Raw genomic sequence first — 226685 nt, forward strand, 5'->3', positions numbered from 1 at the left:
CACTGCGCGTTACGTACTACAGAACACATTTCAATGTTTTTGTGATGTAACCACAAACTCACAGTTTCCTGATTTTTCCCTTTCTTGACCGACACGACTCATAACAAAGTGATCCTCTAAGGGTTCCTTTTTTTCTTATGAGGTACGAAACCCTAAAACTATGTTAGGGAAGCTTTTTGCTGGCCCTAGAAGAAGGACTTCCCTAATTTAGAATCCAGTATTTAATTGAACCCACGATTCACCGAGTTTTATTCAACCATTTGACGCATTTCTGCTTAGTACCGCCATGCAAAATCGACTCTGCCCAGGCAAATTCAACCTTGCACATCTTGTAGACTTTTCCTGTAACATATTATAGTCGTTCAAGAGAAAGTAATAGATCTTCGAATGATTGAAAGCATTTCGAACTTCGAGAACTGTTCAGCAATGCGAATGTCCGACAATGATATAATGGAAGAGATCGCTTTAGTGATAAAGGGGTCGGCCCTTTGTTTTTAAATTTTATTCTGTATTTTCAGTCTTTATAATATTATAATTTAACAACAACTGTAAATTAAAAATTTATAACACCCCCGACAAGTGAAGGTTACAGTAACTAGAAAAGAGCTGATAACTTTCAAACGGCTGAACCGAATTTCATGGATTATAGCTAAGAACACTCTCGATCAAGCCACCTTTCAAACAAAAAAAAAACTAAATGAAAATCGGTTCATTAGTTTAGGAGCTACGATGCCACAAACAGATACGTCAAACTTATAACACCACTCTTTTGGGTCGGGAGTTAACAAGGATCGCCACAGAAGAATTTGTGCCGCCTTTTATCCCGCGGATCCCAATTACTCTCTTGAGATCGGCCATCATATCCGGGGTCTTCCAAAGCAGCGTTTTCCAGTGCGACTTAGCCATTGAGAAGTCTACTCTGGAGTTGATAGTGACGAATGTTTTTTTTAATTCGACTTTTCTGTTTTTATATTGTTTCTTAAGTATTTTAACAATAATTATGATTTATAAGTTAGAAAAACTTCTTTTTGTGTCTCTCTAGGCCTCTCTAATCTAGGTTTTACTCAAACTTAGATTAGAATTTATTATATTAAACCTAGATCAGATAGAGGCACTTTGAGGGGCCTCGCGAGGCCCTATTAAGTGCGAGGCCGTAGGTGAGGGCCCACTTCTCCCACGCCTAGCTATACAGATTTCTACATTTCTGTAAATACTACGAGCACGATGCTGTGATAGCCTAGTGGTTAAGAAGTCCTCCTATTCAGGAGGTCGGGCTCGGGGGGTTGAGTCCGGGCACGCACCACTACTTTGCGGAGTTTTATGTGCGTTTTAAACAATAATTATAAAAAAATATATCACTTAACGGTGAAGGAAAACATCGTGAGGAAACCTGCATACCTGAGAGTCCTCCATAATCTGAGCTTTACTATCAGATTTATAGCACTAGCCCCATTGTTACATAACTTACATAGCAATTATTGTAAGAGTGTGAATTTTCTCACTCATCTATGTACTTACCTATCTGAAGATATTCGTCATAAAACAAAAGAATACCTTGGTAGGTGCAATTATAGAATCTAGGGAACTCAAGGTAAACTTGTATTGGATCAAATCTGTTTATTAGCATTATATGACTATTTACTTACATCGGTAGGTACATTTTCTGGTCTGGAAAAGAATATGAAATTGAACTTTTTATAAAAAAATTAGATATCGATATTCTATGCCTTACTGAGCATTGGCTCAATAGTTATCAATTAATTGTCAATCTTGGAAATTATTCATTGTCAAGTGCGTTCACAAGAAAGAAGGCTATTCGCGGAGGATCTATGATAATAACCCGCAACAACATTAATTACAAGGAACGAAAAGACATTCTTAATCTTTCGGTTGAACGCACTATTGAGCTGTCCTGTGTTGAGCTGGAGCGATATATTATAGTTTGCGCATACCGACCTCCTTCGGGTGACTTTTCTCTGTTTGAGGACGTCATGGAGGAGGCACTGAGGCGGATATGTAGGTCATCAAAAAAAATATTGATTTGTGGAGACTTTAATATTGATATTTTACTTCACACCTCCTTTACAGACAGATTACTTAACTTATTTAAAAGTTTTAATTTAGAAAACATTTTTGTTGAGCCAACACGTGTAACTGCAACTTCAGCTACTTGTATTGATAACATTTTTGGTGATTGTAAAATTGTTAAAAAATCCATTATCACCACTCTTAGATCCGACCACTGTGGACAAATGATATCTGTTCCCAGCTCTCAACAAAATATAACAAAAGTTATAAAGTATAGGCCAGTCACCACCAAAAAAGTAAGGCAATTCAAACTCAATATTTTATCTACTTTACCTACAATTGACCTTACACAGGGTGGTCCGGATGAACTCTATAAAGCTTTTTTTAGCTGTATAAACTCCCAATTTAATTGTATTTTTAAAGTCATAGAAAAAAGATTGTTTAAAAATCTTAAATTTAGTGAGTGGGCTACTGCTGGCATTTATAAAAGTAGGAACAAGCTGTTTGACTTGTATGCAGAAAAGCAATATAATTATACTCCAACATTTGTTCAGTATGTAAGAAATTATTCAAAATTATTTAGAAATGTTTGCATACAAGCTAAGTCAATTCACATAAAACAGAAAATTATTAATTCTGATAATAAAATCAAAGCAGCTTGGGATATCATCACAGATGAAACTGGGAAACGTAAAGTGGAAAATAATAAATTGGAACTTAAAATTAACAACCATATTACTGACTCCGACTTAGAAATAGCAAACGTATTTGAGGACTTTTTTCGAAACATTCCAGTCACCACTACCAGTTCCCTTAACTCGTCGCCAACGAAAGCCTACACTCTTCTAAGGAGCAATGTTTCTGAGTGCAGTGTATTATTTAAATTTGAACACGTTACCCCATATGATATTGTTAAAGTATTCAAATCGCTACAGTACAAAAAAACCGGAGACCTATGGGGAATTTCAGTAAAAGTAATCAGCAATATTATTGATATTGTTGCTCCATATCTTGCTCTAATCTTTAATGAGTCCGTAGATTCAGGATCCTTTCCAGATCTTATGAAATACAGTAAATTAATTCCTCTTTTTAAATCGGGTAGTAAAACTGACCCAAATAATTACAGGCCAATTTCAATTTTACCGACTTTTAGCAAGATATTTGAAAAAATTATGCTCAACCAACTGCTCCAGCACTTTAATCTGAATAAATTACTTCATTCGGAGCAGTATGGTTTTACTAAAGGTCGATCAACAATCGATGCGGGCGCAATGCTTTTAAAGCATATATTCGATGCATGGGAGAACTCACAGAATGCTATTGGAATTTTCTGTGATTTGTCTAAAGCATTCGATTGCGTTTCGCATGAGACTCTCTTGGCTAAATTGAACCACTATGGAATCAAAGACTCTGCGCTTAGTCTCATTGCGTCCTACCTCAGTGATCGTATACAAACTGTATGTGTAAATGATGTGAAGTCATCCGGATCAGCCTCACTAATGGGTGTTCCACAAGGCTCTATCTTAGGTCCCTTCATGTTTTTGGTATATATAAACGATTTACCATATTTCGTCCAAAATAATTGCGATATTGTACTATTTGCTGATGATACGTCTTTGATTTTTAAAGTCGATAGAAATTATAATAATTTTGACGATGTAAATAGAACCATATCGCAGGTTACTCATTGGTTTACTGTTAATAATTTGCTTTTAAATGCAAAGAAAACTAAGTGTGTCGAATTCGCATTGCCCAATACTAAGACGGCAAATGATTTTAATTTAATGGTAAATAATGATATGTTGAAAGTAGAAGAAACTACCGTGTTCCTAGGGATAACTTTAGATGCAAAGCTTCAATGGAACGCCCATATATCAACACTTGCTGGTAAACTCAGCTCTGCTGCTTACGCTGTTAGAAAGATTCGACAGATAACTGATGTGGAAACTGCAAAAATTGTATATTTTGCCTATTTTCACAGTATTATGTCTTACGGAATCTTACTATGGGGTAAAGCGGCAGATATTGGAAAAATTTTCGTATTACAAAAAAGGGCAATACGCGCAATCTATAATTTAAAACCGCGCGATTCCCTACGAGAGAAATTTAAGGAAATAGGTATTCTTACAGTAGCTTCTCAATATATTTACGCTAATATAATTTTTGTACGACAAAACATTCATAGTTACAAAAAAATCGGTGATTTCCACGACCGGCAAACTAGAAACCGTGATAGGCTCGCATATCCTACGCTCCGCCTCAGGAAAGTTGGAAAATCGTTTGTGGGAATGAGTGTAATATTTTATAATAAAATTCCACAATCAATTTTAGACTTGCCTTTACACAAGTTTAAAAAATCTATTAAAAGTATGCTCCTGAAAAAAGCTTATTATACAATCGAAGATTATGTAAATGACAAAAAAGCTTGGATTTGATGCGCTCCAGCAATACACGGCGCTGCAATTGCTTGTATACAGTATGGCATATTATTGTAAATTGTACATTTGAAAAGAGCAACCGCCGAGTTTCTTGCTGGTTCTTCTCGGTAGGAACAGCATTCCGAACCAGTGGTAGATTATTTTGACGATTCAAAAGCACTTGTAAAAGTTTAATTGAATAAAAATAATTTGAATTTTGAATTTTGAATTTTTATATTATGTTATATCGCCGCCAACTAAGCGTAAAGCTTGTGCTAGAATAGAATAGAATAGATTTTTATTCAAATTAACTTTTACAAGAGCTTTTGAATCGTCAAATAATTTAGCACTGGTCCGGAATGCCGTTCCTACCGATGAGAACCAGCAAGAAACTCGTAGAAAAAGAAGCTAGGTAGGAGTAGATACAAAAATAGTGCAACGAGTGGGATTTGAACCGCCGACCTTTCGAAATTCAGTCCGCTCCTTAACCGTAGCTATTGAGGGGAAATGTCTTCTCCACCCAGGCGACTATTTAGTTTTTATTAGTTTGTTGTAGCGCCAATAGAAATATACACTGTGGCAACTTTCGACCTACGAGTATTACGGTTCATGATATACAGCCCGCTGATAGACAGTCAGACGGACGGACAGACGGACGGATTGCTTAGATTTCTTTTTTTGAGCGTACTATAGGTATATGCTGCTGCTTCATTGAGTGACATTAAAATAATTTCTCGTGGAAAACCTTCAATGGATTAAAAATAAATGTCAATTGAGCTCGGCTATCATTCAGCTGAGTTATCTGGAAGCTGCTAAGTCTCATTAAGTAGGTATTTTGTGGTGTTAGGCAACTTTTTAACGACCGGACGGACGTGTGTTAGTGTTACTACATAGTATAAATATCTGCTAAGCACTAACATTTGCGAGAATAACTGCCTAGTTGTCTCAACTCTAAGTTTCCAGTTACTAAAAGTAGATACATTACTATATACGTAGTTACACAATATCCTAGTAACGTTTAAAAACTATTTACTGACTTCATGAATACCTACTTATTAGACAAACTCTAGACAACGGTCGTAGAATTCAGAAAATGTGCATAGAAGTGATAAAAGAGCCTACACAGAAATGTTATAACTTATAATAATCTACTTAAATTATTGCTGAGAGGGGGTTATAAAAATTAGTCTTTGTCCGTCTGTTCGTTATTTGTTATCCATGCGTTTGCGCATCAATCAACGGATTGAGTTGAAACTTTGTACAATGTTGTTGCACTTGCGTAAAGATTTATTGATAGTGCCATAAAAGTACAGCTGGCGCGTGAGTCGGATTGCAACGCGTGCCGTTCATCAGCTAGTTTAATAAAGCAAATTTGTCTGGTTGGAGGCTTCGGCCGTGGCTAGTTACCACCCTACCGGCAAAACCCTGCTGACAAGCGATTTAGCGTTCCGGTACGATCACGTGTAGGAACTAAAGGAATTTAATGAAAACTGTCATACCCTTCCAGGTTAGCCCGCTTCCATCTTGCAGCTTGCTGCATCATCACTTACCACCAGGTGAGATTGGAGTAAACCAAGGACGGACTTGGAGAAGGAGCAATTAAAAAAGCAAACAACTTTGGATTTCTCAGTACATATTTATTTACAAAAATCATAATAATATATGAATAAGTCCATAATTATATGATATTTTTACGTTAAAAATAAAATAAGACGCGAAATATAAATAATGAAACAAAGGCAGTGTGTTCACCATGCATTATTGTAATTTAATTTACTTAAATATCTTACATTATTCACGAATATATTATTCAAAATAAGTAGGTATATACTAACGGCCGAAATTAATAATAATAATCAATCTATCTGTAATCTGTCGATAAGTTACTTAGCAATGTTGTTATTCTTCAAAGGTCTTTTTGACAAATAACAGCGTTGCTAAGTAACTTATCGACAAGTTAATGATAGATTCATTTTGGCCGATAATAAACATTTGAGCAAGTTAAACCGTGGTCCCGGTTATTGTCACTAACATCTGATAAAATAATCGTAGAGTTGAGTATATCGTACTCACGATCGTTAATCAATTTATTCTGTCGATAACTTACTTAAAAAGCGTTGTTACCTATATTATATTTTTGTCAAAAAGACCATAAATTTTTTTAACTGTAAGTAACAACGTTTGTCAGCTACTTATCGACAAATTACAGATAGGTAGATTTATTTTAATATTTAATATTTGTATTTTATTATTATTTCTAGTCGAATCTCGACAACGATATGTAGTAACTACACACTAGATTGGCTATTCCAAACAAGAATTTTTTCACTCAAACTCAACTCAACTCGGAACTCAGATCGGCCAGTGTGAAGTGAATGTAAAGTTTGACAGCTTCGTAGTACAAAATGATTTTTGTGCAGAATAGCCGTGTTTTAGGTGATATACATTTAATTCAATGATTATGAATTAATCGAAGGGGGTCGTGACCCTCAGTAATGAGGAATACGACGCAAGTTTATCGTTCAAGCATGCGCAAGCGCAGCGGGCCATCGGGCGCGTACATGAATGTGACGGCGTACTCCAGCGGCGCGTGGTGGTACTCCAGCCTATACCTGCGCAGCAACTGGAGAACAGAAACATTTTGAGTTTATATCATAGATCTTAGGTTGAAATCTATAGACCGCACTTTGAATTTGCTAAGACTTAAGTTTCAGTTAAAACGAGACAGATTTATGTCAGATAAAGAGATAAACTGCTCCATGTGGATTTTACTAGGCATGCCAAGTCTTAGCTGTAGCAAGCAGTCATATTTGAGAAATAAAAATTACAGTGTACCATATACCATGTCTTCATAAATTTCATATGAGGTACCTACATGTGAGACCTTTATCACTCTGAGTGGAGACCCGTTCTCTGTAGTGAGCCGGCAGTGGATTGAAACAAATAACACAGAAAACTTTGTCACTTATCTATTAACTGTAGAGTCCATTACATGAGTATTACCAGGCTGTCAGCAGAAAGAAGAGGAGAATACTTTTGAAGCAAAATTGTTTCTATACCTTAGCTAAAAGGACTTGTATCTCCAGATCAGCAAATCTTCGTCCCAAGCAGATCCTTGCGCCAAAGCCGTAGGGCAGAGATGCGAAAGAGTGCAGGCGGCCAGTGCTCTCCAACCACCGCTCCGGCCTGAACTCATCAGGGTTGGAGACGAACTGCTCCATATTCCCCGTTACGATGGTCGGGAATACAACTTGTACCTGAATGAAAACAATTAAATAATGAACCTCTACAAATACCCAAAAGATTTTTTGTTTATGCCTACAGCGCCTTTGTAGCAGTCACAACGGCATTCTGGATGCAATTAGAGATAGGTTAAGCTGCCCAATAACGAAACATTAGGTAGCTGTGGCCACCGGGTGACTAGAGTTGCCACGGTAGGCTGCTTATATTTACTTAGTAGGTAGGTACTAACATAATAATTGTAAGGAATTATTGTGACGAACATACTAAATTTGTAATTATCTTGTAATAATATGGACCTTTCTGAAATAAAATATTATTGATTTTATTTATTTATTTAAATGAGTGGTGATCTCCACATAGAGACACAAGATGACGCTACTATAGCTATAGCCACACGCTTTGAAACTACCAAGCGTTGCCTCGAAGTTTTTTTTTTTAAATTAGATAGCCTAGCGCTTGGCTGCAATCAGACTTGCTAGCAAGTGATGACGCAGCCTAAGATGGAGCGCGCTTGCCTAGAAGTTGCCTATTCACTCTTGACTTGAAGGTACCAATACCCATACCACTGGAAGGGAAAACTGATGCCAGAAGGGAGTTCAACATCCTAGCAGTTGGGATTAGAAAAGAGGAAGCAAATCGCTTCGTACGACCGTCCATTGAACCTAAATCATCTATTCCCGAACAAATAAAATAGTAACCAAGACTTCTCATTAATTCATCTACAACTAACATAAAAGCCTGTTCCAGAAGGTAAGGAAATAAAGGAATGGGTGACTATTGAGTTAAATGTAGTTTCAAAATGAGAATTGAGAATGAATAAGAGTAGGGACTGAAACCCCAAAAGGTCTCGTCTACTTACTCCTTTTGGGATGTGGTATCCACAGATGACGTCGTCTTCTTGAAGAGTTCTGCCATTGCCGATGACTGTTGAGTACATTCTGAAAAATTTAGATTTTTTCTAGAATAAATTGTTATAAAAAGAATATTAGCCATGTTAATCATGACTAATACTCCCCCTTTCCCCTCCAATTAAGCGTAAAGCTTGTGCCGGGAGTGGGTACGACAATAGTGCAACGGGTGGGGTTTGAACCGCCGACCTTTCGGAATTCAGTCCGCTCCTCTACCGTTGAGCTGTCGAGGCTCTAAATTTTGCCTCTACAATAATAAACTCGTTTCTACTAACCTGAAAACTTCCCTAACAAAAGCTTTGGTATAATGAAGTTTGTCCAAATCGGAATAGCTCAAGGGTTTACTGGGGTCGGGTAGCACTCTTTTGATTTCCTCCGCCATTTTGTCCTGTTGCTCCAACCTTGTCGCCGCTTGGTATAAAATTGAACAGACTGCCATTGATATCTGAAAAGTACGGGTTTATTTAAGCTTTTACTGCATAAACTCTATCAGAACTGAATCAGATATATACGTCTGAGCTCTTTTCGTAGTACCTAATAGAAAGAAGTGCTACGTTTTAGCGATGCTTAGACATGATTTTTTTAATGCGCCAGGTGATCAAGGACTCGCTTATTTAATCCAAAGGCTAATCTTGGCTATAGCGCCAGTATCTTGGCCACCATGCCCACAATCACCACTGACTTTGATGACTTTTTAATTTATGGTAGGTTAACATTTGTATATTTTTATATCAATATTTTATTTTATGCTATGTAACTACCCTATTTTTTTCAGATATACTATTTACGTACCGTATCAATGCCAACAAGTATAAGGTCTAGGGCCATGATAGTCGCAATCTTTGGGTCGCCCTCACTCTGTAGAACTCGCTCGAGCAAGGAGAGGTCGTTCTCTGACGTGACTTTCTTGGTCTTCAAACGCTCCAGTGCTTCGTTGATGTAGCGTGAGCATAATCTGCAAGAATAATAAATAATTTGAGTAAACATATTTTCAGTATCCATCGAACCGCTAGGCATCATAAAGGTCTGCAGCCCTAGTTAGTCGATTTTCCATTGGAAAAGAACGAAGCGATTGACTTCGTCGAGTCGAAAACGCACCTTTCCAGTTTTCCTGTTTTTTGCTACCCATAACCATTGCTACCCTCAAGATGTGAACATCAGTCATTGAATTCTTCGTAAAGTTGGACGGAGGTTCCGAAACCTTAGGTTTTTGACTAAAAATTAAATGTTGCCAAATGTTGTACACAAACGGTTGGATGTCCTTTATTGTTTAGGGGCAGAACTTGGCTCTGGACAGACATTTAGCAGATTCGGCGTCTTCCATTTTCAGAGCTGTTTAATCGCAGCGTATAGTGAGACCACACAAACTGTGGACGTATAGCGTTCCAACAAAGCGATGAGTGCCAACGACCACCATCCTCTTGGCTCAGTGAAGCTATCAAGAAGTAAGTACTGAGGGGCAGAATCCACAACTTACTCGACAAAGAAGTTCATATTGTTGACGTATTTGGTCCACAGCGGCGTGGGGAAGTATCGCCAGTAAGGCGCCTTCAGCTCGAGCACGGCGACGTTACGCAGCGCGAACTTGGCTGCGTCGATGATGCGTTGTGGCTCTGAATTGCTGCTAGTTTGGGGAGAGAGACAGCCGAGCCGGACGTCAAGCGCCACGCGACCAATACCTGGGAAGAAAACAATTCAATAGTCAATCAGACATCAAGTAAGACTAAAGTGAAGTTAATACGCAAAAGACTTGAGGGAGGGAGGGAATCAATTCAAATTTATCTATAGATGTCTATTATACATCATTGAACTCCAAGTCCTTAATCATGATGCTGTAAGGTACTGTACTCTGAGTTAAGAAAATCCATGCCTCTCAAATGGATAACTTTTATGAGGCTTGCTCACACGTCGGGACACCGTCTCCTTATTCATGTACGCACCCAGACGGAGAAACCAAAAATATTATGTAGAAAAAAGCACCAATAAATAAAATATACAACGGAACACTTTACTTTATGTGGCACTAGAGGATACCCGCGACTTCGTCCGCGTGGATGTAGGTTTTTGAAGATCCCGTGGGAACTGTTCGGTTTTCCGGGATAAAAAGTTGTCTATATCAATAACATGGACGCAAGCTGCCTCGGTACCTTTCTTACAAATCGGTTGAACTAATGGATCCTTAGGAATCCCGTGGGAACTCTTTGATTTTCCGGGATAAAAAATAAGCCTATGTCCGTCCCCGGGATATAAGCTAACTCTGTACCTTTCGTCCGAATTGGTTAAACTGTTAGGCAGTGAAAAGGTAGCAGACAGACAGGCACACTTTCGCATTTATAATATTAGTATGGATTGCAACGCATGCCGGGTACAGCTAATTAATCTATAATTTTTACTCAAACGAATCGCAAGGAGCCGCTGGATTTAGGCGCCGCAAGACCGGGGTGTGTGGAAGTCTCTACAAGAGACCTTTGTCCAACAATGGACGCCTATCAGTTGATGATGATGATGATGACTTACACTCAAGTGACCACCGATGGATATCGTTGTCGAACTCGTGTGGCAGATCACCGACTTCGTCCCTCGCGTTCTCCATGTATTTGATGAAGTCTTCCGTCACCAGCTCGATGGGTGTTACGTACTTCTTCACTGTTTGCGGCTGCAAGATCGGTCGTTGAACCTTTGACCGAAATTTGCGCCATTGCTCGCCGTGCCTGAAAGTTAAATTTAATATTTTTAAAACTTTTTAAAAGTATAATAGCAGATTTTTCAGCATGGGGGTAATGTAATGTCTTACGTCAGGTGCCGGGATAAATCCCAAGCGTAACGAGGGATTTTAGAGTAACACCCGAGCGTAGCGAGGATTTTGCATTTATGGTTTAGGGGCGTTTAGTAAGACAAAGACAGCATTAGCCCTAAGTTCAATACTCTACTTTTGATACCTCACGAAACAGGGGTGGCTCTTTCAAAATCAACGAATAAAATCATAATTTAGAAAATGCTGGAAGCAAATCGAAATATACTTACTTTGAGCATTATTAGTTTCCCGAGTTAAATTACTATTATTATAAAGTTAAATGAATAATTTTATTTCAATAACACCATAATATACCTAACGTTTCGCAGATAAGTTTTGGAGGGAATTTTCAGTAATCTTTTTTCTTTACTCTATGGTTCGTGTTTCTGGCGAGTGAAAGGGACGTCATCGTACGTCGAAACGAGACAGCAATAGTTGATGAACTAAAAACTTTGACCGAAAACCATAATGATTTTTTGGTCTGATCCAGCACTTGAACCACAGACTAAAGAACCTAAAACATCATGATCCTACAACGGCTACATAATATTGAAATCTCCATACATTGATACGTACCTAAACCTCAAAGCAAACATTTCGTAACTTATAGACTATAGAGCATTCGTTTCGACAAATTCCCAAGGCTGTCGGGTCACATAAATACGTGAACAAGAACCACGAACTCCGCACGTCCTATCGAATACCACGCTGTGGTAGGTATCATGATACTATTATTACAAATAGGGACCTATTAAATAATGTTATTTGAACTTCCATTTAATTTATCGCTGTTTTTAGGGTTCCGTACTAAAGAAACCCTTTTTGTTTGTCATTTTGTTTTCTGTCTGTCTGTCTGTCGTGTCTGTTGAGTGTCAAGAAACCTATAGGATATTTCCCGTCGACCTAGAATCATGAAATTTGGCAGGTAGGTAGTTCTTATAGGTAGCACCCGGTAGAGTAAAATCCAAAAACCGTGAATTTGTTGTTACGTCAAAAAAAATTAAAACCAATAATAATAAATAATTAGTATTTTCAACTTTCAAACTAAGATTAATACCTATACCAAGTGGGGTATCAATTTGAAAAATATTTACCTGTACATCTCGATAGACGATAGAGCTCGAAGCTCTAGATGTATAGGTACGTAAATCGCTGATTTTTATTTATTTTTATGAATAGTTTTTTAAAAAAATATGACTGTAGTACGGAATCCTCGGTTCGCGAGTCTGACTCGCACTTGGCCGGTTTTTTTTTGGTATTGAGCTAGCGCTATAATATGGCTATTTACATTCATCTTACTGTTATAGGTAACATCATCTTTTAGCACATTGGTTTTTACCATAGAAAAATACCTACGTAGGTACATACCTATAGTTGTTTTTTACCACAATTAACCCATAGGTATAACGTCTGGTAAGATGTGACTCGTAGACGTAGGTACATATACCTATGATTGTATTATTTAATGTACTGGTAGGTTTAACCTACTACAAATTAAAAAGAACCCATCGTCCAAGTAACGCATAAACTGCAAACCTACGTTCAGCAATTGTAATAAAACTGCATCCAAATAATTCAAAAAATGCATGCAAAAAATGAAAAAATAATTTTTAAATTGCAGACTGCAATTTGGACCTTTGTTTACAGTCCAAAGTACAGTTTTGGAACTATAGATAGGAGAATTTTACTGTACCCGGATTACTCACCACGTGAATGTGATAAAGGAAATAGCTTTCTGAATGAAAATAGAAATGAAATTATTACCAACTGCATAGATCTACTTGCTTTAGAATATTTATGATGTTCGTGCAACAATGCAGTGATTATTTACACGAATCACGACTAACCGTTGCCAGCGACTTCGTCCTCGTAGATTTAGGTTTTTATAAAATCTCCTGAGAGTGAGAGTTACTGGAATACAAGTGTAAATTAAAAATTTATAACACCCCCGACTAGTGAAGGTTACAGTAACTAGAAAAAAGCTGATAACTTTCAAACGGCTGAACCGATTTTCTTGGATTATAGCTAAGAACACTCTCAATCAAGCCATCTTTCAAACAAAAAATTAAAATCGGTTCATTCGTTTAGGAGCTACGGCCTACGATGCCACAGACAGATACACAGATACACACGTCAAACTTATAACACCCCTCTTTTTGGGTCGGGGGTTAAAAACTATTCTATGTACGTCTCGTCGCAAACTATTTCTGCGCCCAATTCAATAGAATCGGTTCAGTGGTTGAGATAATATGGCAATGGGCAGGTCATGTCTGTCGCAGAACCGATGGCCGATGGGGCAAACGTGTTCTGGAGTGGAGACCGCGTATCGGTAAGCACAGTGTGGGACGACCGCCAACCCACTGGACCGATGACCTGAAGAAGGTAGCGGGGAGCGGTCAGATGAGGAAGGCGGAGGACCATGTTTGGTGGCGCGCTCTTGGAAAGGCTTATGTCCAGCAGCTGTGGACGCATACAGGCTCATCGAATAGAATGGTTGAGATATGAAAACTTAACAGACAGACACATTGTAGATGGATTGTAAACAAGTCTAGGTATAAATGCAAGTTGTGTTGCATTATTACAATGCAAATGCAATAGGCAATTGTGGATTGAATATCTTTGATAGTTATCTTAGTCAAGAGGTAAGTATTTATAGTTATTTAGAGTGATATACCTACTGAATACATAACGTATGACATTACGAATTCCCCAAATTCAGTTCCTGGCAAAGATATCAAGGAATTTGTTGTCATCAGGCCACCTCACATCGCTGATTACAGCAGTGCGGTAATTGCTACATCGATTGAAAATATTAGGATCTGCCTTTTTAGGGATAACGATGGCGTTTCTTTTTTATTTTAGTTTATTCAGATAGTTAACCCTTGACTACAATCTCACCTGGTGGTAAGTGATGATGCAGTCTAAGATGGGAGCGGGCTAACCTGGAAGGGGCATGGCAGTTTTTCATTAAATTAAACCCATACTCCTTTGGTTTCTACACGGCATCGTACCGGAACGCTAAATCGCTTGGCGGCACGGCTTTGCCGATAGGGTGGTAACTAGCCACGGCCGAAGTCTCCCACCAGACCAGACCAGATATTTAGAAATTAAAATTCCTTTGTTTTTACGATGTCGTTTTGTGTGGCAGAATTAGGAAATGGTTTTTAAAACCCTAATGAATAAAAAGGAGCTAGACATAATATCAGGGGGCACGGCAGTGCCCCCGCCAAGACGAGCCCAATGGCGGCCGGGGCGCTACGTACCTTTTTCTCGAAGTGTTTCGCCGTATTTTCGACCCGTCATAACTTCGGTCTGGATGACGCTAGAAAGCTGAAATTTTCAGTATAAGGTGTCCTCAGCAAATTTACCAAATATACCAAGTATCAAATATCTAGCTTTTATGGTTACAGATTTATTGATACCTAAAATACGCCGATTTCGTCCCTCACTGATGATCATCAAAACCTCTACTCAAAACCTCTAAGGTACTTCCCGAAGTCCTAGAAGACTGAAATTTGGTATGTAGACTAGAAATTGACTACAAACTACAGGAAAATTATGAAATTGGAAATGCCCCCCCTCTACGCCTCTTATGGGTGAAGCAAATCTGTAAATTCTGTCGCTAGAATGCTGATATTTTCAGGATAAGATGTCCTGGGCAGATTTATTAAACGCATTGAGTATCAATTGTCTAGCTTTTATAGTTTCAGATTTATTGACAGTCAAAACTTCTAGTCTGTAATTCTAGGGTACTTCCCGAAGTCCTAGAAGACTGAAATTTGGTGTGTACACTAGAAATTGCATACAAACTACAGGAAAATTAAGAAATTCAAAATTTTCCCCCTCCACTCTCACGTATGGGGGAAGCAAATTATTTGTAAAGTCTATCGCTAGAATGCTGATATTTTCAGGATAATATGTCCTTGACAGACTTATCAAACGTACCAAGTATCAATTGTCTACCTGTTATGGTTTCAGATTTATTGCCATTCAAAACCCCTCTAGTCAAAAATTCTAAAGTACTTCCCTAAGTCCTAGAAGACTGAAATTTGGTATGTAGGCTAGAAATTTCATTCAAACAACATGAAAATAAACTTTTCCCAGTCTGTACATTTAAAAAATGTGTTTCCTGAAGTCCTAAAAGACTCTAAGACTAAGAAGAGATCTGCTTTAAAATTGAGTTGCAAGATTCCACCCAAACAAACATAGTTACATACATTGCAAGTGGAATAAAAGTTTTTAAAAAAAGAGGTAACGATAGAGAGCGGGCCATGAAAATGATGTAGGTACCTACAGAAAATAGATCCAAAAAAAACTCTAGGGCACCTGCCAAAAAGAAATGAAATCCCACCAAAAACATTTCATGTAAAATGTGGCCAAGACTCACAAGTTCATAATGCTTTCACTGTTAAAAAGTTATGAGATCTCTAGTAGAGCCAAGCCCCTAGCTGAGCTTAGAATTGCGCTGCCCATGGGACCTATCCCAAGTCCAAAGTATATAGCTCTTAAATGCTCTTGAGTATATCACATTTATAACAATAAAGAACAAATAACTCTACTTACAAGCTCTGATTTTACAAACCCTAAATCTTGGTTAAAAAAGTACGGCTTGGCCGTTTAATGTTCGTGAAACTATTACATGACATAACATATTATATTAAGGTCATAAGGAATAGTTTGTTCGACAATTACTAATTTTTATTATACTTCATGATTGTCGCACAAGCTATTCCGGGCTTAAATGTCATATCAGATAAAAGTACCACGAACATTAAACGGCCAAGCCGTCCTTTTTTAACCAAGATTTAGGGTTTGTAAAATCAGAGCTTGTAAGTAGAGTTATTTGTTCTTTATTGTTATAAATGTGATATACTCAAGAGCATTTAAGAGCTATATACTTTGGACTTGGGATAGGTCCCATGGGCAGCGCAATTCTAAGCTCAGCTAGGGGCTTGGCTCTACTAGAGATCTCATAACTTTTTAACAGTGAAAGCATTATGAACTTGTGAGTCTTGGCCACATTTTACATGAAATGTTTTTGGTGGGATTGCTCTTTACACAAATACGCTAATAGACACTCAAAGATGCCTAGGCGAGAAGTATAATATTGACTTATCGACAAGGCTGAGTGTGTTTGTTCATACTTATATGGATGTTCTCCCTAAGGGTTTGCCTTTGTACAGGTTCTTAGTATGTCATTCTTACCTACTTGAGAAAATATTTTTTCTACAAGGAACCAAAAGCTTGTATAATCCGCCAAACCAATGAAATCTGTATGGTACAGATTTCGTTGGTTTGGCGGATTATTGCAAATTAAGCTTTTGGTTACTTGTATATCTTGGACTTCCGCAAAATAAGGCCTGCTTCTATAATACAAATATTCTTTCTCTCAATATTTATATTGAATCGTCGTCATCGTCATCAACCAATAGACCGCCTTTGCCCCCTTCTATCTCTATACTACATAGTTGACGCCCGCGACTTCGCGTGGATTTAGGTTTCCCCATAGGAACTCTATGGTTTTCGCTCTCCATCGTCCACTGAATGACTCGGGCCTTCCTTATGAGGCCTATATAGTTAGCAACCTCGAATGTCTCCAGCCATGTCGCCATGTAGATAGGTAAGTTCATCAACCCTTAATAAAGTGATTGGCGAATTGTTTTAACTACTTACTTAGGTAGTACCTACTTACCTAGTTTTTTGAAAAATAACTCTTGTTAATTTATAAATATATTACTTACCTACTTATTTTTTATACGTAGTCAATTAAAAATCGACCCAATTGTAATGATTTTACGGGTATACATATAATGTCACATTATGAAAAGAGAATCATTACAAAATTGCTGTACCTACCGGAAGTAATTAACGATGATAATGGGTGCTAGTTGGTGCATGCATACGAGTACCAGTTACCACGTTCAAATAGAGATGACATGACAGCTATGTACTGGGCAGGTATGTTACTTTCGCTTCGCCCTAGTTCCCAAGTGGAACAGTATCACTACGCTTCTCAGTTACGTTTAAAAACAAGCGGTAAAACTAGAAGGTGCAACTCTTGGAGGTTCTTTACGTCCTCTCAAGGACGTAAAGACCCTCTCATAATTTACTTAAAGACTAGCCTTTGGAGCCTAGACCTACAGGGGTCTAGGCTCCGAATATGATTTTGTTCCATTCGGTGTCGAGACCCTAGGTCTGTGGGGTCCTAGTTAGCGCTCTAAGGCTTTTTAGGGAAATATCAAAAGGGTTAGTCGACATCACAGGAGACCGAAGAGCTGGCAGCTACCTCCGACAAAGCCATTCAAAGGGGGAACGCTGCCAGTGTCTTCGGAACCTTGCCTAAAGGGACTTCTTTTAATAATTTTTAAGGTTTTTAGTTTTAGGTTCATTGTTTTAATAATTTAGATTTTAGATGATCTAAAATTAAATGACATTTACTTTAATCTCTCATACATTTGTGTCTCATAATTTTCTTTTGTAGGCACCCAAAGTACCTACACAATCTCTAAATTGAAAATCTAGTTTAAATCTAGTGCTAGTAGTAGGTAATTTGAAATGATATTGAACGGGTTCTGCTAAAGATTTCCATTGAATTATTATTATAGTATGTAACTACTAATAATTCCTCAAAGAAGTCTTCAGCAATTGATCAGGACACGGGTATCTACTACCTATGTCTCATTAAAATCAGTTAAACTACCGAGTGGGAACGAGCATTTGCCAAGGCTTTAGCAAATAAATTAATTTCAAATCAAAATACATTTAAAACATGTTAGGTATACTAGGTAGGTAAGTACAAACAAGTTAAAATATTAGGTATAAACAGCGGATAACAAGAAATCTTAACGTAAAACCATGTTGTTATAAAAGGCTATGACCAACTTTACTTACTACACCGGTTTTACTTAGCCACACTAGCAAATAAATAGGTGTGATTATGTTCAGGTTCAAACAAATAAACACCTTAGTCAATGTTAATAAAGTTTAATTTACAAATGTGTTCAAGGATGCTTGGTAAAAATTCTCTCACGTAAAAGTCTCAAAGAGAAACGCAGGTACCACTGCACTCATTGATATAACCGACAACCACTTCATATTGTCTGAATAAGTTAACCTTAGTAACTCACTATAATCTAATAGATAATATAAAAAAATTGGCCTAATTTTTTTTAAATTATTTAATCGATTGCAATAAGAAACATTGCGGCGGATGCTCGATTACTTCAGTCAGATTGCTAGGAAAAACGCGAGTAGCATAGAGAAACTCTTGGTCACTGGTAAGATCGGAGGAAAGAGAAAGAGAGAGAGAGGAAAGAGGGAGAGAGAGGTCAGAGAAGCGGTCGGCACACCCATCTTTCAATCGGTGTTTTAGATTTTTCTAAAAATAGGTATGTAGTTTTAAAATTACAGGTGCTCAAAGATTTGTATGTAAATTTTTAAGACCGCGTAACTTTGAAACCGAATATTTTAACAGAAATCTGGAAAACCACAGACATAGATATTAGCTTCTAGAATTATTATGTCTGCAAAATCATGGACTTTGGTTGCTTAACATTTAAATGAAATTGGAACTACGTTTGTATGAAGCGAGTGACGGAGAGACCCCTCTTTACTTCCATGCTAACAATGAGAAGTGATAATGATAAGTGATAAATACAAATGCCATGTGGCGCGGCATCACAAATCAGTCATCTAATGGTCATACTATTTACTGATGTTTTAGCACAATGACGTACGAATTGACTTGTAAAAGCTAACTACCTACTGAAATTCATTGAAATCCATTCAAATTCAAACCTGTTGTCCCCAGTCAGTCTTACTTTATTTTACACTAGCGACCCGCCCCGGCTTCGCACGGGTGGACATTTATTTTGTCTATTTTCCGGGATAAAATATAGCCTATACGGATTCGGAAGAATCCCTCTAAGTAATGGAAAAAGAAATTTTGAAATCGGTCCAGTAGTTTTTGAGCCTATTCAATACAAACATACAAAAATACAAAGGTTTCCTCTTTATAATATTAGTATAGACTAGCTGTTGTCCGCGACTTCGTTCGCGTGGATATAAGTTTTTGAAAATCCCGTGGGGAACTCCAAACATCCACACTTTCACATTTATAATATTAATATTAGGATTAGGATAACCTGACCTTGAACAGAATAGTTATTTTTTCATCTTATGCGGTCCTTCGCCTCTGTTCTCCAAATTGTTGTTTTTTGCGGAGAACTCCCTAAATGTTTTTCAGCGTCCTTGGTTTAAAAATTGTGCATTATATTATACCTACCCACCCGGCTAAGGTCTTCCATACATTCAATTTATAGGTTCTCATTAATCACCTTAATTATTATTCAGGTTTTTGTGATCCTAATATAATAACCTTGATCTAATTAATTTAAAGACGAGTTAAGTCTGTCTATGAGGCCACCTGCAGTATGTATTCAACTGTTGTACCTATAACGCGCCTTGTTTATAATCGTATGAGCTAATCCATACCCAATAGCCAAGTGCATTACAAAAGCAGTTGCATCATTTCACTGCCTAGGTCTAAGTTACGTCCTCGGGCCACATCGCATGCATGATGGAGCAAACAATCAAGTCATTTATGCTAATAGGCTATCATGACTGGCTTAAATGCAGTTTAAATATCTCTTCTCAACTGTGAGATAGATAGGACACATTTTTAACCCCCGACCCAAAAAGAGGGGTGTTATAAAGCCGTGTATATCTGTGTATTTGTCTGTGGCATCGTAGCTCCTAAACTAATGAACCGATTTTAATTTAGTATTTTTTGTTTGAAAGGTGGCTTGATCGAGAGTGTTCTTAGCTATAATCCAAGAAAATCGGTTCAGCCGTTTGAAAGTTATCAGCTCTTTTCTAGTTACTGTAACCTAACACTTGTCGGGGGTGTTATACATTTTTAATTTACACTTGTCCATTTTGTAAGTGAAAGACGTTATTCATGCTTTTGTAAACAATAATATACGATGGAACTAGATAATACAATTTCTAATCGACACGCGAAAAGAATGCGTGTGAGTATTTTGCGACAACACCAACATGAATATAGGAAGAATAACTACATTTACAAATTACAATTCATGAAATGCTATATGGTAATTAGGTACCTATTCGAGAATTTCGAGAGACAACGTGGTAACAAGGCAATGGATCAACGTGAAAGTTTGCTTGGATAAATTATAATTGTCACTCTCCCGCTCTACAATTATTATTTCCTAGACGATGCCCGCAGCTTCGCCCGCGTAGATTGGTCAGATCCCCTGCAGCATCAGGATTGAGGAGTTGGAATCCAATTTTTTTATGGAACAATGTATGTAATGTTATGTGCCATTCCGAAGATTATCCCTTTCAAACAGACAGTCACTTCAATTTTATTTATTAGTTAGTTAGTATAGATAGAGCTGGAGGGTGACATTTGATCACAGAAAAATGGGTTCCATTGGATGACCTAAATCCACGGGGACGAAATCATCAGCAAAATCGAGTACTTAAGTGGTCTTAATATAAAAGAAAAAGGTACTGCCTGCCTGACTGATCTATCAACGCACAACTCAAACTACTAAATCGTCATGTTTCGATAGTAATTCAAGAAATGATTTTTGAAAATTCAACCCCTAAAGGCGTAAAATAGGGGTTTGAAAGTGTAGTCCACGCGGACTAAGTCCGCTTAAGCTAGTAGAACATAAATTGAAATTGAATAAGCTAATATTATGCAGGTTTGAAAACCTGACTTTTGAAATATTAAAAAAATATGCAAAACAATCATATGAGTCAAGGTAAATATCGCGATGAAATAGTCTCTCGGTAGAATGGAAAACCTTGATTTTTATGTGAACGTCAAAATTCTCTAATACAGTGACCACCATTGATACCTACATAAGTACTCAATGGTGACCACTAACCGGTTTTTGTAACAACATCCCCGATATGTCCCCGATTTGAATTTCTAATTTTCTAATAGGTTTTCAAAAAAGTTGTGCTCTGGACTCTATAAAAATTATTATTAGTAGTTTGGTACTTATCTAATAATTTTGAAAAACTCTTTCGAAATAAAATAACAAAATATGATTGGATTTTCATCACAAGCAAGAGATTACTTAGATCCTTGGTTCAATGTCATCCATATGCATCGCTCTCTAGATATTATACACGCCTTTCCTAGAAAGTCAAGAAACCTGTTGTTTTAAGATTCAGGTGTATTATTAAAAATATCAACTTACACTCCAACAACACCAGGTAGCTCTCCAAAAAAATCCTTTCGAACCTCCGACTTGTATTTCACGAGACAAGGCATAGCAGGTCTAAAGGGCGTAGGGCCCTCCCTCCTGTACATCCTTTCAATCTCATCTGCATCGTACACAAACAGCAAATCCGGTCGCCCAATCAAACCACCCAACCGAACAATTCTACCGTATCTCTCCAAGAATAACTTGGTCACTTTCGCGAATTCCGAAATGTCGAATTGCCCGATGATTGGTACCATTCGCCACGTATTCCCTAGAAGAGGAATTGGCTTAGGGCCTGGAACTTCAGAGTAAGGTTTGGCATTGGCAAAAATTTCCTCGTTTAGGGCGGCCGTTGGGGCTATTTGAGACCTTTGCCGTTTAGAAAAGGGGCATCCCGTTGTTGCTTGGCGCGCGTTTGTGAGTTTGAACGGACGCGAATACGCGGTCAGAGAACGCAATGAGCGACCCATAGCGATTAAGGCCGCTTCGACGACTGGGGACGGTTTCGTTCGCCTCGGAGATCGTAGAAATACCGTTGTTCTCGCCGTATTGCTGTCACGGACATCGATCTTTACATTCTCTTTTTTGTTTGATTCAACTGCGGTTGTTTTATTTTTTAGTTTTATCGGCATATTGTTGTACTTATACCAATCCTGCCTACCCTTTTTTCTGGTACCTTATTTATTCAGTTTGCAGGCTAATGAGGTGAAATTCGATGTGCCTAATTAGCTTGAACTTGCGTGTTGTATCAAATTTTCTCTTTTTGTAATGAGTTTTTCATTTGTTTTGTACGAGGTTTCGCACGAGTTCCCTTGCAGTCTCGGGGCAATTTCATTTATTATACCTACTGCTTTTAAGGCAAAGATTTAGTAATAGGAAATAAGCTGCGTTGGTCGTGTTTTTAAAAGGAAAAGTAGATAGAAGCCATAAGTATTATTTAGTCTATAGTTGTAAGTACTAATGCTGCATTATTTTTGTTTCTAAAATGCATCGATGGATACTGGCCCGAAATCTGGTTCAAATTGAGGGAACTGGCGCCAAAACGCGATGCAGGAAAAAGTAAATGGTTAAAATTATACAACGCCATCTATCGCATTATTACTGTACTACTAGCGACATCTTTTGTTGACAGGACAATTAGTGACACAGGGCAGTAGCCCATCCACATCTGACATTCACTTTGACATTGACGGTGCATTTTTTTTGTAAATATAAATGTAAATAAAAGGTTCAGTTCACAAAATATTGTCTTTTTAGTAAAAACACAATATTAGCTCTTGTTTAAATGGCTTATGCATTACTTACTGCTGGATAATCTTAAGTGCTAAACGCAGTACCCAGACTCAAAAAATTATTGGTTATGAGAACACTTTAGTAGTACAGAAAACCTGTGCTGAAATCCTGTGCTATCCCATTTCTAAGCCTTTGCTCTAATTAAAAATAAAAATGATATCAGATTTCGCAAAGGAAAAGGTTTTTTGGACGCAAAGGATGAACTTGCGTTTAGTAAAGTTCATAGAAAAGAGGCCGAATATATGGAATCCGAAACATCCGAAGTACACGTCGGTGGCGTATCGAGATCGGGCTTACAACGAGTTTGCGGCTAAATACGGCAACGACTTTACAGGCCAGGCTGTCAAGGAACGGTGGACCAATATACGGTCCACTTTTGCTAATCATTTACGGAAAATCAAGACTAGCCAAGCCAATGGTGAGGTCAGTATCGAAGTTCTATTTTGTTTTAGTTTTTAACCCCCGACCCAAAAAGAGGGGTGTTATAAGTTTGACGTGTGTATCTGTCTGTGGCACCGTACCTCCTTGACTAATGTTGACTTGAAAGTTATCAGCTCTTTTCTAGTTACTGTAACCTTTACTTGTCGGGGGTGTTATAAATTTTTAATTTACACTTTTAATTGAAGTTTTGAAATGAGCAAGCGCAGAGTTTTACTAGCACTTTCCTGATTGAAATTAGAGTACAGTACCCAGCAAAAAATATTGTACATCAGGGGGCACGGCAGTGCCCCCGCCAAGACGAGCCAAACGGCGGCCGGGGCGCTACGTACCTTTTTCTCGAAGTGTTTCGCCGTATTTTCGACCCGTCATAACTTCGGTCTGGATGACGCTAGAAAGCTGAAATTTTCAGTATAAGGTGTCCTCAGCAAATTTACCAAATATTCTAAATATCAAATATCTAGCTTTTATGGTTACAGATTTATTGATACCTAAAATACGCCGATTTCGTCCCTCACTGATGATCATCAAAACCTCTACTCAAAACCTCTAAGGTACTTCCCGAAGTCCTAGAAGACTGAAATTTGGTATGTAGACTAGAAATTGACTACAAACTACAGGAAAATTAAGAAATTGGAAATGCCCCCCCTCTACGCCTCTTACGGGTGAAGCAAATCTGTAAAATCTGTTGCTAGAAAGCTGATATTTTCAGGATAAGATGTCCTGGGCAGATTTATTAAACGCATTGAGTATCAATTGTCTAGCTTTTATAGTTTCAGATTTATTGACAGTCAAAACTTCTAGTCTGTAATTCTAGGGTACTTCCCGAAGTCCTAGAAGACTGAAATTTGGTGTGTACACTAGAAATTGCATACAAACTACAGGAAAATTAAGAAATTTAAAAATTTCCCCCTCCACTCCCACGTATGGGGGAAGCAAATTATTTGTAAAGTCTATCGCTAGAATGCTGATATTTTCAGGATAATATGTCCTTGACAGACTTATCAAACGTGCCAAGTATCAATTGTCTACCTGTTATGGTTTCAGATTTATTGCCATTCAAAACCCCTCTAGTCAAAAGTTCTAAAATACTTCCCTAAGTCCTAGAAGACTGAAATTTGGTATGTAGGCTAGGGATTTCATTAAAACAACAGGAAAATAAACTTTTCCCAGTCTGTACATTTAAAAAATGTGTTTCCTGAAGTCCTAAAAGACTGAAATTTGATATATCTGCTTTAAAATTGAGTTGCAAGATTCCACCCAAACAAACATAGTTACATACATTGCAAGAATAAAAGCTTTTAAAAAAAGAGGTAACGATAGAGAGCGGGCCATGAAAATGATGTAGGTACCTACAAAAAATAGATCCAAAAAAAAAATCTAGGGCACCTGCCAAAAAGAAATGAAATCCCACCAAAAACATTTCATGTAAAATGTTGCCAAGACTCACAAGTTCATAATGCTTTCACTGTTAAAAAGTGATGAGATCTCTAGTAGAGCCAAGCCCCTAGCTGAGCTTAGAATTGCGCTGCCCATGGGACCTATCCCAAGTCCAAAGTATATAGCTCTTAAATGCTCTTGAGTATATCACATTTATAACAATAAAGAACAAATAACTCTACTTACAAGCTCTGATTTTACAAACCCTAAATCTTGATTAAAAAAGTACGGCTTGGCCGTTTAATGTTCGTGAAAGCATTACATGGCATAACATATTATATTAAGGTCATAAGGAATAGTTTGTTCGACAATTACTAATTTTTATTATACTTCATGATTGTCGCACAAGCTATTCCGGGCTTAAATGTCATATCAGATAAAAGTACCACGAACATTAAACGGCCAAGCCGTCCTTTTTTAACCAAGATTTAGGGTTTGTAAAATCAGAGCTTGTAAGTAGAGTTATTTGTTCTTTATTGTTATAAATGTGATATACTCAAGAGCATTTAAGAGCTATATACTTTGGACTTGGGATAGGTCCCATGGGCAGCGCAATTCTAAGCTCAGCTAGGGGCTTGGCTCTACTAGAGATCTCATCACTTTTTAACAGTGAAAGCATTATGAACTTGTGAGTCTTGGCAACATTTTACATGAAATGTTTTTGGTGGGATCAACTTTACGAAAGAGATAGTGGTTTCATAAAGTGTTGTCTCTGTCGTTGTGACCAACAAAATGTCACATAGGTGCACACACAGCTAAACTCTAAACAGAGACAACACTCTACTAAACTGAAATCTCTTTCTAAAGGTAGATGTACACTATTTCCTGCCGGCTATTGTTTACCCTTAAAGTGACAGTAAATATTATTCATATTCATCCCAGTAACAGTGCCTAGTGTTACTATAGTAATTTAAATGTTCTTCCAACCCTTTTTGATATAATTAATTTACAATGGTATATTTTTTTAGGAATACCAAGTCAGTTGGCACTTATGGAATTCATGTCAGTTTCTAAGGAAAGTAAGCAGAGGACAGAAGAATGCTGAAGATGATGTATGTTCACATTATTAAGTTATTAATGCTCCATTATTTTGACTAAAAAATCTTGTATCTCAAGCAAAATTCATTCACCTTGCCTCTCTTGGGGTAAGGTGCAGTTAGAGGAAAAGGATGGCACACACAGATAACGTTATTTCCTTCATCTGTGGAAACAGCACTATTTTAGGCTATACCCATCAACAAGGTCGCTTCCATAAACAGGACTCTTAACTTTGAATTCACTACATATTACTCTTCTCAGACTTGGGCGCGTTTGGAACCCTCGTAGCTTTAGTTTTAAGTTACGTAATTAATTATTTATTATCACCACTATATTGTACAAATTTAACAATTTCGACCATCAAAAGGAGTACAATTGTACCTACTTTGAATAAATGATTTTGACTTTGACTTTACTCTTATTTTTAGGAAATCCTTCCAGCCGAGGAAATGGACTGCCCTGTGGATAAACCTCTTACCAGTAAAAACTCAATGTGCAAAAGCATAGCTGAAAACTTGTTCGAAATATTCAATGAAGCCAAAAACGGTGCTATACCAGTAGATAATACTAAATATATAAAAGTTGGACGGCTAGTAACAAAGAAGCTAAATCACATGAACTCTTTTGAAGCTGCAAAAGTGTCACAAAAAATTATGGAAATATTATTACTTTATGATCAAGACAATCCTATGAATCCAAATAATTATAAGACTGAGAGTATATGAATAAATAATTGTATAATAATTGAATAAGTAATTAATAATTTAAGTAACTGAAAAAACTAAGTTAAACACTTGTTTAATATATTTCGGTGTGGCAATGGGGATGATGCCTAGTTCAAAAATAAATTATTTCTTAGTAATTATTAAATATTATTCTTCCAAAAATTCGTAAAATCTACATTTGATGCAAGTTTTATGTATGCAAAACATTTTAAATTATCGATTTAACTAAAAAAGTAAGTCAAATTACGTTAAATGTGTATGACGTCACATCTGTGTATTTCATACAAAAGCTCCCTTACTAGGCGAGCATTTTGACGTTTAGTAAAAAGTTGCTGATTTGACTATTAGGCATCATCCCTATTGCCGGAATTGATTTCATTTAGCAGTAAAACTATAAATTAAAACCAAGAATAGGAATGAGATGAGAGTAGTTTATTATTAAAAAACTATTTTCACTGTACAATAAATACTATAATTACTAACTAAATATTACTTATTTGAATAAATCTTATAATTACGATTTCCTTATCTCTACTAATTATTGTAATAATATCAAGCATAATTTTACACCATTCAATTCAAATTCATTTATTCATATTTAAATTAGTCGGTAACTATTTAATTAAAATCTTCTATGTTCGAATCTGAAACAAAAAAAATAAATAAGAATAAGATGATTCCGTTTTTACAGAAACAGTAATATCATTTGGATCCAGCAGAACCAGTATACATTTCCGGTAAAAAGTTTGCTAACTGCGCAATAGGCGACATCCGAGTCTTTTAACGTGAAACTGATACTGCTGTTTGAAAGAGATTTTAACTTAAGAATGCTTACACGGGCCATTGAAATTCCGCAATTCCAGACAATAATTTAGGGCCAATTTTTCTATCGTCAAATAACAAAAAAATTGCTCATGTAAGCGCCCCATTAGAAGAGCACTGCAATGTTAAGTATATTTGTGTAATTTTCAAACTTTTAAGACTTCTTTATACTTAATCATTGTTCTGCTTATTTTCATAAGATTAATTTTTTTATAGTAAATACCTGGCAGTGCAAGTTTGACTTTCATGATTCCAAAGAATTTCTTAAAGTATACTTGAACAAAGAATATAATATTTTGAGATTGATACCTCAATTTGTTTCTTTCTATTGTATTCCTCAGCCTCAGATTTGAGTTTTGTTGGTCCAATAAATCGCATAGCCTCTGAAAATTTAAAGTTTTCTCATAAATGATTGTCAAGTTCAATAATGGAAATACCAAATTACTTTCTCCATCCTTAATAGATAGTTATGTTTTATTAGACTCAATGAAATAAAGGGTCAAAATTAAAATTGAGCCTCTAGGCTTAAGGAAAGATTTGGTAAAAATAGTACTGATTTGATGTTTTAATCTTTTTTTTGATTAAATCATTAAATTAATAATAATTAATTATAAATAATTTATGATAAGGAGCAGTACTTTTCAATTTAATTAAGAGATTTGATATGACAGATTTGCACAAGCCTTTCAATAGCTTATTACCAGCTCAGACTAACGTAACTTGTTCACATTATTACACAAGATATATGTAATACTTGTGTGGTGCGAGCCACTGGCCTCTTTATCCCCTTTTGATCTCATAAGAGAGAGAGAGAGAGTTTGAGTTAAGAGTTTATGAAATAGAAAGAGAGGTGTTTGTTAAACGTTAGGCAGTAATTCACAGTGCTGTGCAAGCTGAATTGCGCTTTATTATTTGCGTAATTAGAGTCACTATTTATTTAAACATCTTTGCAGAGTGAGCCTTCTAAACCTGTATGGTCCTATTAAAATATATTCTGTGATAATACTTACTTGAAGCAATGCATTTTGTTGGATTTGTAAACTATTGGTTCTTGAAATTGCATCTGGTGATATGTTCTGGTGGCAGCATTGGGAGGAGTTATGAGATGCAGGTATTGAAGAGAAATTTTCATGTGCACAACTAGAAGGAGGGTTTGAAATTTTATGTACAGAAGGAAGATTAGTTTGTGTAGAAGTAGAAGAGGTGGGGGCGAAAGATTCTGGATTGGTCAGAATTACTTGCATCGGAGAAGGACAGGGGTTGTCTAGGTTTACGTCAATCGTAGGTAGTTCTATTTCGACAGGTGACATTGAAGGCTCTTCTTTTATTGAAGCACCACCCTGGATTGTAAGAAAAGTCCACAGTTATAATACATAGATTATTATCTAAATATATTTAAGGAAAAGATGGCTGACGGATTGATCTATTATTGTGAAAATTGTTTTCTGGATTTTTCCCTTTACTTGCGCTATACAACATTGCTACCTACCGAATTTCATGGTTCAAGGTTAATGGAAATTACCCTATAGGTTTTGATTCCCTTGATGGGTCTTTACAGACATGACTCACAGACAGGCAATGAAGTGATCCTATAAGGGTTCCTTTTTGTCTGTGGAGATACAGAACCCTAAAAAACTAAAGCTACCAATCTGTACTAGACATTCAATATTAAGAACTTTACTTACCTCCCCAATAGACTCAAGAGGGTCTGCATTCACTGTAGAAGACTCAAGTATTTTATCCAAATCATTATTAATAATATCACATATTTTCTTCTCCACATGATCCTTATTGTTACTAACAATATTTCTTTTTTGCTTTTTATGTTTTCTTTTTAGGTCCCTCCATGTCTGTGAAATAAAGATTTCATTACTGCTTGTAAGTCGTAGATCATGAGGTCTTGGATTCTAACTCTGTCATCTTGGGCCATAAAGGTTATTAAGTATTTTTGTCAATAAATTCTCTGTAGCAACATGGAGTTGGAAACTTGGCAGTGTTAGACCTTCGTGTCACAGAGAGCACATTTAAAGCTGCAGATTCTGTACCTGCATTCATAGTATATATACTAATATACTTGCCTGTTTCCATTTTTCCACCGATTTGTCAGGCCCATGTTTACGTAGAAGAGCCCTAAGAGCACACCATTCCCTGGCTCTTTTATTAGCCTCCACTTGGCCTATGAATGATTTTGTGGTGTTTATCGCTATGGTTTTGTTATTTGCCATATATTTCTGTAGCAATTGGATCTGCATTTGTGTGCACCTCCTGCAGTTGAAAAATAATATTACAATAATTTAAACAAAACAAAGCACTAACCTACGCAAAGTTTTAAAATAATAGTGGTTATGTAGTTATTTCTTTCTAATCTCCAAGAACTCACGTATTTTTTTTGTGCTCCATCTTAAATTATCTTAAATTCAAAGATTTTAATGATCCCCTTGTTTTTGTTTGTTTTTTTTTTTTTTTTAATTTAATCAAAGAATAAAGAATCCTACTCTATGGTCGCAGCGATGCCCACAGAGTCCAATAATATAGGGGCCTCCGGCCTTGCAAGTGCCGGCATTGAACTTAATGGCAGACCCACATGCTTGCGACAAACAGCAAACGACAGGCACTGGCAAGTGTGTGGACGGGTGTTTGGGTATACTTGCAAGCATCGCAAACTCTTGTAAGCATTGGCAAACACCACAGAGTACTTTTATAAATAGATCTAAGCTAATGAAAAGCGCTCCCAGGCGTTGGCAAGCATATATGCAACACACACACGCTTGCCGACGCCTGCCTTAGGTACGTTGGCTTACCGTAAGTGTTGTGACTGTTGGGATATTTTGAATTTATAGGAAAAATATCAGTAAAAAGAAAAGCTTGGACGTCCTGTTTGAGATATATATTTGAAGTGAGTTAAAAAGTCATCGAACGTAAAACAAAAGGATTTTAGAAAAATAATAAGAATAAGAATATATTTAAATATAAACAATTTAGTTTACAGCCAGTTCCAACATCCCCCTTTAAACTAAATTGTCTTACAAAAAAAAAACTTAACATAACATATTAACACACAGGAACAAAAAAAATAAAAAACTAACTAAGACCTAAACTACCTATAATTCTACTAGTTGCGATAGGCCCAAGTGGTTTGGTAAGAATATCTGCGGGTGTATCACAACTTTTCATATAGTCTAAAATAGTTGTATTATTACTAACTTTTTCTCGTATAAAATGAAAACGAGTGTCAATATGCTTCGTCCTGCTATGGTGCACAGGATTGTGAGCTAAGTTTAGTGCACTCTGACTATCTGACAATATCTTAATTGTAGATATCTTACCGGTAATATCCTCTATAAATTTACGTAAATAACAGGCTTCTTTAGTTGCTGCAGTAAGAGCCATGTACTCAGCTTCAGTGGATGACAGAGCAACAGTTGGTTGTTTCTTTGATTCCCAAGACACTGGTCCACCAGCTAATTTAAAGACATAGCCCGTGTAAGACTTTCTGTCAATTGGACAATTTGCCCAATCAACATCTGCATACCCTGTTAACGGCTTTCCAGTTTTCCTATATATTAAGGAATACTCTAGTGTACCCTTCAAATATTGAAGAATCCTTTTTGCTGCTTTCCAATGTTCCGTTGAAAAACACGTATTGAATTGGCTTAAGTAGCTCGTTGCAAATGCTATATCAGGACGTGTATTGACTGCCACGAACATAAGGCATCCTATTAGATTTCTGTAAGGCAGCAGCAATAACTCACCACTAACGTTTCGTTCTAATTTGTTGTGAGCTAAAGGAGTACTAGCCGACTTGCATTCACTCATATTAAATTTGTCCAATATGGACAATATATAATTAGATTGACTAACTTTTATGTAATTTTGATTCCTTTCTATTTGTAATCCTAAATATGACTTCAAATTGCCAAGATCTTTCAAACTAAAATATCTTGACAAGTCATTTTTAACAATGTCAAACGTCACGTCAGAATTATAAAAGACAATTATGTCATCCACGTAGACACCCAAAATAACAAATTCATCACCAAAAAGTTTCGTAAATACACAAGGCTCCGAAGAAGTTCCTACAAAACCTATTTTTGAAAGGACTTCATTCAATTTTTTGTTCCAAGCACGAGGTGCCTGTTTGAGACCATATAGAGATTTTCAAAGCCGGCAAACCCTGTCTTCTTGGCCTTTCACACAAAAACCAAGAGGTTGTTCCATAAATACTTCTTCTTCCAAATCTCCATAAAGAAATGCTGTATCAACATCCAAATGTCTCATTTTAAGATTTTCTTCTGCTGCCAATGCAAACAAAGTACGCAGGGAAGAATGACGAATCACAGGCGCAAACGTCTCATGATAATCTATATCTCTTGTTTGATTAAAACCTTTGACCACTAGCCTTGCCTTATACTTGGTTATATTGCCATAAGCATCCTTCTAATGCTTATAAACCCATTTGCAGGGAATAACTTTTTTATTTGGTCTGTCTACTAACTCCCAGGTATTTAACTTCATTAGTGAATTGTATTCATCAGTCATTGCTAAATCCCATTTTTTACCATCTTCTGAATGTACAGTTTCAGAATAGTTTGTTGGTTCACCTGAATCAACATCAGTAGAGACGTGATAAGTTAAAAAATCAGGTGGCTTTCTATTTCTAGATGGGTATCTGGGTTCATTACTTACTTGCGTTTGTTCAATACAAAGAGACTCTTTATCCATGTTCACAGGAACAGATGATTCTCCTTCTGGACTACAACAATCAACACAATCATAAAATTGATCATCATCAGGTTCAGTATGTTCTTCGAATAGTAATACTGACTCCGTATTTTGAACTATAGGTTTTGATGCATTTTCCTTTAAATTTGTAAAACAATTCTCAAAAGTATTAGGATCTTCCGAGTAGCCAACGAAAATTGCTTCCTCTGCTTTTAAATCTAGTTTCCTTCTATTACATGAAGGTATATGTACTAGAGCTCGACATCCAAATACTCTTAAGTGACTTAGATCACTTTGTCGACCACTCCACTTATCATAAGGTATTTTGCCACTCAAAGCTCGATGAGGGGACCTATTTTTCAAATTAACAGCAACTTGGAAAGCATCTTGCCAGTATGCATTAGAGAGTGAGCTTTCGGCCAACATTGATCTTGCCTTTTCCGTTATTGTACGGTTCGTTCGTTCTGCAACTCCGTTTTGCTGCGGACTATAAGGTGTTGTTACTTGGTGCTCAATACCATTTGAAGAAAGATAATCAGAAAACTCTTTATTTACATATTCTTTTCCTCCATCGGTTCTAAGAGCCTTTATTTGAAAACCTAATTGTTTCTCAACTAGAGCTCGAAATAATAAAAATTTATTCTTTACCTCAGTTTTAGAAGATAAAAAATAAGCAAAAATCTTGCGAGTATAATCATCTATGAAAGTTAAAACATAAACGTTTCCTTGAAAAGAGGTCCGTGGACATTGGTCCGCATAAATCACTATGGATTAGTTCTAAAGGTGATGACGCCCTATTATACGCTACATTTTTAAACGGTTTTCTGGCTTGTTTGCCTTTTACGCAAGCGATGCAACTATTTTTATCAACCTTAGTAAAATCTACTCCTACCTGATGATTCTTCAATTGATTCATGCCTATGCGACATAAGTGTCCTAACCGTTAATGCCAGAGCTGATACTTGCTCAGACAGTCAGGGTGCACCTCGTACGCAATATTTTCACTATTCATCTTAGGTGGAATATTAACAGTACCATCAACTATGTACAGTCCACCACAGGGCGAAGCATGAAGAACAGAATCACCTGAAACACAAAAAGTATCATTTTTATAAAAACTACATCCGCTTTTGTCGAAAACACATACAAAACCTTTATTAATAACTTTCTGTACTGATAGTAAATTAGCCTTTAAATCTGGTACTAGGGCAACATCACTTATTGTTTTTAATACATCACCAGGTGTCTTTAATAGAAATATTTCCTACTAGCCGATGCCCGCGACTTCGCCCGCGTGGATTCAGGTTTTTTGAAATCCCGTGGGAACTCTTTGATTTTCCGGGATAAAAAGTAGCCTATGTGCTAATCCAGGATATTATCTATCTCCATTCCAAATTTCAGCCAAATCCGTCCAGTAGTTTTTGCGTGAAGGAGTAACAAACATACACACACACACACACACACACACACACACATACAAACTTTCGCCTTTATAATATTAGTGTGATTCCACAGCATTTAACGCTTTCACCATTTGCAACAGTTATATTTCCAGTATTCATTGACCTAATGTCCCGGAACCAATCTTTTCTGAAAGTCATATGTTTTGTAGCCCCAGAATCTACGTACCAAACATCCTTATTTGAAAAATTAGCAGTAAGTGCTGTGATCGAATCCGTGACTTCATTTGGTTTGGATTTCATTCCTTTGGCCTTAATTGGTGCAGCGGTCGTATCTCCTTCTGGATACCCATCTATAGGAAACCAAAGGTCCTCATGCAGTAAATAATTCCGCATTTTAAATTTCCAAGTTGGATATCCTTCTCTATTTTTAAGACTAAAAGGAGGAACTGACGACGAATGTAACATCTTGTTACCACTTATATCTCCGCTTGCTTGCGACCATGGAAAGAAAAATATCTAAATATGATTTTCCTTGTTCGTAACAAATATAGCAACACTGGACAATTAACACCACTTTTCCACTTATGATTTTTCCCAAGAGCCCTTCGTGCTGATAACGTGTTATGGTTGGGATATTTTGAATTTATAGGAAAAATATCAGTAAAAAGAAAAGCTTGGACGTCCTGTTTGAGATATATATTTGAAGTGAGTTAAAAAGTCATCGAACGTAAAACAAAAGGATTTTAGAAAAAGAATAAGAATATATTTAAATATAAACAATTTAGTTCACAGCCAGTTCCAACAGTGACCGTATGGTGTTTGCCGCAAGTGTCTGGCGGCGACACGGTGCCAGATGCTTGTGGCAAACAACAAACAGCTAGCACCAGCAAACACCACAGAGTACTTTTTGTACTAGGAGTACCTATAAGTATTTTGTGTGTAAACTTCAAGACTCATTAGTCATTTTCGATGTTTTCATGTTTGCCACCTTTTCACTCGTAAGAAATAGACTGTATATAGTGATCTGTGTAAGAAATCAGTCAACCAAGAAATGTTATTGTTATTTTGTTATGGATTTGAAATTAATTGCCCTTTCAAAAACGGAACAAATAATGAAAATCAATGGCCCCGAATTTACCGAGCTCATTAAAACAAAGTGGGACGATATGCATTCAAACACAAGTGTTTTTCGCTACAAAATTGATAACATAGTAGAAAGAATAACTGATAAGAAATATTTATTGCAAGTGAGAACATATTTTATTACATATCTACCTATTTTCCTCTCTGTTTCATACTCGCTATTGTTAAGGGACATTAATGATGACAATGGACTGAGGGTTTCTTTGGATAATAATGCAATTGGCCCAGATCCTTGTGCATACGTTTCAATGAAGTGGGAGATTTTAAGAACCTGTATAAAGTAGTCAAGATTCGTTCTTTCTTGGTGGTCTATAACAATAATAATCTAAAGCTTGATAAAGCTATCTGTATACGAAATAACCTATAATTTGCCTGCAATTTACTCCATGTGGAATTCAGTTTTTTTTTTAAATCCAAGCAGTTTTAAAAAAGCTAGCAGACAGATAAGACCGATACACTATCACTATTTTATCATATGACTACCATAGATGAGTTGGCTATAAACCTGTTGACTATTTCAGTTAAACCCTAACAGAATAACTAAAAGGAGGACACCTGAGCAAATTGTTAATATTTGCCAACAATTTGATAAAAATAAGTTCAATTTCACAAGAATTTCAAATGAGGAAATCTTATTTAAGTTCAAAACAGATAATGATGGTAATATAATGCTAATTACTATAATAATATTATAATAATATACATTCACTTTACTTATATTTACCTTCCTTTTGGCTTTGCTGCAGTCGGTTAAAAAGAAACTTATTAGAATGCACTGTTGTGCTGTAAAAAAACACTTATTTAATTTTATTTTTAATTGAGACCTTATATATTTTTATTTATTTGCAGGTGATAACCACATATTTGTAGTAAATGTAAGTCCAATATCACGGTACCATACACTCTTATGTCCATCAGTAGACAAATGCTTACCGCAAGTGGTAACAAAGCATAGTTTAAAGTTGGTCATAGATTTGTTGTTACTAGCCCAGGATCGGTGAGTATGAAAGTAAGTTTCTTTGTTTATTTTAGCATTTTCTTGGTAAATGCATCCCATCTTGGCACAGATGCACTTCAGAGTTGGTATATCTCCAAGGAAGACAACCAGATCTAATTATTAGTGCTGGTATTGCTATTTTTAAGGTTCAGTACTCAAAAGCAAAAACGGAACCCTTATAGGATCGCTTTGCTGTCTGTTAGTCTGTCTGTCTGTCTGGGCAGGTAGGTAGGTCTTATAGCACAATTATTAAAGGAATAAATCCGAAAACCGTGAATTTGTGGCTACATCATTAAAAATAAAATTAAAACGTGTTTAAATTTTCAAAGTAAGATAACTATACCAAGTGGGGTATCATATGTAAGGGCTTTACGTGTACGTTCTAAAACATATTATTTTTATTTACTCTTATGCATAATTGTTTTTGATTTATCATGCAAAATGTCGGAAAATATTCCCGTGTTGGAACCCTCGGTGCGCGAGTCTGACTTGCACTTGGACGGTTTTTTAGAATAAATTAGGATGGATAGGATTAAATAGTAGCATTAGGAAATTAATAATACCATTATTTAGTAAGTATTGTACATTGTATGAGTAGTATAAGATCAGAGAATATAAAGGCTATTTTTTTATTTATTTATTTTAACCATAGTTATTATTTTACAGTGATTTAAGGATAGCCTTCAACAGTCTCTGTGCTTTGGCATCAGTGAATCATTTGCATTATCACTTATTTATAGAAAAGAACACTCTACCAATAGAGACAGTGGTAAGATTTTATTTTATCTTTAGTCTAGTCTAATACAAGCTGTTTAATTTGGTTGTCTTCCCGCGACAAAACGATTTGCCTTCAGTGGTACTATCGAAACAACATAAAATTAAAAGGAGAAGAAACTAACTGACTGACATATCAAAGTTCACCTCGAACTCCTGGTTTTAGAACTGAACAAAAATTCTTCTCGTTATGAGAGGTAACTGATGTTCTGTAGTGAGCTGACAAAGGGTTGATCATGATGATGATGATCGAAGCATATTCTCAGTTATTTATTTCTTTATTAGGCCATTGAGAAAATGTTGGAGTTATCGGTTGTTAGGGTTTTGTTCCCGAAGGGTGCCAATAACTATACCTATCACTAAGCCTCCAATGTCCGTCCGTTCGTCCGTCTGTCTGTCAGTGTGCTGTATTACGTGAACCCTAATCGATAGAGAGTTGTTTTCCCAGAATATGTATTTCTATTGCCGCCATAACAACATAATAAAATTTTCAAAATGGCCACCATGAAAATTAAAAAAAATTGAAGATGTTATTTCTTGTATGATGGTACGGAACTGTTCATGGGCGAGTCCGACTCGCACTTGGCTGATTTTTAATATTTCCTATTTTTTACAGAAATGCAAACACATAAAGGGCCCGTTGTATTGCTTCGAGAACTACCCTGCACCAGCATTCTGCTTTGAAATAACGAAAAAATCGCCCAAAATTGATGAAATATTCAAATTAATAGAGTTCTTCTTGGACAAATCAATAGCGCACAACATTTTTGTTACCAGAGGGGATTCTGTTGAAGAGAATTTGGATAAGAATGAGACGTCTTATAGATTTGTGATTTGGCCCAGGAAAAGCAGTGTGAGTGCAAAACAACTTTTGGCTTTCAATGTTGCTGCTTGCGAATTGAGTGGATGGTTTGTTGTACATAGTAAGTGTAGCCATTTTTTTTTTTTTCAATTTACTGTCTAGTGCTTGGCTGCAATCAGACCTGCTAGCAAATGATGATGCAGCCTAAGATGGAGCGCGCTTGCCTAGAATTTTCCTATACTAGCTTATTCACGTTGACGGCCAATGGCGCCGAGGTGACCGCTATGGTATAATTCATGGGGATCCCGGGTTCGATTCCCGGCAGTAATTTGAAATTTTATGGTTTCTAAATCTCTGGGCTGGTGGGAGGCTTCGGCCGTGGCAAAGCCGAGCCGCTAAGCGATTTAGCGTTCCGGTACGATGTCGTGTAGAAACCAAAAGAATATGGGTTTAATAAAAACTGCCATAACTCTCCAGGTTAGCCCGCTTCCATTAAGATGCACTATCACTTACCACCAGGTGAGATTGCAGTCAAGGGCGAACTTATATCTCAATAAACAATAAAAAAGTGACTTAGCCCGCATGGCTTTAGATTTTTAAGGATCCCATTGGAATTTCTCAAAATCCTATTCTTTACTTTCGGAAAACACGTTAAGTCATTAATGACTATTGTTTTTATCACTAACATCTAAATGGGGATGATGTCAAAGGTCAAAAATAAATTATTTCTTAGTTAATTAATAAATAGAGGGTCTTCCAAAATTCGTAAAATCCACATCCACTGCTAACTTTTAGTTTGCTGACTATTTTGAATTATCGATTTGACTAAAAATGTGTATGACGTCATATCTGTGTATTTCATACACGCCCCCATAATAAGCGAGCGTTTTGACGTTTGATAAAAAGTTGCTGATTTGACTAGTAGTCATCATTCGTGTTATCAATTAGTTCCTTTATTAATGAACGAACCACTTTTGGTGAAAAACGAATTATTTAATTACATTAACATTCATAGTTATCTATATTAACTTATTGATTGCTATGTAATAAAAGCCATATTTTGCTATCAGCGCGTAAGCATGAGTCACTCATCAGTCATCACGGAATAATAGATCAAGCCTAGAAAGTGATGATAGCCTAAGTGGTTAAGACGTCCGCCTTCTTTTCGGGAAGTTGGGGGTTCGATCCCGGGCACGCACCTCTTAACTTTTCGGAGTAACGTGCGTTTTTGACCCCCGACCCAAAAAAGGGGTGTTATAAGTTTGACGTGTGTTGTCTGTGGCATCGTAGCTCCTAAAGTAATGAACCGATTTTAATTTAGTTTTTTTTGTTTTGAAAGGTGGCTTGATCGAGAGTGTTCTTAGCTATAATCCAAGAAAATCGGTTCAGCCGTTTGAAAGTTACTGTAACCTTCATTAATTTACCCTTGTAAGCAATTAAATATCACTTGCTTTAACGGTGAAGGAAAATATCGTGAGGAAACTTGCATACCCGAGAGTTCTCTATGATGTTCTCAAAGGTGTGTGTCTGCCAGTCAGTCAGTCCAGCGTGGTAGACTATGGCCCCTTTCTTATTCTGAAAAGAGACCGGTGCTCAGTAGTGAGCCGGCGATAATTTGACCATGATGATGAAAGTATGTTTCCCATCCAGTTACAAACTTAGGATAACACTTATGCATATGCATATTTGAATGTTTGTTTTAGGCAGTGAAGAATTTTACAAGCTTCAAACAGAACAATTAGAAAAGGAACTAAGGAAATGGGGAGTCGAAAATTTTGAAGAACTGTGCGAACAAGTGAAATTATTATATTGATGCTATGCTCTAAAAAACCGGCCAAGTGCGAGTCGGACTCGTACACGCATGGTTCCTTACCATCGTACAAGATATTACCTAACACTTTTATGTAAAACCCTGCAAGTTAATGTGATTTAGTAAATTAATTTTTTCGGGAATACATTTTTTTTGTGATCTGATTTACGGTTTTCGGATTTTTCCCTTTACTTGTGCTATAAGACCTACCTACCTGCCAAATTCCAGGATTCTAGATCAACGGGAAGCACCCTATAGGTTTCACCCTATAGGACAGACATACAGACAACAAAGTGATCCTATAAGGGTTACGCTTTTCCTTTTGAGATACGGAACCCTAAAAACAAAAGTTTAAGATACCAAAGATTCAATTTTAATATTGTTCCAAGATAAATAGGTAGGGACCTACATAATAGGTCATTACATATTATCAAGTTACGTACTACTTAAATTATGTAATGAATCATTGTTTGTTAAGTTATTTTTGCTATTAGATGGCAATAAATAGTTTTTTTGTTTATCTAGTTTAGTTCATGACTCACGTCACCCTTGACCCTCTGCAATGGGATAAAATGTGTGGCCCAATAATAGCTTCAGTCCGTACCTACCCAGTTTAGTTCAGTTGCGCGAACATCGTACGCCGCACGCTCCTGTGTCGACATGAAGCTCTCAATAATTGTGTTTACATTAATTGTTCTCACACACTGCAGCGAAGGCCGGTACGCCGACTGGTTTCCTCAAAACATAGTCAATACTATAACAAACAAAACATCTCAAGTGACTAATTATGTGCGTTCAAAGGGGCGCAGTTTAAAACAATTCTACGTCGAAAATGTAAGAAACAGGATAACTTCTTATCTCGGCTTCAACAATCACTCCGAAATTCTAAGTGATAACCAAGCGAGGATAAAAAGAAAGTTTAAGGACTATGTAGACGAAGCTGAAGCGAAGGATCAAATGGTTTTCGACGTTATCGCTCCAAAAAAACTTGAATATAATTGCAATGATGACGATCCCAGTATACAAATGACGACTCCACAACTGATAGCATTACACGGGTATGTTTCAGAATCACATACTATTGTCACTGAGGACGGATATATTCTTACAGTACACAGGATACCTTATTCACGAAATGCTACAAGCAGAGTGAGTCCTCGAAAAACAGTTCTGTTACACCACGGTCTTCTCGGCAGTTCAGCGGATTGGATCTTAGCGGGACCCGAGAAAGGTCTTGCCTACATTCTGTCTGAGGCAGGCTATGATGTCTGGCTGGCTAACGTCCGTGGGAATACATATTCCAGAGCACACATGTCATTGAACGCCGATACTTTTGCCTTTTGGAATTTTACATTCCATGAAGTCAGCCAACACGACTTGCCCGCGGTGATAGATTATATCATGGATGTGAAAGGATGGGATGTGAAAATAAACTACGTCGGCCACTCAATGGGGACTACGATATTGTTTGCGATGCTCTCCACGAAGACGCATTACAATAAAGTTTTGAGAGCCGGGTTCGCGTTAGCTCCGGTTGCCTTCATGACCGATATCAAGAGTCCGATCCGTTTACTTGCGAAATACAGTGATAATTTGGAATATCTGTTGAAAATTCTCGGCGCCAACGAATTTTTACCTCAAAACTCTGTCCTCCGGTGGCTCTCGAAGCACGCTTGTGAAATAAATCATTATGAGGAAGCGATTTGTGAGAATTCGATGTTCGTTTTGTGTGGCCACGACGCGCAGCAGTTCAATCGGAGTCTTCTGCCGATTATACTGGGCCACGTCCCTGCTGGAGCTTCAACCAAAACATTGGTGCATTATGCACAGGAGATTAAAAACGCTGGGCGATTCCAGCAATTCGATTACGGGCCTGAGGGAAATTTAAGATGGTACGGCACATCAGTACCCCCAGAATATCCTCTGCACAAAATCACGTTACCAATTGCCCTGTTCGGTGCCGAGAATGATTGGCTAGCGAGTGATACCGATGTCACAAACTTGTACGTCCAATTAGCTAATCCAATCGATCATTACATAGTACCGCTAAAGGAGTTTAACCACGTTGATTTTATGTGGGCGATAGATGCACCTAAACTCGTTTATGACAAACTGTTACAACTTTTGGAGGAAGGTGTTAGCAAGTCATATTTTAATAATGATATAAGCCATAATAATTTAGATGACTAGTAGATGTTAAACTATTTTATAAGTTCCTAATTGTATTTTATAAGAACCTTGAAAATGAATTATAGGTAAATACAGCTATTACAGTATTTATGAAGTTTTTGTTGTAGTGTGCACAAAAAAAAAAACTATAAAATAATTAATTCTTATTTACATCTGCTGTGAGTTTACATATTTTTCTTATCTTTTCTTACTTATCAAAAACTGGTTTTGTTACTTAGATACTACGTGCACATTTTACACTTTCCAGTTTCCTACCTATAATCCTATAATATTATAGAAACGTTTAATACGTACGTAAATAAAAAACCGGCCAAGTGCGAGTCAGACTCGCGCACTGAGAGTTTCTTACTCAGGTATTTTTTCAACCATTTTGCACGATGAATCAAAAACTATTATGCATAAAAATAAATAAAAAACTGTTTTAGAATGTACAGGTAAAGCTCTTTCATATTATGATACCCCACTTGGTATAGTTATCTTACTTTGAAAATTAACACATATTTAAATTTTTTTTTATGATGTAACCACAAATACGCGGTTTTCACATTTATTCCTGTACCTGTGCTATAAGACCTTCCTACCTGCCTTCAAGATTCTAGGTCAACGGGAAGTACCCCAAAGGTTTCCTTGACAGAAACGACGGACGGACGGACAGACAGACAGACAGACAACAAAGTGATCCTATAAGGGTTCCGTTTTTCCTTTTGAGGTACGGAACCCTAAAAATTGGCGACCTCCCTGGCGCAGTGGTAAGACCTGTGGTCTTACAAGTTGGAGGTCTCGGGTTCGATTCCGAGCAAGAGCAATTTGGGCATAATTTCTAAACTGTCCCTGGTCGTCTGGTCTGGTAGAAGGCTAAGCATGGCTATTGTAACACCCTACCGGCAAAACCGCGCCGTCAAACCATTTAGCGTTCCAGTATGCCATGTAGAAACCGATCCATTCTATTGTTGTTCTATTGTTTCAATGTATTTTCTATTCTAAGTAAATATAAGTAGATACATAATTTGTATAAACATTAAATTATCGCTAATCACGTCAGTCATCAATAACGATTCTGCAATCTGCAGCAGTATCTAAACAATCGACAATGAATCACCAAGTGCGTAAGTATTTAATGGAAACATCAACACTTATTACAATCAAAATGATACCAATAATAATAATTATGAATCATTTGACCGTTGAACTTAGGCACAACTTGATTGCTAACATCCTGACGATCTACCTCGTGCAGTTGTGACTTGCATACTTGTGTGGACTCCGGGTTCGATTCCCGGCTTTGGCACATTTTTACCAACCAATCTCCTATGTGCCTCCTTCAAGCTACTCCACACTGGCGAAGTGCATTGTGCTGGGCTGGCACTACAAAAAGCCACCAAACAAGAAAATAAGGTTTTATAATAATTTCACATTGACTCAGGTGATTCGCTAACTCAGTGTTTAACACTGAATGATAATAAAATTAATAGCCAAAGCTCATTTCACATTGGTTGCTAATACAATGCTGTTTCATTGGGTGATAATAAAATATTATTTAACTATAATAATATTATAAATTCCGTGAAAAACCTTCGATGGAGTAAAAATAAATGTCAAATGAGCTCGGTGGCTACCATTAGTGTGTGTGTAGACACTGAGGTAGCGAATCACTCCGCTGCGCCCATAGACATACAATTTTCGCTTGGCTGCGCCGGTATATGGTCTGATTCTGGCTTTGATGCAGCTATTTACAAGTTACAAGCTGATAGAATTGATACAGCAAGCGCCCCGGGCGCGCGGGTGGAATGCTATGAAGACAAATCTTATAGAACTCGATGGAACGAAATAAAACAAGAAATACAATAGAAACCTTTGGGGGTATGGTTTTGATAAACCTACTCTTACCAAGCGTGTGCCCCTCTAGGCTCTAGCATCAAATTATGCTACTCCTCGGTTGCGGAGTTCGTAGGTTCGATTCCCGTTTGGATCACAGGATACAATCGCTCCTCCTAAATAGGTTAGAAAGGTCTGAAATATTGACAATGATTTCTAAGGATCCAATCATCGTGTAGGTATTTTATCTACAAAAAGTAATATGTAAAAGGATGTAGGACAAACATATTGTGCGTGTCAGACTCGTACAGGAAGGGTCCCGTACAATCGTACAAGAAATATTTACCTAACACTTTGTTTTCGTTGCGGCAATTTTGAAATTCTAAGTATTTGTTGTTATATTATAGCGGCAATAGATATACCTACACATTCTGTGAAAATTTCAAGTCTCAAGCCTATTATGGTTCACGAGATACAGACAGATGGACGGACGGACAGCGGAGTCGTTTATAATAGGGTCCCGTTGGCAATCTTCGAGTACGGAACCCTAAAAAGCTAAAGCTTTCACCTTCCTTATCACCCATAATTAGGTAAGTAGATAGTTATTTTTTTACTAGTAGGTACAATAATAATTTAGTTTAAACCCTTATCTTGTGCTGCATTTGTTTCTAAAAATGTTCTATTTTTAGGGAACTTAAAAATAAAGGTAGGTTTATGAATAATGTTTTAAACGTAAGTAGGTAGGTACTTATCAACTGTTTACTTCTTTGATGTTAAAGTTATAGATTTTAACTGCGTAAAAAATGAATGAAATGGAAAACACATACTTATTTAAAATTAGCCTTTAATTATTATTCTCTTTAATTGTGCACCACAGCAGCAAAATATAAAACTAAGAAAATAATAAAAAAGGAAGTAGAATGCAAAAGTTACCAGTCACTCAGCAATTTAACATAACTCAAAATTTAAAAACCCCCGACAAAAAACTCTACAAGAAAACTAGAAAAGAGCTGATAACTTTCAAATGGCTGAACCGATTTTCTTCGATTATTATAGCTAAGAACACTCTCGATCAAGCCACCTTTCAAACAAAAAAAAAACTAAATTAAAATCGGTTCATTCGTTTAGGAGCTACGATGCCACAGACAGATACACAGATACACACGTCAAACTTATAACACCCCTCTTTTTGGGTCGGGGGTTAAAAACGAGGCTTCGACATCACTGATGGTAGGCGTCAAATGTTAGTATATTTGACACAGGTAGCCCACTGTAGCCCTATTTTTATTTGATTTTACTTCACCATTAAAGCCTTCTTCGATTCAGGACCAAGGCGAGAGTTCCCTCACTGTAGTTCACTCTGTTTTAGGACTCACGACTGGTTGTTAATAAAAAGCTGAACACGCAGATTAGAATTCAGAAGTTATATCTAAACTGCGTGTTCAGCTCCATTGTTTATCGAGTTTAAAATCGTAGGGTTTAACTTAATTAGTTACTTTTAAACTTTTCAAAATGTGGCGGAAAAATATTCTTCTAGTCATAGACAATTATTATTCGTGCTGTGTAAGTTGGTAACTGTGTCGCTCGCTTAAGTTGTCACCTTTATCTTATGTCAGTGTCACATGTGACATTGACATTCTTCTTTTCTCCTTGCACAATGTTTTGATTCTTGATTTGTAATGCAAAGAAAAGTAAAAATTACACTTATAGCTATTTGCTAACATTAATGTTACAAAAGAAAGACTAAAATCACACAAAAGTATTATGGCGCTTTCTAAGAACGCCCGTTATGTGGTATTTCTTGGCAGTTTTGTGGGACTACTAGGCCTCACTTTATATCCTGTTGCTATCAGTCCTATGATGGATTCTTCGGAATACAGTAAGATATAAGAATAAGCCCAATAATAAGTGTATGAAAGATTTATAGTTATATTGGAGGAAGCCTGTTAATCAGTGACTTAAAGTTGGTTTAATTCCAGAAGTAAACAAAGTTCTAACCTTTTATAATTTGTAGGACTGAATTATGTGCTAAGCATAATTTTATTGGTATTATCAATATACAATAGAATCACTAGTCTCTCTTCTGCTGTACTTATACATCATCGTCAAATGACGAATCTTAAACTTAAAATAAAGAATGTTACTGAATGTAATAATAAATAGGTAGTTTGTCTAAAACAAGTAGGCCACTCAACACAACAACAAACAACAACAAGTTAAAACAAGTTGCTATAAAGCAGTTTGTGCAGGTCATAGACTAAAAATAAATAACTACACAAGCCTCCTAAGATCTGTTTTTTAACCCCCGACCCAAAAAGAGGGGTGTTATAAGTTTGACGTGTGTATCTGTGTATCTATCTGTGTGTCTGTGTATCTGTCTGTGGCATCGTAGCGCCTAAACGAATGAACCGATTTTAATTTACTTTTTTTTGTTTGAAAGGTGGCTTGATCAAGTGTTCTTAGCTATAATCCAAAAAAATTGGTGCAGCCGTTTAAGAGTTATCAGCTCTTTTCTAGTTTTCTTGTAGAAAAGAAGGTTACATAACCGTTAGGTTCATAATATTATGTCAATTGACAAAATATGTCAAGATGGACGTTGCCTTGATACATAATTATTTATTTGAAAATGATGTTTTGGAAAACTCAGATACTTTGGATCGTAGGCGCGGAATAGTCCAAGAAAATCGGTTCAGCCGTTTGAAAGTTATCTTTTCTAGTTACTGTAACCTTCACTTGTCGGGGGTGTTATACATTTTTAATCTCTTGTTGTTTAATGCACTGTCATACATCTCCTGTTCAGATTCAACTACATGTTTTGCATCTACTATACTAAGTCAGTATGTCTTTTATCATTTTTTTGCTACCCTGATCAGTATTTGTATCTTAACTTTTGTTCTAATTTAAAAATTTGGTAATGTTTATTTATCATTTTTAGAGAAAATGCAAAAAATCAATAGGAGAAATATTAGGCAAGAGGATATTCAACCAGGAAGTAAGTTTACCGACATCCTTTTAATCTATACATATAATAAAATTGTAGAAAAGTGGTGTCTGTACAATGGAAATATATAAAAAAAAGTAGCAGGGGTTGTTATTATATCGATGCAGAACCCGAAATTGCAATTAAATTTTTTTTTGTCTGTTTGTCTGTGTGTTTGTGCACGCTAATATCAGAAACGGCTTATTCGATTTAGATACGGTTTTCACTAATATATTGTACTAAGCTTCACTTAACATTTAGTGTTTGTTTCATGTCAATCGGTTGATAAATAAAAAAGTTATGTCAATTTAAAGAATCACGGCGAACATTTTTAACGTACAGAGTACGTACTACACGCCTCGCGCCTAAGCGTCCGTGGCTATATAAAGCGCGCTGAGAGCTATTCCACGCGAACGAAGTCGCGGGCATAGCTAGTAAATAAATAAATAATAAACAACCTTGATGAGGGTTTGCATGATGACTATGGAGAGGCAGAGGTAAGTGAGCAGAGAAAGAAATAAAAAGAGGACTATAATAGTTAGCCTGGTAGGTGTAGAGCATCATGTTTCATGTACAAGATTGTCTTCAACCACTTATCATGAATTATTTTTTATTCCTGTATTAAAGTTTATAAACTTTATCTTTCTTTTCTAGATATGAAAGTGTGGTCAGATCCCTTTGATCGTAAGAAGCCTGAAGAAAAATAGAATATTAAATACATGAATTTTGTTAGATAATTAGATTATAGAATAAGGTCTTGGACTGTAGTAATAAAATGATGTTTTAATAATTAATTCTAGACCATAAACTACCCCTATACATAACATCACATAATTTTATTACTAGTCCAAAACCCTATGATGTGTAAATATAAATGTTTGATTAAGTGATAAATTAAACCATTATTATTGTTAAAAATTAATGTTTTATTTGTACGCTTTATTTTATACTAGACGATGCCAGTGACTTCGTCCGCGTGGATTTAGGTTTTAAAGATCCCGTAGGAAGTAGGAACTGTTTGATTTTCCCGGATAAAAAGTTGCCTATGTCAATTACAGGGACGTAAGCGATCTCTGTACTAAATTTCATACAAATCGGTTAAGCGGATTTAGGAATCCCGTGGGAACTCTTTGATTTTGCGGGATAAAAAGTAGCTTATGTCCGACCCTAGGATATAAGAGGACCCTGTACCAAATTTCATCAGAATCGGTTAAACTGTTGGGCCGTGAAAAGGTAGCAGACAGACAGACACACTTTCGTATTTATAATATTAGAATGGATATGGATGTATAATATTTTAGGATAAATAAATTAAAAACCATAGAGTAGATTTAAAAATATTTTTATTGTGAAAGTTGACAGCTACATCTCCACAAACTAACGCCTATACATATTCCGTGGAGTAACGGTCATTGTCACAATTTTCACTTTAAAAAAAAACTTAAATTTCATATTTACAGAATGTGCTTTGTAGCCTTTTCTAAACCTTACAACTGTAAACATTGAGTAGCAGACAGACAGACAGACACACTAGTTGCACAGAAAATGTCAAAAGAGATCTGATAAAAACACGAATGATTTGTAAACTCATAAAATCAACCATCAACGGTTGATTTTATTTCATTTGGGACAAGAAAAGGATCTCACAAACTAATAAATAAAAATAAAGATAAAAACAGGTATTTTATAAATGTCATACCCCACTAAATTTTAATTACTTACCATAAAACTTTTAAGAGCAAAGGAAAGGTTACTTTTTAAATATGCGATTCATTTTTTTTTTCTTTAACAACTGAGTTTTGTTTTGAAAATATAAATAAACATATGGACACTAAACTTTCGTTCCGAATAATGAAATAACAGGTGAACGCGCGTCACATCATGTAGGGTGTGCTATATCCACGGAGAGAAGTTAATGTAGGGCTCTCTCTCTCTCTTACGTAATTCTATATAAATGATAAAGGCAAAAAGTCAGTGGGCGTTCACCATTTTGAGTGACCAACCAATCACAAAAGAGCCTGTTTTCATACTATAGCATCCATACGGAAAGGCCCGTTTGTGATTGGTTGGTGCCTAAGAATCTTGTAGGCACTGCACCCTATGCTGCGTCATCACTTGACAAGTCTATAATACTATTCTAATAGTAGTCTATAGTATACACAAGTGTAAATTAAAAATTTAACACCCCCGACAAGTGAAGATTACAGTAACTAGAAAAGAACTGATAACTTTCAAACGGCTGAACCGATTTTCTTGAATTATAGCTAAGATCACTCTCGATCAAGGTGGCTTGATCAAACAAAAAAAAACTAAATTAAAATCGGTTCATTAGTTTAGGAGCTACGATGCCACAGACAGATACACAGAAACACTCGTCAAACTTATAACCCCCCTCTTTTTGGGTCGGGGGTTAAAAAATCTTTTCTTTTAAGTTACATTTTCTGTACAAATAATGTCACTATTCTCATAATCGAAAAAAGCTGACACATATTGATTTATCACTAACATTCTAGCTTTCAACGTACAAAAACTATGTCACTAATGCATATTTACATTGATATAGACAGTTAAAAATTGCTTACATGGGATTAATATATTAAACAAGACAATATTATTCCATCTTGTATGATTTCTATATTTTTTCAGTTCAAAAATTTAACTAAAATAATAATATTAAAACATAAAATAAGTATAGTTTTGTAATATATTCGTAATTAAAAACAATTATTTAAGTAAGTAGATAGGTATAACTAATATGTTCGTTTATTTACGAATATATCTTCTATATTGTTTTATATGTCGCAGGTGGATATTACAATCAGCTGTTTTACAAAACAAGCTGTTGTGTTACAAAACAGCTCTTTTGCGTTATGTAAAACAGCTGAAATCGACGATTAGCTGGATACAGTAATATAATATACATAGTTGGTACTTTAGCATGCAGAAGTATATCCAACTGAACGTCACATGTTTTGTAAGGCAAAACTTTAAACTATAAAAATAAAAGGTTCAAACAAAACAGCTGGTTTTGTAAAACAGCTGATCCAGCTGCGACACATAATATAACATCCTTATTTAAAAGGCTATTGGTCAATTCGCCACAGACTAGAGAGAAATATAGACGGAACATTGGATGACAATAATAGAAACACTAGGTAAGTCGGTTAGGTATTCTACTACAAAAATACCGCGATCCACTATAGGCAGCCAATAAAAGCGCGATCTGATCTAGGATCGTGATCCAGATTGGCAATTAATCTGCTTCCTATTGAATTGCGATTATTGATTTTAATGTGATTTTGTTGTATATTAAATCACGAAATAAATCGCGTCATTTTTATTCCATCTTCTATCTTCTTTAGTCTATGTTCACATTCATTTCTTTGGTAAGCATATTTACCAAAATATTTAACTTTCAATGCCTTGTTAGATACCAGAAAAACTGAGCAAATGCAAAAGGTACATTTTGACATTGAGCTAAAAAAATATTTTGCACCTTGAATAAAAATAAGATTACAAAATGATTTTATATATAAATAACAACATTTATTATAGCTAGATCATAAGTTGCGGATTCATAAAAATCATTTGAATGTTTATTACTAAATAATATATTAATATTATTTTTATTTATTCATATAAAACTTTTATTGCAAAGACGAGACAACACAAATATTCATTATAGTTATAATTTATTGTATTTTATATACATTGCGCGTTAGAAATTTTAATTTAGGTAAAACAAAAGTATTACTAGTAAGTATAATATGATTTTTCTATTCACAGAATGTTTTCTAAGAAAAAAAGTCTGTGATTCTGATAGTGCTTATAGACTTTAACAAATATAGAAGGTATAAGCAAAATAAATTTAGATGTGAAATATAGCTAAAAACGTCTAATGTTTGAAAAAAATAGATGCATTATTGCATTTTATGCTATTGAATTATTATCGAAAACCTATGAGTTTGCGATAATAATTCAATAGCATAAAATGTGTATATCCGATATTTCAATCCATTCATACTAAACAAGATATCTAACTTCATTTGCATATGGAAACAAAGTTATCAATCCAAAATTACTTTAAAAAAATGCAATTTAGTGCCATTTGTCTTTTATTTATTATATTTAATGTAAAAAAAAACATTTACTTATGTGAGGTTATTTTGTATACCGCCTACAATCATGCACTTGTATATGTGTAAAGCCCAAAGTACACGCTCCGGTTTCCGAACCGTTGGGCGTGACTGACGAAATCCGATTCGTGTAGTTAGAGCTTAATTAAGATGCGTGTCTGTACAATGTACATTATTTTCCCTTAGCTGACTTAAATGGTAAATAAGTCGTTTCTGAAACGCGTCAGGGACATACAGGAAGTTATTATCACAAACTACTACTACTGAACTGAAAAATCAAACTTTCGAACGTACAAAACGCCGGGTAACGCGTATCGGGTATTGCTTATGCGTTTTACCTAGAAATTAGTCTTTTAATTCAGCTAAAGAAAAGAAGATAATTCATTATACAGAGGTTTATTGTAAGCATCGGTTATGAGTTATAACAATACACAATATTGTGCACAAAAAGGTAAAATATTTCATACGAATGCGATTTCGTTGCTCGTAAAATATTGACGCTTAAGTTGCCTTCAAACTACGGAAATATAATATAATATATAAACATCGCTCACCCTACTTTGAAATGTCACTGTTCACATTTAGATGTAATATAATATTACATTTTAAAGTAGGGTGAGCGATATTTGTATATTGTATTATATTTCCGTAGTTTGAAGGCAACTTTATACAGTTGTACACAAAACATAACTAACGATCGAAGATCGAATCCTAGTTGTGACTTGTGTATGATCGAATTAGCACCAAGTAAAAATAAAAAAAAAAATTATAAATAGCCAAATTCATAGAGTTGCTTTTATAAGCTTAATTTAGACAATAGCCTTTCATATGATTTGGATACAAAGTCCAACATTATAGTTAATTCACTTTTTATTTTAAGACCTTATTATTTAAGGATAATATAAGTACTTTATATACAACAAAGAATGAAACTGTAGATTCATTATATTTTACATTGCAGTCTTTTGAAGTCGATATATTAATTTATAGTTCAACGATTAAATTATGAACTTAATCAGTCATTTTAGTCGGCATTAATCCGGTCCATATATTAGAATTTTAAACCCGCAACTCACAGCACAATTTTTAAAAGACAAAATTTTTCAAAATCATACTTATATCACGATTCGCATAAAATACTTATATTAACCTTAAAAAAAAATCAAAAACAACGTTTTCGTCGAATAATATACCAAAAATACACCATACTCTTGGATGACCTTATAGTATAAATAACAGTATTATCACTTTTAATTCAGTTCTTAACCAGTTTACAAATTTTATAATGATCTCTCTTTTTCTATCTTATAATTTATAAACAATTAATGCAAAAATTCGTCATCGTCGCCTACCTGCGGGCAGAAAAAACATATTAATTCATAAATTAAAAAATTCGCATCGAATAGAAAGTTTTATTTTAAAGTCGGTTAAAAATGATTATCTGTATAATAAACTAGATTAGCCAGAGCAGTGAAATAATGTTCAGTATCCAATTTTCCAAAACTACCTCTTTATTGTAAATAGTAAAAACAATATACCTAGTCTAAAAGATGGGAATTTGATGGGAGATTGGGGTAAGGGATTTTTAAACGGGTTTTTTAATGTATAGATTCAAGTGACAGAAGTAAATTGAACACTAACAGAAAAAAACTTGACTAACCTGTAAGAAGTATTCAAAATCGCTACGATGGCAGTTTCCCTCGGCAGAAAACGTGAATTTGTGAAAAGTTCCATCTTCACATATGACTGAAAATTAAATATGAATAAACTTTTAATTTGCCCTCAAACATGCAGGCAATATTATATAAATCTTACATGTAAAAATAAATGTTTTTGCCTTTGCCAATAGATGCGTGGATTAATCTTTTAAACTATTTTGCATAAAAATAAATAAAAATCTGTTTTAGAATGTACAGGTAAAGCCCTTTCATATGATCTTTCTTATAAGGATTCCGTTTATTGTTTTGAGGTACGGGACCCTAAAAATAACAAAAACTATTTTTGACATAGGCAACATCTCTATTGTGTAACTCACCGACAGCGCTGGCCTCGTCGCTGAAGGCGCAGAGCGCGCGCAGCGGCGGCGCGGCGGGCGCGGCGCACACGTGCGCGTACGAGCCGCGCGCGAGCCACACGTGCAGCGTGCCCTTGTCCGACACGCAGCACACCAGCGAGCCTGACCAGTTGAAGTTTATACTGGAATACGGTACACCACTGTCGCTAATGTGCTCATATTCTATGTAGTCCTGTGGCGGTCGCCACATTCGCAAGCAGAAGTCGCTGAGTAAGTTCTAACTCATACGAAGAAATCAATCAACAATCACTCGAGAGACGAACCCAAGCTTGATTATTCACGACGCACGCACTAGATGGCAACACGGCCAACTTAATCGAAAGTCAAAGTAGAACACGCAAATTTGAATCGCACTAACGGAGCGTTTAGGAATATGCACTATATTATACAGAGGTTTCAAGACCAGCTGGCGTCCCGAGCACAACACCGCTCGGTGGGAAATTTTCCTATTGCTACGGTTGAACACACAGACACCGTTGTCTACAGTCGTCGGGTTATGAAAGTAAGATAATAGAGGGTTCACCTGATTTGCGTACTATAATTTACCTGCACAATTGGCTTAAATCCTTTGCGACTAACTGCGGTGGCCGAATTCGGTCATTGTTGTCAGGTCGGCACTTACTCGTAAACCGCAGGAGTGGGCGTAGCATAGAGCAGAGTTTTTAGTGTGGCGTCTACACACGTTCCAGTTAAAAAACCGGAACGTGTGTAGACGCCGCGCTCAAAACTCAATAAGAGTACCTACCCAAAAATATGTGTGTATTACCCATGGCATTGTGAAAATGTGGGAATATATACTATAGTTTTTGCAATTCGCACCCGTGACTATGATAAAATAATCACCTACGTTATGAGCTAGTCAGTTGAGACTGGCTACTGTGGTCGAAATTCGGTCATCATTTGTTATAGAACTTACCAATAAACATCCGCATAGTCGGATCCTCGCCTCAGTTCGTGCAGCATGTGTTTGGTAGATGTGTCCCATAAGCGTATGATGGTGCCTCGCTCTGAGGCGGTGGCTAGTTTAGCACCGTTCGCGGAGAGGCTGATACAGACCAAGTCGGTCTGGTGACAGCCCACTACCGCTGGGGAGCTGGACGCCGCGCCTTTCACTGCCCGGGATACGTCCTGACAAAAATTATACGACTGAATATTCCAAACAAATACTTCTGTTCTACAAATGCTTCTGACAAATACTTCTGTTTAAGCGATTCGGATAAATGAAGACTAAACTATAAACTTGAGCATATGCTTTTCATTTTACTGTTGTAGTTCATAGGAGAAACTAGTTTGAATCCGAAAATTGAGCTGTTAAGGCATGTTTTGGTACGCTCAGCATTTGTTGTAGGTACCGAAGTATATATTGTTTATCCTTAAAAATCACTAATGTACTGATGTACAATTCAGGTTTTCAGACCGATCTTCAAACGTAGAAGTAATGGGCATTACTAAAGGCAAGGTTTTTTTTTTTGCTTTTCTGTCTGACCTTTACCCGTGCAGATCTAGATACCCAGGCTAGACAAAATTTCAAGAAATGTTTAGAAATATACTGTGGAAAAATGTATATACCAGTAGCTGTAATGAGCCCTTTCGGTGCGCAGGCGCAGCTAGCAGTTGCAGCGCGTTGGGGTCGGTCGCGATCGCGCACAGCGGCCGCGCGCTGGCCGGCGTGCGCAGGAGCGCGACGCGCGCTAGCGACGGTAGGGACAGCACTTGGATCGACGATGTTAACACTACTGCTACTCTGGAACAAGTCACAGTAGGGACTGTGGCGATAATACTATAAGACATATCATCATCATCATCAACAATCCATCGCCAGCTGACTTGTGAGCACTAGTTTCCTCTCAAGCTGAGATCTATAGAGCGAACTTTGATTTTGCTCAGACTTAAGACACTGTTTACAAGATACGTGATGTATGAAATAGTATAAAAGCCGATGGAACGCCGCCAAAGCTTAACCGGAGCGTGTGAATAAGACATAATAAGATTATTTTAGAAAATATTTTATTGGGTGTGTGTGTGTGGGTGGGTGGATGTGTATGTGTGTGGAGCCCGATTATGCCTTTTTAGAATGGAGATAGATTTACTTTGGATCAATCACACATAGGCTACTTTTTATCCCAGAAAATCAAAGAGTTCCCACGGGATTTTGAAAACCCTAAATCAATATACAATCAATTATAATAGCCTTACACGCGGAATACTATTATACCTATTTACAGTAAATATCACACAATAATGAATAGCGTGTAAATTGAAAAATATGCATGAAGGCTGACGTAGTTATTCTGGGTAGGTAGTTAAATCTAGGTAGGTATTGGAGTTGAACTTTCTACAAGTGTAAATTAAAAATTTATAACACCCCCGACAAGTGAAGGTAACAGTAACTAGAAAAGAGCTGATAACTTTCAAACGGCTGAATCGATTTTCTTGGATTATAGCTAAGATCACTCTCGATCGAGCCACCTTTCAAACAAAAAAACTAAATTAAAATCGGTTCATTAGTTTAGGAGCTATACGATGCCACAGACAGAGACACAGATACACACGTCGAACTTATAACACCCCTCTTTTTGGGTTGTTAAAAATCCTACTAATATTATAAATGTGAAAGTGTGGATGTTTGGATGTTAGTTACTCAATCACGCAAAAACGACTGAACGGATTTGGATGAAAGGCATAGAGATAGATTATAACCTGGATTAAGACATATGCTACTTTTTACCCCGGAAAATTAATGAGTTCCCACGAGATTTAAAAAACCTATATCCACGCGGACAAGGTCGCGGGCATTAGCTAGTCTTTCATATATGTAACTAGAGGATGCCCGCGACTTTGTCCGCGTGGATTTAGGTTTTTAAAGATCCCGTGGGAACTGTTTGATTTTCCGGGGTAAAAAGTTGCCTATGTCAATTAAAAAGACGCAAGCTGCCTCGGTACCAAATATACAAATCGGTTAAGCAGATGGGTTGTTGGGAATCCCGTGGGAACTTTTAGATTTTCCGGGATAAAAAGTAGCCTATGTCCGTCCTCGGGGTATAAGCTAACCCTGTACTAAATTTCGTCAGAATCGGTTAAACTGTTGGGTCGTGAAAAGGTAGCAGACAGACAGACAGACAGACACACTTTCGCATTTATAATATTAGTATGGATGGATTATCTTTGTGCAATTAACGTCAGCACCAAAACAATGCAACGCAATTCGCAATACACAACAGTAGGAATTGTGTGTACAATGTAGATAAGTAACTTTTAATTTAATTGCATGAATAACTAGGAAGATACAGTAGGTACCTACCTACGAAACAAATTACATGTCGCATCTATACATATAACTTGCATAAACACTATAGTTCGACACAATAATATATGTATGTATACATATATTTATTTCTACTCAACACAATATACCAACGAAGTGGAGTGAAGGCAAAGCGCAGTGTTTCTTTTTAACTGACTTCAAAAAGGAGGAGGTTCTCTATTCGACTGTAGATGTGTTTTTTTTTGTATGTTTGTTACGCGATTATGAACCGATTTTGATTAAAAAAAATTGTTTAGTAGGTCATACTCCTGAGCTGGTTCCATTTTATTTTGGTGAAGATCTGATGAATATCATCGGAGATAGAGAACAGAACTCCTCAATGGATAAGGGTAAATTGTTCGCGATCGGTGTAATAGCTTAGTAAACAGTAGGTTTTTAAACTTTGCCATACGATGGCAAATGGTCGTGGCAGAACAATGAGAATGCCATTTGGGATCCCCAACCTCACTTCATGAAGCCCTCGGCAACCTAGGCGGTCTACTCGGCTTCTGGAGCGAGCTTGGATGGCTGGAGTGAAGACTTCGGCGGGGAGGGGCAACGCACGCACAACAGACGGAAACGTTTAAGTGCGGAAACCAGCCCAGAGAGAGAGAAGAGAAGAAGATACGATTGACGATACACGGAGGAGATTCAAGTGCGCCCGCGCCGCCGCTATGCCTAAGTTAATAAAGCTTAGTTTAAGTTTCTGACAATAAGACGCTACTCTCCGCTCCATTCCACTATACAAGTGTGCGTTGTGCCCAAGAAATAACGTTTTGGTACTACTGCTTAGGTACTGTTGCACATAGAGGTCATTGGTAAACTAATTAATTTATCTTGTTTTATTAATAAATGACCAATTAAATGACAATGGTAGCTCCCTTATTCGTATAATAGACACATATAAATACACGTTGCTCTTCAACTTGATAAGATAGCGACAACCTTAACCGACTAACCCAGTAGTTTTAATTCAAATTCCGTATCGCACCACAATACTTTAAATTATGTAGGAAGTAATACGGCAGCACGCAATATTTGATTTAACAGTTAACTAGCTATGAAGCCGCGATTTCGTCGGCGTTGATTTATTAACCCCCGACCCAAAAAGAGGGGTGTTATAAGTTTGACGATTGTATCTGTGTATCTGTCTGTGGCATCGTAGCTCCTAAACTAATGAAACGATTTTAATTTACTTTTTTTTTGTTTGAAAGGTGGCTTGATCGAGAGTGTTCTTAGCTATAATCCAAGAAAATCGGTTCAGCCGTTTGAAATTTATCAGCTCTTTTCTAGTTACTGTAACCTTCACTTGTCGGGGGTGTGATACATTTTTAATTTACACTTGTATTTTTTAAATTCGGTGCGAACTCTTTGATTTTCCGGTATAAAAAGTAGCGTCAGTATCATGACTTTAACTATAGTCACTCTAAAAAAATCACGTCGATCCGTCGCTCAGTTGCGACGTGATCGAAGGACTAGCCAACAAATCAATAAACTGACAAACACATTTGAAACACGTGAGAAATCTTTTATTTTCCGGGATAAAAGTAGCCTATGTCCGTCCCTGGGATGTAAGCTAACTCTGTACCAAATTCCATCAAAGTCGGTTAAGCGGATTAGCCTTGCAAAGCTAGCCGTGCAGTAGACAGACAGACAGACACTTTCGCATTTTATTAATATTATATGTTTTTCACATGGTATGTCTTTGTAAAGGCAATTTATTAACATAATAATATCATGGATTCACTTGCTGCACAGTGGAATCACCTGTGAAAACATTCTTTCAGTGAATATTTGTACTAGCAACTTGGCAACAGGGTGATTTGGTATTCTTTATCATTTTCAGCAAAATATTTCGTAACGAATAAGCAGTAGGTACCTATCCAAAACTTTATTTTAAAAAAATATGTATTATTACGAGGCTTTTCAAAATGGTCAAATGGCAACGGGCGTGACCTGAGAAATATACTTATGGCAGCGCGCCCCGTCACGCTACTTATAAATAAATGAAATAAAATCATTTTGTCGCAGGTTGGGGACCCATATAAACATGGTTACTTATATTTAATCAAAACATAGTTTTTTTTTAAAGAATATTAGCCATGTTAAATGACTAATATTCCCCTTTTCCTCTCCAACTAAGCGTCAGGCTTGTGCTAGGAGTAGGTACGACAATAGTGCAACAGGCGGGGTTTGAACCGTCGACCTTTCGGTTTTCAGTCCACTCCTTTACCGGTTGAGCTATTGAGGCTCATTGGGGAGATTAATTAAAATAAAAATAATTTCATACTTATACTCTATTTACTATTGTATACTTACCACTTACATGCCGAAGTAGTCAGGAGGAAAAAAAGAAAAGGAGGGGGAAAAAGTAGATGAAGGAGCAAAAGTGTTGTACTGTGCTTTAGGCTGCAAGGCGGGCACACAGCCAACAAGGAGACAGCAGGGGTTTAGCAGGTAAGAGTCCAGCACTACCCAATGGGTGTCCATGAGGATTTCCCCTGCTGTATAAAAAAAACCGGCCAAGTGCGAGTCAGACTCGCGCACTGACGGTTCCATACATGGGTATGTTTTCCAACATTTTGCATGATAAATCAAAAACTATTATAAATAAAAATAAATAAAAATCTGTTTTAGAATGTACAAGTAAATCCCTTTCATATGATACCCCACTTGGTATAGTTATCTTATTTTGAAAATTGAAACATATTTTTTTTTAATGATGTGACCACAAATTCGCAGTTTTGAGATTTATTCCTGTATCTGTGCTATAAAACCTACCTACCTGCCAAATTTCATGATTCTAGGACAACGGGAAGTACCCTATAGGTTTCTTGACAGACACGACGAACAGAACAGACAGACAGACAACAAAGTGATCCTATAAGGGTTCCGTTTTTCCTTTTGAGGTACGGAACCCTAAAAAAGGGTGTTGTTTGCAAAGGTTGGTGCTTACTTGTCTTTCCTGGCCCGCAGCGCGCGTATGGGCGACTTGAACAGCACTTCAGCTCGGAAGGCGCGGTGCTGATCGTCCAGGAGCATGAGGCTGCAGGGCCGCCGCGCGCGCACTAGCAGCAGCCAATTGGAGCGGAACACCATCTCACATAGTGTCACTTCCCCGAGCTCTTCTTTGCCTACAACAAAGCAAATTAACACTTTTTTTGCCTCCAACAAAGTAGCTTTACTCTTCATGGTTTAGAAAAGGGCAAGACTTTACAAGGTCTTTGGTTTCTATGAACAGGCAGTTTATAAACACTCTTCTCTGTCTATAAAACCAAGAATTTTTCACATTCTTGCTGGCCTATAAAATAGCAGATTTTAAACACTCTTTTTTGTCTATAAATGGGCAGACTTTTAACTCTTTTCTGTTTATAAAAAGTCTTAATAATGTGTATCTTACATGTCTACAAAAAAAAATCCTAAGAATAGACTTTTAGCATTGTCTTAGCCTACAAAAAAGGCAGACTCTTTTTTGGTAAAAGTTGTCCTTTGACTAAAAAAAATTGACTTGAACATTAATAATGTTTTACTTATATAATATATCTTATTATTTTTGTATGCATATCTGTTTCTACTTTTACTTTCTGAGCCTGCTTTTATAATAGGTCAATGACTGTCCATTGTGCATAATATTGTTATTATGTATACAAATCAAGATATGACAATGATATGACAATTGTACACAGTCAAGAATGCATACTACTTAGATGAAACTTACTGTAATGCGCCTTCTCAACCAGCGGGTCAACATTATAGACGCGCAGGCCTGATGTTAAGCAGCAAGTGAAGCAGCCTGACAACAAATAAAACAAATCCAGTCAAAAAGATTCCAGTATGATTGTCTAGACTCTAGATGATCCAGACTTAGTCCAGATCCAGATTTAATTTTTTTTAAATCCTGTCAGAACTCATTTATTTCGTAGACAAAAAGTATGTCCCTAGGATGCAAGCCATGTACCTTTAATCAAAAATGGTTAAACAGATGGGTTTTGAAAAGTTAGCACACACACCTACAGACACATTTTTGCATTTATTTACTTAGTATGGATTTACATGTTGGAATTCTCCATTTCCACTAAAGCATACTTTTTCCAAAAGTTTGTCACTCCAAACTCTATTACTTTCAGTATAACATCATGTTGAATAATAAAAATTTCATAACTATTTAATGATACTTAACTATGAAAAGTAACTGGTTATGGTAAGGTAACATTGCAAGGCACATTTTTCTTTATTTGTATCATAAAGTTCAAGTGTAAATAAACTTAACACGTTTGAACTTGCTTTGATGACTCACTACTACTGTTAGCTCAACAGTTCGGAGATAAGAAAAAAAGCAAAATGAATCTCTGCTTATGCTTTATATTATATTAATTTAGGCGATTTTTCTTTGTGGATTCAGATTTTATAAAAAGCCTGATTTTATAGGATCTAACTCTACCAAGATTGGTTCAGTGGTTGAGATACGAATAGGTAATAGACAGACACACATTCGCATTTATAATATGGATTAGTATGGATAAAGGTATGGATTGTTCTTTGTTGCAACAGTACCAAACTCATGCAGTACTCAGTAGGCATATGTTTATTTATTCTGAGGAAAGTATACGCCAAACAATAGCGTATGCGTAAATTATGAACTGCGTGGGCGCTTTACTAAAAATATAAACAACACGTGGAGTTCTAACGTGGGCAATGCGAACTGAGTGTTGAAGATAAACGAATCGCAATAGCAACTTGTCTCCACTCACGTACACAATGAACCTACGTTTCACAAATCGCACATCACGCCTCACGCACGCTTAGATCACCAACATCATGAATAACCAAGCAGAGAGAACAAAGAACTGTAAATGTCGAACTAGGAAGTACCTTGGTCCTGGTTAAAGCCCAGGCTTGTAATCCCGCTGCTTCTCCGGCGCGCCATGTTCCTTCACCAACAAATTTATCATAAACATTGAGCAGTCTTTTTATCAATTATCTCAGTGGTCATTTTTACACTGTAAATTTAAATACGCACATTTGTTATTTACGTTACATATTCCCAGTGTGTGATACACAGCTGATTTGATGACATTTGAATTGATGACTCTGACTAGTCCTGTGTCAGTCACGACCGATTCGGTCATTTGACTGAGGTCGCGCAAAAGTACTGATGAACGAATCAGTCGTTTTTGACCGATCCGGTTCAACCAGTCGCCACGAACCGAGAACCACCGAGAACGAAGAATGAAACTAAAAAATATTGAAAGAAATGATTGGTCTACAGATCATAGTAAAATAGTAATAGTAAGTAATCTATACTAATCTATATTACTAATAAATAATCTATATTACTAATAAATAAAATTGGAGTGTCTGTCTGTAATTTCGAAATAACTACCGTATATTAAGGTCATATGGTTATTTGAACGATACTATAACTGAATCACACGTTTTTAAAATTTTTGTCTGTCTGTCTGTCTGTCTTTCTGTCTGTCTGTCTGTTTGAAAAGGCTAATCTTGGGAACGGCTGAACCGATTTTGACGGGATTTTCACAGACAAGTAGAGAATTGACCAGGGAGTAACATAGGCTACTTTTTAACCGACTTTCAAAAAGGGAGTTGTGTTTTTCTACCTATGTACACCGAAATCTCCGAGATTTCTGAACCGATTTGCGTCATTTCTTTTTTAATCGATAGAGGAACTTTGCGACATTGTTTCATAAAAAATTTGGAGTCCAACTCCTCAATCCTGATGCTGCAGGGGATCTGACCAATCCACGCGGGCGAAGCTGCGGGCATCAGCTAGTAATATATAGATATCCAGGACTAGGTAGGTATATTTTCCCAATATTTACCCTTGTTGTTATGTTCATTGTAAAATCGTAGGTATCTACCTACTTCATTTAGGCAACACGTGTAGGTATATGAGATGCATAAGGTTTTAGTATCTATAAATCTTAACATAATGATTAAACACGTTTAAAAATAAAAGCTCAATTAAAAAGATAGGTATTTACATCATAACAGTGCATACAATCGGGAAAAATATTACAATAATGCAGCGATTTTGAACCCGCGTCGTCGGACGACCTATAACGAAACGTGAAACTATACGAAACGAGCGTGCGCAATCGAGACGTCTTGGAGTCTCATCGTCCGATTCACGACTGAGACTGACGACTGAGACTGAGTACCGAATACCGATACATTCGTGAGGAACGAAGAGACTGATTGGACCGAAGTACCGAAGTACTGAAAAAATGACTGATGACTGATGAACGACCGAAAAGATCTCAGTCGTTGCTGTAATCAGTACTTGAACGACCGAATCGCAGAAAATGAACGATTGACACAGGACTAACTCTGACTGATGACAGAAAAACATCTGTGTAGCCACATGTAATAAATTTTAATGTTGCCAAAGTTAAATAAGTTACATTATACAGTGGTGGATGTGGGTAACTTTACAAACACGTCTATCATGTTAGTCGATGATCAAATGAAGAATATTATATAATTATATATATTATAATTTGCTCTGTGCTAAGTGATTTTAATGCTAAAATTATAAATATCTATGGATAAAATATACGCAAGATAGCTGCCACCATATTATAGCACATGCACATCCTGGTCTCAAGGGAAACAAAATAACTCTAATTTGACTGCAACTGTCGAATTTTTAGTGTCGAAAAAAAAAACTGAAAAACATCAAAATGTTTTTATCTTCCCTCATTGACGAAATTATAATACAAATCAAATTTTTGGCTTCAAAAGCTTTTTTAAATTATGTAGGGTGTCAGTTAGCAAAAGTGGTAATTGTAAATTTAAAAAACATTAACGTTATAAGCTAAAATTGGTACCATAGCAGTAGTTCACCATAAGTATCTCAAGGACTCTCCTGCTGTATTTTGTCTTATTACTAATTAGGTATAATTTGCTCTGTTATTTTGTTATAAAAAATGGATTTTAATACAACTACGAATGTTGATTATCATTGGCCTTTCTCTAAGCCCGTGGTGGGAAAGTAAGTAACAGAAAGATTTCTTGTATTTCCTAGGTATTCTTATTGATACTTTGCTCAGACCATCCGAGCCGCCAAGTCCCGACGCGATGTCGACATTCCACCCTGCGACGATCGCGTCGTACGTTACTGTCATTGCGACGCGCACTCCTTCACACCGCGCGTAGAGCATTACCTAGTACTAACCTACATTGACAATTAACACTCGCTTCTATGTGTGCTTTATACTTTACTCAGACCATGCGAGCCGCGAAGTCCCGATGCGACGTCGACATTCCGCCCCGCGACGATCGCGTCGTACTGTCATTGCGACGCAAATTCCTTCTCACCGCGCGTAGAGCATTACCTACATTGACTATAAACACTCGCTTCTTTGTGTGCTTTATACATTTCCAGACCATGCGAGCCGCCAAGTCCCGACGCGACGCCGACAGTCCGCCCCGCGCCGGTCGCGCCGTACTGTCATTGCGACGCGCACTCCTACTCGCCGCGTGTAGAGCAGTACAAGCAACTACTTGACAAGGAACAAAAGTTATGCCACGACTATGAACAGTTAAGGAAACAGGTAGGTACCGACTATCTATCCCAATAAAAATAAAACTCAATTTTTCTATCGTTTTTTCTTTATGTCAAGAAATCTGTTAATTCGCACTTGGCAAGCTTGGTGGACTATGGCTCTATTGACTCTACCAATTTTTTTTTTTTTTAATTCTAATATTTTCAACCAAGAAAAATGAAGCTTAGTGTTTCCACGTCTGGCAGGAAGAGATATATATCTTCCTAACCTGCAACTTTCATCTCAGAGAGGAGAGGACCCAGCGAGCGACAGAAACAAGAACTCGTGTGTGGTGGGGAATAAATTGTGGTCAGAGCGCAGTAGATTCATATAAATTAATTTAAAGACAGATATTGCTGAATCAACTGAGTAGGACAATAAGACTTATATTAGGTAGGTATAGTTTCAAGTAATGGTTTGTTTTATCATTTTTTTTAGATGGTGGATGTAACGAACGACATTCTGGACCACCCTTGTGATGATCTGGATAGTAAAATGTTAACAATGTACCAAGCTACTTACACGAAACGCTGTTAGTAAAAATATCATAATTACGAGTATATGCCAATTTCATACAGGTGCTGTCTTAAAGGGCACCGAAGCGTGTGATTACACATTAAAAAAATGCACTCGGGCACTATTGTAGAAAACATCGCACTCCTTCACTCGCGCTTTTTCGATTATAATAGTTAATTGTAGATATCTATAAGATATTTTAGTTGTAACGTAGTTTTAGTTTTGAGTTTCGGTCCTACTAGAGCTACGTGGCGAGCGTTAATTCGCAATCTCAGCATCACGCCACGCCGCTGTCGCTATTCGCGCCGTCCATGTTTGTGGGTGGCTCCTTACTCGCTTGAGGGCAAAGATACATGTTTCCGCGCCGCTCCGCTCGCCGCTTCGCTCGCCGCACCGCTAAAATCGTAGACAGGCGGTAACAAGGGTTAACCATGTATGCAAATGCATATGACGTGTGTACATAGATACGTATGTAGTTACTATTTTATTTTTAATTTAGTTAAAATTTATACGTTCATTGTTTTTGTTCTAAGTACCTCATTTAATTCCGAGTACGTATAGGTATCTTTTTAGCCTTGACATAGCTTTATGCAAAGTTACCTACTAAGTAACTACCTAATTAAAATATCCTCGCGGGACAAAATTCATTTTTGTTTAGGTTGGACTCGTATAGGTACTCATATCCCATACATAAAAATAAAAGTCCTGATTCACTCACTGACTGTTATTCAATGTCTAGCTCATAGCATTTGGACCTATAAAGCTAAAATTTTGCACACAGATTCTAGGGAATCTAATCATAATGCTGACAACGAGCTCTCGCACGTTATTTTATTATTAAAGCGGAATTTACATTACGAATTTAGTGGCACGAAATTAGTTTCACGACATTAATTTTTATTATCAATGACGAGCAATTGATAGTGAAATTAATGTCGTGAAACTAATTTAGTAATGTGAATTCCGCTTAAAATAATGTGCTATTTTTTTATAGCCTTCCCAACAGCAGATTACCGTGCAATAATAGCAGCGTCACAGTCAAGTGCGCCAATACCGATGGAGAGCCATAAGCTGGGCATGCTACGGTGCTATAAAGACCCTACACACTTCAGTGATAAACCTCCAACAGTTCGCCCTACCATCCACCCCCCTGGAGCTGTGCATACTGGGGTTGCTCCAAAGGCTATTCAGACTTGGTTAGTTTTTCTCTCGCCTTCGTATTCTTTCAAAGTAAATCTAATTTAGGCAGCAGAGGCCAATACCATCTATTTTGTATAGTCTAAGACTTTTGTATGTTCAAAGGTGTGTGTAGGTATGCCAAACCGCATTGGGACAGCGTGGTGTGCTATGGCTTAAATCCTTCTCATTTTAAGAGGATGGCTGTGTTCAGTAGAGGACCGACAATGGGTTGATCATGATGATGATATCTATCTATCTCTGTCTGTCTGTCTGTCTACCCGCCTGTCCGCCAATTTGTGTTGTCCACGCGGACGAAGTCGCGGGCACAAGATAGTATGACTAAATGACTAGATGGGCATAAGATATAGACAAAATGAGTACAATTGTACCTACTTTGAATAAATGATTTTGACTGTATAAAGAAGAAATACCTATACTTATACCTAAATATTTCTTATTCTTCAGGTTTACGGAGTTTCCCGGGCGAACTGAATACATGGACACCTACAGCGCCTCAGCCAAGGCCTGCTGGAGATCCATGCAACGGTACAAGGAGCCCATGCCTTCCACCAGGAGGCGAGCTGATGATACTTGTGTGTGATGCAGAAGGATGGGAGACCGTGTTGTTTTATTCTTTAGGCCTCAGCGTGAACGTTATTGAAATAAAATAAGGGAAGATAGTTTGTGTCTCATTATTATACTAATACTTCGTCCGCATGGACTACACAATTGATATCAACCCCTATTTTACTCCCTTAGGGGTTGAATTTTCAATTTTGATTTTTAAAAGCCGTTTAGGAGTTTTAACACTTTTATTGTTATAATTATTTATTGATTATTATAACTAATAACTAACTACTTATTTCTAGCATAAATAAGCTACATTTTTATGTCAATTCCATAAATTCAAATATTCAGAATAAGAATTCTATAAATACCTACTCCAGGTATATCTTAGAACTCTGTAGTTTCTTTTTTGAAGAGAGCCCCAATTCCGGGTCTGTCGTACCTATTAATATTATTAGCTGTAGGTAGGTAGACAATATTATATCCAAAATTTCGCGGTATTCTCTACGGGTATCATGTCAGTACCCTGAAAAGAATAAAAAAATATGTATATTAAAAAATCGGTCAAGTGCGAGTCGGACTCGGATACGAAGGGTCCCATAACATCGTGCAAGAAATAACACTTTTTTTAGGAAATAACGGAACCCTTATAGGATTACTCTACTGTCTGTCTGTCTGTCTGTCTGTCTATCTGTCCGTCCGTCCGTCGTGTCTGTCAAGAAAACCTATAGGGATAAAACTTCATTGACGATTGGCATTATGAAAGGGGTAGATTTAGGTCTATACGGTTTATTTAATACATAATAATAAACTGTAAACTGTGTATTGTACCTGCTTACTATTAAAATGTGACATACAATATGTGGCTTACAAATACACAGTTTTCTGGGAATATTATATTATAGGACGAGAAGCTGATGTTAACCGTAGGCTATTCAAAAAATTTAGCTGTCTTAGAAGGCTATTAAAACGTTGATCCAATCATCTTAATGTACCTACGTACCTAGTTTTCTAAATTACCGAGCAGAATTACGTGATATAAGATAATCGCGGCAGCAATTTTGTGGTGAAACGTACCTACTTTATGTAATCCTCCTATTCATATCTACTTTCATACACTTAACTAATATTTTTAACTGCTTTTTATATTTAAAATTTTAATGACATGACATGTAGAAAGTATCTAGTTACGTTTGAAAGTTAAAAGTTACGTTAAAAAATAGCTATGAAATTAACGTTTTTGAAAATGTTTGTGGCGAAAAGTTTTTGTTCAATGATTTTTTAGGGTTCCGTACCTCAAAAGGAAAAACGGAACTCTAATAGGATCACTTTTTTGTCTGTCTGTCTGTCCGTCCGCCATTTGTGTCAAGAAAACCTATAGGGTACTTCCCGTTGACCTAGAATCGTGAAATTTGGCAGGTAGGTAGGTATAGCACAACTAAAGGAATAAATCTGAAAATCATGAATTTGTGCTCACATCATTAAAAAAATTAAAATGTGTTTCAACGTTCAAAGTAAGATAACTATACCATGTACAGGTAAAGCCCTTTCATATGATACCCATATGAAAAGGCTTTACCTGTATATTCTAAAACAGATTGTTATTTATTTTTATGCATAATATGTAGTTTTTGATTTATCGTGAAAAATGTCGGAAAAATTAAGTACGGAACCCTCGGTGCGCGAGTCTGACTCGCACTTGGCCGGTTTTTTAAAGGCATCTAACATCTAGGTAAGGGCGTTCCACCCTGGATCTTTTTTCAAAATTAAAAGTTTTACAACAAAACTTAACTACATTAAACTAAGTAGCTGTACAATTATACCCACGGAAAAACGGAACCCTTATAGGATCACTTTGATGTCTGTCTCTCTGTCTGTCTGCCTGTCTGACCGTCGTGTCTGTCAAGAAACCTATAAGGTATTTCCCGTAGACGTAGAATCATGAAATTTGGTAGGTAGGTAGGTAAGCTCAAGTACATGAATAAATCTGAAAACCCACGTGGAAAGGTGCAAACACTGCATTTTCACGCTGAACAGCCAGGCTGATCTACCTTGAAAAAATCTTGAAATAATGGAAAATAAGGAATTTTTACTCACTTCATAACTGTAACAAGTATTCTGGTAAACAACGGCCACCAAATATGTATATTGGGTCCGAACAAGACTGATAAAAAAGCTTCAAATAAGGCTGAGACCACATTCCAATTCTGTTCCGACAAACTAAACCCCCTGGATTGCATCAGTCTACTTATCATGTCCATCAAAACACTTAGTAAATTATTATGCTCAGAGATAATTGTTACATTATGCGTGGATCTAGCGTTACGCATCCCACCACTTTTACCTATTTCTAAATTATCATTTGTCAAATCTCCTGGTCTTTTTGGATCTTTGTTAAATGCTTTTGATTCTGCCTCTTTTTGTTTAGATTTTTTTGATAAAGTTATAATGTTCGTTGATCGATTTTTGATGTTTTCTTTAACAGATTTGGCGTGATTTTCAGCAATTTTAGTATCCTGGTCTATTGCTGTTCCTGGATCTGTTCTTTTAGACATAATCGTTATAATATTTGATCCATATCTGGCGTTCCGTGCAACAGTTTCTGGTATGCTGATATTTGGATTAGTTTCTGAAATTTTATAATCCTCATGTTCTAATTTAATTTCTGTATCAGCTTGTTTAGGTTTTTGTGATAAACTTTTTGTTCTATTAGCAGTGGTTCCTTTATAACTTCCATTGTCTTTAAATTCATGAGTTTTATCTACTTTATGATTTATAACACGGTCATTTGATTCTATTATAGTATCTTTTTCTACAGTTTTAGCGGGTTTTGATTCATGTTTAATTGGTTTTCCTCCAAATACTGTGCTGATGCATAGGATTAAAATAAATCGCTGAAAAAATTAATTACGGTCAATAAAATAAACTATGTAGTGAGAGAAATACCTATTTCGTGGCAATTTCCGCTATACATATATTATTACGTCTACAATGTATTAGATAGGTATAATTTGCAGTATATATACCTAAATTTTTTTCGAACAAGGTATCTAATATTAGAATGACTAAACTGTATATAAAAATAAGTAAGTATAAAATATATTATATTGACTTACCGTAAGAAAGGACATTTTTTGCTAACCTTTACGAACTGCAGTTTATAAGACACTTGAAATAATTGTATTAAAATAGACAATGTTACAAGAAACCACGATAACATCGTATTTTATAAAGTTATTAAATTAATTAGTGGTGATTATTTAATTCTTATAATCCTTAACTACTTTGATAAATTACCTAACTGATTTATAGATGGTGAAAGAAGAATAATGATTCATAGTGATTATTGTATGTACCTGAATCATCGATTATAAATAGTTTAATATGTAAAAACATTGGTACATATTTGATACAAGTGTAAATTAAAAATTTATAACACCCCCGACAAGTGAAGGTTACAGTAACTAGAAAAGAGCTGATAACTTTCAAACGGCTGAACCGATTTTCTTGGATTATAGCTAAGAACACTCTCGATCGGCCACCTTTCAAACAAAAAAAACTAAATTAAAATCGGTTCATTAGTTTAGGAGCTACGATGCCACAGACAAATACACAGATACACACGTCAAACTTATAACACCCCTCTTTTTAGGCTGGGGGTTAAAAACATTGGTACATATTTGGCAAAGTATTTTAATTTTGGAAAATCACGGCCACGGCTGCTTTTGTGAAATAGTACTAGGCTTTACAGCAGTACAATAGTACCTACCTACCTCGAATAAATGATTTTGACTTTGACTTTGAGTTTTTGACATTGTAACTATTGTACTTTTACCTTTTTAAAGACATGAGCGTTATGGTCTTATTAGTGGGAGGTCCCGGGTTCGATTCAGGATTTTCGGATTTTATAATTTGTAAATTTTCTCTGGTTCTGGAGGCTTCGGCCATGGCTAGTTACCACCCTACTAGCAAAGCCGTGCCGCCTAGCTAGTGTTAAAAACCAAAGGGTTATGGGTTTAATAAAAACTGCCATACCCCTTGCAGATTAGCCCGCTTCCATCTTAGACTGCAGTCTGCATCAACACTTACCACCAGATGAGATCGCAGTCATAAGCTAACTTTTTGATTAAATGATTAATAAATAAAAACCTTAGGTAGGTAGTTTCGAAATAAACAACTTATTTGTGAGTAAAATGTATATAATTTATTTATTTAATTATTCACATCACAGGTCAGTTTGGTTCAGTCGCATTATATTACAATAATACATAGTAGGTCATACATAATGTCTACACTATATATACATATACAGTATTTTATTATTAAAGTGCTGTTAAACATTATAATCAGGAAGATAGAAGAACAAAGTCAACACTTATCCTTGCTCTTTGTGATTAGTTTTTATTTCATCACTCAATTAAAAAATCGGCGAAGTGCAAGTTGGACTCACACACAAAGGGTTCCGTATCACCGTAGCGGGCATTTTGAAATTTTATTTTTTGATTTTATAGCGAAAATAGAAATACACATTCTATGACAACTGGTAACCGGTTCATGAGATAGAGCCCGTTGACAGAGAGACGGACGGATGGACAGCGGAGGCGTAGTAATAGGGTAAAAAACCCAGGACACATGCACATGGCTCGTATGGCGTGTCTTTTTATCGTTTGAACGTCTATCTTCTTCAGCAAAGAATAGTAGGTATCTAATATTAGCGTTATTTGAATATTAAGTATTAACCAATCTAACTTAACAAAATTTTGTAAATAGGTACGTTCTACAAATAAAAGTCAAATAGGTATCTGCTTGCCAGATTTTCGTAAAAATTAAGAGGGGTCTCTCCGTCACTCGCTCCATACAAACGTAGTTCATCTCTCATTGGAATACTAACCAATCATACTCAATGGAATTTTGTAGAAATGTTCCGGGAACTAATATCTATGTTTTTTTCAAAATTTTAGTTTCAAAATTACGCGGTCTTAAAAATTCACATACAAATGTTTGAGCCCCTGTAATTTTAAAACTACATATTTTTAGAAAACTCTAAAACACCACAGGCACAGATATTAGTTTCTAGAATATGTGTGCAAAATTTAATGGACTTTGGTTGCTTAATATTCAAATTAAATTGGTACTACGATTGTACGGAGTAGGTAAGTGACGGAGAGAGCCCTGGCAAGTAGTTTTAAAATTACAGATGATATGAAAGATTTGTATGTAAATCTAAAGTCCGTGTAATTTTAATACCTGGGTATTTATTTTAAAATGTCACCAAATTCGATTTGAGGTCAACTTTGGGCTGAAATCGATCTTTATCGGACACTTATTCACACTGTTGTTCTTTTTATCCCTAATTGATTTCTAAATGGTTTTTCAGTAGCGAAAAGGAAAACTGCTCACGCGACAGAAGTCTTAGCTATGCATATTGCGCAATTATCACACTATCACACTATCACACTAATATTATAAAGGCGAAAGTTTGTGTGTGTGTGTGTGTGTGTGTGTGTGTGTGTGTGTGTGTGTGTGTGTGTGTGTGTGTGTGTGTGTGTGTGTGTGTATGTTTGTTACTCCTTCACGCAAAAACTACTGGACGGATTTGGCTGAAATTTAGAATGCAGATAGATAATATCCTGGATTAGCACATAGGCTACTTTTTATCCCGGAAAATCAAAGAGTTCCCACGGGATTTCAAAAAACCTAAATCCAGAAGGCGAAGTCGCGGGCATCGGCTAGTTACCTATATAGACCAAGTAGGTACTTAAGAATATATCGATAAATACTATAAATATGTCGTTATAAGATAACTGTATTTAACATAATCCTCTGATACATGATTTGTTTCATTTAGCGTCGTAGTTCCCACATTTCCCTTTTCAGTTTTCACGGATACCGGTAAAATATAGCCCATGACGTCATAGGCTGCCGCTGTTATTAATAGAAACAGCACAATCTGAAATAAAAGAAATGGATTGGTTCATATTCATTTATATACGAAACTAAAGCTTTAGTCGCTACATTTTGAAATGAAAAATCCTAAAGAATCCTGACTAATATTATAGAGGCGGAAGTTTGTGTGTATGTTTGTTACTCTTTCACGCAAAAACTACTGGACGGATTTGGCTGAAATTTAGAATGGAGGTAAATTATAATATCATAGATTAACACATAGGCAATTTTTAGGGTTCCATACCTCAAAAGGAAAAACGGAACCCTTATAGGATCACTTTGTTGTCTGTCTGCCCGTCGTGTCTGTCAAGAAACCTATAGGGTACTTCCCGTTGTCCTAGAATCATGAAAGGCAGGTAGGTCTTATAGAAAACCGCGAATTTGTGGTTACATCATTTAAAAAAAAATTAAAATGTGTTTTAATTTTCAAAGTAAGAAAACTATACCAAGTGGGATATCAAAATGAAAGGGCTTTACATGTTTATTCTAAAACTGATTTTTATTTATTTTTAAGCATAATAGTTTTCGATTTATCCACAAAATGTCGGAAAAAATACCCGAGTACGGAACCCTCGAATAAAATGTTAAAAGATCTTAAAAAGTTCAGTTGTAATTTACATATACCTAGATATATAATATAGAGATGATAATATAATACTCATCATCATCATCATCATCAGCCTGTTAGACATCTCTACCTTTGGAATATAAAACTAAAGATCATTAAAACACTTTCCCAGGAAGAAAGACGCTACATTTTGGTTTGTACCTACTCGTGGCTATCCAAAATAATCGTCAACGCGAAGTCCACTAAACTATAATATTTAGCAGGAAAGTGGAGCGTAGGATAAGTGGCAGTAATTTGGACGTAATTAAAAAATTGGGAATGGCGTATGACTAACAATATTTTTGTACACAACTAGCAACCGCCCGCGGCTTTGCTCGGCGGAAATATTTATTCTCTTTAGTCTATTCCCTGTGGGAATATCAAAAATCCGACTTTATTCCTTGTCTATTTACATATTATAAAAGTAATCTCTGCCAAATTTCAATTTTCTAGTTCTTAGGGCTGGACGTTGATGAATCGGAGTTTTTACGCGACTAGACTGCCCAAAAAAGGAATGTAATTTTTTCAGGGGTTTTACCTATTTAATAATATGTGTATGTGAGTTTGTTCCACCATAACTCCTAAATACCTGAACAGATTTGGTTTTGAGTGTATAGGATATCGTTAGCTGCATTTTGTTTATATTCAACACAAAAAATAGGTAATTGTTAAGTATGAAATGATTACATTTAAGTAAATGGAATAAAATATTTTACTTTACACTAATAAGTACTTAAAAACTTCTTACCGTTCGAATAAAACGATCCATTGTGTCATAAGCATCAAGTGTCCGTTTGTATGAGTATTTGATCAATATATCAATAACTGAGAACTGTTTGTTTGTGTACACTAATATCATTAAGTATAGTATGAACAGTCACTATCAATTCGTCAGTGTCCACTGTACGCGTCTGTTTATCTCAGAGGTTATAACGGAAATGAGATTTGAAAGAGAGCGTGGCCAGTGGACCAATTTAAATATAGGGAATGTAATTTTTTTAATTATAGCGTCTGCTCTGGCGCAGTGTTTGAGCTTTAGATAATCGTCTTGAATGCGGTTCGAAGCCTTGCTGATAATAATAATAGGGTTCCGTACTTCAAAAGGAAAAACGGAGCCCATAAGGATCACTTTGTTGTCTGTCTGTCCGTCTGTCGTGTCTGAATAGAAAACCTATAGGGTACTTCCCGTTGACCAGGAATCAATTTGGCAGGTAGGAAGGTCTTATAGCACAAGTAAAGGAAATAAATCCGAAATCCGTGAAATCCTTGAAATTGAGCGTCGCGGATGAACTTGACATCGAATTTCATTTTCGAAAATTATAATTAGTACAAGTAACACCCCCGACAAGTGAAGGTTACAGTAACTAGAAAAGAGCTGATAACTTTCAAACGGCTGAACCGATTTTCTTGGATTACAGCTAAGAACACTCTCGATCAAGCCACCTTTCAAACAAAAAAACTAAATTAAAATCGCTTCATTACTTTAGGAGCTACGATGCCACAGACAGATACACAGATACACATGTCAAACTTATAACACCCCTCTTTTTGGGTCGGTGGTTAAAAACTCTTCGTGCCTTCTTCGATCAAAATATCGTAGCATTTTAAAAATAAAATTGTACGTATGTTCTTAACAAGCATAGTAGAGAATGTCATTGGTCCAAATAAAATACATAATTCCATAGAGATAGAATGATAGAAAACCATTTGCTTAGCACGTCGCTAAATGGAAACCATACGTTGTAACGTGTGTTTTCTGTAACAACGTGATTTGAAATGTAAACTATGGAATTATACTCGTAAATACAACTTATACCATACCTTATAATTTAGGAGATTCTGGAGTAGGTATTTCATTATGAGAATGTGTTATTGGATGTGTTTGAACAGATTTGGATGTATTACCGCGTTAGAATCCTTTTATCATCCCAAGCGAACATGGCTATAATACATTTTTTGAAAAAAAAAAAAAATTCAAGATATAGCACAGCAGTCGTGTTTTTAATTGTTTTTAACCCCCGACCCAAAACGAGGGGTGTTATAAGTTTGACGTGTGTATCTGTGTGTTTGTGTATATGTCTGTGGCATCGTAGCTCCTAAACGAATAAACCGATTTTAATTTAGTTTTTTTTTGTTTGAAAGATGGCTTGATTGAGAGTTTTCTTAGCTATAATCCGAGAAAATCGGTTCAGCCGTTTAAAAGTTATTTACGATTTAGAGAGTTTTGTGTCGGGGGTTTTTAAATTTTGACTTTAATATAATATATTATTACTTATAACGTGTTTTCGCGTAGATACATACCTATTTAACTAATAAAGAAAATTTTTGGTCTAGTATCTACGTCCGTCCTATTATTACCTAAGTAAGTTGGTACTTTTAATGTGCTATCCAAAGTGTGCAGCTAAGCTGTGATAACCTGGGAGACAAGACGACCTCCTATTCGGTGGTCTAGGGTTCAATTCCCGGCACGCACCCGGGAATTCCAACTTTTGAGTTATGTGTATTTTAAGCAATTAAATAGCACTGGGTGGAAAAACATCTTGAGGAAACCTGTGTGACTCAGAGTTCTTCATAATGTTCATAGTGATATCTGCCAAGCCGCACTTGCCCAGCGAGGTCGACCAAGGTCCTAACCCTTCTCAAGGATCTGCATAAACTACGGTTTTGTTGTGATGGTAACACAATTTTAAGAAAGCGGTGTTTTACCCGACTGCGGCAAAGCCAAAAGGGTTATGATTTTAGCAGTCTATGTATGTATGTATTTGTTCCACCGTAGTGCCTAAACTACTGAGCCGATTTTGATGAATGAGATTTCAATTGATTTGTTGTAAAAGTCTGGGTTACATAGGCTATATTTTATAGGAAAAAAAATGATTGGAGGTCTCCAAAAATATTTTTGCTATTGTATCGAGTGGGATGTCAAATGAAAGAGGAGAAAATTTTGAGAGCTCATGAATATAAAACAACAACATTCAAATATACCAAGCAACAGAAAAACAATTTTACTCTAATATTTCAGCGTTTATTAAGACGATCGCAGTCGGGTTTTAGTTTTCAAGTTTATATTACTTTTTCGGCAAGCTGTGATTGAAGATGTACGTGCGGTCGGCCTCAGAATTCGAGTTGCAATTCTGCGAAACTATTGCATCAAAAACCTATCGCACTTATGACCTTTTTCTATAAACACGCCACACACACCTAACGCATGTGCATAACCGTGCTACGCGAATATGATCATTGAGTGCGGAACGACCGGCTTTTTACTGTACCTACAGATATACCTACTATTTAGAAAAAGGACCTTCAACCGATTTAACTTTAGTTTTTTAAATGAACCTCTTTTCTGAAGCAAAACCTATGAATATAACATAGCAAAACTAAAGAACGTAAATTAAACAATTTTATTCTCTGTGATTTATTAACTTATCACAGACGTCAAAATTATGTGAATGTAAACATATTTATTTAACGTATTTTTTATATTTTAAAATTGTTAGTGAAACGCATAGACTTAGGTATATATGTAAATACTCAGTAAAACTGTAACAGTCAAAATATTTATTAATACTGTTTTATATTTTAAAATTGTTAATGAGACTAACACATTTATTTATAACTTAATAAATTCTTTGAAACTGACAGTCAAGCCAGTATGTTCCACCGTTTATATTATTTGCTTATTATTTGCGGGTGTAACGGGCCGCATTACGAAGGATGTATTCTGAACACCCGAATCCATTTTGGTGAACCCCTACCTGTCATTATAAGAAATAATCGGCTCCTGGAACCGAATGACAATGACGGTAACGTAAGACTTAATTATGGTGAAGAGCTGATCTTGAGCTGTGAAGGAGTTGGAACCATAAGCCATCCGAGCGCCACGCAGCAGCTTCAGACAGCCTCAATCACGTGTGCAGGAGGTGACAATTTTAGGAATGATACCTGGCTTACATTTCCAGCCACATTCTTTCGATTTAGATGCTATGGCCCGCCAGAGCATTTGAGCGAACGGACCGAGCGCACGTGCTTCGAGGGAAACGAAATCGTCGAAGTTGGCTACAGAATTCAGAACCAATTCTATCCCGCTTACGAAACTTGTTTCGATCACGCTAAATTAAATCCCATTTACTCAAAATACACTCAAAAGCCATATAACGCGTTGTACCAAACGAGAGTGGATCGACCGTACTTTAAAGATAACGGTCATTATAGACATATTCCAGTAGAAACTCTTTTCTCTCCAAGAAACCAAAGAGCCGCGGTTGCTAAATTTGTCGGGTCGTTAGTTGAAACTTATTTTACTGAGAGCCAACATCTTTCGAGAGGCCACTTGGCTGCTAAAACAGATTTTGTCTTCGCTTTTGGTGAGAGGTCAACATTTCACTATGTGAATTGTGCCCCACAGTGGACGGGGTTTAACGGTGGTAACTGGAACACTTTGGAAGTAGATCTCAGGAATCATGTACATGACGCTGGATACGATACAATAATTTATACAGGAACCTATGATGTGACAGATCTTGCAAATGAATATGGTGCGCGAGTGGAAATTTATCTTTACAAAGACTCTAACAATAACCCAGTGATACGAGTACCTCAGTATTATTACAAGGTCGTATACGAGCCTGCTTCAAAGCGTGGAATTGCATTCGTTGGTATTAACAACCCGTATTATACATCAAAGGATGCGCGGGACCTCTTCTTTTGTAAAGACATTTGTAGATCTGGAAACTTTCGCTGGCTAACGTGGCATCCGGATGATCCTGCAGAAGGTTATACATTCTGTTGTACAGTATCCGATTTTCGAAGTACTATTAGACACTTGCCAGATTTCGAAGTGACTAGTATATTGCCGTAGTTTATTAGGAAAAATCCTCTATGTAAAGTTGTTTTGATCTTTTGTTTGCTAAATATATTCTGGAATATTGACAAAAAAAAAATAGTTTGATTAACAGCTTTAAGGTTGAATGTCCTCAGTGAATATATTATAATATTTTGTTATCATACCGGACATGCCATTACGACCCTTGTGTGACACAGTTAAACCTTAGTATGAGATATTATATCTTATCAACATTCATGAGTTCAAAAGTTGAAAAAATAATGTCAAAATAAAATGGACCCAAATTTTCTTGATTTAAAGTCAAAAGTTCAGTACCATCGGTTTTAATTTTGCAACGTTTCCACTTTGAGCGTTGGCTGTAGATATATGGACAAACTTGAGCATTAAAACAAGGCTATTAAGGACCATTTCATTTTAGCGCTAGTGTTTCGAACCTCAAGTAAGTAAGTACTATCAACGTACGCGTTGGTGATATATAAAATCTTATACTAAGCCTTGGACGAATTAACCACTAAGTATACGAGTATAATATAGGTACATACCTCTGTAATCATTGAACCAGACCACACCAGACGCCGTCTACTAACTGAATTAAAAATCTATAGGATTTTGCATTTAATTTAAAATTGAGTTTGGGGTTTTAACCTCCTTTTAGCTATTCCATCCTATTTGTTATGTAGTTTTATGAATATTTGGCTCTTTCAACTAGTTAGGTACACAATTTTAAAGAATATCTGATAAGAGTTATAGGTAGGTCCCTATATTATAAACCAGTAATAAATAATATATTTAAATAATTTTATTAATCACAAGTGTAAAAAAAAAATTTGTAGCACCCCCGACAAGACGTAAAGGTTACAGTAACTAGAAAAGAACTGATAACTTTCAAACGGTTGAACCGATTTTTTTGGATTATAGCTAAGAACACTCTCGATCAAGCCACCTTTCAAACAAAAAAAAACTAAATTAAAATCGGTTCATTAGTGTAGGAGCTACGATGTCACAGATAGATACACAGATACACACGTCAAACTTATAACACCCCGTCTTTTTGGATAGGAGGTTAAAAATATTATAATTGCGAAAGTAGGTATGCCAGCCTGTCTGTCTGCTACGTTTTTACGGTCCACCCGTTTAATCAACTATGACGTTTGGCACAAAGTTGGTTTGAATCCTGAACTGTCCTATATATCCTGATATAAGTAAGTAAATAGCTCAGTAAGTTATGTTTTAGATAAATATTTAGGTTTTTAAGTTTAATTTATTAGTTTTTATGTTTTATCTGTTCTATGTACTGTGTTTGCGCCTAACTTTATAGTCCTGAATAAAAGTATACCTATTTATTTTATTTATTTATTTATATAGGCTACTTTTCATCCCAGAAAAGTAAAAAGTTTCCAGGGTAGGTATTTGAAAAACTATAAATCAATGTGGACAAAATCGCGGGCTTAATATTTTATGTGTTACTGAGACACCTTGCATCCTGAACACGGAAAAGTAGCATAGGTATGCTACGTTTTATCCCGAAAATTCATTTCTTACGAGATTTTTAATGATCGTAAATCCACGCAAACGAAGTTGCGGTCATTATCTAGTAAATTATAATGCGAACACCATTACAATATTGACGGTGATTAGAATATGAAGTCAAGCATAAAGAAAGCTTCTTCCAATTCTCATTATCTCTACTTAGAAGCCAATACATCTAATGGCCCCTAAGTATCTAAGTAGAATTAATCAGCCCTCTTGTCAATCAGTACAATCATTAAGGGAACGCTTATCTATATTAAGTTTGCAATAATTGCAGTGAATTCATTTAGATGGTATCCTCTGTGCAAAGTTGTGTCTAAGGTTATTATTTTGGTGTTTCTGTTACCCATAAATGCAGTGTATTGTGACTATAGTACCTATATTAAGTTTACGCTGTTACCATGAAGGTCGCGTGGGTAAGTAATTTTTTAACCCCCGACCCTAAAAGAAGGGTGTTATAAGTTTAACGTGTGTATCTGTGTATCTGTCTGTGGCATCGTAGCTCCTAAACGAATGAACCGATTTTAATTTAGTTTTTTTTTGTTTGAAAGGTGGCTTGATCGAGAGTGTTCTTAGCTATAATCCAAGAAAATCGGTTCAGCCGTTTGAAAGTTATCAGCTCTTTTCTAGTTATTGTAACCTTACTTGTCGGGAGGGTTATAAATTTTCAATTTAAGTACGCTTGTTTAATTTATCAAAATAATTAAGCACGCGACTTCTTTCGTGTGGATATAGGTTTTTAGAAATCTCGCGGGAACTCTGATTTTCCGAGACAAAACTTACCCTATGTGTTAATTCGGGATATACCTTAGCTATCTTCATTCCAAACAGCCAAATTGGTTAAGTCATTTGGCGTGATGGAGTAACAAACATCCAAACATTCACATTTATATTTTTTTAATGATTTTCATAAATGTGTAAGGTCTTTATTTTCATACTGTTATTCGGATAACTAGGTATACCAATTCCTATTTTATTTTGTTCTCACTTGATGTTTTTTAACCCCCGACCCAAAAAGAGGGGTGTTATAAGTTTGACGTGTGTATCTGTGTATCTGTGTATCGGTGTATCTGTGTATCTGTCTGTGGCATCGTAGCTCCTAAACTAATGAATCGATTTTAATTTAGTTTTCTTTGTTTGAAAGGTGGCTTGATCGAGAGTGTTCTTAGCTATAATCCAAGAAAATCGGTTCAGCCGTTTGAATGTTATCAGCTCTTTTCTCGTTACTGTAACATTCACTTGTCGCGGGTGTTATAAATTTTTAATTTACACTTGTGTTGGGACGTTGTTACTTAAGGCAAGGGATCTCTTTTGCCTCAATATTTTTGTTCTCTCCGCGAGATATCTTTCAGGTACCGACCATACTGATCTCAAAATTTTTATGTTAATGAATAATTTTATTTTCAGATAATCTACACATTTATCGCCATTTGTTATGCAGCCAAAATTGGATCTAGTACAGATTCTACTGATGGCAATAAAACACATACATTACCGAAAGGAAAAAGTGAAATTTCGGTAACCATAAAACAACATGTAGCACAACCATCCCATAGTGCACCTAAAGATCCAAAAATCCAAATACAAAATGTACCAGTTGAAAATAAGAATAATTTAACAACTACCAGACGTCCGCTTATGAGAACCAGAAAGTATACTTCTAAGCCTCATGAAATCCATTACATACATTTTCGGGCTGAAGGTGAACATAGTAACTACAGCAAAAGGAGGAATTCAAATGAGAAAAAACGATTCAAACCTCAAAATAAAAACAAGAATACTCCAAATACCTCTGAAGAATTAAGCAGTGTTGAAGATCGATTTATTAATTTCACCGATCTTGATGATAATGGTGAATCGGGAGAGCAGAAAAGAAAAGTTTCTACAAACAGACCTCTAAAAAGACGGCGAGGATATCTTCTAGCAACTGCAGCCTCGGAACAGTTCGAGAATGTTGCACCTTACACTTTACTAAATGCAGACAAATATCGATCAAAATCTAAATCAGCAATTCAAGAATCTCTTCAAAAAATTAAAACTATTCGACCAGAAATGAAAAGAAAAGTAATAACAACCACAAAAACTCCAAGTAAAGTAAATGATACCATTAAAAATTCTGTAATAAAAAATACAGAAGAAAATGCTGTGACAACTTCGGAAAACTTAGTTCATGGTGTGAATACAACAGAAAAATCAGTCCCTTCTACAACTATAGCAGATAAAGTAATGTATTTACCACTAACAACTCAAAAATCTCTAAAAAAAACGGAAAATTCAGTTAATTCAGCAACCATAGCAGATAAAGTGATTTATTTACCAAAAACAACAACAGAAAAATTGATTTTCTCCACTACAAGCAAAAATATACATGGATCTCAAATTAAAATAGAAAATTTAACTTCTGCAAATAAACCTGGGAAGTTATATGATGCTCTAACTTCAACAGAAAAATCAGGCAATACTGCAACTACATGGGAAAATGTAGAAAGCCCGGTAACGAAAACAGAAAATTCTAAAACTTTGCCTGTTACAACGGAGAAAACAGTTGATTCAGTGATTTCAATAGATAATTTAAATGATTTGGCAACTAAAACAGAAATAACAGATCATTCTACAAGTACAGCTTTAGAAAAACCTGGTGATAGTGCAATGACAATTAAAACATTCAATGAGTCTGCAACAGAAACACAGAAATCTGTTGATTCTGCTATTACAACAGAAAAATCTGAGAACAATTTTATGATTATTACAGAAAAACCAATTCTTCCTGCAATTAAAATAGAAATTTCAGATAAACCTGAATCGGAAACCATGAAATCAATGCCTCTCATAATTGTAACAGGGAAGTCTATTCCTTTGTCTACCTTGGACAATACAGTTGAGGCTATTACCGACAGTGAAATTGTTACTTTAGAGGAAAAACCTAATCCTAAATTCACAAATGAACCCGAAGAAAATGTCATAACTGTAACACCAATACCAAACGGACAAGAATTATTTACTACTGAGGACGTTAGAAACCAATTAGCACTGAGACGTAAAAGGTAACTGCTACGATAGTAGTTTTGTTATTAGCACAAATCCTGTTACTTAACTACCAAGCATTTTATTAACTAAGCATTATTATTACTAACTATTATTTATTCATATTTATATTAATATTATTAACTAAGCATATTAATTAAGCATTTTACTAACCCCCGGGCCCCGATCCAAAAAGAGGAGTGTTATAAGTTTGACGTGTGTATGTGTGTATCTGTCTGTGGCATCGTAGCTCCTGAACTAATGAACCTATTTTAATTTAGTTTTTTTTTAAAGGTGGCTTGATCGAGAGTGTTCTTAGTTATATAATCCAAGAAAATCGGTTCAGCCGTTTGAAAGTTATCAGTTCTTTTCTAGTTACTGTATAACCTTCACTTGTGGGGGTGTTATAAATTTTTAATATAAGTACATTTGTTTTTATGCTATTGAAATTTGACATTTTACGTATCTTTCATGTGAAATTTGAGTACCTATTTTAAGATTTTCTTTTGACTACGTACTTAATTTTTTTTCTCTCTCTCTCTCTCTTCTGGCTTTACAAAGATTAGCCAATGTCAAGTTTGTAGTTATTTGTAACAAGTTAGAATATACAAGTATGGACCCCGTCTGTGCCGGCACTCGCCGACATACGCACAGCACCCCTTTAGAGCGCTTTCTAGTCAGTTTTAACAAAAAAAGCACTCCAAAAAGGCAGAGCACGCCCGCCAGCTAACACCAACACAGACGAAGTCCTCTGTACTTAATTTAAACAACACTTTCAATTGGTATTTATTTCTCTTTCAGACGTATCAATATAATAGAGGAAGAAAGTGCTGCAACAACATCAACTGGGTCCAGATTTAGCGAACGCGAAACGCATTTAGATGCTGACCTAACCTACAGGAATATTCACACATAGCTTGTATACTCAGCAGCAATTATTACCCTTATGGAATGTGGTTAAACATTTTAAAAGAAAGGAAACGAGATGCCTGAGCCCTAGAAGGCACGCGCATCTGAGTTTTCAATACTGAAAATGCATGTGACGTCAGCAGTAAGATTCGGCCGAATCGGATAAAATAATGATGATTGATGATATTAGGTATTGGACTTCAACGGGATCTTAAAAGCCTTAGTATAACATTTTACATCCCACATTGTTGATAAAATATGAGTATCAAAATGTAAAATGAACGTTAAGCCCTAATTCACACGAGCGTTAAAAAAGCGTTGCGTTAAAACCCGGCGTTGCGCTGACAATACAAAGTGCTCGTTAAAAAGCGTTGACGCGTGAACAGGTACTTGGGAATGCATTTGTTATATTTAAACGCTTTTTTAACAGACGTTAAAAAAGCTCTCGTGCGAATGAGGCCTTACAGTCTTTTTTTTAAACTCGTGCGATATTAGAATCAGTGCTACTGAATAGTTGACTTTAAACCAAGAAGTTTTAGGTCCATTTTACTGTGACGTTATTATGTTTTGACGTTTGAATTCTATCAACGTTGGTGAGATGTAAAATCTCCTATATGTATATAACCACAATATTGTTCACGCATTTTTACGTTATGCTCAATGCTACTCGTATTTTCAGTAAGTACAGAAAAATCGCCTATTGCTCTAGTGCCTAGTCCTGAGTGATCTCCTTTATCTAACTAGTGCAGTAAAAGCGAAAGAAACTATTTAACTTAAGATTACATTAGGTAATAGTGGTGAATAAATGAAATAAAATGTATTATATACGTAAAATTATTTATTTTCTCTACAAAAAACTTACATTTACAGACAGTTAAAATGTACAATCCTTAAATCCTAGGTACATAATAATGGCAAAATTTATTCTCCTAATTACTAGGTACTATTCTCCGTTCGATCACACTAATAAGAAATATAAATAAAACGTACGCTAAAGGCAAGTTTATGTAAAACCAGCTACAACCAAAATGGTAACCAACGTAATTTCACTGGACAAATCACAAAATGTAAAATAAGATTTCGTTTAACTTACGTTCAAAAAGGAGTAAAACTGAGATCGACCACAAATAAAATAAACTACACAGAAGGAAAAAGATAAATGAACTTTCGATACCAAGGGTAAATTATGTTTAGCTATTACTTAGTTCAATGTAAGTTTTGCAAGTGCACACACCATACTGTGTTCCATTGCGCAAATGTAAAAACTGTTATTTCTATGAAATTGGTTTTACCACGCATGTTTTTTAAAATAACCGTTCTTTATAAATATAATATCACTCACGATAGTGTAAACGCTAAATCAACCGTTCTTGTCTATCTTTAGCATTCAGTGTGTAACACGATTGAAAAGACAAAAAAAATTAAATTTTAATCTGTGGTCTGTGGTGGAATATTCAGGAGTTTTAAATAAAGAACGACGACTGGCCTTAGAGGTCAGCACCGTGATTTAGAATGTTTAGAGCGACATCTCGTATTGTACTTGTAGATCGTTTCGATTTGTTTTTCCACGCGCGTCCGCTGGAGGGCGTTATTTTTTCTTGGCGAGTCTGAACACGTCGTTTAGCGCGTAGGGCGTCCGGGTCGGTATCGCGTTGTAGGCGAAAGATGGCTGTGCGTCCGCTCGGAGTATTACCACACCTGCAAAACCAAAATTTATAAATGTAACATATTCTCCATACTCAGTATTGTCAGTATGACATTTTATTTCTCACCAATTTCAACAGTATTCGAGAAACAAAATAACGTCAAAGTAAAATAGACCTAAAGATCCTTGATTTATAGTGATTCAGTACCATTATTCGCAACGTTGGAGTGCTGGTTGTAAATATATGTACGAACTTGAGCACTAAAATAAGGCCGTTAAGGGCCATTTAACTTTAACGGTGAAGTGTTTCGACTTTCAAATACTATCAACGTTGGTGAGAAGTAAAATCGAGGGTACATGTAGTCAGTACTGAGTACCTGGCAGGAACTCTCCTGTTGGTTGGACTACTTTTTGGTTTGTTTGGTTTGGTTACTTGACTAGTCACAGATATTTTTCATGATCAGTCATCGCATTAGTTGGGTCAGTGCATGTGGTAAAATTGGCAGCAAAATAATCGAGTTGATAGGAATTCAAAATGAATTCTGAATTCATAAAATTATGATTTCTTAAGTAAAATAAAATACGAACGAAGAAACCCTTGACGATTTAAAAGAGCTTTAAATACCGATTATATTGTAAGTGTTCGGTAATCGGTATACTTTGTAAATCGTCAAGCGTTTCTTCGTTTGTATTTTATTTTACTCCTAAGGAAACCATAATTTTAAGTAGGTACGTAAGAAGTCAAACTTTACTTGTAGGTACTTTCTTTGTTTTGTTAAACAATGTGGTCCTTTACCTGAGGGATTGACTTTGACTTTGATCTTCGTCTGTGGCGACAGGACACCGTAGTCTACATCTTCGTATAAGTCCTGAAAATATGTTTAAAATTGTTATTATATTATTATCATTATAAGTAATAAAGTACGTACTCAACAATATTTTGTTTTAATTATATCATCAACACATGGGAGACAATCACTTCTTCTTCTTCGTCGTAACACTCTTGGCAGAGTGGTCGTGGTCGTCATGAAGCAACGTCTTTGAGGGTAGATGTTATACGCCTCACGAGCATTGGCCACTTCTCCCTGCTGGCTGACAACCAATCAATGGCAGACCATCTCGACAATCGCCTTTTATTATTTTAGGCTATACTGTATAACCAAATCTCCTTCTTTATGGCTCTACCTTAACCACTAGGTACAACTTGGACCTGAAGCAGTGTAGTGGGAAAAAGTTGCCCAATACGGGAAGCGAAAGTCGACGTATCAATCAATCACGTGACTGAATTAGTCCAATCAACTAGTCTATTATGCATTTTCAAAACAATTTCTCTTTTTCTGGGATTTCGAGGGTGGTTTGGACCCCGAAACCCCCCTCCCCCTTGGCTACGGGCATGTACCTACCTGCCTATATTTTGTTTTGCTTTGTATATGTGTTTTCTCTGTATTAATTTTGTGGCGTACAATAAAAGCATATTCATTCATTCATGTAACACACTGTCTCAGTGATGGAATACTGACCTCCACTCTATATCCAGAAGGGTTGTTCAGACCGAGTTCCCGTAAGGTCACCGCCACATCCGAGGGTGTGCCGTCCGTGCGCCTGTTGACGAACGCCACCGCATACGAGTAGTACTGTCCGTGAATCGGAAGGATAGGACGCGACCAGATTTCGATGCCTCGGTGCTGGAAAATAAAGAAACATTTTTAGGGTTCCGTACCTCAAAAGGAAAAAGGAACTCTCATAAGGTCACTTTGTTGTCTGTCTGTCCGTCCGTCTGTCGTGGCTGTCAAGAAAACCTATAGGATACTTCCTGGTGAGCTAGAATCATGAAATTTTGCAGGTAGGTAGGTCTTATAGCACAAGTAAAGAAAAAAACAGACCACCCGTGGATTTGTGGTTATATCACAAAAAAAAATGTGTTCACGAAAAAATTAATTTACTCAATCTATAAATAGCGCAGTTCGTCATTAACTTGCATTGTTCTACATTAAAGTGTTACGTATACCTTGTACGATGGTACGGAACCCTTTGTGTGCGAGTCCGACTCACACTTGACTGGTTTTTTATTAGTAAAGTGGCAAAACTATCAGTGATGATAACCATAAGCTGAACTCCGCGGTCACTCCGCGATACATCCCGCTCCTTTTCCTTTGATAGAGACGAGCTCTTCTTAGGTGGGGGTGGTTGAGACTGCTTACTAGATTTACTTACTTTGTATATCCTCCTGCCCTGAATCCCCAGCGGGTCCTGGTCGACCTCAATGATCTTTCTGTTCTGTAGGATGGCTTTGTACTCGGGGCGAATTGTACGCAGATCCACACTCATCAGTAAAGGCGCCGCCAGGATCGCCCAGATTGCGAACTGCGTCTTACTCTGCTCGTATGATAGACCGAAGTTGCCGATGATTAGCTGAAAGAGAGAGGTTGAATGTTTGAATAGAAATTTCTTTAGCAGTTGCCTGCTTCAATAAAATCAACGTTTTCTGAAGCAGAGTTCAAATGTCCTTACAGAATTCGGCAAATCTAATAAGGTAAAAAAAAGAAAAGTCTATCTTCTTTGCCTCCTATACAATGTTAGAAGTTCCCACAAAGAATCTTAAAAGCATGAATGAAAAGGTAGGTATATTCTGCAAGCACATATTTTATCCTTAAATTGTGTCAGGTCCATTTCACAACTATTCTCTCCCTCTCGAAAACATTGTTCCCTAACACATTCAATTTGGAAACTTACTTTTAAAAGAGCAAAATTAGTAACAGACTCATTACATTCAACATTATGAAAAAATCATTCACTGAAATTGTGGTCTAGAGATTTTTTATACATTTTCATAATATAAACAGGGACTCCCCCGACAAGTGAAGGTTACAGTAACTAGAAAAGGGCTGATAACTTTCAAACGGCTGAACCGATTTTCTTGGATTATAGCTAAGAACACTCTCGATCAAGCCACCTTTCAAACAAAAAAAAAACTAAATTAAAATCGGTTCATTAGTTTAGGAGCTACGATGCCACAGACAGATACACAGATACACACGTCAAACTTATAACACCACTCTTTTTGGGTCAGGGGTTAACAAAATTATTTGACCTTCAAGTAAAGGAGGATGCAAGAATCTCACCATGTCAGGGTCATTCCAGTGGCCAGGTCCAGCGTTGGGCACGATGACGTCCTGGTGGTTTCCGTAGTAGTCTATGATAGACTCGACGGACGCCCACGAGTCTTGAATGTCGTCAAAGTTACGCCACAAGTTGCAGTGCTCGATGATCGATGAGAAGTTTGGCTGGAATTGTAATTCATTTTGATAAGCCTTAGGCCTCATTCGCACGTGAGCTTTTTTAACGTCAGTTAAAAAAGCCTTCAAATAGAACAAATGCATTTCCCAAGTATCCGTTCACACGTCAACGCTTTTTTAACGCGCCCTTTGTATTTTCAGCGCAACGCCGGATTTTAACGCAACACTTTTTTAACGCTCATGCGAATTAGTTCTTACTAGTTAAAGCGTGAAGAACCAGAGGCTTATGAACACCCAATGAAACCCACTCAGGAAAGTGGGAAAGTCATTTGTGGGAATGAGTGTAATATTTTATAATAAAATCTCGTAGTCAATTTTGACTTGCCTTTACAAAAGTTTAAAACAATCTATTAAAAGTATGCTCCTGGAAAAAGCATGTTACGTACTAGATGATGCCCGCAGCTTCGCCTGGTTGGTCAGATCCCCTGCAGCATCAGGATTGAGGAGTTGGAATCCAAATTTTTATGGAACAATGTCGTAAAACTCCTTTATGGATTTAAAAAAAATACGCAAATCGGTTCAGAAATCTCGGAGATATCAGTGTACATAGGTAGAAAAACAGAACTCCTCGATTTTTCAAAGTCGGTTAAAAAAGTAGCTTACGTTACTCCCTGGCCAATCCTCTACTTATCTGTGAAAGTCCCGTCAAAATAGGTTTAGTCATTCCGAAGATAAGCCCGTTCAAACAGACACGACATTTCAATTTTATTTATTAGTAAGTATAAATAATCTTCCATTGTATAATATGCTTTTTTCAATCACCACATTTAGCAAGGTCGAATGTTAATTTACCTGCATTCCAACGTAATATCTATCTAATTTTGGAATTGCCGCTCAGTCAGGTTGCGCTATCGTCCAAATTCATCGGTATCCGTGGTCCAAAAACCACATCCATCAAGACTAAATGTTAGTTTACCTGCATTCCAACGTATATCTGGTAAACCGGCCAGCTGCAAGAGTAGACCGTTTGCCGGCCAGTCAGGTTGCGCTGTCGTCCAAATTCATCGGTACCCGTGGTCCAAAAACCACATCCACCAAGACTAAATGTTAGTTTACCTGCATTCCAGCGTATATCTGGTAAACTGGCCAGCTGCAAGAGTAGACCGTTTGCCGGCCAGTCAGGTTGCGCTGTCGTCCAAATTCATCGGTATCAGTGGTCCAAAAACCACATTCACGAAAGCTAAATATGTATTAGTTTACCTGCATTCCAGCGTATATCTGGTAAACTGGCCAGCTGCAGGAGTAGACCATTTGCCGGCCAGTCAGGTTGAGCTGCCTGCCGAACTCTGGGTATCCGTGGTCCATGTCCACGGGCAGCGCGTAGCACCCGTCCAGTTTGACGTAGTCCACGCCCCATGATGCAAACGTTGCTGCATCTGTAAAAAAGGCCGGTATCTTCTCAATAATCGTAATTTGATGAATAAGGAAAAGTAGCTAACGTCGATTGAACGTTTTTCGATTAAAGAATAGGTACATTTTCTAAAATCCACCCCACTAGATTAGGTATAACATGGGGTTATTTGAATAATATTCCTGAAAGGCGCGAAAAGCATCGGCGGCGGTTCATCTGTTGCTGCAAATGTTCATGGACGGCGGTAATCACTTAACTTCAGGTGACTCACCTGCTCGTTTGTTCGCTATTTTTTATTTTTAAAAAATCTACATAAGCCTAAAGGAGAGAAAGGGGAAAAAATATTAGTATTATATAGGACGTCCGCCTCTTATTCGGCCTCCCGGGGTTCGATCCCGGGCACCCAATTTCGGAATTACGTGCGTTTTAAGAAGTTAAATATCACTCGCTTTAACGATGAAGGAAAACATCATGAGGAAACCTGAATGCCTGAGAGTTCTCCATAATGTTCCATAAAACCCTTCTCTGGGACGAGTCCGTGCTCCGTAGTGAGCTGGCGATTGGTTGATCATGATCATGATAATGATGATTTAGGCTTTCGGTTGAAAATGACGAAACAGGTAAATTTTTCATCATTTTCGGAAATCCTATGGGGAAGGCAAGGAAGAATTTTCCTTTTCCTTTCCCAAGCAGAGATAGAACTATATTAGAGATAGATATAGGTTTTTAAGAACCTAATTCCACGCGGACGAAGTCGCGGACAAAAGTTATATTTGGTGAATAAGCTAAAAGGGCAACAAGCAGATTACTTTAGATTAAGTATCAGTTTATGGGTCGTAATCTAAAGGTTAATACCGTTTTATTGATATTTATTGCAATATCATTGTCAATGTAGACATGAACCTTTATTCTAAGTGATTATGACGTAACAATAATAGTGGTTATAACCGTTATATTAAATTGCACTTCCTGACTACACATGCAACAATTAATTTTATTATTATAGTAGGTAAAATACTCGGTTAACAGGAAACGATTAGATAACACGAGATTAAATGAAATTCTTGATTATTAATGATTCAATAATAATAATTAATTCAATCATCGTTTAAAATAATAGAGCTTGACAGATGAATCAACAGGTAATTTTGGAGATCCTTGGGGCCATTTATAATGAAAATACCTAGGTAGATACTTTCCATAGTGTTGTAGTGTTTACTAATTTTTAGGGTTCCGTACGTCAAAAGGAAAAACGGAACCGTTATCATTATTAAGTATCACTTTTTTGTATATCTGTCTATCTGTCCATCAGTCGTGTCTGTCAAGAAAACCCATAGGGGATCCGGGTATCTTCCGGTTGACCTAGAATCATGTTTGGCCGGTAGGCAGGTCTTACAGCACAAGTAAAGAAAAACCCTAAAAACCGTGAATTTATGGTTACACCATAAAAAAAAAATTAAAATATGTCCATGAACAAATAATAATTAGTATTTTCAATTTTGAAAGTAAGATACCGAATGGGATTATCATCTGAAAGCCTTTACCAGTTGATTCTAAAACAGATTTATTTTTAGTTTTTGAAACAGTGCGAAATATCGGAAAAAATACCCGAGTACTGGACCCTCGTTGCGCGAGTCTGACTCGCACTTGGCTGGTTTTCTTTTGTAGATACTTACATCTTTTTATTCTTTTTTTATATTCGTTGAGGTTACTTAAAATGACTTAATAAAAATAAATATTATGTCGATATACAAACATTTTACTGACACAGCAAATACTTTAAACTTTTAAAGGTTACCAATTGACCTCTTCGGCTAAAAGACGCAGAGACATTTGTAAAAACATCAGTTTTATTTCCTTTTTGCTAAAAACGAATGTCGGTTGCTCAACATTAGGAAGTTTGAATATAAAGGCTTAAACACAAAGAACGCGTGACAGCTATGTCTTCAACGCAATGCGAGAATATGTGTCTAATGCTAGGTATGTATAGGTAGACTGTATAAAGAGCTGTTTGAAAGCGTTCAGATTTCAGTAGGTTTTCTACCTAGAGTATAGAATATGGTTTTAGGAGTTAGTATGAAATACTCCTCGTCAACGTTGATAGTATTCGAGCGTCAAAACACGTTAAAGTCAAATGAAAATGAATTGTAATAAGCTTGTGTTAAAGTCATGCATTTATTTCACAAAGTTTTCGCCTGGCTGTAGATGTATGAACAAACGAGATTCTAAATACGCAGTTATGATTATGGTCTATTTTACTCGTCCTTTGACAATAGTGTTTCAATAGTGAATTATACCAATTAGATATGAAATTTCAAACTGAAACTAGCCCTACAGATTACATAACGTCAAACGTGCATAGACGTGCTGTTGTAGTTGCCGTCACTTCCTTAATTTATCTCTTTTTTTTTTTTTTATTCACTATAGGTAAGCGCTTGACCACAATCACACCTGATGGAAAGTGATGATGTGGTCTAAGATGGGACGCGTTTACCTAGAAGGTGCCTATTCACTCTTGTTTTAAAGATACCCGGATTGTAATTGGTAGGAAACACAGATCGCGGAAGAGTATTCCAAACCTTAGCCATGCGTATGAGGAATGAAGACGCAAAACGTTTCGTGCGTGTAGATGGAATGTCAACGACATAAGGATGGAAACTCGTGGGTTTGAAGCGTATAAGCTCTTGAAAACCTCGTAAATGTTTTCGCGCCGCGATTTGCACGTGGTTAAAGAATGTCTTGACTCTTGACGTGGTATAATGTATAATATATATATATATATATATATATTTTATATTATACCTTAGTACTGCTCAACTTTACAACGTGTTGGTAGACTCGATTATCGTAATACTATAACATCAATATAACGGACATACAGCTCGTCGTTTCAAAGTCATTTATACCGCATAGCGATTTTTATTTTCTTAAGTTGCTGCTTGAGAATAGACAGGGTTATATTTTTGAAATCTATCAATGTTTTCGAGACGGCAAACTCGGATTAAGTCTCCAAGTTTCTTGTATTTTATTATGTCGAATAAGAGCCGACGCACATTCAATACAACAGTTCAATCTGCAGTTTCCGTCGCCCGTTGCTGTTTTCACGCTTGACTGTTCGAGCCTTTATATTAGCAATCAAAACACTTTGCAGTAGCGTATGTAATTAGATTAGGAAACAGTCCGTATTCAACTAACATGCGATTTTTACATAATATCGATCATTAAATGTAATTTTAACTTTTCGTACACGTACTTTTTGTGTGGCGATATCTTTTAAATCTAGGTTGCTGCAATTTTTCGAGTAGGTGAGTCACTTAGTTGTGAGTAGCATACATGTGCATATCTGTACATTTTGCTAACTAGTATTTTAAATCACTTCATTAAAAACTAGATGATCTAAACTTTTCAGTATTTTTAGGGTTCCGTGTCTCCCGGGAAAAAAGGACCCCTTGTAGGATCTCTTTGTTGTCTGTGTGTCTGTCAAGATCCGTTAAGGGAACCAAAACCTATAGGGTAGGTACATCTCGTTGACTTAGAATAATGTTTGGCAGGTAGCAAAGTCTTATAGGACGAGTCAAGAGAAAAATCCGAAAGCCGTGAATTTGTGTTAACGTCATAAAAAAAAGTGTCGTTTTTTGTACGAGAGAACGGAACCCTTCGAGTGCGAGTCTGACTCGCACTGTATCAGTTTTTTTAATTATAGGTACCTAGAGTGTTATTACTTATTATGCATATAAAATGCTTACCACCTCGGCTTTGCAAATTTTTAGGTTTTGGCGTAGGTAAGTCGTTATTATTTTTATCTTATTAAAATATTATTATACAATATATTAAATATCACTTGCTTCAACAGTGAAGGAAAAGCATCGTGAGGAAACGTGCATGCCTGAGATTTCTCCATGTTCTCAAAGGTGCACTCCGCACTGGGCTAGCGTGGCGGACTATGACCTAAACCCTTATCATTCTGAGAGGAGACCCGTGCTCAGTAGTGGGCCAGCGATGTGTTGATCATGATGATGATGAATATTGTTATGTTTCAAAATTACCTCCCGCAAGATGTCCGACGACACCAGGGTAACCCGCGCAGGTGAAGTTGCCATAGTCCTCGTAGATACCGAACTTCAGACCCTTGCTGTGTACCTTAAATATAAAAAAATATAAATCAGTATTTTTTCTCTCACTAGAAAATAATAAAAGGTGGTCATATTAAATTTTACGTAGGAAAGGACGTAATCTAAAGGTGCCCACGCACTCGAACTGAACTGCAGCTGAACTGCGCGTCGCGGCAGCGCCCCGCACGATATTCTCTCCAGCCGCGACGCGCGTACGGTGTAACGGTGTACCGTGTACCGTGTAGCGGAGAGAATATCGTGCGGGGCGTTGCCGCGACGCGCAGTTCAGCTGCAGTTCAGTTCGAGTGCGTGGGCACCTTAAAGCTTGTATAAATAATAAATGATAGCTTATAATATCATTGTTCCACCGATGAGTCATATCTATAATGGTAAAGCTCTAATTATATGTACGTATAAAAACTTCGATCATACCTAGAAAAAGAATAAATCGATATACCTATACATAAATAGGGTTGTTACAACCTGGGTCTAAGAAGAAGACGATCATAGCTTAGTGGTTAATATTCCTATTGGGGAGTCGGAGGTTCGATCTCAAGCACCGAAAGAAGTTATGTTATCTAAATATCCCTTGCTATTAAATACTTATAACCTACTTCAACTGTGACGGAAAACATTGTGAGTAATCCCGCATGAAAGTTCTGCATAATGTTCTCAAACGTGTGTGAATTCTGCTAATCCGCACTTAGGTTGAAATCTATAGAGCGCGCTTTGACTTTGCTTAGACTTAAGTTTCAGTTAAAACGAGACAGATCTATACCAGCGGTATAACGCTGTCTCGTTTTAACAGTGTCTTAAGTCTGAGCAAAGTCAAAGTGCGGTATATAGATCTCAGCCTTAGCCAGCGTGGTGGACAATTGCCAAACCTTCCTCATTCTGAGACCCGTGCTCAGTAGTGAGCCGGCGATAGGTTGATGTCATCATCATATGATGTTATAGTATCAGACAACCCTAGCTCAATTGTCGTTAGTTAATCGATTTCGCGGTTATGAAACGTAAAAAACATTAATAATCGTGATCATTACTAACTTATGTTAATATACAACACAGATGATTATAGGGATACAAGTCATTCACTTCTCTCCAAGGCTACCAAGGTGTTGCAAAAAATAGTAGGCGATATCTTTATACATACATAGGAAGTAAAGGAATAGACGATTCGGTTCTAAAACCTCTAAACTAAAATGATATGTCTGAACACAGAGCATACGGGTCTTGAAAAAGAACTATTAAAGTTGGATAGATTTAGAGATCTATCAATTTTACAGGTGCGAGGAAATTCGAAGCCTTTTGTGTCTGAGAAATGTTGTAGGTACTTAACTCAAACAAAAGAAAATTTTTTAAGAATAATAATAATTAAATTATTTGATAATTATTTGATCCAAAATGTGTCGTATTACCTAGCTTTTACTAAAAGTTCTGTAGCTACAAATTTTGAAACGGATTTCAGCGGAAAAAGCTGGAAAGTTCAATTTTAAAACAAGTATAAATTAAAAATAAAATTTACAACACCCCCGACAAGTGAAGGTTACAGTACCTAACTAGAAAAGAGCTGATAACTTTCAAACGGCTGAACCGATTTTCTTGGATTAAAGCTAAGAACACTCTCGATCAAGCCACCTTTCAAACAAAAAAAAACTAAATTAAAATCACTTCATCAGTTTAGGAGCTACGATACCACAGGCATCACACAGGTAAATAGATACACACGTCAAACTTATAAAACCCCTCTTTTTGGGTCGGGGGTTACATTTGCAATACACAGCCCTTTACCTACAGTAGGTACCTGCAGGTTGCTATGATTTTAATTAGATTAAGATACTTAGCTTTATTTATGTATGCAAATACCTACGTTTAGATAACTAGCAAGACGATTACATAACAAAGACATTTGTACAATAGGTAAGTAACTTGCTACCTACCTACACAAAACCTACCCAATCAATAAAACAATTCATTCTGTCAATCAATACATTGAATCTTCCGAAAAAGTGCTGAAGGTCATGAATGTCATTACATCGGTTACTCAGCACACTAAAATTGGTCACAGAGTCTTAAACTTAATTATTATGGATGACCAAAGGAAAGAGCGAATCTATAATACGATGCAGGATTCATTGTTACGTTGAGATTCGCGTAACAACGTAAAAAATAAACAATAGTCTATTTTACTACACTAGAGACAATGATATAAAAAGTGGGTGAATAAACTTCAGTAGAAGTTTATATACATAGTTAATTTATCCAATTTTAGACAAGTACTGACAATGTGATATTTTAACATTGACGTTTTATTTTTAACCTCCGACCCAAAAAGGAGGGGTGTTATAAGTTTGACGTGTGTATCTGTGTATCTGTCTGTGGCATCGTAGCTCCTAAACTAATGAACCGATTTTAATTTAGTTTTTTTTTGTTTGAAAGGTGGATTGATCGAGAGTGTTCTTAGCTATAACTCAAGAAAATCGGTTCAGCCGTTTGAAAGTTATCAGCTCTTTTCTAGTTACTGTAACCTTCACTTGTCGGGGGTGTTATAAATTTTTAATTTACACTTGTTATATATCCAGGCTAAACATAATACGCGCATTAATTTAACTTTCTAATCACAACCAAGCGATCTCTTCCAGGCAACCAAAATGGTGCAAAGGACATGGTACGTATATTAGAGGTAGGTGGTGGTGACAAAGATGTGCGAATGTACGATATAGACGTAGCTAGTTTTGAAAGACCTTAACAGGGCTCTCTCCGTCACTCGCTTCATACAATCGTAGTTCCAATTTCATTTGAATATTAAGCAACCAAAGTCCATGAAATTTTGCACACATATTCTAGAAACTAATATCTGTGTCTGTGATGTTTTAGATTTTTCTAAAAATATGTAGTTTTAAAATTACAGGGGCTCAAAGATTTGTATGTAAATTTTTAAGACCGCGTAACTTTGAAACTGAATATTTTAACAGAAATCTGGAAAACCACAGACATAGACATTAGTTTCTAGAATATGTCTGCAAAATTTCATGGACTTTGGTTGTTTAATATTCAAATGAAATTGGAACTACGTTTGTATGAAGCGAGTGACGGAGAGAGCCCTGTTAATGTAAACATAACGCAACATACTTTAAACGTGAACACTATTAGCCGAATGCCTCCGCTAGTGGAAACCTGTGTTTAGATCAGAGCGGGCGGGGATGGAGGAAGTCATTAACTATTTCTACAGTGGCAGATCGCTTGGCTGTATGTCGCAACCGTGCGCCGCGTAATTCCCACGCGACTGTTGCGATAGGCTTGCGACTTGCGTTTTAGAATACAGTGAGATGACAAGTGTAAATTAATTTATAACACCCCCGCCAAGTGAAGGTTACAGTAACTAGAAAAGATCTGATAACTTTCAAACGGCTGAACCGATTTTCTTGGATCATAGCTAAGAACACTCTTGATCAAGCCACCTTTCAAACAAAAATCTAAATTAAAATCGGTTCATTAATTTAGGAGCTACGATGCCACAGACTGATACACAGATACACACGTCAAACTTATAACACCCCTCTTTTTGGGTCGGGGGTTAAAAATCAGGGGGTAACATGCCTTAAGTAGTTTTGAAATCACTCCTTGTTATTTAAAGTCACACTTCACCGTGATATTCAATCCATACTTCCATACCTACTTAATATTATAAATGCGAAAGTGTGTCTGTCCGTCCGCTACCTTTTCACGGCCCAACAGTTTAACCGATTCTGACGAAAGGTAAACGGTTAGCTTATATCCCGGGGACGGACATAGGCGTGAGCCCCACATACCCGCTTTTGAGCAGCATGCGTAATTGCATTTTTACCAGCGGAAAAAAAGGGGACGGACATAGGCAACTTTTTATCCCGGAAAATCAAATAGTTCCCACGGGATCTTTAAAACCCCTTAATCCACGCGGACGAAGTCACGGGCATCCTCTAGTCACACTAATATTATATGTGTGACTATGTTAATGTGTGTTTGTGTTTGTGTGTGTATGTTTGTTACTCCACGCAAAAACTACTGGACGGATTTGGCTGAAATTTGGAATGGAGATATATAATATCCTGGATTAGCACATAGGCTACTTTTTATCCTGGAAAATCAAACAGTTCCCACGGGATTTTTAAAAACCTAAATCCAAGCGGACGAAGTCGCGGGCATCCTGTTGTTGCTTATAAAGCAGATACCTAAAGAAGTGCATAGCGGGAATTGAACCCCGGAACCCTCGAATAAGAGGTCGATGTCTTAACCACTAGGATATCAGCGCAACCAAAGAGTGTACCTACTCTTTGATTGCCCCTCCTTATTAGGATCCTTCAAAACTTTACAATGTTTGAAGAGTGAAGACACTCTTTGGTTAAGTATTCCTAATAACTTCTCTAACTGTTAAGCTATTCACACATTACATCACGGATGTCAAGACTCCAAATATGTCATACATTTTCTCATTCATATTCCACACAGCATAATTATCATATAACACATCATAATATAGTTACAAGTTGAAACATTTTAGTATTCAGAGTGAGCGAGTAGTTCCCACGCCCGGTCCTTTGCGAAGGTCGAGAGATATCAACCAAAGATAAATTCCATGATAAAATAAAGGTGTACTGTTCATATTGTTTTTTCATTGTTCAACTTTTCGCATAGCAAGGGCCTGTTTCGACACCATTGTGATATAAGGAATGTGGCAATGCATAGACCGAAAAGAAAAGACTACATATTCACTGTGACAGGCGCGAGAACCACTTTTTATTATGTACCTACTTAGGTATTATTTGTGTTCGTCTATTATGTATTTATGGTGCTATTAGAGAACAGAATACATAATAGTAGGTAGGTATACCTTCCAGTTAGAGAGGTTAACAAATACAGTGGACCCCCGGTAATCCGGCCCCTGACTAATCCGGCACCGCCTGTAATCCGACAATCCGACATACTATTATTATTGAATTTACTAAAGACATACAAAGTGAAGTATGATTTGTACTTCACAGTATCTATGAAAGAATATAGAATCCTATTATTGGATCTGCAATTTGTCGGATTACAAGGTACTCTTTTGTAAAAAAATCCGGACTATAGGGGATCTTAGGCAGTACTCTATAATCCGACAAATTCGATAGTTCGATAATGTCCTGCAAAACGTTTGTCGGATAACCGGGGGTCCACTGTAGTGAATTTTGTTGCGTTGCATTATAACAAGATTCGCAGTCACTCCTTGGTTTCTCATTCTCGTCATCTTCACTGCCTACCCAAAAAGAGGGGTGTTATAAGTTTGACGTGTGTATCTGTGTATGTCTGTGGCATCGTAGCTCCTAAACTAATGAACCGATTTTAATTTAGTTTTTTTTTTGAGCATTCTTAGCTATAATCCAAGAAAATCGGTTCAGCCGTTTGAAGGTTAGGTATCAGCTCTTTTCTAGTTAATGTAACGTTCACTTGTCGGGGGTGTTATAAATTTTTAATTTACACTTGTAACATTAAAATATCAATTTTGTGCGTAACCAGATAAGATTAGGAGTATGGTAATTCTAAAACAATTTAACTTTAGACATAGTTTATTTATTCACTAGTTGAAATAACTTTATATTGCAGACATAAAAGTAGTTTTTTCTCAAAAATACTTTTCCCAAACTACTGTTCAACCCTGTTCGCGCGCTTTCGGTGAAAATCATCGTGCCTCTCACCCAAAACATTCGACTCTACGCGGATGGTGGAGGGAAGGGTCGGCCGGCGTATCTTTATAGATACTGGGGATCTCTTTATCACACAATGTTAGGCGAAATAGCAAACAGATTACCCACATGCGCCGGCAATTCCGGTCGAGCGTACAGCGTCCCCATAACAGGGCTCTCTCCGTCACTTACTTCATACAATTATCGTAGTCCCAATTTCATTAACCGACTTCCAAAAAAGGAGGAGGTTCTCAATTCGTTGGGATCTTTTTTTTTTTTTTTTTATGTATGTTCCCCGATTACTCAAAGACCCCTGGACCGATTTGGAAAATTTTTTTTTTGTTTGAAAGGGTATACTGTGCAGGTGGTCCCATATAAATTTGGTGAAGATCTGATGAATATCTTCGGAGATGGAGAACAGAACTCCTCAATGGATAAGAGCAAATTGCTCGCGATCACTGTAATAGCTTAGTAAACAGTAGGGTTTTAACTGGGCATAGCATATTATAGTACAGTGGGGCCACTAAAAATTGTGAAATAAAAAATTTTCAAAAGAAAAATAAAACCGACTTCAAAAACCAAAAACACTAAAAAGTAGAAAATAATTTTTGTTTAGCTACACATGTAATGTACCTAGGTATGAAGTCGGGCGAGCTTCACTCTTGGATTTCTAATTTTGTTTTATGCTCGCTCGACTTCATACCTAGGTACATTACATGTGTAGCTAAACAAAAATTATTTTCTACTTTTTAGTGTTTTTGGTTTTTGAAGTCGGTTTTATTTTTCTTTTGAAATTTTTTTGAATATTAAGCAAGCCAAGTCCATGAAATTTTGCAGACATATTCTAAAAACTAATATCTGTGCCTGTGGTGTTTTAGATTTTTCTAAAAATATGTAGTTTTAAAATTACAGGGGCTCAAAGATTTGTAAGTAAATTTTTAAGACCGCGTAACTTTGAAACCGAATATTTTAACGGAAATCTGGAAAATCACAGGCATAGATATTAGTTTCCGGAACGTTTCTACAAAATTCCATTGAGTATGATTGGTTAGTATTCCTATGAGAGACGAACTACGTTTGTATGGAGCGAGTGACAGAGAGACCCCTCTTAAGTTATGTGATCGAATTTCTGTCTTATTAGAACTTGGTGGACATACTGAGCGTGTCTTGATATATTCGTTACTCGTGTTCGTAGATAGTGGTGGCGTTTTAATTGAATCACCTTATTATTATAATATGCGAATAAATCACGAGTTACTTAGATCGTCGCACGATTAATCAATTATTTATTATTTATCTCTATCATGCCTAGGTATGCAAAAATAGTGCAAATCTATAGGCGGTGATCCGTCGCAATAGATTTTTAACCCCCGACCCAAAAAGAGGAGTGTTATAAGTTTGACGTGTGTATCTGTGTATCTGTCTGTGGCATCGTAGCTCCTAAACTATTGAACCGATTTTAATTTAGTTTTTTTGTTGTTTGAAAGGTGGCTTGATCGAGAGTGTTCTTAGCAAGAATCCAAGAAAATCGGTTCAGCCGTTTAAAAGTTATCAGCTCTTTTCTAGTTACTGTAACCTTCACTTGTCGGGGGTGTTATAAATTTTTAATTTACACTTGTTTATTTACAAGATCAAGCCCGCAACTTTTTCCACGTAGGTTTGGCCTTTTTTTAATCCTTTTAAAAAAAAATTGCATTACAAGTTTTTTATTTTATTATTCAGATTATAGTATGCCCTTGACTGCAATCTCACCTGGTGATAAGTGATGATGCAGTCTAAGGTGGAAGCGCGCTAACCTGCAATGGCAGTTTTCATTAAGCCCATACTCCTTTGGTTTCTATACGGCATCGTACCGGATCGCAAAAAACGCTTGGCGGCACGGCTTTGCCGGTAGGGTGGTAACTAGCCACGACAGAAGCCTCCCATCAGACCAGACCAGAGAAATTATTAAATTCAAAATCCCTGCCGGGAATCGAACTCGGGACCTCCAACTACTTATTAAGACCACAGCGCCAAGGAGATTGTCAAAGGCAGCTACTTACAATACTAACCATTGACTGCGATCTCACGTGGTGATAAGTGGTGACCCATTATATCGGAATACTCTACGCTATAAAATTATTATTATTCGTATCTCTATCACGCGACAGAAGTCGTGGACCAAATCTAGTTATTAATATTTTGTGGTTTAACCTTGGCTGAGCTTTTATGATAAACACTTTGTGGTCAGAAAATTGGTCTATTTATACTTACCTACAGATTTTGCAAATTGTTAAAAGTGTACCAGCAAAGATTTGCGGTTACCTAGAGTGATATCAAAGACACAATGGTAACTAGGTACAGTCGGCAACAAAACTAGGTTTGCACCCGCCAGTACTTACAAACTTAGCTTTGTTGCTGACTGTACGACGTAGGTACTGTATTATATAAGACTAGCTGATACCCGCGACTTCGTTCGCGTGGATGTAGGTTTTTTAAAATTCCCGTGGGAACTCTTTGATTTTCCGGGATAAAAAGTAGCCTATGTGCTAATCCAGGGTATAATCTATTGCCATTCTAAATTTCAGCCCAATTCGTCCAGTAGTTTTTGCGTGAAGGAGTAACAAACATACACACACACACACACACACACACACACACACACACACACAAACCAACTTTCTCCTTTGTAATATTAGTGTGATTTAGGCATCTAGAGAGACCTATCTACCTAGCAGTTGCTAGTAATAGTACCTAGGCCATTACGATATTTGCTTGGTATAAACTTTAATCTAAAACTAGATGATGTCTTCGTCCGCCGTTGATTTATATCTAGGTTTTCAAAAATCCTGTGGAAACCGGGTCCTCTTTAATTTTTCGGGATAAAAAGTAGCCTTAAATTAGCCTTTTCAACATGAGAGCAAGCCGTCAAAATCGATTAAACGGATGAGCAGTGAAAAGATGACAGACAGACCGAAAGGCGGACAAGTACTTAGTCTTTAACTCTTGACCCATAAATGAATGAATGTACTTTTATTTTACACCACAAACTTAATACAGAAAAAACACAAAGCAAAACAAAAATATAGGCAGTACAATTTGGCGCCCTTATCGCTACCTAGATCTCTTCCCATCTTAAGCGTCTATAAGATATTTAGATTCTGTTTCTAAGATTTAATCGAAATAATATCACCCATCTAGTTACTGAAGTGTGTAGACGTTGCTTAATTAAACTTAGGTATTGTTGCAATATCCTACCTACGCGCTTATAATATCTAACTACTCAATACCCGCTTTCGATTTTATTCCAATTTTGGCATGGATTCAATTTTATAAACAAGCATACAAAATCGTACACGTTGCACTTGACCCAGTTGACGATCATTGGGTGGTTCAATGCCGGTAGGGTTGTCAAATCGCGAATAATCCATACTAATATTACGAAGTTTCGTGAGTTTGTATGTAAGGGATAATCTCCAGAACCAATGATTCGATTTTGAAAATTCTTTCACTGAATAGCTGATTCATTTCCGTATTGCTATAGGCTTTAAAGTATGTCATGCGGATGAAGTCGCAGGCAAAAGCTATTTAATACAAAGAGCTTAATTAACATCTCTGAAAAATAAAGCTGTGTATTTTGTATGGTGTATTTTATGTGAATATTTTTATAATTAGAATGCAAACTCTTACTAACAAAAATACTAGGTGATGCCCGCAATTTCGTTCACGTGAATTTGGGTTTTTAAAATTTCCGTGGAAACTCCTTGATTTTCGAGATAAAATGTAACTTATATTGTGTTCAACTATTAAATGTATAATTTTTAAAGAAATTATTTAGTGTTTAATTTATCTCCAATCCATAGCCAAATTGGTTCAGTCATTACTTGGTTCAGTCCGCTTACATATAATATAAATAATAATGGAAAAGATATCTCAATCAATTTTTTATCAGTTTAGCTTACTTTTAAAAAGTGTAGTGTGGCAGCCCTGAGTACTAAATGTTTAACACTTTTACCGCGACCTCCGGTGCACCAGTTCTATTGAATGGAACCCGATTTTTCTCACGATAATTTTGGCACTAGATCGACATTGAATTGTTTTCATTGACCAGTGTTATATCCTGTACATATTGTTTTTACCCGACTGCGGCAAAGCCAAAGGAAGGGTAATGATTTTAGCAGTCTATGTATGTATGTATGTATGAATCTATATAATATGTATGTATGTTTCTATCCAGATTCTGTGTGTTCTGCCTTAACTACTGAGCTGATTTTGAAGAATTGATTCGTTGTAAAGGCCCGGGTGACATACGCTATATTTTTAACCCCCGACCCAAAAAGAGGGGTGTCATAAGTTTGATGTGTGTATCTGTGTATCTGTCTGTGGTATCGTAACTCCGATTTTAAATCGATTTTAATTAGTTATTTTTGTTTGAAAGGTAGCTTGTCGAGAGTGTTCTTAGCTATAATCTAAGAAAATCGATTCAGCCGTTTGAAAGTTATCAGCTCTTTTCTAGTTACTGTAACTGTACAGCTCTTCGCAAGATACATTAAAATCTTGATGGTAGGTATAGATTTTAAGCTTAAAATAAAGAAAGAAAGAGCCTACTCCAAACATAATAAAGCCCTAACTAAGGCCTTGTTGAAATAGCACCATATTCGTAAATAGTACTAATTCCACTGGTACGCCTTTCGGTCCGCCTACATCCCGTTCCCACGGCGATAACCATCAGGATTGTAATAGATCAAGCGTAACGGATTTACTTTGTCAGGGTCACCAGCCGGGCGATTCAGAACACTCGATTCTGTAAGTTACCGTTCGATAAGACGTACTTTCCATTGAAAAATACACCTTATCGAACGACAACTTACCGAATCGAGTGTTCTGAATCGCCCGGCAGGTTAGAGTTTTAGACCAAAGTAGGCCTATACGTTTTTTAGGGTTCCGTACCTCAAAAGCAAAAATGGAAGCCTTATAGGATCACTTTGTTGTCTGTCTGTCTGTCTGTCTATCAAGAAGCCTATAGGGTACATCCCGTTGACCTAGAATCATGAAATTTGGTAGGTAGGTAGGTCTTATAGCACAAGTACAGGAATCAATCTGAAAACCGCTAATTTGTGGTTACATCATTAAAAAAAAAATTAAAATGTGCAGGTAGAGTTGAAATCTACACAGAGTGTATAATTTCTATTGGCGCTATAATAACTACATAATAATATTTTTTTAAATAGCCGCCATGCCAATTAAAAAAAAAAGCACATGGTATCAAAATTATTATCTTGTACGATGGTAAGGAACCCTTTGTGCACGAGTCCAAGTCACACTTGACTGGTTTTTATTTTACTTCATGTAACTATGATAAATTAATAACTGCTAAAAAATTATAATGATTAATAGACTTACTTTAATAGAAGTTCAAATCTAACGAAATTATGTGTGAGAGAGATTAATTTTAATAAAAATAAGTAAGAATCAGGTATGTTAGAGAAGATAGTCTTGGTTGAGTACCTATGAATATCTTAATTAACTTAATCTTCAGTAAAAGTGTTATTTCTTGTACAATGGTGCGGAACCCTTCTTTTGTGAATCCGACTCGCACTTGACCGGTTTTTTTTCCAAAAACAAGATCTAAGGCATTGGATACTAGTAGTTTCTACTATTTTTAACCCCCGACCCAAAAAGAGGGGTGTTATAAGTTTGACGTGTGTATCTGTGTATCTGTGTGTCTGTGTATCTGTGTATCTGTGTATCTGTCTGTGGCATCGTAGCGCCTAAACGAATGAACCGATTTTAATTTACTTTTTTTTGTTTGAAAGGTGGCTTGATCGAGAGTGTTCTTAGCTATAATCCAAAAAAATTGGTTCAGCCGTTTAAAAGTTATCAGCTATTTTCTAGTTTTCTTGTAGAAAAGAAGGTTAGATAACCCTTAGGTTCATAATATTCAAGTGTCAATTGACAAATGTCAAGCTGTCAAGATGGACGTTGCCTAAATATACATAATTATTTATTTGAAAATGATTTGTCGAGGGTGTTGAAAATTTTTAATTTACACTTGTTATTTGTATAGTATATCTAGTATCTATCTAATTTGCTAATGTACCTAGAAAGTAGGTCTTATCCGGCTCATCAGTATTGCATTTCTATAATCATAACACAGTTGCAACAATGAAAGTTTCCACAAAAGACAATTTGCCGTCATTCAGCGTAACTAACTGACGAGAGGTAGAAAATCCGTCTTTCGACAACCTGATTTGATGGAAAGCGGGTTAACAGTACCAGTTTGTTGTATCTTGATAAATATTTTGTGTGCCTAGATGCGGCACGTGGGCAGAGCACATTTACGTGGGACTATGTGCTTTGAGCTTAATAATAATTAAAAGCTCCGTATTGTTTTGTTTTTGCAAGACTGCCCAAAAAAGGAGTGTACGTTTGTCTTTAATGTTTACATGATTCATGTAGGTACGTGATGAACAAAAATATTTTTTAACCAATCAAACTTTTACAAGTACTTTTAAATCGTTTTATTACTTTTAAATTCAAATTTAACGTAATTTTTTGGTGCTTTTCAGTTCGTTTTTTGGCAGGGTATTCGTATTTTTAATTTTTTAAATTAAAGTATAAGGCTATTGTTAGATTAAAGTATTTAACAATTTCATCTTTCTATTCCTAACCGACGCGCGCCGATGAGTTGATTATAATAACAATGACTATGATGACTTATTAATGGAAATTCAACACTACCGCGAAAAGAAATCAGTTACAATTGATCGATGTTCTCCACTTTCGCTGCTTTGAGCCATCTATTGAAGTACAAGTGTAAATTAAAAATTTATAACACCCCCGACGATCCAAAGTATCTGAGTTTTCCAAAACATCATTTTCAAATAAATAATTATGTATTTAGGCAACGTCCATCTTGACAGCTTGACATTTGTCTATTGACATAATATTATGAACCTAACGGTTATCTAACCTTCTTTTCTACAAGAAAACTAGAAAAGAGCTGATAACTCTTAAACGGCTGAACCAATTTTTTTAGATTATAGCTAAGAACACTCTCGATCAAGCCACCTTTCAAACAAAAAAAACTAAATTAAAATCGGTTCATTCGTTTAGGCGCTACGATGCCACACACAGATACACAGATACACAGACACACAGATACACAGACACACAGACACACAGATACACAGATACACCCGTCAAACTTAAAACACCCCTTTTTTTGAGTTTTTAAAAACATTTCAACCCACCACACTACAATATTATGTAACAGAATTATCTCCTGAATTAAAATTGTGCAGGAAAATCCGTATAAACTTAGGTAATTAGCACATCAATTTGCATCAAAACGCCCGTACGATTAATTACTGGCAACATGATGTTCCGAAAGCCGCCTATTAATCATAAATTAAATGTGAATAGTGGCAACATTCCTCAATTCTCATACAAATTGCCTTATAAGGAAGAAATAATTTTTAATATAATTTAGGTAATTTCGCATCAATGTTTTCTGCGGAAGTAGACGATTTTGAATGAGTCTGTGACGAATTAATTTTATGCACATTAATAATCAATACTAATATATTCTGACAACCTGATCATGATTAAAATGATCCTGACAACCGATGTCAACCGAGATGACATTTTTTTCTAACAACAAATAAATTATTTCACAAAATATTATTAAACATCCAAATATGAAGCCAAAAAGAACTAAAAGTTGTATATATAAACAGTAAACATGAAGAACAATAATAAAATAATAACATGGACTCCATAGTAATTTGTTAAATGGAAACTCGACGACATCGACATGCCAGCGCACATACAGCACAAATAACATCTGGTGTTGACTCGTCGTCGGACGAGGATTATAGGACCCCGCCGTCATCTACGGGGTCCGCCAATGACACCAGGCCACCGAGACGAGCACCACGACGACGAGCAACACACCCGCCACCGGATGGCTTGGAGCAACAGGAGCTGCGTGCTCCTACGACTGCTTCCGCCGCCAGTGGTGTAGTGCGTCGCATGAGATGGACTCAACGAATGAATGAGAACGTCATGCGAGCGTACTATAGGGCGACAGATGGGGGAACTAATCTCACTGGGTATCGCTCAAGAATGGTGTCTTTGTTTCAGGCCCTTGAACCGACAGTGACCGTGTCCGCTCAGCGGCTATCGGATCAGGTGCGAGTTATTCAGCGCCGTCGTGTGCTGGATGAATCTACACTTGATCGGTTGCGCTTAAATTTACCACAAGTTATTACTACCGGTAACTCAACTCATAAATCTCCACAAATTCCGAGTGTTATAGAGATTTTAAACACCCAAGAGGAGTTACAAGGTGGTTTAGATTTGGCGGTAAGTAACCAGAATGATGAGCAAATGAGGAGGACTTTGGAGGATGCGATTTTAGAGTTTAGATCTGTGCCTAACAACCTTAGACCGAAACTACCTCGTTTGCCTGTCCATAGACGAAATATGGCGTTGATGGCAGTTTTAGACAAAATATTAGGTACATATTTAGAAAGTTCATATGACCTAAATGATACGCATTCGATCCTATACTGTGGAGCTGTTGCAGCATGTCGGATAGCTTCTATCAAATTTCCAGAGCTGCATAGAGCTGTAAAAAGACCAAATACAGCTCCAGCTTGGCAGGCTGGGATCGAAAGGCGTATCTCTTTGACTAGAACTCTCATTGCAAAGCTGATCTGTTTTAGGGCGGGCAATAGTCGCCCGAGGATAATGCGATTTGTACACCAAGCATTTGCTGGGACTAATATTAGTCCCTCTCAGTATTTGTCTTTGGTTACGGATCGTATTGACTTCTTGAAACAGAAAGTCTATGCATGGGCACAACGCATTAGGCGCTTTAGAAAACGCATTGATCGAGCTTCTCAGAATCGTATGTTCCAAAGTGACCAACGGAAGATGTACAGGAATTGGGAACGACCTAGAGGTTGTATGGTCGATGGAGAGCTTCCTACACCTGATTCTACGTCAGATTTCTGGCGTAGCATTTGGTCGGCTCCCATAGATCATACCGAAGGTGAGTGGATGAATGTTGTGAGGGATCAGTGCGCTACGGTGGTAGAGATGAATCCTGTAACCATTAGTGCTGAGGATGTAGGATGTGCAATTCGTTCGGCATCGAACTGGAAATGCCCGGGGCCGGATGGACTGCACAACTTCTGGCTAAAATGGTTCCGTAGTGCACATCCTGTCTTAGCAACACAATTCCAGAACTCCATTGACTCTGGATCGTTACCGACACTCATGACAACTGGTGTCACGTTCTTGGTACATAAGTCCGGAAGTACCGCAGACCCAAAAAACTATCGCCCTATAACCTGCTTACCGACCATCTATAAGCTACTTACATCTATTCTAACCACAAAAATAACTATGCATATTAATGCAAATAATATTTTGGCCCAGGTTCAGAATGGATGTAAGGCTAGGGCACGCGGTACAAAGGAACTACTCCTCATTGACACTGCTATTTGCCAACAGGTTCGGCGAAATAGAAAAAATCTAGTGGCTGCTTGGATTGACTACAAGAAGGCCTATGATTCAGTGCCTCACACGTGGCTCATGGAGATCATGAGGTTGTATAAGGTCGATGCAACTCTATGTTCTTTCCTTGACTCATGTATGAGTCAGTGGATGACAGTCCTTCGTCAACCAGGTGGTAATGAGTTTTTTGAATCAGCTGAACCGATAAGGATTAAGCGGGGAATTTTCCAGGGGGACAGTTTGAGTCCTTTATGGTTTTGCTTGGCACTGAATCCTCTCAGTACACTACTGAAGGACTCAGGGTTAGGCTATCGTCTTCGCAAGGGGGGTGAGGTCATATCTCACTTACTTTATATGGATGATCTCAAACTGTATGCATCTAAACGAACAGACCTTGTGAAATTGCTAAAGATTACTCAGAACTTTAGCAATAACATAGGGATGGAATTTGGTGTTGACAAGTGTGCGATTATCAATATAGAGCGAGGTAGGGTTGTGAACTCTGAGAATTTAGTTCTTTCAGAAACTTTGATTCTTAGATCTCTCTGTGAAGGTGAAACATATAAATATCTTGGAATGTCAGAAGCACTTGGTATAGAAGTGAGGACTATGAAACAGGCAGTGGAGGAGCGTTTCTTTGGCCGCCTAAAAAAAGTTCTTAATAGTCTTTTATCTGGTGGCAACAAAGTACGTGCCTTTAATGGCTGGGTTATGCCTTTACTTATATACACTTTTGGCATTCTAAAATGGACTCAAACCGAACTGGATGCCTTGGATCGAAGGATCCGAAAATTGTTGACTACATATCGTATGCATCATCCACGTTCATCTGTTATGAGATTGTATATCCCACGCAAGTGTGGAGGGCGTGGTTTTTTAAATGCCAAGAACCTTCATAATCGTGAGGTATGCAATCTCAGAGATTATTTTCTCAAAGTAAATGTGGGAATACATAGGGATGTAGTTGCAGTTGATAAAGGTCTTACTCCGCTTTCCTTAGGCAAAAATAACTGGCGTAAGCCCATAGTGCTTAGCACTTCGGATCGCATAGCTGTATGGAGGAGTAAGGAGTTGCATGGAAGATTCTACAAGGCCTTAACTAGGCCGGATGTAGATTCCATAGCCTCTGTATCCTGGCTACAGTTTGGGGACCTCTTTGGGGAAACCGAAGGTTTTATCTGTGCAATTATGGACGAAGTTATTAAGACTAATAATTACCGGAAACATATAATGAAAGATGGAACGCTTGACATTTGTCGTGCGTGCCATCTTCCTGGGGAATCCCTCAGACATATTGTTTCCGGTTGTTCTTATCTTGCTAACGGCGAATACTTGCACAGACATAATCAAGTAGCCAAGATAATCCATCAACAACTTGCTCTTCAGTATGGCCTTGTAGATACTGAGGTGCCGTACTATAGGTACGACCCAATGTCAGTTCTTGAAAATAGCAGTGCCCTGCTTTACTGGGATCGGTCGGTTATCACTGACAGGTATATTGTAGCCAATAGACCTGATATAGTGCTAGTTGACCGATCAGCGCGTCGAGCAATGATTGTTGATGTCACTATTCCACATGATGATAATCTAGTGAAAGCAGAAAAGGAAAAAGTATCGAAATACTTGGACCTGGCCCACGAGATTACTGCCATGTGGAGTGTTGACTCAGCGATTATTGTACCGATAGTTGTATCAGTCCACGGTCTTATTGCGAACAGTTTCGACCAACATCTTAAGAAACTGTCGCTTAACTGTTGGATCAAGGGTAAGATACAGAAGGCAGTGGTTCTTGAGACGGCACGCATTGTGAGGAGGTTCCTCACTCTGGAGCCCTGACCACTGGCGGCTTGGGTCCAACCCACCCTGTTGCCAGTGGGGTACATTTTATCATATTTTTATTCAATGGTTTTTTTTTTTTCCGTTACTTTAGTTTTTTGTTGTTTATGTTATTTTATTTCTCTTTTGTTTCTGTTATTTATTGATTTTGTTGATGATGTTATTTTATTTTTTGTTCTTTCTGTGTTTCTGTTATTTTTTCTGTTGTTTTTGTTATTTTATTGTTTAAAAATAGGATAAAATGTAAAAAATAAATAAATGAGAGTAAGTAATACTAATATTATAAATTCGAAAGTGTGTCTATCTGTCTGTCTGTCGGTCTGCTACCTTTTCACGGCCCAACAGTTAAACCGATTTTGACGAAATTTGGTACAGAGTTAGCTAATATCCCGGGGACGGACATAGGCTACTTTTTATCCCAGAAAATCAAAGAGTTCCCACGGGATTCCTGCAAACCCATCCGCTTAACCGATTTGTATAAAATTTGGTACCAAGGTAGCTTGCGTCCCTGTAATTGACATAGGCATTTTATCCCGGAAAATCAAACAGTTCCCACGGGATCTTTAAAAACCTAAATCCACGCGGACGAAGTCGCGGGCATCCTCTAGTGGTATAATATGATTTATTGAACACGCTGTATAATACATGTGCTAAATAGATAGATGGTCATTTACCTCAGAACAGTGTAGTGACAAAGACAAATACAGGCGGTGTGGCATGCCGCTACTGTTGACTAAGTTTATTCACCGCTTCAAGTTCAAGACTTCAAGATGACTTCATTGAGCAAATTGAAGGACTTGTGTAATTTTGATGGAACAATTATAATAAGATAGAGACAATGGAAAAATGCCTAGATGGTTATTTGAATAAAAAATCTCTTACGGCTTTCTTAAATTAAGAGAAAATCACACTTCACACTATCACACTAATCACACTATCACACTAATATTATAAAGGCGAAAGTTTGTGTGTATGTGTGTGTGTGTGTGTGTATTTGTTACTCCTCCACGCAAAACCACTGGATGGATTTGGCTGAAATTCAGAATGGAGATGGATAATATCCTGGATTAGCACATAGGTTACTTTTTATCCCGGAATATCAAAGAATTCCCACGCGATTTTGAAAAATCTAAATCCACGCGGACGAAGTCGCGGGCGTCAGCTAGTAACACTTAAAAACCGAAATTCTTTCAGTAAAATGGTGAAAGCTTGTGCTTTAACACTATCAACACTTGAAAATTTTGTGTTATAAAATCTGATAAGTAGTGGCACTATTGAAACTTAGTTTCGTTCATTCAATTCCCATACAGATCCTTGTACCTACAACATTATTATTTAGGTGTTTTTTCTCATTATTTCTTAATAAAAGATTTATAATAAGCTAATAGTATTCAATTGTGCTTGATGTCGAAAGACACTGGCGTAAGATCCAGGTGTGAAATGTCTACTTTCCAATCTTATGTTAATTAGATATAATTTGTCTGTTTGGATGTGTAATTTTATGATATTTGCATTTCGTAAAGAAACTGCATAAAATTGTGTTGTTTCAAGGATTTTTGTTAACTGGTTTTACCTGTGATTTGTCATGCAATTGGATGTTAACAGGGCTCTCTCCGTCACTTACTCCATACAATCGTAGTTCCAATTTCATTTGAATATTAAGCAACCAAAATCCATGAAATGCAGACATATTCTAGAAACTAATATCTGTGCCTGTGGTGTTTAAGATTTTTCTAAAAATATGTAGTTTTAAAATTACAGGGGCTCAAAGACTTGTACTTATGTGAACTTTTAAGACCGCGTAACTTTGAAACCGAATATTTTAGCAGAAATCTGGAAAACCACAGGCATAGATATTAGTTTCTAGAATATGTCTGCAAAATTTCATAGACTTTGTTTGCTTAATATTCAAATGAAATTGGAACTACGATTGTATGGTGTAAGTGACGGAGAGAGCCCTGTTAACAATGTAGTTTATTACACTTTGTAATTCAATCGGCAGGACAATGCGATAAACAATAGCGTGCTCTAGAAATGTCAAACAAAGATGAAGTGAATCGTTGATAATGTTTGATTCACCAATGAATGATCATGATCAATGATCCGAGATTATGAATAGCACATAAATAAGACTGTTCGAAGTTAATACAGATGATAAATGAAGGATTATTATTGATTAGGTAATCATAGGTAATAACTTTTGATAAATGTGTGTTCCACATACATTTTTATTTATTGTTTTGCGTGTTCAAGTGTTGGTTTGTAGTGTGGCACAGTTCACTAGCTAATTAATCCACCCGCGGCTTGACACGTGTGCGCTTACCTTTTTAGGGGTCCGTACCTCAAAAGGAAAAACCGAACCCTTATAGGATCACTTTGTTGTCTGTCTGTCTGTCAGTCGTGTCTGTCAAGAAACCTATAGGGTACTTCCCGTTGACCTAGAATCATGAAATTTGGCAGGTAGCTAGGTCTTATAGCACAAGTACAGGAATAAATCTGAAAACCGCGAATTTGTGGTCACATCATTAAAAAAAAAATTAAAATATATTTCAATCTTCAAAGTAAGATAACTATTCCAAATGGGGTATCATATGAAAGGATCTGTACATTTTAAAACAGATTTTTTTTCTTTTTATGCATAATAGTTTTTGATTTATCGTGCAAAATGTTGGAAAAATAGCCGAGTACGGAACCCTCAGTGCGCGAGTCTGACTCGCACTTGGCCGGTTTTTGTACAGCTCTCAGGCATGCACGTTTGTTTACTCACGATGTTTTCTTTCATCGTATACCTAGGTATATTTTAATTGATTAAAACGCACACAGCATAGGTAGGTACCTAACTTCGAAAATTTAGAGGTGCGTGGCGGAGATCGAAACGGGACCCACCGAATAAGACGCCGATGTTCTAACCTCTATGCTAGCAGAGTTAACTAGTTGTTAATCAAACAAATTGGTTCACTTAAACCCGGCAAGGCGTAGGTATTCAATTGTAGTGAAAGTGAATTAGCACCGTTACGATACGAAGTACTCAGGGAGCATTCAGTTTGATAATAATGCGCCTACAACAATCGCAAGTGATCTATTATAAACACTGTTACTTTCTGAACCAATCATCGGACTAAATTAGGTACATACGTAATATGTCTATAGATCGTTGATTGCACCCAATAGATACATAATACAAATGAAAATTAAAAATTTATCACTCCCCCGACAAGTGAAGGTTACAGTAACTAGAAAAGAGCTGATAACTTTCAAACGGCTGAACCGATTTTCTTGGATTATTATAACTAAGAACACTCTCGATCAAGCCTCCTTTCAAACAAAAAAAAAACTAAATTAAAATCGGTTCATTAGTTTAGGAGCTACGATGCCACAGACAGATACACAGATACACATAGACAGATTTATAATAGACACGGTATAACCAAGGCAGTGCGCCCAAGGCATGGAAACTGAAACGTAAATCGTAAAATTCTGTCAAAGACGCTCGTTTCAAGTGAAATTATTGGAATCCATTTTTCAGACCAACCCGCCGCCAGATTCAGATCAGCCTCTAGGTAAAAGTAGGTAGACGCTATTAGGTTTTGAATTTACTGGTATCTACATTTTAGTATCGCTCAGTTCAATCCATCTTGATAGGAATTTCTGCCTTGTCTATTTCTGTGTTATCGATTCTCGTAGTTTAGCTACAAACTCTTTGATTGCCCTTTCTCTCATATTTTCTAAAGTACTGTAGGTCTATTTACTATAGGATTACGCTTACTTTAAGTACGAAAAAGGACTCCTGCACAAAAACCTTGTGATAAGCTAAGCGCATAATTGCGCAAAATTAAAAAAAATATGTGTCTGAAAATAAAACCGGTCTGGGCTCTCCATTCCAAACGCCCAATAAGAAACTTAACTTCATAAATAGATATGAAGTTAAGTTTCTTATTGGGCGTTTGCAATGGTGGCGAAAAATGAAACGAACATTGTCATGATGTTAATTAAATGTGTGTTGTGTGTGTGTGATATTTCGCAGTGAAATGGTCAAAACCTGATGGGATTTGATCACATCTCTGAGGAATTCGATCAAATCATGCCAGATATTAAATAAACAAATCGATTTGATAATTTCACTAAACAAATCTAATGATATGATGAAATACTTTGATAAAATTACCATTTCCCCGCGACATACAAATATATAAGTAGATAAATAATATCAAAGTATACAATATCACTTCATAAAAATCATAAAACCGCAATAATTTCATTCCTGAATCCCACTTTCACGACGCTCGGCAACCGCACTCCAAAGCAGCCGAGCTTTGGTTAGAATCTATTAACATAAATATTCCTGTTGGATTTGTGGTTGCGATTCTATTGCAATAACTCTGCATACCTGTCTATCTGAGTTTTAATCAAATGCCGCCAAATTGTTTCCTTGAAACGGAAACCAAGGTGTGCGCAACGAATGAAATACAAATTCATGGCAGATGTAAACCCCAACGCAAAAATTGCGGCTAAGTTTTTGACGTAATCTTTTTCTGGCAAACAACGGCCTAGCGGCCAAAATTAAAAGGATCAATACAAAAAGCGATTTTTCTCGCCATAAATGTAGTCATATTTTCATAATTTTTAGAAATGTAAATACTTATAATGAAGAACAATGCTCGTACGTTTAAATTTTAAAGAAATATTACTTATGTTAAAAGTTACTAGCGTCTAAATATCCATCCATATTTTTGACCTAAAATATTTAGGGGGATAAAAAGTTATCACCCGAAACAAGATTTCAAGAATAACATATTTTCAATTGAAAAATTTAAATCCCCCCGACACAAAACCTCTAATAACTTTCAAACGGCTGAACCGATTTTCTTGGATTATAGCTAAGAACACTCTTGATTAAGCCACCTTTCAAACAAAAAAAAAACTAAATTAAAATTGGTTAATTCGTTTAGGAGCTACGATGCCACAGACCGATACACAGATACACACATCAAACTTATAACACCCCTCTTTTTGGGTCGTGGGTTAATAAACTATGAAAAAAACAACATATTGAACAATTAAATACACATACAAACAAAGATTCTTTAAAGATACGTACCTATTCGGTATTTTGCAATATAAATATTGAAGAGTGATTATCTACACGACTTCTGGGCGATACTAATCTTTTATTGAACAGGCGAACATAATGGGTAGTTCTGGTAACTGTTTACCTATGCTTAGCATTGCTTTTTATAGTAGGAATGTTTAAATTCCTAAACATCTACTCGTTTAATTTTTTGTTAGTGTTATACTCATTTTAACAGCTGCATAGAACACGACTCTTGTAAATAGGCCTTGTATAGATAAATACTAATTATAGTCCAACTTCCCTTATCAAACAAATTCCGCGGCCTATACGATCTCGTTATCGTGAACTGATAATGAAAATATCATGAATTACGACTTCTTTAACTCCAAAAGGTCTTTAACCCAGGGCAAATCACATCGCTCTGTCCCAGCCACATTAAGGCCTCATTCGCACGAGAGCTCAAATAGAACAAATGCAGTCCCAAGTATCTGTTCACACGTCAACGCTTTTTTAACGCTCGTGCGAATTAATGCTTACGGCCATCAACACGATTGACAACGCCGTAGCCACAATCAACGTACAACGGCATTCAAAATGCCGTTTGGCGTTAGACTATTTTAAACCCAATTCAATTGGCATTAGACGTTAACCCTTCAAGTGTGGCAACTCAGTTTTAACGCGTTGATTATAGCGATAATTATGGCGTTGCTGGGCATTGACGTTAAACTTAATATACGTGACGTTAAGCTTTCCGCGATTTGTCCTTTAGCAAACTAAGAAAAAAACTAGGTCAACAGGAAGTACCCTATAGGTTTCTTGACAGACACGACGGACAGACAGACAACGAAGTGATCCTGTAAGGGTTCCGTTTTTCCTTTTGAGGTACGGAACCCTGAAAACTAAGTATTAATTTAGTTCAGTGGAAAACTAACTCTACCGTATTCTTATTCAGGTTAGTGGTAGGTATCTACCTGTCATTCGGCCCACTTACTTGACAATTGTCGTCTAATGTCTAGGCGCGCTGAATTGCCATGATGCAAGATATAATTTCTCCGTTACACAATGTTACTGCAAGTGCAGTAACACGGCGGCATCCGTGTGAAGTAACTAAACAGTAGGTAAACACAGATTAGCAGTGAGAGTGTTTAGGAATTTGTTCGGAAGGCCATGAGAACCAGAAAAATTAAGAGATTGTTTTTTAAATAAAACAAGCAATAGTAATTTTATGATATAACACTACTATTATTAAAGGTAAGAGTAAAACGTTATAAGTGAAAATCACTTATATAATAATTATTTGTTATTATATATAAAGTTAAATAGCACTAAAACTCGACTACTACCCGCGCGCTGCAGATAGATAACGATAAATAGAGTAAAATTGATTTTCTATCACTCAATGTATTTTAACATTATACTATTATTATATTTATGAACTCAAAATTTTCCTCTTTCATTTGATCCCACTCGATACAATAACAAAAAAATTTTTGGAGATCCCCACTTTTCGATGTAACATCTGTCAGTGTCGATTTTTTTCGTATAAAATCTAGCCTATGTTACTTGGGCCATAATAACAAATAGAATGACAACTCATTCATCAAAATCGGCTCAGTAGTTTAGGCGCTACAGTGGAACACACATAAATACAAACCTACATACATAAAATCATAACCCTTCCTTTTGGCTTTCCCGTTATAGTCGGATAATAAAAGCTACATTTTTGCACAATGATATCATAGTAGCTATTTAATGTTTTGTCCTTGTTAGGCAAGTTTTGATAAAAATCTGCGTTTTAATAGTGACAATTATCACAGCATCGCGAAGTAAGATTATGATCAATGTATGGTTATTATGTCACTGAAATATGTTGTGGGGAGTGATTTAATCTGTGAGATAATTACCATTTAAATGTCAGAAGACATCACATAGGTAGTTATTTATATATTTCTGAAATTGTAGGAATTGTGATGCACTGATTTATGACTGTATATGATAAAACATTAACATTCGAGGTTTGCATGGTTCGATCCATCAAATCGATGCTCTTAAGCTCTATATCGGTGTAGGAAAACATCGTGAGGAAACCGGCATGCCTGAGAATTCTCTATAATCTTCTCAAAGGTGTGAAAAAAATGCCATTGATCCGCACTTCGCCTGAGCCCTTTCCATTCTAAGAGGAGACCTAAAGAGACCCGTACTCAGTGTTTTAGCGATGAGCCTAGCAGAACAGTCTCAAGACTAGCAGAACACGCCCCGGCTATAGATTTTCTGAAAATCCTTCCCTAATGAGACTTTATACAGAGAAAACAAAGGTATCAAAGCAGGACCTAGAGTTAGGTCTTTTTATAAAAATAATAATTATTCGTTATTGAATCAACTCCTTACCTAGGTCTTTGATTGAGCTAATAAAATAATATGTTACTGAATTACCTAGCGACCGACGAACGTGCAATTCAAGGAAGCAAAAAGTCAATGGAAGCTAGACACAAAAACTCTTGAATACTACAATCGAGTAATTTATAGCGAAGGTAATGGATGTTTTTTTAAATTTTGCCTACATTACGAGTATTTGAAAAAATAACACGAGCATTTACAGAGGTCTTAACCTTCTAAATTGGCTATTGAAATATAAAGCAACTGCACTTTTTTGATACTAGATGATGCCTGCAACTTCGTCCACGTGGATTTAAGATTTTAAAACCCCTGGGAACGCTTTGATTTTCCGGGATAAAAAGGTGAAACCCGGATAAAACTTTCGCCTTCATCATATCACACTAATATGATAAAGACGAAAGTCTGTGTGTACCTTGTCTGTATGTTTGTTACTCTTTCAAGTAAAAACTACTGTACGGTTTTGGCTTGGAATGCAGATAGATTATATCCTGGATTAACACATAGGCTACTTTTTATCCCGGAAAACTAACGAGTTCCCACGGGATTTTTGAAAAACCTATATCCACGCGAACGAAGGCGCGGGCATCAGCTAGTATATTTATATTATTGAACATACCTATTTCGTTAAAGATATATCCTTATTTGACTTTAATTTCTTTCGAATAACTTTAAGTGACGTAAATAATTGATTATTTTATAATCATTATTAATTATATTATTTGCCTACTTACAGTTACATAAAGAATGTCGAAATCCCAAATAAGTACATACAGTTATGTAACTTCCTTTAATTGGTTTCATATTTATCAGTTCGCTCTTGTGAATAATTCTGTAAGCCTTCGAAAAAAGTCGTGTATGATTTCAATTTATTTACTTAAAATTATCACATGCGTGCGGTGCGAGCAACTTATCATATTATTATTGTAGCGTATGTTGCGTGTTTATGTTGTTGTCATTTAGTAGGGTTGCCTCTTTACCATAGTTGAAAATTATTATAAAGAAATGTTTTAAACATGTTAAAAAAAAATAATAATATAATATATTAATAATAATTATTGATAATAGTTTTAAACATATTTTAAATTCTGTTTAAAAAAAATTAAGTAAGTGTTTTTTCTAACCCGGATCTATACTAATGACTGGGATTTTTTAAATAAAACGTGACTCGTGTGGAAAATATTGGTAGTTTTCAAAACTGAAACTTTTCTGCTGCTATGTGCAACTATAAAATTATTTTTCTGAGAAGTGAATAGAAGAATTAAGAATAAAAGCTTTCTTTTTGTGTCAGATTGTAAGACGAGACGTTCAGTATCTAAAGCGTAAAAAAAGATTAGTAAAGGAATTGGTTCGTTACCTATATTTGGACTCACATACCTAGTCATTTTATAGCTTACATTTAACGGCTGCCAATGCAGGTGAAGCCTCGAGGTTTTGTTACTTCTCAATGGCGAGAGGAAGTGGCAGCCCTACCAGGAATTCAGTCCTCATTATCTCACGAAGTAAATCACCGGTAAAGATGTATTTCAATGATATAATGAGCATTATAGGTACAATGATCTTTAGCGTATTTCACAATTATTTATCTAATGATCACTCCCTTTATAACTACCGATTCTTATCACAATTTTGTAATTGAGCCGCGTAGTACGTACGATTTGCATTATGGAATGAATTATTGGATGAAATGGGTTGATCAAGCTCTGTCTCCGCAAAACAAAATGCTTTTGCGGAGACCGCAAAGAATAATAGCTGTGCGAAATATCCGGGGGTACCGCACAGTGTCATGGACCGCTGCTACGCTGCTTTCGGGTGACCCACCGTGGGAACTCCAGGCCGAGGTGCATGCGGAGGTGTACCGGTACCGAGCGGATCTGAGGGCTCAGGGTGAGAGGCCAAGTCCGGACGAAGTTCAAAGGATCAGAGCCATTGCACAAACGGCCCTGATCAGCAGATGGAAGGAAGATTTGCAAAACCCTATTGCGGGCACCCTGACTGTCGTGGCAATACAGCCCCACCTGGAGCACTGGCTGAAAAGACGTCACGGGACCTTAACCTATCGGTTGGTGCAGGTGCTTACAGGACATGGGTGTTTCGGTAAGTACCTGCACCAGATTGCAAGGCGGGAAGTGACCCCGGCCTGCCACGAATGCGGTGCACCCTCCGATACGGCACAGCACACACTGGCGGAATGCACAGCCTGGGCGCCGCAGAGGCATCCATTGTCGTTCATCTTGGGCAGCGATCTATCGCTCCCAAGCGTGATAAACGCGATGATCGCCAATGAGACTTGTTGGACGGCAATGGTGTCCTTCTGTGAGGAGGTGATGGCATTGAAGGAGGCGGCTGAAAGGGAAAGAGAGCTGGATCCCAACGCTCATCCCATACGCCGTAAACGCCAGGGGCAAAGGAGGCGCCAATATGCGCGCTACCTCGTGCCCTAAATGAGGACATAAACACACACAAGGCGTCGGCATCCCATAGGGATGTCCAGTAATGTGGCGGTATCGTTGAGACGGCACAGTGGTATGCAAACTGCGTTCCTGTGTCGTCTCGTCATGACGCAGACGGCCCCACTGGGTTTTAGTGGGTATTCTGGTTCTGCCAGCGAGTCCCACATACCCCCCCGGAAGCAGCGTGTTCAGCTCTGCTTCCGGGAGGGATGCGTAAAAGCATTTCCCAGCGATAAAAAAAAAAAAAAAAAAAAAAAGGTACTCACATAATCCGCCAAGCTCTTCATGCCGTACGGAAACCGTTCTCTGTCAGGGACCAGCTTGCCGCGCGGGTCGCGCTCCCTCTCGGGCCAGCAGTCGTCCACGTTGATGTACTCGTAGCCCGCGGCGGCGTAGCCCTCGCCCACCAGGATGTCTGTCATCGTGCGGAACAGGCGATCACTGGAAGACAAGAGCCGTTTACAGTGCTGGCTTTACATATGCTGTACATTATGACCTAGTGTGTGTGGAAGAGGCCATCGCTGGAAGACAAGAGCCGTTTACAGTGCTGGCTTTACATATGCTGTACATTATGACCTAGTGTGTGTGGAAGAGGCCATCGCTGGAAGACAAGAGCCGTTTACAGTGCTGGCTTTACATATGCTGTACATTATGACCTATTGTGTGTGGAAGAGGCCATCGCTGGAAGACAAGAGCCGTTTACAGTGCCGGCTTTACCTATGATGTACACTGTGCACTGTGCAGCGCACAAAGTTTTAGGGGATGCCGAGCACCGCTCGCTCGCGACGCGGACGCCTCCAAAGAGCATGCCTTGCTCCCACTATAAATTCAATATTCTTTGAATTAACGACAAAGTTGAGCTTTTAAGAGTTGCGCGTGGGTTGCGCATCTTCAGAAAAGAAAACCGGTCAAGTGCGAGGTTCCGTATCATTGTTCAAGATATAGCTATAGGTATACCTAACCTACTTTTATGTAGAATATTGCAAGTTAATGTGATTTACTAAATTAATATTTTCGTAAACACATTTTAAATTTTAGCGTACCGTACACGAATGGAGCTAACGGGGCCTTATTACTAACAGTTTGAATTTAAAATTAAATATTAAAATTAATTAATTTACTTGCATTGTTCTACATAAAAGTGTTAGATATGACTTTTGCGATGGTACGGAACCCTTCGTGTGCGAGTCCGACTCGCACTTGGCCGGTTTTTTTGCAATTCAGTATCAAAGGCACACGCTGGACCACAATCACACCTGATATAAAAAGTGATGATGTGGCCAAAAATGAGTCAACGCGTTTACCTACAAAATGCCTATTTACTCTTGTTAGATACCCGGATTACAATTGGTATCGGAAGAGTATTGCAAACCATCCATCCATGAAATGCGTATTTATTATGAGGAATGATGACTCAAAACGTTTCGTGCGTGTAATCAATAATCATCATACAGAATACAGCCCCGCGCCCGCGGTTAAATCGTCATTGCTAAGAATAAAGTTTCCTTTACCTACACTAGATGGCGTTGTACGCTATTCCAGCGCGCTAAAGTTCGAGGTTGTCTGACGAACAAATGCTGAAGGAGTGTTGTCGTTCATTACAGACAGACACTTTCGCTAATTTTAATTAGATGATGCCCGCGGTTTAATCCGCATATTTTTGGAAACCTCTAATGAAAGAGGTAATAAAAGTTATACTTAATAATTAATATGCTTAATGCTAGTAGCTACTAGACTGCTCGCCTGCCCATCAGTACACACTACACTTTGAATGTAGCTTATATGTACCTCGGACACGTGAGAGTTGAGACTTTGATTTGAAATACAAATTGTGAAACCTCAAACCACAAATTCACGGTTTTTGGATTTTTCCTTCACTTGTGCTCTAAGACCTATCTACCTGCCAAATTTCATGATTCTATAGGTCAACGGAAAGTACCCTATAGATTCCTGAGAGACACGACAGACGGACAGACAACAAATTAGTGATCCTATAAGGGTTCTTTTTGAGGTACGGAGCCCTAAAAAGAAAAATGGCGGACTACTAAATAGGCTAAAAAATCTTCAAATCCCTTGCCCGGATAAAACAATCTTGAGTCAAAGATATCCCTACTTGTAAAGAAAGAAACTGAGTTTTTCTGGATGCAAATTGCAAACGCCATGCGTAAATGTATGCCAATTGCCAATGTATGTACTCGTAGGTACCTATCGAGAAAATTAACGATACGCTGGCGATACGAATTAGAAACGAGGAAGAAGGATTTACATTATTGGCGGAATGCCAATTATGTAATTCGTAAGGATACAAACTCTCACGTTGCTTAGCAGTTCAATGTTAAAAAGGTGAAGGAGGAACGAGATTATGTAATTGATTAATTACATCTATCCATACCTACTTATATTATAAATGCGAAAGTATGTCTGTCTGTCTGTCGCTACCTTTTCACGGCCCAACAGTTTAAGATTCTTTAGTTAGCTTATATCCCGGGGACGGAAATAGGATACTTTTATCCAGGAAAAGCCCAGGATAGAACCCTTAACCTCCCGAATAGTGGGCGCTTAACCCCGCTAGGCTATAACTCAAAATTTAAAAAACCCCCGACACAAAAACCTCTATAAGAAAACTAGAAAGGAGCTGATAATTTTCAAACGGCTGAACCGATTTTCTTCGACTATAGCTAAGAACACTCTCGATCAAGCCACCTTTCACACAAAAAAAACGAAATTAAAATCGGTTCATTAGTTTAGGAGCTACGATGCCACAGACAGATACATAGATACACGTCAAACTTATAACACCCCTCTTTTTGGGTCGGGGGTTAGTAAATAGGAACAAAACCTCACCTTATGCAGTTGTCAGGATCATTCTTGCAATCCGTGTTACATCTGAACCGCTCCCACGCCAACCAGCCCATGGGAGGCGTCAGCGCCAACCCATTATCCAACCCGGAGATCTTCCCTAACACGCACAGAACCACTATCACTGTCCACGCACATATCTTCCAAGAAGCCATCACCGACTTCAAAACCGAACTTTGTACTAAAATTTACTTCACCGAAGGTTCTATCCGCATAGTTTTTTACAACCCCAATTGACTATCGAATGCAAAACTATCGAATCAAAGTAATATTTAAAATATACAACAATAAACAGCTATAAAACTGTATTAGAATGCAACTGTCAGTGAGATTCTGTCATTTCTTAGAGGTTATGATAACAAGGAGTGCTCGACGAATGAGTTTATCTTCGGTTCAGCGAGATTATCTGAAACAAAACAAAAGCGTGCGTTAATGACGTATTAATATGTCGTGAACTTGGGGGACTGTTTACAATTATTCGTTAAATAGACTAGTATACCCATAGACTTACAAGTTTTTCGCTATATACCTCGTAAAACTACCCTATGTTAACTATACACCACATTTAAATCCGTTCAGTTGTTTTCGCGTGATGCGCGTATAGACGGATAGACAGACAAAAATTTGAATTCTGATTAAAATTTTCAAAATAGGTATATGTATTAAACGTACATAAATCGTCCAGTTTTATTATAAGTAGGTATAGATTGCGTAACCATCAGATAAATGTTATCTAGACCCAGATGCAGCTCAAATGCTATTTGATTATTATTTCCTGTATCAATATAATTTAATAAATAATAACAGGATGTTTGTTATTAATTATCATTAATTAACAAGCGACCACTCGCGGCTTCTCTTACGTTGGTAATTTTGAAAAATGCGCCCATATGCCTTGTCTATATTTTAAAGGAACCCTCTATGCACATTGCACAGCTTTCTTGTTCCAAAAGTTTAGCCTGGGCTATACGGAGTAGTATAAAAAACTGGAGTCAGACTCGCGCACTGAGGGTTCCGTACTCGGGTATTTTTTTCCAACATTTTGCATGATAAATCAAAAACTATTATACATAATAAAAAAAAGTTGAAAAAACTATAACCCGACTACGGATAAATGAGACAACTTAAACCCTACTCGGTACAAGTAAAATAAACTAAAAAGAATGAAACAAGATAGGTGCTTAGTCCTATCATCGTCTGGAGTAAGATTCAATACAAATGCCGTGGTCGTGCGTTGTCGACAGCGTATTTTTTAACCCCAGACTCAAAAAGAGGGGTGTTATAAGTTTGACGTGTGTATCTGTGTATCTGTGTGGCTGTGTATCTGTGTATCTGTCTGTGGCATCATAGCGCCTAAACGAATGAACCGATTTGATGATACTTTTTTTTTGTTTAAAAGGTGGCTTGATCGAGAGTGTTCTTAGCTATAATCCAAAAAAATTGGTTCAGCCGTTTAAAAGTTATCAGCTATTTTCTAGTTTTCTTGTAGAAAAGAAGGTTAGGTAACCCTTAGGTTCATAATATTCAAGTGTCAATTGACAAATTTCAAGCTGTCAAGATGGACGTTGCCTAGATATACATAATTATTTATTTGAAAATGATTTGTCGGGGGTGTTGAAAATGTTTAATTTACACTTGTTATCCTTAACTGACGGCATTCCCAATGATTTTATTTGTCTACCAAATTAGAATATTTTCTTTTTGCTGTCGACAACGTCGACGTCATTATTATTATGAGTAACTGATTACAATAGCACATCATCAATCGGAATATACTAAGTGATATCATACGTCGCTCGACATGACAACCTTGTTCCCCGTCATTATTGTGTTGAGGTCCATTAGTACTTTGTAACGTATAATTACTAATTACAGATTTCTCGTAACTAGCAGTTTCACGTAATATACGGCCATAATTACCAGAATTAAACCATTTAAATGATCTAGACCCTGCGTTTGGAGCTGAACTTTGATATTATGTCAGGCAGCCAGTTTCTCTTTTTTTTACTGTTTTTCCTTTTCTAAATACATTAGTAGTAATAAAGATAAAATTTTATTAGTTAATTTCATAATTTTACTACACACTCCATTTCAAGTATGATATGCAAGATCTCTCTCAAAGATTTTACGTACTACCAGTACTGTTTTAGACAAGTGAAGGTTACAGTAACTAGAAAAGAGCTGATAACTTTCAAACGGCTGAACCGATTTTCTTGGATTATAATAAATACACTTTATTTATATATTATGGCTAAGAACACTTTCGATCAAGCCACCTTTCAAACAAAAAAAAACTAAATTAAAATCGGTTCATTAGTTTAAGAGCTACGATGCCACAGACAGATACACAGATACACGTCAAACTTATAACACCCCTCTTTTTGGGTCGGGGGTTAAAAACCGGTCAAGTACGAATCGGACTCGCACACGAAGGGTCCCGTATCATCGTACAAATATAACACGTTTACTAGTAACCACAAATTCGCAGTTTTCGGACTTTTCCCTTTACTTGTGCTTGTTATTGCTGCATTGCTCTGCCAAATTTCATGAACCTTATCGCTGTTCTAGGTCAATGGAAAATACCCTATAGGTTTTAATTCCCTTGACAGGTATTGACCGACACGACAGAAAGACAGACAGACCGAACAACGAAGTGATCCTGATAAGTGATAAGGGTTCTTTTTTTTCCTTTTGGGGTACGGAACCCTAAAAACGGAAGAAAAGCCGGCTAATTTTTAAATACTAACATAATATGAATCTAAACCTAGGTAGGTATATAATTAAATTATGAATCAGTTTGGATATCCGCTAGCAACAAATACAGTAAAAATTGTTAACCACAATCACGTTTCCATTAACAGACAGACAATCAAACAACAATAATAATTAAATATTTACAGAAAAAAAGCCTCTTGTATCTACTTGTAGCAATTACAACTATACTTTTATAAGATGATTGTAATTGTATCGAAGCATGTCGGTAATTATATGTAATGGTTATAAAAACATAATTTGTTGTATTTTTTCTTATGCCACTTGATTTATGTTGGTTCCCATAAGAACAAAGTGTAGCTATGAAGAAACTACTTTAACATAATATTTTACCTACTATGTTTAGACTTAGATAACAGATACACACGTCAATCTTATAACACCCCTCTTTTTGGGCCGGCGGTTAAAAACATTCATGTAAATATTCGATGACGATCAAGACTCAATGATAAAGTGACCTAACTCACACAAAGGAAATAAATTGAAATAATAGTTTCCTACTGTACATTAGCAAATGCAACGCTAAATGCAGTCACATGTAGTACTTAGGCCACATTACTCTTAATCGTTGATCTGATAGGTCCGACATTGGAGTATCTCAATGTCATTTTCATAACTCATATCGACTGACCGTGAATTGAATGCTTGACTTTGAAACGACATGAAATAATTTGGGTATTTATAAATAACTTTTGCCACTGAACGTGCAATTGTTACAAAAACAGGCATTCACTGCAAAACTATCCTCAAACTAATATAGAGGACAATGACTTTTGTAGTAGGAATTTAGAGGTTATTATTGACTAGAAGATGCCCGCGACTTGGTCCGCGTTGATTTAGGTTTTTAAAGATCCCGTGGCAACTGTTTGATTTTCCGGGATAAAAATGCCTATGTCAATTACAAGGACGCAAGCTACCTTGGTACCTTTCATACAAATCGGTTAAGCGGATGGGTTTTTGGGTATCCCGTGCGAACTCTTTGATTTTCCGAGATAAAAGTAGCCTATGTCCGTCCCCGGGATATAAGCTAACCCTGTACCAAACGTCAGATTTGGTTAAACAGTTGGGCCGTGAAAAGGTAGCAGACAGACAGACAGACAGACAGACACACTTTCGCATTTATAATATTAGTATGGATTCAATTCAGTATAGTCAAAATTATCTAGTATTTGGTAGAATTTATAGCATTCTAAGCTTCTCAACCACTACTTAGCCTTTCTGGCTATTGTTATAATAATACTTGTAGTTCTCTTTAATTATATTTATATGATGAACTCTTTATTTGCATAAAACTATTAAACAACAAACATCAAACATCCAAACAAGCAGAAGAATATCAAATTGATATATGATCATAAAATTATGTCATTTTCTACAGGAAACATTGGTATTTAGATCAATTTTGGCGCATAGAACTCAGTAAACTGTTTTTACTTGTTAAAAAAAGTCGTTCAGTGTTTCTAAGAAAGCATTTAGTTTCACCAAATCTTTAGAAATGCGACTGTGTTAATGCGTTTGAAAAAATTGAAATATAGCCTACGTGTTCATTAATTAGCCTAACAAGGTAAATACAAATAAATCTTTGTCAAATCAATTTTTTTTCGTTTTAATTTAGATTTAAGTTTATTTTGTAATATTGTCAGTTATTAAGTATATCTAATTCTAGTTTGAAAATAAATCTTTCTTTCTCACTGATTCTAACGTGTATGATTTACATTCACCTATCTGTCCGTGTCTGTCTGTTATCTTTTCAGGGCCCATCAGTTTGAAAAAGAGTTAGCTTGCATCCCAGAAAAGAACATAGGCCACTTTTTATTTCGGGAAATCAAAGAATACGCACGGGATTTAAAAAAAATCCAAAGGAAAAAGTAAAAAAAAAATACTACAGTAGCCTCGAACTGTTGGTAATATTCGTAAAGTAAGTAAATATTCGTACGTGTCAATTGTCATCTCTTGTCCTCTTGTCCTACGAAGTTTCCATTCTCTGGAATGGAAACTTGTCCTCTTGTCCTACGAAGTTTCCATTCTCTGGAATGGAAACTTGTCCTCTTGTCCTACGAAGTTTCCATTCTCTGGAATGGAAACTTCGTAGGCCAAGAGGACAAGAGATGGATGAATGAGTGCGGTGAATGGTGATTGGTGAGTGAATGGTGGCGCAATTTATAAAGTTCTATGCCTATCTAGCAGTGAACGCATTCAGTGACAATGGATGAATGAATGAATAGTATGGACGTATGAGGTCAATATCAATGCACAAAAACTCACATGCATGTAGCCCGAGGCCAAATCTAATAACGGGCTAGTAATTAACAGTAGGTATATTGACATTGAAATCATTAGAATCATAACAACATTCAGTAATTGTGCTGAATTTAAGGACTGTACACACGTGTTATGTAGTTCAAGTTCTACGCAGCTTTGAAAGTTGTTTCGTTTGATTTCTTTAGAGGTCAAATATATCTTTTATGAACTTAGACAGTTTCATTAATTATAATAAGCTTTAAACGTATTAAGCATCTATATCAATACAAGAAAGAGGGTAGAAGATGCCTATTCACTCTTGACTTGAAGGTACTCAATATTAAAAGTGGAAAGGCGTTCCTAACGGTTCGGATAAGAAACGAGGAAGCAAATCATCCATCAGTTTTAGTCAACATAAACTTGGCTAACATCTATACATATAATAAAATTGTAGAAAAGTGGTGTCTGTACAATGGAAATATATAAAAAAAAGTAGCAGGGGATTTTATTATATCGATGCCGAACCCGAAATTGTAATTAATTTTTTTTGTCTGTTTGTCTGTGTGTTTGTGCACGCTAATATCAGAAACGGCTTATTCGATTTAGATACAGTTTTCACTAATATATTGTAGTAAGCTTCACTTAACATTTATTTGTTAATTTCATGTTAATCCGGTTCATAAATAAAAAAGTTATGTCAATTTAAAGAATCACGGCGAACATTTTTAACGTACATGCTGCCCGAAAAGTCACTATTCCACGCGAACGAAGTCGCGGGCACAGCTAGTTCTTTAAAAAAAATGCTAATTTTCAGCTGAAAATCATTGCAAGCGCCGCGTACGATGCCTGTTATTAGCTGCAATATATGATCAGCAATAAGTTGCAAGGTAATAGGTATGTAATTAGGCACAACGTTGCAACACGCTACTGGTCTATTACATGTATTTCCGACAAACCCTGTTTTGCTAAACGTGAGGCAACTAACTGCGGGTGATTATCGGTAGCCTTTCATATTGCTATCCGAATACGTAGAATTCAGATGTAGGATTCCTTGCTGCTACTCTTTCAAGCTAAGTTTGCACCTTGCGTCGATTACGTCACACTGACGTTTAGGTACGGTATGCGAACCGTACTGACGACCGCGGGGAGGTGAGCGGGGAAGTGGGAGAGGCGCCGCATTCCAGCGAGGTGCAAACTTAGAGTGACCGTGAAATATATCTCTTTTGTTTGTGGATTAAATGATGGAAGACGGAGTTATATTTGAGCAGCGATATAAAATACTAGCGACTTAGCCCGCGTGGATTTAGGTTTATCGAAATCCCGTGGGAACTCTTTGATTTTTCGGGATAAAAAGTAGCCTATATGCTAATCCAGGATATTATCTATCTCCATTCCAAATTTCAGCCAAATCCGTCTCGTAGTTTTTGCGGGAAGGCGTAACAAACACACACACACACACACACACATATACACACAAACTTTCGCCTTTATAATATTAGTGTGAAGTGTGATTAGTGTGAAGTGTGAGTGTGATGTGATTGTACCTTCAGATGTGGCGCTTCGTAGTAACCACATGTTCTAACGAGCATCGGTGACCGCATTCCTGTCAGCTGTAATCCACTTTAGATGCAGTCAGTTTGTAAAAACCGGTCAAGTGCGAGTCAGACTCGCGCACCGAGGGTTCCGTACTCGGATATTACTTCCGACATTTTGCACAATAAATCAAAAACTATTATGCATAAAAATAAATAAAAATCTGTTAAAAATGTAGGTTTTATTTATGAAAAAGATAAAGTTGAAAGCTAAAACCCGACTGCGATCGACGGTGAATATTCTAGTTAAATTGTTTTTCTGTCGCTTGGTATATTTTAATGTTGTAGTACATTTATATATTTATGAACTCAAAATTTTCTTCTCTTTCATTTGACACCCCACTCGATACAATAGCAAAAAAAAATTTGGAGACCCCCACTTTTTTTCATGTAACATCCGTTAGATCAATTTTTTCGTATAAAATGTAGCCTATATCACCCGGATCCTTACGACGAATCGATTGACACCTCATTCATTAAAATCGGCCCAGTAGTTTAGGCGCTACGGTGGAACTGCACACAGAATCTGGATACAAACATACACACATGCATACACACATACATACATAGACTGCTGAAATCATAACCCTTCCTTTTGGCTTTGCCGCAGTTGGGTAAAAAGCCTTGGGAACTCTAACTTTCCGATATAAACGTTAGCCTCCCTTAGGTATTAACTATATTCCTATCAGATGGTATGGACGGTATAGACTAATAAGATCATATGAGCATAATGAGTTACATCATTTAAAGCCAAAGCCCCAAACGTATGTAATAACGTGATATTGCGAATATTATACTGAAATTAGATCCATTAACGTCAATCACAGTCACAGAGCACTGCGCACAAAAGTAATTTTCTATTCACCTGTGCCATTTTAACTTGATATTAACGAGTTTTTTGCAGTCGACATCCGTTCATAATTTTATTAGGTAGGCTAATAAATCCGTAATAAATCATAATGACGTAAATTTTGCACACGTTTTTAACTTCGACTGGTAAATTGATAGGACTGTATTAAGGCTATTTTACGCCAGAGAATCTTGATACATCCGAGCGTTCCTGAGAAAAAGGCTCTTGACAGACAACGAAGTAATCCTATGAGGGTTCCTCTTTTCCTTTTTTCTTAGTGAGTGCCAACTGGACATTATTACTAAGCCTCCGGCGTCCGTCAGTCTGTCAGTCTGTCTGTCAGCGGAATGTATCTCGTGAATCGGAATAGCACAGTTTTACAATCTATAAAACTGTGGTAGGTAATAAGTAGAGTTGAAATGTTCACAGAATGTGTATTTCTGTTGCCGTTATGACAAAAAATAATGAAAATTTCAAAAGGGCTACCATGAAAATAAAACAAAATTCAAAAGAGTTATTTCTTGTACAATGGTATTGAATCCTTCGTGTGCGAATGCAACTCGCACTTGACAGTTTTTTACCTTTTGTGGTACGGAACGCTTAAAACGCTCCTTAAGGGGCAAGGGTCCAGTTTAAGAAGTTAGTTCTAGTATCGACAAGTTTGTGAGTTACAGCCTATACTAGAACTAACTTCTTAAACTGGACCCTTTCAAGTAAAGATTTTTATATAAACCTGTGAGGATGATACTGCCATTGCCGCAATTAAAGTGCCATAAGCCTACGTTGTCGTATTAGTTTACAAATTGCGAAAAACCCAGTAAAATTTGAATTTCGCGGGCAGACCCATCGCTTCCACCTTAAAACACAAACAAACTGCACAGTAATATAATTAACAGAGGAGTCACGTGCTAGTGCTAGTAGAGCGATCAGTCGGCCTACAAACTGTAGTTTACGTAATTTTATGTAAGAAACCGGACAGGACCGGACCACTTCTTACGTCTCACATCTGTGACAGCCAACCGTATAGTAGGTACCTATTAGATTAGATGATAAATGATGTTTTATATCACTACTCACTATTGAGAACCACTTACGCCTACCTATGAATGAGTAGAGCAGAGCAACAGTCTTTGCTTTGCTAAAGAAGTAGAACTCAATACTCATACATATACTCGTAATAATAGAAAGAAAAAACCGGTCAAGTGCGAGTCAGACTCGCGCACTGAGGGTTCCGTACTCGGGTATTTTTTTCCAACATTTTGCACAATAAATCAAAAACTATCATACATAAATATAAATAAAAATCTGTTTTAGAATGTATACGTAAAGCTCTTTCCTATGATACCCCACTTGGTATAGTTATTTTACTTTGAAAATTGAAATACATTTTTAATTTTTTTTTTTAATGATGTAACCACAAATTCACGGTTTTCGGATTTATTCCTTTACTTGTAGGTACTATAAGATCTACCTTCCTGCCTAGGTTAACGGGAAGTACCCTAGAGGTTTCTTGACGGACACGACGGACGGACGAACGGACGGACAAACAGACAGACAGATAACAAAGTGATCCTATAAGGCTTCCGTTTTTCCTTTTGAGGTACGGAACCCTAAAAAGAAAAACTTTTGCGCATAGATATACATATAGCTTCTAGTTGCATAAATCTGAGCTTGATTATACTTAATGCCTGATGAAAAGCAATGATTTTTTTTTTATTTTTTTTTATTCACTATAGGTAAGCGCTTGACCACAATCACACCTGATGGAAAGTGATGATGTGGTTTGGTGGGGTCAAGGTTGGAATACACATACAGTACTCTGAAGTTACCGAATCAAGTTATATTGATTTATATTGTGAATGAGGATTTCTGTGATTAAACCTTATAGTACGCGATCCCACGATTGCCATTTCGACCTGTCGCGTATTATACGTGGCTGGGAAAATGGTTGCCGGAAGGGCATTCTCTATCTTAGCAGTTTGGACGTTCTTGTCCTTTTTTACAAGTCCAAAAATGTATAGTAGGTATCTGGGTTGGACCATTCTAAATACCTATCTAACACTTTATATGGTATTCAAAACTGGTAATAATTTGAGGCTATGAATCTACAGGGTGTTTCGTAATTAGTATATAAAGACGACACTTATCCATGCTACTTTGATCTGATAAATACAATGCTGAAGTAAAATGAAATAAAATTATAAAAATTTCCATACAAAATTTAAATATTTTTTTTATGTCTAAGTTTTCATGGCCCTAACGTGCCCTTACTCGCTGAAATCGTTGGCCTTGGCCTATCTAAAGATAGCCAACGATCTCGGTGAGTTAGGGCACGTTAGGGTCATGAAAACTTTGACATAATTTTTTTTTTTTAATTTTGTATGGAAATTTTTATAATTTTATTTCGTCATTTGACTTCAGCATTGTATTTATCAGATCAAAGTAGCATGGGTACGTGTCGTCTTTATATACTAATTACCAAACACCCTGTATACATATAACACTAAAAAGAGTTTTGCCGTTTGTGAGCAGTAAACTGAAGAATGGGCCAAAAAAATGAAGGAAATCCTTGATTGCGAATTATTTAATTCTGTAACAGGATATGAGAAACACGAAGTTTGAAGCCCACTTTGAATAATAGATTGGTTATATTATATTATGTAGGTAAGTACCTTTTTATTATCTTATCTTTTGAAATACCTAATCCATACTTTCCGTACTTTAATGTTATAAATTCCAAAGTGTGTGTCAACGGGAAGTACCCTATGGGTTTTCTAGACAGACACGAGACAGACAGACTACAAAATGATCCTCGAAGGGTTTCGTTTTTCCTTTTGAGGTACGGAACCCGAAAAATGAAAGAAGGCTTTTTTTTTTTTTTTATTGTTTGTTTGTATTGGCTTAACAAGGTTAGGCTATTGCGCGGGCGAAGACACGGGTAGGTATCATCTAGTTATGAATATTTTTAGATATCGTGTTGTGTTTAGTAAATATCAAATCAAATTAATATTATTCGGTTTTTGCTTTGAAGATTTTTTTTTTCACAATTACCTAATTGTATGGAAAGCACTGACGAGCGCACTAGAGTTAGCCCTAATTCGCACGAGCGTTAAAAAAGCGTTGCGTTAAAACCCGGCGTTGCGCTGACAATACAAAGTGCTCGTTAAAAAAGCGTTGACGTGTGAACAGGTACTTGGGAATGCATTTATTCTATTTGAACGCTTTTTAACGGACGTTATAAAAACTCTCGTGTGAATGAGGCCTTACTGACAAACTGCAAGTAATCATGGTCATCCACCGATATTTGCAGAATCAGATGACTTGCGAAACGATGCCAAAATTTAAAGATGACCTGATAACCACCTTTCAAACTTAGTAAGGTGGTTACCTTTTGCACAATCATGTTTAATTGAACATTTACACCGGAAACGTAAAAGGTTTTGCGCAAACGAAATGTCAACAAAATCCGTTGACACAGTACAAAATGGCGATTCCTTGACTTAGTTTCTCCTAGAGTCCGAATCTAGGGCAGCAAGTTGTTACTTGACAACTGTTTGACTTCTTGATAACCTAAAGACACATCTTTACCGTGCATTTATATGTTCCCCATTTTTTTTAATAAGTAGGTAGGTACTTAGGTAAAGAAAAAAAAAATTAGTTGTAGTGCGTACATTTTGAGATTTCACTCGCCATTTGACCTCTGTGTGTCAACCAACCCCCGACCCAAAAAGAGGGGTGTTTGACGTGTGTATCTGTGTATCTGTCTGTGGCATCGTAGCTCCTAAACGAATGGACCGATTTTAATTTAGTTTTTTTTTGTTTGAAATGTGTTCTTAGCTATAATCCAAGAAAATTGGTTCAGCCGTTTGCTCAGTTCAAAGTTATAAGCTCTTTTCTAGTTACTGTAACCAATTGTCGGGGGTGTTATAAATTCTTAATTTACACTTGTTATGTAAAAGCCATAAGAGCCTCATTTATCGCTCAAGAAATTCTAGTTGTAACAGAATAAAACCGTAGAAGTCATTCAAGTGCGGCAAAAAATAGCAACACAGACACACTACAAACTGATTGCGTGACTCACTCACGTGTTCGCCTGCTTCGATTGTACCGAGGGTCAAAGAATTTAAAACAGCATTTTAAAAAAGCTGAATGCTTTCGAGAGCGTGGTCTGCATCAAAATCAAATGGCTTTGTTTAGAGTCGCATATCTAAATGTAGCATATTCTACAATACATGCCAACTATGCCTAAAGGAAGCTTTATGCTAGACCGTACCCTGACCGAGCCGTGCCACATCAGACCGTACTATGACGGAATCTTCCGAGCCACTTCTTTACCGGAAAAGCTGGTAATATTATTGTTTCAATATTATTGGTTCAACTTTATTTTGCTAACCGTACCAGTTTTGGACTGGTTATTTATGTGCCAATAAAACCAGTTTGCACTTTCTGCAGTCGGCCGCGCCGCTCCCTTTGTACAATGTCATTTTGCAATGCAATACATAGGTTTTACACGTTTATAAGTAAATAGAGCACATTTTATGGATACAAGATAAAGTTGAAAACTAAAACCCGACTGCGATCGTCTTAATAAACGCTAAATATTATAATAAAATTGTTTTTCTGTCGCTTGGTATAGTATTTTAATGTTGTAGTCTTTGTAGTACATTTATATTTATGAACTCAAAATTTTCTCCTCTTTCATTTGACACTCCATTCGATACAATATCAACAAAAAATATTTTGGAGACCCCCACTTTTTTAGGGTTCCGTATTTCAGGTAACATCCGTTAGGTCATTTTTTTTTTATCAAAATAAATCTTCTAAAAAAATCTGCAGACTTTGAAACGAACTGGTGTTTAGGGATGCCTATCACGATCACCATAGATCTACTTCCTGTAGAAATTGTAGGATGGGCTTATCAGCGATGATATCGTAATGCTTTTAGATATTGAGATTTATCGTAGAACTCTAGTGACTCTAGGTCAAGTAGATACGTGACCTAGATTCATGACCATACAATTTACATGATGCTGCTTCCGTTGTTGTTTTAACTTTAATACAAATCATAAAATTATAGCTTTTATATTTACATACTGAGCAAAACGTTAATGTAATATTTGTTTTAATTAGATTTATACTTAATAATTAATTTTTTACTGAAGCATATTTAATTGAACAGAGAGCTTAATGAAATATCCTTTTGAATGGAAATTACTGGGAAATGGATAAAACTAGCTTAATCACACGTCTTTCGTTTTTTCCGTAAATAACTACTGTTAAGTAATAACCGGTCAGTAAAAGTGCCAGATAATATCCGCTAAGATGTAATAAGAGCGTAATAATATGTTACCGACATAATGAAAGGATTTTCAAGTTTGATTTGGGGATGGGGGATGCAACCCCTACAAGGGGATGCAAGAGATAGGTAGATAGATATAAAATCAAACTGCTGTGACAGACAGACGAACAGACAATTTTTATTACTTGACATCTTGAAATTCAACTGATATTTTTAAAGAATAAGTATTTTTTGGCCTCTGTTCGAACGCAATGACTGCGCTACTTTTTATTCCGCAAAATAAAGAGTTCCCAGGGATTTTTGAACCCTAAATCCGCGTGAACAAAGTCGTAGGCATCAGCTAGTTTAATATACAAGTGTAAATTAAAAAATTTCAACACCCCCGACCAGTGAAGGTTACAGTAACTAGAAAAAGAGCTGATAACTTTCAAACGGCTGAACCGATTTTCTTTGACTATTCCGCACCTACGATCCAAAGTATCTGAGTTTTCCAAAACATCATTTTCAAATAAATAATTATGTATATCTAGGCAACGTCCATCTTGACAGCTTGACATTTGTCAATTGACACTTCAATATTATGAACCTAAGGGTTATCTAACCTTCTTTTCTACAAGAAAACTACAAAAGAGAAAAGAGCTGATAACTTTTAAATGGCTGAACCAATTTTTTTGGATTATAGCTAAGAACACTCTCGATCATGCCACCTTTCAAACAAAAAAAACTAAATTAAAATCGGTTCATTCGTTTAGGCGCTACGATGCCACAGACAGATACACAGATACACAGACAAACAGATACACACGTCAAACTTATAACACCCCTCTTTTTGTGTCGGGGGTTAAAAAGGAAAAGGTGACCGATTGATTGATCTATCAACGCACAGCTCAAATTACTGGACAGATCGGGCTGGGCATGCAGATAGCTATTATAACGTAGACATTTGCTAGGAAAGAATTTTTGAAAATCTCCTAAGGGGGTAAAATAGGTGTTTGCAATTTGTGAAGTCCACGCGGACTTTGTCGCGGGCACCAACTAGTTAGATTTTAAAATAATACAATTGTTAATGTTAATTGAATAGCGTTAAGGAGACAAAATCTTAAAAATAACAGTGTTTTGCGCATTACTCGTGCCAGATCTTAATCTAGAATGCATAGAAACAATGCTAAGCCAATTACGAAGTGCCATGTATCTATATCAAAGAGTCTTTCCACTCGTGAGCATATGATTTCGTGCGATCAACGAAATCGAAAGTGCAGAGAAAATAAAGTATGGTGACGCAACACGGCAATGCCGATACTCTACTCTACTTTTGTCGCGTTCCTTGAAAGAGCAAATTTACTTCTTTACTTAATCAAAACCGGCCAAGTGCGAGTCAAACTCGCGCACTGAGGGTTCCGTACTCGGGTATTTTTTCCATCGTTTTGCACGATAAATCAAAAACTATTATACATAAAAATTAATAAAAATCTGTTTTAGGATGTAAAGGTAAAGAAAGCCCTTTCACTTGATACCCCACTTGGTATAACTAGTTTCTTATTTTGAAAATTGAAACACATTTTAATTTTTTTTTAAATGATGTAACCACAAGTTCGGGGTTTTCAGATTTATTCCTGTACCTACTTGTGCTGTAAGACCTACCTACCCACCAAATTTCATGATTCTAGGTCAACGGGAAGCACCCTATAGGTTTCTTGACAGACGGACAGACAACAAAGTGAGGATCACTTTGTTGTCCGTCTTTCCGTTAAGGGTTCCGTTAATAAGGGTTCCGTTTTTCCTTTTGAGGTACGGAACCCTAAAAATCACATTATATGGAGCTTTTAATATTTTGAATGTACCTATAAGGTAGATATAGAATACTTAATGCTTTACGAACGAAGAGAGCAATAATATTATGTTATTGTATGAGAAAGATACTATTATCCAAGAATTGGTCAGTGCCTTATTAGTTGACTGTTACTACTACTACTAGGTACCAAGAAAACTAATGATACCTATAAACTGTACCTAGGTAAGATTTAACTCAAATGAAATAATCGAGTAATCAGGGGAAAAAGATATCATTGTAAGTGACAACAATAATTCCTACTAATTTAATATTATGAATGCAAAAGAGTGTTGGCCTATTTGTTCGTTGTTTTGTTCTTCAATCACGCTATAAGCAGTAATTAAAGTTTTTTTTTATGAATATACTTAAAGAAATGAAGATAGATAGATATTAACTACTAGCTGACGCCCGCGACTTCGTCCGCGTGGATTGAGGTTTTTTGAAATCCCGTGGGAACTCTTTGATTTTCCGGGATAAAAAGTAGCCTAATCCAGGATATTATCTATCTCCATTCTGAATTTCAGCCAAACCCGTCCAATGGTTTTTGCGTGAAGGAGTAACAAACATACACACACACACACATACAAACTTTCGCCTTTATAATATTAGTGTGATATAAGCTATTATTGCGTAAAATCGAGGACTTTACACGGGATTTTTGTAAAACCTAAATCCGTCCGTTAGTACCTATTAATATTACGGAAATACAACGTAATAAAAAGGTAGGTAATAATAAAGATGTCAGCAATCAGACTCATAATTTTTCTCAACCAAAATTGGCAGTAAACATTATTTACCTAGCAGATTATTATGGTCTTCCTCATTAAATATTATGACCCAGGAAGTAAGAGTAATCCATGGCAATAAGTATGGATACCCTTGAGTGAAGTATGGAGGTCAAGTATCGGCCCGTAATAAACTGGTTGACCTGACAAAATATTCATGAATAAGTATAATATCCGAAATAAAACTTTTCTGGTAAGCAAGATAAGAGTGGAAAGTGGGTGGATGAGGATAACATACGTAAGGTCAATTTTTTTCGTATAAAATATAGCCTACGTCACCCGGACGGCGGACCTTTAAAACGAATCAATCGAGACCTCATTTATCAAAATCGGTCCAGTAGTTTAGGCACTACGGTGGAACACACAGAATCTGGATCCAAACATACATGCCTTCCTTTTGGCTTTGCCGCAGTCGGGTAAATTATGTTGATTAGGATACCATTTTATTTTTTCGTAAAACATTTCACCATTGTAATTTTAAGTTCTTATTTGTGTGGTTAGGTGTTTGCGATTTAAAAACGTGCTAACACACATTAAGTTTACTTTAAAAAACCTTTTAAAAGAATGACGAAGGGAGACTGGTCAGCCAACTTATACCTAAAAAAACTTGTTACAAGAGGTCAATTGAGGCCGATCTCAAAATTTAAGGACTCTTGTGGAACCAGTAAGACAAGGACAGGAGGCAAACTAATGTTGCAAACTTAAGACTTAAGACTTCAATATCTATACTAATAAATAAATTGATACTAATAAATAAAATTGAAGTGGCGTGTCTGTTTGAACGGGCTAATCTTCGGTATGGCTAAACCTATTTTGACGGGACTTTCACAGACAAGGAGAGGATTAACCAAGGAGTAACATAGGCTACTTTCTTAACCGACAAAAATGGAGGAGTTGTGTTTTTCTACCTATGTACACTGATATCTCCGAGATTTCTGAACCGATTTGCGTAATTTTTTTTTAATCGTTAAGGGAACTTTGCGACATTGTTCCATAAAAAATTTGGATTCAAACTCCTCAATCCTGATGCTGCAGGGGATCTGACCAATCCACGCGGGCGAAGCTGCGGATATCATCTAGTCTAACATAAAACCGGTCAAGTGAGAGTCGCAATCGCACACAAAGGATTCCGTACCATCGTACAAGATAATGCAGTTTTTTTTTTTAATTTGCATGGCATTTCGAATTTTTTATCATTTTATTGTTATAGAGGCCATAGACTTCAACTCTACCTATTGCGGTTCATGAGATACAGGCTACAGCCCATTGACAGACTGACGGATAGGCGGACGGACAGCGGAGGCTTAGTAATAATGGGGTCTCGTTGGCAACCTCCGGAATGGAATCCCAAAAGAAATAAACACAAGAGCAGACATAAAAAGAACTTTTCTTTCAACTCTAAATTACCTATCAGTTGCATAACACAAACGTGACGGCTTCCGAAGAAACAATGAAAAAAAGAATGACATAAATCAATATCAAAGCCAATGAGGGCAATCGCGCGTAGCAATTGCTATGTAAAAAATCATTGCAATTGGCTGAATTATGATATAACTCTCCTTGTAAATGGGAATTTTAGGCAATGCTCCAACTCGATTCAATTGGGTCGTTTTCCAGATTCTGTATTATAGGCTACAAAAGAAAGAGTCAGCAAATATGAACGATAAAAAATCAGCTTAAGTTTCATACCGGCCGTCTTTAGAGATTTGATATAGCAAGCGCCCCGGGCGCACGGACAGGATAACGCTCTGTGAAGACCAAAATGTATGCCGCTATATAGAACTAGATGATGCCCGCGACTTTGTCCACATGGATTTAGGTTTTGAAAATATCGTAGGAACTCTTTGAATTTTCGGGATAAAAAGTCGCCTATGTCACTCTCCAGGTCTTTAACCCATGCAAAAACTCATGTGAATCCGTTGCGATGTGATTGATGGACAAACAAAGAAACAAACACATTTTCACATTTATAATATTAGTAGTGACTAGTGATGAGATGCGGGTTCTTGTAATTCGTTCCACAATGCGCTATACAATTTATCATCATCTCACTGCGTTCGGTGTGCTTTCTATATCAAGTTCTTTAGGTTAGCCGGTATAACTTAAACACAAAATAAAATAGTTCAATTTCCTATTAGTAACCTCTTCGTAGTTCTCACAGGTGTGTCAAGTCTAGAGCCTCGATGGCTCAACGGTTGAGGAGCGGACTGAATTCCGAAAGGTCGGCGGTTCAAACCCCACCCGTTGCACTAGTCGTACCTACTCCTGGCACAAGCTTTACGCTTAATTGGAGGGGAAAGGGAGTATTAGTCATGATTAGCATGGCTAATATTCCTTATAAAAATAAGTCTTCTAATCCAATCCGCACTTAGCCAGCCTGGTGGACCGTGGCCTAAATCCTTTTCTGAGAGGAGACCCGATGATGATGATTATTAGAAATCGCAATTTCAATAACTCAAAACTCATTGCAATTGCATAGTGCAATAAATACCCTAGTTCGTTAACTCTTTCATTGTGAGAACTACGTACATTGTAAACGGGCAGTTTCTCTCAGTGTTGTTTATGAATTGAAAGTAAAAGTATTTCCTCTTGTTAACTATAAACTAAATAACTTAGTTGTTAACACAACATAAAATGAATCTAATGTGATTATTCAATGTTATTGTTAAGTACAAAATAAATTAACTCACGCGAAGTTTCTACAAGGCTTTAATTAATTACAAAATTCTACAATACGGTAAAACTTGATGAAAGAAAAAAGCGGCCAAGTGCGAGTCGGACTCGTCCATGAAGGGTTCCGTAGCAGCAATTAACATCATATAAAAGTTCTTGTAGTTTGTTGTAACTTTGATCGATGTTTTAATAATAGTGTATTTTTTAAATGATAAGTAAACATTGTAATGAAAGGTAAATTGCGGTTTACGATTTATGACATACTAGCTGATGTCCGCGACTTCGTTCGCTTGGACGTAGGTTTTTAAAAATCCCGTGGGAACTCTGTGATTTTCCGGGATAAAAAGTAGCCTATGTGCTAATCCAGAGTATAACCTATCTCCATTCTAAATTTCAGCCCAATCCGTCCAGTAGTTTTTGCGTGAAGGCAAGGAGTAACCAACACACACACCCACACACACACACACAAACTTTCGCCCTTATAATATTAGCGTGATTTAAAAAAACCACTAACTAGATCTCGTTAAAACCAATTTTCGGTGCATGGTAATGTACATCATATATTTTTTTTAGTTCTATCCTTCTCTTATTTTAGAAGTTACAGGGGGGGGGGGGCACACACATTTTACCACTTTGGAAGTGTCTCTCGCGCAAACTATTCAGTTATTAAAGCTATCATTTTACTTCAATATAGATATTATAGATAGAAAGTCTTTGTTGCACACAAAACAGGAAAAACTCAAAGAAACTTAAAACGAACATAATTGTATGCAAAGGCGGCCTTATGGCTTATAGCAACCTCGACCAAGCAACCTTCGATATACCTATGTAGTTACTTCTTGACTTCAACAACTTAATAAATGCGGAAGTGTGTCTGTCTGTTTGCTAGCTTTTCACGGACTGATTCTGATGTTTGGTACACAGATAACTTGCATGCATCCTAGGGAAGGACATAGACATTACTTTTTATCCCAGAAAATTAAAAAATAATTCCCACGGGATTTTTATAATACCTAAATCTACGCCGAAGAAATCGCAGGCATCATCTGCATAGCATGGAGATTGCTTGCATTTGAAAATATAGGCTACTTTTATGCCGGAAAATCCCACGGGATAAAACCCGAAACTAACGCTGAAGAAGTCATGGACACCTCTAGTGTTGAAATAATTCTATAGAATAAGTACCTATGAAAGGCGAGTGTATCTTTTTTCCTATAAAGAAAAAAAGCAATAGTTATTTACACACGCCATGGATTTCCACAAAATAGACCCGGATTCAATTATTTTTCTCATACAACGCTGTATGCTAATAGCATTTTTGTCCGATGTGAACCAGTATGCAAATAAGCAAGTGAAACAAAGGCCTTTTGCAGAAAAACATGAAGGAGGTTATTCACGGTTAGAAATGATTTCAACACTGACTTTAATGCTTGCATTCATTCAGAGCAAAATGGTATCCGTGTTATTAATGCCCAGACATGGCCATGAGTCGGAAGGTGAAATTACTAAGGCGGGGAAAATAGGTCAAAGAACTTCAGAGTCTCAAGGTGTGAGGAGTGCCGGATGATTTTTAACCCCCGACCCAAAAAGAGGGGTGTTATAAGTTTGATGTGTGTATCTGTGTATCTATTCGTGGCATTGTAGATCCTAAACTAATGAACCGATTTTAATTAATTTTTTTTGTTTGAAAGATGGCTTGATCGAAAGTGTTCTTAGCTATAATCCAAGAAAATCGGTTCAGCCGTTTGAAAGTTATCAGCTCTTTTCTATTTACTGTAACCTTCACTTGTCGGGGGTGTTATAAATTTTTAATTTACACTTATGACAACATTCGGTTCCTTAAAAAGTTCGTACAGTTCGTGATTGTAACGAATGCGCCAAAAGTCATTATCCTTTGTTACGTTTGCTCTGCAGCATAATCCAAACAATAAAACCAAGTCACAACAATCATTTGACTGGGCTATCAAAACAATAGGACAAAAGTTATGAGTTCAAGCTTCAGTAGGTAATTGATGGCGTGCATATTACATACACAAGGTCCAATTAGAACAAGATTAGAACGGTAACAACAAACAGAACCAACTTCAATTAATACACCTACCTACAACAATCGATATATCATATCTTACTCCCAAGCTTTGTTTCAAAATTGAATTAATTTATGGGAACAACTTGAGAAAAGCCCTTTTGTAATGCACGCCCGCTAGAATAAAACAAGTTGGTATACCTTATTAAAATTATATTTAGAACACGACTAGCCTGGCAAAAAACGAACAAGACTTTTTTATAGGTGCCATAGGTGCCATATTGATTTTTTTTTTTAAATATGGCCAATGCCACTCTGGAATAATAACTTCATACCAAAATCCGAATCTTTTCAGGCATTTAGAAGTTATGAAAATATTTATTAAGAAGTTACGATGGATGGAGTACAGAAACTCACAGATAAGAGCCCCTGATAACATTATACTCCTTTTTTTGGGCCGTCGTGTCGTCGTCGTGTGGCGTCCTTTAATATCTTATTTTTAACCCCCGACCCAAAAAGAGGAGTGTTATAAGTTTGACGTGTGTATCTGTGTGTCTGCGTATTTGTGTATCTGTGTACTGTCTGTGGCACCGTAGCGCCTAAACTAATGAACCGATTTTAATTTAGTTTTTTTTGTTTCAAAGGCGGGCTTGATCGAGAGTGTTCTTAGCTATAATCCAAGAAAATCGGTTCAACCGTTTGAAAGTTATCAGCTCTTTTCTAGTAACTGTAACCTTCACTTGTCGGGGATGTTTTAAATTTTTAATTTACCCTTGTTCAGACATCTCTTTCCAAGTGATTTTTAACTGAGACTGCTAGTAAAAAACCCGGAACTTCTGAACAGATACTATCTTAAGTACCTAGGTGGGCTTTTATTTTTACACTTAGGTATATTTCTTTTAGGTTTTTATTATTATTATTTTTTACAGTTATTTTCGGGTTTATGATTTCAAAGACCCATACGATTAGACCTTACGGCTAAACCAAACAAGGTCAATAAGTAAGCCAAAGGTCATTATGGTGTCCTTGAGGGTGTTGCTGACTGTACATGTCGTGCACCCAATGCATATTTTAGCCAATGGAAAAAGATTGGAGAGCACCCAAAATAAACTTTTAGTGTTGTTACTCAAGGTTGATCTGCTGTTCAACATCAAAAGAACTTTTTCTGTAAACAAATTGGTAATACTGTATAACATTTGCATTTTGTACACCAAATTCTAGAAAGATCTAATTTTAGAATTTTTGCAGTGATGATACTAATCATCATATCATTTCAACCCATCGCTGCCCAACTACTGAGTACGGGTCACCGTTTAGTATAAAAATTTATGCCATAGCTCACCTGGCTAGCCTAATGTGGATAAGCAGAGTTCATACAGCTTTGAAATCATTATGGATAACTCTCAGGTATCCCGGTCTTAATAAGGTACATTGCAAAAGGAATAAAGTTACATTAGACCACTTCTAATTATAATTAGAAGTGGTGCCTAAGTATTAGATAATAATAATAAATAATTATTTACTTAGGCACCTACCTACGCTAACGGATTTGTATAAAATAATGCAAAATACAAGTAATTAAATATTCATTTCAGTTTCTCGTTTTGTTAACTTTATATAAGGTTGTTGAAGGCCACAATAATACCTACTAGGTATATAGCACGTAGGGGCTTTCCTAATACGTGCCCATTAATTAAGATATCTAGATAGAGAGATAGATAGATAGATAGACGATAGACGAAATCTTTATTGCACACAATAACAAGAAAAGGAGCACAACACAAAAGAAAGAAAACAGAAAAAAAAACAATTGTGTGCAAAGGCGGCCTTACTGCTTAGAGCAAACTCTACCAGGCAACCTTTGCTGAAAGGAGAACCTAGAGTTGGATAGTACCTATTATATTTTTTGCAATTTTATTTTTACTAAAATCCAATATTATTTGTTTCTATACAGTCAGCAATATTGTCACGTTTTACTTAGGTTAGCAGTGCTCAGTTCAGTGATATTTACCTCCCATTTAACGTTGTATTTGATTTATTTCTTAGTATATATATAAACTTAGGATTAACTAGTAAATACAGCCATTACAATATCAAGTCTTGTGCCTATCACTTCATCTGCAACATGTACCAACTTAGTTATAGTTATTCCAATTAATCTAAAAGATCCTAAATAGTTATACGATGTATCCAAAACAATTTTTCATGACATTTTGACACCCACCTAGTAACACTTATTATGAAGTCTATGCACCCACCAATAGCCCACAGTTGGAAAACCTACACAGGATTAGTTGAAATGTAGCTGTTTCTATTTTGTTACAAGGTTGTTAAATATGTTTATGGTATACAATGATAAATTGCTCTGTGAAATACCTAATTTTTTAAAGATTTTGACGAAACAATAAAATTAGCACAGCTATTAATTAAATTATCATAAGATTATGAGATGATTGCTAATATAATTTTAGCTAGGAAAAACTTTTTGGTAGTTCCTTAAGCTGTTTTTTATCATTATCAACTCATCACTGAGCACAGGTCTCAGAATGGGAAGGGTTCAGGCCATATTATTGGCCCGGCCGCACAAGAAAAATATTCTTTCTACTGGACAGAACGTCAGGGCTTGGTTTCACTGGCCGGCTCCGGCTAAAGTTATGAAGTTTATTTACTCCGTATTTTATTTTCGCAATTACGGGTTTCTGTATTATTATACAATGGAATACGGGGTAACCCGTAAAATACGGGGCATCCGACAATCCTAGTGGAAGTCCCTACAAGAAACCTATGCTCAGCAATTGAAGTCTATCGATTGATGATGACTAGAACCAAGTTACAAAAAAATAACACATTCTTGAGTAGTTGCATCCGACTTACAAATTGTTTCATGAATATGCAGTTAGAAATTTAGGGCGCAACGAGCGAATAACTCCGTTCTACGATACTAAACTAAGGTTCTAAATCCATTCATTGTTATGGATATTCTGATATTTGCAATCAAATTTCACGTCTCATTACATTCCCGATAATTACGTTCATGAATTTTTCATGTGGGGATTAAAAAAAATCAATTCAATTTTTTATTTCACAAATTTTAGTGACCCCACTGTACTATATGCTATGACCAGTTAAAACCCTACAGTTTACTAAGCTATTACACTGATCGCGAGAAAACTCTTATCCATTGAGGAGTTCTGCTCTTCATCTCCGAAGATATTCATCAAATCTTCATCAAATTTTATATGGGACCACCTGTTAAGTATACCCTTTCAAACAAAAAAAAAATCCAAATCGCTTCAGGCGTCTTTGAGTAATCGGGGAACACACATAAAAAATATTTAAAAAAAGATTTGAGAACCTCCTCCCTTATTTGAAGATGGTTAAAAAATTGGCTTCCCTTAGCACGGAGGGATATAATGTGGGCCAAGAACATTGCAAAGTAAATAATGGTATAACTTCATCCTTATATTTTATCCATACCCACTAATATCATCATCATCATTATTATCAACCGATAGTCGTCCACGGCTAGACATAGGACTTAGTCCACTGTGTGGGAGTCTTATAACACTGCCCATTTCGGTGCGGTCAGGTGCAGAGATAGCTTGCATACCAGAAATGTAAATAAGCCAGCCAGAAAACAAAAGAGTTCCCGCTAGATTTTTTTTTTAATTTTCGTATCATCCAACCGGATTGAACCTGGCATTGTTACGCTTTCTACTATGCAACACTGTCTTAAGTTATTATAAAATTAATATTACTTAAGTTGTTATGAAATTATTATTAAATAATATAATATTATGCAAAATTAAATTCTTGCAGTAGCTATTAAAAATTATTTCGCACAGTCCGACGGATAAATATCAGAATATAAAGTCGGGTCATGAAATGTATGACGACAGAGATGCTACACATTTTATTACGTACGTTTGCGCTAATAATTTTATTCTACAGAGAGAGATCTACAGAGACTACTTTGACTTATACTCAGACTCAATAGCTCAACGGTTATAGGAGCGGACTGAAATCTGAAAGGTCGGCGGTTCAACCCCCACCCGTTGCACTATTGTCGTAACTCGTACACACTCCTAGCACAAGCTTAACGCTTAGTTGGAGGGGAAAGGGGAATGATTAAAAATGACTATATTCTTTATAAAAAAAAAATCGAAGCTAAGATCCTAAGAATATTATAGAATTATAGAATTATCCTAAGAATAGTCCGCCAACAACACGTGTATTACCAAAGACAACACTTTGCATACCAATGGCTCTACAATAGATTCAAAGCCTTTCAAGAATGTTCTTATGCAAATCATTTAAACCTTTATTCGCTAAAGATGGCTATAATTGATGTAAATTTGACCTTGATGATGTAACATTTTATTCATATTAATTATTCTAACATTGCCAAGCTCTCAATTATTAATACATGTATATTTATGAAATGTCTTCTTTTTCCCTAAGTATTTAACAATAATAATTAGTAAAATATATATATTTTTTGCAATATTTGATAGTTTTCTATGAGGGAATTGTGCATACTCGTATACATTTCAATTAATACTGTCAGCCAAGAAAAAAATTATGTGCCTCACACTAAAATCTTGGAATCAAACTATTACTTACAATAATATTCAGAAAAAGTTTTGACTCTACCTGTGAAAAAACTTCTAGTCTTTCAATTATGTCACATATTTTGGTTATGATATAATAGGTGACCAACTGACCATATTTTGTAATCAATTATAGTCCAAGTCTACATTGTAATCAATTATAATCCAAGAACAAAAGTGACAATTATTATTTAATGATATTAAAGAATCTGATAGAATGACATCTGAAGGTAAAACTAATCTGCACTGCGTGTTTACATGTACTAATTATACGGCTATAGAAATCTAAGTTACATAATATATGTATATTATTTATTATACAATCATCTACTTTCTGTATAATACAAATATACATAATAGAATTAAATACAAATATAATTTTCTTTATACAATTAGTACATGTAAGGCTAAGGAAAAGTATACCTACTTATTTATAAAAATTGTTGCAGAATTAAAAAGTTATCTCTTTTTCACAACGAAAGATGTTTAAAATAGAAATAAGTTTTTTTTTCTCTCTCGTCTGGCTTTACAAAGATTAGCCAATGTCAAGTTTGTAGTAATTTGTAACAAGTTAATTAAACTATACAAGTATGGACCCCGTCTGTGCCGGTACTCGCCGACATACGCACGGCACCCCCTTAGAGCGCTTTCCAGTCAGTTTTAACAAAAACAACACACCAAAAAGGCAGAACACGCCCGCCAGCTAACACCAACGCAGACGAAGTCTAGAAATAAGTTTGTTATTTAATCAATTAAAAAACAGGCTCAGAACAATTTCTATCTTTCACAAAAACGCAAATAAACTTTCCTTGCTCGAAATTAATGAAGAGATTATTTTTATCTGATTGTTATTTGGTAAAAGAAATTACTACGGGTAAGTGATTTTATCAATGAAGAAAGTTTTATATTTTCGCTAATGAGGCTTCAAAGTCCAATTTTAAAGAAAAAGTATAACAAGGTCTCAAACATGTACGCTTATAGCTTTTTATCTTTTTCGTCTCTCTTTATTATTTCCACGAAAGGATCCAAGATACAACGTTTTTTAAAATTGGGCACCATTTTCGAGAAATCCAAGAATAACATTTTAAAGGTTTTAAAAACTTTTATGGAAATAAAAGGACAGTTTTTGTGATATCCAACGCTTTGCTTATCCCAATTCAGCATCTTTACTTGATTTGCTAAATACGTTATGCCAATGATCCCAAATTCTTCAATGTTTTTTGTGTTTTGAAAAGGTGGGTTTTGGTTAATCTTTGCTTTTTTCAAATCAAATATCTATATTATTGTTAGTTCCAAGTATTTTATAGTAGGTATTTCGTGTTACTAGTTTTTCCCTGTTATTTCAGTATTGAGATGCCATTTGTATTTAAAAAATTAATAAAACGTAGAATCTACATTTTTTCTGTGGATTTAGTGTCTTATCATTGTTGTTAAATTGGAGTAGAACAACAACGAGTACCTATATTGATATATAAAAATTAGATGATGCCCGCGTCTTCGTCCGCGTGGATTTAGGATTTTTTACAATCTTTGATTTTCCGAGATAAAAGTTGTCTCTCTCAGTTTTCGGGATGCAAGCTACCACTGTACCACGTATAAATCGGTTAAACGGATGGACTTTTAGGAATCCGGAACTTAAAAATGTCTTTAATTTTCCGGGATAAAAAGTAGTCTATGTTTTTCTCCGGGATGTAAGCTAACTCTGTACCAAATTACATCAAAATCGGTTGGGCCTTGAAAAGCTAGCAGACAGACAGACAGACACACTTTCTCATTTATAATATTAGTATGGATTATAGGTACGTATGTATGATAATAATATGTGTGTCAAGATAGACATTATTATATTGCGAGTATAGCATTAGCCTCTTTACTTTATCTAAAGTAAACGGCGAGGAAACCGCAATGGTTGTACAACAGTTCCGGTCATTCAGTTCCGCTAATACGAATGTGAAAGTTTTGCATAGCATGCGTACGAAAAACTCATTAAAACGTTCCCTATACACGCCTTCGTTAATAAGGCTTTAATTGTTTCACAGTCTATTGAAAGCGTCAAGGTTTAAATTATATTGATATCTGTTTTAAACCCCCGACCCAAAAAGAGCGGTGTTATAAGGTTTGACGTGTGTGTCTGTGTATCTGTCTGTAGCATCGTATCTCCTAAACTAATGAGCCGATTTTAATTTAGTTTTTTTTGTTTGAAAGGTGGCTTGATCGAGAGTGTTCTTAGCTATAATCCAAGAACATCGTTTCAGCCGTTTAAAAGTTATCAGCTCTTTTCCAGTTACTGTAACCTTCGCTTGTCGGGGGTGTTATAAATTTTGAATTTACACTTGTGCAGTTTAAAATGCAATATATCTAGGTGAACTGATGTACAAGATAAAGTTAAACAGCACTAAAACCCGGCTACTACCCGTGAACTGCCGATAGGTAGCGATAAATATAGTAAAATTGTTTTTCTATCGCTCGGCATATTTTAACATTGTACCTACTATATTTATAATTATGAACTCAGAATTTTTGCCTCTTTCATTTGATATCCCACTCGATACAATAGCAAAAAAATATTTTGGAGACCCCACTTTTTTGCATATAACATCTGTCAGGTCAACTTTTTTGATGTAAAATGTAGCCTATGTCATCAGGACCATAATAACGAATCGGTTTACACCTCATTCATCAAAATCGGCTCAAAAGTTTAGGCACTACTGTGGAACACACACAAATACAAACCTACATACATACATACCTACATAGACTGCTAAAAAAATCATAACCCTTCCTTTTAGCTTTGCCGTAGCCGGGTAAAAAATGAAATTTGTTCATTTTTGACAAAGCTTTGAAAAAGCTTCATCTATTCCAAGCTTCATTGGACCTTTAGGATAGTACCTAGTCAATAAGTGATGGTACTTCTATATTGAAAATAGGAATTTAATCAGTTTACTAGGAAAAAGATCACTTCCATAGTGTTTCAAATAAGTAGGACGTAGGTATAATGAAAAAGTTGCATATTTTCTTATGTTAATCACAAAAATAAACTATACAAACTATTTGTATTAATAAGTATTCAAATAACATCAATCATAATATCAGTGACCATATTATGTTTATTTCCCCAGATCTGTTATTCAAATGATATTATGAATTCTAACGAGTTAATTGTATTCAAGAATTCAGCCGCCAAGAGTAATTAATTTTTATCACAATTTTCGCTCGATATAAATAAAATAAGTTAGTAATAAGTTATCATGTAAAATGAACGAGATGAATAAAGATTATTATTATTAATGAATATATTCAGTACTTTAACAAAGAATAACATTTAAAGTTAGTTAGGTATTTAGAAAATAAAAAAAATTATATAAATCACGAATCAATCTACACGACCTAGCGGTTAAGGTTAATAAATAAAAATCTAATTTCTAAAAAATTCTATTTCTATTTTCTAATTCTGTAAAACCTAAAACGTAAGTGTACAATAAATAGTACCCAATTTAAATAAATGACTTTGACTTTGACTTTGTAAAACAGTCACAAAAAAGAGTCGCTCTCTTCTTCAATTTAGATTAGTTTATTTAGGTAACCACTTGGCAAATTGCGGAAAATCGAGATTATTATGAAAGGCTAATCCTTGAGGCGTCGAATAAAAAATATACAGGTGTAAATTAAAAATTTATAACACCCCCGACAAGTGAAGGTTACAGTAACTAGAAAAGAGCTGATAACTCTCAAACGGCTGAACCGATTTTCTTGGATTATAGCTAAGAACACTCTCGATCAAGCCACCTTTCAAACAAAAAAAAACTAAATTAAAATCGGTTCATTAGTTTAGGAGCTACGATGCCATAGACAGATACACAGTTACACACGTCAAACTTATAACATCCCTCTTTTTGGGTCGGGGGTTAATAATGGGTATTTATTGTCGTTTATGACAATTTACCCATAAGTGCTTATAAGCTTTGCATACAAAATTGTACTTATGTAAGTATAGTATCGCTAATATAGCCTTTGGGTTTTACAAAAAAGTAATAAAAAATAAAGTATCATGATAAAGATAAATTTATATGAAATATCCATTTAAAGTTATGTGATAACATTACATATATTGATATGCCTATCATAAATTTGAATATTATATACAGGTCTACGAATTTCACTGTGTAAAATGAGCATATAAACTTTTCTAACTAATATTATAAATAATGAAATATGATATTTGATATTGCATAAATTCAAAATAGATATTATAATTGCGCTAAATACATTCGGTTTGTTTATCCATCTATGTTACAATCATATATTTTAGATAGTTACCAACCTAGATATTTTTTACTCATATTTTACGAAATATTATATGTAAAGCTTCAATGAACCATGAACAATACATACACATAATATTGCTTGTTTAATAAAGTTAATTACTAGCTGTTTCCCGCGACATCGTCCGCGTTTCGCGTCTTTTCCAAAAAAAATCTTTTTTATAAACCTTGTCCTAACAATAACAGACACAAAAAAAAAGAATTATCCAATTTGGTCCAGTCGTTCTCAAGTTATGGCGTGATCAAGGGAAATAAGGAATCATTTTTATCAACAAGATTTGTTAAATTAATATAAATTATTTCAAAAGAATGGCAATTCACGTGAGACCTTGAAATAAGAGTCATGAATTATTTAATTATAATAGATATGTATAATATTACAAAGAACGCGCTAAATACCTATTAAAGTAATGATAAACTGTTCCCATTTCATATGAACTAGTTTTTTTGCAAAGTAACTTTTGAAGATTATATCTGCAATATTATGCAAAGTGTTAGTAAATATTTTAAAATGTTTCATCTACGTATTCTAATATTATGAAGAGGTAAAGTTTGTAAGTTTGTTTGTAGGAAGTAATCTCTGGAACTACTGAACCGATTTTGAAAACTCTTTCACCTGGTAGAAAGCCGCATTATTCCTGAGTGACATATTTTTTTAGCTCAAAATTCATATTACGTAATAAGTCATCATCATCATAAATCCATCGCCAGCTCACTACTGAGCACTATCTCAAAAAGACAAGGGTTTGGCCACAGTCCACCACGCTGGCCAAGGGCAGATTGGCAGACTCCCACACGTTTGAGAACACAATGGCGAACTCTCAGGCATGCAGATTTCCTCACGATGTTTTCCTTCACGTCTAAGCAAGTCATATTTAATTGCTTAACAAGTGTAAATTAAAAATTTATAACACCCCTGACAAGTGAAGGTTACAGTAACTAGAAAAAAGCTGATAACTTTCAAACGGTTGAACCGATTTTCTTGGATTACAGCTAAGGATCAAGCCTCCTTTCAAACAAAAAAAACTAAATTAAAATCGGTTCATTAGTTTAGGAGCTACAGACACACAGACAGATACACACGTTAAACTTATAACACCCCCTCTTTTTGGGTCGGGGGTTAAAAAGCTCATAACTGAAAAGTTAGAGGTGCGTCGTGCCCGGGATCGAGCCGTCTTAGGCTATCACAGCTTTGGCACATAATTATAAGTATCTTTAAATAAAATAAATAATACTAGATAAACCTGTGACTTCGTCCACGTTTCTGTAAAAAACCCGCAGGAACTTTGCTTTTCCGGGATAAAAAGTTGCCTATGTCAATCTCCGGGACGCAAACTACGTCTGTACCTTTCATATAAATCGGATAAACGGATAAGCCTTTAAAAATCCCGTGGGAACTGTGATTTTCCGGGCAAAAAGTCTATATCAGTCCCCGGGATGTAAGCTAACTCTGTACCTTTCATCAACATCGGTTTTAAAGCTAGCAGACAGACAGACAGACACACTTTCGCATTTATAATATTAAGTATGGAATCAATATTAATGTACGTCTAGGTATGTCTGTCAGCCAATTTATACAGTTTCGCTATGCCCATAACGGATAGGTATGAAATAATATATGCGCATTGCGTACCTGCAAAAGATATCAACGCAGCGTATGCTGTTCTGTTGCGTAACGTTTGAACTTTTATGGTAACATGGAGTCAACCATATCAATTCATCTTTAGAACATTAAAAAAAACTTTGAATAAGTACGAGTATGTTCTCATTGCAAAAATCACATTAAGTATCATATAAGTAGTAATATGAGAAACTTTTTAGTCGGCACCTCACATGTTTATTAATATAATAATAAATATAATATGTATGAGTATATAAGTAATTTCGAATAATTCTTTACGACTTGGTACTATCCAACACTAGCTTCTTCTTTCAGCAAATGTCGCCTGGTAGAGATTGCTCTAAGCAATAAGGCCGCTTCTGTTTTCTTCCTTGTCTTGTTGTGTTGTGTGCTGTTCGTTTACATGTTTTTGTGTGCAATAAAGACTTCTATCTATCTATGGATTTTCTTCGCATCTATAACGAACTCCCGGTAAAAGTTAAAAAGCTATTTAGTAATAGAAATTACAGCCTGAAGTTAAAATATTCAAATTTCCTAATTAGCACCGTTTCCGACAAAATCTATGTAAGTCATTGTATTTTCATCGACATAGAGTGAAAAGTAAAGTTTTCGGAAACCTGATAATTCTTCGATTTGTGCAATATTTTATGTTAAAATATTAAGTAGGTTAAAATTATAATATTTTATTTAATAACATAATATTTTTACAAATATGTAAAAAATAATAAAACAATAATATATTCACTATTATGCAGGTGAATAGGTTTCAGTGTTGATATTTTGTTAATTTATTGTAGAAACTCGTATATTTATGAGTTTGTTAAGAATCGGAGTAAATTATATTAAAAATACAATAAACTTAATAGAATATTATGAACATAAATAGATAAACATATACCTAACTTAAATAATATTTTTTCTTTACAGAAAACTTATTTGATAAAAAAAGCATCGTTTTCCATTATTTTTTGTATCATTTTACTATCAGAAGGAAATATCGGATAATTTTATTTTTCAATACTTGTAGCTCATTAGCAATTTTCGTACATTTCGTACAAAATAATTATTGTAGATATATCTTGCCCACCTAAATTTTTAGAAAAAACATGTAGTACCTAGATAACCGTCAAATTCATAATTTTTAGGGTTCCGTACCTCAAGAGGAAAAACGGAAGGAAAAACGGATTTATCGTGCAAAATGTTGGAAAAAATACCCGAGTACGGAACCCTCAGTGCGCGAGTCTGACTTGCACTTGGCCGGTTTTTTTTTTTCAAATATAAGGTAGTTACCAACAAACTACAAAATCTTTAACAATTAAAAAAAAATATGTGAGCACCTACTTAATACATATAATTTCTAATGATATCGGGGATCTAAATACAACAATCTTGGTGTGCATTTGCAACAAAAAAAGTTAAAACTTTTTCTACTACATAGGTAACAATCGCACGCAACGTGCAATCCGGCAATATAAGTAATTTTCTTATTAACAATTTAAACTAGATTAATTTTATTCTTTTCACTCACCGTTTACGTGGACGATGAAATGCGGAAAAATCCGTTTATCAATTTTTTTTTTAATTTTTTTAACACTTCGCGTCACTACCTAGTCTTGCGAACCACGGTGAAGGAAGTTCGATATTTGAATTTATGTCAGCGGTATGCGGGCTCTGGCGCGTGCAGTCGCGTTCCGATTGAAACGACGACTGATCGCTTCAAAAGTGTTCATTCTTTGCGCATCGGTCAACGCAGGTCGCGACTGTACCTCGATTACTGACATTCTAAATTTGAAAATATCAAGTTCCACCCTTTCCACTGTGCAATATGTTCCAACTCTTTGTATGTTTAACAGTTACCAAGCCGTAAGGTAAGGTAAAATATTTTTAGCTTCTAGCAGGTATTGGAGCACGCAACGATCGCGATCCGAGTCACGGTTGGTGCGTAAACGTATACCTACGGTCTAGTCTACGTTGAACGTTGCTAAATGACTTGAGGGAAACATGCTTTAAAAAAATTTATGGATTCAAATTATTGTAGAAAATAATGTCTAGCATCAAAAAAAAATATCATAATTCATAATCTAACAAAAGATTAAGTAATGGAATCGATAAAGGAACTATACAACACTAAACACAGGGATTATACTTCAAAAGAACTTTATATTGAAACGAATAGTACGTAGCTACTTACTATGGTAACACTGCAACGAAAAACCATAAAGCTATGTCAGTGAGAGATGTCTCTACGTGGTCTCTACATCGCCGCCCTAGATCTAACATCACCCTCCGCCCGCCCGCCCTAGAATGCGCTGACTAGCCGTAAAATAGGAAGTGCATAACTCTTACCCATGAAAGGGCTTTACCTGTACATTCTCAAACAGATTTTTATTTATTTTTATGTACCTATAATAATTTTTGATTTATTGTGCAAAATGTTGGAAAAAATACCAGAGTACGGAACCCTCAGTGCGCGAGTCTGACCCGCACTTGGCCAGTTTTTTCGAACCAAGTGCCCTGTCCATTGCCATTCAGCTTCGACATCCACTGAACTATGTCGGTTACTCTGGTTCTCCTACTGATCTCCTCATTTTTCTACGATTACGTAAAATACTGCACGTATAAAAAGCTATCCGATATAATATCATGCAGATGTTGAATATTTTAAAAGTGAATCAAAAATAACAAAATGCTAAAAGCAAATCGAGCGTTTGTATGTTTTAGCGTGCTATGTAAATAAAAATGTTTATAATGAACCACATTTCGACATACGAAAGTGTATCGTGAATACATGACCTTGCTTCTTACAGTTGCGTAACAGTTATAAGACTGGTATTACAGAACTTTAGTTAGGTATAATCTTTATATGTACAGTCAAAGGCCGTAAGTCGTTTAGCACCTTAATACTCATACTAGCTAATGCCCACGACTTCGTTCGCGTGGATGTAGGTTTGTTAAAAAATCCCGTGGGAACTCTTTGATTTTCCGGGATAAAGAGTAGCCTATGTGCGAACCCAGGGTAAAATCTATTTCCAGCCAAATCCGTTCAGCAGCTTTTGCGTGAAGGAGTAACAAACATACACACACACACTATATAATATTAGTGTGAAGTGTGATAGTGTGATTATCGTGGCACGGTTATGCACATGCATTAGTTGTTTTGGTAGTGTTTATATAAAAAGGTCATAAGTGCGACAGATTTCGATGCAATAGTTTCGCGGAACTGCTACTCGAATTCTGAGGCCGACAGTACATTCATCATCACCATCATGGTCAACCCATTACCAACCCACTACACGTATTGCATGTTTTACATTGTATGTGTTTTTTCTGTATTAATTTTGTGGTGTACAATAAAAGTACCTATATTCATACATTCATACTGTTGTACAATTTTTGACTGTCAATTGTTGGATTTGTAAGATGATGGTGGATGAGTGATGATAATAATAATTAATTCTAAAGCTGCGTAGGTTCCAAACGCGCCCAAGTTGGAGAAGAGCCCACGACTAACTCAGTAGTAGTATAGTAGAAATAAATGCGATTGACACTAGTCGTAAAGAACGGCGATCTGTGATGGAGCCAATGTTAAGCGTAATGTATCTGGTAAAGTAAGCACCGCGACATATCCGATGATTGTGGATAGCTGTCGCAACTTGTACCAGATAAGTACAAAAACAAACAAAGATTATGTGCGGGTATCCAAGACCGAGGATATCAAGTGAATCGAGGGGAACCAATGATCACAAATGGAATAGGTCCATCCATGTATTGTTGAAATCCCTTCAATGCTGCGGGCTGATTCTCTAACTCAGTGATCAACAATGAAATCAATGATAGTCACATTGGTGGGTAGGTACTATATTGCTATTTCGTCAATGGATTCAAAATAAATGTCAAATGGGCTCGGTGGATTTCATGCCATATGCATTCTCAGGATTGTTGATTACGTAATTATTATCATTAATCACTTATCCCTTGAATGCACAGATTTGTAAATCTCAAACCGATTGTCTGATTTCGAACCCGTGTCTTAGAATAATATTTATACCCATGCCACCAGGGAGCTGGCTACATTTCACTACCCATGTTATAAATACGAAAGTCTGTTTTTTAACCCCCGACCCAAAAAGAGGGGTGTTATAAGTTTGACGTGTGTATCTGTCTGTGGCATCGTAGCTTCTAAACTAATGAACCGATTTTCATTTAGTTTTTTTTTGTTTGAAAGTTGGCTTGATCGAGAGTGTTCTTAGCTATAATCCAAGAAAATCGGTTCAGCCGTTTGAAAGTTATCAGCTCTTTTCTAGTTATTACTGTAACATCACTTGTCGGGGGTGTTATAACTTTTTAATTTACCCTTGTTTTAATAGAGGGCTCTCTCCGTCACTCGTTTCCACTCGTTTCATACAATCGTAGTTCCAATTTCATTTGAATATTAAGCGACCAAAGTCCATGAAATTTTGCACATATATTCTAGAAACTAATATCTATGTCTGTGGTTTTCCAGATTTCTGTTAAAATATTCGGTTTCAAAGTTACGCGGTCTTAAAATTTTCATACAAATCTTTGAGCCCCTGTAATTTTAAAACTACATATTTTTAGAAAAATCTAAAACACCACAGACACAGATATTAGTTCCTAGAATATGTCTGCAAAATTTCATGGACTTTGGTTGCTTAACATTCAAATGAAATTGGAACTACGATTGTATGAAACGAGTGGAAACGAGTGACGGAGAGAGCCCTGTTAAATCACGCCGCAACAGAGCAACGGATTGACATGTTGTTTTGTATGGATAAAAATCTGGACAATAACATATTATCAAGGCTGCTTTATATTCCGGAAAATCATGAGTTCCCACGGGTTTTTCAAAATCTAAATTCTCGTTGACGAAGTCGACAGGACATGATTATAATATTAATGTTTTATGCAAAATTAAAGACGAATCCACGAAGAAGGAGTTGAATGAACGGATACCTAAATTTATGAGTTTATGTAAATTGATTTTATCTACCTAACGGCCCGTTCACACATGGGAGTCCGTTTTACTGGTACGTTTTTAACCGATACGTCATAAATTTATGCTGTGTTCAAACATAGGCACCGTATAACGTTCAACGGATCAGTCATTACTGGATGCGATGTGTGAACAGAAAACTCGCAGTATACCGCCACTATTCTACAAGGATGGATCTATCCGCTAAAATTCTACGTATCCGTATATTTCCTTTCCGTCCGTCCAGTATTCGATGACAAAACGGAATGTCATTTTTTTACTGAACGATATTTTTTACTGTATACAAAATACTGTGCCATGTGTGAAGTCGCTCATACAACTGCATACGCCATCGACGATAAAAAACGTACACGATAAAACGGAACAGTAAAACGGAGACATGTGTGAACCGGCCGTTAGTGGTATATTATGGGAGTGCCGATGTTATCACATTGCTAAACCGTTATCTTTATTAATAACTTTATTAAAATGTCACTAAACTCAGTTTTAACACTGGGTTTAGTGACTTTTAATAAAGTTATTAACCTTTGACGTAACAGAGACCGTCTTGAAATATAAAAAATTGCGGGCTGCAAGTTGGAATTTGTTTTTGCCTACAATTTGATATCCAGTGTCTTACTATTATACCAGCTTAATACAAGTGTGAATTAAAAATTTTATTGCACCCCCGACAAGTGAAGGTTACAGTAACTAGAAAAGAGCTGATAACTTTCAAACGGCTGAATTGATTTTCTTGGATTACAGCTAAGAATACTCTCGATCAAGCCAAGCCACCTTTCAAACAAAAGAAAACAAATTAAAATCGGTTCATTAGTTAAGGAGCTATGATGCCACAGACAGATACACACGTCAAACTTATAACACCCCCTTTTTGGATCGGGGGTTAAAAAAAGCAGAAACGTGGACACTAACAGTTGGCCTCGTCCACAAACTAAAATTCGCTCAGCGCGCTATGGAGCGAGCTATGTTGGGTATCACTCTCAGGGATAAAATCTGGAACGAGGAAATTCGCAGAAGAACAAAAGCGACCGAGATAGCTCAAAGGATTAGCAAGCTGAAGTGGCAATAGACTGTAGGCAGGTCATGTCTGTCGCAGAACAGACGGCCGATAGAGCAGATGTGTTCTGGAGTGGAGACCGCGGGCCCTGACTGGTTCCTGACTCTTGGTATCAGAACCTCGTTTCTTTTAACAGATGAAGTACTTAGTGACGTTCATGTACCTACCAGTTGTAGTTTGATATTGACAATAATCCGTTCCAATTTAAATGAACCTTAGCCGTAAAGGCGTTATACTGTAGACCGCCTTGAATTTAATACTCAATTTCCTTTCTAAACGCAAATGCTGGTGAGAACACACATAATCGCAATATTATCCGGTAACCGGTAACTAACATGACCAATACGTTTGAGTTACATTCATTTAGTGCGTTTCATCGAATAGTACCTATGGCGTTATGTTGGCTCCCCTGTCTGTTGGGTGGTCATTGGTACCATATAGGAGTGAGAAGATGCAGATTTTGTTTATTTTCATTTGATTTTCATTTCATTCATTCAGGAAAATCAAATGAAAATAAACAAAATCTGCGTCTTCTTATGCAAATATGGTGCCAATGACTTGGATAGACAGGGGAGCCAACATAACGCCATAGGTACTATTCGATGAAACGCACTATACTTGTTGTGCTCAATGCAACCAAAATAACGCTGAGTTGTTCGTAACAAATTCAGTTTAAGTGGGAATTAAATTCAGTTCATCACGAAACGCCATAGAATTCGTTTCATCTCCACATAAACTTTTGAATTTGTTTCGAACAACTCTACCTACCTTCACTGTTTTGTTCGCGTAATGTAAGCTTGGGTTTCTCATACATTTCATAAAAGATTTAAGCAATAAGCTTCAATTATCTTTTACAAGATTTTTAATATTATTATCAACTAGCTGATAGCTGATATCCGCGACTTCGTTCGCGTGGATTTAGGTTTTTCGAAATCCCGTGAGAACTCTTTGGTTTTCCGGGATAAAAAGTAGCCTATGTGCTAATCCAGGATATTATCTATCTCCATTCCGAATTTCAGCCAAATCCGTCCTGTAGTTTTTGCGTGAAGGAGTAACAAACATACATACACACACACACACACACACAAACTTTCTCCTTTATAATATTATAAGTGTGATGATATATTATAGACACTTATTTACCTACTGCCTGCCTACATACCTGTAGCACCCAGGGTAGCAGGTAGATAGGCATAGGTATAGCGAGAAGTTAGGTAATAGGGATCACACTAATATTATAAAGGAGGAAGTTTGAATGTGTGTGTGTGTTTGTTACTCCTTCACGCAAAAACTACGGGACGGATTGGGTTGAAATTTAGAATGGAGATAGATTATACCCTGGATTAGCACATAAGCTACTTTTTATCCCGGAAAATCAAAGAGTTCCCACGGGATTTTTTAAAAAACCTACTTCCACGCGAACGAAGTCGCGGGCATCAGCTAGTATGTCAATAAACTTGTGTGGATCTCTAACCCTGTAATTTTACCCAATCCATCTAACAGTGATCTAACAATTTTCGAAGACTTGACTACTCAAAATTTTCAAAATTCAAAATATTTTTATTCAATTCAATTAAACTTGACAAGTACCTACTTTTGTTGAATCGTCAAGTGCATCTACAACTGGTTCGGAACGCCTTTCCTACCGAGAAGCACCAGCAAGAAACTCGGCGGTTGCTCTTTTCAAAGATTTGATAATATTGTATATTATACAATATTATGCCATGTATAAAAGTACATAATTGAAGTCCTGCGCATTTGCTGGAGCGAATTGCAGGTCAAATCCATGCTCTTTTATCATTTACATAATCTTCGATTGTTTATTACGCTTTTTTTAAGGAGCATAATTTGAGTAGATTTTTTAAACTTGTGTAAATGCAAGTCCAAAACTCGAGTGTCTATGGTCAAGAGTACTCACCACATAAGCTCACATTTTGTACATAATTTTTTTTTATTGTCCATGGAAGAAATTATTAATTTCATTACTGTGATCATCTGCCTCCGTGGCGCAATTGGCTAGCGCGTTCGGCTGTTAACCGAAAGGTTGGTGGTTCGAGCCCACCCGGGGGCGATGATATTTTTGTTTTTACGACCACCCTATAACTTCTACCTATTTTTTTTTACATTCTTTTTAGTTTTTGTATAATTATTTAATTCATTACATTCATTTGTACAATAAATAAAAACTTTTGTGTTATTTTTTCTAAGTTTATTTTCTAAATTTTTGTTTGCCACTATAAATAGTAAAAAAAATATTTATAAAAGTGCAGAAGCTAATACATAATTTCGCTCAATTTATACAGCCTTCGATAGCTCAGTTGGTAGAGCGGTGGACTGTAGAGGAAATAAATTGATATCCATAGGTCGCTGGTTCAAATCCGGCTCGAAGGAATTCTTTTAATGTTAATTTTTTGCAGTTGTGTTTTAATACGTTTTTTTTTTGTTTTAGTTAATAATCAAAAATAGAGCACAATAGAAATATTTTCTTATAATATTAAAAATCTATATTACAATTTTCTTCAGGGTAATAAAATAATACATTTAAGTTCACATCTGCAATCACTATCCTCGGTAGTATAGTGGTAAGTATCCCCGCCTGTCACGCGGGAGACCGGGGTTCGATTCCCCGCCGGGGAGTACTTTTATTTTTTATTTCTTCAAAAATAGTTTTTTCCCTAAATATCCATTTTCCTATCCAGAACTAGATTCAATAAAACCATATTTTCAGTCATTTCAGTATGTACGAGTATGTATGTGAGCTTCTTTATTACACCATATCTTCTAAATGCCTGGGCAGATTTGGATGTAAATGGGGTTCGTTTACATCATCTCGAGTGACACTGGCTACAATTTTTTGAAAAATATCAATAGCGGTTGTGTGGCGCCATTTTCAAACGTAAAAAAGGCTTTTTAGTTAGTTTTTTGGCAAAGTTACGACTCGTCTATTAGTCATAGGTAGGCTTTCCGATATTTTCGAATACCCTCAATCAATACCCTTTCTCATGGACTAAGAACCCGCGAGGGCCCGACCTTCGTCATTCTATAAAAGCTGAAAGTTTCTCTGCGTATTGTCCCCAATACAGGGAAAAACGACGTGAAGTTTGGATCATGGTTGCTTTGGCAGACAACAGGTAACAAAGACGTACAAATAAAACCTTACGTCAATGTATAAAATCTAAATTTTTCTTTCTTTTTTAGTACTAGCCGATGCCCGCGACTTCGCCCGCGTGGATTTAGTTTTTTCGAAATCCCGTGGGAACTCTTTGATTTTCCGGGATAAAAAGTAGCCTATGTGCTAATCCAGGATATTATCTATCTCCATTCCAAATTTCAGCCAAATCCGTCCCGTAGTTTTTACGTGAAGGAGTAACAAACATACACACACACACACATACAAACTTTCGCCTTAATAATATTAGTGTGATTAGAAATTACGTCATGCATCCACGACACAGTGTCTGGCAATGCATGACAAAAAAAAAGACTTTCTACATTGACATAACACTTTATAAGTACGTCTTTGTTATCTGATATCTGCCAAAGCTACCGTGGCGTGATCCAAACTTTATAGTCGCTGATCGTTCCTCCATGTGTTGGGGAATATACGCAGGAAAACTTTCAGCTTTTATGAAGTAACAAAGGCCTAGCATTCACGAGCTCTTGCTCTATCAACCATTGCAACTCACGACAGCAAAAACAAGAAACAGTCGACATTATCCTAAAACGGTCGACCACACCCAGTTGTTGCAAAATTATACAAGTTCACGTGTCTTTGTTTATGGTGGCCTTATTACAGCCTTCACCTTTGGGGCAGAAAGTGGGGCAGAATGCGCCGTTCACTTCCTTGAAGTTGTAATTAAACTATGTTTTATTGAATCCATGCATTTTTATAAGTATTTCGATTAGGTATGCAGTATGCACTCCAAAGAGTTAATGTATATAAATAGGGAACTCTGATCACGAATCTCAAAAAAAAACTATTTTTAGGGTTCCTTAAAAGCAAAAAGGAACCCTTATAGGATAAACAAAGTACTTGACATGCAAATCTAAACGACTGAAACCGGCTACTTAAATAACAATGATTCCCGGGTGAAATAGCCATAAAAATGAATCGGTCATTCACCCATGTAATTTATTGCTATTCACGTGCAAAAATCCATAATTCAGATAACAGTATGGCAATGAATTATACGCGATCCCAGTTCGATGGACCTCGCTCATTATGCTTTTTATGAAGTCATCTTAAAGGTCAATTTTTTTGGGCTTTTTTGTTGATTAATTGAATATCCACTTCAATAGTACCGCAAAGGTACCTTATTCTGCATTTTTAGGGTTCCGTACCTACCTCAAAAGGAAAAACGGAACCCTTATAGGATCACTTTGTTGTCTGTCTGTCTGTCTGTCTGTCAAGAAACCTATAGGGTACTTTCCGAATAGACCTTTGACCTAGAATCATGAAATTTGGTAGGTAGGTAGGTCTTATAGACAAGTACAGGAATAAATCTGAAAAACGCAAATTTGTGGTAACATCATTTAAAAAACATTAAAATGTGTTTCAATTTTCAAAATAAGATAACTATACCAAGTGGTGTACTATGAAAGGGCTTTATGTGTACATCTTAAAACAGATTTTTATTTATTTTTGTGTATAATTTATCGTGCAAAATGTTGAAAAAAATACCCAAGTACGGAACCCTCAGTGCGCGAGTCTGACTCGCACTTGGCTGGTTTTTTGTTGATTGTATTCTTATTCTGTATTGTTAAGAACTTGCATTTCGAGATATACAATTTTTAATGAACTGTTAATGAAATGAACAATTGATTAATAACTTTACTGAAAAGTTTGATTAATTGAGGATAAAATATTAATACAAAGACTACAAAGATTGGAAATTTGATAAAAATAAATGCAATGGGAGACGACTTAGTAAAGTTGGAAATAATTATTATAAGCGTAGGGGTAAGGGTTTTTAACGTTATTAATTTACAATAGAACCTTTAACTAGATGGATGCGTCCGCGTGGATTTAGATTTTTTTTTTAAATCCAGTGGGTAGTGGGAACTCTTTGATTTTTTGGAATAAAATGTGACCTATGTAGTATGTATGACCTATATATCCGTTTCCGAGACGCAAGCTGTCTCTGTACATGTCAAAATCGGTTAAGTGGATGGACCGTGAAGCTAATAGACAAACATACTTTCGCATTTATAACATTAGCGTAGGCCGGAAATATGGAGTAAATAAATATATAGCCTACCAAGGTGGTGGAAATTGGGTGGATGAGGAAGACGGAGGACCGTGTGTGATAACTGATAACGCGCTCTCCAAAAGCTTATATCGATCAAAGGACGCAAACAAGCTGATGGTTGATTGAATTCATATTTAGCTGAAAATTCAGCCAAATGCCAAACATCAAGTAGGTATGTTTACCTAACCTTCATATTCTTCTAACCAACAATCTCGAGGTATATACTATGTAGTTATGTAACTACGCTATACCTATCCGTTATCAATTACCTAAACAATAATGGTTATTCAACTAAAGAATCCTTCACTAAACATAACCTTTATGATATCGAGCAACACAAGGTTCTATCGACCTCAATGGCATAGTGGTGCGATTCGCCTAACGTAAAGGTACGTTTCCACTGACGCGGAGCTGGGCGGAGTGGAGCGGAGCGGACTGTGAATTGGCCAACCACAATGCTCGTAATCCCCAGGCCGCATCAGTGGAAACTGGGTGTTTGTAAAATATAATCTACTGGCCGATGCCCGCGACTTCGCCTGCGTGGATTCAGGTTTTTCAAAATCCCGTGGGAACTCTTTGCTTTTCCGGGATAAAAAGTACCCCTTCCTAATCCAGGATATTATCTATCTCCATTCCAAATTTCAGCCAAATCCGTCTAGTATTTTGCGTGAAGGAGTAACAAACATACACACACACACACATACACACAAACTTTCGCCTTTATAATATTAGTGTGAAGTGTGATAAATGAGCATTTAATGCTTATAGGTACACAAGTACGGTAAGTAGGTACTTGTATACCTATAAGCATTAAATAGACCTAAGCTTGATCTTGTTTGAGAAGTTCAGAGAACTTAGCTAAGTAACGTATCACTGCCTTGAGGCATAAATTACCAATCATTACTCTAAACAAAGGAATTGTAAAACTAAAACACCTAAAAAGCATGTAAATCAATAAGATGTACAGTTCTGAGCGTCAACCGTTTTAAAAAAATCGCACGCAATCTGCGTACTATGACATGCGAAATCGTTAACACAAACATGGTACCTACCTACTTTCCAACGTCTGGTTTTATTGAGGTGTAGTGTGAAGAAACCTTGAAGATACAATATCATTGGAAGTAGAGACGAAATCTTCAATCTTCGAAGACGCGAGGATTTCTTTGCTCTCAAAAAACCCCGACACAAAAACCTCTATAAGAAAACTAGAAAAGAGCTGATAACTTTCAAACGGCTGAACCGATTTAGCTAAGAACACTCTCGATCAAGTCATGCCACCTTTCAAACAAAAAAAAAACTAAATTAAAATCAGTTCATTCGTTTAGGAGCTACGATGCCACAGACACAGATACACACGTCAAACTTATAACCCTCTTTTTGGGTTGGAGGTTAAAATGTAGCAGCGAACCTATTTTCAACGCACATCCTGTAAAACCGAACATTTTAACCTAACGTTTAAATTATTCTAGCAGAAAAGATGAATATATTTTTAAAGACTATTTTATTTCATTTAAAAATTTTATTTTTATTTTCTAAATAAATTAAGTTTGGACAGACCTAATGGTTTTATTGATATGGGTTATTATACCTAGCTGTTTTTAAATACTTTAATAGATCGATGAACTCTTCTAATTCTATAGCTATTTTATTTTCTTCTCAGTATTTCAAAATCGTGTTTTACGTGTTTCGATTTATTATTTTTGTGTCCAAAACGAAAAATTCGCATAATTTTGGTAAAATTAATTCCGTACTGTGATTATTTTAATATTTTGTGAGATTGTGACCAAAAGGCAGATGAAATTAAAAAAACTGGCCAAGTGCGAGTAGAACTCGCGCAACGAGGGTTCCGTACTGGGGTATTTTTTTCGACATTTTGCTTATCACTTTGTTGTCTGTCTGTCTATCCGTCCGTCGTGTCTGTCAAGAAAACCTATAGGGTACTTCCCGTTGACCTAGAATCATGAAAGGCAAGTAGGTAGGTCTTATATAGCACAAGTAAAGGAATAAGTCCGAAAACCGCGAATTTGTGGTTACATCATTAAAAAAAAATTAAAATGTGTTTAAATTTTCAAAATAAGATAACAATACCAACTGGGTTATCATATGAAAGGGCTTTACCTTACATTCTAAAACAGATTTTTATTTATTTTTAATGCATATTAGTTTTTGATTTATCGTGCAAAATGTCGAAAAAATACCCGAGTACGGAACCCTCAGTGTGCGAGTATCTCATCCGCATTGTTTTCTTTTCATTAAAACCACATTAAAAGAAATAATTACATACTCTATATGTATATAAATTTACATAGTTATTCAAGTAGGTATGTTGTGGTATAAAAATCACATTAGTTACCTATTTCGAGATATCTAAATTAGGCAATAATTTTAAGAATCTACATCTCAAACATTTTACGCCATTTAGCATTATTAGCATTTTTTTGTTTAAGTTCAAAGGAATCAAAAATATACAGAACTAGCTAATCACACGACTTTGTCCACGTGAAACTGCGTAAGAAAGTAACTAACTTGAAAAAGTAGCAGACAGGTGAACAGAAGTTCTAATCGTACGCGACGGGTCGAGATGGCAATCGGGGTGGGGACGCCCCGCACACCCGCCCAGTCCTCAGTCAATCCAAATAATCTTTTTTTTTCTCTTTCGTCTGGCTTTACAAAGATTAGCCAATGTCAAGTTTGTAGTTATTTGTAACAAGTTAGTTAAACTATACAAGTATGGACCCCGTCTGTGCTGGCACTCGCCGACATACCCACGGCACCCCTAACAGAGCGCTTTCCAGTCAGTTTTAACAAAAAAAACACTGCAAAAAGGCAGAGCACGCCCGCCAGCTAACACCAACACAGACGAAGTCTCCAAATAATCTTCAAGTTCATTTATTAGTTTGTAAAAATAATTAAGTAGTAAGTAAGTAAATAAGTAAGTAAAGGACAACAAAAAATTACAAATCAACAGTAGGATTTAATAATAAAAAATCTCTGTATGTTATGTTGCTGCTGTGTTTTATTCGGTGTACCTACCTGTGTTGCGCTTTGGGTCCCAAATAAATAAAATAGGATTTATTTCTTTAAAATTATTTCAAGTAAGTATTAACAATTAGTTAAGTAAAATGAAAAAAAAAAAACTTTAATCGATGCGTCATAATAATAATTAAAAATGATCAACTTTTGCCTAAAGATATTTTTAAGTGTCATTTATTTTCAATTAAAAGTAAATAAATAAAAAAGCCTTTTTATTTCTCACATTCCTTAATTAGTTACATAGTAGATTAGTTTTGTTAGTTATTACATTTCCCTTATTTTCCTAAGTGAGTATGGTTAGTAAGTGAACAATTTTTGTTATGGAACATGAGCCCCTTCGCGGGTAACGGCCCCTCCGACCTTTTCCATTTCTCCCTGTCCTTGCCAAGGTACAGCCAGTTCTTCCCTGCAGTTTGAATTACCTCATCAGCCCGCCGTTTGTATGGCCTTCCAACACCCCTTTTTTCGATTGGTCCTTTCCATTGCGTGGTTTGTATTGTCCATCTGTTATCTGTGTACCGTGAGACGTGTCTAGCCCATAGCCTTTTAGTGCATCAACAAGTGTAAATTAAAAATTTATAACACCCCCGACAAGTGAAGGTTACTGTAACTAGAAAAGAGCTGATAACTTTCAAACGGCTCAACCGATTTTCTTGGATTATAGCTAAGAACACTCTCGATCAAGCCACTTTTCAAATAAAAAAATTTAGATTAAAATCGGTTCATTAGTTTAGGAACTACGATGCCACAGACAGATACACGGATACACACGTCAAACTTATAACACCCCTCTTTTTGGGTCGGGGGTTAAAAACGAAGGTAACTGATGCACTATTTTCAATTAGCCTTATTTTATTGCGGGAAAATAGCCACTGCCATCTTTCGATACCTTACGGAACTACTTCACAAGGACAGTCGCTCTCTAGAGCAAAGTAAAACTGAAACAAAAACTGATCTAGACATACAGCACCATCTATAATAATTCTGTAAATAGTAAATGTTTCATAATTGCGTCAGTAGATGTCGCAACTAGTAAGTTTCAAGTTCTCAAAGTTCCAAAATAAGTTCTGCTAAATTACCAGTAGTTGGTTTGTCCTTCAATCACACCGCAACTGCAGAGCAACGATGAATTCCATCAGATTTTTTGGATGGATATATTTGGTGACATTTAGGTAGTAAGTAGGCTATACTTATTATTCCGGCAAATCAAAGAGTTCCCACGGGATTTTTAGAATCGAGGAGGTACTAGCTGATAGCTAGTCTAATAATGTGATGTGCAATGCAAAAAGCATTATGTAATGGATAAACTCTGAAACCGATACTTACCAATAAAATAATTCTTTCACCTCAATTCATTCAATCTCAATTCAATTCATTAGTAGGGTATATAAATTTCATATCTATAAAATACATATGTACGAATTCGCGGCTAAAAGCTAGTCTGGTATGAATGAATACTCTGCTTTTTTCAGTCTTATCTATACTAATAAATAAAATTGAACTGTCGTGTCTGTTTGAACGGGCTCTGCGGAATGGCTAAACCTATTTTGACGGGACTTTCACAGACAAGTAGAGGATTGACCAAGGAGTAACAGGCTACTTTTTTAACCGACTTTGTAAAATGGAGTTGTGTTTTTCTACCTATATACACTGATATCTCCGAGATATCTGAACCGATTTGCGTTATTTTTTTTAATCGTTAAGGGAACTTTGCGACATTGTGTCATAATAAAGGATTCCAACTCCTCAATTCTGATGCTGCAGGGGATCTGACCTATCCACGCGGGCGAAGCTGCGGGCCATCATCTAGTTTTCAAATAAATACCTACCAACAAGTACATAGTAAAAAAAAAAAAATTTGAATTTTGAACATTGAATACAGGCTACAATTTTATTGCAAGTTCATGAATTGTTCTGAAAATAATGTTGATAACGCAAAGTTCCAACTGACTAACCTACCTTCCTAGAAAAACAGCTTAGAAATTAAAATCATGTTAATAAAATCTTTGAAATATTATTTTCTAATTTACTGCAACATCTTACTGTGCCCTTTAAAACGTAGGTAGATAGGTACTTCCTGTTAAACCTAGAATCGTAAAAAATACGATAAGATTCTACGCAGCAGGGTCTGACGTAACCATAAATAAATGGTCCCAGGGAACATTTTCCGCAATTTTTCACTAATCGTGGCGCCTTTTCCCCCGCACCCGATTGGTGAATGCAACGTGACGTCATCGCGCCCACGCGTCGTGCGTGACGTAAGCCGATCGATTGTATATCGGGCTCTTTCCTTTCTACGTCTGACGTAGGCACGGCGCAAGCTTGCTGTCTCTATTTAGCAAGACGCTTCGAAATTCAAACCCGTAGGCGTGCGTAGCGTTGTCAATATAGTTGGACCGGGATATTTACGTCCCGTATAGGGTAATTTCTATGAAATGTTTGCAGCGAATGACGTTTTGTTATTATGCAGTCTTTTTAGCAGTCTTTTTATGCCAAAGACGTTGTTACTGCTGTACTCTTTAAGAGTTACGTAGCCTATTTATTCGTAACTATAAAAGCCGGTAGAGAGAAATTTTTCAGGTTAGCCGGCTTCTTTCTTAGTACTTACTGCATAGTCTTTCCTATCAGACAAGATTGCAGTTAAGGGCTAACAATATACTAAGTAGTTAAGTACTTAATTAAGTAACTAATTAGTTAACTAAGTACTTACTTAATAAAAAAAATATGACACATTTACTGAGTCAAAAGTTCTTGCTATTTTTGCTTTTTGGATTTTACATTAAAATTCAAAAAACAGGTCTTCACGATGTCTGTCTTCCTCATGATGGTGATGTTTAATTTTTTAAACTTGAGGTGCGTGGCCAGGATCGAACCCCTGACCTTCCGAATAAGAGACGTACGTATTAACCACTAGGCTATAACGGTACTTAAATATGTTTTCCCTAAAATAAAATGATTTCACCACATTGTTCAACATTTTCCTAGAAAATCGTAGGTACCTATATGAACCTAACTGACATTTGTTTAGGTTTTCTAGGTATTGTCAGTAGGTTATTTCATATTTGTTTAAGCAGAATATGATATCAATACCTACTATATTTCTATGAAAATAAATTATATAAACGTCCTCCCTCGTGCAGTAGTGAGAGCTGTAGTTTTATGTAGAATGACCAGGGTTCGATTCCCTTCAGAAAAAAATTGGCATTAGGGTCACAGCCACCCGAAAATCGGCCAAGTGCGAGTCAGAGTATGAAATCGCTCATTATTTGATATATAATAGATCATTAATACAAAGGAGATGTTAACACAAGTGTAAATTAAAAAATAACACCCCCGACAAGTGAAGGTTACAGTAACTAGAAAAGAGCTGATAACTTTCAAACGGCTGAAACGATTTTTTGAATTATAGCTAAGAACACTCTCAATCAAGTCACCTTTCAAACAAAAAAACTAAATTAAAATCGGTTCATTAGTTTAGGCGCTACGGTGCCAGAGACAGATACACAGATACACACGTCAAACTTATAACACCCCTCTTTTTGGGTCGGGGGTTAAAAATAGGTATGTGACGCTTTGACCAAGATTTTGCTCAGTGTAGTAGTTCCATACACCACCGAACACCAAACACGATAGACCGTGAAAGTGTGACGTCACAAGTCCATTAGGGTTGTAGGCATCCCCATCGTGCCCACATCGGTGGATCCGAGCTTGAGTTACACCCTGTATTCCCTCACTCTCACAGTCTGACGACCGAACCTCCGAGGCACAGGATACATACACCGACTCTATAAACCCTCGTTATAATAAGTATCACGTGAGACTGCCAACATGACAGAAACGACACTTAAGCGATAGCGAAAAGTGTACTTCTGAAGTAAATTTACTTCAGAAGTACACTTTTCGCTATCGTTCGCCTGTCTAGACCAGCGGCTCCCAAACTAAAACTTGATTGTTTATTTAATTATTATTATTTTTGAACTGAAGCGTCTTTGCTTTATTAGTTTTATTAGTCCTAAACGTAGCTCACTTAATTCAATTCAATTCAATTCAAAATATTTTTATTCAATTAGACTTTTACAAGTTCTTTTGAATCGTCAAAAGCATCTACCACTTAAACACGACATAGCTCCCGCACGGAAAAAGAATAAACAAAATCGGACTTTTAAACTCGTATTCTGTACATACATATATTTTACAGTGACAACATACAATTGCAAACAACGCGCAGCAAGCGAGCTTGCCGCAATTGAGCCACTCGATGGTTGATGTCTCGCTTACCATACGCTTCAAGCGAGTAGCCTATGCGTCTACAGCGTGTGGGCCACTCGAGCAAGTTGTATCCCCCCGTCCACACACTGCCCGTGTGGCATGGGAAGAAGCGAGAAACGGAGGCAGAGAATAAGTGTGGCCGCGTTACTCGCATGTTCCTTGTACTTGCCCATCGCTCCCTATTTTGTCGGTAAGTATGCGATAGCGCGCACGCTGCCACAGTTTCGACGTCCATCGCGTTGCAAAGGCAAGCGACCTAGTGCGGCGCGTCGCGATTAATTGCGTGAGTAGAGCAGTGTGTGGACGCACAGTTAAGGTACAACCAAATTAATAATGCGCATAGAAATCTTCGTCACTGTTCGGCAACGGTCGTATGATACACATGATATTGACTCCTAATTGTTTATAACATGGTGCAAAATGCAAGTGCATTGTTTAGGGCTCTTACGATTCAATGATTCGGAATACGACAATTAGCGAAGATCTGTATGCGCATTATTAATTTGGTTGTACTGTACAGTAGGTAGACGCCATACTGCTAGCTGTCATCGCGTGGACACCTTGCGGTCACTTCGATTTGAGGCGGAGCCGTGCGTGTGTTGTGTGGGAACGGTGTCGTGTAAATCAGCCGTTTCTACTTAATCACAGTTCCTAAGGTTTGGAACCACTGGTCTAGACTGTTCTGAGCACTAGTGGTTTACTTTATAGTGGCTGTAGCCTGTAACATGCATACTGTATTTAGGTGTGGGGAGTATTTCCTTGTTAACCCATACCTACACACTACCTATAATATAAATACCAAAAAAGTCTGATTGTTTGGTTGTTTACTTGTTTATTGGTTTGTTCTTCATCACGTCACAACGGAGCAACGGATCGATGATTTTTTGCACGTATTTAAAGACCTGGAGAGGGGCTCTAGCTACTTTTTATCCCAGAAAATTAAAGAGTTCCCATGGGATTTTTGAAAAATTAAAATCTGGTAGTGGAAATCTAAACTTTCTATACATATGTCGTTTTTTCAAACTATGAACCCTGCACATTGCCATTTCAGCTGCGCAATCCGTTTAGCTATGGCCTAGTATACCTATAACTTTTTATCCCGGAAAAGAGTTCCACCAGGATTTATAAAAAAACTTTATCTACGTGGATAAAGTCACGTCCATTATCTAGGATAAAATCAATATAACTTAAAACTATTTGTTACATAATCTATCCCTACTTACATAATACTTTGTTCGTCAGCCAATTTTTACAGCAGAATGTAAAATCAAAGACCCATGGTGACCTTAGCGTGACGTCAAAGCTCTTGGCATCGAAGTTTGTCTATAGAGAGATAAACGAAGTCGGCCTTGGTCTAGACAGGTGGCGCCGGGGCGTCTGTGCGCAGCCTCCCCGCGTGCTACGGAACGGGAATAGACTCCTTGTTAAGGACTTTATCAGATGAATGGAGGGGTAGGTATTTCTGTAAGGACTGTGGTCTATGGCAGGGGCCCGTTGTACGTCACGCGGTTAAAATTAGTTTTATTTATTCGACGAAAAGTTAGCCTTCGACTGCAATTTCACCTATTTGCATTGCACATAATATTATCACCAAAGGGTCCGTGGAGATTGCTTTATTGCTAAGGATGCCTTTGCATACAATTGTTAACCCCCGATTCAAAAAGAGGGGTGTTATAAGTTTGACGTGTGTATCTGTGTATCTGTCTGTTGCATCGTAGCTCCTAAACTAATGAACCGATTTTAATATAGTTTTTTTTGTTTCAAAGGCGACTTGATCGAGTGTGTTCTTAGCTATAATCCAAGAAAATCAGTTCAGCCGTTCGAAAGTTATCGGATCTTTTCTAGTTACTATAACCTTCACTCCTTCTAGTAACCTTCACTTGACGGGGGTGTTATAAATTTTTAATTTACACTTGTTTTTAGTTACTTTGTTTTGCATCGGTATTTTTCTTGGTTTGTCGATCTATCTATCTGTCTGTCTGTCTGTCTGTCTGTCTATCTTTTCGAGCTTTTCAAGCGATTAAAGTTTAAAATAAGGTAAAGCCCTAAGTAAATACCTAGATATGATGCCAGAACGAACTGATAACTACTTACCTATACAAAGGCTATCGTTGTCAACGATCCCCCGTCGATTTCCTACGTATGATATTATTGTTCTTATCTCTATCTGCCCTGGTTCGTGCATTCTCGGTTCCTAGATCGGTACATTTGTGATAACCAATTGAAATTGCTGTGATTGGCTGAATTTACCATGTTCTTGCTGCGACAGTGAGTTTGAGCCACTAGCGGAACAATGTTAGCCGGTCAGAAATGATTGCAATTAGTCAACCTGTTTGACGTCCGTGTTCTGTTTTCGATTACAAAAAAGAAAAAATTGTTGTTGCAATCATCAATTTTAGCAAATAGTGAAAGAGAGTCGGCCAATCAGAGGTCACAACTACCGTCACACTTTCTGTCACACTATGGCAGTAGGCATACCGAGTAATGAAAACAATTTTTAAATTCTGTCTAGGAAGTAGTAGGGTTGCCACCTGCCTCTTTTTGATTTACAGGCTACCACCATCAAAAATACGGGGTTTAGATTTGAAGAAATTTGAAAATTTGAAGTATTTAAAGAAATAGGCGGTGGTTCTCTCTGAAATGCATGGAAAGCCTATTTAGATATTTTAGTTTATTTGTAAGTTTTGTATTTTTTCTCCGTATGTTGCCGTGTCTTGATTGGTGAACTGTGTTTGCAATGTGGTTTTAAATAAAAGATTTATTTATTTAAATAGCTTTTAAAAACTCTTAAGTTTTGTAAAGCAAAATGTTATACATTTCATGCATACAATCTTTTCATTTTAACTTAAAATTACATTTAATTTGTAATTCCACCTTCACAGTATCAATACTATGGCCGTAGCCAGGAATCAATTGCGGGAGAGGTTTTATCAGGGCCGAAACTGAATCCTGTCATGAGGAAAAAAACATTCGCTCAACTTTATGGGCTAATTACCTGGTTAGTGGAATTTCGCCTTTCAATTTGTCAGTGAGATAAAATACAACAATAAAAAAGCGCGAGCGCAGTGAGCGTAAGTGTTTTTGGTTCAATACAGAAAAAATTAAAGTGAAAGGGAAACGAGTTTAGCCATAGCAAGATTATATTTTTAAAGCTTCCTATCCATACTAATATTACGAATACGACAGTATATCTATTTGCCTATCTACCCTTTCACGGCCCATCTTCTTTACCAAAATTTTGGTACTTACTATTCAGAGGTAACTTGCATCCCAGACATTTTTTTTTAGGCGGCTTTTTAGCCCGGAAAATCCCCCACGGAATTTTTTAAAATCTAAATTCATGCAAACGAAATTGCGGAGTTTACACCAAGTAATACAAATTCAAAGCGCGAGTGAAGTGAGCGCGAAATGTTTGATATATTTCCAAAAAAAATTGGTAAGCAAATGCAAGAAATAGTGTAAGTATTATAAGCTTAGGTTTTTGACGGATTCCCAGGCGCAGTCGCCATTTCTAAATTTCTGGTCTGATGGGAGGCTTCGGTCATGGCTAGTTATATGGTTACTATGGCCCTAACGGCCAAGAAATTAGACTGCATCATCACTTACCACTAGAAAAGATTAAAGTCACGGGCTAACTTGTATAAAAAAAGGCTTACATCCTCAAACCAAGCCCCGCTGCCTTGGCTACGACCATGATCAATATCGAGTGGGTTTCGGCTACGCATTGCCGCAAAAGGAAAATATTCTTTCGTCAGTGTTTGATTTCGCCAGCCAGGTTTCTGTATCCCGAAATACGGGGTAACCAGTAAAATACGGGGCCTCTGGCAACCCTATTCGGAAAACACTGTCACATTCAAGTTAATGTCAAATATTTTGTTTTCAATTACAGAAAGCTGCATCAATCATTATTACAATATTTTCTTTGTTGTGATTGGCTGAATTTTTGAGTTTGAGCCAATAAACAGACTGTTTGCCAATTAAACGTCATAACAATATAAATGCCAGAAAGTTTAACCAAATAAAACAAACTTAATGAGAACCTAGTGAGAATGCAAACGGCACACAATTTATAATACATATTATGTTAGTCGTATATAATAGATATTATAGTAGTCGTTCACTTTGGTAATAGTCAGATTGTCATCAGTAAAATTGATATTGGTTGATGTATCGTAAATTATTGTTTCGGTGACAAATATTTTTATTATCTATTTATCTTTGAACAGAATGGAATAGAATGAAATGGAATGGAATACAATGATAAATTTTTATTCCTGTAAACTTTTAGGTAAACTTCAAAGTGTTTTTGGATGGTCAGACAAATTTACCACTGGTTCGGAATGCCGTTCCTACGTTTTCTAGGGTTTCGTACCTCAAAATGAAAAACGGAACTCTTATAGGATCACTTTGTTGTCTATCTGTCTGTCTGTCGTGTGTGTCAAGAAAACCTCTAGGGTACCCGTTGACTCAAAACCATGAAATTTGGCAGGTAACCTAACTGCGTATTTTGGGTAGTTTTTTTAATCGATAAAGAAAGTTTGCGACATTGTTCAATAAAAAATTTGGATTCCAACTCCTCAATCCTGATGTTGCAGGGGACCTGACTACTAAAGCTAATGGGATTTAAAAAGTGTCGATTATTAATTGATATTGAAGGTATAGGATGCTGTAAGAAATTGCATTCCTAAATCCTGGTAATCCCTCGGGATTTGAAAAGGATCATCCGTTTAAATATTCTTACGTGATACAGAAACAAGTTGCATCCCGGGGACGGGCTATTACGGAGAGGCAACTTTTGTTCTGGGAAATGAAAGGATCGAGATTTTTAAAAACCTAAATCCACGCGAGCGAAGCTGTGGGCATTAGCTAGTTGTAAATATATTTAAAAGCTACTATAAGATAATAGATAAGGTACTTATTTCCTTATATTTTTATTGTATGGCAGCGCGCGGTTTTAAATTATAAATTGCACGTCCTGTCCTTTTCTGTAATACATTTTTTTTTCAATATCTACCGCTTTATCTCATAGCAAGAGTCCGCAAGACATAATACAGTGAAAATAGGCAAAATATACAATTTTTGCAGTTTCCACGTCAGTACCTGTCGAATTTTTCTAACAGTGTAAGCAGCAGAGCTGAGTTTACCATCAAGTGTTGATATGTGGGTGTTCCATAGAAGCTTTGCATCTAACATTATACCGAGAAACACGGGGTTCTCCTTTATTTTCAACATATGATTATTTATCAATGAACTTATGTCATTTAAGGTCCTGGTATTGGGCAGTGTGAATTCAACACACTTAGATTTCTTTGCATTTGGAAGTAAATTGTTAGCAATAAATCAGAGAGTGACCTGTGATATGGCATTACATATAGTATACATTGTCAAAAATTATAATATTAAAGCTGTGCGTATTGCGTGAGGAATAGGTTGCAAGAGAGTTGCAACTTGCAGGGTTTGATGCATGCGCTATTGCCAGCAAACATGAGACATATTTTTATCTACAGGCAACGTCTGAGTAGGTAACGCATACGTCTAACGCAAGTTGAAATGTACCAGTGTATTTAGTTAGACCTATCGACAAGTTTGGAGTTGGGTGCAGTCTAAATGTGGCCCGTGTGTTTAGACTGTCAGTTTCTGTCAGTTTCACGTGTCGTCCCCCGCACTTCACCACCCCGCTTGCACAAATCGAGACAGCACGAAATTTTCAAGATTTCTGGGTGTAATTTCTGGTTTTCGTAGTTCCCACACAATTATAACAATATAAAATATATAACGATAATTTTTTTACTACATAATATTCATTAAATTTTCTAGGTCTGTGGTTTTTCCAAATTTCATTAAATTGCTCCATTGTCTAGAAAAACGAGCACAAAGTTGGGCCTTTTTTTAAAGAAAAATACAAATCTTTGAGCCCCTGTAATTTTAAAACTACATATTATTAGAAAAATCTAAAACACCACAGACACAGATATTAGTTTCTAGACTATGTCTGCAAAATTTCATGGACTTTGGTTGCTTAATATTCAAATGAAATGGGAACTACGATTGTATGGAGTAAGTGACGGAGAGAGTCCTGTTAACGCTAACCTTACTTTAAACTGTCTGATGTAAAACAGATCCTTATAATATTATGTAGTTATTATTAATAACCATAATATGACCTTAATATGCGGCAGTTATTTCGAAATTACAGACAGACATTCCAATTTTATTTATTAGTATAGATGTACAACAGATCCTAATATGTAGTTATCGTTATCGTTATGATGTAGGTATGACGATGGATTTATTCATATATTTAGCGGTACATTGATGAATGAAAGGCGCTCCACATAATATTATATTTTTCTGCTGTCTGATTTCCGTCTAGTCTAGCCGGCGCCGGAGATTCAATGCGCGCGCACCTTTATCTGCAGAAAATACACCCACCTAATAGCTACACCTTTATCTGCAGAAAATACACCCACCTAATAGCTAAAAGATACGGAATATTCATAGATTTCTCTGATAATATTTTACACGACTGTATAAAGAAGCCTCATATTTTTGAACTAGCTTGTGCCTAAGACTTCGTCCGCGTGTACTAAAGAAATTTCAAACCCCCTTTTATCCCCTTTTAGGGGTTGAAATTTCAAAATCCTTACTTAGTGGGTGTTGACATTATAATAGCTATTCTGCATGCCTTTCAACCCTATCTGTCCTGTAGTTTAACAGGGCTCTCTCCGTCACTCGCTTCATACAATCGTAGTTCCAATTTCATTTGAATATTAAGCAACCGAAGTCCATGAAATTTTGCAGACATATTCTAGAAACTAATAACTGTGTCTGTGGTGTTTTAGATTTTTCTAAAAATATGTAGTTTTAACAGGGGCTCAAAGATTTGTAGGAAAATTTTTAAGACCGCGTAACTTTGAAACCGAGTATTTTAACAGAAATCTGGAAAACCACAGACATAGATATTAGTTTCTAGAATATGTCTGCAAAATTTCATGTACTTTGGTTGCTTAATATTCAAATGAAATTGGACTACGATTGTATGAAACGAGTGACGAAGAGAGCCCTCTTAAGCTATTAAATATAACTTGCTTTGACGGTGAAGGAAAACATCGTGAGGAAACCTGCGTACTTATAGGAGTTCTCCATAATATTCTCAAAGGTGTGTGAAGTCTGCCAATTTAAACTGAGCCAGCGTGGAAAACTATGGCCAATATCCTTTTTTGAGACTTATCCTTAGTAGTGGGCTGGCAATGGGTTAATCGTGGTGCTGATTTTGGTGATGAAAATATCAAAATTTCAAAAAAATATTTATTTTCAAAAAGTCATACATCTTAAATTTAATAACTTACACAAATAATACTTATTTATACACACAATATACAATATGATACTGTGCACACAACTATTTAAACAAATAGTTGTGTGCACACACACATAATTCTCCTATTCATTCATTTCATATTATAGAGATACATGCACATTTTCATGTTTATTACATTACATTTCTAATACGTCGTAACCACGTATGCTTGCTTATACGTCGAATGTACGTATGGTTCCGATTTTCAAACTACATAGGTTCGATGCCTTATTTTACTTAGGAAGATTTTTCGTATGAAGTATACGAAATAGACTAGGTATATCGATATACATAAGAGTACTTATCTATAGTTCAAAAAGATAAATAAGTAAATTAAATAAATGAATTCTCTAGATAAAATATTACGATTTTGACTTTAAATGCTAACGTCTACGACTCTACGCCGTAGCTGACCGTAGCGTTACGAGCGCTACATAATATTATGCAAGGAATTCAAAGATTTCAAATTCCTTAATTTTAGGTGATATTAGTTACCCGAAAATTATTTTCAAAGTAGTTTAATTGTAATCACTACATAGTATAAAACAAAGTCGCTTCCCTGTCTGTCTGTCCCTATATATGCTTAGATCTTTAAAACTACGTAACGGATTTTGATGCAATTTTTTTTAATAAATAGAGTGAGTCAAGAGGAAGGTTTATATGTATAATACATACATCCTAAATCTACGCGGGCGTAGCTGCGGGCATCAGCTAGTAGTTGATAAAATATTATATTCCATATTTTGGATCATCATTTATTATTGCAAATCATTAAACGTAGTCTAGATTTTGTAATTGAGAGGATAAGGTTCCAGTGTTAATTTGGTCATAAAAATCGATATACTTACTTCAACTGTACAAAATCCAAATAAACAAGATCACCAAATGACTACAAACAATCTATTTATAATTAAAATCCTTACGTAGACACTGTAGTGGATCTACGCCGTAGCCGACCGTAGCGGGCGCTACATTGACATCACCAGGTTAAAAATAGCCACCGAACTTGTTAGATGCCACCGCTTTGTGGACGTCTTATCAGGCTCGCCTTGCTTCCACGCCCTAAGTTCGGTTCAATCTTAATCGAACCTCAATGGCTTGAAAACAAACTGTTGTTACATAAATGTATGGAACTTTTGAACGGGAGCACCTCGTCCATACATGCGCGTAGGTGTATTTTGGCGGGTAGGCAGAACGCATGCGCCTCGCGCGGCCGTCCGCAGTCCTGCCACCATTCTTCAGTTGCACGCAGATCGCCGCGGTGAACACACGTGTTATAACACGCACGACTTAGCCGCCGTATTGCCAACAAAAAACAACTACAAAACGTTATTTAGCGATAAAACCTAGTGTTAAACGTTTGTTTGGAAGGAAAGGAAGATTTTGGTGTTCATTGTGAGGGTTTTATATAAGCGAGGAGGTGGGAAACGGTAAATAAATAGCTGATGTTCTGTAGCGATTTTTGTGAATGAAATTTAAGATGGAGGACGGCTGTGCGCGAGTCTAGAGGCGGCGTCGTGGTCGAGTTTTGCAGCTATGCATCTGTGGCTTTGGTTGTTTTTCTTGGGTTTTTAGGTTGTGGTGGTGGTTTGGTGGTGGTTTGGGTGGGCGTCGAGTGGTGGCGCGTGGCGTGCGCGCGTGTGCGTGCGATCGAAGTGGATGAATGGAATGACGTGGGTAGAGGCGCGCAGAGGCGGGTTGCTAATGTGTGTTTGATAACTGACTATCCCCGAATATCTCACTCCTTGTCAACTATTATTTTTAGATTCGCGGATGTCTGTGCTGCTTCGTCGATACTACCCACATTATAAATTTGAAAGTGTATTTTGTTTGTTGGTTTATTGGTTTGTCCTTCAATTACGTCGCAACGGAGCAACGGATCAACGTGATATTTTGTATGGGTATAGTTAAACACCTGGAGAGTGACATAAGCTACTTTTTACCTCGGAAAATCAAAGAGTTCCGGTTTTTAAAAACCTAAATCCTCATGAATAAAGTCTCGGCTTTAAGCTATAATAAAGCAGCTAAGTTTAGGTTTATAAACTCCTTTCTTTGCGATTCTAGGAAATTTTTCAAAGATACTTAATAAACTTTTTCAAATTTGTTTTATGTTTTATTTATATAGATCTCTTAATACAATAGCATTTTGCTCGTATTCCTTAAATTTTTAACTCAAAGAAGTAATGATTTATTTTAGAATTTACTTTAAATCGTTAAAGCTAGTCGTTTTAAATCGATATTGCAACCTTGTATAATATAGAGCAATATCGCCGTTGTCCCGAATTATTCCTATTCGTGTATAGGAATGCTAATTTTACAGCCATCTATTTCCATACATTTGAGTTTGTTTTGCTAGTGTTTCCGAACCAGTGATAGATTTACTTAACCGTTCAATAACATATTGTAAGTAAATAAATAAGTATTATTTTTCTCTGGATTTGAAAGATTGTATTTTTAGGGTCCTGCACCCAAAAGTAAACTAGTAAAAAAACTCTATAAATGTCTCTCTGCTGTCTGTCTCTCTGTCCGCGTGTCACGGGTCTCTACCTCGTAAATGAAATGAGTTGCAAACCCAAAATTTTGGTATTTGGTGTAAAACGTTAACGTTAACCCAAAACTTAATATCGAATTCGACCTTTAGAAAGAGATTTCGGCTTCGTAGAGCGTTGTCTCTATCTCTCATACCTATGTGACGTTTTGTCGGTCCAATGACAGAGGCAGCGCTCTACGAAATTGCTATCTCTTTCTAAAGGTCGATGTACAATATTTCCTGCCGGGTAGTACTTTAACTTATCGTCAGATTAGTGATAGATTGATTATATCTATTACTAGATGATGCACGCAGCTCAGCCCGCGTGGATTGATCAGATCCCCTGCAGCACCAGGATTGAGTAGTTGGAATCCAAATTTTTTATTGAACAACGTCGCAAAGTTCCTTTATCAATTGTCTCTGTGAAAGTCCTATCAAAATAGGTTTCGCCATTCCGAAGATTTGCCTGTTCAAGCAAACAGACACTTCAATTTTATTTATTAGTCTAGATTATTTTCGTGGTAAATCTAAAGGCTCAAACGCATTTGCGCTGCGCTGCGCGACGCGACGCGGTGCGATGCGGCGCGCCACGTATAGTTTTTTTTTTAATATTATATGAGTTTGTCTAGCTAGAACAAGACGCACTTCGGCAGGCAACTACGCGTCACGTCGCGTCGCGAAGCGCAGCGCCAATGCGTTTGAACCTTATCTAATCATGCCTAAAATCATCGTCAAATTGTACCTGCCTATATTTTTGTTTTGCTTCGTAGGTATGTGTTTTTTCTGTATTAATTTTGTTGTTTGTGTTTTACAATCAAAGCATATTCATTCATTCATTGATCATGATTTGATAGTTCTTCACTATAGTTTTTCTAAAAACTTCTGCTTGAGTTTTATACTTATTACATGCCATTTTAAATTTGAATAAACACATAGATTGCACAATTGATTGAATTATAGCGATATCGATCATATCCTGTAAGTTTCAAGTTCCAAATATAGATCCTGTTGGCACGTGCAGAACAAATTGTAGGTATTACGAGTAATTCACTTTAGCATTGTGTTTGAATCTGTGAACACTCCACGGCTTTAGATTCATTGAATTCTATAAATAGGTACATTGGTTCATTTTCGTTAGTTTCATCATTAATTTGTTGAAATAATACCATTATTTAACAGGGCTCTCTTCGTCACTCGCTTCATACAATCGTAGTTCCAATTTCATTTGAATATTAAGCAACCAAAGTCCATGAAATTTTGCAGACATATTCTAGAAACTAATATCTGTGTCTGTGGTGTTTTAGATTTTTCTAAAAATATGTAGTTTTAAAATTACAGGGGCTCAAAGATTTGTATGTAAATTTTTAAGACCGCGTAACTTTGAAACCGAATATTTTAACAGAAATCTGGAAACCACAGACATAGATATTAGTTTCTAGAATATGTCTGCAAAATTTCATGGACTTTGGTTTCTTAATATTCAAATGAAATTAGAACTACGTTTGTATGAAGCGAGTGACGGAGAGACCCCTCTTAAACGTGTTTATATAATCCATAATATGCATTTCTATTTAAATAAATTTTTACATAGTGTTTTAAAATCGTCAAGTAAATCTCCCACTGCACGTCTGGTTAGGAATGTCATTTCTAGTGAGAAGATCCAGCAAGAAACTTGGAACAATACTGAACTTCAATATTTAGTAATTGCAGTCCCATAAGACAATCCTGAAATTTTCTTATTCATTCATAACACAACAGATAACAAATGAGTTGTGTTATGAATGAATGAATCAATGAATGAAGATCGTTATCGGCAATACAGCAAACACTACTTCTAGTTCTAGTAAACGGTTTTATGCCAGAAGATTTCAGACTACAAAGACATCATATTTTTTCCATAAAATATGGCAAATGACCATATTTTATATAGGAAGTATGTGAATGAATGAATAATTTTTATTAGCAGAAAAAGTTTCCTACTCAGAGCTTTGTAATCGTATTTTCTCGAAAGTGACATGTTATTGTGATAAGATCGACTTCGTCTGCATGGTTTTGCAAATCCCGTGGGAACTCTGATTTTTTGGGGTAAAAAGTAGCGTATGTCTCTAGGTCTTTAACTGTATCCATGCACATAATCACGATGATTCGTTGCTCCGTTGTGGCGTGGTTGAAGAGCAAACCCATAAACCAACAAATTGTTTGTATAGGTAGTAATTTCTGTGGTATATTAATCCACGAATGAAATTAAGTTTTCTTGGACTCCAGTACCTAAGTTTGATTTCTCTTTATCTAATTGCTATTGCTGCAATTGGCGTATTTGAAATCCAATTTTCAAAATCGTTATCGACGACATCAGCGTTCGGGAAAGATGATATTCTGTGATCTTTGACATTATCCGTCGTTTGATCTGTAATGCACCATCTTTCGGTTGAAAATATTGGGAAAAATTCCACTTAGAATCTGTTTATATAAAAAATCGGTCAAGTGCGAGTCGGACTTGCACACGATGGGTTCCGTACCATCGTACAAGAAATATGACTTTTTAAATTTTTTTATTTTTAATTACTTGCCCATCCGTTTAACCGATTTATATGAAACTGGAAGATGCCCTCGACTTCGTCCGCGTGGATTTAGGTTTTTAAAGATCCTGTGGGAACTGCTTGATTTTCTGGGATAAAAAGTTTCCTGTGTCAATAACAGAGACGCAAGCTACCTCGGTATCAAATTTCATACAAATCAGTTAAGCGGATGGGTTTTTTTGGAATCCCATGGGAACTCTTTGATTTTCCGGATTTAAAAGTAGCCTATGTCCGTTCCCGGGATATAAGCTAACCCTGTACCAAACGTCAGAATCGGTTAAACTGTTGGACCGTGAAAAGGTAGCAGATAGACAGACATACTTTCGCATTTATAGTATTAGTATGGTTTGGTACAGAGGTGGCTTGCATTCCGGAAACTGACATAGACATTTTTTTTATCCCGAAAAATTAAAGAACTGTTACGAGATTTTAAAAAAAACCAAATCCACGTGGACGAAGTCACGGGCATCAACTAGTCTAATTCATAATATGTGTAATATTATGAACACAACAAAATATTACACACAATACATCAACAACATTTGTCTACAGGTACCAATAATCCGAAGTTGAATCGATACAAGAAAAATGCGAGTAATGTGAACGAACAGACGAACCTTTTTACTAGTGTAATACCCCGTTGAATTGACCCGGATGAGTGCAGCAAAGAGCCGGGCCTACATTGAGCTATGACCACAGCGGGACAAGGACAACACGACGTCTACAGAATATGATAACGGTATGTACCTCTACCTATACTTGCATGTTTTTTCATTATTGAAAATATTGCAATAAAACTTAAAGCTAGCCTTATCTTATTACTCTTATTACTGTACAAATCGTGTCCGCGTGGAATGGTGCCAAGAATACTGGCTGCATTTTTTGCTTATTTACACCTAAGTACACATTCCAGTGTTCCACACATTATGAGAATAAAATATACAAATTCACTGCAGTATGGCTGTCCATTACAGGTGCAGTTATGAAGGAAAATAACCTATCATGCACTAACTAAAAGTAATACAAATTTTTTTTGAATAAAAAATTTTCAAAAGAAAATTATTTATTACTTTTTAGTGCTTGTGGTTTTTGAAGTCGGTTTGATTTTTCTTTTGAAAATTTTTTATTTCACAATTTTTAGTGGCCCCACTGTACTATAATATGCTATGCCCAGTGAAAACCCTACTGTTTACTAAGCTATTACACTGATCGCGAGCAATTTGCTCTTATCCATTGAGGAGTTCTGTTCTCCATCTCCGAAGATATTCATTAGATCTTCACCTTTATATGGGACCATCTGCACAGTATACCATTTCAAACAAACAAAAAATTTTCTAAATCGGTTCAGGGGTCTTTGAGTAATCGGTGAACATACATTAATTCCGACGAGAGAATTGAGAACCTCCTCCTTTTTTGAAGTCGGTCAAAAAAACATAAAGTACAACATTTTGCAATTAACATTGAGGTACACTATTTAACTAAAACCAAGTATTTACCTACTTTACGCAAGAAAAATTAAAATCTGCACTGGTCAGCCAGGCTGATCCTTTGTTAAAAAAAATCAGGCAGCCCTTTTATCCTGGATGAGGCTATTGGTCGCGATAATTAATCTTGGAAAAAAAATTGTCGGTGAAAATCTTGCATGTCATATAAAACTACCTTACAAAAATTAATAACTCAATATTTAAAAAACCTCGGACATAAAAAACCTTTCATTAAAATCGGTTCAGCGGTTGAGCCATGAAAACTTAGCAGACAGACAGACAGACAGACACACTTTCGCATTTATAATATTAGTATGGAAGTATGGATTATTATTATGCGTCACATTCTATAACCGTAGAGGTTAGTTTTGCAACTAAATTATACATAGGATATGTTCGTCTGTTGCACGTCATTTATGATGTGAATTGCGCACGTGACGATATAATATACGTGTGATGAATGACATTTGTGGTAATTACTGGGTTTATACAACTACCGAATCAACTACATAACCAGCTACGCTACACAGCAGGGGACCCAATTTGCGCGCGTACATGTGCTCGATTTCGTGAGGAATGCCCGAATTTTTCAAAATGTTTTCAAAGGTGTGTGAAGTCTGCCAATCCGCACTTGGCCTTAACCGTTTCCATTCTGAGACGAGACTCGTGCTCAATATAATATATAATGTTCTTTAAAAAAAAAAAATAGGGAGACAGCGATAGGTTGATCATGATGATGATGATGAGTTTTCAATCCTTTTTAGTACATTTAAAAAGCTTGACCTCTTTAAACCCCCGACCCAAAAAGAGGGGTGTTATAAGTTTGACGTGTGTATCTGTGTATCTGTCTGTGGCATCGTAGCTCCTAAACCAATGAACCGATTTTAATTTAGTTTTTTTGTTTGAAAGGTGGCTTGATCGAGAGTGTTCTTAGGTAGCTATAATCCAAGAAAATCGGTTCAGCCGTTTGCAAGTTATCAGCTCTTTTCTAGTTACTGTAACCTTCACTTGTCGGGGGTGTTATAAATTTTTAATTTACACTTTTAACAGTGTCTAATTTAAGCAAAGTGCGCTCTATAGCTTTGAAAGCTAGTTTTCTGTATAGTCTTCTGTATAACATAGACAGACCACCAGTGAGAAATAATTTTGAGGAATTCTCACAGATGCATTTGCGGACGTGAGCTAGTAAAAAACTTCTTTACTTATAATACCTGTGCTTTCACGCTACTTGGCTTCAAACTTTACGGCATGGTGAACGCATAATGAGTCTCCTGCCTTTTATGCCACCATACTATCCTGCCTGCATTAATGCAAAAATGGAGTCCATATTATGCATATTTTCTTTATATATAGGGTTCCGTATCACCAGAGAAAAAAGGAACCCTTATAGGATCACTTCGACGTCTGTCTGTCGTGTCTGTTAATACCTGTCAAGGGAATCGAGATCTATAGGGTACTTCCCGTTGACCTAGGCAGGTAGTCTTATGGCGTAAGTAAAGAGAAAAATCCGAAGACTGAATTCGTAGTTACATCACAAAAAATTAAACTAAATTGAAAATGGTACGGAACTCTTCGTGTACGAGTCCAACTTGCGCTTGACTGGTTTTTTCTTTTCAGCTCGTCAGAAGATACCTTCTTTCTTGAAATTGTTTTAATAACTCTTTTTTTTTTTGGTTTAGTAGTTGGTTTGGAAGTTTGATAAAACTTTGACGCAATTAAGCCCATGGAAAGTCTGCAATGCATAGCATTTGTTGCAAATTGCCTTAATAAATCTCATCTATAAATAGACAGCATTCATGACAGATGCCAATACAATTTGAGTGTAATTATTTTGATCCTCCACGACATTCGAGTCGATAATGGTTACGTAACGACAGCCTTAAACGACCTCGTATCGACGAATTTCAAGTTCATGACGATTTATTACTATATTGTTGTGCTTTATCCATGAAGGAAAACATCGTGAGGAACCTGCATTCCTTAGAGTTCGCCGAAATGTTCTCAGAGATGTGTGAATACAGAGGCATACACACATCATAATATATTATGAGACATATGGCAAGTCAAGTCAGATGGTTGGCGCCACAAGTTGGAATGCTTCTTCATACTAACACTCTTGGTAGATGAATTGACGTCTTTGAGAGCTTATGCGCCTCACAAGCATTCGCCATTCCTCCCTGCTGGCCAAAAGCTTAATACACTCGTGCAAAGGGACGCCCACAGCAGATTTAATTTGGTCGGCCCATCGCATGGACGATCTTCCTCCAATCTGGTGTCCCCCACATTGACCTGCACTACAACTTACAAGACGCTAAATGGATTCACTCTCACGCCGGGAGACGTGGCCGAAGAACTTTAGTATGCGACTCTGTACTAACGCCTCAAGACGTTGTTTAAAGTTACCAACCAACTTACACTTGCCCCACGTTGGGCACCACTGTAAGTTGGTTGATAACTTTAATTCACAGATGTTATTGACAACGTTTATTTAACATGGTTCGACTATCATTAAACGAGAAAATAATTGTTCTAAAGAGATGCGCACAAAACGTTTAAACCACCACGTTTAAAGCGAGGGAGCCGTAGATGTTCCGATACGCATTACATTTTTTTTATTCCCACTAGCCGGGTCACTAATGCGACCATGTGGCTCTCGTAGGTCTAGACTATATTATTGTATTATTAAAACTATATCCAAATACTATTTAAGGACTATTTCTACGACTTATGTTACCCGGACTATCGGTCGCGATCAGTGTAATAGCTTAGTAAATAGTAGGGTTTTAATGCCGAGTTCTTGGAGTATAAAGATGGGACGTATAATATGACAGACGCTCGATGCTACTAGTTGACCTATTGGCCTATACACCTATGTCATCATCATCATATCACGTCTGCATGATCAACTACTGAGCACGGGTCTTATTCCAGATTGAGAAGGGATTGGCCATAGTCTACTTCCCATACATGAATCACACTATCACACTAATATTGTATAGACGTTAAAAGTTTGTTGGTGTGTACGTTTTTTACTCTTTCACGCCAAAACTGCTGGATGGATTAGCTGAAATTGGATAGCTTACCCTGATTTAACACATAGACTATTTTTTATCCTAGAAAATCAAAGAGTTCCCGCGGGATTAAAGAAGGGACCTATATCCACGCGGACGAAGTTGCGGGTATCATCTAGTCAAATATATTATTTGAAGTCGTAACCTTTATACAAACCTACCTAATATGAACACGTAGAGCGCTTTAGTCACTCTCTATGCATCGCACTTCAGGCTGGCATCTTTTGCACCGTTTTTGAGTAATCCCGTGAAAGCCGTCCCCGGCACAAAGGCGCATAACGCAAACTTTGTACCGCTTTATCTCTCTTAAAAAGCTTTGCCGCCGCGACAAGGCGAGTAAACTATTTTTAAACATGATGTTTTACGACCTAGAATCTAGTGCTTTCTTATATTATGGAGGGGTCTCTCCGTCACTCGCTCCATACAAACGTAGTTCCAATTTCATAAAGTCGATGAAATTTTGCAGACATATTCTAGAAACTAATATCTATAGACATAACTGATATCTATATATAAATAATGCAGAGAGATTATTTTCCTTGAACATAAGTAGCTCGAATTATGGTTTTCATCCGTTTGTTACGTAAGTACCTGTAGAAGGTGAGAATAGGTGCATGTAATCTTGTAAACTCGTTATAACGGTCTTATGACCAAGTCGAGTCATATCTAGACATCCAAGGTAAAAACTGTATGAGTTATGACCTAGTTACGTCCAAAGAAAAACGGAACCCTTATAGGATCACTTTGTTGTGTCTGTCTGTCAAGAAAACCTATAGGGTACTTCCCGTTGATCTAGAATCATGAAATTTGGCAAGTAGGTAGGTCTTATAACACTAGTAAAGGAAAAAATGCGAAAACCATGAAGTCGTGGTCCCATCTCAAAAATATAGTGTCAATTTTCAAAGTGAGATAACTATACCAAGTATCATATTATATGTATTTACCTGTACATTCTAAAACAGGTTTTTATGTATTTTTTATGCACAATATAAACGTCACGACATTTATCGTGCAAAATGTCGAAAAAAATACCTAAGTACGGAACCTTCGGTGCGCGAGTCTGACTCGCACTTGGCTGGTTTTTTTTAAATTAGAAAATCCTTAAGGATGTGTCCAAGCTCCAAGAAAAGATCACAAACTGGCATTTAAAGCAATTACTTAGTTTGTTAAATCATGAGCTATTTAAACTTCATTTTCTCGAAATCTATATGTACTGTGTGGCTTGGCACCACGTCCACCACGCTGGGCAATAGCGGATTAGCAGACTTCACAAGCCTTCGAGCAAATGTAGAACTCTCATGGCATGCAGGTTTCCACCCGTTGTTTTCCTTTGCCGTAGCGAGTGATATGTGATTTCGTAGCACATAACTCCGAAAAGTTAGAGGTGCGTGGCCGGTATCGAACCTTCGACCTTCCGCATAGAAGACGGACATCCTAACAACTAGACTCTCACGGCTCACTCTATTTACACTTCGTTTACAGCTAATCAAGATGCATTTACCTAGTTACTGCAGAAAGTTTAAATTATGCAATGCGCGTTTCGCATAAATACCAATAACCGCCCAAACAAATGCAATTTGACCCAAATATGGTAAAGTATGGCCTGCAAGTTCAGTTTCTGGGCCCCGTCCAAGTGAAGTGATTTACACAAGAAACTGTTACAGGGTTCTCCCTTTACACGATCCGATATCCATCAGACATCGAATACCGAACGGATAACATGCAATAACGAAATTTAGTTTTTAGTAAAAAATTTGGCTTATATATAACTAAGAATAAACAAACGTATTTGATACATACTTTATATTTTAACTCAATTGCGCAAAAATAAAAACTAGAAAAAAAAAACTGTTGAGTCTAACAGAATTAGTAAGTGCCTGTAACAAATATTGGATAGGTAATAGGTATCTGTAAGTTGCTGAAATATATAGATGCGATGTTTCATCCATCCATTTTAATATTATAAATATGAAAATATGTCTGTCTGCTAGCTTTTCACAGATCGGCCGCTTAACTGATATTGACGAAAATCAATAGGTACTTGGATCCCGGGAAAAGGCATAGGCTATTTTTTAATCCAGGTATATCCCACCCAGGTAGTTCCCACGGGATTTTTAAAAACTTAAATCCTCGTGGAAAAGTCGTAAGTTTTACAAAATTATAATTTGGATGTCGGATCGGATTGTGTAAAAACGCCCCTGAAGTAGGTAATGACTATGTGATGCGAAAAAGTTGGCATTCAGTGTAAGGAGGTTTTTGTATGGAAACTTGGCTCAGATTTCTGAGGGCTGCGGCGTGGCCTAGTTGAGACGCGTGTATCAAATGATTAGTTTTTTTTTATCTCGTCTGGCTTTACACTGATTAGCCAATGTCAAGTTTGTAGTTATTTACTTACAAGTTAGGGAAACTATATGTATAAGTATGGACTTCGTCTGTGCCGGCGCCCGCCGACATACACGCGGCGCCCCTCTAGAGCGCTTCCCAGTCAGTTCCACCACCAATAAACACCAGCAGAACACAAAAACCGGCCATTTCTAACAAAAAAACACTCCAAAAAGGCACAACACGCGCGCTAGCAAACGCCACCACAGACGAAGTCCAATGATTAGTTCAACTTTCGTTTAGGAAAATTGGCTTCCACAGAATTTCAAAAGATAATAGAAATGGTATCAGCCGATTTTTAGCTAACTCACTCATCCATACTAATATCCAATTAAAACGATAAAATCTGGCCAAGTGCGAGTCGGACTCGCGCACCGAGGGTTCCTTACTCGGGTATTTTTTTCGACATTTTGCTCGATAAATCAGAAACTATAAAAAATAAATAAAAATCTGTTTTACAATGCACAGGTAAAGCCCTTTCATATGATACCCCACTTGGTGTAGTTATCTTACTTTGAAAATTTAAACACATTTTTAATTTTTTTAATGATGTAACCACAAATTCACGGTTTTCGGATTTATTCCTTTACTTGTGCCATAAGACCTACCTACCTGCCAAATTTCATGATTTTAGGTCAACGGGAAGTATCCTATAGGTTTTCTTGACAGACACGACGGACGGACAGACAGACAGACAGACAACAAAGTGATCCTATAAGGGTTCCGTTTTTCCTTTTGAGGTACGGAACGGAGTCTGTTTGCTATATTTCCTCGTCTCATCCGTTAAGAGGGCTCTCTCCGTCACTCGTTTCATACAATCGTAGTTCCAATTTCATTTGAATATTAAGCAACCAAAGTCCATGAAATTTTGCAGACATATTCTAGAAACTAATATCTATGTCTGCGGTTTTCCAGATTTCTGTTAAAAATTAAAATATTCGGTTTCAAAGTTACGCGGTCTTAAAAATTTTCATACAAATCTTTGAGCCCCTGTAATTTTAAAACTACATATTTTTAGAAAAATCTAAAACACCACAGACACAGATATTAGTTTCTAGAATATGTCTGCAAAATTTTATGGACTGTGGTTGCTTAATATTCAAATGAAATTGGAACTACGATTGTATGAAACGAGTGACGGAGAGAGCCCTGTTAAACCCCTTTTTGACGGCCTCCCTGGCGCAGTGGTAAGCGCTGTGGTCTTATAAGTGGGAGGTCCCGGGTTCGATTCCCGGCAAGGGTTTGGAATTTTGTAGTTCCTAATTTTCTGATTTGGTCTGGTGGGAGCTTCGGCCGTGGCTACTTAACAACCTACCGGCAAAGCCGTGCCGCCAAGCGATTTACCGTTCCGGCACGATGTCGTGTAGAAACCAATTAGGAGTGTGGGTTTACCATACCCCTAACAGGTTAGCCCGCTACCATCTTAGACTGCATCATCACTTACCACCAGGTGAGATTGCAGTCAAGGGCTAACTTGTATTAGTTTTTTTGTAAAACCACAATTTTTGACGTTTGGTACAGTTTTAGCCCCAGCGATGGAGATAGGATACTTTTTATTCCGGGGAAATCAAAGAATTCCCACCGGATTTTGAAAAACCCAAATCACGTGGTTGAAGTCGCGGGCATCAACTAGGTAATCAGTACAGAGATAGCTTTGACGTATTTGAAAATAATTACTAATGGTTAGTCTTTAACTGGTAGCGGAGGTCAAATGGAAATTATAAATCTTTCACTAGGTAACCTACGGGGTCACTTATATTAATAAGACCTTAACCAGGCCTTGATGGTGTACTAGTTATGCACATAAATTATCTTTTACGTGAACCTATTTTTAGTGCAGTTTACGTACCTTCTCTACCATTACTTAGGGTTACTTTATTTTATCTTCGAAAGGCAAGCAGCGTATCATAATATACCTAATCATATCTAATCAATTAATGGTTTTATCATAATTTTAGGGATCCATACCTCAAAAGGGTAAAGGGTACCCTTATAGAATCACTTCGTTGTCTGTCTGTCTGTCTATTAAGAAACCTATAGGGTACGTACTTCCCGTTGACCTAGAATCATGAAAGGAGGTTGGCGAATTTTGACCCAGCATTTTAAAAAACCGCTCAGATTCAGAAATCAATTAATTTTAATAATATTTTTCAGAGTATTTTCTGTGTAAGCCTGATACTTAGATAGTAGAAGATGGGGATCAAAAATATAATTACTTACAAGTACGATTATAAAAAACCGTTACATGGCAATACAAGTGAATATCTTTTTTTCCCAACTTTATTTGATAGACTTCGATGAAGTTTTTTGTTAGACTGGTTTACTAGAACAAGCATGAGAAGTTTGATTCGTGAACGTGGGCTTGAGGCCCACTGTTCTGTTAATTTGGGTCAGAAACTCTATGGAATTCGCCAATCTCCTTTGGCAGGTAGGTAGGTTTTATAGCAACGTAAGGGAAAAAATCCGAAAACCGTGAATAAGCTACTTTTTATCCCGGAAAATTCCCACGGGATTTTACCCACGCGGACACAGTTGCAGGCGTCATCTACTAGGTATATCTAAATTCTAGATATGTATCGTTGTAGGTGGGCTATCTGCTGACATTAAATATGAAAATATCATCTATTTATACGGCCCCCAAAAGCCTAGAATAAGAAAACTAGTATGATAGGGAAGGTTTGTCCAACCAGGTCGCCGCATTGCGCGTCCCACCGACCATCGCCTAGCGAATGTACCGCGCAGGTCATTCCACCCTGTGATAGTGCATAGCGAAGTGACACTGGCCATTGTCCAGTCAACTATATCTTTCGATCCATCCATCAGTCAGTAACTCAGTATGCGTCCAATAAGCAAACATCTTTCCCGACATTGTCTTCCACCTTTTTCATTCACCCATTTCCTGGGCTGAGATGTTACACACGCTAAGTTACTCAAAAAGAAATAAAATTAGATAGTAAAAACTCTATCAAACAAGTGTAAATTAAATATTTATAATACCTCCGACAAGTGAAGGTTACAGTAATTAGAAAAGAGCTGATAACTTTCAAACGGCTGAACCGATTTTCTTGGATTATAGCTAAGAACACTCTCGATCAAGCCACCTTTCAAACAAAAAATACTAAATTAAAATCGGTTCATTCGTTTAGGAGCTACGATACACAGACAGATACACAGATACACATATCAAACTTATAACACCCCTCTTTTTGGGTCGGGGGTTAAATAGCTCCAAGGTAAGATAAGGAAGTTGATATGATAGATTCCGGGATAAAAAATAGCCAGGGTATAATCTATCTCCATTCCAAACTTCAGCCAAATCGGTCCAGTAGTTCTTGCGTGAAAAAGTAACAAACATCCATCCATACATACAAACTTTCGCGTTTATAATAATTTATTAGTAGGATAGTAGAACTAGTACATCCGTGTGGATTTAGGTTTTCAAAAAATGCCGTGGGAACTCTTTGATTTTCCGGTATAAAAAGTAGCTTATGCCGCTGTCCAGGCCCAGGGCAAAAAATCACGTTGATGTGTTTGTGATTGAAGGACAAACACACACAATAGCATTTATAATATGGTTTGGAATGGTTTGAGCACCACTTGGGCCCTAGACAGAGCATGATAGGCAGATCAGTAAATTACCTATTTATACATAATATTAGTTTCTGTATTTTTCCCCTTCTATGTATGAATAATAACCAATAGGGAGCGATATCCCATATACCCAAAACCTATTTCATCCAATGAGGTCGCCGCATTGCGCGTAACGTAACGGATGCACTCACAACGCGTTCGTTCAACCCCATCTGCTGCAGTTAGCTTGTTTACTTAGGTACCTAGCAAATCCTGGATTTAATAACAGATATAGGTGGGATTACACTCGATATATTTAGCTACTTTTTAATTTTTACGTACCTGAATGAACTCTATTTTTTCGCGATATGTCGCGAGCGTGTCGTATGACTGCCATTTTGATTTTTTCCGAATTTGCTGTCGCATGCGAGAGCTTTTTAACGTCCGTTAAAAAGCGTTCAAATAGAACAAATGTATTCCCAAGTTCACACGTCAACGCTTTTTTAACGCGCACTTTGTATTTTCAGCGCAACGCCGGGTTTTAACGCAACGCTTTTCTAACATTCGTGCGAATTAGGGCTAAACCCCAATAAATTGATAGAATTCGCTAAGATGGCGATGAAATAATATGATAAAGTTATTTTATGCTTCAGAGATATTATATTTCTGTCAAAGATTTATTTTTCGAAATGTACCTATTTCATTCAGTTAGAAGTAAAATAACGCTTATAAGTAGGATTCCGTTAAACCTTGGAACTCTTTATTTTATGGATTATATACTTATTTTTAACCCCCGACCCAAAAAGAGGGGTGTTATAAGTTTGACGTGTGTATCTGTGTATCTGTCTGTGGCATCGTAGCTCCTAAATCAATGAACCAATTTTAATTTAGTTTTTTTTAAAGGTGGCTTGATCGAGAGTGTTCTTAAATATAATCCAAGAAAATCGGTTCAGCCGTTTGAAAGTTATCAGCTCTTTTCTAGTTGCCGTAACCTTCACTTGTCCGGGGTGTTATAAATTTTTAATTTACACTTGTAGATATAATTACCTCTACTAACACTCATGATTGGTATCTGCACCCATGAATAGTCTATTCAAGACAGTATCAAACGGCACTTCTTTGACTCGCTCTCATCTAGAAGCCCTAATACTCCCATTTTGCGGGATAAATTGGTATTTGCCTCGCGCTCAGCGTGTCGGATCCGATCGGTGTATCTGCAAGTAGGCCGAGAGGACGACGACCGGGGTTAGGGGTAACCTCGCCCCTAATGCACTAATTATTGTTTTTAGGTTTCAGTACCCCAAGGGTGCCAACGGGACCATTTGTTGCATAATCTATTCACAAGTGTAAATTAAAAATTTATAACACCCCCGACGATCCAAAGTATTTGAGTTTTCCAAAACATCATTTTCAAATAAATAATTATGTATTTAGGCAACGTCCATCTTGACAGCTTGACATTTGTCTATTGACATAATATTATGAACCTAACGGTTATCTAACCTTCTTTTCTACAAGAAAACTAGAAAAGAGCTGATAACTCTTAAACGGCTGAACCTATTTTTTTAGATTATAGCTAAGAACACTCTCGATCAAGCCACCTTTCAAACAAAAAAAACTAAATTAAAATCGGTTCATTCGTCTAGGCGCTACGATGCCACAGACAGATACACAGATACACAGACACAGAGATACACACGTCAAACTTATAACACCCATCTTTTTGGGTCGGGGGATAAAAACAGAATCAAACGGCACTCCTTTGACCCGCTCTCATCTAAGCCTTAATACTCAAATTTTGCGGGATAAATTGGTATTTGCCTCGCGCTCAGCGTGTGCCGGATCCGATCGGTTTATCTGCAAGTAGGCCGAAAGGACGACGACCGGGGTTAGGGGTAACCTCGCCCCCAAAACACTAATGATTCTTAAATTTTCTTAATATCATTTCTTCCTCCTCTAGAGATTTAATATTTATTTTTAAAGATATTATTAGAGATATAATATTTTTGTTTTTATTTACAAAATTAGGTAGTAGATTAAGTTTTTTATCATTATTTTTAGGTACTAACTACATTCTTTTGTTCATCGTCCTTTTGTTTTCACTATCCTTGAGAGCTATATTTCATAAAATGATTATGTACTAATATTATGTGATCGGTCATTCTTATAATTATCGGCCATTTAATAATGTAAAATTTATTTGAACATATTTCCGGCTAGTTAAATCCGCGCCGACCAAGCTCATTTTATTCCTCTGAGTGTAAACTTTTCTTTTTAACCGACTTCGAAAAAGGAGGAGGTTCTCAATTCGTCGGAATCTTTTCTTTCATCATATCAAATCTGCGATCACTTTCAGTGGAGGCTCCCCCGCCTGTTAAGTTATGCGTGGAAGCTTAACAAATCCCAATACTAACAAAAATTATATCAGGCCGCATAATTTTCCTTTGACTGTTTTCGTGTTTGGACGCTGCGCTGTATTGAATCCTAGTGAACGCAGGAATGACTGAATGAATGAATATACTTTCATTGTACACCACAACATTAGTACATAAAAAACCACATACAAAGCACAAAAAAATATAGGCAGGTAGGTACAATTTGGCGGCCTTATCGCAGCCAAGCGATCTCTTCCAGGCAACCAAAATGGTGCAAAGGACATAGCTATAGATATTAGAGGTAAGTATATCCTATATCCTATCCTATATCCTATGCCTGTACAATCCGTTGAGTTACTTCAATGCGTGTCTTTAATTGAATACTGTTTTGTACATTGTAGAGAGAGTTTAGCTCAATAAGTACATCGGTGCACGTTTCGACGATTCACAATATCGTGAACAAGGAAACGGAAATATGCTACCGGTACCAGCATGTCGCCGATTCCAACTATACACAATATCCATGCTAATCCATGTTAATATTGGAAACGCAACAGTGTTACTGCATGTCTTTACCTTTCATCGACAGACTAAATGATGCCCGCAGCTTCACCCGCGTGGATTTAACGTTTGTGGGTATCAGATCCCTTGCAGCATCAGGATTGAGGAGTTGGAATCCAATTTTTTATGGAACAATGTCGCAAAGTTCTCTTAACGATTAAAAAAAAATACGCAAATCGGTTCAGAAATCTCGGAGATATCAGTGTACATAAGTAGAAAAACACAACTCCTCCATTTTTCAAAGTCGGTTAAAAAAGTTGCCTATGTTACTCTTTGGTTAATCCTCTACTTGTCTGTGAAAGTCCCGTTAAAATAGGTTTAGCCATTCCGAAGATTAGCCCGTTCAAACAGACACGCCACTTCAATTTTATTTATTAGTATATAGATTCCCCTGCCTCCCCTTTTTTGTGTCATTATATATGGATTTTTTGCAAGCAAATTATATCCACTCTTCGGGAAATAGGGGTGAAATCGAATTAATGCAACGCGGCTCCCTGAGGGGACCCCATGGTGTATAGGAAATTAAAAGTTATCCACGCGTATCGAGCCAAGAAAATGGATAAGGGAATTATAAGATAATTATATGAAGAGTTGTGTTTTCTACGTTTTATAAGTTTATTTCGTCATTATACTTCAGCATTGTATTTATCAGATCAAAGTAGCATGGGTATGTGTCGTTATTATATACTAATTACCAAACACCCTGTATACACTGAATATCTCCGAGATTTCTGAACCGTTTTGCGTATTTTTTTTTAATCGATAAAGGAACTTTGCGACATTGTTCCATAAAACATTTGGATTCCAACTCCTCAATCCTGAACCTGCAGGGAATCTGACCAATCCACGCGGGTGAAGCTGCGGGCACCATCTAGTACCATTTATAGACCGCATGTCCCTGGCATAGTTGGGTAGAAAAGACCATCAGAAACTTAAAATAAAAGTAAAGTAGATCTTGACATCATTATTATTAGTAAAACTAAAATCCAGAATTGAAAAGTTTATGCCGAGAGAGTAGTATTTTAAACTTTTGAAAATAATTGTAGTGGTAACGATTTGTGCAGCCTCCAAACTAGGCCAGTAGATCCCCGTCCCATTGTGACCGCTTTATAAATATCTATAACAATAATACGTATACAAGTATTCTACGACTGAAGAGCTAGTGGCAAATAATGAGAGGCTTCTTAGTAGATCGGAAAATACGAGTATTATTCCGAAAATATTGGTCCAAACTTCAAACAATAGTTCTGGAATAGAGTTAGTGGTAAATATCAAGGAGATTTAAGTGGATCGTCTAGTTGTAAATTTTCATGCATAAACCGATAACGCTTTTTGCCCCGTAAATGTAGTCCAATTTTCATAATTTTTAGAAAATGTTGTAGACATAATGAAGAACTATGCTCGTACGCTTTAATCTTAAATAAATATAATCTCGATCACAGATTCGGAGCGCTATCGTATATTTTCGGTGTTTGGATTGTGTGGATATAATTAGATGTGATAGCAATCACGCTCTAATTAAATTAATTATTTTGCCATTAGTATTTTTGGAATAAAACTCTCGGACAACCTCTACGCATTGAACCTGTGTTTTTTGCGTAGGTTTTTGGGAGGATATTCCAATGATTCGATAAAAATATTTAAGTGATACCTGCTTTTCTGAGTGACGCCAATAATAATAATATCAAAATGTATTAAAAGTATTTGATAAAGTACCGCTTATATTTCCACTAGATCTCGGTCAATAATACGTGCAAGTATTTTACGCCTCTTGCCTAGCACAAGAGCTTTTTGTAGTTCTGAGATTCTCTTCAGCCGAGTCGTTACTGAAATGTTAAAACGTAAACTTTCAAGTCTTCGCTTCATACTTGCTGTGGACAATCGTCGGTAGGTACAACGTTTCTAAAATCATCGCAGATACATCATCTCTAAAGGAATATTTTAGAAGAAATGTACAGAAATAAAACTGCTATGACAGACAGATGGACAGATAAACACCGTCATTTTTAAGGGTTCCATACTATGGTTCCATACCACAAAAGGAAAAAAAGGAACCCTTATAGGATCACTTTGTTGTCTGTCTGTCTATCTGTCCGTCTGTCCGTCGTGTCTGTCAAAAAAACCTATAGGGTACTTCCCGTTGCCCTAGAACCATGAAATTTGGCAGATAAGTAGGTCTTATAGTGTAAGTAAAGGAAAAATTATTATGCATAAGGATAAATAAAATCTGTTTTAGAATGTACAGATAAAGCACTTTCATAATAATATGATACCCCACTTGGTATAGTTATCTTACTTTGAAAATTTAATCACATTTTAAATATTTTTTTTGATGTAACCACAAATTCATTTGAAAATGCGTTTAAATTTTCAAAGTAAGATAACTGTACCAAGTGGGTATCATATGAAAGGGCTTTACCTGTACATTCTAAAACAGATTTTTATTTATTTTTATATATAACAGTTTTTGATTTATCATGCAAAATGTCGAAAAAATAATACAAAAAATACTATTGGTATATCAAGCTATCCAACTAATAGTACGTAATAATCTAGTGCAAGTTTTGTGTAATAGACAAAACAAAATATGTTACCCCCGAAACCCTTCAAAACAAGTCCTTGGCTCAGAAAGAACGAAACAGTGATTTCCAACAAATGTTACTTTATGAGTACAGCTACTATTGAACAAATATTAAAACTTGGCAAATAAGTAAGTACAAAAATATCTATCTGACCTTCTTTCACGCAATCTAATGCCTATCCTTCTTTTCTGGGTCCCCATTCAAAGTTTTTAGCTGTTAGGTCCATTTTGTCCCCATTCTATCAAGCGTTCTTCCGACTAGGGTTACGACAGTTAGGAATTCAAAATATCTTCAAAAAAGTTTTTTTATGGTTTTTTATTTTTAGGGTCTGTCTACTGTCTGTCCGTCCGTCCGTCCGTCGTGTCTGTCAAGAAAACCTATAGGGTAATTCCGATTGAGCCACCTTTCAAACAAAAAAACTAAATTAATATCGTTTAGGAGCTACGATGCCACAGACAGATACACGGATACACACGTCAAACTTATAACACCCCTCTTTTTGGGTCGGGGGTTAAAAAGTCATTGCCAGTATTCGAAGCGACATTTTTTCCCCTGCAAACTCGTTATTAGGTGATCTAGTGTTTTTGTTTCAAGAGTTGATTGCCGAATGCGAATCCGTATTTGAATACCCGAATATCGGAACATCGGAACTAATGGATTATTCATAGAATAGCCAGAACAAAATCAATAAATGCTTTTTGGCGTAATTCGTATTGAATTTTCGTTTTTATACCACACGACAAAATGATATTTGACAAACCGCAATAAAATCAAAGTACCTGCATGACTTTCGATATGTTACTGGTAAAACTATAAACCCTTCTTATTCTGAGATAAGACCTGTGCTCAGTAGTGAGCCAGCGATGGGTGAAATGATGATGAAGACGATGACAACTGGTAAATCTCATTGCAATGGATATGTTACACTGTCTTAGTTCACGTAACACTTTGCACATCGTGGTCAAAGTATCAATTTTAACATTATCTACTCTTGATTTTTTCAATACCTTTTGAAAATACATACATTTTAATCGGCGTGTGAGTATGCTATAACATCAAACCATAGTTTTCTAACTAATTGTTTTAACGTTTAAACTACCGTGAGTGATTTCCATTATCACACTAATATTATAAAGGCGAAAGTTTGTATGTGTGTGTGTGTGTGTGTGTGTGTGTGTTTATGTTTGTTACTCCTTCACGCAAAAACTACTGGACGGATTTGGCTGAAATTCGGAATGGAGATAGATAATATCCTGGATTAGCACATAGGCTACTTTTTATCCCGGAAAATCGAAGAGTTCCCACGGGATTTCGAAAAACTAAATCCGCGCGGGTGAAGTCGCGGGCATCGGCTAGTAAGTACATAAATTGTTAGGCTATACTCACGTATTTAGTCGACGTAGACTAAGCCCGACTAGTTTCGTACTCATCCGGGATCCTTTTTATAGGGCCACAGCTCGCTGCGCATCGCGGTTGGGACTCATATTGCTTTTACTTAAATGGAACGATTTATTTATTTAATTAGTTAGTATAAATCATCGTATCGTTAAACAGTCGTTGTCGTTAGGTCGAAAGGCCCCCGATCACTGATAGGGACAAGATATCAAAAACAAATATGCCACGACTGATTTGACTGCAGTTGGCAAAATTCATTTCGTTGAAACACGACAGCCATCAGCAATCTCCTGAATATCTGCTACCTACCTACTGCGGTTTATATATAGATATTAGCTGATGCCCGCGACTTCGTTCGCGTGGATGTAGTTTTTTAAAATCCCGTGGGAACTCTTCGATTTTCCGGGATAAAAAGTAGCCTATGTGCTAATCCATAGTATAATCTATCTCCATTCTAAATTTCAGCCCAATCCGTCCAGTAGTTTTTGCGTGAAGGAGTAACAAACATACACACACACACACACACACACACACACACACACATGCATACAAACAAACTTTCGCCTTTATAATATTAGTGTGAAGTGTGATTAGTGTGATACGAGTATCATAGGTAGAGACGTAGGTATAGCTTGTCTGTCATATCTACACTTCTACGCTAATATTACTACTATTACACTAAGGCCTCATTCACACGAGAGCTTTTTTAACGTCCGTTAAAAAAGCGTTCAAATAGAACAAATGCATTCTCAAGTATCTGTTCACACGACAACGCTTTTCTAAACGCGTACAACGTTAATACCCGCCAACGCCGGGTTTTAACGCAACGTTTTAATAACGTTCGTGTGAATTAGGGCTTAGAGATTTTGTAAAGTAGTGATAATAAAAAAAGAACACCCTTCTGAGTTTGTTGTGACTTGTGGGCTCTCCTTAAGACCTGGGCGCGTATGGAACCCTCGGAAATCAGTTATCACCACTACATCATCATTTGACAATCAGAAAGTGTACCCAATTTGAATAAATGACTTTGACTTATTATAAAGAGGTAAAGTTTGTAAGTTTGTATGTAGAAAGAAATCTCTGAAACTACTGAACCGTTTTTGAAAACTCTTTCACCAATAGAAAGCTATATTCTTTCTGAGTGATATAGGCTTTATTTTCAAGGTCTCTAATCAAATTATATAAAGCCTGACCAGAAAAATAAAATACCTCGCCATAATGCGGAAAACCTGTTGAACTAATTTATAGAATACCATAAACCATAATATATAATATATACTAGTGGCGCCCCCAGAGCAAGTATTTATATTTTCTGGTCAGGCTATAAAAGGAAAATAATTGACTGACTGCTCTATCAACACACAGCTCAATCTACTGGACATATCGGGCTGAAAAGTATGCAGCTTGCTAAGACATCGGCTAAGAAAGAATTTTTTGAAAATTCAACCGCTAAGGCGGTAAAGGGTTTTAAAGTGTAGTCTACACGGACAAAGTCGGGGGCATAGGCTAGTGTTGTATAATAGCCAAAACCTATAATTGGAGAGTGAACCTACCATAAACAAGCAATGTGCTGTCATTATAGTAAAGCTAACAGCACACATTATCACGTGTAGATAACGCTATCGATTTGATAACGGGGCACTGCATTCAATTCGCCCTACATTTCGCTTCAGGTTACTCTAGGGTTGCCAACTCACATAATCCTCTTTTACTTATCTATTTACACGAGCCACCGCTAAAACTCTATGCTGCCATAAATCAGGTGATGAAAATAACGATCGCTTTTATAGTAGCCGGTAGGATTGCAATTTTCGACCATTTCCCATAATATTTTAAAAGCGCTTTTTCAAATCGTAGGCATCATCTTACGTCTAGTAGAGAAATAGAGAAAACCCGTTAAATAAGGCAGCGGTTAGAGCTGTACAGTAGGTTAATAATAATGTCAGTCAGTAAGTTACTCCTTTTATGCATCATATCTAAGATGGTATGCAATTAAACATGATATAGCTATAGCTTTTTCTACAACCGCACCATGCGCCACCGTAAGCAATTTCACCCTCACCACCTGGGTGCCTGGTGCACTTCGACCGCCCGTTGTGCCAGATCTTTTTTTTTTTTTTAAAAAAAAAGAATATTAGCCATGTTAAATGACTAATATTCCTCTTTCCTCTCCAACTAAGCGTCAGGCTTGTGCTAGGAGTAGGTACTAAAAGTAGGTACTAGGTAGGTCGGTTAAAAAATTAGCCTATTTTACTCCTTGGTTAATCCTCTACTTGTCTGTGAAAGTCCCGTCCAAATAGGTTTAGCCATTCCGAAGATTAGCCCGTTCAAACAGACAGACACTTCAATTTTATTTATTAGTATATTAGTATAGAAAATAGGTATATATTAACTATCGGATTTTTTATTATAAGTAGTGAGTAGCAACCCTAGTAGAGGTCGCACCGCAAATTCTACTTTTTGTGTCAAGAACGTGGAAATGAACGATGTGGATTGCTCCGATATTGTATCGCGATTTGCGATGCCAGCTTCACTAAATCGTTTCTCGTAACTACCCTCTCATACTCTACTTTTTAGGGTTGCGTAGTCAAAATGGACTTATACAAAATAGTAGGTATCAATAACCCAACGGTAGGATCTAGGGCCGACAAAGAATGAAATTGTACGAGATGTGTAACAAATATACACACACACACACACACACACATACATACACACAAACTTTCACCTTTATAATATTAGTGTAATAGTGTAATGTGAAGTGTGAAGTGTGATGTGATAGTGTGAAGTGTGAATTGTGAAGTGTGATGTGATCTAATCTGCAAAAGAAAACTATCGTTCATTCTAAAACGTAGTATCGAATTCCCCTCGCTCCCGCGTTTCGCGCAAGCTGCAGGCGACCCGGGAACGAGGTGAAGGTGCGTACTACTTTCCTGCGGCGTCATACCGACGGACAGACAGACAGACAGACAGAAATGACGAATCCATAAGGGTTCCGTTTTTTGCCATTTGGCTACGGAACCCTTATGGTATCCAGGATATTATCTATCTCCATTTAAAATTTCAGCCAAATCTGTTCAGTAGTTTTGCGTGAAAGAGAAACAAACATACACACACACATACTTACACACAAATTTTCGCCTTTATAATATTGGTGTAATGTAATGTGAAATGTGAAGTGTGATGTGATAGTGTGAAGTGTGATGTGATCTAACCTGTAAAAGAAAACTATCGTTCATTCTAAAACGTAGTATCGAATTCCCCTCGCTCCCGCGTTTCGCGCAAGCTGCAGGCGACCCGGGAACGAGGTGAAGGTGCGACCTGCTATCCCGCGGCGTCATACCGACGGACAGACGGACAGACAGACAGACATGACGAATCCATAAGGGTTCCGTTTTTTGCCATTTGGCTACGGAACCCTTATGGTATCCAGGATATTATCTATCTCCATTTAAAATTTCAGCCAAATCTGTTCAGTAGTTTTGCGTGAAAGAGAAACAAACATACACACACACATACTTACACACAAACTTTCGCCTTTATAATATTGGTGTAATGTAATGTGAAATGTGAAGTGTGATGTGATAGTGTGAAGTGTGAATGGTGAAGTGTGATGTGATCTAACCTGTAAAAGAAAACGACCGTTCATTCTAAACCGTAGTATCGAATTCCCCTCGCTCCCTAGTCTCGCGCAAGCTGCAGGCGACCCGGGAACGAGGTGAAGGTGCGACCTGCTATCCCGCGGCGTCATACCGACGGACAGACGGACAGACAGACAGACATGACGAATCCATAAGGGTTCCGTTTTTTGCCATTTGGCTACGGAACCCTTATGGTATCCAGGATATTATCTATCTCCATTTAAAATTTCAGCCAAATCTGTTCAGTAGTTTTGCGTGAAAGAGAAACAAACATACACACACACATACTTACACACAAATTTTCGCCTTTATAATATTGGTGTAATGTAATGTGAAATGTGAAGTGTGATGTGATAGTGTGAAGTGTGATGTGATCTAACCTGTAAAAGAAAACTATCGTTCATTCTAAAACGTAGTATCGAATTCCCCTCGCTCCCGCGTTTCGCGCAAGCTGCAGGCGACCCGGGAACGAGGTGAAGGTGCGACCTGCTATCCCGCGGCGTCATACCGACGGACAGACGGACAGACAGACAGACATGACGAATCCATAAGGGTTCCGTTTTTTGCCATTTGGCTACGGAACCCTTATGGTATCCAGGATATTATCTATCTCCATTTAAAATTTCAGCCAAATCTGTTCAGTAGTTTTTGCGTGAAAGAGAAACAAACATACACACACACATACTTACACACAAATTTTCGCCTTTACAATATTGGTGTAATGTAATGTGAAATGTGAAGTGTGATGTGATAGTGTGAAGTGTGAATGGTGAAGTGTGATGTGATCTAACCTGTAAAAGAAAACGACCGTTCATTCTAAACCGTAGTATCGAATTCCCCTCGCTCCCTCGTCTCGCGCAAGCTGCAGGCGACCCGGGAACGAGGTGAAGGTGCGACCTGCTATCCCGCGGCGTCATACCGACGGACAGACGGACAGACAGACAGACATGACGAATCCATAAGGGTTCCGTTTTTTGCCATTTGGCTACGGAACCCTTATGGTATCCAGGATATTATCTATCTCCATTTAAAATTTCAGCCAAATCTGTTCAGTAGTTTTTGCGTGAAAGAGAAACAAACATACACACACACATACTTACACACAAATTTTCGCCTTTACAATATTGGTGTAATGTAATGTGAAATGTGAAGTGTGATGTGATAGTGTGAAGTGTGAATGGTGAAGTGTGATGTGATCTAACCTGTAAAAGAAAACGACCGTTCATTCTAAACCGTAGTATCGAATTCCCCTCGCTCCCTCGTCTCGCGCAAGCTGCAGGCGACCCGGGAACGAGGTGAAGGTGCGACCTGCTATCCCGCGGCGTCATACCGACGGACAGACGGACAGACAGACAGACATGACGAATCCATAAGGGTTCCGTTTTTTGCCATTTGGCTACGGAACCCTTATGGTATCCAGGATATTATCTATCTCCATTTAAAATTTCAGCCAAATCTGTTCAGTAGTTTTTGCGTGAAAGAGAAACAAACATACACACACACATACTTACACACAAATTTTCGCCTTTACAATATTGGTGTAATGTAATGTGAAATGTGAAGTGTGATGTGATAGTGTGAAGTGTGAATGGTGAAGTGTGATGTGATCTAACCTGTAAAAGAAAACGACCGTTCATTCTAAACCGTAGTATCGAATTCCCCTCGCTCCCTCGTCTCGCGCAAGCTGCAGGCGACCCGGGAACGAGGTGAAGGTGCGACCTGCTTTCCTGCGGCGTCCTAGATGCGTTGCCATGGCTACGGTAACCCGTGATGATAAGAAGGGCTGTGTGCTCTTCGATGCTAAACTTGTTGGTTGAATTATTAGCCGACACCCGAGACTTCGTCCACGTGGAGTTAGGTTTTTAAAAAACCCGTGGGAACTTAAATATCAGCGACATAAAAATATATAAAATGGTTTACGCCGTTATAAAAATTTGAATGAAGTACCTACGTAAGTGAACTTATATACAAAAAAAAACCGGCCAAATGCGAGTCAGACTTGCGCACTGAGGGTTCCATACTCGGGTATTTTTTCCAACATTTTGCACGATAAATCAAAAACTATTATGCATAAAAATAAATAAAAATCTGTTTTAGAATGTACAGGTAGAGGCCCTTTCATATGATACCCCACTTGGTATAGTTATCTTACTATGAAAACACATTATTAATTTTTTTTTTTTTTATTGAAAATATTACAATAAAACTTAAAGCTAGCCTTATCTAATTACTATACAAATCATGCCCGCGTGGAATGGTGCCAAGAATACTGGCTGCACTACATACTTTTTTTTAAATGATGTAACCACAAATTCGCGGTTTTCAGATTTATTAATGTACTTGTGCTATAAGATCTACCTACCTACCAAATTTTATGATTCTAGGTCAACAGGAAGTACCCTATAGGTTTCTTGACAGACAGACAGACAGACAACAAAGTGATCCTATACCTTAGGGTTCCGTTTTTCTTTTTGAGGTACGGAACCCTTAAAACGAACAATAAGTACGGAAATGATAAAAACTTTAAAGATATTTAGGTAAATACTTAAAATGATGAAGATGCATAGATATGTAAAGATGTAATAAGTTGATACTGAGTGGGCTGATTTTAGTGCTATTTTGGTAGACCGATTTTAAAAAGAAAAAGACAATGATATATTTTATTTAATAGCTATTTCTATTTGTCATACTGCACTAGCAAGATATTGTACGAAAAAAATTGATAAAATTTTATCAGACTTATTTTTAGACTTCAGCGGACAGATTGTTAGATTAAGTAGGCTTTTCGGTTTATCGGCTTGACAGTTCTAAACTAGGCTGCCAAAACCAGTTTCTCTTGTACAGTCTACTTATGTAGTCGTTCGCAAGCAGATATTTTATCAGATTTCAGTTTTAGTCCACGACATCGCTCGCATGTTGGTCTTTTCCAATTTTCAGTTTTCCCAAAGTTTGAATAGTTAATAGTCTACCGACATCAAATTATATTACCTAAATATATAAAAGGAAAAGCTGACTGACTGACTGATCTGTCAACGCACAGCTCAAACTACTGGACGGATCGGGCTGTTTGGCATGTAGATAGCTTCGGTAGATAGCTATTATGACATAGATATCCGTTAAGAAAGGAGTTTTGAAAATTCAATTCCGAAGGGGGTAAAATCTACGTAGTCCACGCGGACGAAGTTGCAGCCATAAGCTAGTTATCTTACAAATTCTACAATTCGCAAAGAGTATACAATACCGAGGGAACTCTTTGATTTTCCTGGAAAACAAGTAGCCTATGTTACACTCCGTCCTTTCAACTATCTCTATGCTAAAAATCAAGTCGGTTGGTTGCTTAGTTAGGGCGTGAAGGACAAACAAACATACTTTTAACATCTATACTTCTATACTAATAAATAAAATTGGAGTGTCTGTCTGTAATTTCGAAATAACTACCTCATATTAAGCTCATATGGTTATTTGAACGATACCATAACTGAATCACACGTTTTTAAAATTTTTGTCTGTCTGTCTGTCTGTCTGTCTGTCTGTCTGTCTGTCTGTCTGTCTGTTTGAAAAGGCTAATCTTTGGAACGGCTGAACCGGTTTTAACGGGACTTTCACAGGCAAGTAGAGGATTGACCAGGGCGTAAAATAGGCTACTTTTTTAACCGACTTTCAAAAAGGGAGTTGTGTTTTTCTACCTATGTACACCGAAATCTCCGAGATTTCTGAACCGATTTGCGTCATTTCTTTTTTAATCGATAGAGGAACTTTGCGACATTGTTTCATAAAAAATTTGGAGTCCAACTCCTCAATCCTGATGCTGCAGGGGATCTGACCAATCCACGCGGGCGAAGCTGCGGGCATCAGCTAGTTTTATAATATTTTTAGAGAACACAGAATCATCGCTCGAAACCTTCTCCATGCAATTTCAAATAGCATCGCCTTGTTTTAGTAGGTTACACTAAAAAACGTGTGGAGTGTGGACACCCACAGTAGATAGAAAACCCCGGCTGAATATAGCGCCAAGGATTTGTATATAAATAACTCATCAATAAGCCGATTAATGTGACATGTGGCAATCAAAAGGCGTCAAAACGTTTTACTGGCTCTCATGCGATCAGATCGCGTGGCACACGAGTATTTACTTAATGTGTGATACATTCAAAATTACTAGGTTTAAGTGACACTTAAGCTCTTAGCTGATGGCAGAGATGCAATGTAGAGCGTTGAAATCGAATATGGTACTTGCCACACCTTCGCTATTGTTTTGCGGTGAATTCCTCCTAAGGGTCAGAAAGATGGACTGCATTTTGGGATAGCCAAAATGCAGTCCATCTGTCTTGACCCTTAGGAGAATCGGCTGTCGACGTGTAAGTGGGCAGTTGCGATGCAGTTATGTCCACTGCATTCTGCGGTCAGCTTGCAGTCCAAATGTAATCCAATCTAGGTCTAGACTTTTGATTTTGGCCATAGAAGACGTATTACAAGATTCATTTGTCTCTTTCAGCGTGGTGCAATGGCGGTGCGGTGATGGCGGATGGCGGCGCGGAGGCGGGCGCGGGCGAGTGCGCGGCGCGCGGCGCGGCGCTCGAGCGCGCCTACGTGCACGATGTATACGAGCAGGCGGGCGAGGACGACGCTCCGTGCGCGCCCGCGCCCGCCGTGCGCTCCTTCCTCGGCGACCTCGAGCCCGGCAGCCTCGTGTGTGACGTCGGTAAGCCACATTGTCCTCAGACGCTCCTACGTGCACGATGTTTACGAGCAGGCGGGCGAGGACGACGCTCCGTGCCCGCCCGCGCCCGCCGTGCGGTCCTTCCTCGGCGACCTCGAGCCCGGCAGCCTCGTGTGTGACGTCGGTAAGCCACATTGTCCTCAGACGCTCCTACGTGCACGATGTATACGAGCAGGCGGGCGAGGACGACGCTCCGTGCGCGCCCGCGCCCGCCGTGCGCTCCTTCCTCGGCGACCTCGAGCCCGGCAGCCTCGTGTGTGACGTCGGTAAGCCACATTGTCCTCAGACGCTCCTACGTGCACGATGTATACGAGCAGGCGGGCGAGGACGACGCTCCGTGCGCGCCCGCGCCCGCCGTGCGCTCCTTCCTCGGCGACCTCGAGCCCGGCAGCCTCGTGTGTGACGTCGGTAAGCCACATTGTCCTCAGACGCTCCTACGTGCACGATGTATACGAGCAGGCGGGCGAGGACGACGCTCCGTGCGCGCCCGCGCCCGCCGTGCGCTCCTTCCTCGGCGACCTCGAGCCCGGCAGCCTCGTGTGTGACGTCGGTAAGCCACATTGTCCTCAGACGCTCCTACGTGCACGATGTATACGAGCAGGCGGGCGAGGACGACGCTCCGTGCGCGCCCGCGCCCGCCGTGCGCTCCTTCCTCGGCGACCTCGAGCCCGGCAGCCTCGTGTGTGACGTCGGTAAGCCACATTGTCCTCAGACGCTCCTACGTGCACGATGTATACGAGCAGGCGGGCGAGGACGACGCTCCGTGCGCGCCCGCGCCCGCCGTGCGCTCCTTCCTCTGTGACCTCGGTGAGGCACATTGTCCTAAGGTTTCGGAATAGTATTCTACTCAGGTCAAATCACAGCAAGCGGTTTAAAGCGCGCCTTTTTATAAAGCGGACTGTGTAGCGTACGCTTGCTGATTCGTTATTATTAACACAATTTGTCATCCTTTACCTTCGTTAAGTATCAGTATCTACATATTTGCAATTATTTTTCCTTTCGAAGGGATGTTGTTAACACAGATATCTAGATACTCTAAGTATCTATCTAAAAATAAACTAAACCTCTACATATTATAGTTTATAGATAGAGTCAAGAGCCAAACTGAAACCAACTAACAAGTAATAAATTTGCCTGAAAGGACTCAATTTGACGTCGGGGTTGTAAGGCACCTCCCACACAGCCCTGTAAAATATGTAACATCAACAGATAATTAGCAATTCAGTTTCAATGGTATTTTAGGTATTCAACCTTAAAGCAAATGTCAGTGCGTAGGCGCCTTAGTATCTCCCAATCTCTGCGCGTCGGTTGCGAAGTTTATAACAAAGGGAAACTCTAAAGACACCTGTCGGTATAATAATATTATTTTCGCGGAAATATTTCAGGCAGGTCGTTAAACTTTGACACCAATTATTTCATTTATTTAATCTTATTACTTTTTATACGCAAAATTCGAGCAATCACCTCGGTATTTACTTAAAATATTATAATATACTTAGAGAAAATATTTGTTTGTTGTAATTCTGAAACCACTGAACTGGTTTTTTTAGGTAGGTATAGTAGGTGTATATAGGTAGGTATCCAACAGTCACATAGGCTATATTATTTTGTATAATGACGTATTATAGGTATAAGAACAGTTTCAGGATTTTTAAAAATTCCACATCCGAGAGGATTAAATATAGGACAACTTTTAAAGTCCATAATTTTTCAAGTTATATAAAAATTGATATTTGTACTTTTAGGTAGAATTAAAGAAGTACGTATTTCCGAATTTTTGAAATTTCCACTTCTTCACCGATTTTTCAAAATTCCACTCGATCGAAGCCGGAGCGGGTCAGCTTGTAGAATGTAATAGTACCTACTTTACGCCCACATACCTCAATGCATTAAGTAATAAAACATAGTATATTCACTTAACCTTTTGTACTTTCTAACAATGTATACACAAGGGTGTAATGTTAAAATAATATTAGAAACATTGTGTACAAGTGGAAAAATCTGCGCGTTTTTCTAAACACCCACTCGACCGTGTAGACTGTAGATGAACTGTGATAGGTACCTACAACCTACAGGTTTCAAACGCGCGTGGGCAGAAAGAACAGACTTCATTCAACAATTAGCTGTAGGCGAAAGATATGTAATACTTGCTTCCCACGGTGCGTGATATTGCAGACAGTTGCGGACAAGCCCGCGCCGACGACGCACCGTGGGAAGGGTATCGTACGTAAACCGCAGACGAGCTTTGACGGTAACTTCAAATCCGTGACGGTAACTTCAAAATTTCTTCGAATCTCAAGACCCATCATTCAATGTAATAATTTATGTGTAAGAGGTTCTTACACAAGTTAATTTGATTTTTCCACTTATGTGTACTCTGTCCTTTTGAGAATCTGTCCTTTTGCAAACAAACCGTCACGTCGTCCTGCCGTGCGTGTTAAATGTTAATCCATAGAATCACGCACCGTGGGAAGTCAGAAGTAAATGAGTACAAAATTATACCCAATACCTAACTGAAAGTTTTATATGAATGAAACTTTCGTACTTGAAAACAAAGCGATGAATTAGTCATTTGTAACTATCTATTCCTCATTGCTGAGGGTCGTGATCAGTTTCTATTAATTAAGCACACAATAGCAAGGGTTGTCTGAGCGGTGATAGCCTTATGGTTAAGTCGGCCTCATATTCGGAAGGTCGGGGGACGGGGGTTCAATTCCGTGCACGCATCTCTAACATATATATGCTCCATATATAAAACTAATATTATAAAGGCGAAAGTTTTTGTGTATGTGTGTGTATGTTTGTTACTCCTTCACGCAAAAACTACTTGACTGATTTAGCTGAAATTTGGAATGGAGATAGATAATATCCTGGATTAGCACATAGGCTACTTTTTATCCCGGAAAATCAAAGAGTTCCCACGGGATTTCAAAAAACCTAAATCCACGCGGGCGAAGTCGCGGGCATCGGCTAGTAAAAGCTAATGTTGATTATTATTATTGTCGTACAGGATGCGGCAACGGCAAGTACCTGAGCGTGAATCCGTCCGTGTTCGCGGTGGGCGGGGACCGCTGCACGAGACTCGCGGCGCAGGCGCAGCACGACAACAATGAGGTAAATATTATATATCAAATCATTGAAAAGAGCAACCGCCGAGTTTCTTGCTGGTTCTTCTCGGTAGGAAAGGCATTCCGGACCAGTGGTAGATACTCTTGACGATTTAAAAGTACTTGTAAAAGTCTAATTGAATAAAAATATTTTGAATTTGAATAACTCAATCTGTCGCACTGACCCGCGGCCGTTTGTTCTCCCCTGCCGGGGTGTAATCCTCCCAAATATGTAATGTGTTTGTACGCTTATTTATTTTTATGTATGTAAGTATATTATATTCTTTTTAGATTTTATGGGTGGGTATCTATTTTTACACGGGCGTGAGAGTAAGTAATATAGGTAAATAACATCCGTCAGGTCGATTTTGCTTCTAAAATAAGAGAATGGTAAAACTAAAAAAATATACGATGTGCATTATCATGCAAACTTCCACCGAAAATTGGTTTGAACGAGATCTAGTCAGTAGTTTTTTTTTTAATTAAAAAAAATACCCGAGTACGGAACCCTCAGTGCGCGAGTCTGATTCGCACTTGGCCGGTTTTTCCAGGTGGTGGTATGTGACAACTTAAGTCTGCCGTTCCGCGACGAGTCCTTCGATGCGGTGCTCTCGATCGCCGTGGTGCACCACTTCGCCACGGTGGAGCGCCGCGCGATGGCTCTACGGGAGCTGGCCAGGATAACCAGGATCGGGGGAAGGTTGCTGCTGACTGTCTGGGCTATGGAGCACGAGGGAAGGAACTTCCATTCACAGGTGAACATATAACTGGCATTTTCTGTTTATTGGCTATTTGCAGAGCGATCATGGTCGTCCCATTAAATTATAGCACGTATCACTATCCCTCTCCATTTGTTTCTGATAAATGCTTTCTTTTGGGTACTCATGCGAGAATAGTACCCGAACCAGTGGTAAATTATTTGACGATTCAAAAGCACTTGTAAAAGTTTATTTGAATAAAAATCTATTCTATTCTATTCTAATACCTTCACTGCAGCCCTCGATACATCCATCTTTTGGGTGATCTGCCTCATGCTCTGGTGCCACAATACCACCTATCACCATCCTACCACCCCTTCAAATGACGTAGGACATTCACGTGACCAAATAAATTGAGAATATCGTTTTTCCATCCATCGATTTTTACAGTACCTATCTTTACAAGCTTTTTAGTGGCAAATCAATAAGTGAACATTTTTTCTTTTTAGGACGTCTTAATACCTTGGCATCGACCAGCAACATTATGCCCACCACCGCCGGCTCCACGGTTTTTATCTGTTGACTATGACCAGTAAGTAGACAGACTTTTTGCTTCATTTTAGACACAGTTTCGTTTCTGACTTGTAAACTATATTTTCTTAACTTTTCAGTTGTTCTGAACCATGGAAAAGTCGTGATGGTTCACCTGGGTCGTCGTCACTTTCATCGCCCAACGAAACATGTTATTCATTCGTAAGACGAGCACTACAACGATTAGCTGGACGACGCTCTTTTCTCCCATCATGGGGAGTAAATACTAGGGTAATACAAAGGCCTAGTCAACGTCCCGAACCTGCAGCGGCCGACCTGCCCATAGAACTAAGGCGATTAGACGAAGTCCTTCCACCTCGATTGATCTCACAACCCTCTGAGAGTTCAACGATGAAATCACGGAGCCTTACCGATATTGCTGATATAGAACACCGTGCATTAGTCCGGTCGAGATCCAGTCTCCCAAGTTTAGGTGGAGAAGAAAACGAACCACCCGCTTTGGAGCAGCCAGTCCAACCAGTAATAGAACCACGTAAGAAACCACGACTAGTCAAACAAAAGAAATCAATCAACGAAGATGACGCCGATGAAGACCTCGATAAACCTACAGATATGAAAAGCATGGTTGAGGAAATGCCAAATTTTAAAATTCACACGCAAAAGTTACAATCTAAGAAACCTGGTGTATTCAAGCAGACGTCCCTTAACGAAGAATTGATGTCAGTTGAAAGATTGAGAGAAAAAGAGCGTCTCCGTAAAAATATACAAAAGCAAGCATCGCTTAACGAAGAGTATTTGTACCGAAGACCGGGAGCTCTTGATTCGTTACGTGACTCTATATTCTCTACATCAGCAACGACCGCTAAAAAATTTCAATCCCTTAAAAACGGCCTGACTAATAAGTTCAAAACTTCAACAACGAATATAGACAAAGTAACTGTTTTCGTGAGAATGCTCCAAGGTTGGAAGAATCACGGACCTGTGCCAGAAGTTCCCACACCAAGTGACAATAACGCAAATAGTGACAAGGGCTATCCTGAAAGACGACATTCCAGAGAAGATGGGTCAGATTCTTCGAAGGATAGTAGTCTCCAAAGTGACACAAGTGTGGATTCCGAAGATAGTTTTGCTTCAGTTATATACGTTCCCAAAGCTGATGGTTCTGGTGACCCTTTATCTCCTACACCTTTATCACCAGGGCCAACTTCACCGAGACTCAAAGTACCATCTGTACCAACCTCGCCTAGAATGAAGAACTCACCAGGGTTACCATCTCCAAGGATCAAACAAGCATTCCCGTTAATACGACCACCAGGTTCACCTAATGCGGTGACAGCACCGGGCACAGTCCACAATAAAATTTTAGTAGCACAGTATAGCTTAAAAAATTATACGACAACAAATAATGTTTGCGTAGCCCCTATAAAACCTCAATCAAAAAGTCAACCCAATTCTCCTCCAAAACCAGAACCAGAAATAAATATAATGGATACAGAAATTCCAGCTATAGTGAACAAGCCTCCCCCTATAGAAATATTCCCCCAAGAAATCGATCCAATACCTCCTATAAAAGAAGAAGAAGAAACACCAAATGAGGAAACTAAAGAACTGCTAGCAGAAATCAATAAAGACATTGAAGAAATTCATAAATTAACCGCTGACACTGATGATTTAAAACCCCGTGTATTGCAAGATGTAAAACCTTATCCAAAGATTACATTGCAAACCGTTGCAGAACTTCCTGAAATACCTCAGTTTAAGCCTAAAGCACCAAGTAAGTCACCAACCAATGACACATTAGATTCAAAATCTGCAGACAGAAAGAGGAAAGAAAGAATACGACAAATAAAAGAAATGTTGAATAAAGGTATCCCTCCAATAAGCATTAGTCGCAGACAACATTTCCCTATAGTGCGCAGCACGAGTAAAGCTGAACCAATTGCTAAGAGTCATCCAAAACTAATGTCGTTAGAACTATTCAATCCAGCTACAGATGATGTCGACAGTGACTCTAGTGGTGTCTCCTCACCTGATTCCGTAGACAGCGTCATAAGCGTCGTGCCGGATGAGCTTCGGAAAATTGCTATGGAAAAAGGTAATCTTTATTTCTCTAATAAAAATTATATTAATTTCATAACTAATCGGATCAACCTTTATTTAATACGGTATCTTTTTGTTTTAGATCTGCCAAATCCACCTACTACAGAAGTTAAAACTACAGACAACTCAAATACAAACGAAAAACAAGCATTCACTCTAACTACTCCTCAAACTTTGATCGAAGCCGTCGCTGAGGTGGCGCAATCATTAGATGAGACTTGCGAAACTGTAATTCAATCGAGCCCAAGGTCTAAAAGACGTCATACAGAAAAGCTGGAGAGTGGTGAAGCTATCGCAATCGTGCAAGGTGCTTCCAGTAGCAGTAGTAGTAGTAACTGGAGTTTGAACAAGTTATCTCCAGGTGACTTAAGAATATTAGAAGACAGATCGAGATCCCAATCCCATACAAGCTCCAGCGGAAGTTCCTGCAGTTTAGAGCGTCTCTCACCTGGACGGAGATCAAAAGACCGCTCTCCCAAACAAGGTAGCACAAGTAACTCTACTTGGAGTTTAAATAGATTGTCTCCTAATAGACCCGAGGGGCGATCTTTAGATGAAAATTTAAGCAAAAGTCATCGAAGCCCAACGAGACACCCGTATGATTCATTATCAGTATCAAGCACAGATTCTGAAAAATCTATATCGAAATCGGAAAGCTTTAACAGAATACAGAATGAACCATTAGTAACCTGCAAGTCAGATATGGTGTCTAAAGAAGAAGAGTGGATCACGGATCAACAAGAACGCAGTCATCATTTAACAGAGTTTGCTGAAAAGCTTAGTGAGAAGTTGTTACAAGAAATAGACCAATATTCCAAACGCATAAACGAAGATGACTTTGATCTTCCAAGTAGTAGCAGTAGTGAAAAGAGTATATCTCTTAGATTAAAACGCGAAGAAGAAGATAGGAATACCCAGAAAATTTTGGACGAGCTTTCTAATAGTTTACAACATCTCGAGGATCCACACAACAAATTAAATTTAGAATCTCACATAACAAGTAAGTTGACAGGCGAAAAGATAAAATATATAACATCAATTCAAGATACCCAAGAATCAGATATAAACAAACTGTTCCCAAAATGTAGCACAAAAACAAAAAGTAAAAAGAGGTCCAAAGATGTCGATCCGATTATAAATAAGTATAGGGAACTCAAGAAAACTATGAAGGTGACCAGCGAGGAAGATATTTATCTAAATAATTGTGCCAATATTCAGTACAACGTGAAACCAATTACAGATGAAAAATTACCCGATATTGACACTAAGAATCCGGACGACGACAGCGCTATATCGTCTAGCAACGGAAATCCTGAAATCACCATAGAATCTGGAAACTATGATACCAGTCAGTCTCTAGAGACTGGATACTCACTAGAGTCGGAGATTAGCGTCGATTCTTTGTGTACGAGTACTGACAAACGGTCTTCATTAAAGGTTGGACAATCCACCGACTCGAGTGATTTAGATAAGATGGAAATTAGTCCGGAATCGGTGACTTCGCGGTCGAGCACCAGTACCGCACCACTTAAATCAGGATTTTCCATTGAATCCAGTGACACTTCAGCTGGTAGCGATTGGAGCCGTCGAGATAAGACTGGCAGTACGGCTTCACTTGGTTGCGTGAGCCTCGCTTCTTTGCCGTCATGCAGTGAGTGTTCAAAGGAAAGGAAACTAATGGAAACGCGCTCATCTTCCGAGGATACAGCCCCTGTTCCAGCAGTAGCAGCTCGCGCCATTCCTCATGCACCACTCTTGCCGTCATTGAGCGATGGATCAGATAGCCTGCCGTCAGAAGGAGGCGCAGTGACGTACCACAGATATTACCACGTCTTCAAGAAAGGGGAACTGGATCAGTTGATAGAAAAATACGTGGAGAGTCTCCATGTAGTTTCATCTTACTACGATCAAGCCAGCTGGTGTGTTATAGCTGAGAAAGTTCAAGTGTGGACTATTTAATAAAACGGCAAGGGTGCTGCTGCAAGATATTAACAAATTGGTATTTTTATCAACGAAGGTGCGTGTAATTACAGGTGAACAACTATCGACTCAGTCTTATGAAATGGAAACAGCTGTAACAATAAAATTTTGTATAAGACACATCGGTGCAGTGATTATAAATTATCCAAGTGACCTTCCTCGCGAACTCTTAGTGGGAGTTAAGGACATGTTCATGATATCGCATTAAAATAGAGTTAACTCTATGCGAAATGCCAAAAGCAAAGCTTTTGTTTTTTTTTTAATATATTCTAGATACTTGATACTTTAATAGTTGTTATCTCTATATTCATAACATTCGTCACCTACTTCTGAGGGTAGTCACAACACTTCGACTACGTTCCCTTTGGAGGGACTTTAGAGCACAGAATGGAGAAACGACAGAGGGTCCTCTCAATACAACGAAAAAAAACGGAGCTGAATTCCGGTTCAGCCTTTTCAGCTCAACCGAAATTTGGCTGACTTAGACTGACCACGCTGTTGTATGTGTCTAGGTGCGAGTGTATTGAGCTGACTTTCTGTAAATTCTCCATTTTGTGTTGGGTATTCGTTGCGATACCAGATTTCGTATGAAATGAAAACTAAGAGCTTTAAATAGTAAAAGTTAAATATAATATATTATATACTTCAAAGGCTCAATGTAATATAAGCTATTCATAGCTTATTAAATATAATCTGACATCCATGTATACTTGCAGATGTAATGTTACTGTACGATCTAATACTATCAGGTTTATACCATTCACCAAGATCAACGGTATTTATCGAAGTGAGGCCTGAATTCTTCCTACGCTGATGTCGGTCGCGTACGTCAGTCGCGATGCTAGCTGTCAGCATTATCAGCATCGCAGTGTGGTGCTTGTATAGCATACAATGTATATTCGTGCGGGACCGACATCAGCGTAGGTGGAATTCGGACCTAATAGTCACCTATTAATTGTACGTGGTAAATTATTCTATGACAATAACATGTTTAAATTACTTATTTAAGGTTTTTAAAGTTACATATCGCTCCAAAAAAGATAAGTTGCCTTTTTATCCTTACGCTTTTCGATTTTGGCTTATGGTATAAATCGTGTTATGGTGGAAGCATACTTTTAACACGCGACTCTATAAAACCAAGACCGAAAACGGTGGCGTGTGAAGTTAAGGAAAGATTTCTTTTTCTATTGTCCTGACATTAGCTAAAAGCTAACGACAGCAGACATTAGCTAAAAAGATAAAGGTGGATTTTCGAGCTGAGCATTTGAGTCATTAGTGTTGCCACGTCTATGACGCCGCGACAGAGTGTCACAGCTGGTGCATTATTTTTCCCCTCATAGAGTAATTTCACAAGGCATGCCATTCTAAGTGGGATATCGCAAACTTCCCAACTCTTCTATCAAGAATGTCTTGATAGAAAAACTTAAATTCAAATTTAATTTGGTTTTTTGCAATTTGTAAATTAATACGACAAAGTAGGCTTATGGCATTCTAATTCCGACAATGGCAGTATCATTTTCAGAGGATTACATAAAAATCTTTACCTGAAAGTGTTCAGTTTAAGAAATTAGTCAAAATAATGAGTTTGGCATGAGTTACTTACAAATTAGTCGATACTATAACTAATTTCTTAAACTGGACCCTTTCAAGTAGGTACAGATTTTTATATAAACCTGTGAGGATGATACCTACTGCCATTGGCGCAATTAAAGTGCCATAAGCCTACTTTGTATTAGTTTACAAATTGCGCAAAACCAAATTAAATTTGAATTTCGCGGGCAGACCCGTGTCATGCACGAAAATGAATTATTTGCCTTACACGCGTTGGGTACTGAAACCCATTAAGCAGCGTCACGTGTTAGAAGAATGGTTCCACCTTTATTATTCATAATAATTATTGTACGATTGGAAATGTATTAAATTCTCCAATGAGCTGGTCTCGCAGGTGTAATCCATTTTATAAATCATACATAATATTATAAGGGTCCATATTATTTTCAACGTCACGTCCGGTAATATTCTGTGTGTTTTGGTTTATCCAAAAAAAAATTATTCCGAGAGTCCGTGAGGAATTTTTAGGAGGTGCTTGATAAATACTGAAAGTTTATACCTAGGTGATTCTTCTGTGTATTTTAAGTATTGTAAACTAGATCTGCCAGTAGAGATTGGTGGATGATTGAAATTATTGGTGGAACTTGCCGGAAAGCCTACCATTTTTACGTTGCATAATAATATATGATGGTTCAAAGGTCAGGTGATATGAGTTTTAATGTTTTCTGGTACATTCCTGACCTATTAACTCCCAGCAGGCTAATATAATATGTTGGATATCCAATAAGAGGCTTGTTAATATGGTACATATCTATTTACTTTTTTAGTAAAATTTTAAATGTCAAAAGAAATTCGCAAACTAACATTCCTTCAGTTGAGGAGTTTGCTGTACTCAGGGAAAGTAGACCGGGTCATAATACTAAAGCTGAGGTCTATAGTGCGCACTTTGATTTTGCTCAGATTAAAACGAGATTGAGTTATGTTTCTACTATAGATCTGTCTCGTTTTAGCCTTAACTAAAGTCAAAGTAAAGGCTGAAATCTATGAAGCGTGCCTCCATAGATTTCAGCCTGTATATCAGCTGTTATCAAGCACCTCCTTAAAACTTCCCACCCGCTCTCGGGCTCTTTGGACCATTTAGTAAGGTTAGGAATCGTAGTCAAGTTAGCGGCGTAGATCATTTCCCAGCATACTTATATACTTGAGAGTACAAAATACTCAATACGTTTAGTACCTATTTAAGAGTGCGTTTCAGGAAACGCCCTATAGAAGTATAGACGGCATTCTCATTTTCGATCTAAAATAAAATAAAAAGTGTATTTGCGCAATTTTATATTTATTTTTATAATTTAACTAAATTATTATCGATGTAAGCGAAGAAAACGAATTATATATTTCTTTTTTCAATAACTTTTTAGATAGTTAAATTATCTTATAGATAAGTTATAAACAGAGCGTAACCATTTTGGTAGGAACATACTTGCAACACCCCACCCTAAGCCACGCCACGCCACGCTACTCGTGTCAAATCGTAACATTTTGTATCATCAGAAAAACCTAGTACTAATACCTAACACTACAACCGGATCAGGACGTTGGGTGTTTATAGTGATTCTAGGTCATAGTAAATTATACGATTTGATTAGGGTAAAGACAGACTGGTCCCACATAAGAAGAGTATGCGATACAACGTTCGGGTGTAAGCACACATTTGACCTCCATAATTATTACCTATGTGATGTGCCAGATAATATCTACTTTTTCCATGGATTTTGACTAAACCCTTTTCTTCTCTTTAGATCCTTGGGGACCCCCCAAAGATCTAAAAAAAGCGAAGAAACACGGTCCAAACATTCCCTTTACCTTCTCAATCTGCTCAACGTCAGACTGCTATTGGCGTTGAGCAGGATTGCTTTTCGTACGATAGCATGTTTTAATCCACAATATACAGGGTGTTTGGTAATTAGTATATAATGACGACACGTACCCATGCTACTTTGATCTGATAAATACAATGCTGAAGTATAATGACGAAATAAAATTATAAAAAATTCCATACAAAATTAAAAAAAAAAAATCATGTCAAGTATTCATGACCCTAACGTGCCCTAACTCACTGAGATCGTTGGCCATCTTTAGATAGGCCGAGGCCAACGATCTCAGTGAGTTAGGGCACGTTAGGTTCATGAAAACTTTGACTAATTTAAAAAAAAAATTGTACTTATGGAATTTTTTATAATTTTATTTCGTCATTATACTTCAGCATTGTATTTATCAGATCAAAGTAGCATGGGTACGTGTCGTCATTATATACTAATTACCAAACGCCCTGTATAGGTACGTACATATAATGTTTTCTTATAAAATCAAGTGTCAAGATGCGATGTTGTTATGGCGTACTAAACGTTGCGTACGTGGTTAGTCTGTCATTGTCTTTAGACATAACGCGCGTCGCGTGGCGAAGTTTCGAGTGGTATGTTTCAAGTATGCATCCAGCCATATTGTACAGCGTAACATCTCAAAAAAAAATATTCGAAGATTGGAAATGTATTCATTATTGTAAATAATTGCTATATAAGTATATAACGCTATTAGAAATAAAATAAATTATAATGTTATCAAAAACAGTGAGATTAAAATTAAAGTTAGTATAGTACAATAACACTACTCTGCACATTTAATTATGAACTTTTGTTAATATGTTATTTTATTCAGAAAGAATTATAATCTTCTTCCAAGCATGCAAAATAATGAAATGAAATGAACATAATATACTAGTACGCTGGAATTACCGTACAAAATGACAGTTATTTTTTGTGCCGATTCGAAGATACCGAGAGTTAAAATTGACACTTTGTGTCAAATGCTCTTAGTATTTACACTATGCTGTTAGTTTTCTCATCAGTAACATTAAGTTTCGAGTAGGTACGCTCACAAAATGACGAAAATCAAGTTGCTTCAAAAACAGGTCGACAATCGCAATTCCAGCGTTCTTGTATTGATATTATATATATTATTTGATATTATATATTATGTATTGTTTATTAAATTTATTATTTGTTATCAATACATTATTGTAAGAGATCAATGAAAAAATTAGGGTGGGTAGAGAAGAGGCAATGTATAGTTAACATTTGTTTTGAAAATGACAAAAGAATATTACATAAGTACCTAAGTATTTCTTTCTAAATGATATTTTCCTCCTCAACATAAACGCACAGAACTCAGAAAAGTTAGAGGTGCGTGCCAGGGATCGTACCTTGGACCCTCCGACCGGAAGGCCGGCTAACCACGAGGCTATCACAACTATCAAATAAACAGTAAAAATTATAAAATAATTGCAAAACTTTTTGATTTAAATTTAAGGAATGCCACCATATTTTTTTTTTAAAGCCATATTATTTTGGTATACCAACACAACAAAAGTGATTGATTAAATGTGCAGAATCGCATTAGGTTTACATGCAACTAGTAAATAATACTGATACTGTAGTATATAGGACGAAATTATGTAAAACAAATGCACAACATATACATACAATTACCTTTAAGTTGGCATTGTAATCAAATTTATGTTTAAAATTTAAACAATTCGGCGCTAGTGGATAAGGGTAGAAGCACATTGCCAACCAACCGCCCTAAACTACGCCACGCCACTTATTTTTTAGTCAAATCAAATCGTGGTAATAAATACACAACCAATATCCGAGCAAAATGTGATTTCGGGCGTTGGTTTTTAAAAAAAAACTATAATTTGACATGACACAACACACGCCACGTGGCGTGGTGTGAACTGGGTTAACGTGTTGTCAAAATCTTTGATTTATTTCTTTTTTGATATAAGAAGAGATAAGTAGATACTATTTTGGTTTAACATGATTAAAATTAAACATTTTATTATGTTCTAAAGTGTTGAATAAAATGGTGGCCGTAATTAATTTTAATTTATAAAAAAATATTTAAAATACACGAAAAACTAGTGAAATCGTGCCGTTAATGTTTTAAATTATAGTTATTCAATAAAAGATTTACAATTACAAAAATTTGATCATGAAACATTATCTTCAACTATTCATTCTCTAGTGATCCAATCATCGATGATTTTGAAAGCTTTAAAATGTGTAATATTATAAGAATTGGCATAATATGAGATTTTTTTGTAATTCAAAATTTTAGACGGGGTACGTATTCACTTTTCTGATTTATGTTCCAATTTTAAATCTGAACTGAGATGAAAAATATTGTATTTAAAAATAAGTCATACCCAATGCTTCCTACCTAATGTATATTTTTTTTATAAATCACGCATATCATGCTAATTAAAAATAATATTATTGTAACCATTATTATGTACTCAAAATCAAAAAAAATGTAAAATATAATTTTTTTATGCAAATGCAAAATTTACGTACTAATGTCTATTAGCTAACCGACTTCAAAAAAAGGAGGTCCTCAATTCGTCGGAATCTTTTATTTGAGTTACTTTTAATTACAAACGAATTTTCACCAATATCCACCGATTAATATCTTAATCACAGGTTAATAGGCCCCCCCCGCGCGAACACATCTACTTTGGAAGTTTAGGTAAAAAAATCGAGATAACTTTTCGGAGTAAAGTAAGAGATAAATCCTTAATTTACGAAACTTAAGAGGTTCTTACGAACGAACAATGAAACCTTGGTACACGTGAAAAATTTAGAAAAAGCTAATTATTTTGCACCGTTATAAGCTTGTAAGATGTTAATAAAGGTTTGGATAATTAAACCGGAAACGTCTGGATAATAAAAGTCGTCCAAATTCGATGTGTGAGCGCGAATTGTAAACGATTAAAACTATAAATTGCACGTAGAAAAAATTAAATAGATTTTATTATACCTTATAATCTCCAAGTGACCAAAATAAGGCCGTAATTATTTATTAATCAAAACGTATTTTCTTTTCAATTAATTTGTTAAGTACATTTTTTCTCATATCTACATAAACAACTAATTAGTAACTAAATCAATAATAATAATTCTAGTAAGTTCCATGTTGGATATCCTTTGCAAAAATGTCCACAATCGGTTGAAAGTTGAAACAAAATAAATATTTCGACAAATGCAGAAAAAGTTCGCTAAACACTTTTTTTTTAATATTTTTTTAAACACTTAAATATAAAAAAATGTAATGGAAGTAGGTCTGTAGCACCCCATTTTACTCGACGCCACGCCACGCAAATCAAAACGTGGATTTTTATAGTAGCAGAATCAAATCTATGAACACCCGACACATTAACAAGTTGGATGTTCGTACTCCGTAATTAGTGTATTTCGAATCATAGAAAACCTACAACTTATTTGATTTAGTACGCGTGGCGAAGAGTGGGGTGGGGTGTTGAAGGTATTATTGCAATTGGCGTGGCGTGGAGTGGGTAGTTGCAAGTGGCGTGGCGTGAAGTGGGTTATTTCAGCTTCATAGCTTTGTAACAAGTCGGCTCTTTTCCAATGCGCATAATATAAACTGCTACCGATTTTTCTTAAATATCCAAACAATTTAATTTAGAAATCCGATAAAATATTTGTACTATGAATATGAGAAAAAGAGTACTAAGTATATCTATACTTTTGTGCTTACACAATTAATTTCTTTCCGCCTTAAAAAATATTAAAAAATTAAATTTTAAATGCTGCCTAAAACTCTGTTAACAATATGAAAGTTTCTATATTTTGTACATATTTAACTACATAATATGTATGATACAATAAATATTGGATTGCTTAAACCTTTCATATTGGCTTGTCTGTGATATATAATTAAAATAAATACATAGCAGCTATATCTATTATTCGAATTAAAAAATACTTTTTCCATGAAAATGTGATAATTTTTACTTTGTTTTAACAGACAAAGCTAGATACATATTTATAACACATGGCGTATGTTAAGTCGTTTGTTAGGTAAGTAGGCTCAATGCAAATTAGCGAAGTCGAATAGAAGCAATGTAATTTTTCTTAAATATCGTGCATGTTGACGCAAGCATTTGTGCATCTTTTTTTAATTTTTCTTCACACTTTGTTTATTTCACTGAGGAGATGAAAGTTCAGTATACACACATTAGTACATTTTCGAAATGATGTGTCGTTTTAATTGGATGGATTAACACATAGGCTACTTTTTATCCCGGAAAATCAAATAGTTTCCGCGGGATTTTGAAAAATATAAATCCACGCAGACGAAGTCGCGGGCATCAGCTAGTATTTTTAATATATTTTCAACTGATCAAATGGTAGGGAAAATTTTCAATGAATTTTGTTCTGCAAAATTCATTGAAAATTTAATTGGAATTTTAATTGGAATTTAATTAAAAAGATATTGAATCAAATATATTTCTAGCTGACTTTACAACGTGGCGGTAACATTTTCTGTTTGTTAGTTCAGACGCATTATACCTACACGATTTGACTCAACGGGTGTCGCGTGGCGATCGGGTCGAATGGCATGTTGTAAATGTGTTTCTAGCTTAAAAATATGATTTATAGCTACAGATTTGAGTTTTTAAACTTAGGGCTGATTTTTCAATCGCCGAATACATATCTGATGAATAAATTTAACATTTTAGTAGATTTCCAATACAAAAACAGTAAAAATGGCAATTTTATTGCTCAGTTACAACATATTTGGCGATTGAAAAATCGGCACTTACTGGCGAATATTTTCATACTTTTAGCGCTTATCCATCGCACAGATAAATAAAATAAAATCAAAACTATTGTAA

The 226685-nt window shown here is 36.8% G+C and overlaps 12 protein-coding genes, 1 long non-coding RNA gene and 3 other non-coding genes across 24 annotated transcripts; 11 read left to right on the forward strand and 5 right to left on the reverse strand.

Moving 5' to 3' along the window:
• Nucleotides 1–6292: 6292 nt before the first annotated feature.
• LOC123876231 (probable cytochrome P450 301a1, mitochondrial) lies at nucleotides 6293–22127 on the reverse strand. Of its 2 annotated transcripts, XM_045922417.1 has the most exons (9): nucleotides 21629–22127; nucleotides 11114–11307; nucleotides 10074–10275; nucleotides 9389–9551; nucleotides 8872–9041; nucleotides 8548–8626; nucleotides 7505–7702; nucleotides 6925–7068; nucleotides 6293–6326 (listed from the first exon to the last, which is right to left on the reverse strand). In XM_045922417.1, exons 1-8 carry the CDS (start codon nucleotides 22102–22104, stop codon nucleotides 6961–6963), a joined length of 1590 nt encoding a protein of 529 aa, XP_045778373.1. In that variant the 5' UTR covers nucleotides 22105–22127; the 3' UTR covers nucleotides 6293–6326; nucleotides 6925–6960. The 2 variants fall into 2 exon arrangements, with proteins under 2 accessions (XP_045778373.1, XP_045778371.1); XM_045922415.1 differs by lacking the exon at nucleotides 6293–6326 and having other exon boundaries at nucleotides 6339–7068.
• A 700-nt stretch (nucleotides 22128–22827) lies between these two features.
• Nucleotides 22828–39171, forward strand: LOC123876545 (GDP-D-glucose phosphorylase 1). The gene is made up of 10 exons (XM_045922851.1): nucleotides 22828–23350; nucleotides 25774–25857; nucleotides 26272–26567; nucleotides 34432–34520; nucleotides 34551–34762; nucleotides 35180–35318; nucleotides 35508–35655; nucleotides 36322–36424; nucleotides 37046–37352; nucleotides 38935–39171. The coding sequence occupies exons 1-10, from the start codon at nucleotides 23081–23083 to the stop codon at nucleotides 39042–39044; spliced, it is 1758 nt and encodes a 585-aa protein (XP_045778807.1). The 5' UTR covers nucleotides 22828–23080; the 3' UTR covers nucleotides 39045–39171.
• Nucleotides 26568–29859, reverse strand: LOC123876235. Of its 3 annotated transcripts, XM_045922423.1 has the most exons (6): nucleotides 29771–29859; nucleotides 29469–29655; nucleotides 29076–29240; nucleotides 28401–28730; nucleotides 27700–27773; nucleotides 26570–27212 (listed from the first exon to the last, which is right to left on the reverse strand). In XM_045922423.1, exons 1-6 carry the CDS (start codon nucleotides 29788–29790, stop codon nucleotides 27191–27193), a joined length of 798 nt encoding a protein of 265 aa, XP_045778379.1. In that variant the 5' UTR covers nucleotides 29791–29859; the 3' UTR covers nucleotides 26570–27190. The 3 variants fall into 3 exon arrangements, with proteins under 3 accessions (XP_045778381.1, XP_045778378.1, XP_045778379.1); XM_045922425.1 differs by lacking the exon at nucleotides 28401–28730 and having other exon boundaries at nucleotides 26568–27212; XM_045922422.1 differs by having other exon boundaries at nucleotides 26568–27773.
• Nucleotides 39172–39381: 210 nt separating the features above from the next.
• Nucleotides 39382–41317, forward strand: LOC123876232 (lipase 3-like). The gene has a single exon (XM_045922418.1). It carries the CDS (start codon nucleotides 39702–39704, stop codon nucleotides 41229–41231), a length of 1530 nt encoding a protein of 509 aa, XP_045778374.1. The 5' UTR covers nucleotides 39382–39701; the 3' UTR covers nucleotides 41232–41317.
• A 3348-nt stretch (nucleotides 41318–44665) lies between these two features.
• On the forward strand, nucleotides 44666–46753 carry LOC123876238 (small integral membrane protein 20). Its single transcript, XM_045922429.1, has 3 exons — nucleotides 44666–44925; nucleotides 45982–46038; nucleotides 46681–46753. The coding sequence occupies exons 1-3, from the start codon at nucleotides 44811–44813 to the stop codon at nucleotides 46731–46733; spliced, it is 225 nt and encodes a 74-aa protein (XP_045778385.1). The 5' UTR covers nucleotides 44666–44810; the 3' UTR covers nucleotides 46734–46753.
• A 4726-nt stretch (nucleotides 46754–51479) lies between these two features.
• Nucleotides 51480–60630, reverse strand: LOC123876234 (WD repeat domain phosphoinositide-interacting protein 4-like). Of its 3 annotated transcripts, none has more exons than XR_006798288.1 (9): nucleotides 60561–60616; nucleotides 60413–60471; nucleotides 59259–59333; nucleotides 58497–58674; nucleotides 53806–53980; nucleotides 53153–53364; nucleotides 52198–52338; nucleotides 51823–51908; nucleotides 51480–51514 (listed from the first exon to the last, which is right to left on the reverse strand). XR_006798288.1 is itself a non-coding variant. In XM_045922420.1 (9 exons), coding segments are annotated over exons 1-9 (978 nt in total). In that variant the 5' UTR covers nucleotides 60563–60613; the 3' UTR covers nucleotides 51480–51484. The 3 variants fall into 3 exon arrangements, 2 of the variants coding, with proteins under 2 accessions (XP_045778376.1, XP_045778377.1); XM_045922420.1 differs by having other exon boundaries at nucleotides 52198–52358; nucleotides 60561–60613; XM_045922421.1 differs by having other exon boundaries at nucleotides 52198–52358; nucleotides 60413–60630.
• A 1568-nt stretch (nucleotides 60631–62198) lies between these two features.
• Nucleotides 62199–65480, forward strand: LOC123876237. Of its 2 annotated transcripts, XM_045922428.1 has the most exons (6): nucleotides 62199–62409; nucleotides 62484–62552; nucleotides 62946–63114; nucleotides 63544–63637; nucleotides 64616–64817; nucleotides 65266–65480. In XM_045922428.1, the coding sequence occupies exons 2-6, from the start codon at nucleotides 62488–62490 to the stop codon at nucleotides 65399–65401; spliced, it is 666 nt and encodes a 221-aa protein (XP_045778384.1). In that variant the 5' UTR covers nucleotides 62199–62409; nucleotides 62484–62487; the 3' UTR covers nucleotides 65402–65480. The 2 variants fall into 2 exon arrangements, with proteins under 2 accessions (XP_045778384.1, XP_045778383.1); XM_045922427.1 differs by having other exon boundaries at nucleotides 62199–62552.
• Nucleotides 65481–65838: 358 nt separating this feature from the next.
• LOC123876236 lies at nucleotides 65839–68614 on the reverse strand. Its single transcript, XM_045922426.1, has 3 exons — nucleotides 68484–68614; nucleotides 67465–68261; nucleotides 65839–65893 (listed from the first exon to the last, which is right to left on the reverse strand). The coding sequence occupies exons 1-3, from the start codon at nucleotides 68496–68498 to the stop codon at nucleotides 65881–65883; spliced, it is 825 nt and encodes a 274-aa protein (XP_045778382.1). The 5' UTR covers nucleotides 68499–68614; the 3' UTR covers nucleotides 65839–65880.
• Nucleotides 68615–75436: 6822 nt separating this feature from the next.
• Nucleotides 75437–77195, forward strand: LOC123876233. Its single transcript, XM_045922419.1, has one exon. The coding sequence runs from the start codon at nucleotides 75573–75575 to the stop codon at nucleotides 76776–76778; it is 1206 nt and encodes a 401-aa protein (XP_045778375.1). The 5' UTR covers nucleotides 75437–75572; the 3' UTR covers nucleotides 76779–77195.
• Nucleotides 76604–82527, forward strand: LOC123876228. Of its 2 annotated transcripts, none has more exons than XM_045922410.1 (3): nucleotides 76604–76692; nucleotides 79701–81337; nucleotides 82119–82527. In XM_045922410.1, exons 1-3 carry the CDS (start codon nucleotides 76678–76680, stop codon nucleotides 82231–82233), a joined length of 1767 nt encoding a protein of 588 aa, XP_045778366.1. In that variant the 5' UTR covers nucleotides 76604–76677; the 3' UTR covers nucleotides 82234–82527. The 2 variants fall into 2 exon arrangements, with proteins under 2 accessions (XP_045778366.1, XP_045778367.1); XM_045922411.1 differs by lacking the exon at nucleotides 76604–76692 and adding an exon at nucleotides 78597–78709.
• Nucleotides 82528–83042: 515 nt separating this feature from the next.
• Nucleotides 83043–154790, reverse strand: LOC123876246 (alpha-N-acetylgalactosaminidase). Its single transcript, XM_045922440.1, has 10 exons — nucleotides 154600–154790; nucleotides 122435–122855; nucleotides 119857–120031; nucleotides 92565–92658; nucleotides 88368–88543; nucleotides 86994–87155; nucleotides 86086–86283; nucleotides 85392–85556; nucleotides 84668–84740; nucleotides 83043–83924 (listed from the first exon to the last, which is right to left on the reverse strand). Exons 2-10 carry the CDS (start codon nucleotides 122602–122604, stop codon nucleotides 83815–83817), a joined length of 1323 nt encoding a protein of 440 aa, XP_045778396.1. The 5' UTR covers nucleotides 122605–122855; nucleotides 154600–154790; the 3' UTR covers nucleotides 83043–83814.
• A 6349-nt stretch (nucleotides 154791–161139) lies between these two features.
• Trnan-guu lies at nucleotides 161140–161213 on the forward strand. Its single transcript has one exon. It is a non-coding gene; the product is annotated as a tRNA-Asn (tRNA).
• Nucleotides 161214–161445: 232 nt separating this feature from the next.
• On the forward strand, nucleotides 161446–161533 carry Trnay-gua. The gene is given in 2 exon segments: nucleotides 161446–161482; nucleotides 161498–161533. It is a non-coding gene; the product is annotated as a tRNA-Tyr (tRNA).
• A 174-nt stretch (nucleotides 161534–161707) lies between these two features.
• Trnad-guc lies at nucleotides 161708–161779 on the forward strand. The gene has a single exon. It is a non-coding gene; the product is annotated as a tRNA-Asp (tRNA).
• Nucleotides 161780–172219: 10440 nt separating this feature from the next.
• LOC123876253 lies at nucleotides 172220–178423 on the forward strand. The gene is made up of 3 exons (XR_006798296.1): nucleotides 172220–172323; nucleotides 177201–177205; nucleotides 178403–178423. It is a non-coding gene; the product is annotated as an uncharacterized LOC123876253 (long non-coding RNA).
• A 1892-nt stretch (nucleotides 178424–180315) lies between these two features.
• LOC123876241 (protein piccolo) lies at nucleotides 180316–219036 on the forward strand. Of its 2 annotated transcripts, XM_045922431.1 has the most exons (8): nucleotides 180316–180483; nucleotides 184715–184901; nucleotides 209719–209925; nucleotides 212954–213057; nucleotides 213602–213805; nucleotides 214258–214340; nucleotides 214420–216395; nucleotides 216483–219036. In XM_045922431.1, exons 3-8 carry the CDS (start codon nucleotides 209742–209744, stop codon nucleotides 218357–218359), a joined length of 4428 nt encoding a protein of 1475 aa, XP_045778387.1. In that variant the 5' UTR covers nucleotides 180316–180483; nucleotides 184715–184901; nucleotides 209719–209741; the 3' UTR covers nucleotides 218360–219036. The 2 variants fall into 2 exon arrangements, with proteins under 2 accessions (XP_045778387.1, XP_045778386.1); XM_045922430.1 differs by lacking the exons at nucleotides 180316–180483; nucleotides 184715–184901; nucleotides 209719–209925 and adding an exon at nucleotides 210389–210635.
• Nucleotides 219037–226685: the final 7649 nt, after the last annotated feature.

This window comes from Maniola jurtina, chromosome 21 (genome assembly GCF_905333055.1).
Source record: "Maniola jurtina chromosome 21, ilManJurt1.1, whole genome shotgun sequence".
Classification (NCBI taxonomy): domain Eukaryota; kingdom Metazoa; phylum Arthropoda; class Insecta; order Lepidoptera; family Nymphalidae; genus Maniola; species Maniola jurtina.

What these genes read in the sequence shown, in the direction of transcription:
- LOC123876246 (XM_045922440.1), bottom strand. Translation starts at nt 122,604, where the DNA reads ATGGCTTCTTGGAAGATATGTGCGTGGACAGTGATAGTGGTTCTGTGC. An exon ending in TGAAGAGCTTGGCGGATTAT is followed by an intron (nt 92,659 to 119,856) that starts GTGAGTACCTTT and finishes TTTATATTTAAG; the next exon opens with GTACACAGCAAGGGTCTGAA. An exon ending in AGGGCAGGAGGATATACAAA is followed by an intron (nt 85,557 to 86,085) that starts GTAAGTAAATCT and finishes TTTATTTTCCAG; the next exon opens with CACCGAGGCATCGAAATCTG.
- LOC123876545 (XM_045922851.1), top strand. Translation starts at nt 23,081, where the DNA reads ATGATATCAGATTTCGCAAAGGAAAAGGTTTTTTGGACGCAAAGGATG. An exon ending in CTAGCCAAGCCAATGGTGAG is followed by an intron (nt 23,351 to 25,773) that starts GTCAGTATCGAA and finishes ATATTTTTTTAG; the next exon opens with GAATACCAAGTCAGTTGGCA. An exon ending in CTCTACCAATAGAGACAGTG is followed by an intron (nt 36,425 to 37,045) that starts GTAAGATTTTAT and finishes TATTTTTTACAG; the next exon opens with AAATGCAAACACATAAAGGG.
- LOC123876238 (XM_045922429.1), top strand. Translation starts at nt 44,811, where the DNA reads ATGGCGCTTTCTAAGAACGCCCGTTATGTGGTATTTCTTGGCAGTTTT. An exon ending in GATGGATTCTTCGGAATACA is followed by an intron (nt 44,926 to 45,981) that starts GTAAGATATAAG and finishes TATCATTTTTAG; the next exon opens with AGAAAATGCAAAAAATCAAT. An exon ending in AGAGGATATTCAACCAGGAA is followed by an intron (nt 46,039 to 46,680) that starts GTAAGTTTACCG and finishes TTTCTTTTCTAG; the next exon opens with ATATGAAAGTGTGGTCAGAT.
- LOC123876237 (XM_045922427.1), top strand. Translation starts at nt 62,488, where the DNA reads ATGGATTTTAATACAACTACGAATGTTGATTATCATTGGCCTTTCTCT. An exon ending in TCTAAGCCCGTGGTGGGAAA is followed by an intron (nt 62,553 to 62,945) that starts GTAAGTAACAGA and finishes ATACATTTCCAG; the next exon opens with ACCATGCGAGCCGCCAAGTC. An exon ending in AGCTACTTACACGAAACGCT is followed by an intron (nt 63,638 to 64,615) that starts GTTAGTAAAAAT and finishes ATTTTTTTATAG; the next exon opens with CCTTCCCAACAGCAGATTAC.
- LOC123876233 (XM_045922419.1), top strand. Translation starts at nt 75,573, where the DNA reads ATGTTCCACCGTTTATATTATTTGCTTATTATTTGCGGGTGTAACGGG.
- LOC123876228 (XM_045922410.1), top strand. An exon ending in TTAGCACTGAGACGTAAAAG is followed by an intron (nt 81,338 to 82,118) that starts GTAACTGCTACG and finishes TTTCTCTTTCAG; the next exon opens with ACGTATCAATATAATAGAGG.
- LOC123876241 (XM_045922430.1), top strand. Translation starts at nt 210,389, where the DNA reads ATGTATACGAGCAGGCGGGCGAGGACGACGCTCCGTGCGCGCCCGCGC. An exon ending in GAAGGAACTTCCATTCACAG is followed by an intron (nt 213,806 to 214,257) that starts GTGAACATATAA and finishes TTTTCTTTTTAG; the next exon opens with GACGTCTTAATACCTTGGCA. An exon ending in TTATCTGTTGACTATGACCA is followed by an intron (nt 214,341 to 214,419) that starts GTAAGTAGACAG and finishes TTAACTTTTCAG; the next exon opens with TTGTTCTGAACCATGGAAAA.
- LOC123876234 (XM_045922420.1), bottom strand. An exon ending in AGGGCTCATTACAGCTACTG is followed by an intron (nt 53,365 to 53,805) that starts GTATATACATTT and finishes AATTTTTGTCAG; the next exon opens with GACGTATCCCGGGCAGTGAA. An exon ending in ATTTTGAATACTTCTTACAG is followed by an intron (nt 51,515 to 51,822) that starts GTTAGTCAAGTT and finishes TTCTGCCCGCAG; the next exon opens with GTAGGCGACGATGACGAATT.
- LOC123876231 (XM_045922417.1), bottom strand. Translation starts at nt 22,104, where the DNA reads ATGGGTCGCTCATTGCGTTCTCTGACCGCGTATTCGCGTCCGTTCAAA. An exon ending in TACTTGTTGGCATTGATACG is followed by an intron (nt 9,042 to 9,388) that starts GTACGTAAATAG and finishes CGTACTTTTCAG; the next exon opens with ATATCAATGGCAGTCTGTTC. An exon ending in TTTGTTAGGGAAGTTTTCAG is followed by an intron (nt 8,627 to 8,871) that starts GTTAGTAGAAAC and finishes TAAATTTTTCAG; the next exon opens with AATGTACTCAACAGTCATCG.
- LOC123876232 (XM_045922418.1), top strand. Translation starts at nt 39,702, where the DNA reads ATGAAGCTCTCAATAATTGTGTTTACATTAATTGTTCTCACACACTGC.
- LOC123876235 (XM_045922422.1), bottom strand. Translation starts at nt 29,790, where the DNA reads ATGGAGCACAAAAAAAATAC. An exon ending in ATGGAGCACAAAAAAAATAC is followed by an intron (nt 29,656 to 29,770) that starts GTGAGTTCTTGG and finishes TTTCAACTGCAG; the next exon opens with GAGGTGCACACAAATGCAGA. An exon ending in CTCTTGAGTCTATTGGGGAG is followed by an intron (nt 28,731 to 29,075) that starts GTAAGTAAAGTT and finishes CTTACAATCCAG; the next exon opens with GGTGGTGCTTCAATAAAAGA.